Source organism: Haliotis rubra, unplaced genomic scaffold (genome assembly GCF_003918875.1).
Source record: "Haliotis rubra isolate DU_JTF1 unplaced genomic scaffold, ASM391887v1 Scf1193, whole genome shotgun sequence".
In the NCBI taxonomy this organism is placed as follows: domain Eukaryota; kingdom Metazoa; phylum Mollusca; class Gastropoda; order Lepetellida; family Haliotidae; genus Haliotis; species Haliotis rubra.
In genome coordinates this window covers 1-262,890 of record NW_025765107.1, presented here as the reverse complement: position 1 = coordinate 262,890, position 262,890 = coordinate 1, and the positions used below count along the sequence as shown (strand labels likewise).

General features: G+C 39.8%; 8 protein-coding genes and 3 long non-coding RNA genes across 11 annotated transcripts; 5 read left to right on the top strand and 6 right to left on the bottom strand.

Moving 5' to 3' along the window:
- The first annotated feature begins 79,829 nt into the window (after positions 1 to 79,829).
- Positions 79,830 to 85,594, top strand: LOC124261397 (excitatory amino acid transporter-like). Its single transcript, XM_046695713.1, has 3 exons — positions 79,830 to 79,859; positions 81,682 to 81,915; positions 85,357 to 85,594. The coding sequence occupies exons 1-3, from the start codon at positions 79,840 to 79,842 to the stop codon at positions 85,592 to 85,594; spliced, it is 492 nt and encodes a 163-aa protein (XP_046551669.1). The 5' UTR covers positions 79,830 to 79,839.
- Positions 85,595 to 91,066: 5,472 nt separating this feature from the next.
- On the bottom strand, positions 91,067 to 102,559 carry LOC124261386 (excitatory amino acid transporter-like). Its single transcript, XM_046695702.1, has 7 exons — positions 102,355 to 102,559; positions 101,547 to 101,754; positions 100,595 to 100,782; positions 99,369 to 99,495; positions 98,969 to 99,202; positions 97,565 to 97,759; positions 91,067 to 91,220 (listed from the first exon to the last, which is right to left on the bottom strand). Exons 1-7 carry the CDS (start codon positions 102,557 to 102,559, stop codon positions 91,067 to 91,069), a joined length of 1,311 nt encoding a protein of 436 aa, XP_046551658.1.
- Positions 102,560 to 130,761: 28,202 nt separating this feature from the next.
- Positions 130,762 to 132,999, top strand: LOC124261377 (putative nuclease HARBI1). The gene is given in 7 exon segments (XM_046695691.1): positions 130,762 to 131,412; positions 132,139 to 132,279; positions 132,461 to 132,481; positions 132,483 to 132,548; positions 132,550 to 132,582; positions 132,764 to 132,818; positions 132,862 to 132,999. Coding segments are annotated over 7 exon segments (1,011 nt in total). The 5' UTR covers positions 130,762 to 130,855.
- A 193-nt stretch (positions 133,000 to 133,192) lies between these two features.
- LOC124261404 lies at positions 133,193 to 134,398 on the bottom strand. The gene is made up of 4 exons (XM_046695724.1): positions 134,371 to 134,398; positions 134,033 to 134,102; positions 133,799 to 133,849; positions 133,193 to 133,572 (listed from the first exon to the last, which is right to left on the bottom strand). Exons 1-4 carry the CDS (start codon positions 134,392 to 134,394, stop codon positions 133,193 to 133,195), a joined length of 525 nt encoding a protein of 174 aa, XP_046551680.1. The 5' UTR covers positions 134,395 to 134,398.
- Positions 134,399 to 136,462: 2,064 nt separating this feature from the next.
- LOC124261371 (excitatory amino acid transporter 3-like) lies at positions 136,463 to 148,916 on the top strand. The gene is made up of 5 exons (XM_046695679.1): positions 136,463 to 136,502; positions 140,712 to 140,838; positions 143,851 to 144,030; positions 147,938 to 148,054; positions 148,763 to 148,916. The coding sequence occupies exons 1-5, from the start codon at positions 136,463 to 136,465 to the stop codon at positions 148,914 to 148,916; spliced, it is 618 nt and encodes a 205-aa protein (XP_046551635.1).
- Positions 148,917 to 169,962: 21,046 nt separating this feature from the next.
- On the bottom strand, positions 169,963 to 180,366 carry LOC124261364 (excitatory amino acid transporter-like). The gene is made up of 5 exons (XM_046695667.1): positions 180,162 to 180,366; positions 177,121 to 177,184; positions 175,090 to 175,284; positions 170,764 to 170,898; positions 169,963 to 170,023 (listed from the first exon to the last, which is right to left on the bottom strand). The coding sequence occupies exons 1-5, from the start codon at positions 180,364 to 180,366 to the stop codon at positions 169,963 to 169,965; spliced, it is 660 nt and encodes a 219-aa protein (XP_046551623.1).
- Positions 180,367 to 189,649: 9,283 nt separating this feature from the next.
- On the bottom strand, positions 189,650 to 216,991 carry LOC124261330 (excitatory amino acid transporter-like). The gene is made up of 9 exons (XM_046695644.1): positions 216,907 to 216,991; positions 209,772 to 209,970; positions 202,070 to 202,283; positions 200,883 to 201,082; positions 200,246 to 200,372; positions 199,615 to 199,848; positions 198,901 to 199,095; positions 191,859 to 191,993; positions 189,650 to 190,499 (listed from the first exon to the last, which is right to left on the bottom strand). Exons 1-9 carry the CDS (start codon positions 216,910 to 216,912, stop codon positions 190,346 to 190,348), a joined length of 1,464 nt encoding a protein of 487 aa, XP_046551600.1. The 5' UTR covers positions 216,913 to 216,991; the 3' UTR covers positions 189,650 to 190,345.
- On the bottom strand, positions 203,178 to 203,565 carry LOC124261342. The gene is made up of 2 exons (XR_006894298.1): positions 203,495 to 203,565; positions 203,178 to 203,461 (listed from the first exon to the last, which is right to left on the bottom strand). It is a non-coding gene; the product is annotated as an uncharacterized LOC124261342 (long non-coding RNA).
- Positions 216,992 to 230,424: 13,433 nt separating the features above from the next.
- Positions 230,425 to 257,200, top strand: LOC124261351. The gene is made up of 8 exons (XM_046695656.1): positions 230,425 to 230,690; positions 247,728 to 247,818; positions 248,540 to 248,773; positions 250,485 to 250,560; positions 251,125 to 251,217; positions 252,152 to 252,285; positions 254,937 to 255,078; positions 256,846 to 257,200. The coding sequence occupies exons 1-8, from the start codon at positions 230,427 to 230,429 to the stop codon at positions 256,931 to 256,933; spliced, it is 1,122 nt and encodes a 373-aa protein (XP_046551612.1). The 5' UTR covers positions 230,425 to 230,426; the 3' UTR covers positions 256,934 to 257,200.
- Positions 233,596 to 235,411, top strand: LOC124261319. Its single transcript, XR_006894290.1, has 3 exons — positions 233,596 to 233,824; positions 234,012 to 234,186; positions 234,485 to 235,411. It is a non-coding gene; the product is annotated as an uncharacterized LOC124261319 (long non-coding RNA).
- LOC124261327 lies at positions 237,221 to 242,448 on the bottom strand. Its single transcript, XR_006894292.1, has 3 exons — positions 242,437 to 242,448; positions 241,017 to 241,023; positions 237,221 to 237,332 (listed from the first exon to the last, which is right to left on the bottom strand). It is a non-coding gene; the product is annotated as an uncharacterized LOC124261327 (long non-coding RNA).
- Positions 257,201 to 262,890: the final 5,690 nt, after the last annotated feature.

Here is a 262,890-nt window from a genome sequence, read left to right as displayed (position 1 = left end):
AGTACTTTTACTCTGTATTGAGGTATTAAAACTCTATTATTTGGTTTGACGTTATGCTAAACAAACTACCTTTCAGGGAAGGTTGTCTGTGCACAGTCTCAGTTTTGTGAAATGAGCTTATCGTGTCTCTAAATGAATAAACTCAAACCCTTGCATTCCTCAAACACTCTTGGTAATTCACCAAACATGTTGTTGAAGTTTCCCGATGAAGCTTCTAGTTAAGCACACAGCATAGGCTTTAGCGTCTATTATATGTTGTAAAACTCCAGTTTGACCATGTGCATAACAAACAATTGTTCTAAAGATGAGTATCTGTGAAATGAGTCGATGGGGACAAACCCAACACATGTTCCCTACAGAGTCTGTAATGGTGCCACTGCGTACGCACAGATGGTGGAGTTCCACACCCGAAGATATAATTCAACACATGGATTATTGCAGACTACACCTTCCACAGTGTCACAGGCATTTCCCACTTGGTACTTCCACGTGTAATAAGTGTTTGGGGCGGTTGCCTTCAATTTGGTTCCATGATGATTTGAAACAGATATGTACACACTTGTGATATCCAGTGATAAATATTCAATATAAGGCTAAAGTGTGTGGTGCTTCTCATGCAGACAAAGTGCAAAGAGCTAACTAAACACCTTCCTCAGTTCCATTAAGTTTCAATTTGCATGTATCATCCTGCGGTGAGGAAGAGTTCACCTCGAGGATGGCTCGCGGTTTCTCAGCGATCCAGGTACATTTGCAAAGTGAAGAAAAAGTGTGTGCAATAGCACTTCGCACAGAAAAAGACATTAAAAAAGAAAAACGTATGGCGATTACAATATTTACAACTTGCTTTGGGTGCAATTCTTCTTCAATTTGAGATAGATGCATGTTCAAGTCCAACGGATTAGCTCCTACGGTGCTTAAAAACAAGTGCTTACACTTTGGAATCGTTACGAAAATACAATAAAAATACGGCTATTTTGTTTGTACTTTTGTGTTGATTTCTTTTAGGTGCATGACCTTATCAGTGTGAAAATTGTCGTCGGTGCATTGGGTCGATATTTTTTTGCCTGCTGCATTTACGTTTGACGACATCTAGATTTGATCACAATGATCAATCTGTTGTACGTGTACAATCTATTATGTCCTGATTATTGGGTAAGAGGGATTTGTTTGTATCTCTGTTTTTAAATATATTGTTCGGGCCTGCTTGTGTCGGGTCTGTGTTTCCAATGTTCCGTTCATATATTCTTCCTGGCTATTTTTACACCAAATGAACTCCCTTTCTTCTGAATAGTTAGATATTCTTTCGCCCTGATGTCATATTGTGATAAGCGTTATATGTGTTTAATTAAATATCTACTATAAATGATAAAATGAAATGTTTAAACAGTATCTGTAGGAAAGGACAATTCCGACACATGACATGTTGTAACACCAGCGGTTTATATAGTGCCGGTAGATACATTATATGCTGAACAACATTAGAAACGCACCTCTCATATAATACGAAATATCCCCGTCAGACTGAAATGTGCCCATGATATCCTGGGCATTTGGGTGTGGTGCGTTGCTAATGTTATTCAGTATATGCCTAAAAATGATAACAAGTATGGCTTTATGCTGCATCTAACACTGTTCTAGCACTGCGCTTGCTCTGTTCTAGCACTATTTAAACACTATTCAAGCACTAGGATCAAGCAGTCGGGGCACGAAGAGAAATGTACCCACGCAGAGAATCAAACCTGTGACCTTTTTCGTAAGCGAGGCATTACCAGGAGACTGGCAAATGCAACCAACTGGGTTGACGTTACAATAAAGGCAGTTGAACGAGCCCCACTGTTAAGTTATACTTTCATCATTGCCACAGACAAGGATGTGTAGTTTTTGGGAGATTTACCGTTGTTTTACTAGCTTCAATGTTTCCGATAAGGACTGTGCTCCTTGACGATAAAGGTTCAGCTACAATATTATCAAACAAGCAGAGGAATCTATTTCAACCGCCGGTTAAATGATCAAGAACGACTCCACGGGCGGTCTCCGGAAGTCCGACAATGACGAATATTGTTGAGATGTTTATGGCTATTTCTTCTGGTACTTTGGCCATATTGTGGAAATTAAAGGTTAAAGGAAAACAAGAAAGATCTCCGTGTGGACTTTTATGTTTTCGATAAAACATACTGGTGATTTCGGATATGAAATGTCTCTCCGAGTGAACAAATCAAATGATGCTTGTTCTTTACAGGAGGGCTTTTCATATCACGAAAAACTTTAATTGTGCATGCTGCATTCATCGCATCCACTTAATTTCTGTTTTATATTAATGAAACTTCTGCTGTAATAATTATAGCGATAATGATAATAATAATAACAGTACTTTATTTGCATGGCCCTTATCCATGCTTGATATTCTCATCAAAGAAACAAAGAGCTCTGACCATTTGAGCAGCGTGCACTAGTTGTATATCTAAATATAAGCAACTAAGCTGCATGTGACATTAACGACCATATCACCTCCACACGCTACCGGGTACCCATCCACTGCTGGATGAGACATATTTCGAACATAGTGACTGATCAAAGCAGAGCCCACGTGCGCTACATATGCGTCAGTGAAGGACAGGATCGAAGCCCTATGCGTACTAGCCCAGACTTAAGCTGGTTTTATAGTGCTAGCCCACTGAGATACCATGCCGCAGTGAAGCATGAATACCCACTCAGACACATTATACTGACTCCGAGCCGACCAGTCCTTGTTGTACCCATTAATGCCGAGCGCCAGGCAGGGACCAACAAGTACCATATTTTAACGTATTTTGGTATGACGCGGTCGGGGATCGAACCTGCCTGACCTTCCGCTCTCCCGGGCGGACACTCTATTTCACTTCACCACGGAGGCGGTCTCAACATCAAAGATAATGTTTAATGGAATTATGCTGGAATTATACGTGGCGTCTCTGTGTCTAGTTGAAACAACAAAGGGATCATTACAGTACATGGACTATACATAGCTCGGTGTATGGTAACGTAGCCTTTCACCGGCAGGCTAAAGCAATTATATGGTCCTTCATTGGGATATGGATTTACTCTCAAGTTACCAAGAGCAGAATATTTTAGTTACTCATTGAAAGCATAAGTAAAACACTTAACTCAGTCAACTGTTTAAAAAATTATGTGTAGTGTTTCAACGCTGCGCTTTGCATGGCGTAACATCGTTCTATATAAACGCATTCTGAGGCAAAATGGCTCCTCACGGAGGTAATGGGGCGATACTTTACGTTGTTGGTCATTTGGATAGCTAACGTTGAATGTAATCTTATTCGGTGTTCGTCCTATTCCTGTACATTGTGTCCGTTGGGAGACTCAGAAACCGACATGCAACGCACTGACACCCCCTCACGAAAGGTCATGTCAGACATTAGATCGACCACTCTTTCACACACACACACACACACACTAACACACTAACACACAGGGTACGATCTTTCCTTAACCGACTTTTAGTATCAACAATATTGGGAGTGCTCGGCTGCTTTTCATGACACAATTCATGACACAATTTTTATGTGCACTGTTGTACCCTTCAATTTATCTGATAATCCTCTTGTGGAGCATGTCAAGGCTCATGATGAACAAGGCATTCCACGGTTGTCTTAAACGATGTTGGAAGGAGGACATATGCTAAATGTCAGTGATGATGTTACTGATGATTCTGCAGGTACAGAAATGAATGTCAATCAAACGAAGTACCATGACAAATTGTAACGGGTTCAGGTACCAGCGAAATACCATCTGAACGACCACTGTATCGAGTTTACGTGCAGAGTGTTTTGAAGAACAGCAGGAACAGAAGGCTTCCTGTTTGCTGCTCAGGCCAGTCACTTCGTACTCGAGAACCAACAATGTGAAATGAATGTGATGAATGTGAAAAGACTGTACAAGACCTTTTCAGGGGATGTCCAGCGTTGCCACATACACATTATCTTAAGCGGGATGATGATGCGGCTCAATCTGTGTTACGACCAAGAGTATGAAGAGGATGTCATGGAAAATAATAACCATCCATTTTTGTTCAGAGTAGACCCGCATAAAGCCTCAGACATATCCTGACCAACAAAGCCAACCATGTCGGTTTGTATTTAATCCACTGAAATCATAAAAATTCAGGAATATATCATAAATATATGGATCACTGGATTGTCTGAACGATTATTTACAGACCACCGTGATGATGAAGGAACATTGAGCGTGGAGTTAAACAACAACGAAAAACAGAGAAGACTCGCTTACAAAATGTCACGCTTACACACCCGGTGCTAGGTTGTCCGACTCCCCATTGTTTTCGGTGCCTTGATTTGGTACTTCCCAATCTGTTGACTGACATTTGGAGATTATCCGGGTTTGTTGCCAGCGATACAGACCTGTCACCCTGAGTAATGCAGGCTGCGGTGTTGTTTCCTGGGGGTTCAACTAGGCAGCGCTTCCTGGGAGAAGCCCCATTTGCTGTCTGTGCTGCTTGTGGAGGGGTATCTGAGCTGATGATGAGCCAAACCAGTCCGACTGGGCCAGGATTACCCGAACTCCTTTGTTGCATTTCTTTATTTCTATCTGTACATAATTATCATCTATAAATAAAACTCATCTATAGACTTTCATGTAGCTCCTCAATAGGCTGTAGCTCCTCAATAGGCTGTAGCTCCTCAATAGGCTGTAGCTCCTCAATAGGCTGAATAAAATATAAACCCGAACAAAGCACCCGAATTTCATTCTCACTTCCGTGGGAAGTATACAATCCAACAGACCCAGGAAAAGCACATTACCACCCCCTACTACCGATCCTGATTGGGTCAACAAAGTCTCATTTCGAAATATAATCGAAATACATACCTTGGAATATCCTCACCACAAGTCTTCTTCCTGGTGTCCATCAATCATGAACATTATTTCTCAACAATACTACAATCCTCCATCACAAACAAGCATTATTTAAGGAGTTTATCATTGTTTTATAACGGAAATCACATCACATCTCAATTTCAATGTCATTCACAATATGCCTCGACTAGTTTACTATCCATCCGTTTGAGACATTTGGCCTCCAGTGTGGCGAACCCAGCACAAACAATCATAAGAACGACAACCCTTAACAACCTACTCGAGCAATCGCAATACCAAATGGATTTATGAACTAAGTAAATATTTATCTTTTTAGAATAAACACATGGGGTATGCCTAGCGCCTCGAGTCTGTGCATGTTCATGTGGATTAATGTAACTGGGGGTATTGATTAAGCTGAAGTTGGCGAAATCACATGTAATCATACGACCCTCATTGCCACCATAGAAGTCACGCTCGGATTTGTTTGCACTCGAGTTAAATCATCGAGGGCCCGTTTGGTACAAGCAACGTTAGAGGACTGAACCACTTCAGGACGTTTAGAAACTCCTTCGTACAGCAGTGTCATAGGTTTGATCTTTCACAACGTAAGGACCGTTAACTAAATGCCGAAAAAACGCCCGCAAGAGCTTCATAAAAAGGTCATGAAGCGGTTGGCATCATGTTGTAGATAACATAACCATTCCATCGATCTATTTTTTCGCTCATCTGTTGAGCGTTTAACCCCCCATTCAAAGTTGCGATGCGATTGCCAACATGCGGCCTTTATCACAGCAATCAATACAGAGAAGGCGTATAGAAATTAACTTTATGAGCGAGTGCCAAAAGTGAGCTCGGACGCAGAGCATCCACTGCCAGCCAAACTCCAACGTGCTTGCGTTTGTTTAATCATTTATGAATATATGTCACATGGGCATACTTCGGAACATTTCCTGATTTCGGATGATTTCCTTCTCTTGACAAAATGTAATTTATCTGCTGTGCGTTTATTTCATTATATATCACGCTTACGACAGTGGTGTCACTGAAAACCGTACGAGACAATCAGTACCGTGTTGGGGACCTGGCTAAACGTGTGCAGGACTGATTAGGTGGCTCAGTCCAGTATGCCACAATGTTAATATTTTGCACACAATTTTCTGCTGTTTGACTTGGAACCGCTGGCTCCTCTCGCCCAATCGGCGTCCCATCACCAGCGAGTTCTGCTCAATGAACTTGGAAACTGACATAATCTAGACAGGACTGGCAGCATTTTGGGCAGCTTTGTACAAGTTCTACAAATATCAATTACTTCCTTCATCCAAGCTATCTCGATGGTGCATGTGTGGATATTCGTACTCATCTTCATGTTTGGTATCATCCCCAAGGGCCAAAATTCATCACAAAAAGTACCCATTGGTAAGTACACAGATATTTCAGTTCATATTTCCTTGTAGAGACGGACACGCTTGTTCTGTCGGCGAACACCAGTGTCATGGCACATTTTCAGTGATCCATTCACGATATTGTATCTAATGTTTGCCTCCCTGTGCCAGCGGATAATTGAGACTGAATATTTTCTGGCGTTGATATTTATGTGTTACATACTCTTCAATTAGATCAATATGTTATTGTATATACCAGTGTTGTATACCTTACAATGCTTACCATGGGTATCTTATCGAGACGCATAATTATGATGTTCTTATCGGTTGTATATAGAGGTATTACATTATGTGCAGGTTAACACGATTTGTCGATACAGCTGTGTCTCTTTACCTTCTTCGGTAACTGTCAACATGCAATGTTTGATCAATTTATGTATACTATGTAAAATGCAGGTGGATTGAAGGTTATTGAGGTTAACATTCAGTGTATGATATATAGGGATTAAATTTCCTTCGTCAGTATGAACTAGGAAAATGAATGGTGTGTCAATATTGGGTTAATCTAGAGCTTGTATATTGAATATTTGAAAGATCTTAACATTCGGTTTATGATACATAGGAATCATATTCCCTTCATCAGGATTAACGACGAATATATATGGTGTGTCAATTTTTGGTTAATCTAGAGGTTGGATAATAAATATTTTACAGATCTTAACATTCAGTGTATGATAAACAGGAATCACATTTCCTTCGTCAGGATTAACGACGAATATATATTGTGTATCAATATTAGGTTAATCTAGAGGTTATGTACTGAATATTGTATAGAGCTTAACATTCAGTGTATGATAAATAGGAATCATATTTCCTTCGTCATGAGTGAAAAGGAAAATATATTGTGTGTCAATATTAGGGTTGTTTAAAGGTTGTTTACTGAATACTGTATAAAACGTAACATTCAATGCATGATACACAGGATTTAGATTACCTCCGTCAGGATTAACACGGAGTGTATGTCCACAATCAGCTTAACGAAGAGGTTATCATATATTGCTTTTTTAGAGATATTATCATTCATTGTATGGTGAATATGAATCGGATTACCTTCGTCAGGATTAATTACTAAAATGGATTACCTCATTAGTTTTATCTGCAGGATATCTGTTGCATGTCACAATGTTAACATTTACTGCAGATACACGACTCACATGACTCAATTTGAATCTGATACTGCCTTGCCATGATGCTGCATTAAGCTCTATTAATACCTTTATTGCTCTATAATATTACCCCCATACATTTCAACCCACGTTTGTGGTATTAGTTCTGACATATTTCATTATCCACTGAGCGGTGTATGCCATTCGTGATGGAATCTGTGTATAATTGATGGCATTATTGACATATTGAATTTTCTTCAATATTTATTTTTTCTATTAGTACTGAATTATCCAATATGGGGTGTAATTTTCATTGTAGGAACTCTGTTGGTTACAATCATGTCTATGAATAATTAACGGCGCCATTGTCATATTGAATTTCCCATATTATTTACTTTTGTTATTAGTTAGTGAATGATCTCATATGGAATGAATTTGTCGTGAAAGACACCATCTGGGTGTAGATCATGTCTGTAAATATTTAATGACACATTGTTGCCATGTTGATGTGAATCTGACCGACCGCAACCTGACCATTATCACAACACATCTCTTCTAACAGCATTGCCCATTGTGAATTTCCTACTTCATCTTGGACATGAGTTACAAATCGCTTCACATAAGGTAATTAAGGTTACAATATGCTGCCCAACGGTGAAACCTGTGCGAAATGCATGCAAGGGCAAGTCAATTGTAAACCTGAACACATGATATAGAAACATGTATTTTATTTGATAGATGCAATATAGTGGGTCATTTGTAGATATTCTGCGTTATTCGTATTAATAAACGTGAAGAAGAAACTATTTTCCAGCCGCACCCATATCACCTGTCTCACCAACACAGCAAACATTCATGCATGCATAGTGCCTTAGACTCTCCTCTACTTCTACTTTATTGTGCGTGCGTGCGAGGTTGTGTTGTGAACAGATTTCCATGTGAATGAATGAGTAAAGTGATAAACTAAGAAATATTCGAGCATTATCTTGAAAGAAGGGGCACAAAAGGGGTTTTACTTCATTCCAATTCCGGTATTGAAGGACATGCTTCCCCTTTTATGAACACCTGGTGTCATGTTTTCAGTGATCCATTCAGGTGATGGTCACGGCTGTGTTGCATTCATACCAGACAGAATTTGTTTCTGAGGATAGTCCAGACCTTGACCACAAGCCTAAATAACTCCCTTTTGTCCATACTAGAAACCATATTAGATTCACGCCATTGACACAGGAGAACATTAAGCAAAAAACTTATGCACATTAATGGGTGGGGCGTCTCATGGGTTTAACGCTTCTCTATTTATATACACATATGATCACGGTGAATGCACCAATATCCTCTTGAACAGTGTCACATCAGTACTGAAATATCGACGTCTATATTTGCCTACACAGCATTTTGAAAAGGATATTCAAACACTTTCTTAGGTCCATGTTAATTACTACGTACTCAGTTTTGGGATGAATTATTCATGATGAGATGAGGTCGCCGAGTGAAAATGTCTCATCCTTACACTTTTGAAAATTTCACTTAGGTATCAGACATGTTGTGGTGAAACACGTAATAGAACTGTAGCCTCTTGAGAAACACATAATGAGTGCAACGGTCTTGTCTGACCAAATACCATGGATTTAACATTGTAAATGTTAATGAACGGATGCACATGTATACAGAACAGACCTCTGTGTGGGGACCATTTTTCAAAACAGGGTTACATCTTATTATGGACTTTCAGTACTGCTTGACGTATATCGCAGAAAACATTGGATGTTCACTTGGATCTGGTTACTTGGATGATTGTGTGACATTGTACTCGTTGTTCATACTTTCAACCCCTGGTTTGACTACAACGTATTCGTATACAACAGGTCTCTATAATTTTGTTAATTACATTTTGGGAGAGGGCTTTTCTAAGTTGGATAACTTGTGCCCAATCCCTTTCTTGAATGAATAAAATATGTTTAAACAAACAAAAACAACAATTTTGATTTCGAAATGCTGACTGCATTATTAAGCCACAAACAATACAAGACCACCTTTGAGCCCGTGAATCACGTCCATATGTTTACAGTGATTGTAAGGAATCAGTTGCAGACATATAACTGTTTTGAAACAGCAGGTAGATAAATTATGTAAAAAGTAAGATTGGGTCCATTTTGTGCCTGACGGCTCTTACAGGTCTTTCCATTTCAACCTGAAAACAACAAGGCTTTGGCTTTGTGTACAACAAAACTGTCAGCAAGGCCAAAGCCAAAGCTTTGCAGATGTGCAAAGGAAAGCTAGTGAATCTTTTCCACAATCATATGATAATCAGAAATAACCACTTAAAGTAAAGTCGACTGTACTATTTCGATCATAAGCATGTGATCATGAATCATTATCAAATAGTGATGAAATGAGAGGAGGAATATGTCAACAACTCAAAGTGCAAAAGTAGCAATAGGTTTATAACATGTGTTCAAGTGAGCGAATCCAGCTCGACCGGTCACATTATGTTTGTTACTCTTGGGTGCAGCATGATTCTTTGAAAACTTACAAATTACTAATTGAATATTGAAACCCCGATCACAAGACAAAAGTCTGATGACCCTGTATGAAACCTCTTTCAAAGATGGCTCTTGAACATGGAATATACATATGAGGTACTAATGACAGAATAACAGCCTAAATAAACGCTTTCTCTTAGACACACGAAAACACGTTACAAGAAGATAGCGAAAGGGGAAGGGGTGTTAAAATTAACGCAAAAATGTTCAAATTATTGATAATCTGGTTATCTGAACATGTGAATAATCCGCTGTGTGCATAACCCATTTTCATAACTTAGTTTTATCCTATAAAAACATGGTATTACCTAATTATTAGTATTTTAACTTGGCTCGTTAGTTTAATCCAGCGTTCATAGTTTGAAGGTTTTCAATTCTTCCTTGTCAGTTACGAGTTTTACTATTCCTTCCATCCCCGACCTTATGCTTCTTGTAGAATATTTAAGGCTGGCTGTTTAGTAAGCCGAGACGACTGAAAAAGAAGCCTCCATCGCATTTTTAAAAATCTACATCAAACGAATTCGATCTAACCTATCATGATTCAGAAACAAACACATGCTGAGCCCACACGCTTATAAAACCAGTCACTCCGCCGTTTGAATGCAACCAGGGCTGACTCAAACACAGTCATTAAACTTAGTCAAAAGGCGTGAACCAAGGCGAGAGCTTTGTCTTTAACAACCACGGTGTGAAAAACTGGAGTACACGATAAAAGAAATTTTCCTCTTCACCACTTACGATAGTTCGGGACATATCTAGTGAGATGGTGTTTTGAAAACACACGCTCTTGGGACTGTATAATCTTCTTAGGGGTCCATTCGACAATGAATTATTCAGACTTGAATCCAGAAGTCTGGTGTGCTTCGTTACGAGCGATTTGACCTTGATAGGAGGATCTGCCACCAGGTACCACCTCCGAAACAGGATAATTGTCCAACCTTCATGGTATTTCAATTTAGTTTTAAAATGTAGTTTCATGTATAGATATTCTCTCAAAAGGAATGGTTTCATTTATAATCAATAGGAGACTGTGCCTCTAGGGAAACAAAATAATTGTTTTTGTCAAGTTGTATTTTCTGAGGTTTCTCCTGAGCTTAAAAGTGAATTGGTGGTTTCACATGTGTCATGTTTGGATACGGTAATAACCGCTCAGAAACAATGAAAGTAGTTACTGCAATGGCTGTACAGACTCCACACTAGTCCCTGGAGAAATATTCTGAAAGCTTCCCTTCTTGAAGATGCGTTGTTTCATAAGGCATGTTTACATTGGCAGCGGGTTTCCCTCCATGGTACAAAGGCTGTGCTTGTATTGGCGTCAGATAATCCAACTAGTTCAACTGTAGATTCAGGCTGGCAATAAGTGTTCACCTGATTTCTGTTACACTGTTGTTGAGTCTTTCTCATTAATAACAACGACAAAAAACACCACATCTACAACATGTAGCTCACTGTTATAGTTGTATATCTATTAGAGTGTATTACAGGATCCAATGCAAAGAAAGACAACGGCGAAACTCATATGATTGTTTTCTCTGAAAAAAATGTTCCGGTTGAACAATGTTATCAGAGAAAACCTGTTCCTTCGCACATAGCCAAACCATATTATACATATGATACTACAATATTGTCCAGTCTCGGGGAAACATAATATATTTACTTCTCTGCATTGATTCTATATCTGACATCCTCACAACACGGTTCAACTCACGTTGTCAACATGAGGCAACCGTCCCAAGGCACCGTCACAAAATAATGTCCAGCAATTGAATTACCACCAACGTGTCAATGGTTCATGTCACAAACTTTACACATCACCTTTGTACGCGTGTGTTCTGTCGTGACGTCGAGTCCCGGTGGCATTCCATCACAGATAGGTCTCCAGTAACCCTTGCTGGTCGTGGGAGTATTTCCATAAACGAATCACCTTTGAAGATTCCGTGTCTTCAGGACTTCACGGATGGGGATCTGATGTCGGTATGCCAGAACAGATAGGTCTTCTGTACCCCGTCTGGCGTCAAGAGACTTGAATATGAGGAGCTCATGTTTAGAAGCCAGAACAGTTAGGTCTTCTGTACCCCGTCTGTCGTGAAGGGACTTGATTATGAGGAGCTCATGTTTAGAAGCCAGAACAGTTAGGTCTTCTGAAACCCGTCTGTCGTCAAGGGACTTGATTATGAGGAGCTCATGTATAGAAGCCAGAACAGTTAGGTCTTCTGTACCCCGTCTGTCGTCAAGGGACTTGATTATGAGGAGCTCATGTTTAGAAGCCAAAACAATTAGGTCTTCTGTAATCCGTCTGCCGTCAAGGGACTTGATTATGAGGAGCTCATGTTTGGAGCCAGAACATTCCCGTTGAAATGCAAGGTTAGAACAAGTCCCAAGTACCCAACGCTTGTCGTGATAATCGTATAAAGGGTTTGGTTTGCAAAGAGCCCTTGTTTAGAAATGGGTTCTCATTCAGTCCCTCCTTGTCAAATGAACACGTCACAATTTAATTCTGGACTCACAAAAGTCCAGAAACTCTCTGCACTGTGGGCACTTTCTGACAAGGGATTTGACCAAATTAAACATGCAGTGGTTATGAATATATGCCAAGGATGAAAAATGAAAAAAATTCTTTCGAAAACTTTAAATTTAAACTCGCTCGCCCATGGGCAGGCCCATGGGAACAGTGGCCCATGGGCCGGCCCATGGGCGAGAATGTTTAATTTCGATCAGAATTCATGTTTTGGAGGTTGTAAATGAATGAGTGTATGTTTGTAAGCATCATGAAACAAATTTCAACTCATTTTGACTTAATTCGACTAATTTAGAGCGATATTAAAAAATCTCGCCCATGGGCGAAAAACATTTTGGCCCATGGGCGAGAATATTGACTTTTACTCAAAATATATGTTTTTCCATGTTTTGGAGGTTGTAAATGAATGAGTGTATGTTTATAAGTACCATGAAACAAAATTCAACTCATATTGACTTAATTCGACTAACTTAAAACGATATTAAAAAATCTCGCCCATGGGCGAAAAATAGGTTGGCCCATGGGCGAGAATATTTACTTTTACTCAAAATACATGTTTTCCCATGTTTTTGAGGTTGTAAATGAATGAGTGTATGTTTATAAGCATCATGACACAAATTTCAACTCATTTTAACTTAATTTGACTAACTTAGAGCGATATTAAAAATCTCGCCCATGGGCGAAACACATTTTGGCCCATGGGCGAGAATATTGGCTTTTAACCAAATACATGATTTTCCATGTTTTGGAGGTTGTAAATGAATGAGTGTATGTTTATAAGTACCTTGAAACAAAATTCAACTCATATTGACTTAATTCGACTAACTTAGATGGATGCTAAAAAATCTCGCCCATGGGCGGAACACATTTTGGCCCATGGGCGAGAATATTGACTTTTACTCAAATACATGATTTTCCATGTTTTGGAGGTTGTAAATGAATGAGTGTATGTTTATAAGTATCATGAAACAAAATTCAACTCACATTGACTTAATTCGACTAACTTAGAACGATATTAAAAATCTCGCCCATGGGCGAAAAAATAGGTTGGCCCATGGGCGAGAATATTGACTTTTACTCAAAATACATGTTTTTCCATGTTTTGAAGGTTGTAAATGAATGAGTGTATGTTTATAAGTATCATGAAACAAAATTCAACTCATTTTGACTTAATTCGACTAACTTAGAGCGATATTAAAAATCTCGCCCATGGGCGAAAAACATTTTGGCCCATGGGCGAGAATATTGACTTTTACTCAAAATACATGATTTTCCATGTTTTGGAGGTTGTAAATGAATGAGTGTATGTTTATAAGTATCATGAAACAAAATTCAACTCATTTTGACTTAATTCGACTAACTTAGAGCGATATTAAAAAATCTCGCCCATGGGCGAAAAACATTTTGGCCCATGGGCGAGAATATTGACTTTTACTCAAAATACATGATTTTCCATGTTTTGGAGGTTGTAAATGAATGAGTGTATGTTTATAAGTATCATGAAACAAAATTCAACTCATTTTGACTTAATTCGACTAACTTAGAACGATATTAAAAAATCTCGCCCATGGGCGAAACACATTTTGGCCCATGGGCGAGAATATTGACTTTTACTCAAAATACGTGATTTTCCATGTTTTGGAGGTTGTAAATGAATGAGTGTATGTTTATAAGTACCTTGAAACAAATTTCAACTCATTTTGACTCCATTTGACTAACTTAGAGCGATGTTAAAAAATCTCGCCCATGGGCGAAACACATTTTGGCCCATGGGCGAGAATATTGGCTTTACTAAAATACATGATTTTCCATGTTTTGGAGGTTGTAAATGAATGAGTGTATGTTTATAAGTACCATGAAACAAAATTCAACTCATATTGACTTAGTTCGACTAACTTAGATGGATGTTAAAAAATCTCGCCCATGGGCGAAAAATAGGTTGGCCCATGGGCGAGAATATTTACTTTTATTCAAAGTATATGTTTTCCATGTTTTGGAGGTTGTAAATGAATGAGTGTATGTTTATAAGTATCATGAAACAAAAGTCAACTCATATTGACTTAATTTGACTAACTTAGAGCGATATTAAAAAATCTCGCCCATGGGCGAAAAGAGGTTGGCCCATGGGCGAGAATGTATAATTTCGATCAGAAGTCATGTTTGGGAGGTTGTAAATGAATGAGTGTATGTTTATAAGCATCATGACACAAATTTCAACTCATTTTAACTTAATTTGACTAACTTAGAGAGACATTAAAAATCTGGATTATTTACGGTAACATGGATTAGCTAATAGCGAATTGCCGGGAGACCCACTTTCACACGATCACTCAACCATACCCATTGCCGGTTGAGCCAAACCATTTTCAACTCTTGTTCTCTTAAAAGTGGCTTTCCCGGACTATAGCTATCAGCACACCCCAATCCGACCATCTGTCATTAATTACCTGTCATGAGCTATCAGTTGTATTGAAAGCTCTCGCCTATTGTTTCATTACTTAATTGTTTCACGGATTGGTATGTAGTCACTCCAAATTCACCCATATGTGCGTGACTGTCCTCTCCGACGTCCGCGCCCACCTCTCAACCTAGCAATCTCGATCCACTTTCTGCTCACTATCAAGCCATCTACAACTTCACCTCTCTCTCCAACCACCTGTCTTCTCAGAGGTCCGCGCGCCTCTATATTCCTTCATTTTTCACATCAACTCTACCTCCCAACAACTACTGTCTCCTCCGAGGTCCGCGCGCCTACAGCCACCACCGACCCCCGCCGCCTCTCAAGTACCATCCATAACAAACTCCACGGTCAAGGCCGCCCATAGCCCCTCAATTACTACACTCGCTCAGCCTGCCTTGCCCCCTCAATGCTCCCATACCACCCCTTCACCCCACCCACCCTAGAAGGACTTACAAGGTCCTTTCATACGTTGGCGACTGTGCACAAATTTAGCCATCACTTAAAAACACAAGTATCCTACTATTATAAACCTGGTGTATCTAAATTTACTTCAAATGTTTTAGACATACGTACCCTCTCAAGAAGACAAAACTGTGAAACCCGTAAAGGTCCGGGTCAGAATTGGCCTTCAGTAACCCATGCTTATCGTAAAGGTGACTACCGGGATCGGGTGGTCAGGCTCGCTGGCTTGATTGACACATGTCATCGGTTCCCGATTGCGCCGAACCCGTGAAGATCCGGGTTAGAATTGATCTTCAGTAACCCATGCTTATCGTAAGAGGCGACTAACGGGATCGGGTGGTCAGGCTCGCTGGCTTGGTTGACACATGTCATCGGTTCCCAATTGCGCTGATCGATGTTCATGCTGTTGATCACTGGATTGTCTGGTCCAGGCTCGATTATTTACAGACCGCTGCCATATAGTTGGAATATTGCTGAGTGTGGCGTAAAACTAAACTGACTCATCCAACTGCTTAGATCGATGCTCAATTTGTTGATCACTGGATCGTCTGGTATAGACTCGATTATTTACAGACCGTCGCCATATAGCTGGAATATTGCTGAGTGCAGCCTAAAACTAAACTTACTCGCTCACTCACTCCAAACTGTGAAAATTAGGAACACCTCTAGCTACCAACAATGTCAACAAGAACATAATGGAGTCCCTGCATCAATACATCTTCAAGACTAAACGAATCGATAAATTATTCTAGACCAATATCTGTACGCAAATAATTAAATGTAACTGCAAGTTCAAGGTTCCTAAGCACGTACGTACAATGCACATTTACCCTACCTCATGTAATAATGTCCATCTCTGATTGATTCACGTGACCTTGAACAAATGGTGGACGGAAAAAAAGTCATAGGAAAAAAAGTCATGAAAAAAAAGACATAGAAAAATAACTATTATAAAACATCATGTCCTCCAGTTATTTACTTTGTTTATACTATTTCACTTTCAAGTTAATTATTCCTTTAGTGTGACGCTTTAAGCAATTGGATCTTATCAAAACAGGAGAGATGAACAGATTGTGGGATTAAAAGTCACAAGTCACCTGATTGTTTATTTAACTAGCTTTGAGCTTGACGATATCACAGCGATTAATGAACTCATGGGATTATCAGTTAATGCTCTTACTCAAATGGCTCCCTTCTAGCAGCTAATATAAGACTCGCTGGCCGTCAGACTGTGATCCAAACTCTTCATGGCATTGGCTGGAACATTCGGTTAAATATAATAAAAATATGCTGGGACAACTGACTGATGTAGTGCTGTTGCAGATCAAAGTGTTATGATGACAGTGCATTTTCTGATGTCATGTATTTTACTTGAATGATTACATTAATTTTATAAGTTAGGTTCAAATGTGGTAGTGCTGTTGATGATAATATTGTTATGACTTGTTAAAAAAAAAAATACATCATCAATACTGACCTTTTTGAGTTTATGACTTTTTCCTATGACTTTTTCCTACCCAAATCTATTACTTTTTTCCCTATGACTTTTTTCTACAACCGAACAAATTACAATGTATGCCGGGTGCACGGTTGTGCACTGCTTGGGTGGTGTTGTACAAATCATTAGGCAGAATAAATCATTTATATCCCGCCCCATTGAAAAAAAAACGGTATCTTCCCATAAGACAGACAAAATAGTTTATTTATGTGTCACGTGAATGTACATAAGATAGACCTCCCAAAAGACAGACCGCTTAAAACAGCACGTTTTATGGTTGGTTGCATAAGGCTTAATGAAGCTGTACCCTTGAAAATGTGCATCCACGGCAGTCAGTAAACCGTGAAGCAGTGGTTCAAATCGACTGGTCAATACCTTGTTAGTGAAATATATGACTGAATTTCAAGCTATATTTACATGAAGAGAGATTTAAGATATTTTTGCCTAAGGTTATGTATAAATATGGTTTTATAAAAATCTTTCTATGATGTATATTTTGACCCTCTAGATAACAGTGTTTCATAAGCCTGTTAAGGCTGGATGTATGTAAAACATTATGCGTTTATGTTATATGTATTATATATCTTGTTTACATACATGGGGCACTTTGATAAACTATGTCTAGCTGTCTGTCTGTCTTTAAACATTCGTTAAGATAAATTCTGTTTACTATTGTGATGCGGTGTATTCGAGGATTTTTGCGTCCCGTTTTATCCACCTAGCCGAAGGTGTCAGTGACAGTTTGCTACTACTTATGATAGGAATTAATTTGACGTTTTTGTTTATCCAGTTCTTGTGTATTCTGTTATATTTTATATGTACCGGTGAGGTATTAATAAAAGCAATGTTTTGCTTGTTTACCAAACCAGATTCTCTGATAATATAAATATGTTTAAACCATATGTTCAAAACTGAAATACAATATGAACATGCACACAATAGCAAAATTGAAAAGCACATCTTGCCAAACAAGGTTTTCAAGAGCATATACGCATAAATGTGCACGTCTTGAGAAAGGTCAAAGTTCCTATTCCTGTCTCAGTAAACAGGGTTGTTCAATCACACATATATACACACCAATTTTGCATGACAAATAAGTTGATGCACAAAAGAGAATTTAACACCATTTCGACACCTTATAATACAATCAATTCGAGATTTCCTTAGAATGTACGATATTTGGCTGCGCGATAAGCGCAGTCAGTCTTTTTAAAAAACACCCTCACGAGCACCTGTACATCTCACACCTAGCCCAGAGTGATCAATGGATTGTATATATTTGGAAAGCAAAATACACTTGAAAGTCGTGGCTGTATAACTCCAATACACAAGACCAACGGATGGGACACAACGACTTTTTCGACGCAAATTGCCGCAGGCGCTTTGCGGAAATTACGTAACTGAACGCGGAGATACACTAAACGTCATCGTTCCGCTCCGTGACCTCGTCTTTGCGAGCCACACTGAAATACTCAACTAAGGTGAAACTCAGAATGATGAAATTGGAAATGAGGAAGAAACCAGCTAAATCAACATGTGGATGACAACACAATAACTTGAAAATCTCTCTTGAATTCTTATGACAATGCAATATCTGTTGAGACCATGATAATTTGAACAACGGAGAAAGTTATATGGATATACAACTTCTTTATTATATTGTAAGCGGCGTTTCGGCGCTGTACCCCCAACAGGCAGCAGGGGTTACCTGGGATACGAGGACACACATGAATGAGCGTGCAGGGCAGGTTGTTCCGTTTGTAATATGGTCCAGGATATTTTGGCTGCCCATAAAATTGACGCTGTGACTTCATTCATTCATTTATGTCAATATACATATTATCATCATCATCAATCTCATCAACAGTATTATGAAATACAACCATTAGGCAATATTAGCACTACCACCATGATACAAACATACATTATTATAAAATATCACATTATACACAATATCACAAGCATACATCATTATTCATAGTCCCACAAGGTGAGACACACCGTAAGCAAGTGGAGTCTCGACATCATCTTGCAGCAGTCTACCCTAGCCGTTCTTCAAGCTGGCGATATTTGTTTTTCTTAGGTCTCACACAACCACGACCCTGCAACTACATCAATGTTATTTCTGTGTAGTTCTGTTATGACCTTATCAGATTGATATGTCAACGAGATAAGTGATGTGTTCAGTTTAAACATAACACCAATCATTAATTTAATGACTCACTCGTGTTAGTGTCAGTTCAGGTGAACTCTGTTCACGGGCTCAGCGCAGTGGTAAGGTGAACCGTAATCCCATAAAACCAGTGAGGCATGAAGTCCCACATAGCCTAATGAGCGGTATCTGCCTAACTGGATAATTTTAGGCCTAAAAAGTGTATCACCTGTTGTTTCAAGAGATTAGCATGGTTCAGTGACCTGAAACCTTTAAAAATATCTGCTGGCAAACTGGGGACACCCCGTTTCGGCGTAGCTGCTAAAACCGTTATCAAGCAACTGATGTCTACTGGGTAGACCCGTAAGTTAGACCAGAGACCATATAATAGATCTATTATATGGTCTCTGGTTAGACCTTTGGGTCGAGGTAAAAATCCTTGGATGTTTGATGTTGTGACGACGGTGTTGTTTTAAGGGAATAGGACACTAGCTTTCTACCAAATGTAAAATGTGTTAACTCAGCTCACCCTACATTTCGTGGTGAAAGATACCTTTGTGTAAATGGTTATAAGTTCATAGTGAAAAGAGGAAAAGGGGAGAATGGATCTCGTGAAAATGCATGCAGAAAGACTGCATACAGATCAACACTCTCAACTGTCTTAACGACATAGTTTCTAAAATACCGAGAGACCACATCCACGGACCTGTGCATAACGAGGTCAAGGTAAATCTTTTCGGCTGTTGCAAAAATATTGACAATTTTAAAAAGGTAAAATCAAACTCAGTCTTGAATATATTGTGTATTCCTCATTGCCTAATGTAAAGACTACATATTAATACTATGGATAGTTCAATGTATAGTTTAAACATGTTTTCTTCAAGTAATCATGACGGGATTGGCAAACAAACATAAACATGCATGTCAATGCCGCTCCATAACAATAATACAATTACATAGATAGTGATGTACACTGTCTGCAAAACATAATGTGTGCAAATCATAATGGCAATCCACAAGGGCAATATTAAAAATATTGCATGCAACTTACTCTCTGGTGTCCTCCGATCAGTTAGACGTCCCAGACACGTCAAATCAACATAAGTTATGGTTGGTTGCACGCAGGTACACTGCACTGTTACCTTTAACAAAGTTATGTGCTTAAGAATATATTAAGCCATATAATTAATAGGGCTGTAATGATGATCAAACTATCGATGAATTGCAATTATTCCGAAAGCAATTAATCGATGGTAGAAATGAAAAATTATCGATCCATCAATAGAATGTGTGACTATCGATAGCTTAGTGATGGTTATTTATTCTTATTAAATATTTGTGTTGTTTTGATTTTTTTTTATTGTTAAGGTGCAAACCTGCAGCTTCATTGAGTTTATGTTTTAACTGTTTACTCCATCTTGGTTTCAAGTTTCTTGTCAGTTATTCATAGGGGAGCAGAGGAAGCCCAACAGCCATTCGTATCCACCATTGTACCGCTGGGAGTAACTCAATTAGTTACATGGGAAATCTATAATCCTGTTTTGATCAAAGTGAACATTATGAACACAAACTGTGAGAAGCCGAAGTCAATTAATATTAGTATTCTGATCAAAGTATTTCTGCACAAAAGTAACAAACTCATAATTAGTGTTAAAATATACCACTAACCACTAATATGAAAACATCTCGTTAGTCTATGGGACGGGTCTATTACGCCACTGGGTAAAACTAGGTTTGTAATCACAGTCACGCCTGATTGATCCAAAGTTGTCTGATAATTGGCGTGTCTGACAAATGGGATGTCTAACTTATGAGAGCAAAAGCATACATGGAATTTGAGACCCCTTCTTCATCTCGGTTAAATGTGTGTTTAGCAATAATAAATCCTAAATAAAAAACCCAACTTGCTTATATATACAGGATGTACAGGAGGACTGCAACAGTCACAATGGATTGACATGAGAGTGACGATGAGAGCTATCGGGATAGGTTTGTATGTTGAGGTACACTATCTTCTTATAAGTTTTCATTACTATCAATGCATCCCACTAATATATGATAACATTCATGATAACAGCACTCCGTGTCCAGCTCGTTAAACGACACAATAAAAATACAATTAATATAATAGACTCACTCCCTTAAACCTCGGGCGAAGAATAGCCGTGACGGGCAGACGGGAATTACAAAATAATTGATCACAAAATATTAAAACGAAACGTGCGAACCTGGGTAGGTACACCTCGCAAGTGTGGGGTTGCCCACGATAGAAGTTATTCAACAATGAATACTATGACGACATACCGAGTGTCACGTAGAATAAAAACACAGTTTTGATGCTTTTGTTTCCTTTGTGAGGAGGTTTGACAAGGCCCTTCGCTCCCGAGTGGTGACGTGTGACGTCCTGGGCAGGAAGTGACAGTGTATTGACTTCTCTCCTTAATTACCCAGTTGGGGCTCCCTAATTGACCTTTATTTGTTCTGAAGCAGCATGGACTATTTATTTTATTTGGAAGTGGTTATTGGCAAATGTCAATAGGATTGACAAGACATATTTCAATGCAGTTACATTTTTAAGCTCTCACAATACTGTTTATGTTCCAAGAATTACAAATTAACAGTAATATTTCATATTCAACAATTTCTTAATTTTGACTGTTCTGACGTGTATGTTTTGATATTATCTGTTCGTACACGCATACCATTGACGAGCCACATTTCATGGCATTACTTCTAATGTTTTAAGTGCCTAGTGACTACATATGATGAGGTAGGTGAGAGCTAAAGTAATAATTAATATGTTTATAATAAGGGATAAACCACCATACCCCAAAAACATGGAAAACATATATTTTGAGTAAAAGTAATTATTCTCGCCAATGGGCCAACCTATTTTTCGCCCATGGGCGAGATTTTTAATATCGTTCTAAGTTAGTCGAATTAAGTCAATATGAGTTGAATTTTGTTTCATGATACTTATAAACATACACTCATTCATTTACAACCTCCAAAACATGGAAAAACACATATTTTGAGTAAAAGTCAATATTCTCGCCCATGGGCCAACCTATTTTTCGCCCATGGGCGAGATTTTTTAATATCGTTCTAAGTTAGTCGAATTAAGTCAATGTGAGTTGAATTTTGTTTCATGATACTTATAAACATACATTCATTCATTCATTTACAACTTCCAAAACATGGAAAATCATGTATTTTGAGTAAAAGTCAATATTCTCGCCCATGGGCCAAACTGTTTTTCGCCCATGGGCGAGATTTTTTAATATCGCTCTAAATTAGTCGAATTAAGTCAAAATGAGTTGAAATTTGTTTCATGATGCTTATAAACATACACTCATTCATTTTACAACCTCCAAAACATGGAAAACACATATATTTTGAGTAAAAGTCAATATTCTCGCCCATGGGCCAAAATGTTTTTCGCCCATGGGCGAGATTTTTAATATCGCTCTAAATTAGTCGAATTAAGTCAAAATGAGTTGAAATTTGTGTTTCATGATGCTTACAAACATACACTCATTCATTTACAACCTCCAAAACATGGAAAACACATATTTTGAGTAAAGTCAATATTCTCGCCCATGGGCCAACCTATTTTTCGCCCATGGGCGAGATTTTTTAATATCGTTCTAAGTTAGTCGAATTAAGTCAATATGAGTTGAATTTTGTTTCATGGTACTTATAAACATACACTCATTCATTTACAACCTCCAAAACATGGAAAAACATATATTTTGAGTAAAAGTCATTATTCTCGCCCATGGGCCAAAATGTTTTTCGCCCATGGGCGAGATTTTTTAATATCGCTCTAAGTTAGTCGAATTAAGTCAATATGAGTTGAATTTTGTTTCATGATACTTATAAACATACATTCATTCATTTACAACTTCCAAAACATGGAAAAACATATATTTTGAGTAAAAGTCAATATTCTCGCCCATGGGCCAAAATGTTTTTCGCCCATGGGCGAGATTTTTTAATATCGCTCTAAATTAGTCGAATTAAGTCAAAATGAGTTGAAATTTGTGTCATGATGCTTACAAACATACACTCATTCATTTACAACCTCCAAAACATGGAAAAACACATATTTTGAGTAAAAGTAAATATTCTCGCCCATGGGCCAACCTATTTTTCGCCCATGGGCGAGATTTTTTAATATCGTTCTAAGTTAGTCGAATTAAGTCAATATGAGTTGAATTTTGTTTCATGGTACTTATAAACATACACTCATTCATTTACAACCTCCAAAACATGGAAAAACACATATTTTGAATAAAAGTCATTATTCTCGCCCATGGGCCAAACTGTTTTTCGCCCATGGGCGAGATTTTTTAATATCGCTCTAAGTTAGTCGAATTAAGTCAATATGAGTTGAATTTTGTTTCATGATACTTATAAACATACATTCATTCATTTGCAACTTCCAAAACATGGAAAAACATATATTTTGAGTAAAAGTCAATATTCTCGCCCATGGGCCAAAATGTTTTTCGCCCATGGGCGAGATTTTTTAATATCGCTCTAAATTAGTCGAATTAAGTCAAAATGAGTTGAAATTTGTGTCATGATGCTTACAAACATACACTCATTCATTTACAACCTCCAAAACATGGAAAAACACATATTTTGAGTAAAAGTAAATATTCTCGCCCATGGGCCAACCTATTTTTCGCCCATGGGCGAGATTTTTTAATATCGTTCTAAGTTCGTCGAATTAAGTCAATATGAGTTGAATTTTGTTTCATGGTACTTATAAACATACACTCATTCATTTACAACCTCCAAAACATGGAAAAACACATATTTTGAATAAAAGTCATTATTCTCGCCCATGGGCCAAAATGTGTTTCGCCCATGGGCGAGATTTTTTAATATCGCTCTAAGTTAGTCGAATTAAGTCAATATGAGTTGAATTTTGTTTCATGATACTTATAAACATACATTCATTCATTTACAACTTCCAAAACATGGAAAAACATATATTTTGAGTAAAAGTCAATATTCTCGCCCATGGGCCAAAATGTTTTTCGCCCATGGGCGAGATTTTTTAATATCGCTCTAAATTAGTCGAATTAAGTCAAAATGAGTTGAAATTTGTTTCATGATGCTTACAAACATACACTCATTCATTTACAACCTCCAAAACATGAATTCTGATCGAAATTAAACATTCTCGCCCATGGGCCGGCCCATGGGCCACTGTTCGCCCATGGGCCTGCCCATGGGCGAGCGAGTTTAAATTTAAAGTTTTCGAAAGAATTTTTTTTCATTTTTTCATCCTTGGCATATATTCATAACAACTGCATGTTTAATTAGGTCAAATCCCTTGTCAGAAAGTGCCCACAGTGCGGAGAGTTTCTGGACTTTTGTGAGTCCAGAATTAAATTGTGACGTGTTCCATTATGTCTGCCATTACCACTTTTCTGTTTACCATGCAAAAGTTATAGATTATATAAGGATATCCCGATATGACCTCTCAAAAGTCAAAGGGAACTGTCGACCCGTGAAGAATAGGTCTTCAGCAACCCATGCTAGCCACAAAAGGCGACTATGCTTGTCGTAAGAGGCGACTAGCGGGATCGGGTGGTCAGGCTCGCTGACGTGGTTGACAGATGTCATCGGTTCCCAATTGCGCAGATTGATGCTCATGCTGTTGATCACTCGATAATCTGGTCCAGACTAGATTATTTACAGACCGCCGCCATATAGCTGGAATATTGCTGAGTGCGGCGTAAAACTAAACTCACTCACTAAGAGAACTGTCACTGCAAGGTCAGAGGTCAGAGATTACTCAATGGAAATACTCACTGAACAGTTTGGGTTTATACTTTTTCGAGTGTATTGAAATATGTGTCGCCAGTATACATACATTTCCTGGCATGTGTCCCTGCTTTGTAAAGGTCCAAAGTGAGTCCTTGATGTAAAGTTAATTGTATGAAATTCTGGTATTTGCATGTACCATGAGAAGACTTACCATACCAAGGACGGTACCATTCCAAGTGGACGTTGCTCCACCACCTTTAATCTGTGGACGTATTATCGTTTATAATAATCTGAGTATGGTCCAAATATTGAAGTTATGGTTTCGGAGTAATCGCATGAATGCCTCAACTATCAGTTTAGTGTGTTTGTATCAGTAGGAATATGTATGCAGCAAGTGTTGTGGTGCCATGTTCCTGTGCTCAATTTTCCTTTGTATTCATTACAGTGGGCCTTAAGTGACCTTACATAATTTGCATGCAGAAAATATTTAGATTTACTCGGAACCTCTAGAATGCTGTCTCGGGTACATGACCACAGTATCCCCCATGTCCAACCGGACAGCTTTGTTGTGAAAGACAGATCTGTATAAGGATACAGTGAGATTCGTGTGAAGGTAGTCCATTGTCAAGAAAACGACAACGCATATATCGAATGTAAATCTCAGCCTTATGAACTTCATACATTTGTTTCCAGTGCTGCCACGCTGCCAGTGACGATGCAGTGTGTCGAGGAGCGGATGAAGGTGGACACTCGGATTTCCCGCTTCGTCCTCCCAGTGGGTGCCACAGTCAACATGGACGGCGGTGCTGTCTATGCCGCCATTGCTCCCATGTTCATTGCTCAGTACAATGGAATCAGCCTATCATTTGGCAATGTGATCATTGTAAGGTATGTTGCTGATCCTGTTTGACTGGAACACGTTTTAACCCTCAAACGTATACCCTGGGTCTTTGAGGCCCACCTTGGTGTTTTCATGTATACAAAAACTTTAATATTATAAGCACGATAATTTCGCTGCATGTATTCCTCCAAAAGGTCAAAATCTTAATTCTTCAAAAACTATTGGGAGTAGATGTAAAAAGTTTTAAAATTATTTACAGATTTGCTTGGTAACACTGAGGTATACCTTGGGCTTGGGAGGCCCAGGTAAATGGCTTTTTGCTAACTACGGACTGTGAAGACGGTCCATGTGCCAGATGATGTAATTGCGTCAGTAGCACTTCACAATGAGCAAAAGGGGGAGATCAGGGGAAAGTGTCGTTGAGGAAAGTGATATTTTACTTTCTGACGACAGTTCTTCCGAATGTGATTTTGTTCCTTTGGACTTTTCCGATGAATACTCCACAGATTATGAATCTACAGAAACATCTGGTGATGAGTCAATGCGTTCGTCTCATTCAGAAGACCAAGTGTTATTTTGGAAAAGACAGAGGAAAACTCCCCCTGGATCTAGTCGTACTCCTCAACGACATATCATCCATGGTCGAATCCAAAGAGTAACCAATGTTGACAACGTTGTCCATGAAGAAAACACGTATACAAAATATATTACAGGAAACATGGTGGATACCATTGTGAAACTTACTGACATTCAAGGAAAGAAAGTAATAGCAGATAAGGGGACAGTCGATACAGAATGAGAAAGATACAGACAAGACAGTAATATTGACATTCATAGGAATTCTACTGAAATGTGGACATCTGAAACAAAACATGGTGGACAGCAATGTCTTATGGGATAAAAAGTATGGAGTTCCTATTGTGAGAGATATCTTGTCTCAAAACACATTCAAGTCTCTGATGAGTAAATTGAGGGTTGGTGACAAGGAAACAAGAGGTTTCAGACACGCAAAAGACAAATTGGCGGAGACAGAGATGTCTGGGATGAGTTTGAAAATGCTCTGAGAAAACATTATGTTCCGGGTGAAACCCTCACTGTAGACGAGCAGCTTGTACCGTCCTGTGGTCGGTGTTCGTTCATCCAGTACATGCCAGCAAAACCAGACGGCTTTAGGATTTTCTGGATCGTAGATTCTGACAACAGCTACCCCCTCAGAGGACTAGAACTGTTGTCAAAAGGATTGACTAAGCACCTCTTTCATCCAGAGTTCCGAACAAAGAAAGGAACAGGTACCAAAACATCAATCTTTGGATTCCAGGGCAGGACCATCATTGTCTATCCACACACATCCACGAAGATACAACATACACATCCACCACACACGACATACATGTCCACCACACACGACATACACATCCACCACACACAACATACACGTCCACCACACACGACACACACGTCCACCACACACGACACACACGTCCACCACAAACGACACACACATCCATCACACACAAACATGTCCACCGATGTATAGTGCTTATGATATGCTTACGTTATGCAGTCTCTCACCACTCATACAATATCGGTGATATAGCCTAAAACATTTTCGATTTAAGTATGACAATGACAAATTACACATCAAGATAACAATTAAACATAGTGTTACATACCCTTTGGACACAACCTTTTCTCCATGACGCTCCATGATTATGTTGCCAAAGTGCAAGTGCATCACACTATATAAAGAATACTAGAATGTAAACTTTCCTGAAGTATGGTATGACTGGTCCTTTGAGGTCCACGGTGTATGGAATACGATGTTAAAAAGGGTACACGTTTGAGGGTTAATTGCATTACATTTACCAAAAGTTTTAACGTTCTCTAAAACATGGTAATACTTCATATCGTGATGCAGAGGACACGCTTGACAACATTGCTTCCATTCCTAAAATACAACTTTCAAACCACAATCTAAAATAATATATTGTATTCCAGTTTAACAGCTATTCTAAGCAGTGTTGGAACTGCCGGCGTTCCTGGTGCTGCTTTGGCTGTGCTGCTGCTTGTCCTGAGATCTGTTGGACTCCCGGATCGGGGTATCTCTTTCTTGGTCACTGTTGAATGGTTGATGTAAGCTGTCTTTACTACAGAATTTCCCATCTCCCTATACTTACTTTTGGTCAACTTGCAAAAGTGTACATAGTGATGTTTATAGAAGTGAACAGTGGCAGGTGTTCTTTACGATAACTGACATTAAGACATCAAGATACGTTGAGGAGGAACAGTTATATATTTTCTCTAACACAATGTCGATAGTTCTCAGGAGATTATAAGTAATCTTAATTTAAGTGTTCAAGGTTCATACTGTATACCTGATCTTTAATATTCTCTGGCTAGTCTCATTAACATCCTAAACACTGGATTTCCTCGTTGTGCATTGAATATACATGTGCACATCCTGTTAAAAAAGGCTGTTGACAAACCTTTTCATTCTATTTTCCAGGGATCGTTTCCGCACAACGGTAAATGTGGCAAGTGATTGTCTGGTCGTTGGAGTTGTCTCCCATTACACGAAGCTCCCGCCACGTGACACATCAGAGACACAAACTGAGCCTCCACAGGAGGATCAGGTGATGCTGGAGAATGACCTGGTGTGAAGCAGAAATCATCTCTTTGCTCCTTCAATATTTTATGTTTTATCAAATAATGCTTTCTGTCACAAAATCTGTCCAGGTAATCAAACATTTGAACAGTTCTTCAGTAAAATCGTTTGAAAAACATAACTGACTGTAAATATCACTTACTGTATATAATAATGAACACAAGACACAAACCCATCCCAGTGTCATTTCTATCTCTATCATTAAACCCTGAAAATATCCAGTTGCACACAGATTTAACTCCGTCAATTTTTCTTAACACTTGCAACACGATAGTTAGAACATAGTTTAAAAAAGATCGATATCGGAAATATCGATGATAATCATTATTAACGATTATCGATATGAAAATTGTGTAATCAATAATATCGGAAACGAATGATTCTGCTGAAATAATTTTTAAATTTACTCAGAAAATACAGGTTAGGTATATTTTTATGTTCAGGACGGTAATGTGTTGGTAATCCAAGCCCAAATATGTTACCACTCACATTAATTTCTTTCCGATTTGCCGTTAGTTTTGCTGAAAGTTGCTTCTCTGATATTCATTGATAATCGACCGATATTCATGCAATGATGATAGATCTCTGTGATCGATATCGATAGCCAACCCTTATAATTTGACTGGATCATCTCAAACATCACCTCAATGCCAAATGTCATTGACTGCCCAATTAGGGAGACATCTGACCAGTTGACACAGTGATCACGTGATATCCGCCCTTTTCATTTTGGATGGCAGGTAAGGAACGGCAAAACAAATATCACCAAGAATGGTAAATTGTCGGTAAGTGAGACACAGCAGCGTGTATCGTGTAGTGCTGATAATACGGATTCATCAACTTTGAATGAAAAATATTTTGATTGTGCGGATGAATATTAATACCGTGGAATGTATTTACAAAGCAATAATATATTTTCTAAATCTGTGAAAACTCAGTATGACCAACTCAGTATGACCAACTCAGTATGACCAAGCAACAAGAGCAATGTATTTCATCTTACGTTTACATAGTCTTTGAAACCCAACTCGTTGACGTTATGGTAAAACCAAAACACTGGTATGGATGTGAAATGTTGGGCTATGATCATTTTAAACGCACTAAAAAGAAAAGCACATTTCTAACAATGCTATGTGGTGAACTTGGTAGAACCCACATTTTGTAGATGTTAAGTTAAGAATGTTAAATCTCTGGTCGAAGCTTTTGTCAGAAAAAAATAACAAACTATCGTTTGTATTGTGTTCAGCTTGATACAGAGACTCAATTGTAATTCAATGGACTTAGGTATTTCGTATGATTTATTTCATCGTCCTGGTTGAAATCATATTTCCAAAACTCTCTGAGATGCATACCAGCAATATTGAAGTGCGGATATTTCAAATTCGAGTAAATGCTCCGCATATCGTATTGATTGAAAAATCAAACTTGAACTTGAAACATATTTAATAAACATTCCACCACCCCTATCCCTTAAATTACTATTCTGTATGACATCTTGTTACCGACTGTCAATAGAAACTGGAAGATGGAATAAGAACTGAGTTGAATGAACGTATGTGCAAACTGTGTGATAGGTATGGCATTTGAGATGAATTCCAATACATTTTCAAAGGTATATATTTGTAGCAACAAAGGGAAATGTAGATCCCCAACAAATACGTTCCAACAGTAATTATTCAATTATTATAAGATATCTGTCCAAAAGAAACAATGTAAATGTGTTTTCTTTATGATGAAAAGTGTAAAATGTGACGGGCAACCTCTGTCCATCGTATGTACTTCATATGCCGATCCACTCGGCCTGAGAGAAATAAAGTGAAGTTGGGATGGGAATAGGGAGTGGTTATCATTGTTTAGCTCGTTGCTAGATGTTCAATGCAATTAGCAACGACTCAAAGTAAAAAACGATCATTTCATCAAATCATAAGAATCAGTACTTCGCTTATTTAAATACATATTGAAAGCTGGTAAATAACAATTTGTGTAATTAATTTACCTTAATAGATCAACAGGGAAAGCATAGCACCTACATGAACTCGTATCATGCTTACGGGACATTTCAACCCATGCAAACATGTTGAATCATGGAGCATTCACATTTATTGGACTTTGACGTGCAGAGACCGGGTATATGATTGTATTTGTGTGCACATTATATGTCTGGTACGTGGGCCTATTATTCCAGACACATCAAGATTGAAAGATAAAGGACAGTGATGCATGAACATTGCATGATTCGCAAATGCTCGCGCTTACTCCACTAGTGCTTAAAATTAATGTTTTAAAATAAATGAATTTGACCTATTATCGTCAAAAGACATACAGAAAATATATCATGCATGTACATGTGTATTGTAGTTAACCGTTGACTGAAAATAGGCTACAAAACTCTTCCCACATCCATTAGACATCTCTGCTAAAATCAGAGTCGATAGTACACTTCAGACTACATCATATAGCAATGGTCTGTAAGCTGTGACTTTGCCCTTAAGTTCTAGAATCATAAAACATATCAGGAACACGCGACACTGTCGATATTTATCTTGCACAAAAATACTCTTGATAAAACTGCTAGAGTTGTAACATATTTGTTTCCCATTGTTCATTTACATATATGCCTTTGAAAGTGTTGTGGAATTCATCTCGAATGCCATGACTATCACAAATCTGCATAGACGTTCATTCAACGGAGTTCTTATTCAAATCTTCCAGTTTCTACTGGCAGTCGGTGATAAGTTGTTCTACAGAATAGTAATTCAACGGATTATTGATAAATATCGCAGTAGCAAATATTAGCCAAACTGACTTAAAATCGGAAAGAAATGAATACAATGTGAGTGGTGACATATGTTGGCTTACCAACAAAATACCCCCCTGAACATACTTTAGGAGCTTTTATAGGATACTGTTATTAAAGGAAGAGAAATAGAATACTCAAGGTTTAGCAGCGAACACAAATGAAGTTGAAGCAGCACAGAATGTATCTATATTGAAATACTTCAACGAGAGATCAATGACAGCGGGTCGTGGACACTATCTTCACTGTTCAATCTCCATAAAGGTAAACTGAGGGATAACAGAAACTTTATTTGTGTGTCTTAAGACCACACTCAGCAATATTCCAGCTTAATGGTGGCGTCTGTAAATAATCGAGTCTGCACCAGACTCACAGGTTAAGGTATCATGTTTGATATTAAATGAAAATATCTATTCTGTTTGTTTAATTCCCCTTCCCCCACTCCCCACCACCACAACAACAAAAAACTAATTTGTATTCGCCATTATCAAAGAGTACTTCTACATGTTTATTTCTTTTGTGATAAAGCGTATTTTAAAAAATAAATATCGAAAACATAAACTAATTACTGACCACAAATTCACAACCTTTCCTAATGCACTTCCTACCCTTGCCACTCTTCATTGAGCCGGCAACCGTGAAGAGCCAACCCCTTGCGGTGGGTGCTGGGTAACGCTAAGCGCTCTTCAACTCCCCGTTGTGGAACCAAGAGTATATTTGGTCCACCAACCCGTTTGCCGTGAGTAGTATATACAATGGGGGTTCTGGATCACTTTCAACAAAAGCCTCTGCAAAGCCTTATTTCACAGATAAGGCTTTGGTCGGGCCCTTAGCTCTTGCTACCATTACCCCTACTATAAAAAAGTTTGGGACGCTAGCGGGATGCGAACGCCCAATGTTATCCGCGCCGCTTAACCGACTGAGCTACCGGGGGCATGGCTGAAGAAGGTCAATATCCTGGGATTGCATCATCGCTCCACGTGCCGCTATGCCGTGTTGACTGGAGGTAACACTGTGCCGTATGGTACGATCAATAATTCCGCTCTTACAAACCCTCTCCCTGGCCCATCTCTCAAGTAGTACAAGTTAAGCTCGTCGGCTTTCCTGTCCACTTTATCTATGTTGTAAGTTTTGACTGACCATATTGGGTCAGTGGCTCGCTTACGGCTATCACCCTCGTGTTCCCCCGGCTGGTATAGATACCTCACTAGGGCCCTATCTGGTATCTGTTTCTCCTTTCCACGTCATGGAGCAGCCGACTCTGCCACTATTGATTTTAGTTTGATAGCGTCTGCCGGCTTCTTGCCGGTGAGACGGGTGGCTTCATGGTTGATTGCCGACACCACCTTAGGCAACCTTGCGACCCATTCAGTCGATCGCTTCCCCTGGTTGGCCATCTCCCTCGCATACTGATGCCTGAATAAGCGCTCAGCCAAAGTCCTATTGAATCTCTCAACTATGGCTTGGCTGCGATGGGCTCCAGCCGTGCCACACCTGACCTTTGTATCGTGTTTGTCTAACAGGTGTGAGACGGCACCCATGAACTCCCGCCCCGGGGTCAACTTGCAGCTCTGTTGGCCACATCAGCGGGCTGCGTTTGTATATGCGTTCAAATCCTCTGGCTACCTGGGCAGAATCTTTCGCGGTCAAGGGTTCGGCTTCCTTGTAGCAACTGGCTACGTTCACTACGGTTAAGGCATACTTGTACCTCTTGTCGTGGGGTAGGAATAGGAGGTCGGCCTGGTGAACGCTATTGGGTATGTTAATGCCGAACCTCCTTCTAGGCACGTAGCGTGGTGCCGGTAAATAGATCTGCCATAGGGCTTGTTTTTCAAGCCACGCTTTGGCCTCCTCCGGGGGTACTCGCGCCATTTTAGCCAGCTTATCTACAGCGCTAGCTCCTTTCCAGTACCCATGTGGGCTATAGTAAATAGCCTCAAACTTTCTCTGGTTCCGTGACATGTCTTGGTTCAATTTTCTCATGCCCGTACGCGTATGTATTTATCCCATCAATAGCTATCCAACGTTTAGTGTCCATAGGTGACAGGGACGTCTTGTTTATAGTCAGTCCGTATATCTTATGCCCATCACTTCTAAGTGTGTTCATTTTATGTCTAAAGGTACGGGTCTTGAACAGGGCTTCCTTGAATCTGGCGTGTTTGATGTGTTGTTTAACCACGTACTTCTTAACACCCTTAGCCTTCCGGATCTCACTATTGTCGGCCTTCAGGATGGAGTACATCTTAGGCCTCAAACCTATGTACTCAGCTATGGGCGTGCCAGCACACTCGTCCTTCATCTTACCTAGGACCTTTTTATTTACTGTGCTGTGTATGGTATGGTCCTTGGGGTAGTCACTGGTGTCGTACAAATCGAGGTATTTTTTCATGTCCTCGTACACATCCTCCGTTCGAATCTCCATCAGCAGGGAATCCGTGTCAGTGTACAGCACTTCACACCTGTCGTCGTACTGTTTCTTAAGCTTGTTGTAGTAAAAGTCGTACATCAGGTGTTTGGATAAATCGAGGATGCTCATCCCCACGTAAACAGGCCGGTTGAATTTTATGTGGCTTTTCTTCATGTGTAGGGCAACCAGGTCATCGGTGAATATTTTGCCACGGTTGAATGCCCGGACTGGCTATCAGTCTCCTGAGCTTGTCTTCCTCATTCGACCGAACCAGCTTCACGGTCACGCGTTTCCTCAGGTTCTCCATAGTCTTACCAAACACTGAGTTGTTCATGAGCTTGTAGAGGTTTTTCTCAAAGTCACTGGTGGCAAGCTTTCGGAGGTCTGTGTTCATTCTGATGTATGGTTCCATCCAGGGGCTCTGGTTTAACACGAGCACCCTGTGTATTTTGGTCAGCCTCATACCCAACGACAGGTAAAGCTGTAGGTTGCGATAGTGAACGATGTACTTGGTCTTATTCATTAAGTTTGGCACGAGTTTTTCAACGTCTGCCACCCGCCCGCCTAACAAGTTATGTTTGTACTCAGACATCCAGTCTGGGTTAACCCTCATACGTTCGGGGGCCAGGGGGTAGCTGTTGTGTGATGTGTGCAATGCCTTGGGGTATTCCAAGTCAACCTCGAGGATATAACCTTTGTTCGAATCTGGTGCGATGCTCATAACATCGACCTCGTGTGACGCCCATTCGAATCCCCCTGTGGGTAGAAACTGGCTCATGGCCCAGCCGTACAGGTTGTTGGCGTCTAGGTAGAGAATGTGATTGGTTGGCTTGCTCGGGTCGTAGCCCTTCACGTATTGATTATTTGCTTTCGGGTATCGTTTGGTTGCCATGGAGATCCCGCCTCGCAAGCCTTTCTCAATGAATAGGTGCATGTCATAATCTGTAAGCAATTCCAACTTAACTCCGGTCTTTTTAAGCAAGGCATCCCACAACAGACCTGGGCTGGTGTAATACCATGCGGGGTCGAGTTTATACTGCTTGAAACATGTCGCCTAAACGTCTCAAACACGTCGGCTAACAGCAGTACATCTGTCCTCAAGTACAGGTCGTGATAGTCACCCAGATTCTTACAACCCAGTTTATTCCATACATTAATAGCGTGTGAGTAATCGTCTTGGGATATTTCCGAGTCTGTCAGATTGCTGTAAAATTCTCTGATGGGGGGTAGTCTGGTCTCGGCAAACTTGGCCCAACTATCCATGTACTCATAGGGGTACACACCCTTCCTCATAAGCAGGGGTCTAGTCTCGGCGTCTGTGTATCGATCGGTAATAGGGAAGGTATCATTGGCCTTGACCAGACTGTCGAGTGATGACAGTAGGAATTGAATCGAGTCGATGAACCTAAGGCCGTTTAAACTGAAGGAGATGTATCTCTCCATGTTGTTGGGGATACACGTTATATTGCCATCGATTTTCGCGATGGCCTGCATGATCAAGTGTGAGTCATACCCTCTCAAGTTGTGAAAGACAACGGGAATGTTTATTGTCTTAGGGATGATTCTAAGCTTGAGGTTACCGCGCGGCACAATGAGCTGAGCCTCTATACTTACCGGTTACGTGGCAGTGATCTCTCACCGAATCACCGTTAAGTGGTGAGTCACACACGTGGCAGTTAGTGCTACAGGCGTGAGCTAGCCTGTCGCATGGGAGCGACTCTATACAGTGCGTTCCTAATAATTTTTTCTTCCTCCTGCAAACACTTTAGAAACCTTTCAGCCGCGTCGGGGCCCCTGTACACTACCGGAACTTTCGTTTTCCCGTCACACCTGACGACCACGTATCCAAACCCACAGGCTTCATGCTCCTGTGTTTTCTGTGTGGTTGGGGTATCTCCAACAACCCCCCCGGCGGCAGCCTCAACAGGTTTGACCAAGGCTTCAAAGTCGGCGTATATGATATAAGGCACAGATATTTGGTTCTTGTGGTTACCGAATTTTAGGATATTGTCACCTTCTTTAGGCATGTCGACTCGTATAGCCGTCTGCCCCACACCTTGGCAATCCTCCCGGTGGGATTCTAATAAATCAGCTCGTGTGAAGCCATGTAGGCACCGTTCGCAGAAGTGGGTCTTTTCTCTGTGTGCCGATTGGTCATACAACAGCCTACTAAAGTGTTTTATCCATGTGTAGTGGTACTTGTCACCTCGCTGAATCATGAATATATTGATAACACGGTGGGGTTTCCCCAACGATGGGCTGACTCTGTGCACTATTGTTGTGTTACCTTCGTGCCCAAAGACATTTATAGCTAGATTATTCTGTTTTTCTATTTTAGTTATCTGGGATATGGGGGTGGGTTCATCTATACCATCCCAGTTGAGCCCATCGTCTTGGGGATAACTAGAAGGCCTGTTTGAATTAGTGTCAGCTGGAAACAAGGCTGACCTGATAGCTAACCTCAGGCAATCGTCTCCTCTATTCCTGACGTTAACCATGGCATGTTTTTTCCTATAGTAGGGGGGCAAGTCTAGGTATGACCCGCCTCTGAACGGCACGTAGTTAGCTATGTCTAGATAGACATTATCGATTTTATCTACAGCCCACCCGGACCCCAAGTGTGTGTAGCGTTCTAGGTATTCTCGTATCTGCTGAAAACTGGTATCGATTGATGCGTCTATGGTCTCTATATGGGTCACGACTTCTTGTTTACCTCTGAAGTAAGGCTGAACGTACTCAGTGACCCCATTCCCTGCCTGCTTATCGAGCGACATTTTAACTGTGATCTGAAATTTGATACTTCCTAGACTGTTTAGTTCCTGGTTTATTTTATCAGCTATCAGAGGCTTGATGTCTGTAATGTCTATGTTCCTATCAACATGCATGCACCAGCCTCTCAAATACTTGCCTACAGCGCGCTCAGTGCGCATGAACTGTAGGTCAATAGCTCTATTCTGCCGTAATAGTTCTACAAGCTGTGGTTTCCTCATACGGGAATACCCACCTAAACCCAAATCGCGTGCCTGAACTTTCAGTTGTTTTACAGTGGGAGGTTACGCTACGGGGGCATGTGATAACAATGCGATTAACCCGGCTCTCCCCAGGTTTGAATAACCCTTGAGCCCAAGCTGTTTTGCTTGAGCTTTTAATTGTTTTACCGTCGGAGGGGCTTCTAAACCTAATAATCTCAACAAGGCTGGCTTCCTCATTCGAGAATACCCGATCACACCACGGCGTCTGGCGATATGCTTAAGTTCACCAACAGTAGTCATAGTTGCGTACACACCTAAGAAGATCAATGTCTAATTGGACCGCCATAAAGGTAAAAAATAGTGAGGCGCTCATAAAATCACTAGATGGGCCGTTTCAATCCAGTACTTACACTGTTGGCTATAGTATTCCTTGAAGTTGTACATGTATTCCTGTATACTTGTAAAACAATTGATTTGGTATTGAGTCGTGATATCCCCCTCACATGTGAAGGGGCCAGTATACTTAACACCCTCCTTAATCCATGCCACTTCCAATATGACCTGAAATCTGAAGCGCCCCCAGTCATTCAGGTCCTCTTTGAGTATGTTTTTAACCAGAGATTCGATGCCGGGTATACTTTCCCTCGGGTCAATTTCCACAAACATAGCTATACCTAAGTGTGAACAGGCTCTAATTGGGGTCTACCCTGAGAAGTCGCCTACGTTCTTTTATGTAGGCCTTTTTATTCTCGTAGATGAGGTGATGTCTGACTACGTTCGCCCCGTGAGCTTTACATAGGCAGTAGTGCCCTTTAACCCCTATACCACACACACAACACGCGTAGTTAGGGCTTCCCATGTGGAACCAACAGTACCCCCTAGTCCTGCATTTCCTACCACAGGTCTCGGTCTTCCCCATAAGTATGTATTCGCATCGGTATGGAGCAGGTCTCATGTTTAGCATACTTATATGAGTATTTAGTCTAATTGTTTCGCAACCAACGCAGTCGCTGCTATACCCAGCACTATGAATACCAGTTCACGGTCCATTTGTCCCTTGGATGGTGTGTAGTACTGAGCGAGTGTGGGTTTATTGAGTGGTTGCAACCGTTTACCTGTTAATAAGAAGTATTCTCTCGCTGCGTCGTCGACATCGTGGAATATTTGAACGGCATGGTTTTCACGCCTGAGTTGTTCGTTAATGTAATCGATCCTCTGGAGGCGTTTTTTAGCGTACTCGGATTGTGCGGCCTGTAATTTCTCAATAGTGAGATTATGTCGCTTTCTTTCTTCCTGTATTTCAGTCGCGTGTGACTCTCGTAGTTTCGAGAAGAGGAAATTACTCCCGGAAAATGCTAGGGCATTTACTAACGCCCCACCGACCATCATGGCAATCGTAGCCATCCTATATTTACTTCATAATATTTTCAGGTAGTATCCCTTGTTTTACTAGGATGTCTTTGTAGCCATCGCCATACCAAGGTTCATTATGAGCAGACCCATATCCTGCAGGTTGAAATCTAGCTTGATAGTTGGTTGTTTAAGCACCATTTTGGTCAACCGAGCGTATCCTACAGCTAGACTGGCGACCACTGTGGCGTGGTATGCGTCGTTGACGAACGTTTTCCCCTCAGACATTATGTATATGATATAAAATATTAAATTATAACATGATATGTGGGTTGACCTCTAATTGTGGGGGCTCCACGGAATCCCTGGGATCCCTGTGAGGGTTTCCCTCACTGTGTCGTGTATATAACCACGAGATAACCACGGCAGCAGTTACGCCTACAGCCAACAAGAGTCGGGTCGGGTGAGTCACCGTGATAATTTTATGTTGGTTACACCACCGTTTTTTACCGGCAGCTACTCTTTAGGATTCTTCTGCCTGGTTACTGTAGTGGTTCCCCAAGGGGGGTGGGTTCCAGCTTGGGGGTTTCCCCTGAAGTTGGTGTGGGTCCTCCCCTGGAGGTTTCCTCCAGTTGTTGGGTTCCCATCTCCTCCTGTGCAGCATCCATCTATACTATTATTATTATTTTTCCTCTCAAATTGGCAATGCTTTGCGTGATAATCGCCGCCGTCACCGGGCTAACAACATACCATATTTGTGGTACAGCTCACAGCTAATAGAGCTCAAGGCGTGTTCGATAAAAGGGTCTTTCTCGGGTCTTCCCACAAGTGAAGTCGGCGTTCCTGGGAATGGGAAGGAAGTATGACGCAATACCAGTGTATATCTGGGTCATAGCCGATCCTATTGTCTTTGTCATCTCTGCTCCGAGCCGGGACTCGTATCTAGCGTATAGCTTATCGATTTCTTCAGCTGACATTTTGTGAATTTTATCTGGAGTGTAGTCTCCCAAAGTAATGTTTGGCTTTGCCACCAACAGCCAACGCCACCAGTTTCTCTCGCTTATCATCGTCCACTGGCACCAACAGTTGCTCTAGCAATTCCTCACACTCCATCTTATAATGTGATAAGTAAGTTTTAGTTTTAACTATATAATATACGATATAGGCGAAACACAGAGAAATGAAGGTTAAGTTGCACACAACAAACACTTCAAATACCAGAACTATAACTGATAAGTGCTAAGTTTTACTTAGCATTGCTTAGCATCTGCTTAGCTTTGCTTAGCATTTGCTTAGCTTTACTTAGCATTGCTTAGCTAAAACACCCTATAAGCCACGGGTTGGTCGGTCTTGAGCACGAGCTTAGCATGTTTAGTTTCAGCGAGCTGTTTCTTCACACGTTCCCGTTCTAATTTGCTCATCACATCGTTCTCTCTCAAACACTCTTCGAACGAATCCCTGTCCTTGCAGTGAAATAAGGCCACCCTTCGCGTCTGCTCCCTGAGGTCTTTCAACACCGAGTTGAACTTCTGCGTTAGCACCCAGACGCTGTGATTTGCATGCCGACCTGAGAAGGCCAGGTACGATAGCATATCTCTCTTTTTTGTTATCTCGCGATTAGCACTGCAGTCATCCAGTATGAACAGCGTAGACTCCCCTTTAAATTTCTCGTGAAGAGCTTTCAACCAGTCGTGCAGGCGTGTTCCCGAGTCGACTCTGTGTACGTCCGGGTCCGTCATCACCCAAGGTCTTTCCATGTACGTTTTATTCATGCTCAGAGTAGGGCACATGATAACGATGTTATCAAACACATCCCTGTAGTACCCCTCCAACATATCCAACACGAAAACGGTCTTCCCACAGCCAGTCTGCCCACACACTATGGCGCAGTTTGGGTCACGGGGCAAATCAGCAGGCAGTGGCCTGCACCCATTAGATGGCTTGCCAGCATGCAGTGGCCTACTGCCTTCAGTAGATGGCTTGCACGAATCTCCCATTGTCTATATTAAGTTGCGCGTCCATAATAGCGTACAGATATAATTTCAACTTGCCAGCGGGTTGAGCCTTCTTGGTAATCTGGATTGTTATCCCCTCGCTGCCGTTGTCTATGCGGCGACCGCTGCCGTGCAGTTTATCGTCATCCGTGGATCGCATGTCCAACCACAGCGCGTACTTGGTGGTCAGGTATTCACCGATCTGCACGGAGGATAGGTCCAGGTCCTTGGTTATGTATGGGTGTTGTTTGATGGCTGGTAGTTTTTTTTATCTCATCCCACTGCTGGTATGCCCTCATACCATGACTGAACAGGTGGTTGGGCACGCCCTCTATGGTCACTTCCACCTTTTCAATCTCGGGGTTGAAAAACTTCTCGCTGTCCCTCCGGAACGGCTCGTAATCCTCTACTGGGACGACCAGGATACCTTTCATCGATCACGCTGGCACGTTCAGGTTGATATTCCACACAGTGTCACTCTTATCTCGCACGACTGATCTATGCCTCAGTATGCGATCGTACAGGATAGCCATCTTCCCCGAGTACTGGCTTCGAACCTGCCTGGCCAGCTCCGGGCTAGTGACCATGTCGAACTCCAGAGAGATGTTGTCTATGGTATAACTGGCCTCATCGCCGTTCGGCGTACGCACTACTACTTGCTGTAGTCGTTAAACGTTAGCTCGTATTCAAGCCTATCACCCAGCGCGCCTGGTAAACGCTGTGCCCGTGAGCAACTCGAAGTCGAGCAGCACGCAGAACCGGTTCCCGTACGCTTGAGCGATGGCCTTTCATCGCCCGATATCTTGTCTAGCTGGTCTTGCGTGAAGCCATACCCCATGTGCAACCGAAGTCGATTTGCTGATACCCTGGTACACGTCATTGACACGTTCTCCTACGCTTTTCAGAGGTCACCGTAGCAGTGAAACACGTCGCTGTCGTCGATGCTCAGCACCTCGTTACCGCTGATCTTGATGGTGGTTTTCTTGATGATGGCTCGACCTTACGTTCCGCACTAGCTCACGTTTGTCGTTGGTGGAGGTCAACGTGAGGTTGAACGCCAGTCGAACCGTGCCTGGTACAATGAGGTCATTCGCCAAGGTTTGGGAATCTAACCAGCAGCGTTTGATTCTGGTCTATCTTGCTGGGATTGTTGGTGATGGTCACCGACTGGCGCACGCGCTCTGGCACCTAGTGGCTCTCTTTGATCTTCTTAAAAGGATCTAGTTTTCTACCGTACATTGTTATATAAATGAAATATATAAGTTTTAATACTAAATAATGGCTGAGTACATACCTATGGATGATATATGGGATTATAGTGCCCAGGCATTCGAGGATGACACCACATTCGAGATCTCACAAGGCAACGAACTCGTGAAGCAGGCCGTCAACGGGTTTTACGATGGTTTAAAAGGGGATAAAAATTACGTAGAGCCGTGGGGGCGAGACTATTCCAAGTGTTTTGTTGATGACAATGGCACGCTGCGACCGAGGGGTCGCCTGGAGATCGATCTCATGAATAAGCGCACTAGAGAACCGCTTGCCTTATCAACACTCGGCAGTCGCCATGGGAGTGACTTTATCCGTGATGAACTAGGCTTCATAGATTACGGTGGCGCACGGCCTAAAGCCCTTCCCCTTCAAGATCTGCAAGCCATCAGGGGCGCCACATCGGATCAAGGCATGACTGATAACATTGAAAAGCTGTTGGCCACATACCATAACAAACCCTTACCCGGGTTCGAATTTACCGTTCGGGAACTACAGGGGCTGGACATGGCCATGCAAACCATTCATGGACATCTCGTGAACAACACGGCCAAACTGGACGCGATAGACGACCATATCGCCCATGAAAAGGTCAAACTCGGTGAAACGGAGGACGAGTCTCTGAAAGCCACCATCGAGGAACGAATACGTAATTTGGAAGAGGAAAGGAAGACCCGGCTGGAAACGGCATCCTCCTTCCGAGACCAGCTTCGATCCCAGGTCAGCCGTGCGCGGGAAACCGTTGATTGAGTCCTCTACCAGGACACCACGCTAGCTGACAGGATTCGGATACTGTTCCGGGAGCAAGGGATCACCATCGCCAGCATTCTGACTGCATTGGGCTTCATCATATCAACCCTGGTGGTGTCATTAACGCCTGCCGGCGGTGGTGGGGGTACCCCCACGCCTGCACCAAGTGGTGGAGGCGTCAAATCCTGGATAAAAAAACTCGGGGAGGCCCTGGCTAAACTGGCTGGTAAGGCTCCGAAGCCCTACCCGGCATCCTCGGTAGCATCGTCTCGTGGTTGCTGGGTGCTTTGGCTAAAACTGCCACGTGGCTTAGTCAAAACCTGTGGGCAGCCATCGTCGCTGTGGCGGGTCTGGTGTACGTAGCGGCTAAGGAATTTTTAACCAAATGAGTCCCAAAGCTACCCCACCAACCACCAGGGCTGTTTTACGATCGATGTGCTGCTGTGTGTGACCCCACAGGTGTTGGTGACCCCTACAGGGTGGCGCCACTCACCCGTCGTCGGTGGTGGGACGTGGGGGGTGTTAACATCAAGGTTGACGCCCAACTTTTGGCCCGCCGTGGCTATGACTATTTCGTTGTTGTAGCCCACCACTTTTTTTACTCTCAGTTGCATATCGCTCGGAGCCATGTACAACCCCACGTCGAACACGTAGTCGACTTTCGACCTGGCATATTCCAACACGTCTTGGTAGCGTTTGATGGCACTCGGGAGATCAACTGGACAATTGATAGCATTCTCAACGTTAACAACGAACTGTTTCTGAGCGTCGTAAGCAGTCCCCTTACCGAGGATGTTGGAACGCGTTTGCGTCTGCGCACCCAACAGCGCCCACACGTACGTTCGAATCGAGTCGTTCAATCTGGTGACACCGGCATGAGTAAATCCTTTCGACGTGTCCAGCATGAACATTTTCCAACCGTCTGCGGTTGACTACTCCTCTTTCTGGACGGTGAAAACAACACCACCTTTAAAGTTCATACGGGCATCCCTCCATTCATTACTCGACAAAGCAAAGTCCTGACGTAGTACATCTCGTTTCAGAAAATCATCACTGACTTCTTTCCCGGGTCGCCCCCCATCATATGGAATACCCAACCCATGGTTCGGCCCCGGCAAACGCCAATCCGTCTTCGGGTTTAGTTCGAATTCGTTGCAAATACGTTCGTAGGCCCGTCTATCGTACTGGTTGTTTACTGCGTCCCACGCCTTGTCCTGTGGGAGTGGAGCGCTGATCTCTTTAAGGATACGCCTGACCTGGTAGTACACGTGGAACGTGAACACAGATTGACTCAGCGGCCCACGCCGAGTGTCGGTCAATGCCACACCACACCCCGTTCTAGCGCACCACACAGCGGAGTTGAGTTGATTTTGCCAGAACTTCATCGGGTTGTTGAACCAAGCGTGGACAGAAAGCTTATACAAGCCGAACACATCTAAAAGCTGGGAGTTGAAATACATCCCATCAGCGACCGTGATCTTCATGGGTGAGAAATCTACGTCCAGTTTAGGGTAAAACACTACAGGGGAGTACATTTTAAAACTATTATATAATGAGCATATATACTCTAACATGTACATAACACTTCCAGGAATAACGAGCGGTGAGGCCGTTCAGCTGAAGCACGCGATCGATAATAGGTCGGGTCAACTCGAAGTCGCACTCTGCGATATCACCTACCTACCGCAATGGACTAACATCAACGCCAGCAACAATAAGCTGTTCGTCAGTGGAGCTCGCAGTCAGATAACTGACGGCTACTACAGTGTGTGCTCTCTAAGCAATGAGGTCTTCAAACCCCTGGGAGCCGAACTCAAGATGAACAACTCAAACGGCACAGTGGTGTTAATCAACAACGGAAGAAACTCCTTGAGGCTCGGTCGGCCATTGGCGAGGACACTCGGTATATCAACTGACGAGATAAAACCAACAACTACCGTCACAGGCACGAAGTTACCCGACCTAGTACCCACTGAGAGCTGTACATTCATCTCGGTCAGGTGAGCACAACGTACAACATTCAAGGGGGTCACCCTTCCACTATACTGAGAGCCGTACTGGTGAAAACGGAGAAATACAACGACCGTACTGGTGAAAACGGAGAAATACAACGACGGTAGAACTGAGTCGTTTTCACCGCGGCAGTATAAGAGGTTGGCTCAGGGCAACATACCTGAGCTGATAATATCGGTGTTAGATATAAATCATAATCCCGTGAATATAGGATACCTCAGCTTAACGCTTCACATAAAATGACCAGCGCACAAGGGCCCGGGGTGAAAAAATGCGTCAATGTGGGGATCTCCGACCTTGGGGACACACGCGGATTCGACGCTCCCGGAGTAGATGGTAAATTGTACGCCTTACAACTGAAAAACAACATTTACAAACGCGTTGAAGTCCCCTCCGGTGGAGCCCTAGGTGATATAGTAGATACCACAAGAGCGACAGTCAACACTCGGTACACCCTAGTCACCACCGGGGATGATAAATGGATAATATACCCATCGTTCGGGGGCAAGCTGTTCGACTTAGACAATGTTGAGAGCACTACCGTCGCCCGAAACAAGCCATATACGCTCGTCTTCACCGAAGATGACAAGTGGGTGTTGTTACCCGATAAGGACGACTGGTTTCTCAATATTAGGCTCGGTTCCCCCCTACGTGTTCACGGATAACAAAGACAACCACCTAAACAAAGTCGTGAACAACGGAACCCTGCTCGTGGCTTACGTCCCGACTCAGAGACGTAGCGTAGTCATCAGCCCAGTGGCCAGTATGGCAGCCCACATGCTATCGAGTAAACTGGGAATGCAAAACGTGACATTGCAGTTGGTGTCTGAATTCGAAGGCGTGATCACCATCCTGGAGAGTCTAACGGCGAACTCAACACTGATCATCCAAGTCTACCTAGGGGAACCATCGGGGAATGAGGTCGAGATCGTGAAGGGGATAAAACTCGGGTGGGCGAAACGACACCAGTATCACGTTTGCACAGTTTACGTGCGGGTGGGTGTCGGCTCCAACACCAGTCTGCAGGGTGTCACCGTGATCGTGGAAGACACGATATCACTAACCAAGATCTTCCTACCTGGCAACATGCACTTCATGGGGGTGAAGTTCACCCCTGAACTATTATCAGAAAACCAGTTGGAAACTATATCGTAGTAGTATTATAGCAATGACCAGTCATCGTCCCAACACTACGCTTAATGACCAAGATCTTCCTACCTGGCAACATACACTTCATGGGGGTGAAGTTCACCCCTGAACTATTATCAGAAAACCAGTTGGAAACTATATCGTAGTAGTATTATAGCAATGACCAGTCATCGTCCCAACACTACGCTTAATGACCTAGGGGACACGGAGGGATTCGATCAGCCTGGCGAGGAAGACACCTCGTACGTCCTATTATTTAAAAACGGTGTGTACATACGGCAGTCCCTGGCAGACGTCCTTAGAGAGCCCAAATGGCTGATCAACATAATCCTCACCTCACCTTACATCTCTTTAAATAAAGAGGGGCATCTCGCCAAAATTAAGAACACCGGCTTCAGATTCACGTCGTTCATACTGAGTCATGGAGGGGTGCTAGTTTACCCAATAAACCACTACCCGGGCAACCTGTTAATGGCACCCATGGAGACAGAGTTGAAGTCCGATTACGCATTATCTGTGGGACCAGGCTCCACACTCATCATAGAAGTCCTGCTAAGGGGTATTGTTGGTACCCCAAGCCTGCGCCTTTTACCTGGGGTGACAGTATATTGGGCTGGCACCGTAGCACCCCCCATACGTTGCCGTATAGTCATACGATCGGGGACCCAAGGGAGATTACTGGCTCCCTTGATAGACCCGCCGGGGGTTGGTATAGCCCAAAAGTCCCCTATTATCGTTTCCAGTATCTTCGTACACCCGACTCTAAACCTTATAAGCCTAAAGTACGTTAACCAACTATTAACAAGAACCCAATTAAAAAATATCTGGTAAGATATATTATAGGCACACAGGATGGGTCTGTACCCAGTCGTAGAGGAAGTAGCGAAGACACTGGAAACCGTAGACGGGTTCCGCTTGAGACAGTTATGTGATGTAAAACGGCAACTAGAACAAGACCGCGACACGCGTAAAGCACTATGTAAGAAGTACAATAGAGCTTTCAATATCGTGGACGGGGCTGATACTGCCCTTATGGCAACCAGCATGGGGCTAGGAGCGGCAGGTGTTGGGTTGTTAGCTACCATCGTGGCTACCCCCGTAGTGCTAGGCATTGAAATAACAGCTGGGGTGGCAGGGGTGTTAGGGTTGGCGCTTAAGTTTGCATCCCGCAGACTGCATCGTAAGGCATTGAAACACAACAAGATCAGGGTTCTGGCTGAAGCAAAGCTGAACACAGTAAGTGAGCGTATTTCCACGGCACTTACTGACAGTAAGATCTCCGAGGAGGAGTTTCGCTCAATCCTCTCTGAACTCACAAAATATAACAAAATGAAACAAGAGATTCGATCCAAGTCTCGTAAGTCTGCTATCAGTGAGGATGTGATAAAAAGTCCATAGAACAAGGGGTGAAAAAAGCCCAGCAAGCCTTTATTACAAACACCAAAGAGATCATAGGCGATTTACATTAAACTGTTTCATCGAGGTAAACATGGCATAGCGGCACAATAGTGTCATAGCGGCACGTTAGACGCAGCCCAGTATTGGATGATGCAATACCCGTTAAACCAACACACTTCAACCATGTCCCCGGTAGCTCAGTCGGTTAAGCGGCGCAGACATGTGGAGTTCGTATCCCGCTAGCGTCCCAAACTTTTTTATAGTAGGGGTAATGGTAGCAAGAGCTAAGGGCCCGACCAAAGCCTTATCTGTGAAATAAGGCTTTGCAGAGGCTTTTGTTGAAAGTGATCCAGAACCCCCATTGTATATACTACTCCGTGGGTTGCGAACCTGTGTCGGTGGAGGACGGGATTCTGGTGGTGGTGGGCACTGGGAGCCTGGAACCGTGTTCCTTTTGCCCAACACACCACTTTTTGCCCTGACTTCACCTAGACGGGTGGTAGAACTGGCCCGGTTCTATCAATCGGCTGGTCACGCCATGCCCTGTGCCTAGAAAGTATTTTTGCACATTTGAATTATTGGGTATTGGTAATTTTGATTGTCTAGTATACAAATTATTGTTAAATTTATTGCCTAGAGCCGAACCAGCCGGACATTATATTTGGTAGACAGATATGGCTATTTATGTTGTATTTACTGCAGTATATCACCCTTGTATCCCTGGTGTTTGCATGATGGATATCCAGTGCTATTAGACACTGTCCGTGTTGACACTCCATGGTGGGTGGGGAGCAGGGGTGCTGAATCAAATTCCTTTCATCATGTCACAACAACAAGCTGGTTCATCTGGCCATGAAAAGAAACGACGTATTGACGAAATAGATCAATCAAGTGACCAAACAAATATAACTGTTGATTCTTGGACTCGGTTTTTGGTAATAGAAGCTGCAGATTTTCTTCCTATCAAACTTAATCCTTTCGCCATTTCAAAGGCTATTTCTGGAATTTGTGGGGAGGTCAAGAATGTTACCCGTCTCCGTAGTGGTTCACTTTTAGTTGAATGTTTACGGAGACAACAATCTCTCAATCTGCTGTCAATCAAGACCTTTGTAAACATAGAAGTTACCGTCTCTGCACACAGAACATTAAACTCTTGTCGTGGCATCGTGCGTGACAGGGTACGGTGTCTCTCTGATATGAGCTGCAGAATCAGGGCGTTTCAGCAGTAAAACGTTTTACCGTTAAGAAAGAGGGTAACGGTACCAAAACTAATACATATCTGTTGACCTTTTCTCGTTCCTCACTTCCAACATCTATCAAAGTAGGCTATTTCAATATCGGGGTGGATGTGTATGTCCCCAATCCACATGTTACAAAATGTCAGCACATGTCAGCATTTCGAAAACAGCTCACAGTCTTGCCGAAACTCTGTAGTCTGTCATCGTTGTGGCGATCGTCATGACGGTTCTGACTGCGACAAAGATTACAAATGTGCTAACTGTAATGGTGCTCATCCTGCTTCATCGAAAGCCTGTCCTGTGTTCCAGCTTGAATCGCAGATGATGAAACTTAAATGTGAAAAAATACGTTTCGTGCCTGGATGAAAAAAAACTGCTGAATCAAACCTCTACTTCATCAAACAGTACCTACGCTGCGGCAGTTACTCGCTCTGTGGCAGTGTCCTCTACTGCGTGTCAGACTGACTTGACTTGGGTCAAGTCAGAGAAACCTATTTCGTCACCTTCAACCATTAAATCTACTGCCACAGTCACTCAAGCTACGTCTGGTTCTCAGACTGATGAAACTGAATCCAAGACATCATCGCAAACGTCTGTTTTGCAACCAGCCGTGAATAAAATTCAAAAGAAGAAAGGAAAAGGGATAGCTAGGGATAAACTACCCGTTGTTCCTTCACCTCCAGAGGTACCTCTTGAAAACTCATTTGGACCTTTAGATATGGAGGGTACTGGGCGGAGGAGCTTATCCTCCTCGCATTCACGAGAGAGATCACCAATTGAGGCACCATAACTCAATTATCTACTTTAATGCAATGGAATTGCAGAGGACTGAGAAATACCTTCAATGAGATACAATTACTGATACAAGATATTCAGCTGTCAGCACTCTGTCTCCAAGAGACATATTTAAAATCTACAGATAACTTTACTTTGAGACAATACAGCGATTATCATTTCTTTTCTCCTCCAGGAGATAAAGCAACTGGAGGTGCTTCTATCTTAGTACGGCAGGGTATAATACATAGCCCTGTCCCCCTTAATACCAATCTTCAGACTGTAGCTGTTCGACTGACCCTGCACATTGCTTTGACTCTGTGCAGCTTATATATCCCTCCATCTTCTGATGTCCGCCTGTCGGATCTTCAGAATCTGTATGATCAGCTTCCAAAGCCATGTATCATCATGGGCGATCTGAATGGACACAATCCGCTTTGGGGAAGTGTCCATACCAGCAATAAAGGTAAAATCCTCGAGGAATTTATATCAGATAATAATTTCTGTATTTTCAATTATGATTCTGCCACTTATTTACATCCAGCTACGGGAGCATATTCCTCCCTGGATCTGTCACTCACCGATTCGAACTTATATAATGAATTTAAATGGATGGTTCATGATGACCGGTGTGGGAGTGATCACTTCCCCACCATTCTCAAAACAATCGACCCTGGTCATGATAAACCTATATCACACGGAACTTCGCCAGGGCTGACTGGTCATTATATAAGACACTATGTACCGATCACTTAAAACATGACATTTTTGCGAACAGGGAAGATCATATACAGTTATTTTCAGATCTACTGAACAACATGGCTGACCAAACTATACCCAAGTCCTCTGCAATTCCATGCATTCGTAAGCCATGGTTCAATAATGAATGTAAACAGGCGAAAAGGAAGTATTTTTAGCCAACATCCTACTGTCCATAATCTAGACAAAGTTAAAATTTTAAATGCCAAGGCTAGACGTGCTTTTAAACAAAATAAGCGTCAGTCTTGGCGAAATTATGTATCTAAAATAAATTCACGCACGCCTATGTCAAAGGTGTGGAACATGATTCAAAGAATAAAGGGCAAAGGTTCTAAATCTACTGTTTATTTACTAATAAAACTGACATTGCTAACAAACATGGTGAAACTCTCGCCAAGCATTCATCTTCATCAAATTATGTCCCTGAGTTTCAAAAGTTTCAGAAACAACAGGAGAAGCAAAGATTAAATTTTAACTCAGACAATGGTGAAGACTATAACGAATTATTTTCGCCACATGAGCTCCATACTGCCCTTGAGCAAGCTCATGATACAGCAACAGGGGCTGATGATATCCACTATCTGCTCCTAAAGCATTTGCCCGAGTCATGTTTGGAAACGCTGCTAAATATATTTGATATGATATGGACTACAGGGAATTTCCCAACTTCGTGGCGTAATGCCATTGTTGTTCCTATTCCAAAGCCGGGCGGGGATCATACAGATCCGTCTAATTACAGACCAATCTCTTTAACGAGTTGTGTCTGTAAAACCATGGAACGAATGGTTAACAATAGATTAACATGGTATCTTGAAACCAATAACCTTATAACAAATATTCAATGTGGTTTCAGGAAAAATTGTAGTACCATTGATCATTTGGTACGTTTGGAATCCTTTGTTAAAAATGCAATAAACGAATAAACAACATGCAGTATCAATATTCTTTAATCTCGAGAAAGCATATAATACCACCTGCCACAAGCTGCATGGGAATTCTGTCTTCCACATGCACAAGGCTATGATGTTTGGGCGTCTGAATCAAACATGGTGCTGGTGTTTTCAGCACCCTTGTTTTTCGCTGTGTTTGACAATGTTTCATTTCACTCAAACTCAACGAATATTGAATCAGTTGCTTCGGTGCATGTTCCAACATGGGGTTTAAAGTGCCCATTAAGCATTCAAAAAGTTGCAGTTACCTTAGAGTATAAATGACCTCACCATGTTTAAGTTTATATATGACTATCAAATTTTAGTGTGTTCCGATACTAAGAAACTAACTAAGAAAGTGCTTTTGTTTTTATTTCAAAGTACATGTGAAATCTGAAATATGACGAACTTGTTAGGGGAAAAAATAGTAATTGCAATAGTATGCAGCAATAGTCTATCGCTATCGCAATAGTATGCAGCAATAGCCTATCGCTATCGCAATAGTCACTTTACCTCAATAGTCATCCTTACAACCAAGTCACCGGGCCTTACCACCCGATCCCGTTTGTCGCCTCTTACGATAAGAATGGGTTACTAGAGAACACTCATAACCTGGATCTTCACGGGTAAAGAAACTGACGTTTAAGTAACCACGTTTGATTGTAAATGTAAATATCTATTCTGCCCCTCACCACCAGCGCCACAACCACCAGCACCACTACCACCACAACAACAAAATAATTTGTATTTGCCATTATCCAAGATTACTTCTCTATTGTTATGTCTTCTGTACTTTTATGTTATATAAAACTTCGATAAAATTTCGAAAGTATAATACTACCTATGAGTATCTTATACAACATATATGACCACAATGTCAAAACCTTTGATACATGATATGGATCATACTGTTCCAAATGTGTTTCCTACCCTTGCCGCTCTTCATTGAACCACTCCGCCGCCATATAGCTGGAATATTGCTGAGTGCGGCGTGAAAACTCACTCACTCACTCACTGATTGGGTTACAAAATTACACAGCGACCAATTTCCCCTTACGACCGGTTGCAGGAATGATGGATGGACATAACAGACATTATAAACTTTCACCACTGTTCCTGAATACTTAACCCAAAGAAATATACCCTAGCATTGTGTACTTTTAATTACAGCTTTTGCTTTATAAACGTAAAATACATATAATCAACACTAAGGTTATTCGTACCCTCATGAACATGGTAAGCGGAAGTTGTACGCGCATGGAATGAGGTGAAATAAGCATGCCATTTAAATTCACACACATTTTTACCGATGCTACTGTCAACTAGCAGTCCATGGAAAACGAGACGGTAATCAGTTCGTGATTGTTGATAATATGATGTGAAATTTGCCATCGCTGTTGGAGCGTAAAACGTACCCTCACGAACGAGGTAAGCGGAAGTTGTACGCACGTAATATACATCTATTTTGTTATTATTGTGTGTAGAATTTGTCAGTGTATTTTCATGAATAAGATGTCTAAAATATTCTTGATATAAATTTACCTTCTCAATATTACTACGCCGAGAATTGTTTGCGTGGGGAAGAGAAACGCAAAATTCGCAAAATATACACTGACGCAAAATATTTCCGGTTTACAGTATCCAATTTCATCAAAACACTCTCAGCATTCTTTCTTCATTTTATACAAATAACAGAACACTAGACAACAAATAGTTAAAGTGATTAAGCAGTAGTTAGATGTTTTGAGTACATGTTTCATACTGTCCTATAGCAGATACATGTCCCGTTCCAGTCTGTAAGTTGAAAGCTGATCTATCACCAGCAGGCCAACCAGGACGACACAACACTCGCGCACTTCAGTGTGAGTAGGACTGTCAAGCAATCTTGTTGGTGGAGCGTTTTCTCGCAGCAAATTCCGACGTCAAATCCGACACATTTTATTGGACTGAACAATCAGTGGCACGATACAGGGTGTAATACAAGGTGAGTGCAAAGTTTGGTTTGGTTAATCATTTCAGTATTAAACAGGGTGCTCTACAAGGCAGTATTTTGTCTATCACATTATATAGTATTAAAATAGATAGTGCCAGATATATTTTAACGATTCAATTGATGGGCCACGTTTTATGAAGAGTTCACTATATCGTGTCGTTGTGAAATTAAGAGTAAAATTAAGTATACCATCAGCTGCAATATGTCTACAAAATCAGAAATGGTGTCTTGACAATGATTATAATTAGTTTTTCTTAATCCCAGACAAATTGTATGCACGCTTCTCGGAAATACAAACTTCAGAAAAGTTATGATGCATAGAAAGACCTCGTGTGAAACCATCGAACAACAAAGAAATGTGATATAATTAACAAGTGCATTCAACAATGAACGATGTTTACAAATCAAAACATAGGAACTGCAATTACAATACAATATAGAGTGATATCACAAATTCAAAGGCAGTATAATATCAAAACAGTGATTGTAGTAACAAAAGGATTGCTGATAATACCCACCTGTGTTAATAACATCTGTGGAAGCCGTCTTCAATGAAACAGGCTATAGCTTTTACTGGCTTATTCAACAAGCTGTCTTTCCCAATGAAATTAAATATATTATGGACTTAAGGTTACATGATGTAGTAACTCTAAAAGGACCAATTATTAAAACTGAACTTTGTCTTTAAAAAATATTTGAGATGTATCCCTTTCACCTTGACTCTTAAATTCCTCTTAGAACTTGCTGCCATCGTTTACCTATAGAAGTAGGTAGGTGGCACAACATTCTTCCCGGAGAAAGAATGTGTAACCTCTGCGATACGTGTGATGTTGGCAATGAATTTCATTACATTTTCCTTTGCCCTTCCTTCAAACAGCATCGAAATAAAAGGTACAAACGCATGCGCACACGCACACACACACACACGTATGTGTGTATATGTGTGTGTATACTTAATTTTAACACATTAAATATATACAAATATACTTAATATGTTAAAATTTAACGAATTGTGTAACTGTAAACGAATAAGTGTTTATAAAATGTGGATATTTTTTAATAGCATCATGACAACTTTACAATTTTCCATGTAAACCATCCCGCCATCCTATGTACACTAAACTGTATACAACTGTTTGAACCTCTTCTGCCGAGTATCCCGGCCATTTCATCCCAGACGTGTTTAATGGCTGATCAAGGGATCTTTCGGCCAGGGTGACAGATAAACATTGCTATCAAAACATGAAGGATGGGTTGGTTGTACCTTAGCAAATCTAGGGATATATCGAGAAATCTATGTAATATGTCGAACAGAAATTCAGTTTTACTATGCACACCATCATTCACCATACCTGGTGTTAATTTTACTGCTCGTCACTAGATCCTATGCATACATTCTTCTCGATACCTGGTTGTAATAACTTTTAAATGGCATTATTAACGCCACATAAAATATTTCAGCATATAGTGATGACAAAACAATGTGTGTCATGAATGACAAGGGACAAGCTGCATGTTAGACCAGCTGACGTGTGACGAACACCTACCATGGGACTTTGGACTGTAAACAAACCAGACCATGAGGAAAATTTCGGAAAACCCAGTTAAGTAACCTTTTTATTACGACTGCTACGTAGAAGTATATAGATACATATGCGGTTTGCGGTATAACAATTTTATATCCATAAAATCGTACATTTTTAACTTTTATCCTTACATAACGTTTAAATACGCTGGTTATGACGATGTTGACGACGTTATATTTTGAAGTAGGGACATAGTATTACTAGTGGACTGGTCAAATTTGTAGCGCTATGAGAATACCTTCTGGCGTGGAGTTTAGCGCATTACAAATGGACTCATTATTATTTATTTGACAGTATTAAATACTGAAATAAACATAATGTACATTGATTATCCACATGTATATGTGCATTTATCAGCATTCATACAGAGATAATGACATGTCTTATGGCAGATGAAGTTTCTTCAGTTTCTCCGACGCAACATCCTTCTCATTTCTACAATTCTCGCCGTTGTACTGGGATTTGTTGCTGGGATTATGTTCCGGTCTCTCAAGCCGTCATCTGACGCTATTCAGTTGGTGCAGTTCCCTGGAGAGCTTTTCATTCGTATGCTGAAAATGCTGATGCTGCCTCTGATAGTCGCCAGTATTATTACAGGTAAGTTTACCATATTCGTTGGTTGACGTTGTAGTATCCACCAGGAACACTTGTCGACATTGTCTACTTGTCCCTATTATATTGCAAATAATTATATGCCAATTTTCACATTTGTATTGTTCATTATATTGCAGTCTTTTAATACATCTATTTAATATTTTCCTTGTTATTGTTTAGTAGGAGTAGATACCAACACAGCTAAGTGACCTACCAATATTGTTTGCCTTAATGATCTGTATCTGTAAAATATAAATCGGAGTAAACCCGCCTTTCCAACATACTACATTGATTTATCAACTGGATAAATGGACAACCCATGTTGAAAAGTATGCCATTTATTTTATGCTTAAAAAAGGAAAAGTTGATAAATGTAACCTAAAATCTTGTAACGTATGCCAATATTATGAAGAATCTTGATAGACTACTATTTAATTTCAATAACCATATATATGTTTCTTGAAGGTCTGGGGAATATAAAGGGTTCATCTGCCGGACGGATGGGTGTACTTTCTATGGTTTACTATGCAAGTACCTCTGTTACTGCAACGCTCGTTGGTTTGGCATTAGTCCTGAGCATCAAACCTGGATCATACTCAGACTCATCAACAACCGACATTCAACACAATGGTGCCATGGCGCCAGCAATCGATATCATTTTGGATTTAGTAAGGTAGGGTTGTTTTGTTGTTTAATGCAGCACTCAACTATATTCCTGGTATATAGCGTCGGTCTGTAAATAATTTAGTCTGGACCAGACAATCTAGTGACTGACATCACGAGCATCTGTTTACGCACGTCGCGTGTGATGATATGCAGTACCATCAGCTGTCTTAGCCAAGAAAAATTTCCTGAAGGCCAAATTGTATGCGTCTCCCCAAGATGCGTTCATGTAGGGCATCTGTAAAGGCAGATTAATTTTCTCATCATGTAATAAATTTAGGGCAATATATGTATGTGAATTTATTACATATTACCATTATATCAGAATACATGTCCATAACATTTGTCTCAGTTTATAAAAAGTGTTAGCTTTTTCACATTTAAATACATACTGGAGACAAGTGATTCAAATTGTGTTTGTATTTCGTCCTTCACTTAGATAATAGCTTTGTAGGAACAGCATATTAAGTAAATTGAATCTATACTTAGCAGCAAAAGAAACGTCAGTTTGGAATCTTCCTTTGCAGAAACGGATAACTGTAAACTCATTTAATGTTTTGATTGTATTTTTTGACATCCCCAACTTTACCTGAGCAAAGACATTCCTTTCCCAAACTCAGAATGGAACCAAGGAAATGGTCTCAAAAACGCAACAAGATCTCGGAGATGGTGTGGTGCTCTCCATGTTTTTCATGCAACTCATGTTGCACACAAGGACCAGCCGTATAAAATGCACCCCAAACCCTTGTTGAAACATTCACATTACAACGTCAGCAGGATGCCGCGACTCAGGACAGCTCAGAGGAACCAGGCGCTAGGAAGACTTGAAGCTGGCCGAACTGCACATGCCGTTGCCAATCACTTCCAGGTCAACGTTTGGACCATCTACAGGCTGCAGCAACGTTTCCGGGCCACCAACACCACAAATGATCGCCCCCGTACTGGCAGACCAAGGGTGACCACAAGACGACAAGACCGCCATGTTGTGCGACAGCATGTACAGAATCCCTATATGCAGGCATCCGAAACAGCACGCCAGACAGTGGGAATACACGGAAGACCAATCAGTACTGATACAGTACGCCGACGTCTTAACAGCGGGAACCTCCATTGCCGTAGACCTTACCGTGGACCTATCCTCACCCCGCGTCATCGGTGTGAATGTCTACGGTTTGCCCTACAACACCAAAACTGGCGATACAGGCAATGGAGCACTGTTCTGTTCACAGATGAGAGTCGGTACTGCGTATCAACTGCAGATGGGAGAACAAGAATATGGCGACGACGTGGCCAGCGTTACTCAGACCAATGTGTTATGGAAAGAGACTCATGGGGAGGTGCAAGCATCATGGTATTGGGTGGAATAGGCCTGAACCAGAGAGTGGGTCCTGTGGTGTTCCAGAACCTTGGTCCAAGGAGAGGACACGGCATCACAGCGGTGCGCTACATCGACCAAGCTCTCAGACCCCACGTCATACCACATTTCGCACGTCACCGGAACAACATTTTCCAGCATGATAACGCCCGGGCCCATACTGCCAGAACTACATGGGACTTCCTACAGCAGAACGGTGTCAACATTATGCAGTGACCAGCCCTTAGTCCTGATTTAAACCCAATTGAACATCTTTGGGATAAACTCAGAGGAGACTGAATAATGACATACCAAGGCCGAACACAGCCGATTTATTGCGCCAGGCCTTTCTCAGAGTGTGGTTCCAGGTGCCAGTGGCCTTCATCAATCGATTGATTCACTCCATGCATTGACGCTGTGCTGCAGTCATTGCCGCTCGTGGTGGTCACACTAGATACTGAAGTCAAGGGTCTGAATGGACTGCAAACGTTCACGTAACGTCTTGAAATTCTTGAGTTCTTCATTGATGTGTCAAAATATTGTACACAAAATCTGTTTTTTGATCCGCTTAATATGTCAATATCTGTAATGATTTGATTACAGTGCCTGTCTCATTTTGAATTCGTACTGACGTTTTTTTTACTGCTGAGTATATTTAGTGTTGCTTATAATACCAGGTACTATGATTGTGCTTAATGTCGCTATATATACTGAGTCAAAAAGAAACTTCACATTCTTTCTTCAGGGCACTATAAAAGAACAGGAGATGGTAAGATGGCGAAATTGTTATTATTTCATTGCTGAGATCTGTGTTGTGTACTCGATACACTGACAGTGCCATAATCAGTTCCATTAGGCTACACCGCCGTTCCAAAACATGGGTATACAGAATGTCAAGTCACAAGAATAAAAATGCGAAATTTCTCAGTTCAATATCGTGTATGGCCGCCCCGCGCATTCACCACTGCCAAACACCGTCTCCTCATCGACTGCCTGATGCTTGTGAACACGTGGTTGGGGATTCTGCGCCATTGCTCTTGCAAGGCAGCGCCAAGTTCCTGCAAATTCTGAGGTTGGTTCCTAAGACCACAAAGCCTTCTCCCAAGTGCATCCCAAACGTGCTCTATTGGATTAAGGTCAGGGGACCTCGATGGCCAGTCCATGACGTTGATTTCCGCGTTTTGAAGGAAATTTCGTGTCAACATCGCGGTATGCGGCCGAGCATTATCATGCTGGAACTGTAGACCTGGGCCATGAGCCGCCATGAAAGGAACGAGTTCAGGGGTGAGCACCTGGTCGCGGTAAGCAGCAGCTGTGAGGTTTCCACGGATGATCAGAAGTCGGGAACGGTTGTTCCCACAGAAAGCACCCCACACCATGCAACTTCCGCCCCCCGAATCTGTCAACTTCCTGTACAAAACATTGGGCATATCGTTCACGACGTCGTCTCCAGACTCTATGCCTGCCGTCCGCGAATCTGAGGGTAAACCTGGATTCATCGCTAAAGACGACTCGATTCCAGTCTCTCTGGGTCCATCGGAGGTGACGTTGGGCCCACAGCAGACGTTGACGTTGATGAAACGGCGTCAATATTGCCCCACGATATGGACATCGAGAATGGAGATTGGCAGCCCGCAACCGATTTCGAATGGTCTGTGAGGACAGTCGACCTCTAAACATCTCAGCCCTGGTTCGTGTAGCCGGCAGAAATCTGTCACGTAGGTGACGTAGGACGATTTGACGGTCTTCTGCTCGTGACGTCACACGTGGACGACCCGACCTTGGGCGATCAGAAGTGGTGCCAGATTTGTTGTAGACGACCTCGCAAGTCATACACAGTACGAAGGCTGCATCCCATTCCTCTTGCGACGTCAATAACTGATATTCCCGCTTGCAACATGCCAACGGCACGTTCACGTTGCACATTTGACAATCGTGGCATTTCAAGTACCGTTAGAACTGTGGTTTAAAAGTGTTTTTTATTCTTCATTCTTCAGGCCAATGCAAACACGTGCATATGAAGAAAACTTCGATGCGAAGATCACGTGATAGACTGCACGTGCAAAACCTGATTTGGCACCTAACGTCATTTGCACGACGAATGGATGGTTTTGAGTGGGTTTTGCTCACGTTTTTCTCGAGTCGAAAGATAGGGATCCCATTTCGGATAAATAGATGTATCATCAGAGAAAAATTATTCATTATTTTTCAAATTACATTTTGTGAAATTTCTTTTTTGACTCAGTATATAACAGTTTGTATCGGCACAATTTCATGCCGTGGGTTCTCCGCTGGATACAGCAGAAAGCAAACTGCTATGTAAAAAATAATCCAGACATGACCTTTCATTTTGTTCTTCAGAAACATCGTTCCTGACAACATCGTTGCTGCTACAGTCCAACACTCAAGAACTGAGATGGTAGTTGATGAGTTCCGGGACGATGTCAATTCCAGTTCTGGTGGTGATTATAGGAAATCCAAGAACATAAGCCAGCATGTTACAGCAAAGAAAACTGTTATGGTGGATGGTGCAAATGTCATAGGTATTCTCACATCTTGTTGCTGACGTTTCTAAATAGTTAGGTTGGACGAGTTCCTAATGTCGTTGACATGGAAATACATAATAGTTTTCATGTTCAAGGCAATTACGGTTACATAATGTACTGAAACGTTAATCGGAAGGAGTTTCATGCCATCTCCTTCCTCAGTTGGTGGCCGATCACACAAACTTTAAGAAGTTCAGGCAATGTTGCTTGGTCAATTTGAATAGAAAACATTCAAAGCTACAAGAGCTTGATGATCCTTCTGCATTTGAATGGAATTCTTCAATTAACTGGTCAGGTTTAAACGTGATATATATAATTTCTAATGATGATGAGGTACTTATCCGAAAATATTTTTTTGATTATGATCTTATTTATACGTCGATAAAACAATACTGTAAGTGACTAAAGGGTTAAGACGAATCAAGAAATCTGGAAATACTCTGCAGAGATTTTGACTTTATAACCGATAATGTCGAGTTTAGGAAGCGCATCAAAGCAGTTTAGTAAAATACGAGGTCTCAAAATACTTTAATAACCCTCATTTCGATTTTTATGGAATTAGTCCCTATGGTGGTCACACATGATCTAAGCACAAGATTGACAGACCATGACAAAACCTCCTTTGTTTAAACTGTTTTTTCTTCTTCTTTGAAAAAATGTCGAATTGCAACCAATGCTACGACATGCCATAATGAAAAATGATACATATACAAACAATAACAGCTACTATCATTCCCAAAAATCACACAAACAAACAAACAGACAAGACAAGGAAATAAACTAAATTAGAGACCGAAAATAGAAACTAAACAGAAACAAAACAGAAACAAACAAAATAACCAAAATAAAAGAAAACAGAAGGCATTAAAATAACGCGAATACTAGTCACCAATCGTTACTTCTGTATTATAATTACATCGGTTAAACTGAATCAGTTATAGTGAATTGTTGTTATGCGCCCTTCTCGTATGATCAGTTCATTTCAAATGCATATCGCTAAGTGCTAGCGAAACCCCCCAATTTTTTACACACAAACTTACTCCATCCATATCAATTGCCTATCCGAAAAGTTTGAAGAATTGGCCTTGTGTTTGATCAATGGGACATGATGCTCAACTATTTCTCTCGGCAGGCGTCATTACCTACTGCATTGTGTTTGGTGTTATTCTAAACCAACTTGGTCATCGTGGAGGAGTGGTGGAACAATTCTTCACCGTCATCAACCTCGTTACCTTCAAAATGATTACACTTGTCATGTGGTAGGTACAAATAACACACAGTAAGAGACAAATAACACACAGTAAGAGACGCAGAGAGAGAGAGAGAGAGAGAGAGAGAGAGAGAGAGAGAGAGAGAGAGAGAGAGAGAGAGAGAGAGAGAGAGAGAGAGAGAGAGAGAGAGAGAGAGAGAGAGAGAGAGAGAGAGAGAGAGAGAGAGAGAGAGAGAGTTCATTTCTGTATTTCACTGGAATACGTCTCCACTGTCTGTTTGTATCATAATTGCATGTTGTATTTGTCCAGGTATTCGCCACTTGGCATCCTGTTTCTAATCACTGCCCAGATAATGTCCACAACTGACCTGAGGGAGACTGGACAAACACTGGCTATCTACATTGCAACTGAAATGGCTGGATTGGTAATCCATTCATTGGTGGTCCTTCCCGGCTTGTATTTCATTCTGACCCGAAAGAACCCATATGCAATATACCGCAAGGCAACACAAGTTGTAATAACCGCATTGGCAACAAGCTCCAGGTATACATGTTCAATTCAATTTATCTCACTCAAATACCGATTCTGTTACATACGTCATATTTGCTGTTAGGTTACAGGATGGAACACCGATAATGGCGGAACTATAATGACGAATGCCATCTAATAACAATGATCAAATGATGCTTTAGATGTAAATGAAGACAGATGTTGAATATTTTGGTTTTTATGGAAGGCCTAAAAGTATCGCTACATTAGATCCAATGCAGCAACCTTTCAAAGATGAGACTAATTTGGCCAACTGACTTTGTGTTTGGAGTAACTGATTTGAAACCTTTATTAGACTTGATGAACCGACCTGTGGAGTTATGGCTGCTTTCCCCACATTAATCTTCTATTTGCATTTGACACTGTATTGATAATGTCCACGTCAAATGTGGAGAACAAATTAATGTATACGTGCAGGTGTTTTTTGTGAAATAGGACTGTTACATCAGGCGGCAACAGATTTTTAGAGCAATATGCAGAAGGAAACAGTGTCCAACATACATTCATCCCTAATTATTATAACAGTAAAAATCTAACAGTCCTGAAATGCTGACACTGCTACGGTTCATTTTATAGTGATTCAAGCTCCGATGTGAATGATCAAATAAACTCAAAGCTTCAAATGAATACATTTCTTTAGATTTGTCATATATATCACATTAATTTGAATATTCATAGAATACTTGTTAAAAATGAAATTTACCAAATTCAGTATGAAATCAGAATACAGGCACATAATGTGTATGGAAATTGTCATTCTATGACTTCATGTTCTACGCTTTTGTAAAAGCTGTTTTACACGCATTAACCCTTGAAGACCTGTGTAAGAATTGGTCTTCAACAACCCATGCTTGTCGTAAGAGGCATGTAACGGGATCGGGTGGTGAGGCTCACTGACTTGATTGACACATGGTATCGTATCCCATTTGCGTAGGTCGATGCTCATGCCGTTGAGTACTGGATTGCCTGGTCCAGACTCGATTATTTACAGACCGCCGCCATATAGCTGGAATACTGCTGTGAGCGTCGTTAAATAACAAACAACCAACCAACTTACATGCATTAAATAGGAAAAGTACAACGACAGCTTTGTCAAATATATTTACTGATAATGGCAATACTTGAACACCTCGCTGTTGTGACTCCTGTCAGCCATTTTGTATTTGATTGAAGACTGCTGTTTACTTCGCGTAAGTTGCCCTTCGAGTTGCCAAAATATTGTAACTTCGTTTTACTCAATTAAACATCATTAATCAGTTGACACAATGTTGTGATTGGGAATCAGCAATTACAAGCTCAGCCTACTTTACGTGTTAGTTGGATCTGTTTCCAGTGCTGCCACGCTGCCGGTGACGATGCAATGTGTGGAGCAGCGGATGAAGATGGACACACGGATTTCCCGTTTCATCCTCCCAGTGGGGGTCACAGTCAACATGGACGGCGCTGCTGTCTATGCTGCCATTGCTCCGATGTTCATTGCTCAGTACAATGGAATCAGTCTGACTTTTGGAGATGTAATAATCATAAGGTATGTTTGTAATCTTGGTGTGTTTCTGGGGTATAATTGGTGAGGCAAACACCCGTATAGATGAGTAATTATAAGATTGTTAGACCGTGTGGGCTCTTACTACAACAGCGGGATCCACAACAATATAATTCGGCGCTCGGATCAGTTGGATCATGTAGTTAGATTTTCTGATACTGTTGATAGCGGTGGAAGTAATATCAGCCAGTTCGACCTGGATGCCGTTGTACAAAACAACCTTAGCGCTAAGACTGTTTATGTTGAGGTACATGGGACTTACGATCACCTTAGCGCTAAGGTTGTTTTATACAACCTTACGCGATCTTGCTGACTTCAACATGAAGCAACGAAACAGTTCAGACTTTAAAATGCTATATTAGGAGATAGAAATCTTGGAGGGTGCCAACCTCCTTCTCCCTCACTTCCCTAGAATCCATATGAGTCCCATTTGGTTACTGCTGAATCCAAATATACTCCATTCTTACTCTGCAGGGGCAGAACGTTCTTCACAGACGTAAACCTAGAGAACTAGTTCCTAGACAATACAAGCTTGTGGTTTAAATTCATATTACTGTAAAGATATTTTTTAAATGTATAAACACCTGTATCTTTTATATGTGGAATCTGCGCACCAAATACGCTTTTTGCTTCTCTAATTCTGTAAGTCCTGAGTCTGTAGATACCAATCCAACGTACCAAAAGGGCGAATGGATGAATGGATGGTTTTGATTGGGTTTTGCTCACGTTTTTCTAGAGTCGAAAGATAGGGATCCCATTTCGGATACATAGATGTATCATCAGAGAGAAATTATTCATTATTTTTCAAATTACATTTTGTGAAGTTTCTTTTTTGACTCAGTAAATGCTTATTACTGATGGGTCCAAGGATGGTGGCGCGGTTGCTTGTGCCACTGTCATTGGATCTAGAACAATATCTTCCCGATTACCAAATAACAGCTCTATTTTCACAACAGAAGCTAACACCATATTAACAGCCTTAAAATATATTAATAAACACCCTAAATATAAACAATACATAATCTTTTCCGATTCTCTTTCTTGCCTTCAGGCTATTAAAAATTTATCTTGCAAACATCCACTTTTGATCGACATAATTGAATTATATAATGATCTTTCTACTGGCCAATGCGACATCGTATTTTGTTGGTTACCCAGCCATGTTGGCATTTCTGGGAACACCATGGCTGATCTTGCTGCTAAGGCAGCACTCAACAAATCTGTGACACCACTTCTTATTTCATACTCTGTTTAAAAAACTCTGATTAGATCGTACATCCGTGATCTGATGCAGAAGAAGTGGGACACCCAAGTTGGTATTAATAAATTGCATGAAATAAAACCCTATGTTGGTTATACCTACTTGGGTTGTCAGTCCAGATTTGAAGAGGTCATCATGCGACGATGTCGTATTGGCAACACAAGATATACTCATGTATATCTATTGAAAGGCGAGGATCCTCCGTTTTGTATCCCTTGTGATGAGAGAGTCACTGTCAAACATATCCTGCTTGACTGTGTTGAATTCTCCATCATAAGGGGTAAATATTTAAATATCAAAACAGTAAAGGACCTTTTTAATAATGTTAATTATCATTTAATCATTGAGTTTTTAAAAGAGATAGATTTGTTAAATGAATTTTGATAGATGTTTTGTAAATAGATAAGGTTTTATAATTGGTACATTAGATTATCAACTTCGATTGTTAGTGGCTGTATCCTTAAAGGGGGTTAAAGAACAGTAAAATTATTGTCCTCCTGAGAGGGTACGTAAATCCCAAAACTTTCAATGTCAATTTCGCTCTACCAAACTTTTAATCGTAGCATTTTCGTTATTTTAAATTATGGCTTAACTTTCCTACAATTGCCAGCGGCTGAAGGGATGGTGTAAATCCAACTAGGGCCATGCAGGTAGCAAAAGCACTGTATGTCCCCATGGTCCCTGGTATGGTGATCTACCTTCAGTTGTTGGCAATCTATAGCCCATGTTTATACTGTATTGTCCTAATTTAAAATCCAATTTTAGAGAGAGATGCTAGTTTTATTTCTTGATGCTGTGATATTCTAGTCGGTTTTACTGTCCTTTTATACTTTACATGTATTTATGGTGAATTCTAAACTTGTTTTAGTCACGATATGGCTGAAATATTGATGATGTGACTTTAAATTCTAACTCACTCACTCACTAGAAACATTTACGCCATAACACAATCATCGAAGCGCTTCTCGGCGCTTCTCTCCCGTCGGAAGCAAAGCAAACAAAGGGCAGGTAACTCCCAAGCCCACTCTCAAAAGGTGAAAATACATAGCCTACGTAAGTGTGAGTTCAAATCTAAGATTTGTGTGACCCATAATAAGTAAAAGTTAATTAATGTGACAAATTAATTAACAAAAACACAACAATGATGCAAATCATATTCAGCATTTTATCCCTTTTGTTAATAAATTGATTAACTTATTTCCTCTTTAATTCCTTACGCAGTTTAGACTGAAACAATACATGGATTTAATTTTCAACAAACTTCATGCTGTGTTACTTACAGTCACTGCATAGTTACTGTTCATATGGTGTTCTTGTGCATCGACCATTTTGGCATACAAGCCAAAATTACTACACCTAATAGTTCCAAGTAATGAATTAAAATACACAGGCATTTACACACAGAGATAGCTTTCTACATGTAATGGTGATTTATAAATGCTGGTGATGGAGGAGTATATATTGTTGTACTTGATGACCGCAGTGGAAGGAGTAAGTCTTTCAGTTATCAAAATGGTTAACAGATAAAGGGTGTAATAATTTGAACGGGTTTTGATTATCCAGCTGAATTCAGGTTATGTGTTTCTACATTTCACACGCATTTTACAAAGTTGATAACCAGGAATTCGAAAGCAGTAGGATAAGGCTATGCAGAGCATATGTTGTACCATAAGCCTCAAAGTCAGCTAACGTATCTTATTTTCTCATTGCTTTTCATTTTGATAGATGTATCATATCTAAGGGATGTAACATGGTGTTCAGTGCGTTTTATGCATTATTGGCTTTGAATCTAGTTTCACGATAAAAGAACGTTTGGTGTCACATTTAATATGTTCCAGTTTAACAGCTGTTCTCGGCAGTGTAGGATCTGCTGGTGTCCCTGGAGGTGGTTTTGCTATGCTGTTGCTTGTTCTGAAAGCTATTGGTCTCCCGGAACGAGGAATATCTTTCTTGGTCACCGTTGATTGGTTGATGTAAGTTACCCTTATTATCATATGCTAATGCTTGATCTGGCACTTAGATTTAATTACTAGTTTTACATGTATATCTGTGATATTCTAGTTGTTTTACTGTCCTTCGTAGGCAGGTTGTATAATCTACATCTATTCCATTTCAATGTATAATGTTCACGTTACGATATGGCTGAAATATTAACTCACTCACTCACTTTGGCACATAGAGTGACCTGTATTGAGAATACTAGATATTTGGATTCATCTCAGTTGTTGCATTATCTGGGTACATGTAACTGTCCGAGTTCATTACATGTAGCCATCATTATATTGACTTCGGAACAGGTATCTTCTCAACAACTACCTCACACATTATGCCTAAAACAAGCTAAAGTCTCAAGATTATAATACCTGATGTACACTTTACCGGTATTTCGAAGACCGAAGTTAAGAGTGACATTCTATGATTGAAATAATACCGCGCTTGTAAGTTTCTGGGCTGGTAAATATGCATTTAAAGAACAATTGCATTGCATCGGCAATATTGTAGCCATATAGCGATTGCCTTATTGGAAATACATAGTATTGGAACGTGTGCTATCAGTCTAATTAGCAACCCAATCGGTCTGTCTAGATGACAGGTTGACATGGTTTCGTAGTGATTCATTCACACAATGCTTTCTCATCGTATTCGCATGGTGACAATCACTTGATTGTCAGTTCTTCACAAACAATAGCATACAGCTGTAAAACTGCTGAAACAAATATATACTCATGATATTGTACAACCGAGTCTCCTTTACGTAGAGATTTTTCATGGATGTGGAAAGGATTTTGTTGCTTCTATTTGTTGTTAGTGTCATAAACATTGATCGTTCCAGGGATCGTTTCCGCACAATGGTAAATGTGGCTAGTGATTGTCTGGTCGTAGGAGTTGTCTCCCATTACACAAAGCTCCCACCACGTGACACATCAGAGACACAAAGTGAGCAGGAGATGCAGGAGATGCTTGAGAATGACCTGGTGTGAAACACAACCATCTCCTTACACGCTGCAAACTCCTCTCATGAAGACGATTTTCTCTCAGTCAACGAAAATTCAGTACGAATATTTTGTAATGTACATATCATATATATGCTGTCACAAAAAAAAAATAAAAATGTAAAACCCCACACATTTTTCCGATCTGCCCAATGTTTCTTCTTGCATTGTAAACCAATAATTCATTATAAGATTCTATGGTTTCATTTTTATAACGAATGCCTTTATCATACTTCAAGATTGTACGAAAACATATAAAAGTCCTTCAATTTTAATATAAGCCTTTAACTTTGATATCGCGTTTGTATTTATATGTGTTTACTATCCCTCAGAAATAGAGTAGCCTCGAGCATCTTGTAGCTACATGTAAGAGACAAGAACATGGATTGGTGTGGTCAGGATAGAGAGACAGAGACTTGGTTGTTTGCGTTAGGCCTTACTGAGATATCGCGATGCACTCCTCATTATGTAACTCATGTAGATTCTGAAGAATGTTCACAGATTAGTTCCCTTTAGTATCAAATGTCAGTGGTAGGTTAGGCGTACTTCAGGTTAGAGGTTGGCTTTCCTTTTCAGGCATGGGTTTTTTCACAGGTACTGCATGTAACGATGAATAGGCTTACCTTTCATGAACACATTTAATCTCTATTTGATTATGGTAAAATTGATTAATTTCAGGCGGATATTATCAAATGAAGGTTTGATAAGATACTGTTGTAACTATTTTTTGGCGTCAGTAGTCAGTAGACCCTACAACAGTTACCTACTCGTATTGCTGTTCCACGTTGCCCGGGGAATGTAAGCTCTAAACGGCAGAAGTTTGTTTTCAAGATTGTGTTCTTTCCTATCAGGGTTTCTATTTTTTGTCAAAAACTCATTTGATATGCATATTGGATAAACAGTTGTATTCGTGTTTTCATTTAATTTCAAATACATTAAAAATTACATGTCATTCTTCCAGTGGTACTCTCTTTTAGGAATAATGCATGTATCCCACAAGAGAAAATGGTTTGTACTTTTGGGCTGAACAAAAAAGATTTCAGGAACTGAGAGCATTAGACACACTAATTAAGATAATTGGTGTTTTGAATTTAATGTGAGACAAGATGAAGTCAGTTTCAGGTTGCTCTGATGACTTCACTCATGAAGCGACGTCAGCTATGTTCTAATTACAGCACTAGCCTACACTGCTGCAGTTTAAGGTATGGTCTCACTTTGCCACCACCTGAGTGTTGTTTTAATGGATTAGGGGCTACAGCCCCTACAGTCTTTGGGTTAGGTATGTCTGTTAATATGTAAACTGCAAGTCCACTGACATGACAATCTGAGGTAATATTTAATGGACAAGATAAATTAACAACGATATTAACAAAACATATGTACACGTTTCACACAAATATTTTATAACACAAGCTTATTCACATTACCATTAATGTCTACAGTCCAATCAGAGTGAGTGAGTGGGTTAAAATTTATCGTCACATCGGCAATATTTCAGCCATATCGTGACGAGAACAATTAATTTTGTACATAGTAATTAATGGTAAATTGTAAAAACCTGTCAACGAAGGACAGTAAAATAACTAGATTATCACAGATTCGAATTTAAAACTAGTAATTAAATCTAAAACAGTTTAACTATAGATGACAATACACGGTAAAGACAGGCTATATACTGCCAACAACTGAAGGTAGATCACCATACTAGGGACCATATGGGGACTTACAGTACATTTGCTTACTGCATTGGCCCTAGCTGGATTTACACCATCCCTTCAGCCGTTAGCGGTTTAGACACATTTAGCCATATATTAAAAACACACATATTATACGAATAAAAAGGTTGGATTGATTTTAATTGACTTTGAACGTTTTGGGACTTACGTACCCTTTCAGGAGGACCAGTCCAATCTAATGTGACACAGAGTCAGATTATTGGATGTGCTCTTTGATCACTCATCAGTCACTGTTCACCACATGCCATGATCATCAGTTGAGTTAACTCACCTGCATACATGTTCTTAAAACAACAAACTAATCAAAAATATCATACTGTTAATAAAAGTGTCCCTGTTTCAACTCTCTCGTGGGCACAGGTGATGTTCCTCCATGTTTCTACAAAGGTCGCACAATACTCCTTCCCAAAAAAGTGAATGCGTGAGTTTAGTTTTATGTCGCACTCAGCAATATTCCAGCTATATGGCGGCGGTCTGTAAATAATCGAGTCTGGACCAGACAATCCAGTAATCAACAGCATGAGCATCGATCTGCGCAATTGGGAACCGATGACATGTGTCAACCAAGCCAGCGAGCCTCACCACCCGATCCCGTTAGTCGCCTCTTACGACAAGCATTGGTTACTGAAGGTTCATTCTATTCCGGACCTTCACGGGTCTTCCCAAAAAGGAGACTTGACTGGTCCCAAAACTTTCCGCCCTATCACATGTTTGAATACTCAATATAAAATCTTCACAGGGTGTTTGATACACCTCGTGTCATCTTACTGCTCTTCTTATGACACAATAGAGCATAAGGGAGCAAGGAATGAATGTTGGGAGTGTACATATCAACTTCTTGTACAAAAAATTGATTCTGGAAGAGGTTAAAACAACCTCACCGTGTGCTGCATTGACAACGGAAACACATACGACTCTGTCTCGCATGATAAATTCAGAAGTCTCTTCATTGTATTGACCTCCCTGAGCGACTACTTGATTTACTCAAGTCTTTGATTAGTTGCTGGTCGACTCAACTTGAGATGTACTCGCACGGCCAGGTGCAAACTTTGGAGTCTATTTCAGACAGAAGGGGAATATTTCAGGGTGACTCCTTCAGTCCTTTGTTTTTTGGGGTTTTTTGTCTTTAAATCCTTTGAGCTTCCTGCTCAATAAAGAGGAGGCCAGGGTTACCATCCCGGACCTCCACAGCACAGATCCCCAACATCTCTTACTCATCTCCTTTACACGGATGACATTGAGCTCCTTGCCAGAGGAAGATACCAATTTGAAAGAACGGGTTCTCCTTGTCAAGTCCTTTCTAACGATATTGGCATGCCATTTGGACTCGACAAATGTAATACTCTTCCTCTGAAACATGGCAAGGTAACTACTGATGGATCGGGCAGACGCTCTAACCACTACACCACGGAGGCGGTACAAAGGGGAGGAGTTATTGAGAATCTTGTGGAAGATCAGGCCTACAACTATCTTGGAATGAAAGTTCGAGACAAGCTCCAGATTGCCCGGATTCAAGAGAAACTTAAATCTGGCTGAGTATAAATCTCGCTTAAAGAAAATCTGGAGCTCGGAGCTAACTGGTCAGATCAAGGTCAAAGCCACCAATATAGTCCTTTCCTATTCCTCTGGAGTAGTTGATTGGACAAAACAAGACATTCAGAGTCTTGACCGCCTGACCAGAAGGATCATGTCTGAAAACAAAGCTCACCACCCTCGTTCCTCTCTTAATCGTTTATGTATGCCAATCAATTCAGGAGGTAGGTGTTTGATTAATGTGGAGGCTCTTCATGATAGAATTTTATTGTGTACTATTGCACATATTTATTTATCGGATGACCCTCTGTTGATGCATGTGAAGACGCATGATGAAAGCAAGGAATTCCACAGCTATTTTAAGCGTGCCAAGGTTCTTGGACAAAATCTGAAATTTGATGTTGATTTTTTTTATGGCGATGTACTGCTGGACGGTACAGCGATGGGAGTAAACCAGGTGAAGTCCTTCACCAAGTCTGCCCAGAGTCGGTCACTTGCGGAGAAGCTTTCTGAGAAACCATTGCATCGTGTATACATGCAGTGTATGGAACAAAACAGTAATCCAACTGACTCCTTCGCCTGGATGAAGTCGGCTGATCTTAAATGTGAAACTGAGGGCTTTCCTACTCGCAATTGCCTAAATGTGATTCTTAAAGAGAATATTAACATGAAGAGAATATTAACATGAAATGTCGACTGTGTAATGAATTCACAGAGACTGTCCAACATCTTGTCAGTGGATGCCCTTGTTTGGCACAAACAGCATATCTTAAACGACATGATGGCATGGCTCGTTGCTTTTACTACCGTCTCCGCCATGTCTGTGGCTTTGCATCCGAGGTCCATCCATAGTACGACCCTGAACATGTCCAGGGCGTCATGGAAAATGATCCTTTCAAACTTCTGTGGAATAGGCCCATATACAGCCTCAAGAGAATTCCAGCCAACAAACCTGATCTTGTCCTATTTGATAAAGCCAATGAATTTATTTATATCATTGCATTTTCTGTCCCTTTTGACACTAGTCATACTGTGTCCCTACTTTAAAATATAACGTCGTCAACATCGTCATAACCAGCGTGTTTAAACTTTATGTAAGATTAAAGTTAAAAATGCACGATTTTATGGATATGGATGCAAACCATAATAAAAAGGTTACTAAACTGGATTTTCCGAAAGCTTCTACATGGTCTGGTTTGTATGCATCCAATGGTAGGTATGTTTCACAAGTCGGTTGGTCAAACATGCAGCTTGTCCCTAACTAATTACTCATTCATGACACATATTGTTTTGTCATCACTATATGCTGAAATGTGTGATGTGAATTTAATAATGTCATTAAAAATATATTACAACAAGATATTGAGAACTATGTATGCGTAGAATGTAGTGACGACCAGTAAAATTCACAACAGGTAATTGAAAAAGGTAGCATAAGAGAATGCAGTGAAACTGAATTTCTGTTCGCCATATCATCGAGATTTCTCGATACATCGCCTAGATTTGCTCATGTTTTGATGTTAAGCAATGTTAATGAGTAAAACACAATGGAGTGAAATGGAACGACGTTTCCGATGTCATCAGAATCCTCCAACAACGCTGCAGGAACTCCGCCAAGTCTTTCATCGGGTATAGAATGATCGTCACCAGGCCTGCACCAATGCACAAGGTGGACACACACGCTACTGACCTTGTGCAATTGCCTGTGAATCGGCAGTAAAATCTTGCGGCAGTAAAAATTAACAACTGATGCTGTTTGTTGCTTGTGTATTGCAAAACCTTTTGCTATTTTTGTTGCATACAAAATACAACATCTGCATTGTAATAATTATAACTGGCGTCCCCGTTATTTATCACCCACATTGTACATCAGGATCTCAAACAGCATCGTTTCACAGTAAACCTGAAAATATCAACAAGTTATACTGTAGTATCTATACTTCAACGAATGCCACCGGACACAAGTGTTCACTTCTTTATATAATGTATGAGTTTGCATTTACTTTGCTGACAATGCTTTTTTTTTTTTCTTTTTTTTTTTTGCTGACATATTTTATCACTCACCTTCCATTAGATCTTGAAGGAACTTGATCTAGGAAGAAACAACGCTGTACTTAACCTAGTCCTCTTTTAGGAGCTACACCATTGTTGCAGCCAAGTGGATATTATTAACAATCCCTTTATTACTATAATCACTGTTTGGATATTATACTGCCTTTGAAATGTTAATGGCACTCTATATGTATTGTAATTGTACTTCCTATAGTTTGATTTGTAAACATAGTTCATTGTTGAATGCACTTGTTAATCATATCACATTTCTTTGTTGTTCGATGGTTTCACTCGAAGTTCTTCTATGGACTGTTGATATTTTCAACGGGGACTCAACACATCATAAGTTTTATGAATTTATATTTCCGAGAAGCATATACACAGTTTGTCTAGGATAACTACTATAACTTGTATTACTACCACCATTTAAACATCAACACACAATACTGTAAACTGGTGTGTTTATTGTCTATTGTCCTGTTTGATGTTTTATAAACTGAAGGACAAAGGAAAGTTTATTGCTTTTCTTTTCTATTTAATGTTGCTACGATATAGAATGAACAAAAAAAACATTCTGGACCAATATATTAAACCTGCCCCCTGTATGATGCACGTGGAAGTGCTGCAATATACTGTTCAGAAAACCTAGTGTCATCACTATTTGAATTATACTATCGACTTTAGCAGAGATGTCTTATGGATGTGGGAAGGTTTTGTCGCCCATTTACAGTCAACGGTTAACTACAATACACATGCACACGCATGATAAATGGCGATAATAAGTTGAATTCGTTTATTTTAAAACATTAATTCTAGTACTAATGGAGTAAGCGAGCATTTGCTTCAACTTCCTTTATCTTTCAATCTCGATGTATATGTGTGCAATGGCAATTGTAAAATGCAAACTATCTATACGTGATAAACATTCGATTTTGTTCAGCATCTGAGATCTGGAATAATAGGCTCACGTACCAGAAATAATGTGCACACAAATACAATCATATATAAAATTACCCTGTCTCTACTGTCAAAGTCCAATAAGTTTGAATTCTATATGATTCGACACGTTTACGTTATGATATGTTGACATAAAGTGATGTCACATCATTATGCAATGGCATTGTCTCTTGTGTTTACTAGGGTGAACCGATATATCGCGGTATTTTGCCTTCGGTTCTGTATACCGTAATGTAATCCAAAAATTCGGTATTTTCGGTTTTCGTTCTGTCATTTCTATCTAGTCATAAAATGAGAGCTATAAGTACCTTAAGAGTGCACCGTTTCACCCCTAATATTTACCAGTTTACCAAGATCTTCAAGTAAGTAAGTGAGTGAGTGAGTGAGTGGCTTTAGAAATATCAATATTCCAGCAATATCACAGCGGGGGACACCAGAAACGGTTTTTACAGGTTGTATCCATGTGGGGAATCGAACCCTGGTCTTCGGCGTGACGAGCGAACGCTTTAACCACCCTGCTACCACACCGCCCTGACAAGGAGGGAACAAGTCTTTAAGTTGATGAAACACGATACCCTCTTTTCAGAAAGAAGCTCACTTTGTGCACGTGTGTGTACGTTTAACCATTATATTACAATTAAACACAAAACAAGTAACGAGCTAACAATACACAATGGCTTACGCTCAAGAATAGTTCCAACTCAAAATGATAATATACGTTTCGGAAAGGCTATTACATTTTTACAAGATTCACGCTATAGCTACAATGATACGAGATTTTGATAGTTTTCGTTATATCTTGGAGTGTAAAGATAAATTCATGGACGCATTTTAGAAGTTGAAGATTTTCAAATCTAGTTGCGTTGGCATTTCCAAATATCATTGTATTTAGATCGCATCCATTCATTATAATAACGAGCTACATGATACTTCTTGTATTCACGTAATATCCATGTTAATATGCCTGGTTTGCATTATATGGTCGACAACATATTTCATTATGCACTGTGAATGTACAATTCATAATACTGTATAACAGACATCAACATAAAATGGGTCCCTCGGGCATGTTGATGCACAGTATCTGGTATTAATGGTACACATTTACAGGCATTATGTCATATAAATACTAAACATGACAGGCTGACACGCGATTTAATTAGACACAGTTGACAGACATACATGCATGATGTGATAGTTGCATACGTCTATCTTGCATTTGAGTACAGTCTGTTTTAGTACTGAAATACAAACTCACACAGTCCATCATGCGCAGCTATTGTCCATACGTAGAAGTTTAGGCACCAAGATAAAGAAACGTTCGTGTCAAGAGGCAGATGAAGTTCCGTCAGTTTCTCCGACATAATGTCCTCCTCATCACCACAATTCTTGCAGTTGTACTGGGAATTGTTGTTGGGATTTTGTGTCGGTCGCTCAAGCCGTCCTCTGACACTATTCAGTTGGCGCAGTTTCCTGGAGAGCTTTTCCTTCGCATGTTGAAGATGCTGATGCTGCCTCTGACAGTTGCCAGCATCATACCTGGTAAGATTATCACCTTCTTGTCACACGTATTCGTGGGATGAAGTTGTTCTTATAAGCCTTTTCCCTTCAGCATTGTATATAGTAGGAACAGATACCGATACAGCTATGAGAACTATAAGATTTCTGCTTTTATATCAGTAGTTTTCTTTTCGGCGCATGGATTAAACCTCGCCATGTACATCCCGACCAACTCGATCTCTCTAGTGTCATATCCATGTAGTACATGACGTGGGATTTCTGAAAATAATTGCACTCTATTATTTGATGTATCCTAAGGGAAGAACCGAACCATATCTACGTTTCTTGAAGGTCTGGGGAACATAAAGGGTTCATCTGCCGGAAGGATGGGTGTACTTTCTATGGTATATTATGCAAGTACCTCTGTTGCTGCAACTCTGGTAGGCTTGACATTAGTCTTGACCATCAAACCCGGATTATACTCAGACTCGTCACCAGCCCATACATCCCCCCATAACACCATGACATCAACGACTGATATCTTTCTGGACTTGATAAGGTAGGTGTGTTTGCATCCATCTGACATGCATCAATCAAGTGATCCTAACCATCGCATACCCTTAGTCGCTTGAGAAAAGATTTGGTTGCTGGAGACCATTTCTAACGCATATCTTCACGGGGCTCATAAGTAGGACATCTACAATCGTAGACTCATTTTCCAATCATGCAGTTCGTTTAGAAAGTGCAAATCTATGTTAGCAACCATGTTATATCTTATCAACATTACGTCAGAGTGAGTGAGTGAGTTAATTTAATATCTAACGTCACATCGGCAATAACTCAGCCATATTGTGACGAAAGCAATTTTTACAATATAAATGAAAATATTGTAAAGAGTCAAATCTGTCGACGATGGACAGTAAAAATCCTAGAGTGAGTGAGTGAGTATGGTTTTGCGCCGCTTTTAGCAATATTCCAGCAATATCACGGCGGGGGACAACAGAAATGGGCTTCACACATTGTACCCATGTGGGGAATCGAACCCGGGTCTTCGGCGAAAAATCCTAGAGTATCACAGATATGAATATAAAACTAGAATGTAAATCTAAAACATTTTAATTAAAGAAGACAGTACAATATAAAACACGGGTTATAGATCGCCAACAACTGAAGGTAGATCATCATTCTAGGGTCCATGGGGACTTACATTACTTTTGCTACCTGCATGGACCCTAGCTGGATTTACACCATCCCTTCAGCCATTGGCATTTATGCTGAGATTTAGCCATACAAGAAAATGACAAAAATACTACGATTAAAAACTGGTAGACTTAAATGTAGATCAAATGTTTTGGGACTAACGTACCCTCTCAGGTGGACAATAATTTTACGATACTTTAACCCCCCTTTAAGGGTACAGCCACTAACAATTGAGTTACTAATTTAAACTTCCAATCATAAAATATTTATCTATTTACAAATCATTTTACAAATCTATTTCTTTAAAAATGCAATTATTAAATGATAACTGATATTATTAAAGGGATCCTTCAAAGTTCGTTATTTAATATAGTTATCCCTTGTGATGGAATATTCAACACAGTCATGACATTACATCAGAATACAGGCGTGTAATTGCTTATCCCTATATATGAACCGTTTCAGCAATGTGCCATTTATATATACTAACGGAAAAAAGAAACATGGAGTACATAAAATGTCATAAAATAAAAAAACTTTAACCTTAAATAAACATGTAGCAAAGCACTTTGCATGAAATTTGATGTAACGTGAACTTTGTGCACAACGAACTTACTCACTTTTTGCATGCGCTTTGACACCTGAAGGTCACAGACGTGATGTTGAAAATTGGAGAACGGTTGATTGGTCTGTTGCCTCTGAATGTTGTGGAAAACACGTTAATTTCAACCTAAACTGCGCGTACGTATTGCCACGGCTTACATAAAATCAGCGTCTCTGCACCGTGGCTATGCTGGAGACTGGAAGGGCCCAAAATGAATTGGCCAGACATTTTGGTGTCCATCGAAACACGATCACATCTCCCTGGCGGCGATTTTAACATAATTGGAACACAAGAGATTTGTCTCTGACCGGCCCTCCACGGCCGACCCTGACCGGTCACGTGAGCTAACCAACCACATTCGGCTGACCCATCAAAAGAATCGATTCCAGACTGCCAGTTTATCTGCTCATACATTTCCCTACTTACGCCCAATCAGTCCCAGGACTGTGCTGAACCGACAGAGCGAGCACAACATCCGACCCCGAAGGCCTGCAATCCGTCCGATTTTGCTCCAACGTCACCGACAGGCGCGTCTTTCCTGGTGCAGACAGGATTATGATGGTGTTGTGTTCACTGACGAGTCGAGATTTCATGTGGACAGTTCAGATGGCAAAGCAAGGGTGTACATTTGCCTTAAATGAATTGCCTAAAGTTACTTTATTCCAGTAGTATACATATTGGAGACAACTGATTCAATTTCTCTTTTGCATTTTATCCTTAGAAAACATTTCTCTGACAGTTCTTGTAAGAGTGAATACCAGTACGGCGGGTGTGTATGTAAAATTCTATACATTCGTTTTCTTATAAATGTTTGGATTGTGCTTCAGAAACATAGTTCCTGACAACATAGTTGCTGCTACAGTCCAACACTCCAGAACTGAGACGGTAGTTCGTGAAGTGGAGTTACAGAACGATGGCAACTCCAGTTCTGTTGGTGACTCAAGGAACGTCAACAGCACAAACCAACATGTTACAGCAAAGAAACACGTGATGGTTGATGGTGCAAATATCATAGGTATTCGTACAAGGTGTTACTAACGTACCCAAAGTTGGTTCTTTTGAAATGCTTTTGTGCAATGTAACTGCAAACTGATCACTAAGCCCGGTGGCCACATGAATACGTGCAAACACCTCGTTGCGAGTAGAGCAACGTGCAGTACAACTTTGACAAAGTACTGTGACTATGTGTCCCAGTCCACACAGGTGGGAAAGCCACATTAACTCGGTGCGCCTAGTGGCCGCCAGAGTTATATGATCCCCAGGGAGTTGAAATTGATAACACGATATGCCGTATGAGTTTGATACGGAAGCCTATTAGGGCCATGTCAAAAATAATTTCATATCCCTATTAACTGGAAATTTCCACATAGTATCTGGAAATTTCCTCTTACTAATTGGAAATTTCCAGTTAATAGGGATATGAAATTATTTTTGACATGGCCCTAATAGGCTTCTGTAGTTTGACACCCAAAGATCGAGGGGAAATCAAAGCGCCTTTGAGCAGCTGAGCTGGATATTGGCGTTATATAAATGTTAGCATAATAAAAAACCTGCATTCCTTCTGGGCATAAATTGATGAGCATGCACTTTTGGACCAAACAAACTAGATTAAGCTGAATGGTTATGAAGTCGCAAAAGAAAACCCAATGCATTATCATTGAAACATGTTTTCATTTTGATATGTGCTTTCTAAAAACTATGCAGCCATGGAACAGTTCGCATTTTCTTTAATTTTCGTCACCTCGGTCAATATGACTGCATAATGTACACACACGTCTACCGGAAGTGGTTTATGAAATCTATTTCGTCAGTTGGTAGCCAAGGACACTAAGTTCTAAATGTTAATAGATTTAAGTAATGTTGTCTGGCCTGTTTTACTATATCATTCACAGTTACATGAAGTTTCAAAAATCTATACAATCTGTCTTGCAGTGATCTTTCTATATCTAAATGCCATTTCATAATACATTGGTTATGGTTAGGCAGTTCGAAAGACTAAGAGGTTTAGTCATCTGAAATCTCTCTTTTGGTTATGATCTTAAGGATGCACTGTCCAAACAATACTTACATGAGTGATAAAATATTGTCAAAATATTTATATTTAGGAACAACGTACTCAGGCCTGTGGGTTGAGATTTTTACATGAAGGTATAACCGATTATGTTGGCTTCTGCAAACACACCACAGTAGATTACAACAAGCGCTATATTACTGAAATAATGGAGATGTTACGGTAAAGTGTAACTCACTCAGTATTTCTAATACGTTAAATACGCTTTGTTTTAAAACCACTGAGCACAAGATTAGCATTCCGTAACAATACCTCTTATTGACAAAGGAAAAGGTGTTCCCAGGCAACTCAAAGCTGGTTTAACTGATTGGTTGATTATTTATTATATACTCTCAAAAAAAAAAAAGAAACTTGACATGCTGTTTTGGAGTTTACTTACTGAGTGCATATAACTGATTCAAACATGACATTATTGCTCGTCACTTTACAAATTTCCAAAACAGGATTATCCAGAAAGTGTTTGGTAAAACCACAGAGGGCTATTAAAGCCACTTGGTCAGAGTAAAATGTCAGTATCTGGTGTGACCACCATGAGCATCGATAACAGCTTGGCAGCGGTGACCCAAAGAAGAAAGGAGATGTCGAATGCTGTCTTGAGGAATGTTTGTATACACTTGCTGAAGTGCTGTGTGCTGTTCTTGTAGTGTCTGAGGTGGCGGATTACGCTGGCGCAAGCGTCGATTAAGAGTATCCCATAGATGTTCAATGGGGGACAAATCCGGTGATCGAGAAGGCCAAGGTAACAACTGAACATTGTTTTGCTGGAGGGAGACCTGTCAAACACGTGCAACGTGAGGGCGAGCATTGTCATGCTCCAAAGATCACGTTGATGTAGGGAACGACGTGACGTCGAACTGGTCTTCTGGCAAAAGTCTGGCTTTCCATAGTCAATTGCGCACTGTCTGGTCGGAAAATCGGAGCAGTCTAGGGATTTGGATTGTTGTGCATGATGCGGCCGTGGTGTTTGAACGAAAATGTCTCAACCGTGATCGTGGACGGCGGTGGTAACTCAAGGTCGGCCTGGGCTGGGTCTGTCATTAACACTCCCAGTATTTTTGTATCGGGTCCTTAGGTTTGAGATGGTCTGTCTGGACACGCTGAAGTGCCTTGCCTTTACTGCTGCGATGTCCGTCCTTGTAAACGGCCGATGGCGTTGTGTCGTTGAGCTTCTGCCAGTCTTGCCGTCTATAGTGGCTTAAAGCAATGCATACCATTGAGTACAATTTCATTATGCTCGTGCATTTCATGTATGGTGCGTTTTAGCGATTCACTACAGACATGAGTTTAACGTTACGTTTTTGTTAAACGTTTTTTTTTTCAAACGTTTTGTCGTTGGCAACCATTCCCCCACATGCTGCGATTCAGCATGGATTGGTTTGTGTCAAATATTTTCCTAAAATTCAAATTTGTCCTTTGTCAAGTTTCTTTTTTGAAAAGTATATTTTGATTTGATAGTCATGTATCATTGTACCACTTTTACTGGGATCCAAATAAAGTGTGATTAGGTATCAGTGAATGTCACATCATGTGTTGAACTGAACACTTGATATGAATATTGGATCTAAAAACGTGGGCACAATGTTGACATGTTTCTTATTAAGAATGGCGTGCTAGCCTGTCATTCCACAATTCTCTTGTGACAGGTGTCATTACCTACTGCATTGTTTTCGGCGTGACGCTCAGTCGGATAGATCGTCGTGGACCAGTGGTGGAATTCTTCACTGTCATTAACATCGTTACTTTCAAGATGATCAGACTAGTCATGTGGTAGGTACACGAGGGAGGGGGAGAGAGAGGAGGCGTAAAACCACACTCGCTCGTTTATAACAGGTCAGAGGGGATTCCTCATTGTTGCACGACTGGTGTCCCACGACACCTCTTTGATTGCCTGTTACTGTGCCTTTAAATATACTCTCTCAAAAAAAAATACACGGGTGAATTTTAATTTTCAAACAAAGTTTAATGCAAGGCAAACTACAAAACCTTTGTTTTGACAGCAAAATATGCTGATGCAGGTTTAAACTCGTGCTCAATCGCCAAACCACATTACCTGATAAAAACATTAACCCTAAACACGTCATTTTCCGAAATGCATGGACCCCAGTGCGTGATGCACGTGCAAACTGGTGAACTTGTGAGGTTTATAAAGAAATGACACAATGATATTTCTAGTCGCATTTATGAGCTTTCACGGTGACTTTAGAAATGCCAATATTTGGAGCAGAAGATCGATATATTGCAATTGGCCGTCTAGAGGATGGAGAGTCAGTCACATCCGTCGCACGACTTTGGGGTCGTTACCAACAACTTGGATCAACCCGAGGCCGCCCGCGAAGTAGTAGGCCAAGGGCTTCAACTGAGGCACAGGGTCGTCACATCCGGTGGTTCCATCTGTGGACTGTGGCAGCAAATGAAACCGGAAGATATGCCCAGGACTACAGAATGTTCTGCACAGACTAGTAGAAATCGCCTACAGCAGAGTGGACTGCGTGCAAGAAGACCTTACGTTGGACGTATACTATAACGGGATTGGAGACACTGGAGTTTCATGCTGCAGCGTCATGATGGTAGAACCAGAGTGTACCGACGCCCTTATCTGTGTCGCGCCGGTTGGCAGATTTGGAGAAGGAATTGTGATGATGTGGGCGCAAATTTCTTAGAACCAAAGAATTGACATTGTGCATGTACAATGGAATCTAACCGCCATTCGTTACAGAGATGAAATCCTGCAACGTCACCTCCTTCCAATTTTCGACCCACAGAGACAGATTTTCCAGCAGGATAACGCCATACCCCAAACAACACGCATCACAATGAATTTCTTCACCAACCACCAACCAGAACATTACAGTGCTTCCATGGCCCTCTAAATCTCCAGATCCCAATCGAACACCTATGAGATTATCGCGATCGACGGCTGCAATGACGTCATCCACGACCCCAGACGCTTCACCAACTACGACAAGCATTACAGGATGAATGGTCTAAAATACCCAGGGCTCGATTCCGAACACTTATTCTGTCTATGCCCTGGAGATGCCAAGCTGTGCTCCAAGCTTATTCTAAACCCAATCGAACACCTATGAGATTATCGCGAGCGACGGCTGCAATGACGTCATCCACGACCCCAGACGCTTCACCAACTACGACAAGCATTGCAGGATGAATGGTCTAAAATACCCAGGGCTCGATTCCGAACACTTATTTTGTCTATGCCCTGGAGATGCCAAGCTGTGCTCCCAGCAAACGGAGTGTCACTACCGTAAGTGACGTAAAAGCCGGCGTCCGGTGCAACGTTGACGTAGTGGTGACATAAACTTTCATTCATTTGGTGCAGCTACCCAATGACCCCAATCATGCAAACATTGATATCTATGTGATTTTTGTTTACTTTGTGGTTGTCATTAAAAAAAAAGAAAATGTGTTCCTACTGATTTACCTCCATGCGTTTCCTGTTTGAGAGAGTGTATCAACCTCTGATATGGGCCGTAAATTGAAACATTCCTGACACGTGAATACAACAGCAAGACAAGACACTGAGTCTGTCCATTAAACATCCATCCAGCAATATTGTATTTTTGTGTTGCAGGTATTCACCACTTGGCATACTGTTCCTCGTCATGTGCCAGATAATGTCCACAACTGACATGACGAAGACTGGACAAACACTGGCTATCTACATCACAACTGAAATGGCTGGATTGGCAATCCATTCATTGGTGGTCCTTCCTGGCTTGTATTGTGTTCTGACCAGAAAGAACCCATATGCAATATACCTCAAGGCAACACAAGCTCTGCTGACAGCCTTTGCAACAAGTTCCAGGTATACATTTTTATTATTTAAGTAGTAACTGAGTCCGTTCTGCATTTATCACATTGACAAATGCCATTTTCAGGCCTACCATACAAACGGTGAACAAATCATCAAAACTGAACTCATATACACCAAAACAGAACGAAAATCACCAAAATAGGAAATAAACTTCCAAAACTGCAACAATATCCTCTAAAACCGAAACAACAAACAAAACTCTTGTATCAGCTACAAGAGCGCGCGAGAACAGTCGCCGAGTGTACAAAACGGCATTCATAGCATCCCAACATGGCAGTCATATCATCACGAAACGGCATACAAATCGTGAGTGGAGACGAGTAGGCTTTGGTACATAATGGTTTTCGTCACTATGAGTCTAATCTTGAAAATTTGATATCGGGATGTAGCGCATCAACCCCCTATTGCAGTAGGCTTCAAACCTTTGTCCATACTTCTCAGTGTCAGTCTTGCGATTCTGCACAATGATCCCTCGTTCGACCAAATAGGATTTGTTGTCAACATGTCTTACTACTGTTTCTCTTCAGTTTTGAAAATAAATAGCATCACATTCAACATTAATATATTTTAGTGATTCAAAACGTTTACAAAAACTTTGTTCATTCTCCGTGAATTGCATATCTAAGTGATCATTTTTACTTTGACTTCCCAAATGCCTTTTTTCAAATTTCTCAAACTTATATTCACAGATTCCTCTCGTCATCTGTGTCCTCATACATATTCTTCTTAGTGTGTATGTTTGTATGCCACCGCTTCACACTGTACGTATGGTCATGTTCTCGGACGAAGATCTTCTAGTTTCATCTTCCTTTTATGAAGTCATTAAGTGAATATATTTCTTTAGAATATCTTTGTGATACCGAACCTTCCGAAAATTCCAACGTTTGAGTGTATGACATGTAAAAAGAAGTTAAAAAATCGGGAAACATTGCTTTCTCATCAGAGAAGGAAACATGAACTTGCTTATAATTTCAACTGTGAATTGTGTCTCTGGAAGATTTTATCATTCTGCAATTTTATCTTGTCCATGTACTTCAAACTATTCCATGCAATCCCAAACATTTTACATCATTTAACAAGAATACAGCTTAACTTGAGGTAGAAACATGCGTCCGTCTTTGTTCTTGTAAGTCTCAAGAAGTCGCCTCCTGTGAACCTGAAGCAGAAATCCCTGCCCTAATCAGTGGATTGAGTTTGCTCTCGTACACTTGAAAAATGATCACTTAGATATACAATTCACGGAGAATGAACAAAGTTTTTGTAAACTTTTCAAATCACTAAAATATATTAATGTTGAATGTGATGCTATGAATACTATATTTACAAAACTGAAGAGAAACAGTAGCAAGACATGTTGACAACAAATCCTATTCGGTCGAACGAGGGACCACATTGTGCAGAATTGCAAGCTTGACACTGAGAAGTATGGACAAAGGTTTGAAGCTTACTACAATAGGGGATTGATGCGCTACATCCTGATATCAAATTTCCAAGATTAGACTCATAGTGACGAAAAACGTTATGTACCAAACCCTATTCGTGTCCCCTCGCCGCCATCTTTGACGATTTGTATGCCGTTTCGGGATGCTATGAATGCCATTTTGTACACTCGGCGACCGTTCTCTTGTAGCTGATACGCGAGTTTTGTTTCCATTTCAAACGATTAGTGTTCCATTACAGATGTATTGTTTCGGTCTTAGAGGATATTGTTGCAGTTTTGGAATTTCATTCCTATTTTGGTGAATTTTTGTTCTGTTTTGGTGTATATGAGTTCAGTTTTGATGATTGTTTACCGTTTGTATGGTAGGCCTGATTTTATGATCAGATGATACATAATGATGTTAATTATCAAAGATGACAGAGATCGAATATTCTTTCATATTCTTATCAGCTATAAAGTATTACTGCATTGAGAGTTGGTTTCGATTAGGTCAGTTGTGATTAGTTCGTGTCAAGGCTTGGACAGGTATAGCATGATGTGGAATCATTGCCGCATTACGCCCTTGCGATCACATTAATGTTGTGATCATATATGATACAATTATTAATCAACAGCTCTTGTGGTCGTTTAACATTGTTTAACATGAAATTAAATACACTCACATACACAAAGCTATATGCGACGTTACTTTTTCACTCCACAGTCCGTTCTATAAACATGGATAGATATTGCTCCCATCAACTTTTGCATGGGAATGTTACATTAACTTTATCAACCTTAATTTATTTTACCCCTAGTGTACAGCACACAACCCTGTGCACTTTAAAGAACCCTCGAATCATTTGGTAAATGACCAAATGGTTGCGGGTACAGCAACGTGCAGTAAAACGTGGACAAAGTACTGTGACTATGTGTCCAAATCCACCCAGCTGTGAATGGGTACCTTGTAAGGATGGAACAGCCACATTAAGCTGGTGTGCCTATTGAGTTGAGATTGTTAATACGATGTGCCTTTGAAATTGACATCCAATGATCGAGGACAAAACAAAGCACCTTTGAGCAGCTGAGCTGGATATTAGTGCTAAACAAATATTAGCTATGATAATACATAGTGTGCGTTGACAGTTGCCTTTCTATGACTTCATATTGGTACACTGAATTTGTATTGTTTACTAGAACACCATATGTATTTGGCAGAGTAATGATAATACAGAAATAGTCATTCATTTCTAATAGGAGATGGATATTACTGAACAAATCAAATTTGAGGAAGAAAATAGATTTTTAGATTTTAGAGAGAAAAGATTTTTTTATCTATACTGTTCACGCTTTGCTAAGGATCAAATCCTGGATTCAACAGAGAAAACTATGATGTGGTGTAAAATTTGGTTTAAATATCTAAGTTTATTGTAAGGATGGATCCTAGTATGTCACTGCATCTTGTGGATCCCATACCTGCTATTGACCGGTGTTGTTTATTTGTCAATGACTCGTTCCGTGATTTGCAAAATACTTGATTGGTGCCATAAAAAACAAATTATGGTTACTCATGCATCAAGTGCATAAGGTTAGATTAAAGTGACTATTTCCCTAATTAAGGGTTACCATATTATTATTTATCCAGTTTTAAATGGATACAGTTTCAAATTTTAAATCTACGTTGCAATAATGTTGTGAATTTTTGTAATCCTTGTGTGAATAGTATATATTAGAAATATCCTGTGTGAAATAGAATGCACTGGATATGAGATTCCATGTTTAGCTTTATTTGATCTCTTCTTGCCTGACTTTAATAGACAAGGCACCATCAAACGTTTGGCGCATGTTCTGGTAGCCATTTTGATTTAAGCTCGGGTACTGCCTAAATATTAACGTGATACACCCTGGTTTCTAGAAATATTAACTCAAATATTAACAACTGGATGTTTTCATACTGGCATCAGTAATTATGAGCTCAGCCTACTTTACATGATAGTTGGATCTGTTTCCAGTGCTGCCACGCTGCCGGTGACGATGCAGTGTGTGGAGCAGCGGATGAAGATGGACACACGGATTTCCCGCTTCATCCTCCCAGTGGGTGCCACAGTCAACATGGACGGCGCTGCTGTGTTTGCTGCCATTGCTCCCGTGTTCATTGCTCAGTACAATGGAATCAGCCTGACATTCGGAGATGTAATAATCATAAGGTACGTTGGTAAACTGGTGGGATTTCTCGGCTACAGGTTTTGAGTTTTGAAGAGCATATGTCTGACTGACTGAGTTTGGTTTTACGCCGCTTTTAGCAATATTCCAGCAACATCACGTCGGGGGACACCAGAAATGGGCTTCACACATTGTACCCATGTGGGGATTCGAACCCGGGTCTTCGGCGTGACGAGCCAGCGCTTTAACCACTAGGCTACCCCACCGCCCCGAAGAGCATATTTGCGTTGTATCTGCTACATGGAATCTATGAAGGAAATCAATAAACCTTCACCAAAACGTTTAATGGAAACAGGATGTAAGGAGGTTTGGTGACCAATGGGCTAGCAGAAGACATCATCTTTCATCACGTATCTGCTTCTCGTAAGAGGCGACTAACGGGATCGGGTTGTCAGGCTCGATGATTTGGTACACGTCATTGGTTCCCAATTGCGCAGATCGATGCTCATGCTGTTGATCACTGGATTGTCTGGTCCAGACTCGATTATTTACAGACCGCCGCCATATAGCTGGAATATTGCTGAGTGCGGCGTAAAACTAAACTCACTCACTCACTCACTCACTCACTCACTCATCACGTATCTGCAAATATATACATGACGTTGTGTTCACGTTTATTTATGTCATATAATCCTACTATCCCACAAACCTTATATAGTTACACCACAAAATATCAAAGCAATTGGAATTAATTGCATTGATTTGTGCAACGAGCCTCTTCACCTACTTGTCGTGTATTCTATATCTTTTTAAATTTCAAAATATTGTGAAAAATGCTTTTTTACATATATGGACAGACCGATTTGCTATAATTTAAATAGTGAAAACAAATGTTTTCATGACTGATGGTTTGTGTGTCGTATTGAAATATTTTCCAGTTTTACAGCTATCTTAAGCAGTATAGGATCTGCTGCTGTACCTGGTGCTGGTTTTGCGGTCTTGTTGCTTGTCCTAAAATCTATTGGTCTCCCGGATCAGGGCATCTCTTTCTTGGTCGCCGTTGACTGGTTGATGTGAGCTATACTTATTAGAATATATTCATACATGGCCAAATTCTACGGTGCCACAGCTGTTGTATTCTACATGTAGTCTATGAGTAGTCCTAGATCATAATGAGCAGCCATCCTTATGTTGACCAAAATATTACTCAACAAATACCTTTCTCATTGTGCTTAAAACAACCTACAATGTCAAGATGATGATTGAAATCACATTTGCTGGTGTTAACAAAGAGTTACTGCGTTGGTATCCTTCTGAAAATGGTTACCATATAATGGGTACCTTTCATGATAAAGCCAACGAAACAAAATGGTACGGATGCAAATATGCAGTAAAACCAGTATAACCGTTGTTATACCTTCATTGAAAAACTATCACTAGTTTGTTATAACTAATAAGATATTAAAAGTTAGTGTTTCAGTTCCAACTATACTGGCCTATTAACGTAATGTGTTACTGCTCGCATTCCAGGAACACTTGCAATGTTTGGGTACCAACGACAGAATTCAAGAATGACGAGAGTAATTTTAGCAACACAGTTGACGTGTCTCAATGACGAGGCTTTATCATTCTTTCTTTTCAGGGATCGTTTCCGCACAATGGTAAATGTTGCAAGTGATTGTCTGGTCGTAGGAGTTGTCTCCCATTACACGAAGCTCCCGCCACGTGACACATCGGAGACACAAAGTGAGCCCCTACGGCAGGAGCAGGAGATGCTGGAGTGAGTGACCTGGTGTGAAACACAAAGCATCTCCTTACAGGTTTAAATTGCATTCATTCAGAACCGTGCACGACCCATTTATTACTCCTCAATAAATTTTCTTTCAACGCACTTATATACAGATTTATTTACCTGTGGGTGGAGATTTGTTCTTATGTCTTTTATTCTTTCTGATCATATCTGAATATTGAACTTTCTGACTTTCTGCGATTATAATATGTGATTTGTCATCATACGTCAAAATTAATTTGACTTTGAGTTTGCTCATTCGTTTTTCAAATATTCAATTGCAAAACTAAGGGCACGAGCAACGTACATGTAATACACAACAAAATACAGGTTTGTGTAGTCAGGAGCAATGCCTTTAGGTCGTACCCAGGCAAAGGGATGAACTAATGTAAACTACTAGTTTTTTACCCGTGAACATCCAGGTTAGAATTGGTCTTCAGTAACCCATCCTTGTCGTAAGAGGCGACTAACGGGATCGGGTGGTTAGGTTCGCTGACTTGGAAAACACATGTCATCGTATCCCAGCTGCGTAGATCGATGATCATGCTGTTGATTACTGGATTGTCTGGTCCAGACGCGATTGTTTACACATAGATAGATGGAATATTGCTGCGTGTGGCGTTAAACAACAAACCAAACCCAAACTAGTTTTTGATCCCCAGACGTGATTATGTGTTGAAAAATGTGCAAAGATTAGCTTACCTAATGGATCAAATGTCAATGGTGATGAGCTAAGGCGAGGTGAAATGGTGCTTAACGTCGCATTCAAGATTCTTGCAGTTACAGGAAAGTGCATGTACGCGTGTATAGGGTTGCTGGTGCTAGTCTAGACTAATGCTGGTTTGTAGGGACGCTCACTGACAAACCATGCCACAGGCAAAACGACTCAGGCCCCGACCCACAAAGCGTTCGTAACATACGAATGTCGCAGTGCTACGAACGTTTCGTGGACCGGGCGCAGAAACGGTGATTACATTGATACCGATTCTTCCAGTTCTTTATTCTAATAATTCCGAGCATGAGTCAGGGTAACAACAAGTTCCATCTTGTGACATCTATTGGCATGACACGGATGAGAAATGCACTATCCCACACCAAGGTAGCGCTTCCTTATACGAAGGCCACTGTGTGCGACAGTGTTCGAGATATGAATAACAGTAATGGACAGTTTGTATCCTAGTTGGCTTGGACCCGTCTTCAGCAACCCATACTTGTCTTAAAAGGCGGGTGGTCAGGCTCGCTGACTTGGTTGACACATGTCATCGCATCCCAATTGCGTAGGTCGATACTCATGCTGTTAATTACTGGCATGTATCGTTAACGTCAACTAGGGTGGTTGGCTGGTTGGTTGTTTAAGTCAGCAATATTCCAGCTATATGGCAGCGGTCTCTAAATAATCGAGTCTGGACAAGACAACCCAGTGATCAACAGCATGAGCATCGATGACATGTGTCAACCAAGTCAGCGAGCCTGACCAATGCCAAAGACCAATTCTTACCCGGATCTTCACGGGCCTATACTATGTCTTAAGCCAAGAGTTAACGACACAGAAAATGCATCATGTTTTCTATATTTCTAAATTATAATTCAACGTCAGAGAAAGACGTTAATGGAGTTTTGACCAAATACAGATCCACTTATTATGCAAAAACCTATATCTGGCTTCCACGCCTTTCCTTTGTCAACTCACTGGCTTCATCAGCTTTCTGCATATCCAGTTATGTTAATTATGTTGTTTTCTTTGTTACATTCAGTATACATGCATCAACTTTTCTGAATGTTCCATTCCTGCTTGACAACAGAATCTGTATCGAAATGTCGCACTCACGAAATAAAGAGGTTGTTATCCATACATTGTGTTCAGTATTGGAACACAACTGATGACGCTTCATGAGTGAACTGATCAGAGCAACTTGAAACTGACTTCATCTTGTCTGACCTTAAATTCAAAACACCAGTAATCTTAATTAGTGTGTCTGATGCTCTCAGTTGGTGATAAAAACTTTATTCAGCCCAAATGTACAAACCATTTTCTCTTGTAAGATGCATGCATTATTCCTAAAATAGAGCACCACCAGAACAATGACATATAGTTCTTAACGTATTTGAAATGAAATGGAAACACGAATGCGACTATTTATCCAATATGTGTAATTATTAACGTAGTATTTAAGTGAGTGATTGAGTATAGTTTTACGACGCACTCAGCAAGATTCCGAATATATGGCGGCGGTCTGTAAATAATCGAGGCTGGACCAGACAATCCAGTGATCAACAGCAGTATTTGACAAAATATTAAACACTGATAGGAAAGAATACATTCTTTGAAAAATACCCTGCCGTTTAGACTCAATTAGAACAGAAACAAATGTCGCAGTGCTACGAACGTTTAGACTCAATTAGAACAGAAACACAAATGTGATATATTGTTGTGGGTTTTTTTTCACACAAGCAAAAGACTTGTATGTAATGATTAATAGAAATCGTACTAAAGAAAAGTCTCACTCCATGCTCAAATTAAATAATTCAACATTATACTGAAGCAAAATACAAGACGTATTTTCAATAACCTTTACACGGTATTGTTATAAGGTAAAAATGGATCTTCTAAACTTCCAAACCCATTATTGAGAATTGCGGTTATTTCGTGATGACTGGCAATAAATCCGGAGATATAGAACATAATAGCTGGGAGTAGCAGAATGCAAAAGGCTTTTACACTGTTATTTAAAGCTGAGTCAGCAACGAGTAATTTACAGTATATTTTCTTTATCACGATATAAGACATGAGACCATGGAATGATGTAACTTTGAACGAATCAGAAATGTTGTATCGGGACATGTGACAAGGGCGGAGGAGTGTTCGAACACCTTAAAAAGACTCCGTCAACACTAGCAAAGGGGTGCGGTTTTCGAAATCAGCAGAACGTTGACATCGCGATCGTTGCAGTTCCACATTTAGTAAAGAGCCTGTCCTGTCGTGTCCAGTCCGAGTCACCTTGTAATGAAGGGAGGGACTGAGTTAACTTTATGAGTACAGAACCCGATGTTTAGGTAATCATTGTATGAATGTGCGCCGGTGCATGAATTTGATGTAGACAAGTTAGAGTCCAGGTCGTCTCGTCTCCCCCTCACTGCTTGATTCAGCAACACTCGACGAACCAGGCGAGTGTAGAGCCCAAGCTTACACTCCCCGGACAACATGGCTGACTGACTGACTGAGTTTGGTTTTACGCCGCTTTCAGCACTATTCCAGCAACATCACGGCGGGGGACACCATAAATGGGCTTCACACATTGTGCCCATGTGGGGATTCGAACCCGGGTCTTCGGCGTGACGAGCCAACGCTTTAATCATTAGTCTATCCCACCGCCCCTCCGGACAACATGGAACAGCAATACGAGTAGGTATAAAAAGTTACGAAACTAGGCTTATCAAACCACCATTTATCAGTATCAGTCAAAAGGTTTTCATCAATTTTACCAAAATCAAATAGTGATTAAACAATGTGTTCATGAAACGGTAAGCCTATTCATCGTTACATGTAGTACCTGTACAAAAAACCATGACTGAAAAGGAAAGCCAACTTCTAACCTGCCACTGACCCTAAAGGGAGTTTAAACGTGCACACTCATCAGAATTTTTTTGTGACAGCATATATATGATATGTACATTACAAAACATGCCTACTGAAGTTCACGTTTTGTTGACTTAAAACAAAATTGGTCTTCACGAGAGGAGTTTGCGGCGTGTAAGGAGATGGTTGTTCATCACACCAGGTCATTCTCCAGCATCTCCTGCTCCTCCCGCAGAGGCTCGCCTTGAGTCTCTGATGTGTCACTTGGGGACAGTTTAGTGTAATGGGAGACAACTCCAACAACCAGGCAATCACTGGCCACATTAACCGTTGTGCGGAAACGATCCCTGGAAAGATCAAATGTTTATGCCACTAACAACAATTAGAAGCGCCAAAACCATTTTCACATCCATAAGAAATACCTGCTAAAATTAGAATCGATTGTACAATTCTGCCTATATCATGAGTATGTGTTTGTTTCAGCAGTATTACAGCTGTACAATGTTGTTCGTAAACTGGGAGTCTGGGCGATCCGGTGAGGGTCACCATGCGATACGACGACGGGACATGTGTTCATCAATCTCTATGAAACCATATGAAACAATGCCATCGAGACACCCATCGAGACACGTCGACTCAGAACACAAGTTCCAAGGCTCTCTACATACAATGTATTTACAATACAGCATATTTACCAGCCCACAAACACACAAGCGCGGTAATATTTTAATCAGAGAATATCACTCTTAACTTTGATCTTCGAAACACATACAAACTGTATCAGTTATGATTATCTTGAGACTTTAGCTTGTTTTAGGCAAAATGGGAGAGGTAGTTGTTGAATAGTTTTTTTGCTCCGAGGTCAACATAATGACAGCAAAATATCATGAACTTGAACAGCTACTTAGATAATGTAATAACTGAGATCCAAATATCTATAGTTTTCAATACAGGTCACTCTATGTGTCAGACAAAGCATTAGCATGTGATGATAAGGGTAACTTACATCAACCAATCAACGGTAACCAAGAAAGATATTCCTCGTTCCGGGAGACCAATAGCTTTCAGAACAAACAACAGCATAGCAAAACCAGAGCCAGGGACACCAGCAGATCCTACACTGCTGAGAACAGCTGTTAAACTGGAAAATATTAAATGTGACACCAAAGTCCTTTTCAAATCTTTAAGTGAGTGAGTTACAATTTAACGTCACATCGGCAATATCTCAGCCATATCGTGACGAGAACATTTGACATTGAAATGAAATATATGTATACTACAAAAAAACTGCCGACGAAGCGCAGTAAAACAACTAGAATATCACAGATATACATGTAAAACTAGTAATATAGTCTAAAACATTTTAACCACAGGGGACAACACAATATAAAAATTGGCTATAGATCACCAACAACTGAAAGTAGGTCACCATACTAGGGTCCATGGGGACTTACAGTACCTTTGCTACCTGCATGGACCCTAGTTGGATTTACACCATCCCTTCAGCTGGTGATTGTAGGACAATTTAGCTGAAATCTAAATGAACAAAAATACTACGTTTAAAAACTTGGTATGTGAAAAGTCTACTTTGAAAGTTTTGGGACTTACGTACCCTCTCAGGAGGACAATAATTTTACAGTACTTTAACCTCCTTTGAGGGTACAGCCACTAACAATCTAAGGCACTAATCGAAATTACCAATCTTTAAAATATATCTATTTATAAACCACATTAATCAGAATTCATCAAACAAATCAATTTCTTTTAAAAAAACAATAATTAAATGATAATTAACATTTGTAAAAAGATCCTTCATTGTTTTTACATTGAAATATTTATCCCTTATGATGGAAAATTCAACACAGTCAAGCAGGACATGCTTGACCGTGGTTCTGTCATCACAAGGGATACAAAACGGAGGATGCTCACCTTTCAATAGGTATTTGTGAGTATAACGCGTATGGCCAATGCGACATCGTCGCATAATGACCTCCTCAAATCTGGACTGACAACCCAAGTAGGTGTAACCAATATAAGGTTTTATTGCATGTAGTTTATTAATACCTACTTGGTTGTCCCACTTCTTCTGCATCAGATCACGGATGTAAGTTCTAATGCCAGCTTTATAATCAGAATATGGAATAAGAAGTGGTGTCACAGATTTGTTGAGTGCTGCCTTGGCAGCAAGAGCAGCCATTGTGTTCCCGGAAATGCCAACGTGGCTGGGTAACCAACAAAAGACGATGTCGCATTGGCCAGTAGCAAGATCATTATATAATTCGATTGTTTCAATTAAAAGTGGATGTTTGCAAGAGAGATTTTTAATAGCCTGAATGCAAGAAAGAGAGTCAGAAAATATTATATATTGTTTATGTTGGGGATGTCGTTGAATATATTTAAGAGCTGTTAAGTTAAAATACTGCCTTGTGGGACACCCTGATCCTGATTGTAATGATCAGACAGGGTAGAACCCACGCGAACTTGAAATTGCCTGTCCGTTAAAAACTGTGATATAAAAAGAGGCAAACGGCCTCTCAATCCCAAATCGTGTAAATCTCTTAAAATACCATGTTTCCATGTGGTGTCATATGCTTTTTCTAAATCGAAAAAGATCGACACTGCATGTTGTTTTTAATAATGGCATTTTTAACAAAGGATTCTAAACGCACTAAATGATTTCAAATCTTTAAAGGGCATCTAGAAGTGGAATGCATAAGAAAAACAAGATTAATGGATGTCAACTTGTGAATAACACGACGTTTCGGAGTGTATGCTTGCTCCTTCGGAATCTACTTACCATGTGCTTGTGGGACTCACTTATCTAAATACACACATTTCTCATCTTATTAATATGTTCATCACCTATGCTTATCACCACCTCATCAGCCCACTGGTCTCGTGTTTGTATTGCATAACTGGCCTTCCTTTAATATTAGAAAGGACTTGGAAAAGCAAGGTTAATGGATGTCAACTTCTTTATTGTGAATAACACGACGTTTCGACGTCTGAGTATGACATTAAACGTCGTCTTATTCACAATATAGAAGTTGACATCCATAAATCTTGCTTTTCAAAGTCCCTTTATCCTGAAACTACACTGTTACATCACAGACAGTAAATGCATAAACGCATTGAACAACATATTACATCCCTTGGATATGTCATATCTATCAACATTAAAAGCAATAGGAAAATAAGATACGTTAGCTGATTTTGAGGCTTATAATTTCAGTACATAATACTAGTATGCTCTGCCTTGCTTTATCCTACTGCCTTGGAATTCCTGGTTATTATTTATGTAAAATGTAAGTGAAAAGTAGAAACACATGACCTGAATTCAGCTGGGTAATCAAAACCCATTCACATTTTTACACCCTTTATCTGTTAACCATTTTGATAACTGAATGGTTTACTGCTTTCCACTGCGGACATCAAGTAAACAAATATACAAGTACAACCAGAAATTATTGAGAATTTAAAGATTGTAATTTTTTTTATTCTTTTCACTCATTACTCACGTATTAAATGTAAATATTAGCAGGACATAACTCCAGATTCAAAGACAGGTGAACAGTTAGTATTTCGTCAAGTCACCATGGACAGCAATGCAGGCTTCAATGCGGCGGGGCATACTACTGATCAAAGAAGTTAGAAAGTCGAGGTCCATGCTGTCCCAATATCGGACTACCTCTTCTTTCTTTTCAGCAATATTTGTCAGAGTTTTCTTATTGACACTTTCCTTTATAACTCCCCAAACATTTTCTATTGGATTTAGGTCGGGGCTATAGCTTGGCCAATCTAATAATGTCGTATTTGGGTCCCGAAACCAGGCCTGTGAATGCTTTGAACGATGTTTGGGTCGTTGTACTGCTGGAAAATCCCAAAATGTCCATAGAACACGTGAGCAGATGGAAGTAAATGTCCCTCGAGAATATCTGTGTACCGCTCACTGCTCATAATCCCTTCAAATACACAGAGGGGCGTTGCCCCTAACACAGATATGCCACCCCACACGTTAAATTTCGGACTATACTTTGGGCGCTGATACATAGGTTTTTCAGTTTGTTTGGACCAGAATTTCAGTGTATTAGGAAACAGCCACACAGAACTTTCATCTGAGAAAATCACATTGTCCCAGTTAAAATTTCTATGCTGTAAGTACCAGTTCAACCTTCGCTCCTTTTGTTCAGGTTTCATGATCGGTGATGAAATTCCTTTACTTTTCTGCCAAGCCATTGCATGCAGCTCAGATCTAATTGCCTCCTTACAGACAGCCACAGTTCCTCTATCAATTATATCCAGCCTTAAGTTTTCTAAACTCCGTTTCTTTTTAGAAACAAGAATACCAAACCGCCTCCTGTCACCCACAGTCAATTTTCTGGGCCTACCTGCGCCTCCCTGGTGCTCAATACCATACCCATTTGCAATATTTTTCAAAACACGACAAACAGTGGACAAAGCAATGCCACTTTAGCTGATCTGATGTCCTTGTTATAATACTCTAAAATCAACTTCCTCTTCTCTAAATCATCCATTCTGAGGATCACTGAAAATGTCGTCTGCTAGCAAGTACACAAAGGGGGATCACTCTTGACAAACTTATGAAAAAGGATTAACGGAGTTGTCTCTCTTGAATGAAACCAAGCACTTGAAATCCAATTAAACATATTCCTAAAATTCTCAATAATTTCCGGTCATACTTTATATACTCCATAACCAGCATTTATAAATCACTACTACATGTAGAAATCTATCTGTGTGTAAATGCCTGGGTATTTTAATCCAATACTTGAATATTAAATGTAGTAATTTGAGCTTGTATGCCAAATTGGTCAATACACAAGAACACAATATGAACAGCAACTATGAAGTGACTGTACGTAACAAAGTATGAATTTTGTTGAAAATTAAATCCATGTATTGTTTGAATGTAACTTGTTTAACGAATTAAAAATGAAATATGTTAATCAATTTATTAACAAAATGTATAAAATGCTGAATATGTTTGTATCATTGTTAGCACAAATAGATATGTACAAAAGAATCTACACTGTTTTCTTAAAGACAACTCAAACGTTTACCGTGAAACATTCTGTTATTTACAATATGGGCATTTTACATCCACTTCTTTTTACTGTTACGAGCTTGTGACTTCAACCTATACTCGCAGTTTATGTGCGCACTAATGCGTTTTACCTTGTACTCTGCTGGTATTATGGGCCGGTGGCCTAATTCACTGAAAGAGGTTGTCTGTCTGTTTTGAGAAAGTACTAAATAAGGAGACTGGCTGTCAAGCACATTTTGGTACGCTGGATCGGTATTTACAGAGCTCAGTTGTGTGGAATCAGAGAAGCAAAAATCGTATTTGGTGCGCAGATGCAACATATAAAATTTATTGATATTCATACATTATATTTTCTATATCTACACAGTAATATATACTCCTCACAAAAAGTTAATAAGCAACGCAAATTTGTAGTCTGATTACATTTTAAGTTTATTTACATTGCAAATCATGGAATGATGCAATAGAAAGGTGAATCATATGTACACGCGATTGACAAAATGAAATGAAATAGTATTGACCAGTAAAAGACTTACACAACATTAAAGGCATGTACCCGCGACATAGTCGTGCAAAATGTGCCGCGCCGATGGAGCAAAATGATTACATTAATTTCAAGACAGTTTTGGACAGTGAAGCAGTGTTCAGTAACGCGTATGACCACCATGAGCACAAATGCAAGCTTCTACACGTCTTTGCGTTGACCAAATAAGCCTTTAAAGCTGCTTTTGTGGAATGTTCTGCCATTCTCTCTGTAACGCCTGCTCAAGGTCATCCAAATTCTGGGGATGAACATGGAGACCGTAAACACGATTTCCAATAATGTCCCAAGCATGTTCAATGGGATTAAGATCACGTGACCTTGCAGGCCAGTCCATATGTGTTATGTTGTTGATCTAAACAACATCGTAAACATTTTCTCGGGCATTATCATCCATGGACAGGCATTATCATCCATAAAAATGAAATTAGGATCCGCTTGTTGTACCAGGGGAATGATAACAGGTAGGTTTACACCGATCAGGGTGCATGTGTGAAGAGTGGAGCACATTCATGCCAAACATTTTGAAATTGCATGTTGTTTCTGAGTGAGGTTGTGCTCGGGTGATGTTGTCAATGTTATCAGATAAATCAATTTGGCAGTCACTATAGGTTATGTATTCTTTGAATATTTACCTTTCAGTAACATGTCGGCAAAAATCGCTATCGAGATTGATAAAGATATTACACTGTAAATACTTGTTGCTTATTATTGTGTGAGGAGTATACATGTAAATATAAACCACAACCTTGTATTATCTACGGACTAGTTCTCTTGGTTTTCGTTTGTGAAGAACGTTCTGCGCCTGTAAGATTTTTGGGATTTACCGGCGAGTAAATGAGACTTATAGTGATACTGGGGAAGAGAACGGGAACTAGGTTGGCCCCCTCAAAAATTTCAATCTCCTACTATAGCATCCTCAACTGACTACATGCTCCAAATGAACCGAGCGCCGAATTATATTTGTTGTGGATCCCTCTGTTGTAGTAAGAGCCCAAACGGTCTAACGATCTTATAATTACTCATCTATACGAGTGTTTGCCTTACCAACTGTACCCCAGAACCTACCAAGATTACAAACATACCTTATAATTATTACATCTCCGAATGTGAGGCTGATCCCATTGTACTGAGCAATGAACATCGGAGCAATGGCAGCAAACACAGCACCGCCGTCCATGTTGACTGTGGCACCCACTGGGAGGATGAAACGGGAAATCCGTGTGTCCATCTTCATCCGCTGCTCCACACACTGCATCGTCACCGGCAGCGTGGCAGCACTGTGAATAGATCCATCTGACACGTTAAGTAGGCTGAGCTGCTAATTCCTGATTCACAATCGCAACATCGTATCAACTGATTGATGATGTTTGATTGAGCTGAGTAAAACGAGGTTACAATATTTCACCAACTAAGGACAGCACGCGAAGTCTTCAAATGCAAACTGGCTGCCAGGAGATGGAGTGACACAACAGCGAGGTGTACATGCCATGGTCAGTAAATATCCTCGACAAAGCTGCCGATGTACGTTTCCTATTTAATGCATTTAAGTTGTTTGTTTGTTTGAGTGTGCGTTTGTTTGTTTGTTAAACGCCGCTCACACCAAAACTCCTGCAGTGAGCCTGACCACCAGATTGCCCCTTACGCCAAGCCTGGGTTGCTGAAGATCAATTCTAGCCCGGATCTTAACGGGTTAGCGCATGTAAACGAGCTTTTACAAAAGCGTAGAACATGAAGTCATAGACTGAGATTTTCAATACACGTTCTGTGCATGTATTCTGATTTCGTATTGAATTTCGTAAATTTCATTTTTGAAAAGGGTACGATAAATGATAAATAATAAGAATTCATTTGATCATTCAGATCGGAGCTTGAATCAGTTGAAATGAACCGTCGCAGTGTCAGTATTTCAGGTTATGTTAGATTTCGATTGTTATAATGACTAAGGATGAGCAAGGACACTGTTTCTGCATATTGCCCATATTCTAACAATATTCTAAACATCTGTTGCCGCCTATTGTAACAGTCCTGTTTCATAAGAACAGCTGCACGTATACATTAATTAGTTCTCCACATTTGACATGAACATTATCAATACAGTTTCATATGCAAATAAAAGATTAACGTGGTCGTACGGGCGTAATGCAGCCATAATTAAACAGGTCGGATTACCAAGTCTAATAAAGGTTTCAAAACAGTTAATCCAAACACAAAGTCACACAGCCTGCTGGCCAAATTAGTCTCATCTTTTCAAAGGTAACCGTATTGTATCTAATCGAATACGAGCGCCAATGTAGTGATACTTTTAGCCTACCCTAATAGCCAGAATATTCTGCCTCTGTCTTCATTATATATCATTTGATAATTATAATGATATGACATTCTTCATTATAGTTAGCATCGGTAAATTGTGTTCCATCCTGTAACCTAGAAGCAAATATGATGTATATAACGAACGCAGTCAGTGAGATAACTGTGAACATATATACCTGGAGCTTGTTGCCAAGGCTGTTATTAGAGCTTGTATTGCCTTGAGGTATATTGCATATGGGTTCTTTCTGGTCAGAACACAATACAAGCCAGGAAGGACCACCAATAAATGGATCGCCAATCCAGCCATTTCAGTTGCAATATAGATAGCCAGTGTTTGTCCAGTCTCCGTCAGGTCAGTTGTGGATATTATTTGTCCAGTAATGAGAAACAGGATGCCAACTGGTGAATACCTGGAAAATGCAAGTATGATACAAACAGACAGTGAAGATTTATTCTAGTAATAAACATAATCAGTTATTTGAGTGAAACAAGTTACACATTGCCCATGACCCTGTGTTTGTCGGTTAACGAAGCACGCAAGAATAAACTCTCTCAGTCTCTCTCGCGTTTACCCACCACATGACAAGTGTGATCATTTTGAAGGTAACGAGGTTGATGATGGTGAAGAATTGTGCCACCACTCCTCCACGACATCCAAGTTGGTTTAGAGTCACACCGAAAACAATGCAGTAGGTAATGACACCTGCCAAGAGAAATAGTTGGAATAACTGAGCATCATTTATCGAAAACAAGTTCAATTGTTCAAACTTTCTGGATAAGCAATTGGTATGGATGGAGTATTTTCTGTGTTTTGGGGACTTTCGCCGCGATATTTATTTTAATGAACTGATCATACGAAAAGGATGCAAAACAACAATTCACTGACACTGATTCAGTTTAACCGATGTAACCATGGGATATATTACAAAAGTAACGTTTAATGAAAAGTATGTCTAGCAACAATGATTCTATGTATTTACGTTCTTTCTGATGTCTTCTGAAATGTTCCTGACATTGTTTTTAATTTTATTGGGGGGGGGTGTTTAGTTTCTATTTACGATATCCAAATTAGTTGGGTTTTTTTGCGTTTTTTGCTTGTTTTTTTTGGAGGGGTGTTTGTTGTTGTTTTGTTTTTATTGGGGGTGTTGTTTTAGGGGGGAGCGAGAATAGGTGCTGTTATTCCTTGTGTATATATTAGTCATTATCGCATGTTGTAGCATTGGTTGTAATTCGATGTTTTCTTCAAAGATGAAAACTACAGTTTAAACAAAGGAGGTTCTGGCATGGTTTGCTAATCTTCTGTTTTGACATTGTGTGACCACACAAATTGCTGTCATGACAAGTTTATTTATGAATGGCATTCAAAATGTAGAAAGATCATCAAATTAAAAAACTCTTGTATCTTTGAATGTTATCTATTACCATTGACCAAGAAACATTACTTGAACCTTTTAAAATGATCGACCAGCAACTGATGGACGAAGATTGCATGAAACGCCTACCGATTAACAGTACATTATATAACCGTAACTGCCTTGGTAATGAAAACCATTATGTTTTTCGATGTCAACGAGATTGGGAACTCATACATACCTGGTGCGTTTTAGAAACCACATTTGAAAATGATCTTCTGATTACAATAAGTATGAGTTTGGTTTTCCTGGTCCAAAAGTGCATGTTGGTTTATGTAGAGGAGGAACTCGGTTATATACCCAACGTACTGAACGATCCATCTGCACAAACACATTTCAGAAGGTCCTACCCAACTATCTAGAAACGTCAGCAACAAGTTGTAAGAATACCTATGACATTTGCACCATCAACCATCACCGTTTTCTTTGCTGTAAAATGTCGGCTTAGGTTGGTGGATTTCCTATAATCACCACCAGAACTGGAATTGACATCGTCCCGGAACTCTACTTCATGAACTACCGTCTCAGTTCTAGAGTGTTGGACTGTAGCAGCAACTAAATTGTCAGGAACTATGTTTCTGCCGAACAAAATGAAAAGTGACCTATCATGTATGAAAGGAATTTTACATAATAATCGGATATGTTTGCTTTATGCTGTATCCAGCGGAGAACTGATGAAATCCCCTCAAAAAACATGAATTGGACGTATTCTAGTCATCATTTTGATAAAAGGTGATTTTCTGGTCATAAGTATGTGTCTGGATATGTGTTGCAGATACAAACTGCTACATATAGCAATATTAAACACAGTCATAGTCCCTGGTATTATAAGCAACACGGAATACTTGTAATTTACTTAGTATGCTGTTCCTACCAAACTATTGTCTAAATGAAGGACGATATACAAGCACAATTTGAATCACTTGTCTCCAATATGTATTTAAATGACAAATTGTTAAAACTTTTCATATACTGAAATAGAAATTATGTGTATGTATTCTGATATAATGCTAATATGTAATAACACAGATGTTTGCACATATTTGCCCTTTTTAAATCTATTACATGATGCGAAAATGAATCTGCCTTTGCAGATGCCCTACATTAACGCATCTTGGGGAGACGCATTAAAATTGTCTTCGGGAAATCACACTTGGCTGAAACAGCTGATGGTACTGCACAGTCTGACATGGCTGATGCATATCATCATACCCTACGTGCGTAAACAGATGCTCATGATGTCAGTCACTGGATTGTCTGGTCCAGACTAAATTATTTACAGACCGACGCTATATACCAGGAATATAGTTGAGTGCTGCATTAAACAACAAAACAACCCTACCTCATTAAATCCAAAATGATATCGATTGCTGACGCCATGGCATCATTGTGTTGAATGTGGGTTGTTGCTGAGTCTGAGTATGATCCAGGTTTGATGCTCAGGACTAATGCCAAACCAACGAGCGTTGCAGCAACAGAGGTACTTGCATAGTAAACCATAGAAAGTACACCCATCCGTCCGGCAGATGAACCCTTCATATTCCCCAGACCTTCAAGAAACATATATATGGTTTGGTTCTTCCCTTAAGATACATCAAATAATAGAGTGCAATTATCCACGTTGATTTTTCAGAAATCCCACGTCATGTACTACATGGATATGACACTAGAGAGATCGAGTTGGTCGGGATGTACATGGCGAGGTTTAATCCATGCGCCGAAAAGAATATTTCTGAGATAAATGCTCACAAAAATGAAAATTAAATAGTAGTCTATCAAAATCCTTCATAATATTGGCATACGTTACATTTTTTCAGTTTTGGCTTTTTTAAGAATAACATGAATTGCGTACTCAACATGGGTTGTCCATTTATCCAGTTGTTATCTATCAATGTAGCACGTTGCAAGGACGGGTTAAATCCGACTTACAGATAGAGAACATTAAGGCAAACAATATTGGTAGTTCACTTTGTTGTGTTGGTATCTACTCCTACTACAAAATAGCAACTATAATGTTAACTAGATGTACCTTATTACAAATGTGAACATTGGCATGTCATTATTTGCAATATAATAGGAATAAGTAGACATTGTCGACAAGTGTTCCTGGTGGATACTACAACGTCAACCAACGAATATGGTAAACTTACCTGTAATAATACTGGCGGCTATCAGGGGCAGCATCAGCATCTTGAGCATACGAAGGAAAAGCTCTCCAGGAAACTGCACCAACTGAATAGCGTCAGGGGTTGGCTTGAGAGACCGGCACATAATACCAGCTACAATTCCCAGTACAACGGCGATAATGGTAGAAATGAGGAGGGCCTTGTGTCGAAGAAACTGAAGGACCTTCATCTGCCATTAGATATGACATTGTCTGTATTTATGCTCATGAACAGATATTTATGGTTTAAAGATGCATTTGACTGACCGTGAAACAAATTATTCGGTATGCTGAATGGTATATAAGTAAGTACATGAAAAAGGTCTGCAACTGTAACATAACATATGTCAGTGCCTGTCTGGAACCGGTAGAGAAATGGTGAATGATACGGTTTGTTCTATTCTATCCGAAGTTGATACACCAGAACCAGTAAAATGACATCATATTCATAAGGACTCCACAGCAACATGATATCAGGGAATGGGTGCAGGAAAGCCATCATTCTCTAATGGCCTCCATAACTAGACTACCCCTCTCTGGTGATATGCGGGTGTCTGCATACTTCCCTGAATCATTGGATTGTTGAATGTAAATCTCCTCATCTATCAGTGAGATTACATGAAATATGATATATTTAACAGACTATATTTTAAATTCTTATGTATTAGTTTGAAGGGAAAATACAATGTCATTTTATTGTTTTAAGTTACAGTAACCAATTTCATTAGAAGTTTTTTAACTCTTGTGTTGACTGTAATTGTTAAAGACTGTCATACTTTGAGAGAGACATAATTTGCCGATCCATTGTTGCAAGTGATATTGTAAATAACTGATATTCTGTCAGAAAGGGGGGGGGTCGATTCCCCACATTTCTGGTATCAACCGCCGTGATATTGCTGAAATATTGATAAAAGTGGCGTAAAACTAAATTCACTCACTCACTCACTCTCTGTCAGGAAGCTTTGGTAGAAAATGTGACATTGCATGTATGGTATTATGCAGTTATCTAGATAATATCAATAGGCGCGCGAAATCTCATCTGTGCTGGGGATGGTATACACACAGTGCATAATACAAAACAAGTATGTGTTGGTCAGGTGAGGTGAGGTGAAATTGGGTTTAACGTCGTGCTTGAGAATATTTCGCTCATATGACCGACGTGCGTGCGTGTGTATGTGTATGTGCAGCTGCTTGTACTAGCCCAGACTGAAGCTGGTTTTATAGTGCTAGCCCACTCAGATACCATGCCGCAGTGAAGCATGAATACCCCACTCAGACACATTATACTGACTCCGAGCCCCCGAGTCCTTGTTGTACCCATTAATGCCGAACGCCAGGCAGGGACCATGTGTTGGTCAGAAGATGTTGAAACATTTTCATGTATGGAGTATAAAATACATTTCAAGGACAAGCATTACGATACATTATGTACATTGCAACAATTATGCTTGCTTTTCACTGCTACTTTATTATCATCTTTCAACATAGAGCTATCAAAATACATCAATAATGATTTGAACTTTCATGTCACACTAAGCATGAAAATTTCAAGAGGATATATTGTCACATTGTATAGCCCATCGAAAGTCACCTTTACTCGATTGTTCAATTTAAAGGCAACAGTTCTATTTGCCGTTCACTGTTACTCACCTTTAATTAGATCTTGTATCACTGGCTTGTGCAATCCAAATGCGTCGGATTTTGAAAGGTTACATTAGCTGCAAGAATATGCTCCGCCTGCACTACTGATTGGCAGTACCAACCAAGCTAAACGATAGACAGAACCACGTGGTTCTGTAATGGAAAATTTATCGACCTTGTTACCTTTTTCAAATAATTGAGAAAAGTGTTACGTCGATATGCATATGACAATTGTTTGTTCTTGTGCAAGCCTGTGTTATGTCTCATCTTGACTACTGCAATTCACTTCTTTATAGCCTCCCAAACCGTCTCATCAACAAAAAGTCCAGAATTCAGCTGCACGATTAATCAAGAGAACAAGAAAATCAAACCATATCACCCCTATACTGAAGAATCTACTCTGGCTTAAGATTGTAGACAGAATCAAGTTCAAAACACTGACTCTAACTTTCCGTGGATACCACTCTGAGGCACCACCCTATCTCAACGAACGTATTAGCAAATACCAACCTGCAAGATCTTTGCGATCCGATAGCCAACTCCCACTGACAGTTCCCTCCGCCCGAAAATCTTTTGTAAAAAGAAGCTTCCAAATCGTAGCTCCACGGATCTGGAATTCTCTCCCTATTGAATTACGATCTTCTCAGAACATAGAAACATTCAAATCACACCTGAAAACCTACCTCTTCACTTCATGTTACGCCTGAACTGCAAACTCTCCGTGTATATAGACTCACTGTTGTACATATTCCCCAGGACAATTCATTGCCCAAAAGCGCTTTTGAGCAGTTTAACAGAACTGGAAATAAGTGCTATATAAATATATATTTATTATTATATTATTAATCAATAATTCTGTCTAATGCCTCTGCTTTACCATGTGCCATGTAATGCTAAAATAGATATGACATTGTGTTGAGCATTCATAATTGTGTTAGACACACACTGTACAAATCTAAGATGTATGAGGTTATTGGTTATTGTTTATTAGTTTTACGATCTTGCAAATTGCACTAAGTACCCATGTTATGAATTTTTAAGTGAATAATATATTATTATTGAACCTTACTCTGTTTAGTCATGTTGTATTTTGCTGGTGTATCATGGCAATCTGGCCTGACTTTGTCAATGCACTGAGTTACAGTACAACCAGAAATTATTGAGAATTTAAGATTGTAATTTTTTTTTTTTAAATTTCACTCATTACTCACGTATTTAATGTGAATATTAGCAAAATATAACTCCAGATTCAAAGACAGGTGAACAGTATTTTGTCAAGTCACCATGGACAGCAATGCAGGCTTCAATGTGGCGGGGCATACTACTGATCAAAGAAGTTAGAAAGTCGTGGTTCATGCTGTCCCAATATCGGACCAACTCTTCTTTCTTTTCAGCAATATTTGTCAGATTTTTCTTATTGACACTTCCCCAAGTCCCCAAACATTTTGTATTGGATTTAGGTCAGGGCTATAGCTTGGCCAATCTAATAATGTCATATTATGGGTCCAAAACCAGGCCTGTGAATGCTTTAAACGATGTTTTGGGTCGTTGTCCTGGGAAATCCAAAAATTTCCATAGAACTTTCATCTGAGAAAATCACATTGTCCCAGTGAAAATTTCTATGCTGTAAGCACCAGTTCAACCTTCGCTCCTTTTGTTCAGGTTTCATGATCGGTGATGGAATTCCTCGAGTTTTCTGCAAAGCCATTGCATGCAGCTCAGTTCTAATTGTCTCCTTCATCATGACAGCCACAGTTCCTGTATCAATCATATCCAGCCTTAAGTTTTCATAACTCCTTCGTTTGTTTTTAGAAACAAGAATACCAAGCCGCCTCCTGTCACCCACAGTCAATTTTCTGGGCCTACCTGCCCCTCCCTGGTACTCAATGCCATATCCATTTGCAATATTTTTCGTAACACGACAAACAGTGGACAAAGGGATGCCTGTTCTAATTGAAATCACTTTAGCTCATCTGATGTCCTGGTTATGATACTCTAAAATCTACTTTCTCTTCTCTAAATCATCCATACTGAGGATCACTGATAATGTCGTCTGCTAGCAAGTACACAAAGGGGGATAACGCTTGACAAACTAATGAAAAAGGATTAACGCTTATGCTAGCTGGTCAAGGTTGTTTATACTATAAATCTAATTAAACATATTCCTAAAATTCTCAATAATTTCTGGTCATACTATATATGATACAATGATTTCACATTGGCAATCCTTGACTCGCATTGGCTGGTGCAATATTGTTCTATGATCTGACGTTGATAATGATTTGTCTTACGTTTTACCATCGACTGGTGTATCATGGTTCCAGGGGCGATGAGGTAGCCTAGTGGTTAAAGCGTTCACTCGTCACGCTGAAGACCCGGGTTCCATTCCCCACATGTGTACAAGCTCTTTTCTGGTGTCCCCCGCCGTGATATTGCTGGAATATTGCTAAAAGCGACGTAAACTAACTCACTCACTCACGATGGTTCCATGACTTGGCTATGACTATGCTTTGGATTATTAAATGTTGTCATCGTCTCGTGTACCATGGTTCTAAGACCTGACATTGATATTGCTTTGACTTACACGTTGCCATCGAGTTGTGTACCATGGTACAATGACCTGACATTGACAATGCTTTGACTTACATGTTATGTTGCCATCGACATAAGCATAGAGCCTAGACCTGTCATTGACAAATCTTGGTATTTCGTCAGATTGCGGGACATCGAGTGATAGAAATGGATGGGCAGTGAGAGATGGATGGTGGTAGCACGAGGTCCTGTGAACAGGAAGCGGGTCAGACTAGTTGGATGGGTGACGGGGTTCGTCAGCTTGACTCCTGAGGGTGTTGGGATTTTCTTCATGTCCATTTAAAGGAATTTGGTTTGACGTATTATTGTTTTCCTTTCCACTTTCCGACACAGCTTTGCATTGCCATGTTTACTGATGATATATATTTAAATTATGAATAATTTTTTCATTATGTCACAAAAATGAATTTGTTTGCATGCATCTGGAAATAACAAAATTCTTTTCAGCCCAGATAATTATTTTGGTTTTTGCTTGTACAAATGTTACATGTTTAACCTCATGAGAAAACAACATGTGAAGAAACACTACTATGCTTACAAAATTGATAGCTTGCTTTCATTGAGGTTCACAAAAACCTGATCAAAACGACCACCCCGCCTAAGACGACAATACTGGTCTTTTCAAGATGAACAGCCAACCCCCAGCATATGTTTCTAAACTGTTGACTTGTTTCAGCAGACTGGACACTGAATCAAAGACCAAAATCACATCATGCACAACCATCAACAACATTATATCTAATATAAAGCTGAACCCCGTATTTTCCATCATGAGTAACTTGTTAACTGGCTAATGAAAACTTAAGCATTCCCAAGTAAAAACAAATATATACAATTTCGTTTCTGCTTCCAAATTTTTTTCTGGAGAACAACACTGTGGAGTAGCCCCTTCTGAAGCCAGCTTAGGTTCACGTTAGCCCATCTACAGATTCTAATACTTAAATTGCTTGCGTAAATATTGCCCTCTAACGATGGAAATCCTTTCTGGTCACCTTCATGTTTCCTTTGACTCGTGTAACAGGGCCATCTGACCTCACATTGACAATGCACGGAGCTACATGATACAATGATCTCACATTGGCAGTCCTTGACTTATATCGACTGGTGACAATCACTGGATTGTCTTGTCCATACTTGATTTGTTCCCAAACAACACCGTACAGCTGTAATACTGCTGAAACAAGTATATACTCATGATATAGTCATAATTGTACAATCAACACATTTCATTAAGTAAATCAATATCATTTTTGGGAAAAGACACGTTTAATTGTTTAATTGGTTTCCGTTTCTCCAAAGATAAATCACATAAATTTCCTCATAAATAGAATTGAACAAAATGTAAACAGCATTTTCGGAAAGCCCTGCAAATGAGGAAGAAGAGTGAGAGTCATAAATTCCAAGACCAATTGGCTCTATTTCTTATGGATGTGTAAAGGGTTTTGCCGCTTCTATTTACATGCTGTCATCGACTGGTGCACTATGGTTCTATGACCTGCATTTGCATTGCTTTAACCTACATGTTGCCATCGACTGGTGTACCATTGTGGTTTGACCAGATTAGGCTTGATATTTTAGTCAGATGGAAATAGATTGGGTGATAGAAATGTATGGATACGAGACGAGACTGATTAGTGGTGACACTAGGTCCTGTGTACAGGCATCCTCGATAATCTCCAGGGTATACGTTACGATCACTCTCCACTATACCCTGGATGAATCCACGGCTTGTCCCGAAGATTTTATTACCTCCCTTGGCTGTCTCCGCATTCTCACAGTAGCCAATCAGCTAAGCCGCCGTTACATCCGAGTTTGCCAGTGTCAACAAAGATAGCGGTCACAGTCGCGAAGGTTTGTTTGCAGTGCCACTCAGATTTTTGAGGAAATAATACAGACAAACTGACAGATCTGAAACTTTCAACAAATATATGAAGAACTCCTTCTACCTCTTTCAGAGTACCTCTGCATCAATTGTGCTGCCAAGTTTAAACGGTTCATCATCATCAAAATCATTATTACGTTTGAAGGCCACAGGCCCATATACATATTAATATACATATTAGGTAATAGATAATTTAAGAAGCGAAAGTGAGATGTGATTGGTTCGCTCAACTTCCCAGCGTAGACACCTGATTGGATAAAAAGCCAGCCATGGTGTACAGGGAGAGTGTCAGAAACCAGGTAGAGAAGGCAACGTCGTTTGATGAGGTTAGTTCAATGAGTGACGGGGTCCGGGAAATCCTTAGAGAGTTAGTTTGATTTTTAAGTCCATTTGAAGGAATTCGGTTTGACGTATTAATTTTGTCCTATCCTAGTACTGACGCAAGTTTGCATTGTCAAGTATATCTGATGATATATGAATAAGTCATGGATAAATTTATTCATTATGTCACAAATATGGAATCTGGAAATAACAAATTTGCTACTTAATTTTCTTTCAGATAATTATTTTGGCAATTAGTTGTAGATATGCTACATGTATAGGCTCATGACATAAACATATGTTACAAAACACAACTATGCTTGCAAAATTGATAGTTTGCTTTCATCAATCTTCACAACAACCTGACATCGTTATAAGTACCATCAAAACGACCAACCAGTCTAAATACGATAATAACAGTCAAACCCCATTTATCAGTATGTTTCTAAAATATTTAATTATTTCTGCAAACCCGACACTGCACCAAAGACCAACATCGCATCATCCGCAGACAGCAACAACCAATCTCAAATATATCGGGGAAGAACTGAACCCGTATTTTCCATCATGTACAGCTGCTTAACTGATGAAAAGATTCACTAACTGAATTTTCTATGAGCCTCAGATCTACTAGCTCGATTGCTGTTATTTTGTCTGCATGAAACTCCGAACCATCGGGGGAGCGTACAATAGAGCAATAGAACGTTGCAATAAAGAAGATATCGCCACCTCAAGGTACTAGCGATTTACAGATTATAATTATAACTACATTATGAAAATCATCTCATCCAGTTGGCAGTATTCAGCAATTCATTTCTTTATAAGCACGCATACACCTTTAGTATTTTTGCTTTTGAAAGATACATTTTATTGTAAGAAATCTGTGGTATGGGTATCAGATTTTTTAGGAAGGTTTCAGTCACATGAACTATGTCACAATACTTGATTTATCTAACAACGTCTGCATCATCGTCAAACAATGACCCTCGATATTCCAATTTAAGAAAGAGAAATAATCATCTACACCCGGTTGTTTCTCAGGGCCATGCCGTCTCCCTGATGTTCATCTGAAATGTCGCATCCTCAGCCGTTATAGTAACCAAACTTTTTTTATGAGGAACCTGAATCTATGGTCTTTCCGAAAGTCCCTGGGTCCTTTAATGGCGTTCAAGTCCTTTTCTGTGATAATAGGCCCTGGGTTAGTCTCCACATAGTTGGAAAGCAGTATCTGTAGTGTGGGTACAAAGTGAGAGGCACAATTTACTCTGACACTGGTGTGTCACTGTGTTAACAGCGATGGGTGACATGTGAACAAAGTTCTACTGGGGTTGGTCTGTTGTCACTACTTTCCAACAATTACGAACTGATTGTCATCACAAATGATGCTGAAGAAAATTGATGTAATGTGAGCGAGATGGCACATGTAACTAGTATGAGGGTCATGTCTGAGGTAGAGTAACGAGTGTTGACATGTCTCTCCTGTCGGGTACCGGGTGAGTGTACAAACAGACCGATCTTGACCCTGTATGTGTCAGTGTCAATATCCTCTATTGTATAACACATCTAGGGTAACTTCCGTACCTCATGTACCAATCTTATTTTCCCAGGACTTTTCGATTTTGTATTATTTCAAATGTTTTCCTCCGCTTGGTTGAAAGGCTATCACAAGACTTCATCTTGACAAGTGGCGTGTTGAAAATTGCCTAAAATCGACCGGGCATAGAGCCAGACGACTTCTCAAAAGGTCGTTGTTATCCCCGGAGCAGAAAGCAGGACGGACGAAAGTCGATGTCTTTTGTTCATAACTGATGGCCAAGCTTTGGCGCCGCAGAAACACTACATTTGCAGAAGAGAATGTGTTGGAGCAAGTACCATTTGGCAAGCGTTCATTGATGGTGTGGTGGTGACTCTCACATGACTGTAAACTGGACCTTGTGAGGATCAACCACATACATCACGAACATCCTTGAAAGTTTTCTTGTGCTACATTTCCATGGCCATCCTCTTTCAAAGCCAGTTTTCATGGACGACAATACTAGGCCACATCGTGCACATACCACTGGTGATTTCTTACGTTAGGTGGTAACAACTCTGCCTTGGCCGCCCAGGAGTCCAGATTTCAATCCCAAAAGAGAATGTTTAGGGTTTACGGGTGACAGAATACGCCAAACAGATCCTCTAGGAAGAAAATCTTGATATCGTTACAAGCCCTCCATCAAGAATGTAATACAATTCCTCAGCTTGAAAGTCAATGAGAAGGGTCTGGGATGTTATCGCAGATGGCGGAGATTACACTAGATGTAGACATTATTTTGGAGTTTGGATAAGTTAATTTGCTATTGTTAATTATTATCTAGCACAAGTGTAATAAACCTTGAGGCCATCTCATTGACCGGTTGAGACAATCACGTGACATCCGACTACTTTTTTCATTTATAACTTTTTACTACGGATACAATGTTAATTACAACTTCAGTTACTCGTCCAGTGTCACGATTTACATGTATTTGTCAGAATTTGACTGTATTAATTGGCGCTTGATTTTTAGTCCAACAACAGTTCCTGTCAGTGCGCAGCGACCTTGACCTTGCCGTATTTGTATTCATACGCTTCAAGGATATGTATAGATCACCTTCAACATTGGAACTGCCGGTAAAACACTGTTATTTGTAATTAAAGCCTTCTGAAAAGTAAGTGATGATATTGAAATTAACACACTCGCGAAGATGTCATATTGTATTTACAACACTCGCGCCAGAAAAATGACATTTTTCAGTCACTTGTGTGGACTAACGGGATCGGGTGGTCAGGCTCGCTGACCTGGTTGAAAGTAATTTACCTTAATAAGTCCAGAAAGATGTCCAATGATGACGACATAGAGGTGTTGCGTGATACATCCGTTGTTGACGAGCCTAAGTATGCTCCTGGTATGATTGTCAGGGCTAATGTCAAGCCTACCAGTGTTGCAGCAAGAGAGGTACTTGCATAGTAAACCATAGACAATACACCTATCTTTCCGGCAGATGATCCTTTCATATTCCCAAGACCTTTCAGGCAATATATATTAGTTTCACATGATAAAAGTGCAAATATTCCTAGATATTTGTGTTAACAAATTTCAGATATCAAATTGGTATTTGCAAACTCTAGACAATTACAACGGTTTCGTATTTGAATGCAAACATACTGAACCGCAAAAGAAACGCAACACCGATAGAGGTTTCTTAAAGCACACACTTTAATTCACTCTAATTTACAATCAAAACGGAGGGTTGTATTCAAACTTGACAAGTATGGTTTACACATTTTCGGGAATCACATTTAGAGTTCACACAAACAAAATCACCCAAAATGGTATCATTAGGGTACCACAAAGTCAGTATCGTCTGTGGCATAATGAGCATCGACGACAGCGTTGCATCGTCTGTACATGAAATGAATTTGTCGGTTGAGGAAGGCCATAGGCACTTTGGTCCATACCCTGCGAAATACCTGATCACGTCCAGTCGCAGTTGTCGGCCTTGGTTGGAGGTCATTCAGTTTTCTTTGAATCTCGTCCCCAATTTTTTTTTATTGAACTTAAATCCGTGCAGGACATTGTAGTATTTGGATACCATGTTGTCTTAGGAAGTCCAATGTTGCTCTGGCACAAGCGTTGTCTTGCTGGAAGATGTGATTTCTGTGACGTCCAAAATGTGGTACAACGTGACTTGGTCATTATAGCGAGCAGCTGTCACCCCATTTTCTCGTCCTGACCGAGATTCTGGAACACCACGGGGCCAACTCTCTGGTTCAGACTGACTGCATCCCACACCATGATGTTTGGATCACCCTACGATCTCGAGTCTCTTTAAAAAATACACTCATTGGAACATCGTTCCCCAAGCCTTCGCCACACTCTCACTCTGCCATCGTCTGTTGAAACACAATGTCAAAATGGTCTGGCGTGCTGTTTCCTGCAGATGGTTGTGCACAATCTGTCGGTCTTGACGTTGTGATGTTACTGACGTTGTGATGTTGCATTTGTTTTGAAAAATGACGTTTCTTTTGCGGTTCAGTATACATTAGGGCCTCTTCAGATGTACGTGTGGTGCTGTATAGTAATTATATGACAGCAGTTTATGCATTACAAGTTCACGTCGCAGATGGCAGTTTCCGTCCAACAGCAATAAGACAATTGTATGTTGCAATGTTTGCTATGGGTACTAAAATTACCAAAATATTACTAAACTATTGCTAAATTTACAAGTCATGTTGAAAGATTGAATAATGATATCCACAGGTCATCCAGTATAACTTTAAGTTGTGATAAAATTAAATTCATGTAAGAAATATTAACAAATAACAACACAATGAGAATTGGAATATGTAATAGCCGGTGTGTCATAATTATATATATGTCACAGGAATTTGAAGACGATAATAACACGGGTTGTCTGTTTTAAGGTACGATTTCAATACACGGATTTGTACAAGAAAGACTTGGAATGGTCACCTGTAATGATACTGGCTATTATCAGAGGCAGCATCAGCATCTTCAGCATACGAAGGAAGAGCTCTCCAGAAAACTGCACCAACTGTATAGCGTCAGAGGACAGCTAGAGAGACCGACACAAAATCCCAACAACTATTCCCGGTACAACGGCGAAAATTGTAGTGATGAGAAAAATATTGTGTCGGAGAAACTGAAGGAACTTCATCTGTCATGAGACATGAGACTTGCATGTTTATGGTGTAGAATATGCAGAAGTTCACTTCGACATAGATACTTTTTGGAAGTATGTTTATTTCGTTTTAGGCGGCGAACGGATAATAATGCGCCAGATATGGGAAAAGGATGGTATTAGTGATTGGGTAGTCATGTCAATGAATATATAAGGTAATGTGATGTTTGTTTCTTAGATTTAAATGTTTTTTGACGATTGTTGAAAGAAGCGATATAGTGTATTGAGCAGTCAGGCTTATTAAACATCATACGTCATCGTATCAAGCACTGAAGAGTCTGTTTCACAGTACCGGAAATGAGATATGTAGCTCTGTATTTATCTATTACATGTCTTGGTATACGTCCCTGCCAAACTCCATGAATGCATACAGAGATCAAACAGTCTTAAACGTCTTTCGAGAATTTCATTATCATTCAAAGAATCTCTTCTTTCTCTGAAACATTTGAAACCATATGATTATTGTGTGACTCAATATAACTAAACTCGTTTTCAAGGGGAGAAACAGGGTTCCTGCAACGTAGATGTACTTCAATTGTATATTTGCGAACACGTTTGTAATTTACTTATGGACCTGACTGGCATTCAGCAGGTGTTGGCAGCACAAATCATGCCCCTTTAATAGCAAGTTTCAGTGATGAGTATTTTCATCAGTGGTAAATTAACATAAATGTAGATCGATATTGGCGATTCCTCTAATTCATATGATTATAATTAGGCCATACATTAACATATTCCAATAATAACTTACATTAGCCAGTCAACAGTGGCGAAGAAAGAGATGCTGACTCGATCCGGGAGACCAATAGTTTATAGGAAAGCAGCAGCACAGCAAAGCCAGCGCATGGAACACCAGCGTATTCTATACTGCTCAGAACATCTGTTAAACCGGAAAACATTCATCATTAAAACTATTTTTTCTCCGTTTCCATTTAAGCCGATCAACATGTCCATAAATGCAAATGAAGGATCTTTCACGCGTGAGCTAATTTATATTTTTCATCCCTTGAACATGAAGCATTATAAATATGACATGTTTTACTCTATTATATGTTTATTCTTTTTCAACAAGTGTGTTGTCATCCATGCCTTGATGTGACAGGCTCAGAGTGAAGACAATTGGAAGGGAATTTGGGTATCGGCGTACAGATAAAACTAGGGAGAGGGAAGAGGTCCCAGGATTGACACTTAAAGGTGTTATCTGTCTTCTCCAAAAATTGAAAAAAAACTGAAATGGTATGGAAGTGTTTTCTGAAAATAGAGGTTTTCAGTATTGTTCAGTCCGCCATGGTATCCTCGCAAGGTGTTCCCAGTTTTCTCAGTAGAAAGAGACATATTTTACTGGTATCTATGTTTGTTCTTCTCAATGTTTGGTTGGGATAGATACATGTAATTATTGTCACTTAAGATCTCGGGAAACTTACACGGGGGTTGTTTGTTTGGGCGAGCATTGAGACGACATTCGGAACCTGGGTGGGGATTTCTAAAGGTTTTGTTTCGGAAGTGTTGACTGGCATTTCCCGAATTGACGAACCGAATTACAGACAAATCCCCCTTATAACTTGTACCGATTGTCCACGTAATTTTGTTCGGGAGGAACATTTGGTTTACCATCGCATGTGTTTGCTGCATGTCCTACTGAGGGGGCGAGGTGAACTCGACTATTTTAATCATTTCTGAGAGGGAGAAAGCACGCAGTGGACCATAGTAGATATTAATTACGATTACAGAGAAGGTTTTTATCATTGTTTGGTAAACATAAGTAATGATGTCATTATATAATGATGTGGCTTCAGTTTAAGTCACTTTTTCATTATCATGATGGATCATGCAAAATTATTGTACTTTGACGCACAATACATGGTGCACATTATTCCAGATCTCGAAAACTGTAAAACTCTGATGTGTATCACGAATAGATAATGAGTATTTTCAGCATTGTCATTGCATACATCACGCAAACATCAATGTTGAAAGGCAAAGGAAATTGATGCATTAATTTTACATGATTGCCAAATTTTCGCTTACCACATTAGTACTTTACATTAGACTGTTGATAAAATAATATGTGAAATCAACCTATTATTGCTTAGAGATGACTAGAAATTATAACACGCGTGTACATGTATATAATTATAGTAAAACGTTGACTGTAAATAAAAACGACAAGATTCTTGCACACCTGCAAGAAATATCTGCTGAAAGAGTCAATCGTACAATTCCGACAGTACCATGTGTTTAGAAACCACTCACAAAAAGTGATGGGACCAGGTCTTCTAAACCGTATATTGCAGCACTCTCGTCTGTAGCATACGGGGGCAGTTTTGTTGTTTCTGCCCAAAAGGTTGTCTTGTTAATTTTTGTGTAAAATGCTACGAAGTTAGTGATACTAACCAGCCGGTGCAAAAAGATGCCTCTCAGCAGCAGATTACTTTCTACAAAATGTTATGTACTGAAAACCAATATACTCTCCTTTTACCCTAAGTTTATAAAACAACAACAGGACAATAAACTATAAAAATACTACTTTACAGTGTTATGTGTTGTGTGTTGATGGTAGTTTTGTGTGGTCCTGTGCACAGAGCTCGGGTTAGTCAATCAGTTGCAGTTAAGTAACGTTGAGCTCTGAGACTCTTAAGAATTTCTAGGACTTAAGTCCTGCCCCACAACGAAGCACATGAGATACATGTGGCCTCACCTTAGGCAAGTGCGTTTGTTCAAAATTGTCTCTGTTCAGTAGAAAATGGGTCCCCGGCTGGATAAAGTCATGTGACTATAACCTTATAGCGCAGCTTGGGTTACCCAGGGTAATAATAATCAGATTCTGATTAAGCGCCGCGAGCAATCACTTGGTGTTTGGAGACTGTGCGCTATAGACGATGACTTATATTATTATGTTTTACATATTAAAGATAAACTGCAGCAGAGAGGGTTCGGTTGATCCTGGCACAGTCAGGCTGGTAAGGCTCATCATCAGCACGGGGCACTTGCCTCCTCTACACACAGCCCAGACAGCGAATGGGACTTCTCCCAGGAAACGCTGCCTAGTCGAACCCAACTTTCCGGAGAATATGTATACTCCCCAACCCTGCAGCCTTCTGCATTACCCAGAGTGTCAGAAGGGCTGTGCTCCCGGTGGAGAACCCGGGCACTCTCCTGGTCTGTGCCAAGAGATCAGGAGGTACCAAACCAAGAACACCGAGAACAATGTGGAGCCTGACGACAGTGTACTTGGGATGCAAGCGAGACATTGCAAAGGCGAGGTCCGCATATTTATCATGCTTTTCCTGAATCTTGCCAATCACGTTGCTGTCAAAAGGGACAGAAAATTCAATGATATAAATGAATTGATTAGCTTTATCAGAAAGGACAAGATCAGGTTTGTTGGGTGGAATTCTTCTCAGGCTGTATATGGACCTATTCCACAGGTGTTTGAAAGCATCATTTTCCATGACGGCCTGGACATGTTCTGGGTCGTAACATGGATGGACCTAGGAGTCAAAGCCACAGGCATGGTGGAGACGGTAGTAAAAGCAACGAGCCATGCCATCATGTCTCTTAAGATATGCTGTTTGTGCCAAGGAAGGGCATCCACTAACAAGGTGTTGGACAGTCTCTGTAAATTCATTACACAGTCGACATTTCATATTGATATTTTCTTTAAGAATCACATTTTGGCGATTACGAGTTGGAAGTGACTGGTCCTGAACAGCAAAAAGGAAGCCCTCAGTTTCACATTTGAGACCAGCCGACTTCATCCAGGCGAAGGAGTCGGTGGGATTGCTATTCTGTACCACACACTGCATGTACACACGATGCAATGGCATCTCAGAAAGCCTCTCCACAAAAGACCGACTCTGGGCAGACTTGGTGAAGGACTTCACCTGGTTTACTCCCATCGCTGTACCGTCCAGCAGTACATCGCCACCATCAAAATCAACCTCAAATATCAGATTCTGTCCAACAACTTTGGCACGCTTAAAATAGCTGTAGAATTCTTTGCTTTCATCATGAGTCTTCACATGCATCACCAGAGGATCATCCGATAAATAAATATGTGCAAAAGTACACAATAAAATTCTATCATGAAGAGCCTCCACATTAATCAAACCCCGACCTCCAGAATTGATTGGCATGTATAAACGGTAAAGAGACGAACGAGGGTGGTGGGCTCTGTTATCAGACATGATCCTTCTGGTCAGGCGGTCAAGACTCTGAATGTCTTGTTTTGTCCAATCAACTACTCCAAAAGAATAGGAGAGGACTGGCACAGTAAAAGTATTGGAGGCTTATACCTTGTTTCGAGTATTTAGCTGTGAGCTCCAGATTTTCTTTAAGCGAGATTTGTACTCGGCCCGAAGTTTGTCTTGAATGTGGGCATTCTGGAGCTTGTCTCGAACTTGCATTCCAAGATAGGTGCAGGCCTGGTCTTCCACAAGACGCTCAATAACTCCTCTCCTCTGTAACTTGACCGATCCACCATAAACTACCTTGGCACGTTTCAAATGAAGAGTATTACATTTGTCAAGTCCAAATGTCATGCCAATATCATTAGAAAAGGATTCGACGAGGAGAACCTGTTCTTTCAAATTGGGCACCCGTGGTGGGTGCTGGGTAACGCTAAGTGCTCTTCAACCCCCGTTGTGAACCCAGGGGTATATTTGGTCTACCAACCCGTTTGCCGTGGGTTGCGCCCCTGTGTCGGTGGAGGACGGGAGTCTGGTGGTTGAGGGCACTGGTGGCCCAACACACCACTTCACCCCTTACTTCATCTAGACGGGTGGTAGAACTGGCCCGGTTCTATCAATCGGCTGGTCACGCCAAGCCCTGTGCTACGTCTATGTACTATTTCACCAAATTTTGAGAATATTACAATGATATGTTTATTTCTTGGCGATTTTTTTGGAACTCAGAATTTCAACTACACAATTTCATGTATGTTTTTGCCTAGTGTCGTATGCCCAGAACGGTGGCCCATGGGCCAATCTGGTGGAATCATTATTTTTTTTTATTTTTTCTGCTGGAGTATATCATCCGGGTATCCTTGGTGCTGAAAGTGAAAGATCCGCTTGTTTTTAGCATTGTCCTTGTGATACTCCGTGGTGGGTGGAGAGCTCGGATGATGAAATCTCTACACTAACCATGGCTTATGAAACCCCCACCCAAAAAAACAAAACGTCCTCTGGAAAATGATCCTGATGACGATGACCTTAGACCGTCCAAATCAATTGACTTTTGGCCACGCTTTCTGTGATTGAAACTGTCGACAAAACACCATTAAAGTTGTTTCCAAGGGTATTCAAGGTATCGCCGGCGATGTTAAGAATATTAAACGGTTACGTTCAGGTGCGTTACTGGTTAAGTGCGGGAAACAGCAGCAATCAGCCAATCTATTGAGCACTGAATCGTTCGTCGGCATTCCGGTCACTGTCTCTGCTCACAAGACATTAAACACAAGCAAAGGTATCATCAGAGATCGTGATCGGTTGTTTTCTGACATGTCAGAACCTGACATCGTGACTGAAATGAAAGATCAAGGTGTACTCTACGTAAAACGTTTTTCAACCCGTAAAAACAATAAAACTGTTCAGACCAATACTTATCTGTTTTCCTTTTCGTCACCAACTGCTCCCAAATCACTGAAGGCAGGTTACTGCAATATCAATGTTGACACCTACATTCCTAATCCGCTCAGATGCACTTTAACAAATGCACCAACTGTTCAGGAGAACATTCATCTCTCTCAAAAGAGTGTCCGATTTGGAAAGAACATATGCAGATCAACAAGATCCAATTTACCCAAAACATCAGTTTTTCTGATGCCAAAAAACTTGTAAAGAAATCTGAACTTACAGAAAATTATACGTCAATAACCAAAATACCAACTAAATCAAGCCCTAAAGTATATACATCATCCACAAGCTGTCAAACAAACTTGACTTGGGTCAAAGGCGACAATCCACAGCTTTTGTATCCTGCTATATCATCTCAAACTACGGAATCACTTCCTAGTACGTCCGAAAATCAGTCAGAGTCATCTTCTTATCATAAATCATCCTCTCAACCACGTTCACAGTCTCAATCGTCATCTGATACCCAGCATATTGTTAAAAGCAAAATTAAACCGAAGCATGTTGATGCTTAAAAAAAAAAAAAAGTGGCAGAGCCCCAAACGGGTCGGAAAATAGAATTCAGCTATACAACAAATATGGATCTCTTGAGGCCATGGACGTATGTGAAAACGTCCATTCTAGGGCACATAGCTTGTCGCCCAACAAAAAGGTGCGGGGTAGATCCCCAATACATCCCCTTAAAAGATAATGTCTTCCAATAACATTGTACAGTGGAACTGCAGAGGGTTAAGGAATAATTTCAATGTTTTGCAGCTATTAGTCAAGGACTTCACACCATCAGCCATTTGTCTGCAGGAGACATATTTAAAACAGACGGATATATTTGACCTACGCCATTTCAATGCATACCATTCTTTTTCACCTCCGGGTGATCGGGCCACTGGAGGATCTTCGATCCTTATCAAACAGAATATTATCCATAGCCCTGTTATACTTAATACTGGTCTCCAGGCGGTTGCCGTGCGACTCACATTTCATGTTGCGCTCACATTATGCTCTTTGTACATCTCACCGACTTCAACTCTTGAAGAAGACTGAACTTCAAAATCTATGTGACCAACTCCCGAAACCTTTTATTATAATATTGAGATTTAAATGGCCACAACCCACTGTGGGGTGGTACAACTACTGACTGACTGACTGAGTTTGGTTTTACGCCGCTTTTAGCAATATTCCAGCAACATCACGGCGGGGGACACCAGAAATGGGCTTAACACATTGTGCCCATGTGGGGAATCGAACCCGGGTCTTCGGCGTGACGAGCCAACGCTTTAACCACTAGGCTACCCCACCGCCCCTGGTACAACTACTAATACTAAAGGTAAACTATTAGAAGAGTTCTGTTCAGATTATGATTTATGCATATATAATGACGGTTCTAACACATATTTACATCCTGGCACAGGAACTTATTTAGCTCTTGATTTATCAATTACAAACTCACTCCTATTGAATGAATTTGACCTCTGTGGAAGTGTCCATTTTCCAACGATATTAAAACCTGTGAGCCCATCTGATATTACGCCATCCTCAAGATGGAACTTTAAAAAAGCTAACAGGAATTTATATCAACCCTGTGTTGTAGCAGACTTAAACCTGAACTGTTTATAGATGTTTCTGATGCCATAAAGGATTTCCCTGATGAACGCAGTAATATAGCTGATGAGTGTATCCCCAAATCCTCTGCAATTCCACACATCCGACAACCACGGTTCACCAATGAGTGCAACAAGCTAGGAAGGCACGGAAGAAGGCTGAGCATTATTTCCGTCGCCATGCTATAGTCCATAATTTGAATACATTCAAAATTTTAAATGCTAAGGCACGGCGTACCTTCAAGCAATGTAAACATCAATCCTGGCGGAATTATGTGTCAAAAATATATTCACGAACGCCGATATCAAAGGTATGGAACATGATCAAGAAAATAAAAGGGAAGGGCTCTTAATCTAGCATTAAGCATCTTAAAGACGGAGACGAATTATTAACTAGTAAATCTGATATAGCAAATAAACTTGGAGAAACTTTGGCCAAACATTCTTCCTCATATAATTATATCCCACAATTTCAAAAATATAAAATGCAACAGGAAACGAAAACTATTAGTTTCAATTCAGATAACGTGGAAGATTATAATGAAATATTTTCTATTCATGATCTTCATACTGCTCTTGATCAAGCTCATGATACGGCTACAGGGGCTGATAGCATACATCATCAGCTCCTGAAACGCTTACCGGATTCATGCTTAGAAACCCTCTTAACCATGTTTGTTGATATTTGGACTTCTGGACAATTTCCTTCTTCATAGCGCGATGCTATTATTGTACCCATCCCTAAACCTGGACGTGATCATACTGATCCTTCGAATTATCGACCGATCTCATTAACTAGCTGCGTGTGCAAGACCATGGAACGCATGATAAATAATCGACTTGTGTGATACTTGGAAACTAATAACCTTATAACAGGCATTCAATGTGGTTTCCGTTTAAACAGAAGTACCATCGATCATTTAGTGCGTTTAGAATCCTTTGTAAAAAATGCCATTATTCAAAAACAACGTGCAGTGTCGATCATTTTCGATTTAGAAAAAGCATATGCACTACATGGAAACATGGTATTTAAAGAGATTTACACGATTTTGGATTGAGAGGCCGTTTGCCTCAATTTTTATCCAACTTTTTAACTGACAGGCAATTTCAAGTCCGCGTGGGCTCTACCCTGTCTGATCATTACAATCACGATCAAGGTGTCCCACAAGGTAGTATTTTGTCTGTGACATTATTTAGTGTTAAAATCAACAGTTTATCAAAGGTTTTAAATGATTCAATTCATGGATCTGTCCAAAACAAAATGCATACATTTTTGCCGTAAATACAAACTACAAAAAAGACCCTGAACTATTCCAGAAGAAGCAGCAAAGTGGTTTCTCTCAAGCTGTTAAGTTGGATCCGGATCATGCCCTACCCCCAGATACGCTGCAGAAGTTCAGAACCTTACTTGATGAGTATGACGATGTCTTTGATCCCAACTTCAAAGGTTATAATGGAGCTTCTGGTCCTGTATATGCTGCAGTCAACATGGGCCCTGTGTTGCCTCCTCAAAGGAAAGGTAGAGTACCCCAGTATGCCAGAGATAAACTTGAAGAGTTGCAAGCCAAGTTCAACGATCTTGAAGCTAAAGGAGTGTTTGTTCGACCGAAGATGTTGGGGTAACTGCTGAGTACCTTAACCCATCCTTTCTTGTGAAGAAACCTCAGGGCTAAGCTTTTCGCTTAGTTACAGCTTTCGCAGATGTCGGACGATATTCAAAGCCCCAACCATCACTTCTCCCAGATGTTGATTCCACTCTACGACAGATTGCTCAGTGGCGATTCCTCATTTCCACGGATCTCACCAATGCCTTCTACCAGATACCTTTTAGCTCGTGACTCCATGAAGTTCTGTTGTGTAGCAACCCTTTCAGAGGTGTAATGCGAATGTATGCAAGATCTGCAATGGGCATGCCTGGATCCGAGACTGCGCTGGAGGAGTTGATGTGCAGTGTACTTGGCGACCTACTTGAAGAAGGGTGGTAGTAAAACTTGCTGATGACCTGTATTGTGGTGGTAATTCGCTTGATGATCTATACAGCAACTGGAAACGTCTACTGGAGACTCTTCACAAGAACAGTCTCAATCTCTCTGCATCGAAGACCATTATTGCACCCACATCAACAACCATCCTCGGTTGGATCTGGAGAAACGCGTACGATCTCTGCAAGCCCTCACCGGATCTCTACATTGTCTGCTTGTGCTCCTCCTGAAAAGTGAAAGGACTCCGGTCCTATGTAGGGACATGCAAAGTGCTGGCACGAGTTATTCCCAACTGCTCATCTATCCTGGCACCCCTTGATGATGCTATTGCCGGAAAGCAGTCAACTGATCGAATACATTGGACTGAAGATCTCATCCAACTGTTCAGGGATTCTCAGAGGGCTCTCTCAACTTGTCGTGTACTCACTCTTCCACGTACTGGTGACCAGTTATGGGTTGTCACCGATGGTTCAGTTAAGAGACAGGTGTTGGTGCTACCCTCTATGTTACTCGAAACAACAAGCCTCTCCTTGCTAGTTTCTTCAGCTCCAAGCTCCGAGGTCATCAAGTGAAGTGGTTACCATGTGAAATAGAAGCACTTTCCATCGCTTTAGCTGTCAAACACTTCAGCCCTTACATGATCCAGTCAAAGCATAAGACTTGTGTTCTCACTGACAGTAAGCCTTGTGTGCAAGCCTTTGAGAAATTGTGCAGGGGAGAATTTTCTGCCAGTCCACGAGTGTACACATTCCTCTCCATTGTGAGCCACCATCAAGCATCTATTCGTCACCTTGCAGGTGCCGCAAACCTGCCTTCGGATTTTGCGAGCAGAAATGCACCAGATTGCCATGAACCTACTTGTCAAACTTGCTCTTTCGTGGCTCGTACGGAAGATTCGGTTGTCCGTATCATTTCCATTCAGGACTTTATCACTGGAGAGTCAAGATAACCATTCACAAGCAGAGCTGCCTGGAAATCCATCCAGTCAGAGTGCAGTGATCTTCGACGCACACATGCCCATCTCACTCCAAGGTACACGTCCGCCCAAGAAGTTGACTAACATCAGGGCCGTTAAACGCTACCTACAGGTGCGCTCCATTGCGCTGGACGGCTTACTTGTTGTTGTCAAGGAGGAGCCTTTCACGCCTAACAGAGAACGGATCATTGTACGGCGTGAAATTGTCAGTGGATTACTGACTGCCCTGCACATTCAACTCAATCATCCGACCAATCACCAGATGAAACAGGTCATACAGCGCTACTTCTATGCCTTGGATCTTGACAAGACTATTGAAGACACCACTTTCAGTTTCCATAGATGTCAATCACCGCAAGAGTTTACCACATACAGTGATCCAACAGTCCACTGGAGACCCGCCTGATACTATTGAATCAGTTTCAAGAGCGGACGCTGTTCGCCGCGAACCGGCAATTCATACTTGTAGTCCGGAATGTGTCACATCTCTTACACTGTCCTGTCTACTCGATGACGAGCGTCACGACACACTCCGCAGCTCAATTATTGCTTTGTGTAGTGAAGTTCACCCAATGGATGGACCGCCTGCTGTCATTCGAACTGATCCAGCTCCCGTTTTTGTAGCCCTTGTTAATGACAGGTTTATGAAACAAAATGGTGTAGTTATTGAAATCGGTCGAGTCAAGAACAAGAATAAGAACCCAATTGCAGAAAGAGCTGTTCAAGAACTCATAACTGAGTTACTCGTCCAAGACCCTCAGTGCAGTTACGTCTCGCCCCCTCAACCTTTCTCTTGCCACTGCACGTCTGAACTCACGTATCAGAACCAGAGGTTTCTCCGCCAGGGAAATGTGGACACAACGCGACCAGCACACAAACTCTCAGTTGCCTATACATGACATGGATCTAATTCTTAGTCAACATGGCCAACGTGTGTCCAATCATTTATCAAGTGAGAAGTCTAAGACTCACACCCTCAAGCAGGGTCTGACACCTGACATTGATGTAGGAAGCATAGTCTACATTCACAGCGATGGCTCCAAGTCCCGTGCCCGTGATCGTTACATTGTCACAGCAGTTGACAATGACTGGTGCAACGCTCAGTAACTTCATCGATCACAACTTCGAAACACTTCCTATAGAGTGAAAAAGTCGGAGTGTTACTCTGTTACAAAACCTTCACTGCAACAAGCATCCACTTTGTCGGCTGATCTTCAATATCTGCCAGTGGGAGATGAACATGACAGATTCCCAAAGTCTCTACCTCCTCCTCCTCCTATACCAGATGTCATCATGGAGCCCCCTACACCTGCAGAGAGAGCTGACCCCTATTATGCTGACATGAATTCACACCCGTATCGCACTACTGGCAACACTGACTATCCAGAAGATACTTCAACAGACTCCCCTATCGATCAATCAGAACCTTCTATGTCTCCAAAGTTGCGTCGGTCCAGTCGCAATCGTCAGACGCCATGCCACCTCTCAGACTATATCCTTTACTAGAGTAATGTGTGTGAGCATCCTCTGGTGATACTGTGTTACATATATCAGTTGCTTGTATGTGATGGGGCAGAATAATCCCCGAGACTGGAGGGCAGTCTACTCAGTGATGGTCCCTCATTTCCTTTTCAGTTTGTCAGTGTTATAATTATAATCATATTTGTTCCAAAGAGTCTAAACGACGATTTACCATTTGTTTACTGTTATTAACTTTAGTGATCATATTCTACCACATAGGCCCGTTGTATTTGGTATTCCCCTTTCATATGCAAACATTAGTGGATCCCATCCATAATTTTTTTTATAAGACGAAAGAAGGAGAAGTTACGCCAGTTGGCAGTTAGTTATTAGCGAGTTAACACAATGACTCTTAGAGTTATCTCCCTTAAACATAAACTCGCTTTCCCAGTTTTATGTTCGGTTCTTCGGTCTGTCTGTGTGTCGCCTTGGCTTCGACAATAAAGTGTTTGGATTTGATTGCACGTGTCCTGGCTGTTTATCGTGGAGGCGGAACCTTCTCCATTGGCGCCAGTCAAATTATTAGGGTTGGCCATCGATATCGATCACAGAGATCTATCATCGTTAAATGAATACCGGTCGAATATTGATGAATATCAGAGAAGCAACATTCAGCAAAACTGACTTAAAATCGGAAAGAAATGAATGTGAGTGGTAACATATTTGGGCTTGGATTACCAACACAATACCGTCCTGAACATAAAAAAGACCTACTCTGTATTTTCTGAGTAAATTTAAAAATTATTTCGCGAAATCATTCATTCCCGATATTATCGATTACACAATTATCATATCGAAAATCATTAATAATGATTCTCGTCGATATGTCCGATTATCGATATTTTTAGCCAGACCTACAAATTACATACATTCACAAAAAAGGTAACCGTGTGTCTGGCTAGTCAGAGTCAACACAATCGATGTTCGCAACTGGGATACGATCCCGTTTGTCGCCTCTTTAGACAAGCACGGGTTACAGAAGATCAATTCTAACCTGGATCTTCACGGGTGAAACTGATGTTTAAGTAACCACGTTTGATTGTAAATGTACATATCTATTCCGTCCACCACCACCAGCGCCACCACCACAAAAAATTAAATTTTTTATTGTGTTCATTAAAATTCTGGCAATCTGATTGGTTAACTGGGAACATTTCTTTTGATTTCATTTCCCAATGAATCTAAAAAATAAGCCACGCCCACCGAACCGGACTACTTTCGGACCTGAGGAATGTCGGGGAATACCTTTACACAGCGAGGAATTCCCTTGCACTCAGGTACCTTAATGAACTTTGGATAAACATTGAAGTGATACATTGTGGTTAACATAAACAAACAACTCAAAATTATCCGTGAACGTTAATAAAGTGTTTATTTAATAAAAAGTGTTTGTCATAATACATTATTTGACTGGTTACTGTGGTTACCACGTGCAGTCAGCGAACGGTCGTCTGCAACTTGTCTTGTTTACATTCCAACAAGATGGCCGATTCAAGTACGGAAGTTTCGATCTGGGGAATTTTGAGTCGATTTTCGAAGATCAATCTACCGGAAACGTTGCAACTCTTAGCACGGATAACATTGATTTTCCGGATGATTTAGACCTGGAAGAAATTGAAAGTTTGTTAGAGATAACAGCATCAACCAGATCTACAAAAACATCGGCAAATCACGAGATGACTAGTGCAATGCAAGTCGATGATAAGCCATCCCAAACACATCGTTTCAAACGTTTATCAAATAATGATTTACTTCGAATGGACGACTACAGACAATCAACATCCACAAAAAGAAACACAAAATGGGGTGTTAAACTATTCCAAGGTAGATATACACAATTCATATAAATATTATTTTCAAATTCCATCCTACGTATATTTTCTCAAAACGAAAGACCGTTCATCAGCACAAAGTTGTATTTTTAAAAATGGAACAATTATCAGAATGAGATTAAATTATGTAGATCTAACCGAGAAAAATGATTTGCTATAAAGTTACCTAGTTCAAAGTTTACATAGTTGGGTCTGTCATAGTCAGGTTTCTAGATATTGTTTTCGTTCTGTTTATTTAGATTGGTCGTTCGAGAGCGAGGGGAGGACTGTGGATTTTTCAACAATTACACCAGAGGAACTTAACACAAAGTTGAGATTTTTTCTACACTGAGGCACAGCCTAAAACCAGGAAACAAGATGTGAAAATATGCCGGCTGCACATGCTGCCGAGTATCCTAAGAACACTTTAAAAATGTTCGTTCTGCCCTGAAAAGACACTTAAATGATATCGGGAGAGATATTGACATTGTAAGAGATAAGCAGTTTAAGTCTGCAAATGATATGCTTGATGCCAAATTAAAGTACAATGTACAACATGGCTTGTCACGTCCACACAACATAAATCAATCATTGAAACAAGTGATCTGATGAAAATTAGCACTTATCTGCATTCGGCATCAATCCTTATCCTTTATCCTCCGGTACAAAGTATTGGTACGACTCTGTGGCCATCCATTTTGTAAGTCGTGGTCTTGAATTTCACCAGCAGCTTACGCCCACATCCTTTGAATTTGCGGTAGATGATAGCAATGTTGAATATGTCACACTGTCCCACGAAACGAAACAAAAAACATCCAGGGTGGTCTCAGCAGCGATGAAGCGCAAAGCGACAAACGAATGTACGCGACGAATGATATAAACCAATGTGTCAATGCACTTCGCCAGCTCCTTGACAAAAGTGACCCAAATGCCGGATCACTTTTTCGCACTGTAATAAAGATGCACTTAGTTCTCCAGACGCACACAACATTTGGTATACAGCAACCCCAGTCAAAAATACCAGTTCACTCGTTTCATGTCTGACATATGTCGCAATGCCCAATGTAGTCAGTCATACACTGCTCATTGCCTTCGCGCCACAGCAATCCAAGCCATGAGTGACGCTGGCTTTGAACTTCGTCACATAATGTTTATGAGTGGCCATAGGAATGAAAGTTCCGTGCGTAGTTATAGTCGCCACACAACGACTACTCAAAAACTAAGAATTAGCGAGACGCTTTCCGCCATTGTAACGCCTCGACAAGAGCATGCGCACGTTGGAACATCAGTTCATGGCATCGCAATCCCAGTCACATCACAGCCCCTTTCCACTTGCGCAAATACTGCTGCCACTAACAATCTCAGTTCCACTAACTTCATGTCATCGGGCTTCATTTCAATTCTCACTTTTCAAACTGTGTCTTTCAGTTCGCTGGTAATAATTCAAATGTTTGAACTTGAAACTTTGCCGTTACCGGCATGCGTCACGTTGTCTTGTTCCGCTCTGATTCGCAACCCCGATGTTAGCTTGGTTGATTGACAGCTGTTTGGGGGTGCTCTATGCTGATTGGCTAATGGTTTGGTAGGCGTGTCATTTTATGTAAATGAGTCACCTGAGTCATGTCACGCCATTACCGAATTCTTACACCGAAAATGTTAATCCGTAAATCGGTGGTAACAAAGATATCTGTTTCGATGAATTTGATTGTGTTTAAATAAAATATTGTTGAAAGCCTATAGTATTTGTTGTTGAATTTAATTATAAGGATTGACTGTGTATTTCTTTCGTTGCATTGAGGTATGAAACTAAAAACCAATGTGCAAACTTTTGTAAGAATCCTACTACGCGGTTCATACAGTTTGCACATTGGTTTTTAATTTCATACCTCAATGCAACAATAGATAGTGCCAAAAATATTTTAAACGATTCAATTCATGGGCCACGTTTTATAAAAGACTTCAAAATATCCTGTCGTTGTGAAATTAAGAGTAAAATTAAGTATACCATCAGCTGCAACATGTCTACAAAAGCAGAAATGGTGTCTTGACAATGATTATAATTAGATTTTCTTAATCCTAGACAGCTGTATGCACGCTTCTCGGAAATACAAACTTCAGAAAAGTTATGATGCATAGAAGGACCTCGTGTGAAACCATCGAACAACAAAGAAATGTGATATAATTAACAATTGCATTCAACAATGAACGATTTTTACAAATCAAAACATAGGAACTGCAATTACAATACAATATAGAGTGATATCACAAATACAAAGGCAGTATAATATCAAAACAGTGATTGTAGTAACAAAGGGATGGCTGATAATACCCACCTGTGTTAATAACATCTGTGGAAGCCGTCTTTAATGAAACAGGCTATAGCTTTTACTGGCTTAGTCAACAAGCTGTCTTTCTCAATGAAATTAAATCTATTATGTACTTAAGGTTACATGATATAGCAACTCTAAAGGGACCAATTATCAAAACTGAACTTGTCTTTAAAAAAATATTTGAGATGTATCCCTTTCTCCTTGACTCTTAAATTCGACTTAGAACTTGCTGCCACCGTTTACCTATAGAAGTAGGAAGGTGGCACAACATTCTACCCGGAGAAAGAATGTGTAACCTCTGCGATACGTGTGATGCTGGCGATAAATTTCATTACATTTTTCTTTGCCCTTCCTTCAAACAGCATCGGAATAAGAGGTACAAACAAACACACACACACACACACACACGTAACGAGTGTTTATGTGTGTGTATACTTAATTTTAACACATTAAATATAGTTAATATGTTAAAATTTAACGAACTGTGTAACTGTAAACGAATTAGTGTTTAAAAAATGTGGATATTTTTTAATACCATCATGACATTGTACAATTTTCCATGTAAACCATCCCACCATCCTATTTACTCTAAACTGTATATTTGTACCTCTTCTGCCGAGTATTCTGGCCATTTCATCCAAGACGTGTTTAATGGCTGATCAAGGGATCTTTTTTGCCAGGGTGACAGATTAACATTGTTATCAAAACATGGAGGATGGGTTGGTTGTACCTTAGCAAATCTAGGGATATATCGAGAAATCTAGGTAATATGTCGAACAGAAATTCAGGTTCACCATGCACACCATCATTCACCATACCTGTTGTGAATTTTACTGCTCGTCACTTGATTCTATGCATACATACTTCTCGATACCTGGTTGTAATAGCTTTTAAAATGGCATTGTTAAAGTCACATAACATATTTCAGCATATAGTGATGACAAAACAATGTGTGTCATGAATGACAGGGACAAGCTGCATGTTAGACCAGCTGACGTGTGACGAACACATACCATGGGACTTCGGACTGTAAACAAACCAGACCATGAGGAAAATTTCGGAAAACCCAGTTAAGTAACCTTTTTATTATTACTGCTACGTAGACGTATATAGATACATATGCGGTTTGCGGTATAACAATTGTATATCCATAAAATCGTAGATTTTTAACTTTTATCCTTACATAAAGGTTAAATACGCTGGTTATGACGATGTTGACGACGTTATTTTTGAAATAGGGGCATAGTGGACTGGTCAAATTTGTATGAGAATACCTTCTGGCCTGGGTGCCGTTCCACTAACCGATCTTAGCCCTATGCCAATCGTAAACCCCTAAAATCCCAATCTTAGCGTGACGTTACGATCGGCATACCGTTCCACTAACCAATCTTACCTAAGTCAATCGTAAAGTTAAGATCCAAAGTCTAAGTTGCTCATGACCAACTTAGGATCGCTAAAATCAATCGTAGAGAGACCAAAATGGCGACTTTCATTATTGTATGTGAAGAAGAAGAGCGAGCTTTACACCGTGAGCGAGTTTTCCGAGACCGCTCACAGATTCTAGACACATCATCGGATGACGTGCTTGTGGCGAGGTATAGAATGCCTCGTCACGCCTTGTTCATGCTGATTAACAAGGTTCAGCCACACATTATGCCAGATACTAAGCGTTCACACGCACTTTCCCCTGAAACCAAGGTGTTGACTACCCTAAGATTTCTCGGGAAGGGTGGATTTCTTGTTGAACTGGGAGATCTTAATGGTATATCCAAGTCAAGCGTATCTAGGCTGCTCCGTCCAACCATTCAGGCTATATGTGATGCGTTGGATAATATTTCCTTCGACCAGACACGGGGGAGTATCATCAGGACAAAGAGTGATTTTTTCAAACTCGCAGGATTTCCTAAGGTGATTGGTGCCATTGATGGGACTTTGATCCCGATTGCGAAGCCCCCTGCTGACGAAGAGGCTGCTTTTGTGTGCAGAAAAGGCTTCCATGCCATTAATGTGCAGGCAGTATGCGATGCATCCCTCAGGTAAGATGGTTGGTGTTTTTGATGTAATGCAATAAGTAGAATTCATAAGTTTCGGTATACTGACTCGAGCGAAACACTTCCTGTTTACATTAGAAACGATCTTGACCAATGGCTATTGGTTTCCTGTCACTAACAGATGGGGCCCTCTAAGGGTTAGACTATTTGTTACCAACTCGTCATCATTTAATTATACTTAAAATCGTTAGTGAAATGAAGATTAACACAGTACACGTATATTTCTATTGATAACACGTTAGGAATTATATCAAAAATAAAATGTCATGGTGAGGCCAAAGGTCTCCTGCAAGCACAAATTATTTTCTCGTGTTTTGTACTCAGTTGGTAGAGCTAAGACTGTCGTTCCAAAATCCTCGCTTCAAATCCCATCGGGCACTGTTCATTGGCGGATCCAGAGGTCTGTGTGTGCAGGGGTTCGCCCCTCTTTTGTTTTGAAAATGACTTAAGACCACATTGAAGATTTGTTTTGCGTTGGAGGAGCCAAAAGGGGGGGGGGGGCGAAACCACCAGCCACCCCCTTTCAAAATTTGTGGATCTGCGCATGCTGATCATATATTAATGCTTTAAGTTTATTTTTTGTAGTTTTCCCATTCCTAATATTCCCTATTTCTTATTCTTATTACATTTTACAGTTTGATTGAAGAACTACAAATAGAAAAAAAATGTGCAGTCTTTATATTAAAAATGTACATTACTTTAACATTTCAGATTTACTAATGTTGTGGCAAGATGGCCAGGATCTGCGCATGATTCCTCCATTCTAAACAACAGTATCATTGGACAAACATTCCAACATGATTGCCCAGACGGTTTTCTCCTTGGAGATTCAGGGTACAGTAATGTTAGTTAGTGTCAGATGTATTTGTATGTATAAAAGCATGATTGGCATATAAGGTATTTTTATCTGTTACCTAATTGTCATAGTTTAACTTAATGATCATATTATAAATACATAACTTCAAACTTGATGCAACTCTTTTTCTAATAGCCATATCAATATTTCAATTATGTTTTGACAAAGATATGGGTGTCGACCATGGTTGTTGACCCCTGGCAGATCCAAGCACCCCGGCTCAGCAGAGATACCAATCAGCACACTGCAAGACAAGAAATGTGGTAGAGGGCTTTTGGTGTCCTGAAATCACGATTCAGGTTGGTTTCATAACAACAAATATAAACTTGCAGTCATTATCAAAAATAAAAAGATTCGTCAAATTAAAATGATTTTCATGAAATTAATTTTACTGAACAGTTAGGTAAAATTGAGAATAATTCATGAAAGAAGTTGATTTGGATTATGAAGTGTTGTAGTAGTGTTAATATAAGTTTGCAGGTGTTTGCACAAAAGCACTGGATACCTGCCCTTCTCTACCAAGAAATGCTGCAAAGTAATTTTGTGTGCGTGTTTCTACTTACACAACTTCTGCATAGACCTGCGCCTACCCCAACCCAGAACCCATGGAGGAAGACAACACAGATGACCCCTACCAAGGAGCGGTCAATGACGGCCACCAAGTCCGACAACACCTCATTGATCATTTTTCACAGCATGAACATGGTGATAAGTAGCATATTCACTTTAAAAAGTAATTACTAGTATATGTTACCTTCAACCATAAACAATGAATACAGGATAAAATCTCAGTTTTGTTTATTTTATACATGCACACCATTAAATATTGTTCAACTGCAGGAATGCATCAAATAGTACATCAATTGTTTTTGCTAAATTATGTCACAATATTAAAATAAGCCACATTCTTTAATCAAAACTTATCACAGGTGTGATGAAATTTTCAACATTGGAATTGTACATCCTCTCCTTTAGCTCAAGACGCTGCCGGTCAAGTGCCAGTCTGTCCCTCTCTAGTGCTAGTCTCTCCCTCTCCACGGCCAGCCTCTGTGTCTCCACACTAAGCAGCTGTTGCAGCACCTCCAACTTTGACTCCTCTACCTTCACCAGACCCTGCACATGGCTTGTGGTTCCGCTTCTGGGGGTTACTGTAGAGGCTGATGTTGCTACAGCTGAGGATATTGACATCGCTGTGCTTGTTGCTATCTTTTGGGATGGGGGGATCACAGGACTTGCCACTGATGTTGTGGATGTACTTCCCGCATTAACTGATTCCACTGTTCTTAGTGCTAAAACATTGAACAAAAAAGATGTTGAAAATGTTTAAATTCTTTACAACAAACTTTTACTTCAAATCTCATGAAATCATTGATATTTATTGTCTATGAAATTTGACACATTATGGGGTGTAAGAATACACAGACTTTCAATTACTATATCTGGATATGAAAATGTAAAACATCCTTGGTGTTCACAATTTCTCATTATTTATACACTGTTTTGATAAATATGTACCTGCAGCACTTTCCTGAGGGAGACATGCTTCAACTGTTGGAGGTTGATCTTCTATAAACAAAGTACATACAGGAGCATCATTATTTGATTAATTAATCAAAAATAGGTACAGATAATAAATCCCTTGATAAACAGTTACTTAAAATTACAGTTATACTCAAAATCTAATTCATATATCTTCATTGTTATGACCACTGGTTTTGGTGAAAAGGTGTCAAATTAAATTATAATTACCAGTACAAAGTGGAGTTTCAATTCCACCATCAATTCCCTCAACCTGACAAATAGGAATGGTTGAGAGCACCTGAAAACATGAATTTGAACATTTGAAGAAAACTATAATTTCACATAAGAAATAAATTTGTGGTACATGTAATAAATGGCACTTTTGATATTCAAATGAATCATCTATTTAACCTCGCCAGGTAATATACAACTTGTAATAATAATATTTTATGCAACTAATTTTCTCTTGTCACAACTAAAAATACTACTCAACGAAATAGATTTATGATAAGGAAAATTAAATTTCATCTTCCATTTATTATATCTGTGAAGTAAACATTTCATACCTTTTCATCCAGCTCATTGAGCATAACAGCAGAGGACCACCGCCAGTCTTACAGGCCTCCTTTTTTTCATGAGCTGAGCTCTTTTTTTTTTACCACCTGGCATCTGAAATCAAATATTTCATATAGTCTTTTGGCCACATACTCATTACAGGTTCTGAATTTTAGGGAACCTAGTTCATCACTTTGGTATAGAGACAATGTGATATACAATTTAAATCAGATGAAAGAATTTCCTTCTGGAAAAAATGATCATGTACATAAAATTTTCATCATACAATTTTCATGTACGTCTTCAATCACTCTAGTCTCTTTCATTTACAGAATAACACTTTTGATCTGTAAATATTGAATACATGTACACTGATATCATTTGTGACAGTCAGATGAGTTGGTTGGGTAAGTGTAAAATCATAATGAATCTTGAGGTGATAGATAATTTCAATTGTTGGTTGAATGTATTATTTTCAAGGTTAATCTATTCAAAGAAAAACAAAAGGAATTTTTACCTTATGTCATTCCACTTCTTGCGGACTTCACACGCCGATCTCACACCAGCTGTGTTGGCACTTATTCTGAAATATTAGTATAGTATAGCATCCAATATACTTATCATAAAATAATTATCTGTTTGCCATAATATCAAATTCTTTGAAGAATATGTCAATGATATATATTTCAATCATCATTTCATTATAGTCCATGTCATTGTTCTTGCTTCCACATGACTTCAGAAAATGGGTTATGAAACTTAAATAAAAACCTTAATTATATTCACTTGTCCATTTTGATTTGTTGTACATGGCTCCAAGTTGGCTGTTTTCATTAATAATTTATGAAATTTATGAATTAAAATCTAAAATATATATTGTGTTGATACTTAGTTCAATGGCTATAAACCTGTTTAAGAAATGAGTCTGAAAGACAAATTATAAGTAGAAGTGCTTTTAAATTCACTGCAGACTCAAATCCCAATTCATAGTTTTTAGTTTTAGCCCTGTACATATCTTACTTTCTTCCATATTTATTATCAGTTACATGTAATTTCTTTTAGCAAACTTATGTGATCACTTACCATCTACGATATTTCAAGTTGAAGAAAAAGTGTCCATCTTACCGTTACCCAGAGACGTTATACGTCTTTGCGTTACCGAATGTGGAATGCGGAAGTAAAGTAGGAAATGACTGGGATGTTTACAAGCGAGTTACCTGCCCAATTTACGGTGCAAATAGGAATATGTTCCTGATGAAAAACGCTAAACATTAGGGATGCATATTAACGAAATACCACCGTAACAATGGTACTGTAATATGTAAAAGGAACATATAAACATGTTGAAAACACGGACAAGCACTTACTTTGAAGCTATCTTCTCCCACATCGAATCTTTAGATTTCTTCGTCACTCCGGGTCCGAAAGAAGCCGATAAAGGGAGTGATGGTGGACCCTTCGTCAATAAGAATGGCTACTTCCTCAGGAGAAAAATTGCTTTTTCTCCCTCGAGGTTTCTTCTCCGCGATCACAGTTGGTTCTAAAGCAACTTCCATCGTCTGCTAGGCTAACGAAAGGGAGATAACTCGTGCCTCGCATTTTTCTATCTCTCGCACGAAAGAGTCTCGATCTTAGCTAAGATCGGATCGTAAGATCGGGACCGGCTACGATCGGCCTAAAATCGGTTAGTGGAACGGGTGTAACTTTTAGCTAAGACGATTGTAAAATTGGCGTAACTTGCTAAGATTGATCTTAGTTAAGATCGGTTAGTGGAACGGCACCCTGGAGTTTAGCGCTTTACAAATGGACTCATTATTATTATTTTGACAGTATTAAATACTGAAATAAACACTCCCACAGCCCATAATGTACATTTATTATCCACACCTATATGTGCATTTATCAGCATTCATATGGAAATTGACATGTCTAATGGCAGATGAAGATTCTTTAGTTTCTACGACACAACATCCTTCTCATTTCTACAATTCTCGCCGTTGTACTGGGAATTGTTGCTGGGATTATGTGCCGGTCTCTCAAGCCAACCCCTGAAGCTATTCAGTTGGTGCAGTTCCCTGGAGAGGTTTCCTTCGTATGCTGAAGATGCTGATGCTGCCTCTGATAGTCGCCAGTATTATTACAGGTAAGTTTACCACCTGCGCATATTCGTTGGTTGACGTTGTAGTATCCACCAGGAACACTTGTCGACATTGTCTACTTATCCCTATTATACTGCAAATAAACGACATGCCAATTTTCACATTTCATTATCTTGCAATTTTTTTAATACATTTATTTAATATTTGTTATTGTTTAGTAGGATTAGATACCAACTCATGTAAGTGACCTACCAATATTGTTTGCCTTAATGATCTGTATCTGTAATATATAAATCGGATTTAACCCGTCTTTCCAACGTACTACATTGATTTATCAACTGGATAAATGGACAACACATGTTGAAAAGTATGCCATTTATTTTATGCTTAAAAAAGCAAAAGTTGATAAATGTAACCTAATATCTTGTTACGTATGCCAATATTATGAAAAATCTTGATAGACTACTATTTAATTTCAAGTTTTGTGAGCAGAACCAAACCATATATGTTTCTTGAAGGTCTGGGGAATATAAAGGGTTCATCTGCTGGAAGGATGGGTGTACTTTCTATGGTTTACTATGCAAGTACCTCTGTTGCTGCAACACTCGTTGGTTTGGCATTAGTCCTGAGCATCAAACCTGGATCATACTCAGATCCATTAACAACCGACATTCAACACAATGGTGCCATGGCGCCAGCAATCGATATCATTTTGGATTTAGTAAGGTAGGGTTGTTTTGTTGTTTAATGCAGCACTCAACTATATTCCTGGTATATAGCGTCGGTCTGTAAATAATTTAGTCTGGACCAGACAATCTAGTGACTGACATCATGAGCATCTGTTTATGCACGTCGCGTGTGATGATATGCATCAGCCATGTCAGACTATGCAATACCATCAGCTGTCTCAGCCAAGAAAAATTTCCTGAAGGCCAAATTGTATGCGTCTCCCCAAGATGCGTTAATGTAGGGCATCTGTAAAGGCAGATTAATTTTCTCATCATGTAATAAATTTAAAAAGGGGAAATATGTGTGTTATTACATATTACCATTATATCAGAATACATGTCCATAACATCTGTCTCAGTATATGAAATGTGTTAACAATTTCACATTTAAATACATATTGGAGACAAGTGATTCAAATTTGTTTTTGTATTTCGTCCCTCACATTGATAATAGCTTTGTAGGAACAGCATATTAAGTAAATTGCATCTATTCTTAGGAGCAAAAGAAACGTCAGTTTGGAATCTTCCTTTGCAGAAACGGATATCTGTAAACTCATTTAATGTTTTGATTGTATATTTTTGACATCCTCAACTTTACCTGAGCAAAGACATTCCTTTCCCAAACTCAGAATGGAACCAAGGAAATGGTGTCGAAAACGCAACAAGATCTCGGAGATGGTACGATGTTCTCCATGTTTTTCATGCAACTCATGCTGCACGTGCTGTTCACAAGGACCAGCCCTATAAAATGCACCCCAAACCCTTGTTGAAACATTCACAATACAACGTCAGCAGGATGCCGCGACTCAGGACAGCTCAGAGGAACCAGGCGCTAGGAAGACTTGAACCTTACCCTGGACCTATCCTCACCCCGCGTCATCGGCGTGAATGTCTACAGTTTGCCCTACAACACCAAAACTGGCGATACATGTAATGGAAAACTGTTCTGTTCACAGATGAGAGTCGGTACTGCGTATCAACTGCAGATGGCAGAACAAGAATATGGCGACGACGTGGCCAGCGTTACTCAGATCAATGTGTTATGGAAAGAGACTCATGGGGAGCTGCAAGTATCATGGTATTGGGTGGAATAGGCCTGAACCAGAGAGTGGGTCCTGTGGTGTTCCAGAACCTTGGTCCAAGGAGAGGACGCGGCATAACAGCGATGCGCTACATCGACCAAGCTCTCAGAACCCACGTCATACCACATTTCGCACGTCACCGGAACACAATTTTCCAGCATGATAACGCCCGGGCCCATACTGCCAGAGCTACACGGGACTTCCCACAGCAGAACGGTGTCAACATTATGCAGTGACCAGCCCTTAGTCCTGATTTAAACCCAATTGTACATCTTTGGGATAAATTCAGAGGAGACTGAATAATGACATACCAAGGCCAAATACAGCCGATTTATTGCGCCAGGCCTTTCTCAGTGTGGTTCCAGGTGCCAATGGCCTTCATCAATCGATTGGTTCACTCCATGCATTGACGCTGTGCTGCCGTTATTGCCGCTCGTGGTGGTCACAATAGATACTGAAGTCAAGGGTCTGAATGGACCGCAAACGTTCACGTAAGGTCTTGAAAGTCTTCATTGATGTGTCAAGATATTGTACACAAAATCCGTTTTGGATCCACGTATTATGTCAATGTCTGTAATGATTTGATTACAGTGCCTATCTAATTTTGAATTCGTATTGACGGGTTTTTTTACTGCTGAGTATATTTAGTGTTGCTTATAATACCAGGGACTATGATTGTGTCTAACGTCGCTAAATATAACAGTTTGTATCGGCTCAAACATCGTTCCTGACAACATCGTTGCTGCTACAGTCCTACACTCAAGAACTGAGATGGTAATTCATGAGTTCCGGGACGATGTCAATTCCAGTTCTGGTGATCATTTTTGGGAAATCCAAGAACATAAGCCAGCGTGTTAGTACAGCAAGAAAAACTGTGAGGGTGGATGGTGCAAATGTCATAGGTATTCTTACATCTTGTTGCTGACGTTTCTAAATAGTTAGGTTGGATGAGTTCCCTAATGTCGTTGACAAGGAAATACATAATAGTTTTCATGACCAAGGCAATAACGGTTACATAATGTACTGAAACGTTAATCGGAAGGGGTTTCATGCCATCTTCCTTCGACCGCCTCCGTGGTGTAGTGGTTGGAGCGTCCGCCCGGAGAGTGGAAGGTCGCGGGTTCGCTCCCCGACCGCGTCATACCAAAAGACGTTAAAATATGTTGCTTGTTGGTCCCTGCCTGGCGCTCGGCATTATGGGTACATCAAGGACTGGTCGGCTCGGAGTCAGTATAATGTGTCTGAGTGGGGTATTCATGCTTCACTGAGGCATGGTATTTCAGTGGGCTAGCACTATAAAACCAGCTTAAGTCTGGGCTAGTACAAGTAGCTGCACATACACATACACACGCATGCACGTCGTCATATGAGCGAAATATTCTCAAGCACGACGTTAAACCCAATTTCACCTCACCATCTTCCTTCCTCAGTTGGTGGCCGATCGCACAAACTTTAAGAAGCTAAGGCAATGTTGCTTGGTCAATTTGAATAGAAAACATCCAAAGTTACAAGAGCTTGATGATCTTTCTGCATTTGAATGGAATTCCTCAATAAACTGGTCAGGTTTAAACGTGATATATAAAATTTCTAATGATGATGAGGTACTTATCCGTAATCATTCTTTTGATTATGATCTTATTTATACGTCGACAAAACAATACTGTAAGTGACTACAGGGTTAAGATGAATCTTTGTCAAGAAATGTGGAAATACTCTGCGGAGATTTTGACATTATAACCGATAATGTCGAGTTTAGGAAGAGCATCAAAGCAGTTTAGACAAATACGAGGTTTTAATACACTTTAATGACCCTCATTTCGATTTTTATGGAATAAGTCCCTATGGTGGTCACACATGATCGAAGCACAAGATTAATACCATGACAAAACCTCCTTTGTTTAAACTGTTTTTTCTTCATCTTTGAAAAAATGTCGAATTGCAACCAATGCTACGACATGCCATAATGAAAAATGATACATATACAAACAATAACAGCTACTATCATTCCCAAAAATAACACAAACAGACAAAACAAGGAAATAAACTAAATTAGAGACCGAAAATAGAAACTAAAAACAACAACCAAACAAAAAACAACAAAGAAAACAGAAACAAACAAAATAAAAGAAAACAGAAGGGATTAAAAATAACGCGAGTAGAGAGAATCATTATTGCTGCACAAACCAGTCACCAATCGGTACTTTTGTAATATAATTACATCGGTTACACTGAAACAGTTATAGTGAATTGTTGTTATGCACCTTTCTCCAATGATCAGTTCATTTCAAATGCATATCGCTAAGTGCTAGCGAAACCCCCCAAATTTTTACACACAAACTTACTCCATCCATATCAATTGCCTATCCGAAAAGTTTGAAGAATTGGCCTTGTGTTTGATCAATGGGACATGATGCTCAGTTATTCCAACTATTTCTCTCGGCAGGCGTCATTACCTACTGCATTGTGTTTGGTGTTATTCTAAACCAACTTGGTCATCGTGGAGGCGTGGTGGAACAATTCTTCACCGTCATCAATCTCGTCACCTTCAAAATGATCACACTTGTCATGTGGTAGGTGCAAAATAACACACCGTAAGAGACGCAGAGAGAGAGAGAGAGAGAGAGAGAGAGAGAGAGAGAGAGAGAGAGAGAGAGAGAGAGAGAGAGAGAGAGAGAGAGAGAGAGAGAGAGAGAGAGTTCATTTCTGTATTTCACTGGAATACGTCTCCACTGTCTGTTTGTATCATAATTGCATGTATTTGCCCAGGTATTCACCACTTGGCATCCTGTTTCTCATCACTGCCCAGATAATGTCCACAACTGACCTGAGGGAGGCTGGACAAACACTGGTTATCTACATTGCAACTGAAATGGCTGAAATGGCTGGATTGGCAATCCATTCATTGGTGGTCCTTCCCGGCTTGTATTTCATTCTGACCCGAAAGAACCCATATGCAATATACCTCAAGACAACACAAGCTGTAATAACCGCATTGGCAACAAGCTCCAGGTACACATGTTCAATTCAATTTATCTCACTCAGATACCGAGTCTGTTATATCCGTCATATTTGCTGTAAGGTTACAGGATAGACACCGATAATGGCGGAACTATAATGACGAATGCCATCTAAAGTACTGTCGGAAATGCTAGAAAAATGCTTTTTGACTTATATTTAAAATTCAGAGGTATTACAGTTACTTAAATAACAAATATCACTTTAAGAAACATCTACCTAATGAAGACCGAGGGAATAAATTGTGAGACATGCCCTAAAATGCGTTTTTACTGATGAAAATACCAAAAACTTAGAAAAAAGGGGTAGTGGGACGTTATTTGATACAAACATTAACTGCCTGTGTTACAGCATACACGGTATCGACAGGTAAAGTTGACACCTGAGCACACCCTCGGGCGATGGGTCATCTCAATAGATGTTTTCTTCAAAATGTTGAATATGTGTATGTATAGTATACGTATTGGTTATGGAAGGGATCATTTGTGTATGTGTGTTTGTTGTGAAATAAACATACGAATTACTGTAAATTGGAAAGAATCCTATCACTTGTGTTATCTTATCGATTGATTGTAGAAATGTGCAACGTTTTAATGTTTGGCATGTCAACAGTATATTTCATTGCGAAAATATGGATGTAATTCAGTCAGTTTAATCTAGTTGTGAACACTGGCCAAAGATTTATCGAAGTCACTGGTGTAGCTTCTTTAGAATATATATATTATTCTTCTCCTAAAGTTTGTAGACCGCCCGTCTAAGTACTCCCTTGTCAAAGTTGTCAAGGATGGTTTTACGTCCCGGTTTTGCTTTGAGACGGTCCCTGTCTCGTCTGATTTGTTTACAATATTGTAAACTTGTTGGTAAGACATACCAACAGCTCTACAAGTTCTGTATTAAACCATTTATATACTAATGAAAGGTTTACCTCTGTCTTTTTCAAGCACAAACAACTTGTAAACCTTTGCAACAATCGCCTACAAATAGTTGGCCACAGTGGACGCTGTGATAAAGATGTGCATGCATGACGGGGAAACATATTTATCAAGACTTAACATTTATATTAATATTTCTTCAATAAAGAAACGATAATTAAGTAAAGTAACACAAACATTCAACATTTATTTGTTTAAGAAAAACGTTAATTTATATTTTTACGCCACCTGTATTATTAGCATAAATGTAAAGACTATTTCAGATTACTGTTGTTGAACTCTGAAAAAATTTAAGTTGTTGTTTTGGTACCGAATTCTCTCCTGTAAACTGCCCTTTAAATGCATGGGCATGTTAAATCAATTGAAATAAAAATTAGGTATACTATAGGTGAGTTGATATATTGACAACATAATACATTTATCACCTTTCCGACAGTACTGTAACTACAATGAGCAAATGATGCTCTAGAGGTAAAGGAAGACAGATGTTGAATATTGTGGCTTTTGGGGAAGGCCTAAAAGTATCACTACATTAAATCCAATTCAGCTACCATTCAAAAGATGAAACTAATTTTTCCAACTGACTTTGTGTTTGGAGTAACTGTATTGAAACCTATTAGACTTGATGAACCGACCTGTTGAGTTATGGCTGCTTTACCCCCGCATTAATCTTCTATTTGCATATGACACTGTATTGATAATGTTCACGTCAAATGTGGAGAACAAATTAATGTATACGTGCAGGTGTTTTTGTATGAAATAGGACTGTTACATCAGGCGGCAACAAATTTTTAGAGCAATATGCAGAAGGAAACAGTGTCCAACATACATTCATCCCTAATTATTATAACAGTCAAAATCTAACAGTCAATAAATGCTGACACTGCTACGGTTCATTTTAAACTGATTCAAGCTCCAATGTGAATGATCAAATAAACTCAAAGCTTCAAATGAATACATTTCTTTAGATTTGTCTTTTTTATCACATTAATTTGAATATTCACAGAACACTTATTAAACATGAAATTTACCAAATTCAATATGACATCAGAATACAGGCACATAATGTGTATGGAAAATGTCATTCTATGACTTCATGTTCTACGCTTTTGTAAAAGCTGTTTTTCACGCATTAACCCTTGAAGACCCAGGTTAGAATTGGTCTTCAACAACCCACCCTAGAGGCATCTAACGGGATCGGGTGGTGAGGCTCACTGACTTGATTGACACATGGTACGGTATTCCCATTTGCTGTTGAGGACTGGATTGCCTGGTACAGACTCGATTATTTACAGACCGCCGCCATATTGCTGAAATATGAATATTAAACAACAACAAATAACAAGCAACTTACATGCATTTAATAGGAAAAGTACAACGACAGCTTTGTCAAGTATATTTACTGATAATGGCAATACATGAACACCTCGCTGTTGTGACTCTAGGCAGCCATTTTGTATTTGATTGAAGACTGCTGTTTACTTCGCGTAAGTTGCCCTTCGAGTTGCCAAAATATTGTAACCTCGTTTTACTCAGCTCAATCAAACATCATCAGTCAGTTGATACGATGTTGTGATTGGGAATCAGGAATTAAGAGCTCAGCCTTCTTTACATGACAGTTGGATCTATTCACAGTGCTGCCACGCTGCCGGTGACGATGCAGTGTGTGGAGCAGCGGATGAAGATGGACACACGGATTTCCCGTTTCATCCTCCCAGTGGGTGCCACAGTCAACATTGACGGCGCTGCTGTGTTTTGCCATTGTCTGATGTTCATTGCTCAGTACAATGGGATCAGCCTGACATTCGGAGAGATGTAATAATTATAAGGTATGTTTGTAATCTTGGTGGGTTTCTGGGGTATAATTGGTGAGGCAAACACCCGTATAGATGAGTAATTATAAGATCGTTAGATCGTTTGGGCTCTTACTACAACAGCGGGATCCACAACAATATAATTCGGCGCTCGAATCAGTTGGATCATGTAGTTAGATTTTCTGATACTGTTGATAGCGGTGGAGTAATATCAGCCAGTTCGACCTGGATGCCGTTGTACAAAACAACCTTTAGCGCTAAGACTGTTTATGTTGAGGTACATGGGACTTACGATCACCTTAGCGCTAAGGTTGTTTTTACAACCTTACGCGATATTGCTGACTTCAACATGAAGCAACAAAACAGTTCAGACTCTAAAATGCTATATTAGAGATAGAAATCTTTGAGGGTGCCAACCTCCTTCTCCCTCACTTCCCTAGAATCACTATGAGTCCCAATTGGTTACTGCTGAATCCAAATATACTCCATTCTTACTCTGCAGGGGCAGAAGTTCTTCACAGACGTAAACCTAGAGACCTAGTTCCTAGACAATACAAGCTTGTGGTTTAAATTCATATTACTGTAAAGATATTTTTAAAATGTATAAATACCTGTATCTCTTATATGTGGAATCTGCGCACCAAATACGATTTTTGCTTCTCTAATTCCACGGAGCTGAGTCCTGAGTGCTCTGTAAATACCAATCCAGCCTACCAAAAGCTGGTTGGCAGACAAACTCCTTATTTAGTACTTTCTCAAAACAGACAGTAAACTTATTTCAGTGAATACCAACAGAGTACAAGGTAAAACGTATTAGTGCGCACATAAAATGTGAGTAGGTTGAAGTCACAAGTTAGTAACTGTAAAAAGAAGCGGTTGTAAACTGCCCATATTGTACAGAACAGAATGTTTGATGGTACGCTTTTGGGTTGCCTTTAAGAAAACAACGTAGATTCTTTTTGTGCATATCCATTTGTGCTAACTGCGGTTTAGACATTTACTGAGATAAAAGGTTGTGAGCCCCTTTTTAACCAGTTTAGAAATTACTGAGATAAAATTGAATAGGTTGTGAGCCCCTTTAAACCAGCAAATTAGAACACAGACAACACATTGTACCCATGATATTCAATAATATTCTTGAATGAACAATAAACAAGATTACAATGAGTGACATTACACATTTTTAATACAATACAATTGAGTCACAAATCTAAAATATTCAGACAGAAATCTAAAACATCAACTCACCAAAGTCCTGACATTACCGGTAAACAGATGTACTGATTGAAGATTGATGACAACTGTTGAAAGTTTAATGTAGACGTGTGTGCGGTCGGCCTTGAAACGTTGATGTTATCACAAATTAGCTTAAATCCAGAGTAGTAGTCCCGTCAGACATCTCAGCAACCATCCTTTATATACCTGTTATACAGTTCTAGATATTTCTAGAAAAGAAATTACAATATAAACAAGAATATACTCAATTAAAAAGTAAATATAATACATAAAAATGCTTATTTACAGATGGGTCCAAGAATGGTGGCGCGGTTGCTTGTGCCACTGTCATTGGATCCAGAACAATATCTTCCCGATTACCAAATAACAGCTCTATTTTCACAGCAGAAGCTAATACCATATTAACAGCCTTAAAATATATTAAAAACACCATAAATATAAACAATACATAATCTTTTCCGACTCTCTTCTTGCCTTCAGGCTATTAAAAATTTATCTTGCAAACATCCACTTTTGATCGACATAATTGAATTATATAATGATCTTTCTACTGGCCAATGCGACATCGTATTTTGTTGGTTACCCAGCCATGTTGGCATTTCTGGGAACACCATGGCTGATCTTGCTGCTAAGGCCCTACTCAACAAATCTGTGACACCACTTCTTATTTCATACTCTGTTTAAAACAATCTGATTAGATCGTACATCCGTGATCTGATGCAGAAGAAGTGGGACACCCAAGTTGGTATTAATAAATTACCTGTAATAAAACCCTATGTTGGTTGTACCTACTTTGGTTGTCAGTCCAGATTTGAAGAGGTCATCATGCGACGATGTCGTATTGGCTACACACAAGATATACTCATGTATATCTATTGAAAGGCGAGGATCCTCCGTTTTGTATCCCTTGATGAGAGAGTCACTGTCAAACAAATCCTGCTTGACTGTGTTGAATTCTCCATCATAAGGGGTAAATATTTAAATATCAAAACAGTAAAGGACCGTTTTAATAATGTTAATTATCATTTAATCATTGAGTTTTTTAAAAGAGATAGATTTGTTAAATGAATTTTGATATATGTTTTGTAAATAGATAAGGTTTTATAATTGGTAGATTAGATTATCAACTTCGATTGTTAGTGGCTGTATCCTTAAAGGGGGTTAAAGAGAGGGTACCTAAGTTCCAAAACTTTCAAGGTCAATTTCGCTCTACCAAACTTTTAATCGTAGCATTTTCGTTATTTTAAATTATGGCTTAACTTTCCTACAATCGCCAGCGGCTGAAGGGATGGTGTAAATCCAACTAGGGCCATGCAGGTAGCAAAAGCACTGTAAGTCCCCATGGTCCCTGGTATGGTGATCTACCTTCAGTTGTTGGCGATCTATAGCCCATTTTTATACTGTATTGTCCTAATTTAAAATCCAATTTTAGAGAGAGATGCTGGTTTTATTTCTTGATGCTGTGATATTCTAGTCGGTTTTACTGTCCTTCGATGACAGGTTTTTATACTTTACATGTATTTATGGTGAATTCTAAACTTGTTTTAGTCACGATATGGCTGAAATATTGACGATGTGACTTCAAATTCTTACTCACTCACTCACTAGAAAGATTTACGCCATAACACAATCATCGAAGCGCTTCTCGGCGCTTCTCTCCCGTCGGAAGCAAAGCAAACAAAGGGAGGTAACTCCCAAGCCCACTCTCAAAAGGTGAAAATACATACTCTACGTAAGTGTGAGTTCAAATCTAAGATTTGTGTGACCCATAATAACTAAAAGTTAATTAATGTGACAAATTAATTAACAAAAACACAACGTCATAACTCTAACAATGATGCAAATCATATTCAGCATTTTATCCCTTTTGTTAATAAATTGATTGACTTATTTCCTCTTTAATTCCTTAGGCAGTTTAGATTCAAACAATAAAAGGATTTAATTTTCAACAAACTTCATGCTGTGTTACTTACAGTCACTGCATAGTTACTGTTCATATGGTGTTCTTGTGCATCGACCATTTTGGCATACAAGCCAAAATTACTGACTGACTGACTGACTGAGTTTGGTTTTACGCCGTTTTTAGCAATATTCCAGCAATATCACGGCGGGGGACACCAGAAATGGGCTTCACACATTGTACCCATGTGGGGATTCCAAAATTACTACACCTAATAGTTGTAAGTAATGAATTAAAATACACAGGCATTTACACACAGAGATAGCTTTCTACATGTAATGGTGATTTATAAATGCTGGTGATGGAGGAGTATATATTTGTTGTACTTGATGTCCGCAGTGGAAGGGGTAAGTCTTTCAGTTATCAAAATGGTTAACAGATAAAGGGTGTAATAATTTGAACGGGTTTTGGTTACCAAGTTGAATTCAGGTTATGTGTTTCTACATTTCACACACATTTTACAAAGTTGATAACCAGGAATTCCAAAGCAGTAGGATAAGGCTATGCAGAGTATATTTTGTACCATAAGCCTCAAAGTCAGCTAACGTATTTTATTTTCTCATTGCTTTTCATTTTGATAGATGTATCATATCTAAGGGATGTAATATGGTGTTCAATGCGTTTTATGCATAATTGGCTTTGAATCTAGTTTCACGATAAAACAACGTTTGGTGTCACATTTAATATTTTCCAGTTTAAAAGCTGTTTTCAGCAGTGTAGGATCTGCTGGTGTCCCTGGCGCTGCTGTTGCTATGATGTTGCTTGTTCTGAAAGCTATTGGTCTCCCGGAACGAGGAATATCTTTCTTGGTCACCGTTGATTGGTTGATGTAAGTTACCCTTATTACCATATGCTAATGCTTGATCTGGCACATAGAGTGACCTGTATTGAGAATACTAGATATTTGGATTCATCTCAGTTGTTGCATTATCTGGGTACATGAAACTGTCCGAGTTCATTTTATGTTGCTATCATTATATTGACTTCGGAACAAGTATCTTCTCAACAACTACCTCACTCATTATGCCTAAAACAAGCTAAAGTCTCAAGATTATAATATCTGATGTACACTTTACCGGTATTTCGAAGATCGAAGTTAAGAGTGACATTCTATGATTGAAATAATACCCCGCTTGTGTGTTTCTGGGCTGGTAAATATGCATTTAAAAAAATATTTGCATTGCATCGGCAACATTGTAGCCATATAGCGATTGCCTTATTGGAAACACATAGTATTGGAACGTGTGCTATCAGTCTAATTAGCAACCCAATCGGTCTGTCTAGATGACAGGTTGACATGGTTTCGTAGTGATTCATTCACACAATGCTTTGTCATCGTATTCGCATGGTGACAATCACTTGATTGTCCAGACTCAGTTCTTCACAAACAATAGCACACAGCTGTAAAACTGCTGAAACAAATATATACTCATGATATTGTACAACCGAGTCTCCTTTACGTAGAGATTTCTCATTGATGATGAAAGAATTTTGTCTTCTATTTGTTGGTAGTGTCATAAACATTTGATCTTTCCAGGGATCGTTTCCGCACAATGGTAAATGTGGCTAGTGATTGTCTGGTCGTAGGAGTTGTCTCCCATTACACAAAGCTCCCACCACGTGAAACATCAGAGACTCAAAGTGATCCTTTGCGGGAAGAGCAGGAGATGCTGGAGAATGACCTGGTGTGAAACACAACCATCTCCTTACACGTCCCAAAATCCTCTCATGAAGACGATTTTCTTTCAGTCAACGAAAATTCAGTAGGACTGTTTTGTAATGTACATATCATATATATGCTGGCACAAGAAATATATATAAATGTAAATACCCACACATTCTTCCGATCTGCCCAATGTTTCTTCTTGCATTGTAAACCAATAATTCATTATAAGATTCTATGGTTTCATTTTGTTAACGAATGTCTTTATCATACTTCTAGATTGTACAAAACATATAAAAGTCCTTCAATTTTAATATAAGCCTTTAACTTTGATATCGTGTTTGTATTTATATGTGTTAACTATCCCTCAGAAATAGAGTAGCCTCGAGCATCTTGCAGCTACATGTAAGAGACAACAAAATGGATTGGTGTGGTCAGGATAGAGAGACAGAGACTTGGTTGTTTGCGTTAGACCTTACTGAGATATCGCGATGCACTCCTCATAATGTAACTCACTATGTTTTTATGCCCAGACTTGATTAGAGTCTGAAGAATGTGCACAAATTAGTTCCCTTTAGTATCAAGTGTCAGTGGTAGGTTAGGCGTGCTTCAGGTTAGAAGTTGGCTTTCCTTTTTCAGGCATGGGTTTTGTCACAGGTACTGCATGTAACGATGAATAGGCTTACCTTTTCATGAACACATTTAAACTTTATTTGATTATGGTAAAATTCAGCGCTAGCCTACACTGCTGCAGTTTAAGGGCTAGTCTCACTTTGCCACCACCTGAGTGTTGTTTTAATGGATTAGGGGCTACAGCCCCTACAGTCTTTTGGTTAGGTATGTGTGTTTATATGTAAACTGCACACTGACATGACAATCTGAGGTAATATTTATTGGACAAGATAAATTAACAAAGACTGACTGACTGAGTTTGGTTTTACGCAGCTTTTAGCAATATTCCAGCAACATCACGGCAGGGGACACCAGAAATGGGCTTCACATATTGTGCCCATGTGGGGATTCGAACCCGGGTCTTCGTCGTGACGAGCCAACGCGTTAACCATTAGGCTACCCCACCGCCCAATTAACAAAGATATTAACAAAGCATATGTACACGTTTCACACAAATATTTTATAACACAAGCTTCTTCACATCACCATTAATGTCTACAGTCCTATCAGAGTGAGTGAGTGGGTTAAAATTTATCGTCACATCGGCAATATTTCAGCCATATCGTGACGAGAACAATTAATTTTGTACATAGTAATTAATGGTAAATTGTAAAAACCTGTCAACGAAGGACAGTAAAATAACTAGATTATCACAGATTCGAATTTAAAACTATTAATTAAATCTACAAACAGTTTAACTATAGATGACAATACACGGTAAAACCAGGCTATATACTGCCAACAACTGAAGGTAGATCACCATACTAGGGACCATGGGGACTTACAGTACATTTGCTTCCTGCATGGGCCCTAGCTGGATTTACACCATCCCTTCAACCGTTAGCGGTTTAGACACATTTAGCCATATATTAAAAACACACATATTCTACGATTAAAAAGGTTGGATTGATTTTAATTGACTTTGAATGTTTTGGGACTTACGTACCCTTTCAGGAGGACCAGTCCAATCTGATGTGACACAGAGTCAGATTATCACAGGGTGTTTGATACACCTCGTGTCATCTTACTGCTCTTCTAATGACATAATTTATAGAGAGCAGAAGGGAGCAAGGAATGAATGTTGGGGATGTACGGATCAACTTCTTGTACAAAAAATTGATTCTGAAAGAGGTTAAAACAACCTCACCATGTGCTGCATTGACACAGGAAACGCATACGACTCTGTCCCGCATGAATACATTCAGAAGTATCTTCAGTGTATTGACCTCCCTGAGCGACTACTTGATTTACTCAAGTCTCCGATTAGTTGCTGGTCGACGGGGAATATTTCAGGGTGACTCCTTCAGTCCTTTGTTTTGTTTTTTTGTTTGTCTTTAAATCCTTTGAGCTTCCTGCTCAATAAAGAGGAGGCCAGGGTTACCATCCCAGACCTCCACAGCACAGATCCCCAACATCTCTTACTCATCTCCTTTACACGGATGACATTGACCTCCTTGCCAAAGGAGATACCAATTTGAAAGAACAGGTTCTCCTTGTCGAGTCCTTTCTAACGATATTGGCATGACATTTGGACTCGACAAATGTAATACTCTTCCTGTGAAACATGGCAAGGTAACTACTGATGGATCGGTAAAGTTACAAGGGGGAGGTGCGGTGAGGTGAAATTGGGTTTAACGTTTTGCTTGAGAATATTTCGCTCATATGACGACGTGCATGCGTGTGTATGTGTATGTGCGGCTGCTTGTACTCGCCAAGACTGAGGCTGGTTTTATAGTGCTAGCCCACTGAGATACCATGCCGCAGTGAAGCATGAATACCCCACTCAGACACATTATACTGACTCCGAGCCGACCAGTCCTTGTTGTACCCATTAATGCCGAGCGCCAGGCAGGGACCAGCAAGTACCATATTTTAACGTCTTTTGGTATGACGCGGTCGGGGATCGAACCCGCGACCTTCCGCTCTCCGGGCGGACGCTCTAACCACTACACCACGGAGGCAGTACAAGGGGGCGGAGTTATTGAGAATCTTGTGGAAGATCAGGCCTACACCTATCTTGGAATGAAAGTTCGAGACAAGCTCCAGATTGCCCAGATTCAAGAGAAACTTAAATCTGGCTGAGTATAAATCTCGCTTAAAGAAAATCTGGAGCTCAGAGCTAACTGGTCAGATCAAGTTCAAAGCCACCAACATAGTCCTTTCCTATTCCTCTGGAGTAGTTGATTGGACAAAACAAGACATCCAGAGTCTTGACCGCCTGACCAGAAGGATCATGTCTGAAAACAAAGCTCACCACCCTCGTTCCTCTCTTAATCGTTTATATATGCCAATCAATTCTGGAGGTCGGGGTTTGATTAATGTGGAGGCTCTTCTTGATAGAATTGTATTGTGTACTTTTGCACATATTTATTTATTGGATGACCCTCTGTTGATGCATGTGAAGACTCATGATGAAAGCAAGGAATTCCACAGCTATTTTAAGCGTGCCAAGGTTCTTGGACGAAATCTGAAATTTGATGTTGATTTTTTTTATGGCGATGTACTGCTGGACGGTACAACAATGGGAGTAAAGCAGGTGAAGTCCTTTACCAAGTCTGCCCAGAGTCGGTCACTTGCGGAGAAGTTTTCTGAGAAACCACTGCATCGTGTATACATGCAGTGTGTGAAACAAACAGTAATCCAACTGACTCCTTCGCCTGGATGAAGTCGGCTGATCTTAAATGTGAAACTGAGGGCTTTCCTACTCGCAATCGCCTAAATGTGATTCTTAAAGAGAATATTAACATGAAATGTCGACTGTGTAATGAATTCACAGAGCCTGTCCAACTGTCAGTGGATGCCCTTCTTTGGCACAAACAGTATATCTTAAACGACATGATGGCATAGCTCGTTGCTTTTACTACCGTCTCCGCCATGCCTGTGGCTTTGACTCCGAGGTCCATCCATGGTACGACCCTGAACATGTCCAGGGCGTCATGGAAAATGATGCTTTGAAACTTCTGTGGAATAGGCCCATATACAGCCTCAGAAGAATTCCTGCCAACAAACCTGATCTTGTCCTTTTTGATAAAGCCAATGAATTTATTTATATCACTGCATTTTCTGTCCCTTTTGACAGCAACGTGATTGACAAGATTCAGGAAAAGCATGATAAATATGCGGACCTCGCCTTTGAAATGTCTCGCTTGCATGCCAAGTACACTGTCGTCAGGCTCCCCATTGTTCTCGGTGCCCTTGGTGGGTACCTCCTGATCTCTTGGCGCAGATCAGGAGTGTGCCCGGAGTTCGCCACCGGGAACACAGCCCTTCTGACACTCTGGGTAATGCAGAAGGCTGCAGTGTAGGGAAGCCTTTATATTCTCCGGAAGTTCTTGGTGGGTTCGACTAGGCAGTGTTTCCTGGGAGAAGTCCCATTCTCTGTCTGGGCTGCGTGTAGTGCGGGCGGGGGCCATGAGCTGATGATGAGCCTTACCAGCCTGACTGTGCAAGGATCACCCGAACCCTTTCTGCTGCATAGTATCTTTAATCTGTAAAACATAATAATAATAATGAGTCCATTTGTAATGCGCTAAACTCCTCGCCAAAAGGTATGCTCATAACGCTACAAATTTGACCAGCACACTAGTCATACTATGTCCCTACTTCAAAATATAACGTCGTCAACATCGTCATAACCAGCGTATTTAAACTGTATGTAAGATTAAAGTTAAAAATGCACGATTTTATGGAAATGGGTGCAAACCATAGTAACATGGTTATTAATTATACTGGATTTTCCGAAAGTTTCTACATGGTCTGGTTTGTTTACATCCCATGGTAGGTATGTTTCAGTCAGTTGGTCACAAATGCAACTTGTCCCTAACTAATTACTCATTCATGACACATATTGCTTTGTCATCACTATATGCTGAAATGTGTGACGTGAATTTAATAATGTCATTAAAAAGATATTACAACCAGATATTGAGAACTATGTATGCATAGAATATAGTGACGACCAGTAAAATTCACAACAGGTAATTGAAAAAGGTAGCATGAGAGAATGCAGTGCAACTGAATTTCTGTTCGACATATCATCGAGATTTCTCGATACATCGCCTAGATTTGCTCATGTTTTGATGTTAAGCAATGTTAATGAGTCAAACACAATGGAGTGAAATGGAACGACGTTTCCGATGTCATCAGAATCCTCCAACAACGCTGCAGGAACTCCGCAAAGTCTTTCATCGGGTATAGAATGATCTTCACCGGGCCTGCACCAATGCACAAGGTGGACACAAACGCTACTGACCTTGTGCAATTGCTTGTGAATCGGCAGTAAAATCTTGCGGCAGTAAAAATTCACAACTGATGCTGTTTGTTGCTTGTGTATTGCAAAACCTTTTGCTATTTTTGTTGCATACGAAATAAAACATCTGCATTGTAATAATTATAACTGGCGTCCCCGTTATTTATCACCCACATTGTACATCAGGATCTCAAACAGTATCATTTCACAATAAACCTGAAAATATCAACAAGTTTTACTGTAGTATCTATACTTCAACGAATGCCACCGGACACAAGTGTTCACTTCTTTATATAATGTATGAGTTTGCATTTACTTTGCTGACATTGGTTGTTGTTTTTTGGTTTTGTTTTGTCTTGTTTGTTTTGTTTGTTGTTGTTGTTGTTTTTTGTTGTTGTTTTTGAGGGGGGGTTGCTGACATATTTTATCACTCACCTTCCATTAGATCTTGAAGGAACTTGATCTAGGAAGAAACAACGCTGTACTTAACCTAGTCCTATTTTAGGAGCTACACCATTGTTGCAGCCCAGTGGATATTATTAACAATCCCTTTATTACTATAATCACTGTTTGGATATTATGCTGCCTTTGAAATGTTAATGGCACTCTATATGTATTGTAATTGTACTTCCTATAGTTTGATTTGTAAACATAGTTCATTGTTGAATGCACTTGTTAATCATATCACATTTCTTTGTTGTTCGATGGTTTCACTCGAAGTTCTTCAATGGACTGTTGATATTTTCAACGAGGGACTCAACACATCATAAGTTTTATGAATTTATATTTCCGAGAAGCATATACACAGTTTGTCTAGGATAACTACTATAACTTGTATTACTATCACCATTTAAACATCAACACACAATACTGTAAACTGGTGTGTTTATTGTCTATTGTCCTGTTTGATGTTTTATAAACTGAAGGACAAAGGAAAGTTTATTGCTTTTCTTTTCTATTTAATGTTGCTACGATATAGAATGAACAAAACAAACATTCTGGACCAATATATTAAGCCTGCCCCCTGTATGATGCACGTGGAAGTGCTGCAATATACGGTTCAGAAAACCTAGTGTCATCACTATTTGAATTATACTGTCGACTTTAGCAGAGATGTCTTATGGATGTGGGAAGGGTTTTGTTGCCTATTTACAGTCAACGGTTAACTACAATACACATGCACACGCATGACAAATGGCGATAATAGGTTGAATTCGTTTATTTTAAAACATTAATTCTAGTACTAATGGAGTAAGCGAGCATTTGCTTCAACTTCCTTTATCTTTCAATCTCGATGTATTTGTGTGCAATGGCAATTGTAAAATGCAAACTATCTATACGTGATAAACATTCGATTTTGTTCAGCATCTGAGATCTGGAATAATAGGCTCACGTACCAGAAATAATGTGCACACAAATACAATCATATATAAAATTACCCTGTCTCTGCTGTCAAAGTCCAATAAGTTTGATTTCTATATGATTCGACACGTTTACGTTATGATATGTTGACATAAAGTGATGTCACATCATTATGCAATGGCATTGTCTCTTGTGTTTACTAGGGTGAACCGATATATCGCGGTATTTTGCCTTCGGTTCTGTATACCGTAATGTAATCCAAAAATTCGGTATTTTCGGTTTTCGTTCTGTCATTTCTATCTAGTCATAAAATGAGAGCTATAAGTACCTTAAGAGTGCACCGTTTCACCCCTAATATTTACCAGTTTACCAAGATCTTCAAGTAAGTAAGTGAGTGAGTGAGTGGCTTTAGAAATATCAATATTCCAGCAATATCACAGCGGGGGACACCAGAAACGGTTTTTACAGGTTGTATCCATGTGGGGAATCGAACCCTGGTCTTTGGCGTGACGAGCGAACGCTTTAACCACCCTGCTACCACACCACCCTGACAAGGAGGGAACAAGTCTTTAAGTTGATGAAACACGATACCCTCTTTTCAGAAAGAAGCTCACTTTGTGCACGTGTGTGTACGTGTAACCATTATATTTAATAATTTACAATTAAACACAAAACAAGTAACGAGACTTTGATAGTTTTCGTTATATCTTGGAGTGTAAAGATAAATTCATGGACGCATTTTAGAAGTTGAAGATTTTCAAATCTAGTTGCGTTGGCATTTCCAAATATCATTGTATTTAGATCGCATCCATTCATTATAAAAACGAACTACATGATACTGCTTGTATTCACGTAATATCCATGTTAATATGCCTGTTTTGCATATATATGGTCGACAACATATTCCATTATGCACTGTGAATGTACCATTCATAATACTATATAACAGACATCAACATAAAATGGGTCCCTCGCGCATGTTGATGCACAGTATCTGGTATTAATGGTACACATTTACATGCATTATGTCATATAAATACTAAACATGACAGGCTGACACGCGATTTAATTAGACACAGTTGACAGACATACATACACGATGTGATAGTTGCATACGTCTATCTTGCATTTTAATACAGTCTGTTTTAGTACTGAAATACAAATTCACACAGTCCATCATGCGCAGCTATTGTCCATACGTAGAAGTTTAGGCACCAGGATAAAGAAACGTTCGTGTCAAGAGGCAGATGAAGTTCCGTCAGTTTCTCCGACATAATGTCCTCCTCATCACCACAATTCTTGCCGTTGTACTGGGAATTGTTGTTGGGATTTTGTGTCGGTCGCTCAAGCCGTCCTCTGACACTATTCAGTTGGCGCAGTTCCCTGGAGAGCTTTTTCCTTCGCATGCTGAAGATACTGATGCTGCCTCTGACAGTTGCCAGCATCATACCTGGTAAGATTATCACCTTCTTGTCACACGTATTCGTGGGATGAAGTTGTTCTTAAGCCTTTTCCTTCAGGATTGTATATAGAAGGAACAAATACCGATACAGCTATGAGAACTGTAAGATTTCTGCTTTTATATCAGTAGTTTTCTTTTCAGTGGCATGGATTAAACCTCGCCATGTACATCCCGACCAACTCGATCTCTCTAGTGTCATATCAATGTTATACATGACGTGGGATTTATGAAAATAATTGCACTCTATTATTTGATGTATCCTAAGGGAAGAACCGAACCATATCTACGTTTCTTGAAGGTCTGGGGAACATAAAGGGTTCATCTGCCGGAAGGATGGGTGTACTTTCTATGGTATATTATGCAAGTACCTCTGTTGCTGCAACTCTGGTAGGCTTGGCATTAGTCCTGTCCATCAAACCCGGATTATACTCAGACTCGTCACCAGCCCATACATCCCCCCATAACACCATGACATCAACGACTGATATCTTTCTGGACTTGATAAGGTAGGTGTGTTTGCATCCATCTGACATGCATCAATCAAGATCCTAACCATCGGATACCCTTAGTCGCTTGAGAACAGATTTGGTTGCTGGAGACCATTTCTAACGCGTAACTTCACGTGGCTCATAAGTAGGACATTTACAAAGGTAGACTCATTTTCCAATCATGCAGTTCGTTTAGGAAGTGCAAATCTATGTTAGCATCCATGTTATATCTTATCAACATTACGTTAGAGTGAGTGAGTGAGTTAATATTTAACGTCACATCGGCAATATCTCAGCCATATTGTGACGAAAGCAATTTATACAATATAAATGAAAATATTGTAAAGAGTAAATCTGTCGACGATGGACAGTAAAAATCCTAGAGTGAGTGAGTATGGTTTTGCGCCGCTTTTAGCAATATTCCAGCAATATCACGGCGGGGGACAACAGAAATGGGCTTCACACATTGTACCCATGTGGGTAATCGAACCCGGGTCTTCGGCGAATAATCCTAGAGTATCACAGATATGAATATAAAACTAGAATGTAAATCTAAAACATTTTAATTGAAGAAGACAGTACAATATAAAACACGGGCTATAGCTCGCCAACAACTGAAGGTAGATCATCATACTAGGGTCCATGGGGACTTACATTACTTTTGCTACCTGCATGGACCCTAGCTGGATTTACACCATCCCTTCAGCCATTGGCTTTTATGCTGAGATTTAGCCATACATTAAAATGACAAAAATACTACGATTAAAAACTGGTAGACTTAAATGTAGATCAAATGTTTTGGGACTAACGTACCCTCTCAGGTGGACAATGATTTTACGATACTTTAACCCCCCCTTTAAGGGTACAGCCACTAACAATTGAGTTACTAATTTAAACTTCCAATCATAAAATATTTACCTATTTACAAATCATTTAACAAATCTATTTCTTTAAAAATGCAATAATTAAATGAGAACTGATATTATTAAAGGGATCCTTCAAAGTTCGTTATTTAAAATAGTTATCCCTTGTGATGGAATATTCAACACAGTCAAGACATTACATCAGAATACAGGCGTGTAATTGCTTATCCCCATATATGAACCGTTTCAGCAATGTGCCATTTATATATACTAACGGAAAAAAGAAACTGTGCTTAACATAAAATTTCATAAAATAGAAAAAATTTAACCTTAAATAAACATGTAGCAAAGCACGTTGCATGAAATTTGATGTAACGTGAACTTTGTGCACAACGAACTTACTCACTTTTTGCATGCGTTTTGACACCTGAAGGTCACAGACGTGATATTGATAATTGGAGAACGGTTGATTGGTCTGTTGCCTCTGAATGTTGTGGAAAACACGTTTATTTCAACCTAAACTGCGCGTACGTATTGCCACGGCTTACAGAAAATCAGCGTCTCTGCACCGTGGCTATGCTGGAGACTGAAAGGGCCCAAAATGAATTGGCCAGAAATTTTGGTGTCCATCGAAACACGATCACATCTCCCTGGCGGCGATTTTAACATAATGGGAACACAAGAGATTTGTCTTTGACCGGCCCTCCACGGCCGACCCTGACCGGTCACGTGAGCTAACCAACCACATTCGGCTGACCCATCAAAGGAATCGATTCCAGACTGCCAGTTTATCTGCTCGGACCTTTCCCTACTTACGCCCAATCAGTTCCAGGACTGTGCGTAACCGACAAAGGGAGCACAACATCCGACCCCGAAGGCCTGCAATCCGTCCGATTTTGCTCCAACGTCACCGACAGGCGCGTCTTTCCTGGTGCAGACAGGAGGCAGATTAGGATGGTGTTGCGTTCACTGACGAGTCGAGATTTCATGTGGACAGTTCAGATGGCAGAGCAAGGGTGTACATTTGCCTTAAATGAATTGTCTAAAGTTACTTCATTCCAGTAGTATACATATTGGAGACAACTGATTCAATTTCTCTTTTGCATTTTATCCTTAGAAAACAGTTCTCTGACAGTTCTTGTAGGAGTGAATACCAGTACGGTGGCTGTGTATGTAAAATTCTATACATTCGTTTTCTTCTACATGTTTGGATTGTGCTTCAGAAACATAGTTCCTGACAACATAGTTGCTGCTACAGTCCAACACTCCAGAACTGAGACGGTAGTTCGTGAAGTGGAGTTACAGAACGATGGCAACTCCAGTTCTGTTGGTGACTCAAGGAACTTCAACAGCACAAACCAACATGTTACAGCAAAGAAACCCGTGATGGTTGATGGTGCAAATATCATAGGTATTCGTACAAGGTGTCACTAACGTACCCAAAGTTGGTTCTTTTGAAATGCTTTTGTGCAATGTAACTGCAAACTGATCACTAAGCCCGGTGGCCACATGAATACGTGCAAACACCTAGTTGCGAGTAGAGCAACGTGCAGTACAACTTGGACAAAGTACTGTGACTATGTGTCCCAGTCCACACAGGTGGGAAAGCCACATTAACTCGGTACGCCTAGTGGCCGCAAGAGTTATATGATCCCCAGGGAGTTGAAATTGATAATACGATGTGCCGTATGAGTTTGATACGGAAGCCTATTAGGGCCATGTCAAAAAACATTTCATATCCCTATTAACTGGAAATTTCCACTTAAAAACTGGAAATTTCCACAAAGTATCTGCAAATTTCCTCTTACTAATTGGAAATTTCCAGTTAATAGGGATATGAAATGTTTTTTGACATGGCCCTAATAGGCTTCCGTAGTTTGACACCCAAAGATCGAGGGGAAATCAAAGCGCCTTTGAGCAGCTGAGCTGGATATTGGCGCTATATAAATGTTAGCATAATAAAAAAGCTGCATTCCTTCTGGGCATAAATTGGTGAGCATGCACTTTTGGACCAAACAAACTAGATTAAGCCGAATGGTTATGAAGTCGCAAAAGTAAACCCAATGCATTATCATTGAAACATGTTTTCATTTTGATATGTGCTTTCTAAAAACTATGCAACCATGGAACATTTCGCATTTTCGTCACCTCGGTCAATATGACTGCATAATGTACACAAACGTCTACCGGAAGTGGTTTATAAAATCAATTTCCTCAGTTGGTAGCCAAGGACACTAAATTCTTAATGTTAATAGATTTAAGTAATGTTGTCTGGCCTGTTTTACTATATCATTCACTGTTACATGAAGTTTCAAAAATCTATACAATCTGTCTTGCAGTGATCTTTCTATATCTAAATGCCATTTCATAATACATTGGTTATGGTTAGGCAGTTCGAAAGACTAAGAGGTTTAGTCATATGAAATCTCTCTTTTGGTTATGATCTTAAGGATGCACTGTCCAAACAATACTTACATGAGTGATAAAATATTGTCAAAATATTTATATTTAGGAACAACGTACTCAGGCCTATGGGTTGAAATTTTTACATGAAGGTATAACCGATTATGTTGGCTTCTGCAAACACACCACAGTAGATTACAACAAGCGCTATATGGCTGATATAATGGAGATGTTACGGTAAAGTGTAACTCACTCAGTATTTCTAATACGTTAAATACGTATTGTTTTAAAACCACTGAGCACAAGAATAGCATTCCGTAACAATACCTCTTGTTGTTGTAACTGTTTAGGCTCCGCTGGCAAAGGAAAAGTGTTCCCAGGCAACTCAAAGCTGGTTTAACTGATTGGTTGATTATTTATTATATACTCTCAAAAAAAAAGAAACTTGACATGCTGTTTTGGAGTTTACTTACTAAGTGCATATAACTGATTCAAACATGACATTATTGCTCGTCACTTTACAAATTTCCAAAACAGGATTATCCAGAAATTGTTTGGTAAAACCACAAGGGCTATTAAAGCCACTTGGTCAGAGTAAAATGTCAGTATCTGGTGTGACCACCATGAGCATCGATAACAGCTTGGCAGCGGTGACCCACAGAAGAAAGGAGATGTCGAATGCTGTCTTGAGGAATGTTTGTATACACTTGCTGAATTGCTGTGCGCTGTTCTTGTAGTGTGTGAGGTGGCGGATTACGCTGGCGCAAGCGTCGATCAAGAGTTTCCCATAGATGTTCAATGGGAACAAATCCGGTGATCGAGAAGGCCAAGGTAACAACTGAACATTGTTTTGCTGGAGGGAGACCTGTCAAACACGTGCAACGTGAGGGCGAGCATTGTCATGCTCCAAAGATCACGTTGATGTAGGGAACGACGTGACGTCGAACTGGTCTTCTGGCAAAAGTCTGGCTTTCCATAGTCAATTGCGCACTGTCTGGTCGGAAAATCGGAGCAGTCTGGAGATTTGGATTGTTGTGCATGATGCGGCCGTGGTGTTTGAACGAAATGTCTCAACAGTGATCGTGGGCGGCGGTGGTAACTCCAGGTCGACCTGGGCTGGGTCTGTCATTAACACACATAGTATTTTTGTATCGGGTCCAGAGGTTTGAGATGGTCTGCCTGGACACGCTGAAGTGGCTTGCCTTTACCGCTGAGATGTCCGTCCTTGTAAACGGCCGATGGCGTTGTGTCGTTGAGTTTCTGCCAGTCTTGTCGTCTATAGTGGCTAAAGCAATGCATGTGGAGTACCATTGATGTGTCTTTTTAAAGCCTGCAGTCATAGGCTTCAGCTCAGGGTGATACACAATTTCATGATGCGTCTGCATTTCATGTAGGGTGCGTTTTAGCGATTCACAACAGACATGAGTTTAACGTTACGTTTTTGTTAAACGTTTCTTTTTTCAAACGTTTTGTCGTTGGCAACCATGCTGCGATTCAGCATGGATTGGTTTGTGTCAAATATTTGTCCTTTGTCAAGTTTCTTTTTTGAAAAGTATATTTTGATTGGTCATGTATCATTGTACAACTTTTACTGGGATCCAAATAAAGTGTGATTAGGTAACAGTGAATATCACATCATGTGTTGAACTGAACACTTGATATGAATATTGGATCTAAAAACGTGGGCACAATGTTGACATGTTTCTTATTAATAATGGCGTGTTAGCCTGTCATTCCACAATTTTCTTGTGACAGGTGTCATTACCTACTGCATTGTTTTCGGCGTGATGCTCAGTCGGATAGATCGTCGTGGACCAGTGGTGGAATTCTTCACTGTCATCAACATCGTTACTTTCAAGATGATCAGACTAGTCATGTGGTAGGTACAAGAGGGAGGGGGAGAGAGAGGAGGCGTAAAACCACACTCGCTCGTTTATAACAGGTCAGAGGGGATTCCTCTTTGTTGCACGACTGGTGTCCCACGGCACGTCTTTGATTGCCTGTTACTGTGCCTTTATATATACTCTCTCAAAAAAGAAATGCACGGGTGAATATTAATTTTCAAACGAAGTTTAATCCAAGGTAAACTACAAAACTTTTGTCTTGACAGCAAAATATGCTGATGCAGGTTTAAACTCGTGCTCAATCGCCAAACCACATTACCTGATAAAAATATTAACCCTAAACACGTCATTTTCCGAAATGCATGGACCCTAGTGCGTGATGCACGTGCAAACTGGCGAACTTGTGAGGTTTATAAAGATATTTATGATATTTCTAGTCGCATTTATGAGCTTTCACGGTGACTTAGGAAATGCCATGATTTGGAGCAGAAGATCGATATATTGCAATTGGCCGTCTAGAGGATGGAGAGTCAGTCACATCCATCGCACGACTTTGGGGTCGTTACCAACAACTTGGATCCACCCGGGACCGCCCGCGAAATAGTAGGCCAAGGGCTACAAATGGGGCACAGGATCGTCACATCCGGTGGTTCCATCTGTGGACTTTGGCAGCAAATGAAACCGGAAGATATCCCCAGGACTACAGAATGTTTCTGCAGAAACTAGTAGAAATCGCCTACAGCAGAGTGGACTGCGTGCAAGAAGACCTTACGTTGGGTGTTTACTATGAGCAAGAACGTTCAAAGATGGGATTGGAGACACTGGCAAAGAGTTTATGCTGCAGCGCCATGATGGTAGAACCAGAGTGTACCGACGCCCTTAACTGCGTCGCGCCGGTTGGCAGATTTGGAGAAGGAATTGTGATGATGTGGGCTGAAATTTCTTAGAACCAAAGAATTGACATTGTGCATGTACAATGGAATCTAACCGCCATTCGTTACAGAGATGAAATCATGCAACGTCACCTCCTTCCAATTTTCGACCCACAGAGACAGATTTTCCAGCAGGATAACGTCATACCCCAAACAACACGCATCACAATGAATTTCTTCACCAACCAGAACTTTACAGAGCTTCCATGGCCCTCTAAATCCCCAGATTTAAACCCAGTGGAACACCTATGAGATTATCGCGATGGACGGCTGCAATGACGTCATCCACGACCAAAGACGCTTCACCAACTACGACAAGCATTGCAGGAAGAATGGTCTAAAATACCCAGGGCTCGATTCCGAACACTTATTCCGTCTATGCCCTGGTGATGCCAAGCTGTGCTCCAAGCAAACGAAGTGTCACTACCGTAAGTGACATAAAAGCCTACGTTGACGTAGTGGTGACATAAACTTTCATTCATTTGGTGCAGCTACCCAATGACCCCAATCATGATATTGATATCTATGTGATTTTTGTTTACTTTGTGGTTGTCATTAAAAAAAAAGAAAATGTGTTCCTACTGATTTACCTCCATGCATTTCCTTTTTGAGAGAGTGTATCAACCACTGATATGGGCCGTAAATTGAAACATTCCTGACACGTGAATACAGCAGCAAGCCAAGACACTGATACTGTCCATTAAACATCCATCCAGCAATCTTGTATTTTTGTGTTGCAGGTATTCACCACTTGGCATACTGTTCCTCGTCATGTGCCAGATAATGTCCACAACTGACATGACGGAGACTGGACAAACACTGGCTATCTACATCACAACTGAAATGGCCGGATTGGCAATCCATTCATTGGTGGTCCTTCCCGGCTTGTATTTCATTCTGACCCGAAAGAACCCATATGCAATATACCTCAAGGCAACACAAGCTCTGCTGACAGCCTTTGCAACAAGTTCCAGGTATACATTTTTTATTATTTAAGTAGTAACTGAGTCCGTTCTGCATTCATCACATTTACAAATGCCATTTTCAGGCCTACCATACAAACGGTGAACAAATCATCAAAACTAAACTCATATACACCAAAACAGAACGATCATATATGATCACAACATTAATGTGATCGCAAGGGCGTAATGCGGCAATGATTCCTCATCGTGTCCAAGCCTTGACACGAACTAATCTCAACTGACCTAATCGAAACCAACTCTCAATGCAGTAATACTTTATAGCTGATAAGAATATGAAAGAATATTCGAACTCTGTCATCTTTGATAATTAACATCATTATGTATCATCTGATCATAAAATCAGGCCTACCATACAAACGGTAAACAAATCATCCAAACTGAACTCTTACAAAGCAAAACAGAACAAAAAATCACCAAAATAGGAAAATAAACTTCCCAAACTGCAACAATATCCTCTAAAACCGTAATGTTGTGAATTTTTGTAATCCTTGTGTGAATAGTATATATTAGAAATATCCTGTGTGAAATAGAATACACTCGATATGAGATTCCATGTTTAGCTTTATTTGAACTCTTCTTGCCTGCATTTAATAGACAAGGCACAATCACACGTTTGGCTCATGTTCTGGTAGCAATTTTGATTTAAGCTCGGGTACTGCCTAAATATTAACGTGATACACCCTGGTTTCTAGAAATGTTAACTCAAATATTAACAACTGGATATTTGGATACTGGCATCAGTAATTATGAGCTCAGCCTACTTTACATGACAGTTGGATCTGTTTCCAGTGCTGCCACGCTGCCGATGACCATGCAGTGTGTGGAACAGCGGATGAAGATGGACACACGAATTTCCCGTTTCATCCTCCCAGTGGGGGCAACAGTCAACATGGACGGCGCTGCTGTGTTTGCTGTCATTGCTCCCGTGTTCATAGCTCAGTACAATGGAATCAGCCTGACATTTTGAGATGTAATAATCATAAGGTACGTTGGTAAACTGGTGGAATTCTCGGCTACAAGTATTGAGTTTTGAAGAGCATATGTCTGACTGACTGAGTTTGGTTTTACGCCGCTTTTAGCAATATTCCAGCAACATCACGGCGGGGGACACCAGAAATGGGCTTCACATTGTACCCATGTAGGGATTCGAACCCGGGTCTTCGGCGTGACAGGCAACGCTTTAACCACTAGGCTACCCACCGCCCGAAAGAGCATATGTGCGTTGTATCTGCTACATGGAATCTATGATGGAAATCAGTAAACCTTCACCAAAACGTTTAATGGAAACAGGATGTAAGGAGGTCTGATGACCAATGGGCTGGCAGAGACATCATCTTTCATCATGTATCTGCTAATATATACATGACCTTGTATTCACGTTTATTTATGTCATATAATCCTACTATCCCACAAAATTTACATAGTTACACCACAAAATATCAAAGCAATTGGAATTAAGCAACTCATTGATTTGTGCAACGAGCCTCTTCACCTACTTGTCGTGTATTCTTTACCTTTTAAATTTCAAAATATTGTGAAAAATCCTTTTTTTACATATATGGACAGACCGATTTGCTATAATTTAAATGGTGAAAACAAATGTTTTCATGACTGATGGTTTGTGTGTCGTATTGAAATATTTTCCAGTTTTACAGCTATCCTAAGCAGTATAGGATCTGCTGCTGTACCTGGTGCTGGTTTGCGGTCTTGTTGCTTGTCCTAAAATCTATTGGTCTCCCGGATCAGGGCATCTCTTTCTTGATCGCCGTTGACTGGTTGATGTGAGCTATACTTATTAGAATATATTCATACATGGCAAATTCTACGGTGCCACAGCTGTTGGATTCTACATGTAGTCTATGAGTAGCCCTAGATCATAATGAGCGGCCATCCTTGTGTTGACCGAAATATTACTCAACAAATTACTCAACAAATATTTCTCATTGTGCTTAAAACAACCTACAATGTCAAGGTGATGATTGAAATCACATTTGCTGATGTTAACAAAGAGTTACTGCGTTGGTATCCTTCTGAAATGGTTACCATATAATGGGTACCTTGCATGATAAAGCCAACGAAACAAAATGGTACGGATGCAAATATGCAGTAAAACCAGTATAACCGTTGTTATACTTTCATTGAAGAACTATCACTAGTTTGTTATAACTAATAGGATATTAAAAATCAGTGTTTCAGTTCCAACTATACTGGCCTTTTAACGTAATGTGTTACTGCTCGCATTCCAGGAACACTTGCAATGTTTGGGTACCAACGACAGAATTCAACTTCTTTGAGTGGCATTTAAGAAGTTGGGAAGTACAATATAGAACAAACTTTATGGATAACAACTTCTTTTATTCGTGAGTGCGACGTTTCGATACAGATTCTTGTACCGTTGTCAAGCATAATGGGACATGAAGAGGGGGGAAGTGTATATATACTGGATGTGACAATGTGACAAAGAAAACAACATAATTAACAACATAATTAACATAACTGGCTAGGCAGAAGGCTGATGAAGCCAGAGAGTAGACTCATCCACCAAGCCCAATCCACTGTATAAACTCACTGCTGTATAAACATGTCATTATCATTTGTACATCATTGGCTTCTACGCCTGTACTTTGTCTACTCTCTGGCTGACCATTACTGTTATTCATATCTCGAACACTGTCGCACACAGTGGCCTTTGTATAAGGAAGCGCTACCTTGGTGTGGGATAGTGCATTTCTCGTCCGTGTCATGCCAAAAGATGTCACAAGATGGAACTTTTTGTTACCCTGATTCATGCTCGGAATTATTAGAATAAAGACTGACTGACTGAGTTTGGTTTTACGCCGCTTTTAGCAATATTCCAGCAATATCACGGCGGGGGACACCAGAAATGGGCTTCACTCATTGTACCCATGTGGGGATTCGAACCCGGGTCTTCGGCGTGACGAGCTAACGCTTTAACCACTAGACTACCCCACCGTCCCATTAGAATAAAGAACTGGAAGAATCGGTATCAGTGTCATGACCGTTTCTTGGCCCGGTCCACGGAACGTTCGTAGCACTGCGACATTCGTATGTTACGAACGCTTTGTGGGTCGGGGTCTGAGTCGTTTTGCCTGTGGCATGGTCTGTCAGTGAGCATCCCTACATACCAGCATTAGTCTAGACTAGAACAAGCAACCCTATACACGCGTACATGCACTTTCCTGTAACTGCAAGAATCTTGAATGCGACGTTAAGCACCATTTCACCTCATACTTGTCTTAAAAGGCGGGTGGTCAGGCTCGCTGACTTGGTTGACACATGTCATCGCATCCCCATTGCGTAGGTTGATACTCATGCTGTTAATTACGGGCATGTATCGTTAACGTCAACCAGGGTGGTTGGCAGGTTGGTTGTTTAAGCAATATTCCAGCTATATGGCAGCGGTCTCTAAATAATCGAGTCTGGACAAGACAACCCAGTGATCAACAGCATGAGCATCGATGACATGTGTCAACCAAGTCAGCGAGCCTGACCGCCTATCCCGTTAATAACCTTTTACAAGCATGAGTTGCTAACGACCAATTCTTACCCGGATCTTCACGGGCCTATACTATGTCTTAAGCCAAGATTTAACGACACAGAAAATGCATGATGTTTTCTATATTTCTAAATTATAATTCAACGTCAGAGAAAGACATTAATGGAGTTATGTCCAAATACAGATCCACTTATATGCAAAAACCTATATCTGGCTTCCACGCCTTTCCTTTGTCAACTCACTGGCTTCATCAGCTTTCTGCATATCCAGTTATGTTAATTATGTTGTTTTCTTTGTTACATTCAGTATATATGCATCAACTTTTCTTGACAACCGAATCTGTATCGAAACTTCGCACTCACGAAATAAAGAGGTTGTCCATACATTGTGTTCAGTATTAGAACACAACTGATGACGCTTCATGAGTGAACTGATCTGAGCAACTTGAAACTGACTTCATCTTGTCTGACCTTAAATTCAAAACACCAGTAATCTTAATTAGTGTGTCTGATGCTCTCAGTTGCTGATAAAAACTTTATTCAGCCCAAATGTACAAACCATTTTTCTCTTGTAAGATGCATGCATTATTCTAAAATAGAGCACCACCAGAACAATGACGTATAGTTTTTAACGTATTTGAAATGAAATGGAAACACAGATGCGACTATTTATCAATATATGTGTAATTATTAGCGTAGTATTTAAGTGAGTGAGTGAGTATGGTTTTACGCCGTACTCAGCAAGATTCGAATATATGGCGGCGGTCTGTAAATAATCGAGGCTGGACCAGACAATCCAGTGATCAACAGCGGTATTTGACAAAATATTAAACACTGATAGGAAAGAATACATTCTTTGAAAAATACCCTGCCATTTAGACTCAATTAGAACAGAAACACAAATGTGATATATATTGTTGTGGGTTTTTTCACACAAGCAAAAGACTTGTATGTAATGATTAATAGAAATCGTTGCTAAAAAGTCTCTCACTCCATGCTCAAAATAATTTATTCAACATTATACTGAAGCAAAATACTAGACGTATTTTCAATAGCTTTTACACGGTATTGTTATAAGGTAAAATGGATCTTCTAAACTTCCAAACCCATTATTGAGAATTGCGGTTATTTCGTGATGCCTGGCAATAAATTCAGAGATATAGAACATAATAGCTGGGAGTAGCAGAATGCAAAAGGCTTTTAAACTGTTATTTAAAGCTGAGTCAGCGACGAGTAATTTACAGTATTTTTTCTTTATCACGATATAAGACATGAGACCATGGAATGATGTAACTTTGAACGAATCAGAAATCTTGTATCGGGACATGTGACAAGGGCGGAGGAGGTTCGAACACCTTAAAAGACTCCGTCAACACTAGCAAAGGGTGCGGTTTTCGAAATCAGCAGAACGTTGACATCGCGATCGTTGCAGTTCCACATTTAGTAAAGAGCCTGTCCTGTCGTGTCCAGTCCGAGTCACCTTGTAATGAAGGGAGGGACTGGAGTTAACTTTATGAGTACGGAACCCGATGTTTAGGTAATCATTGTATGAATGTGCGCCGGTGCATGAATTTGATGTAGACTGGTCGTCTCGTCTCCCCCTCACTGCTTGATTCAGCAACACTCGACGGACCAGGCGAGTGTAGAGCCCAAGCTTACACTCCCCGGATAACATGGCTGACTGACTGAGTTTGGTTTTACGCCGCTTTTAGCAATATTCCAGCAACATCACGGCGGGGGACACCAGAAATGGGCTTCACACATTGTGCCCATGTGGGGATTCGAACCCGGGTCTTCGGCGTGACGAGCCAACGCTTTAACCATTAGGCTTCCCAAACCGCCCTTCCGGACAACATGGAACAGCTATACGAGTAGGTTGTAGGGTCTACTACTGTTGTAGGGTCTACTAACTCCTGACGCCAAAAAATAAAAAAGCGTTGCGAAACTAGTCTTATCAAACCACCATTTATCAGTATGAGCAAAAAGGTTTTCATCAATTTTACGAAAATCAAATAGTGATTAAACAATGTGTTCATGAAAGGGTAGGCCTAATTATCGTAACATGTAGTACCTGTACAAAAAACCATGACTGAAAAGGAAAGCCAACTTCTAACCTGCCATTGACCCTAAAGGGACCTTAAATGTGCACACTCAACGGAATTTTTTTGTGACAGCATTTATATGATATGTACATTACAAATCATGCCTACTGAATTTCACGTTTTGTTGACTTAAAAACAAAATCGTCTTGAGAGGAGTTTGCGGCGTGTAAGGAGATGGTTGTGCATCACACCAGGTCATTCTCCAGCATCTCCTGCTCCTCCCGCAGAGAGCTCGCCTTGAGTCTCTGATGTGTCACTGGGGACAGTTTAGTGTAATGGGGAACAACCCAACAACCAGGCAATCACTGGCCACATTTACCATTGTTGCGGAAACGATCCCTGGAACGATCAAATGTTTATGACACTAACAACAATTAGAAGTGCCAAAACCATTTCCACATCCATAAGAAATACCTGCTAAAATTAGAATCGATTGTACAATTCTGCCTATATCATGAGTATGTATTTGGTTCAGCAGTATTACAGCTGTACAATGTTGTTTGTAAACTGGGGAGTCTGGGCGATCCGGTGAGGTCACCATGCGATACGATGACAGGACATGTGTTCATCAATCTCTATGAAACCATATGAAACAATGACACCCATCCGAGACACGTCGACTCAGAACACAAGTTCCAAGGCTCTCTACATACAATGCATTTACAATACAGCATATTTACCAGCCCACAAACACACAAAGCGCGGTAATATTTTAATCAGAGAATATCACTCTTAACTTCGATCTTCAAACACCTACAAACTGTATCAGTTATGATTATCTTGAGACTTTAGCTTGTTTTAGGCAAAATGGGAGAGGTAGTTGTTGAATAGTTTTTTTTGCTCGAGGTCAACATAATGACAACAAAATATCATGAACTCGAACAGCTACTTCGATAATGCAACAACTGAGATGAATCTAAATATCTAGTGTTCTCCAATACAGGTCACTCTATGTGCCAGATCAAGCATTAGCATATGATAATAAGGGTAACTTACATCAACCAATCAACGGTGACCAAGAAAGATATTCCGCGTTCCGGGAGACCAATAGCTTTCTGGACAAGCAACAGCATAGCAAAACCAGAGCCAGGGACACCAGCAGATCCTACACTGCTGAGAACAGCTGTTAAACTGGAAAAAATTAAATGTGACATCAAAGTCCTTTTCAAATCTTTAAAGGGCATTTAGAAGTGGAATGCATCAGAAAAACAAGATTTATGGATGTCAACTTGTGAATAACACGACGCTTCGGAGTGGATGCTTGCTCCTTCGGAATCTACTTACACGTGCTTGTGGGACTCACTTATCTAAATACACACACTTCTCATCTTATGTTCATCAGCTATGCTTATCACCACCTCATCAACCACTGCGGCCTCCTGTTTGTATTGCATAACTGGCCTCCCTTCCTTTAATATTAGAAAGGACGGAAAAGTAAGGTTAATGGATGTCAACTTCTTTATTGTGAACAACGACGTATCGACGTCTGAGTATGACGTGAAACGTCGTGTTATTCACAATATAGAAGTTGACATCCATAAATCTTTTTCAAGAGTCCTTTTATCGTGAAACTAGACTGTTACACCAAAGCCAGTAAATGCATAAACGCATTGAACAACATATTACATCCCTTGGATATGTCATATCTATCAAGGGGCGGTGGGGTAGCCTAGTGGTTAAAGCGTTCGCTCGTCACGCCGAAGACCCGGGTTCGATTCCTCCCATGGGCAAAATGTGTGAAGCCCATTTCTGGTGTCTCCCCAGGGGCGGTGGGGTAGCCTAGTGGTTAAGGCGTTCGCTCGTCACGCCGAAGACCCGGGTTCGATTCCCCACATGGGTACAATGTGTTAAGCTCATTTCTGGTGTCCCCCGCCGTGATATTGCTGGAATATTGCTAAAAGCGGCGTAAAACCAAACTCACTCACTCACTCACTCTGGTGTCTCCCGTAGTGATATTGCTGGAATATTGCTAAAAGCGGCGTAAAATCAAACTCACTCACTCACTCATATATATCAAAATTAAAAGCAATGGGAAATAAGATACTTTAGCTGATTTGGAGGCTTATAGTTTCAGTACAAAATACTAGTATGCTCTGCCTTGCTTTACCCTACTGCCTTGGAATTCCTGGTTATTATTTATGTAAGATGTGAGTGATAGGTAGAAACACATAACCTGAATTCAAATTCAAATTTTTACACCCTTTATCTGTTAACCATTTTGATAACTGAATGGTTTACTGCTTTCCACTGCGGACATCAAGAACACAAATATACAGTACAACCAGAAACTATTGAGAATTTAAAGATTGTAAAAAATTTTAATTTTTTCACTCATTACTCACGTATTAAATGTGAATATTAGCAGAACATAACTCCAGATTCAAAGACAGGTGAACAGTTAGTATTTTGTCAAGTCATCATGGGCAGCAATGCGGCGGGGCATACTACTGATCAAAAGAAGTTAGAAAGTCGTGGTCCATACTGTCCCAATATCGGACCACCTCTTCTTTCTTTCAGCAATAGTTGTCAGATTTTTCTTATTGACACTTTTCCTTCATAGGTCCCAAATATTTTCTATTGGATTTAGGTCAGGGCTATAGCTTGGCCAATCTAATAATGTCATATGTTGGGTCCAGAAACCAGGCCTGTGAATGCTTTGAACGATGTTTTGGGTCGTTGTCCTGCTGGAAAATCCAAAATGTCCATAGAACACGTGAGCAGATGGAAGTAAATGTCCCTCGAGAATATCTGTGTACCGCTCGCTGTTCATAATCCTTCGAATACACAGAGGGCGTTGCCCCTAACACAGATATGCCACCCCACACGTTAAATTTCGGACTGAACTTTGGGCGCTGATACAAAGGTTTTTCAGTTTGTTTGGTCCAGAATTTCAGTGTATTAGGAAACAACCACACAGAACTTTCATCTGAAAATCACATTGTCCCAGTTAAAATTTCTATGCTGAAAGCACCAGTTCAACCTTCGCTCCTTTTGTTCAGGTTTCAAGATCGGTGATGGAATTCCTCGACTTTTCTGCCAACCCATTGCATGCAGCTCAGTTCTAATTGTCTCCTTACAGACAGCCACAGTTCCTCTATCAATTATATCCAGCCTTAAGTTTTCTAAACTCCGTTTGTTTTTAGAAACAAGAATACCAAGCCGCCACCTGTCACCGACAGTCAATTTTCTGGGCCTACCTGCGCCTCCCTGGTGCTCAATGCCATACCCATTTGCATTTGCGACAAACAGTGGACAAAGGGATCCCTGTTCTACTTGAAATCACTTTAGCTGATCTGATGTCCTTGTTATAATACTCTAAAATCAACTTCCACTTCTCTAAATCATCCATACTGAGGATCACTGAAAATGTCGTCTGCGACCAAGTAAACAAAGGGCGATAACTCTTCACAAACCAATGAAAAAGGATTAACGGAGTTGTCTCTCTTGAATGAAACCAAGCACTTGAAATCCAATTAAACATATTCCTAAAATCCTCAATAATTTCCGGTCATACTATATATACTCCATAACCAGCATTTATAAATCACTACTACATGTAGAAAGCTATCTGTGTGTAAATGCCTGTGTATTTTAATCCAATACTTGAAAATTAAATGTCGATACACAAGAACACCATATGAACAGCAACTATTAAGTGACTGTAAGTAACACAGTATGAATTTTGTTGAAAATTAAATCCATGTATTGTTTGAATGTAACTTGTTTAACGAATTAAAAACGAAATATGTTAATCAATTTATTAACAAAAGGTATAAAATGCAGAATATGTTTGTATCATTGTTAGCACAAATAGACATGTACAAAAGAATCTACACTGTTTGTTAAAGACAACCCAAACGTTTACCGTGAAACATTCTGTTATGTACAATATGGTCATTTTACATCAACATTTTTTTTACTGTTACGAGCTTGTGACTTCAACCCATACTCGCATTTTATGTGCGCACCAATACGTTTGACCTTGTACTCTGCTGGTATTATGGGCCGGTGGCCTAATTCACTGAAATAAGCTGTCTGTCTGTTTTGAGAAAGTACTAAATAAGGAGACTGGCTGTCAAGCACATTTTCGTACGCAGGATTGGTATTTACAGAGCTCAGCTGTGTGGAATCAGAAAGCAAAAATCGTATTTGGTGCGCAGATTCAACGTATAAAATATATTGATATTTATACATTATATTTTCTATATCTGTAAAGTAATACATACTCCTCACAAAAAGTTAAGCAGCACATTTTTCATTTATTGAAATTGCAAATCATGGAATGATGCAATAGAAAGGTGAATCATATGTACACACGATTAACAAAATGAAATGAAATGTCATTGAGCAATAATAGACTTACACATCATTAAAAGCATGTACCCGTGAAACAGTCGTGCAAAATATGTGCTGCATTGATGGAGCAAAATGATAACATTAATTTCAAGTCAGTTTTGGACAATTGAAGCGGTGTTCAGTAACGCGTATGACCACCATGAGCACAAATGCAAGCTTCTACACGTCTTTGCATTGACCAAATACGCCTTTAAAGTTGTTTTGTGGAATGTTCTGCCATTCGCTCTGTAACGCCTGTTCAAGGTCATCCAGATTCTGGGGATGAACATGGAGACCGTAAACACGATTTCCAATAATGTCCCAATCATGTTCAATAGGATTAAGATAACAAACAACATCGTAAACATTTTCTCGGGGCATTATCATCAATGGACAGGCATTATCATCCATAAACATGAAGTTAGGACCCGCTTGTTGTACCAGGGGAATGATTACAGGTAGGTTTACACCGATCAGGGTGCATGTGTGAAGAGTGGAGCACATTCATGCCACACATTTTGAAATTTCATGTTGTTTCTGAGTGTGGTTGTGTTCGGGTGATGTTGTCAATGTTATCAGATAAATCAATTTGACAGTCACTAAAGGTTATGTATTCTTTGAATGTTTACCTTTCAGTAACATATCGGCAAAAATCGCTATCGAGATTGATAAAGATCTTACACTGTTAATACTTGTTGCTTAATTTTTTGTGAGGAGTATACATGTAGATATAAACCACAACCTTGTATTATCTAGGAACTAGTTCTCTAGGTTTATGTTTGTGAAGAACGTTCTGCACCTGTAAGATTTGAATATTTTTTGGATTTGGGGAGGAGAACGGGAGCTAGGTTCCCTCAAAAGATTAAATCTCCTACTATAGCATCTTCAACTGACTACATGCTCCAATTGAACCGAGCGCCGAATTATCTATACGGGTGTTTGCCTTACCAACTGTACCCCAGAAACCCACCAAGATTACAAACATACCTTATAATTATTACATCTCCGAATGTCAGGCTGATCCCATTGTACTGAGCAATGAACATCGGAGCAATGGCAGCATAGACAGCTGTGCCGTCCATGTTGACTGTGGCACCCACTGGGAGTATGAAACGGGAAATCCGTGTGTCCATCTTCATCCGCTGCTCCACACACTGCATCGTCACCGGCAGCGTGGCAGCACTGGAAACAGATCCAACTGTCATGTAAAGTAGGCTGAGCTCATAATCCCTGATTCCCAATCACAACATTGTATCAACTGATTGATTGAGGTGAGTAAAACGAGGTTACAATATTTCGCTAACTAAGGACAGAACGCGAAGTCTTCAAATACAAAATGGCTGCCAGGAGATGGAGTGACAGAACAGCGAGGTGTACATGCCATGGTCAGTAAATATCCTCGACAGAGCAGCCGTTGTACGTTTCCTATTTTATGCATTTAAGTTGTTTGTTTGTTTGTTTGTTAAACGCCGCTCACAGCAAAACTCCTGATAGTGAGCCTGACCACCAGATCGCCCCTTACGCCATAGCCTGGGTTGCCGAAGATCAATTCTAGCCCGGATCTGTACGGGTTAATGCATGTAAAAAGAGCTTTCACAAAGCGTAGAACATGAAGTCATAGAATGACATTTTCAATACACGTTATGTGCATGTGACAATCGAAACCTAACATTACCTGAAATGCTGACACTGCGACGGTTCATTTCAACTGATTCAAGCTCCGATCTGAATGATCAAATGAATTCTTATTATTTTCATTTGTCCTATCTATCACATTAATTTGAATAGTTATCGTACCCTTTTCAAAATGAATTTTAGGTCTGATTTCGTATTGAATTTTGTAAATTTCATTTTTGAAAAGGGTACGATAACTATTCAAATTAATGTGATAGATAGGACAAATGAAAATAATAAGAATTCATTTTGATCATTCAGATCGAAATCAATCAATCCGTCGCAGTGTCAGTATATTCAGGTAATGTTAGGTTTCGATTGTTATAATGACTAAGGATGAGCAAGGACACTGTTTCTGCATATTGCCCACATTCTAACAATATTCTAAACATCTGTTGCCGCCTAATGTAACAGTCCTGTTTCATAAGAACAGCTGCACGTATGCATTAATTAGTTCTCCACATTTGACGTGAATATTATCAATGCAGTTTCATATGCAAATAAAAGATTAATGTGGTCGTACGGGCGTAATGCAGCCATAATTAAACAGGTAGGATTGTCAAGTCTAATAAAGGTTTCAAAACAGTTACTCCAAACACAAAGTGACACAGCCTGTTGGGCAAATTAGTCTCATCTTTTGAAAGGTAACCGTATTGTATGTAATCGAATCCGAGCGCCAATGTAGTGATACATTTTAGCCTACCCCAATAGCCAGAATATTCTGCTTCTGTCTTCATTATATATCATTTGATAATTATAATGATATGACATTCTTCATTATAGTTAGCATCAGTGAATTGTGTTCCATCCTGTAACCTAGAAGCAAATATGATGTATATAACGAACGCAGTCAGTGAGATAATTTGAACTGTGAACATGTATACCTGGAGCTTGTTGCCAAGGCTGTTAATAGAGCTTGTATTGCTTTGAGATATATTGCATATGGGTTCTTTCTGGTCAGAACACAATACAAGCCAGGAAGGACCACCAATAAATGGATTGCCAATCCAGCCATTTCAGTTGCAATATAGATAGCCAGTGTTTGTCCAGTCTCCGTCAGGTCAGTTGTGGATATTATTTGGCCAGTAATGAAACATGATGCCAACTGGTGAATACCTGGAAAATGCAAGTATGATACAAACAGACAGTGAAGATTTATTCTAGTAATAAACAGAATCAGTTATTTGAGTGAAACAAGTTACACATTGCCCATTGCCTTATGTTTGTCGGTTAACGAAGCACGCAAGAATAAACTCTCTCAGTCTCTCTCTCGTTTACCCACCACATGACAAGTGTGATCATTTTGAAGGTAACTATGTTGATGACGGTGAAGAATTGTGCCACCATTCCTCCACGACATCAAGTTGGTTTAGTGTCACACCGAAAACAATGCAGTACGTAATCACACCTGCCAAGAGAAATAGTTGGAATAACTGAACATCATTTATCGAACACAAGTTCAATTGTTCAAACGTTCCGGATAAGCAATTGGTATGGATGGAGTAATTTCTGTGTTTTGGGGGACTTTCGCTGCTATATTTATTTTAATGAACTGATCATACGAGAAGGATGCAAAACAACAAATCACTGACACTGATTCAGTTTAACCGATGTAACCGTGGGATATATTACATAGTAACGTTTGGTGAAAAGTATGTCTAGCAACAATGATTCTATGTATTTACGTTCTTTCTGATGCCTTCTGAAATGTTCCTGACATGACTTGGAATCTGACCTGCTGTCTTTCGGGGTTTTGTGGTTATTTTGCTTGTTTCTGTTTTCTTTGTTTTGTTTTGTTGTTTGTTTTCTTTTCTTTTCTTTTCTTTTTGTTTGTTTTATTTGGGGTCGGTGGGTGGGTGTTAGTTTCTATTTACGATATCCAAATTAGTTTATTGTTTTGGGTTTTTTTGCTTTTTTGTTGCTTTTTTATTTGGGGGGGGGTGTTGTTGTTTTGGATTGTTTTGTTTTTTATTGGGGGGTGTTGTTTTTTGGGGGAGCGAGAATGGGTGCTGTTATTCCTTGTGTATATATTAGTCATTATCGCATGTTGTAGCTGTTATTCCTTGTGTATATATTAGTCATTATCGCATGTTGTAGCTGTTATTCCTTGTGTATATATTAGTCATTATCGCATGTTGTAGCTGTTATTCCTTGTGTATATATTAGTCATTATCGCATGTTGTAGCTGTTATTCCTTGTGTATATATTAGTCATTATCGCATGTTGTAGCACTAGTTGTAATTCGACGTTTTCTTCAAACATGAAAACTACGTACAGTTTAAACAAAGGAGGTTCTGGCATGGTTTGCTAATCTTGTGCTTTGACCATGTGTGACCACACAAATTGCTGTCATGACAAGTTTATTTATGAATGGCATTCAAATGTAGAAAGATCATCTAATTAAATAACTCTTGTAACTTTGAATGTTATCTATTACCATTGACCAAGGAACATTACTTGAACCTTTTAAAATGATCGACCAGCAACTGATGAAGGAAGATTGCATACCGATTAACAGTACATTATATAACCGTAACTGCCTTGGTAATGAAAACCATCATGTATTTCCATGTCAACGAGATTGGGAACTCATACATACCTGGTGCGTTTCAGAAACCACATTTGAAATTGATCTTCTGATTACAATAAGTATGAGTTTGGTTTTCCTGGTCCAAAAGTGCATGTTAGTTTATGTAGAGGAGGAATTCGGTCCCAACGTACTGAATGATCCATCTGCACAAACACATTTCAGAAGGTCCAACCCAACTATCTAGAAACGTAAGCAACAAGTTGTAAGAATACCTATGACATTTGCACCATCAACCATCACCGTTTTCTTTGCTGTAAAATGTCGGCTTATGTTGGTGGATTTCCTATAATCACCACCAGAACTGGAGTTGACATCGTCCCGGAACTCTACTTCATGAACTACCGTCTCAGTTCTAGAGTGTTGGACTGTAGCAGCAACTAAATTGTCAGGAACTATGTTTCTGCCGAACAAAATGAAAAAGTGACCTATCATGTATGGAGGGGAATTTTCTTTCTGCTGTATCCAGCGGAGAACTGATGAAATTCCCTCAAAAAACATGAATTGGACGTATTCTAGTCATCATTTTGATAAAAGATGATTTTCTGCTCATAAGTATGTTTCTGGATATGTGTTGCAAATACAAACTGCTACATATAGCAATATTAAACACAGTCATAGTCCCTGGTATTATTAGCAACACGGAATACTTGTAATTTACTTAGTATGCTGTTCCTACAAAACTATTGTCTAAATGAAGGACGATATACAAGCACAATTTGAATCACTTGTCTCCAATATAATTAAATGACAAATTGTTAAAACATTTCATATACTGACACAGAAATTATGCGTATGTATTCTGATATAATGCTAATATGTAATAGCACAGATGTTTGCACATATTTGCCCTTTTTAAATCTATTACATGATGCGAAAATGAATCTACCTTTGCAGATGCCCTACATTAACGCATCTTGGGGAGACGCATTAAAATTGGTCTTCAGGAAATCACACTTGGCTGAGACAGCTGATGGTATTGCATAGTCTGACATGGCTGATGCATATCATCATACGCGACGTGCGTAAACAGATGCTCGTGATGTCAGTCAATGGATTGTCTGGTCCAGACTAAATTATTTACAGACCGACGCTATATACCAGGAATATAGTTGAGTGCTGCATTAAACAACAAAACAACCCTACCTTACTAAATCCAAAATGATATCGATTGCTGACGCCATGGCACCATTGTGTTGAATGTGGCTTGTTGATGAGTCTGAGTATGATCCAGGTTTGATGCTCAGGACTAATGCCAAACCAACGAGTGTTGCAGCAACAGAGGTACTTGCATAGTAAACCATAGAAAGTACACCGATCCTTCCGGCAGATGAACCCTTTATATTCCCCAGACCTTCAAGAAACATATGGTTTGGTTCTGCTCACAAAAATGAAAATGAAATAATAGTCTATCAAAATCCTTCATAATATTGGCATACCTTACATTTTTCAACTTTTGCTTTTTTAAGAATACAATGAATGGCGTACTCAACATGGGTTGTCCATTTATCCAGATATTTATCAATGTAGCACGTTGCAAGGGCGGGTTAAATCCGACTTAAACATTACAGATACAGAACATTAAGGCAAACAATATTGGTGGTTCACTTAGTTGTGTTGGTATCTACTCCTACTACAAAATAGCAACTAAAATGTTAACTAGATGTACCTTATTACAAATGTGAAAATTGGCATGTCATTATTTGCAATATAATAGGAATAAGTAGACATTGTTGACAAGTGTTCCTGGTGGATACTACAACGTCAACCAACGAATATGGGTAGGTGGTAAACCTACCTGTAATAATACTGGCGACTATTAGAGGCAGCATCAGCATCTTCAGCATACGAAGGAAAAGCTCTCCAGGAAACTGCACCAACTGAATGGCGTCAGGGGTTGGCTTAAGAGACCGGCACATAATACCAGCTACAATTCCCAGTACAACGGCGATAATTGTAGAAATGAGGAGGGCCTTGTGTCGAAGAAACTGAAGGACCTTCATCTGCCATTAGATATGACATTGTCTGTATTTATGCTCATGAACAGATATTTATGGTTTAAAGATGCATTTGACTGACCGTGAAACAAATTATTCGGTATTTTGAATGGTATATAAGTAAGTACATGAAAAAGGTCTGCAACTGTAACATAACTTATGTCACATCCTGTCTGGAACCGGTAGAGAAATGGTGCATGATACGGTTTGTTCTATTCTATCCGAAGTTGATACACCAGTACCAGTAAAATAACATCATATTCATAAGGACTCCACAGCAACATGATATCAGGGAATGGGTGCAGGAAAGCCATCATTCTCTAATGGCCTCCATAACTAGTCTACCCCTCTCTGGTGATATGCGAGTGTCTGCATACTTCCCGAAATCATTGGATTGTTGAATGTAAATCTCCTATCTATCAGTGAGATTACAATGAAATATGATATATTTAACAGACTATATATTACATTCTTATGTATTAGTTTGATGGGAAAAAACAATGTCATTTTTATTGTTTTAAGTTACAGTAACCAATTTCATTAGAATTTTTTTAACTCTTGTGTTGACTGTAATTGTTAAAGACACACTGTAATACTTACTGAGAGACATAATTATAAGTGATATTGTAAATAACTTATATTCTGTCAGAAAGGGGGCGGTCGATTCCCCACATTTCTGGTGTCCACCTGGTGTCTGTCAGGAAGCTTTGGTAGAAAATGTGCCATTGCATGTATGATATTATGCAGTTATCTAGATAATATCAATAGGCACGCGAAATCTCATTTATGCTGGGGATGGTATACACACAGTGCATAATACAAAACAAGTATGTGTTGGTCAGAAGATGTTGAAACATTTTCATGTATGGAGTATAAAATACATTTCAAGGACAAGCATTACGATACCTTATGTACATTGCAACAATTATGCTTGCTTTTCACTGCTACTTTATTATCAACTTTCAACATAGAGCTATAGAAATACATCAATAATGATTTGAACTTTCATTTCACACTAAGCATGAAAATTTCAAGAAGATATATTGTGACATTGTATAGCCCATCGAAAGTCACCTTTACTCTAATGTTCAGTTTAAAAGTAAAAGTTCTATTTGCTGTTCACTGTTACTCACCTTTAATTAGATCTTGTATCACTGGCTTGTGCAATCCAAATGCGTCGGATTTTGAAAGGTTACATTTGCTGCAAGAATATGCTCCGCCTACACGACTGACTGGCAGTACCAATCAAGCTAAACGATAGACAGAACCACGTGGTTCTGTAATGGAAAATTTATCGACCGTGTTACCTTTTTCAAATAATTGAAAAAAGTGTTACGTTCATCTGCATATGATAATTGTTTGTTCTGTATATCAATAAGTCTGTCTAATGCCTCTGCTTTACCATATGTCATGTAATGCTAAAATAGATATGTGTTGAGCATTTATAATCGTGTTAGACACACGCTGTACAAACCTAAGGTGTATGCATATCTGAGGTTATCGGTTATTGTCTATTAGTATATTACGATCTTGCATATTGCACAAAGTACCCATCTTATGAATTTAGAAGTGAATAATATATTATTATTGGACCTTACTCTGTATATTCATGTTGTATTTTGCTGGTGTAGCATGTCAATCTGGCCTGACATTGTCAATGCACTGAGTTATATGATACACTGATCTCACATTGGCAATCCTTGACTCGCATTGGCTGGTGCAATATTGTTCTATGATCTGACATTGATAATGATTTGACTTAGGTTTTGCCATCGACTGGTGTAACATGGTTCCAGGGGCGGTGGGGTAGCCTAGTGGTTAAAGCGTTCACTCGTCACGCTGAAGACACGGGTTCGATTCCCCACATGGGTACAATGTGCGAAGCTCGTTTCTGGTGTCCCCCGCCGTGATATTGCTGGAATATTGCTGAAAGCGGCGTAAATCTAAACTCACTCACTCACTCACTCACCATGGTTCCATGACTTGGCTATGACTATGCTTTGGATTATTAAATGTTGTGTACCATGGTTTTAAGACCTGACATTGATATTGCTTTGCCTTACATGTTGCCATCGAGTTGTGTACCATGGTACAATGACCTGATTATGACAATGCTTTGACTTAGATTTTGCCATCGACTGTTGTACCATGGTACAATGACCTGACGTTGACAATGTTTTGACATGTTATATTGCCATCGACATAAGCATAGAGCCTAGACCTGTCATTGACAGGGCTTGCTATTTCGTCAGATTGCGACAGATCGAATGATAGAAATGGATGGACAGTGAAGAGATGGATAGTGGTAGCACGAGGTCCTGTGAACAGGAAGCAGGTCAGACTAGTTGGATGGATGACGGGGTTCGTCAGCTTGACTCCTGGGGGTGTCGGGACTTTCCTTATGTCCATTTAAAGGAATATTGATTTGAAGTATAATTGTTTTCCTATCCACGTTCTGACACAACTTTGCATTGCCATGTTTACTGATGATATATATTTAGGTTATGAATAATTTATTCAGTATGTCACAAACATGAATTTGATTGCATGCATCTGGAAATAACAAGATTCTTTTCAACCCAGATAATTATTTTGGTTTTTGCTTGTACAAATGTTACATGTTTAACCTCATGAGAACACAACATGTGAATAAAAACACTACAAGTCAAAACATTGATTACACAACAGTCTCGTTTCCTGTTGACTGGGTTCCGTCCTATTGCGCAACTTAGTACAATAACCAGTCCAGAATTTTGAGACCAATTCATTTAACTGAATACATAAATATTAATCAGTATCATTTGATACATCTAAGCACTTGTGTATTGCAACACTACGCTCCTTATAATCCTTGCAAACATGTCGGGCGGCGTGCTCTGTCGTACAGCGTGCACTGACACACAGAAACCGGGAAATCGTGGAAATCTCAAAACGAGGCTCTGCCGCTAGAAAAGTTTGGCGGTCTTGTACAGACTTGATATTATATCAATCACATTGTGCTTTACAGAACTGCACTGAATAAGCACAAAAACACATAACAGGTGTAACCAGTGAGTCAGATGCATTGTGAATCATTTTACGACCTCATCAAAAAGGGGCAGTCTGTGACGTCTAGTTAAGGTCATGCTGCACACACCTCGCCATAAAATATAGAAATACGATGTTATTAAAGTTTAAAATAAAAATTCATTTGTAAATACCATTTTTTATGAAACAAGAAATTGGAATTCAGTGTAACCATAGTTGTTTGTAATGTCTATTTTCACTTTCACACGAGAAAATTCGGATCGGCTGAAAAAGAGGTCATTGTCTGAATAGGTTAATGAGACTCATGTTTCGGTTTGTATTCTTACAAAACTGATAGCTTGCTTTCATCGAGGTTCACAAAAACCTGATATAATCAACAAGTATAAAAAACAAGTATAATCAAAACGACCACTCCGTCTAAAACGACAATACTGGTCTTTTCAAGATTAACAGCCAACACCCAGCATATGTTTAAAATGTTTAATTGTTTCAGCACACTGGGCGCTGCATCAAAGACCAATATCACATCATGTACAAACATCAGCAACATTATATCTAATATATCGGAGAAGTGCTGAACCCCGTATTTTCCATCATGCGTAACCTGTTAACTGGTTAATGAAAACTTAAAATACTAACATCAAACATTCCAAAGTCTACAAAAACTATATACAATTTCGTTTCTGCTTACTAAAATAACTTGTCTGGAGAAGAGCATTTAGAGTGACGATATTGTCCACTGTGGAGTAACCCCTTCTGAGCCAACTTGGGTTCATGAAGTTGTTTCTCTTAAGTGAGCCCTTAAGTGAGCCGATTCCAATATTTAATATGTTCGCATAACTAATGCCCTCTAACGATAGAAACCCATTCTATTCCCTCCATGTTGCCTTTGAATAGTGTAACATTGCAATCTGACCTGACATTGACAATGCTCTGAATTACCTGGTACAGTGATCTCACATTGACTTGGTTGAATATTCCACCACAAGAGATATCTATTTCAAATCACAAACTATGAAGGATCTTTTTAGTAATATAAGTTCTCATTTAATATTGCATTTTTAAAAGAATTAGACTTGTTAACCGATTTGCAAATAGATACATAGTTTATTATTGGTAGGTTAGATTAGTAACTGAGATTGTTAGTGGCTGTACCCCCAAGGGGGTTGAAGTAGCGTAAAATTATTGTCCTCCTGAGAGGGTACGTAAGTCCCGAAACATTCAAAGGAAATTTAAATATTACCAGCTGTTTTAAATGTAGTATTCTTGTCATTTTAATTTTGGCTAAATTTGACTTCAATCGCCAGCGGCTGAAGGGGTGATATAAATCCAACTAGGGTCCATGCAGGTAGCAAAAGGACTGTAAGTCCCCATGGTCCCTAATTTGGTGATCTACCTTCAGTAGTTGGCGATCTATAGCCAGTTTGTATATTGTATTGTCCAAATAGTACTATTAGTTTTAATTTTCCACACTAGTTTTAGTTTTAATTGTGATATTCTAGTTGTTTTATGTCCTTCGTCGACAGTTTTTTATAATACACATCTATTCCCTTTCAATGTCACATATGTTCTCGTCACGATATGGCTGAAATATTGCCGATGTGACGTTAAATAAAAACTCATTCACACACTCACATTGATTTGACATCGGCTACTTGTGATTTGACATTGATAATGATTTGACTTACATCGGCTGGTGTAACATGGTTCTATGATCTAACACTGACAATCCTTGACTTAAATCGTCTGGTGTAACATGGTTCTATGATCTCACATTGACAATCCTTGACTTACATCGGCTGCCTGTGATTTGACATTGATAATGATTTGACTTAAATCGTCTGGTGTAACATGGTTCTATGATCTCACATTGACAATCCTTGACTTACATCGGCTGCCTGTGATTTGACATTGATAATGATTTGACTTACATCGGCTGGTGTAACATGGTTCTATGATCTAACATAGACAATCCTTGACTTAAATCGACTGCCTGTGATTTGACATTGATAATGATTTGACTTACATCGGCTGGTGTAACATGGTTCTATGATCTAACATAGACAATCCTTGACTTAAATCGGTTGCTTCTGTGATTTGACATTGATAATGATTTGACTTACATCGGCTGGTGTAACATGGTTCTATGATCTAACATAGACAATCCTTCACTTAAATCGGCTGGTGTAACAAGGTTCTATGATCTCACATTGACAATCCTTGACTTACATCGGCTGGTGTAACATGATTCTATGATCTAACACTGACAATCCTTGACTAACATTGGCTGGCGTAACATGGTTCTATGATCTCACATTGACAATCCTTGACTAATATTGGCTGATGAAACATGGTTCTATGATCTCACATTGACAATCCTTGACTAATATTGGCTGGTGAAACATGGTTCTATGATATCACATTGACAATCCTGGACTAACATTGGCTGGTGTAACAAGATTCTATGATCTCACATTGACAATCCCTGGCTTACATTGGCTGGTGTAACATGGTTCTATGATCTCACATTGACAATCATTGACTAACATTGACTGGTGTAACATGGTTCTAGGATCTCACATTGACAATCATTGACTAACATTGGCTGGTGTAACCTGGTTCTATGATCTCACATAGACAATCCTTGACTTACATCTGCTGGTGTAACATGGTTCTATGATCTCGAATTTACAATCCTTGACTAACATTGACTGGTGTAACATGGTTCTAGGATCTCACATTGACAATGGTTTGGATTACATATTGCCATCGTTTCGTGTAGCATGGTTCCAAGACCTGACATTGATCATAATTTGACTTACATGTTGCCATCGACTGGTGTACCATTGTATTTGGACCTGATTCGGCTTTGTATTTTAATCAGATGGAAGTAGATTGTGTGATACAAATGGATGGATAAGAGAAGAGATTGATTAGTGGTTGCACGAGTTCCTGTGTCCAGGGAGCTGTCTGAATCCAGGTAGAGAAAGCAACGTCGTTAGTTCAATGAGAGTTTCGTGTGTACAGGAAGCTGTCTGAATCCAGGTACAGAAAGCAACGTCGTTAGTTCAATGGGAGCTCCTGTGTACAGGGAGCTGTCTGAATCCAGGTACAGAAAGCAACGTCGTTAGTTCAATGGGAGCTCCTGTGTACAGAGAGCTGTCTGAATCCAGGTACAGAAAGCAACGTCGTTAGTTCAATGGGAGCTCCTGTGTACAGGGAGCTGTCTGAATCCAGGTACAGAAAGCAACGTCGTTAGTTCAATGGGTGTGGAGGTTCAAGGAATCCTGAGAGAGATAGTTTTTTTCTTGTCTTTTTCCTGTCCATTTGAAGGAATTTAATTTTGTCCTAGCCTACTACTGTAACAGCCTTGCATTGTTAAGTATAACTAATGGTATTTAAATATGTTATGGATAAATTTATTCATTATGTCACAAACACGATTGTGTCTGCATCATCTGGGAACAACAAAATTGCTAAACTTCCTTTCTTTTCAGGTAATATGTTTTGTCAATCACTTGTACATATGCTACATGTATAGACTCATGAGAAAAACATGTGACGAAAAAATACTATGCTTGCAAAATTGAGAGCTTGCTTACATCAATCTTCACAACAACCTGATATCGTTACAAGTACCATCAAAACGACCAACCAGTCTAAAAACGACAAGATAAACAGTCAAACCCCATTTATCAGCATGTTAAAAATGTTTATTTTTGTTTAAATGTTTTGTTTAAATTATTTCAGCAAACCTGACACTGCATCAAAGACCAAAGTCACATCATCCACAAACAGCAACAACCAAATCTCTTATACATCGAGGAGGAGGTGAACCCCGTATTTTCCATGATGGTTAACTGGTAAATAAGTTCAGAAACTGAATTTTCCTCACATTTACTAGCTCGATTGCTGTTAAATTGTCTGCATGAAACTCTGCGCCATCGGGGGAACGTTCATTGCTATATAGAAGATATCGCCACCTAAAGGTACTAGCGATTATAATTATCACTACATTATGAAAATCATCTGATCCTGTTGGCAACATTCAGCTATTCATTTCTTTACAAGCACGCATACACCTGTAGTATTTTTGCTTTTGAAAGATACATTTCATAGTAAGATATGGATATCAGATTTGTCAGGAAGGTTTCAGTCACGTGAACTATGTCACAATACTTGATTTATCTAATACATTCTGCATCATCAAGTTTAAAAAAATTACCTTCAATATTCCATTTTAAGATAGAGAAATAATCGTTTACTCCCGGTTGATAAGCTCAGGGCCGTGCCGTGTCCCTATTTGTCATCTTAAGGGTCGTATCCCCAGCCCTTCTAGGAAACAAACTGTTTTGAGGAGGAATCTGTATCCATGGCCTTTCCGAAGTCCCTATGGAGTTCAAGTCCTTTTCTGTGATAATAGGCCCTGAGTGAGTCTCCACGTTGTTGGAGAGCAGTATCTGTACAGTCCGTTTGAGTCAGAAACGGACCGATGAATTGCAAATTTTATCATTGTACAAAATTGCCACATGAATATAGATGATATATATCATTTATTTTACAACATTTTATCATTTCTTTATTTTACACAGTTCACTATTTGTTACGATGGAGGAGTGCAGAGAAAGGGACAGCCAGGTGTGCGAGAAAGGATGGAGACGGCACAGCACAGGCTAATGAATCAATAACTTGGTGGGCACTTGTGCACGTGCTTCTCGCACACCTGGCTGTCCCTTTCTTTGCACTCCTCCCTCGTAACAAATAGTGAACTGTGTCAAAATTTTGATGATAGTTTCTTAAAGAACTTTTTTGGTGGAGTCCGGAAAATTTTCAAATATAAGAATGCTGTTGGGTATTAGTAAATGATAAACATGTGTACTATTTATATTTATGTGGCAATTTTGTACAATGATAAAATTTGCAATTCATCGGTCCGTTTCTGACTCAAACGGACTGTAGTTTGGGTACAAAGTGAGGGGCACTATTTACTCTGACACTGGTACGTCACTGTATTAACAGTGATGGGTGACTTGACATGTGAACAAAGTTCTACTGGGGCTGGTCTGTTGTCACAAATTCCCAACATTTCCGAACTGATTGTCATCACAAATGATGCTGAAGAAAATAGATGTAATGTGAGCAAGATGGCACATGCAGCTAGTATGAGGGTCATATCTGAGCGAGTGTAGCGAGTGCTGACATGTCTCTCCTGTCGGGTACCGGGTGAATGTACAAACAGACCGATCAAGACCATGTATGTTTCAGTGTCAACATCTTCTATTATATAATACATCTATTTCCAGGGCTTCTAGATTTTTGTATCATTTGAAATGTTTTCCTCCGCTCGAATGTCCCCCTGAAGGGAGGTAGCCTAGAATCCATGACTTCATGAGATCAAAGTAATTATAAGATCAAATCACCTCCCTAAAATGTCATTCATGTTAACTACACGATACATGCTGCACAGCAACCGTAAAAGCTCAAATTGATTATACAGAGGTTCATGTCAGCACACAACGTCATTTCTACCCATGAAGAACCCGGTTTAGAATCTTCAGCAACCATACTTGTCGTCGTAAAAGGCGACTAACGGGATCGGGTGGTCACACTCGCTGACTTGCTTGAGACATGTCATCGTCTCCCAATTGCGTAGATCGATGGTCATGCTGTTGATAACTGGATTGTCTAGTCCAGACTCGATTATTTATAGACCGACGCCGTATAGATGAAATATTGCTGTGTGTGGCGTTAAACAACAAACAAACAAACAACAACTTGCATAATGAGTAATGAATATTCGAGCATAATGGAGCCGTGGGATATCCTAGTGGTTGAAGGGTTCGCTCTTCACGCCGAAAACCCGGGTTCGATTCCCACATGAAAAAAATATGTGAAGCCCATTTCTGGTGTAACCCGCCGTGATATTGCTGGAAGATTGCTAAATGCGGTGGTAAACCTTACTCAATCACTCACTCACGTACTCGCTCACTTAACACGAAAACAATGATACATAGAAATGCCGGTCGAGTAGGGTAATAGATGGATAAGAAAGAGGATGGAATAGGTTTGGCATGACAATCAACTGAATCGCAAAGGTGCAAACTGCCAAGGAACATCTACTATCGCATATTAAAGTTGGAAATGGTATGATGAATAACTCATTCCTGGCGAGGCATAGTCAGAATCTGTCTCCCAGTATCCTACGATTTTTAGAAACTCCCATCAGATGGTGTCTAATACAAAACAATTTCCCCGAGATGTGTCAGGAGTGTTTTCCAATTGTATTCACGGAAGTTGGATATCAAGCGGAACGGTTTATTGGAAATCCTCAATAATAATGCTGAATCAATCAATACAAAATCAGTACAGTCTGATTGAGTCTTGTTCACGCCTCTTGCAATGGATGACCTTGTTCGGATGGCGTAGCCCGTGGCCTTTGACGTTGGCGTCCACGTCTCTCGACAATGACCCAGATGTGCTCAGAGGGGTGCTCATCTTTTGTTATTGCATTCTGGGGATGTTTTTACTGTTGCAGGTATCGCAGTCATTTGCGATACGTGCACGGTAATCGCCTTGACAGAGAAGACGTGGAACACTGTATGTCATCACGGTCGTACTGCCCAGTGACCCTTCTATGCACAATGACCAGTGTCGTCCTAGCTGTTCAGTCCCGCCAAAAGGATCATGCTGACCGGATACATTTACGATTATTTTGAAAACATATGGTTAATAGTTAAAATGCAGAAATGGTTCGTGCCGTGTCTCATACCAATGCAGGGTGATATATGGAGGTATCTGAAGATTTTGGCAATCGTGATTTAACGGTGCAATACACTGATCATTCGAACGAAATCCAAACGTCCAGCAACACATGCCCATGTAACAGATCACCTGGTCTTCCCCCATACATGCTTTTAACATTTTATATGTGACGTAAAATCAGAGAAATATGTGCGTTTTATACGTCGGTAATCGAATGAAAGGCTTCATTTTCCGTGATCCCGGCATCGTCGACGACTTTCTGTTCAACGGCCGTGTATGGAAAGAAATGATCCAGCATAGACGCTGCAAAACAGTCTCCCGTTATATTCACCATACCCTGCATCCGAGCCCTGTAAATAGCAGAAAACAGTGTCAGTGCTTTATGTTTCCTGTATTAATGAAAGAACTCACTTGAGTTTAGAACTGCCTCCACGGTGCAGCATCTTCATCAACAACGTAGAGTTTGGTTTAGCAGAAGCTTGCAAACTGGGCACGTGTGGTACGATGATATCGCTATAATGTAACGAATGCACAATATGAAACAAGAAGTCGTTTGGAACTGCAAAGGCTCGCCTCCTGAACCTTCAAGCCAAAGATACATTTGCACTGTTTGGGGAACCATGGTGTGGCCGTGTTCTAATATAGATATATGGTACATTATTGAACCCAAATCGGGATGAAAAAGTCCAAATGCAATACTGTTACTCGTTCTGTATTCAGTAAGTTAGATCATCATTGCAATCACGTCACTTTTCTTTCCGCATCATTTTATGAATGTCTGTACTGAAACGTAGATCAATCTAGCTGTTGGCATGCTGCGATGGTTCAGTCATGGAACTGTTTTTAGATAACTCCCTGGAATAGGGAAAGGTTTATAAAAGACGATTGTTGGCAACCAGATCTGCAAGATTCAAGGGAAATACATCAAGAAATTGTCATTAACCTGGCCAGATTTGTCGCTGAAACCACATTATCAGTTTTAGCCTGGATATAACTGTGCTTGCCTTTTCGACAGTGCAACGCAGACCCAATTCGGAATAAATCGCACTTTAAAAGAATATGTCCTACGTACCAAACACTGCTCTTTTGATTTATGCTGTCAAGCTGAAGCAAGTTCTTGAATGGGTGTATGATGTGTACAAAATACAGAAATCTCATTTCTGCGGACATGGGAAAACTAGCTGGCGTGTTCATTTATTTTGACGTGTTGTAATTCATTTCATGGAATAAATTCCCAAAGAAGATTGATATAGCCCGTCAGAGACTTCTGTGAGATTAGACATAATTTTCCTCCTTATTTGGCAGATATAACTAAATGGTATAATTAGTGTATTGGACTTGATAAAGCAGTTGTATTTATATTTTTCAAACGAAAAGATAAAAAATCATTAAGTTTGCTTTTAATAACAACTTCACTTACCTCACATGGTAAGTTCAGAATAATAATTTCGACATTATTCCATTTTATATCCAGCTTATGTTTGAGCGAACGGTTGTCACAATATAGGAACACACGTATTGTGCCCCCATAAACATTACATGAGTGAAATATCTGTGCACATTTCAAATGACAGTGACCTATGAAAATGTTCAACAACATCGTTTTATATGAAGTTGACAAAATTACTTTGAAGTCAATTGATTCCATGGATTCGCGCAAAATCACTCTGAAATATAATTAGGAATATCAATGTAGTATTCATGCTTACAGGAACCAGTCGACTGCCAGCAGGATGGAGATGTCGTCGACGGGAAGACCTACAGATGACAGGATCACCATCAGTACCATTATAGCCGAGTTGGGCACTCCAGCCACGCCCACGCTGCCCAACACTGTACATAAACTGAAACACATACATGTTTGTTATCGAACTGTATTCAGTGACGAAAATATTTGCTTAGATATCACGATATGTGAAAGTATTTTTCACACATTATCAATGAGTTCAATAACACACATGTTTCAGTATCAAGGTACATTTATGTATCGAACTATGGAGAAGAGAATGCAACATTATACTAGATTATGCATGAACAGATATGAGTTTCATAGTCTCTAAGTTATGTACATGTAGTCTCCTACTTGTGGTGTTTTATACTATGATTAGTGCGTGAAATGAAATAAAAGTGTGGAACGTCTTGCACGACGATATCAACCACTCTGGTAATAAGAACTCAACCACGAGAGTAATAAGATCTCAACCACTAGGGTAGTAAGATCTCACCCACTCGGATATCACGATCTCAACCACTAGAGTAATAAGATCTCAACCACTAGGATAACAAGCTCTCAACCACGAGGGTAACACTATCTCAACCATTGGGGTAAGAAGATCTCAGCTCCTAGGGTAATAGGATCTCAACCACTGTTGTAATAAGATCTCAACGACTAGGATAACACGATCTCAGCAACTAGGATAACACGATCTCAACCATTCTGGTAATACGATCTCAACGACTAGGATAATATGATCGCAACCACGAGGGTAACGTTATCTCAACCACTCTGGTAATAAGATCTCAACCACTAGGGTAATAAGATCTCAACCACTAGGGTAATAAGATCTCAACCACTAGGGTAATAAGATCTCAACGACTAGGATATCACGATCTCAACCACAAGGGTAATAAGATCTCAACCACTAGGGTAATAAGATCTCAAACACTAGGGTAATAAGATCTCAACGACTAGGGTAATAGTGTCTCAACCACTTGGATAACACGATCTCAACCACTTTGGAAATAAGATCTCAACCACTCCGGTAATAAGATCTCAACCACTCTGATAATAAGATCTCAACCACTCTGGTAATAAGATCTCAAACACTAAGGTAATAACATCTCAACCACTAGGTTAACACGATCTCAACCACTAGGATAACAAGATCCCAATCCCTGTGGTAATAAGATCTCAACCACTAGGGTACTAAGATCTCAACGACTAGGATAACAAGATCTCAACCGCTCTGGTAATAAGATCTCAACCACTAGGATAACACTATCTCAACCACTCTGGTAATAAGATCTCAAACACTCTGGTAATAAGATCGCAACCATTAGAATGAGACGATCTCACCCACTCTGGTAATAAGATCTCAACCACTCTGGTAATAAGATCTCAAACACTAAGGTAATAACATCTCAACCACTAGGTTAACACGATTTCAACCACTAGGGTAATAAGATCTCAACCACGAGGGTAACACTATCTCAACCACTCTGGTAATAAGATCTCAACCACTCTGGTAATAAGATATCAACCACTCTGGTAATAAGATCGCAACCATTGGAATGAGAGGATCTCACCCACTCTGGTAATAAGATCTCAACCACTAGGATAACACTATCTCAACCACTCTGGTAATAAGATCTCAACCACTGGGGTAATAAGATCCCAACCACTAGGATAATAGGATCCCAACCACTAGAATGACACGATCTCAACCACTAAGGTAATAAGATCTTAACTACTAGGGTAATAAGATCGCAACCACTCTGGTAATAAGATCTCAACCATGCACTAGGGTAATAACATCTCAACCACTAGGTTAACACGATCTCAACCACTAGGCTAATAACATCTCAGCCACTAGGATAACACCATCTCAACCACTAGGGTAATAAGATCTCAACCACTCTGGTAATAAGATCTCAACCACTACGGTAATAAGATCGCAACCACAAGGATAACACGATCTCAACCAATCTGGTAATAAGATCTCAACCACGAGGGTAATAAGATCTCAACTACTAGGGCAAGATGATCTTAACCATAAGCGTAATAAGATCTTGGTCACTAGGATAACACGATCTCAACCACTAGGGTAATAAGATCTAAACCACTAGAGTAATAAGATCTCATCCACTAAGGTAATAAGATCTCAACCACTAGGGTAATAAGATCTCAACGACTAAGATATCACGATCTCAACCACTAGGATATCACGATCTCAACCACAAGGGTAATAACATCTCAACCAGTAGGGTAATAATATCTCAACGACTAGGGTAAAAGTATCTCAACCACTTGGATAACACCATCTCAACCACTCTGGTAAAAAGATATCAACCACTCTGGTAATAAGATCTCAAACACTAAGGTAATAACATCTCAACCACTAGGTTAACACGATCTCAACCACTAGGGTAATAAGATCTCAACCACAAGGGTAACACTATCCCAACCACTCTGGTAATAAGATCTCAACTACTAGGGTAATAAGATCTAAACTACTAGGGTAATAGGATCTCAACCACTCTGGTAATAGGATCTCAACCACTCTGGTAATAAGATCTCAAACACTATGGAAATAACATCTCAACCACTAGGTTAACACGATCTCAACCAGTAGGGTAATAAGATCTCAACGACTAAGATAACAAGATCGCAACCATTAGAATGGCACGATCTCAACCACTAGGGTAATAAGATCTCAACCACTAGAGTAATAAGATCTCAACCACTCTGGTAATAAGATCTCAACCACTAGGGTAATAAGATCTCAACGACTAAGATATCACGATCTCAACCACTAGGATATCACGATCTCAACCACAAGGGTATTAACATCTCAAACACTAGGGTAATAATATCTCAACGACTAGGGCAAAGGTATCTCAACCACTTGGATAACAGCATCTCAACCACTCTGGTAAAAAGATCTCAACCGCTCTGGTAATAAGATCTCAAACACTATGGTAATAACATCTCAACCACTAGGTTAACAGGATCTCAACCATTAGGGTAATAACATCTCAACCACGAGGGTAACACTATCTCAACCACTCTGGTAATAAGATCTCAACTACTAGGGTAATAGGATCTCAACCACTCTGGTAATAGGATCTCAACCACTCTGGTAATAAGATCTCAAACACTATGGTAATAACATCTCAAACACTAGGTTAACACGATCTCAACCAGTAGGGTAATAAGACATCAACGACTAAGATAACAAGATCGCAACCATTAGAATGACACGATCTCAACCACTAGGGTAATAAGATCTCAACCACGAGGGTAATAAGATCTCAACCACTCTGGTAATAAGATCGCAACCATTAGAATGACACGATCTCAACCACTCTGGTAATAAGATCTCAACCACTAGGATAACACCATCTCAACCACTCTGGTAATAAGATCTCAACCACTCTGGTAATAAGATCTCAAACACTAAGGTAATAACATCTCAACCACTAGGTTAACACGATCTCAACCACTAGGGTAATAAGATCTCAACCACGAGGGTAACACTATCTCAACCACTCTGGTAATAAGATCTCAACTACTAGGGTAATAGAATCTCAACCACTTTGGTAATAGGATCTCAACCACTCTGGTAATAACATCTCAACCACTAGAGTAATAAGATCTCAACCACTAGTATAACACGATCTCAACCATTCTGGTAATAAGATTTAGACCACTGTGGTAATAAGATCTCAACCACTAGGGTAATAAGATCTCAACCACGAGGGTAACACTATCTCAACCACTCTGGTAATAAGATCTCAACTACTAGGGTAATAGGATCTCAACCACTCTGGTAATAGGATCTCAACCACTAGGGTAATAAGATCTCAATCACTAAGGTAATAACATCTCAACCACTAGGTTAACACGATCTCAACCACTAGGATAACAAGATCTCAACCACTCTGGTAATACGATCCCAACACCTGTGGTAATAAGATCTCAACCACTAGGGTAATAAGATCTCAACGACTAGGGTAATAAGATCTCAACGACTAGGATAACAAAATCTCAACCGCTCTGTTAATAAGATCTCAACCACTAGGATAACACTATCCCAACCACTCTGGTAATAAGATCTCAACCACTCTGGTAATAAGATCTCAACGACTCAACCACTCTGGATAATAAGATCGCAACCATTGGAATGAGAGGATCACACCCACTCCGGTAATAAGATCTCAACCACTAGGATAACACTATCTCAACCACTCTGGTAATAAGATATCAACCACTCTGGTAATAAGATCGCAACCATTGGAATGAGAGGATCTCACCCACTCTGGTAATAAGATCTCAACCACTAGGATAACACTATCTCAACCACTCTGGTAATAAGATCTCAACCACTAGGGTAATAAGATCCCAAACCACTAGGATAATAGGATCCCAACCACTAGAATGACACGATCTCAACCACTCTGGTAATAAGATCTTAACTACTAGGGTAATAAGATCGCAACCACTCTGGTAATAAGATCTCAACCATGCACTAGGGTAATAAAATCTCAACCACTAGGTTAACACGATCTCAACCACTAGGCTAATAACATCTCAGCCACTAGGATAACACCATCTCAACCACTAGGGTAATAAGATCGCAACCACTCTGGTAATAAGATCTCAACCACTACGGTAATAAGATCGCAACCACTAGGATAACACGATCTCAACCACTCTGGTAATAAGATCTCAACCACGAGGGTAATAAGATCTCAACCACTAGGGCAAGATGATCTTAACCATAAGCGTAATAAGATCTCGGTCACTAGGATAACACGATCTCAACCACTAGGGTAATAAGATCTAAACCACTAGAGTAATAAGATCTCAACAACTAAGGTAATAAGATCTCAATCACTAGGGTAATAAGATCTCAACGACTAAGATATCACGATCTCAACCACTAGGATATCACGATCTCAACCACAAGGGTAATAACATCTCAACCAGTAGGGTAATAATATCTCAACGACTAGCGTAAAAGTAAAAGTATCTCAACCACTTGGATAACACCTTCTCAACCACTCTGGTAAAAAGATCTCAACCACTCTGGTAATAAGATCTCAAACACTATGGTAATAACATCTCAACCACTAGGTTAACACGATCTCAACCAGTAGGGTAATAAGATCTCAACGACTAAGATAACAAGATCGCAACCATTAGAATGACACGATCTCAACCACTAGGGTAATAAGATCTCAACCGCTAGGGTAATAAGATCTCAACCACTGGGATAACACTATCTCAACCACTCCGGTAATAAGATCTCACCTACTAGGGTAATAGGATCTCAACCACTCTGGTAATAGGATCTCAACCACTCTGGTAATAACATCTCAACCACTCTGGTAATAACATCTCAACCACTAGGTTAACACGATCTCAACCAGTAGGGTAATAAGATCTCAACGACTAAGATAACAAGATCGCAACCAATAGAATGACACGATCTCAACCACTAGGGTAATAAGATCTCAACCGCTAGGGTAATAAGATCTCAACCACTCTGGTAATAAGATCGCAACCATTAGAATGACACGATCTCAACCACTAGGGTAATAAGATCTCAACCGCTAGGGTAATAAGATCTCAACCACTGGGATAACACTATCTCAACCACTCCGGTAATAAGATCTCAGCCACTCTGGTAAAAAGATCTCAACCACTCTTGTAATAAGATCTCAAACACTAAGGTAATAACATCTCAACCACTAGGTTAACACGATCTCAACCAGTAGGGTAATAAGATCTCAACCACGAGGGTAACACTATCTCAACCACTCTCGACATAAGATCTCAACCACTAGAGTAATAAGATCTCAACGACTAAGATAACAAGATCTCAACCACTCTGAAAAGAACATCTCAACCACTCTGGTAATAAGATCTCAACCGCTCTGGTAATAAGATCTCAACCACTAGGATAACACTATCTCAACCACTCTGGTAATAACATCTCAACTACTAGGGTAATAGGATCTCAACCATTCTGGTAATAGGATCTCAACCACTCTGGTAATAAGATCTCAAACACTAAGGTAATAACATCTCAACCACTAGGTTAACACGATCTCAACCAGTAGGGTAATGAGATCTCAACGACTAAGATAACAAGATCTCAACCACTCTCGACATAAGATCTCAACCACTAGGGTAATAAGATCTCAACGACTAAGATAACAAGATCTCAACCACTCTGAAAAGAACATCTCAACCACTCTGGTAATAAGATCTCAACCGCTCTGGTAATAAGATCTCAACCACTAGGATAACACTATCTCAACCACTCTGGTAATAAGATCCAAACCACTAGGGTAATAAGATCGCAACCATTAGAATGAGACGATCTCACCCACTCTGGTAATAAGATCTCAACCACTAGGATAACACTATCTCAACCACTCTGGTAATAAGATCTCAACCACTATGGTAATAAGATCTCAACCACTCGGATAACACTATATCAATCACTCTGATAATAAGATCTCAACTACTAGGGTAATAGGATCTCAACCACGAGGGTAATAAGATCTCAACCACTAGGGCAACATGATCTTAACCATTAGCGTAATCAGATCTCGGTCACTAGGATAACACGATCTCAACCACTAGGGTAATAAGTTCTCAACCACTAGAGTAATAAGATCTCAACCACTAGGATATCACGATCTCAACTACCGGTACTCTGGTAATAAGATCTCAACCACTAGGGTAATAGGATCTCAACCACTAGAGTAATAAGATCTCATCCACTAGTTCAACCACGAGGATAATCATAAGCATTAATTTTGGAATTATTGATTCAAAATTATTATCGAGATTTGCTTACTAATATTTTCGGTTAAAAAATCCAACTTTGGTCAATAATAGAACAAATGTCTCGGTACACCTTGTGATACTTCGTTTATATCAGATGCCATTCTGGTGAGATGAACTATCTGTCTTCGGACTGCGAAGCCAACTTGATTGTAATAACTGATTCCCTTTACCTTAGTACTATGACTTCGATGATGTGTAGCGGTATCTGACGTATCTGGGCAATGTAAACGGCCGATATGACCTGGAAGATGGCGGTACCGTCCATGTTGATGGTTGCCCCTATCGGCAGCACAAAACGAGTGATGGCAGTGTTAATCTTCAAGTTTTCTTCACAACATCGAATAGTTAGGGGTAGAGTTGCAGAGCTGAACACAAATGAAGTCTTCTTTTGATATTCGTTCATATCATCAAGAAGGATTATGTTGGAAATATTGGCTCATAAACACAGAGTCTGGCTCATAAACAGACAAGACAGAGCATTACAACATAAAGGGTTAAAACGATACTACATAATACGCAACATTTGAAAAGAACATCCTGTCAGTCAAGACTTGCACAATGCGCGAAACCCATTCCATGTGTCTCACGCCGTTATGTTAAACATAATATATTGGAATATTGCTAAAAGTATAATACATAGTCCCTGTGTGTCAGGAAGTAATGGACATGATCCCATTATATTTTTACGACATAGATTACCAGACTGTAGGTAATGGACAAATGACAGATTACCACTAATTCTAAAGGTTCATTGTTAGTATGGATGATTCGAATGCATTGAATGTTGAAATGTTGAAATTAAAACCTAACGACAATGCCAACAGATGTAAACAATGATAGAATTACTGTTCGATATTTCACATATATATCACATCTCATGTCACCTTGATGCAGTTGCAAAAACCATTAAAACGGCCTGTGGTATTCCTTTGATGATTCTGTAAGGATTCTTCCTCGTCAAGGCCAGATGCAGCAGAGGAAGGACAATCAGGATGTGGATGCCAAGACCAGTCAAAGTTGTTATTATGTAGATAGCAAGCTGTTTGGCGGTGTCAGCGAGGTTCTCCACTTTCAGGATATTCCCCATAATCAAGAACATTATCCCGACTGGAGAATACCTTTAAAAGAATAACATTTAGAGATAAGTATTTTTATCAAAATGCTTACTTAAAACATATTTATGCTTGGAAGCATGAGTGTCAGTCATGTACAATTAATAACGACGTATCGAATCCAACGAGATCCAAAGTCATCAGCTGCATTGTTGATTACTGAATGTATCAGTTTTATCAAAGAGGGATCAGTCATTGAGCCTGTCAGGCAAGTCAGTGATCCTAAAACCTGATCTTAATTATGCATACATTTACAGACATTATTTAAGGAACTAATTAAGCTTCCTAAACTTTTAAAAGAGTTTACAACAGACGAAGGCGGACAACGCTCAATGGCGTTAACTCTCAATGATGGCACTGTAAGTTCAGTTTGACTAATTATATACTGTTTAGTTACACTCACCACAAAATTAACAGTACCATCTTAATGGTAATGTCATTAACAACCGTGAAGAAACGCAGCACCACTTTCCCCTTGTTGCCAAGGCGACCAAGGATTACACCAAAGAACACGAAGTAACAGATTATTCCTGAAGATGAAAGATATTTGTATAAAAACTGTCATCACAACAGAACATAACAGGACCATAATCACTGTAGATTTACTGCTGACTTTCAGTTGCAGTTTCCTTGCATTAAAAGCACCTGTTTTATCGGTCAACAAATAGACAATCAGTTATGACGACCAGTCACAGAGCAGGATCTCAGTAGAGCTATCTTGCTAGATTGAATAATATCATGAGTTACTTTTGTTAGGGCAGCTTATGGGGTTCCACAAAATGGATGATTTTGTTTGGGAATTTGGATGAAGTTTCAGCATTATGCACATATTGACGAAGTCATTTTACTACACCAGAAGGGTGTCACAACAGTGAGTTCCATGTACTCCAGAAACCTTAGCAGAAGTGTGTGATCTCATGGGAGTTTGTGTTTGAAAATAATTAACACCCAACTCCATCGACACAACCCGTCATAGTAAGACCCAGAAGTTTTCATCCACCCTTTGTCCACTGAACGTGTTTCTACTAACACCACCATACCTATAGTATTCATGCCTGGTCTGTAGACAGATTTCGGAGACCATACGTCTTCTCTGCTTTGATCGGATGATGTATCATTGGTACTTGAAGTGTTTGCAGCTGAAGAGTTCTCTTGTAGTGATACCCCTGTGGCCTTCTGTACATACACAGTACCACTTGTCTGAAAGCTCGCCTGAACGACATTTTCAGGGAAAACGTTCCTGTAAACGATTACAAAGAGGTCAGTATAAAGTCTTATAACATACAATGTTATAATGTCAAATGTCATTTCAAGTCATCTAGATGGAGGGTTTCGTTGTGTCCGCAATAACCAGCTTCCAGATGGGTATAGACATTTGGGTGTATTTTCATAACATATGAAAGATGATGGTGTCTACAACTCCAAAGTATATACATGTTCATATTGAAGAGGAACAAGTGAATTACAATAAGCATTGCTTTTAGCATTGTTTTCGGCATATAACCAAAGGAAGAAAGTATGAAATTACAACAACAAAAACCATTAAAAAGCCAATCTGTCAAAAACATTATTAAAGCCAATCTGTCAAACACATTTCAAGTCTTTAGACAGAAGCTACCCATCAAACATATTTAAAACATGCAGACAAAAGCTACTGTCAAACATTTAAAACCCTGTAGATAAAAGTAGTCTGTCAAACAGTTCAAAAATCCTGAACGCAAAATCAATTGGTCAAACAGATTTAAAATTCTGTCGACAAAAGCAAACATGTTAAGTGTAGAGAGAAAATGTCCATAATTATTTAAAGCACGAGCGAACAAGCAACAAAAGCTGGTCTATTGCCTGCACGATACGTTATCTTAGCTTCTTTGGCAGAGCCTCCCATAAGTCTTAATCAATCAGTCAATCAGTCACTTGTGTGATTATTACATCCTCAGACCCACGAACTGTACAATACAGAAAAGACATTTTAACATAACTACAGCGGCAAATATTTACCGCTTTTAATGTACATAGCTGAATCGTTTAGAATGGTCACCTCAGAGGAATGCAACATTGTTTTCAAACCTTTCGAAAGCAAAGTAAGGACACGATTTCGATTGTTATAGTCGGTTCATCATTACCTTGACTTCAATAAGATAACCAATCGTCTATTTTTCCTGAATTGTGAAGCTAAAATCATATTGACTGAGGTATCAGCATCATCAGCATGTTCAGTGGAGCTAACCTGACTAAATCCAGGAACACGTCCCGGGCTGTAGCCGAAGGAGCATCACCTGATGACCTGGCAGCCATTACGTTGTTGTTGGCAACCTCGCCTGGTCTGATGGTGAGAACGAGGATGAGGCCAATGATTGTTGCCAATACTGTTGTACCGATGTAGTAGATAATGGTATACAAGCCAATCTTACCGGCTGACCCGCTGTTGACGTTAGCAAGACCTACAAGAACAAAGTGCATGTTTCTTGATATACCAGAAGGTAAGGTGTCTTTCGTGTATTTTTATCTTGTATTTTTATTTTTATCAAGAAATATAAGAATAATATGGCCTGTACATGATTATCTGGTGTGTCCACCATGTAGATGATACATGCACGACACCTTAGTGGCATACAGTTGAGTAACCTGTGTATGGTTGCCCTTGGTATGACTCGTCATTCCGACTGATGGGCTACCCCATGCTTGTCAACGCTGGTGGTGCAAGGTCTCTGGCGTACACTCTCCGCCCGAGAACATCCCACGGATGCTCTTTTGGGAACATGTCAGTGGACAGTCCAATGTCCGTATGCCTTCTCATCGGACATCAGTGACGACGTGGCCGATTTCTGCCAAAAAATACCCTCCAATGGAACAATCACAGGACATACAATTCCGACCCTGGCAATTCAAAGGTCCATTCACAATAACAAAATCGGTTGGAATGCCAAGTATCATGACACGTGCACCTATCATGGTCAAGAACTGACGTGCCATTCATGCATGGGGTGAGATGTCATTTTGGGGTATGGCAATTCAAAGGTCCATTCACAATAACAAAATCGGTTGGAATGCCAAGTATCATGACACGTGCACCTATCATGGTCAAGAACTGACGTGCCATTCATGCATGGGGAGAGATGTCATTTTGGGGTATGGTAAATGTACACCTCAACGATAGGTACATGAAAAACGTATGTGGGCTTTTTTTTCGTTTTTTTAAAGATATTTTTATGTTTGTTTGTTTTTACTTATTTTTTTTTATTTTTTTATATATTTTAATTATTTTTTCCGAATGGGTTTTTTATTTTTTTACCTTTTTATTTATTTATTTTGTTTAGTTTATAGTTTTTTGTTGTTTTATTGGGGGGTTGTTTATTGCCTTTATGTAACACAATAATTGTGCAACCATCTGCATGCTTTGTTTGACTTTTTTCAGTGGAAAATATGTTCACAAATTTGAATCCAGTGCTATGGAGAAATAATATAAAGCCTATGAATAATCTCACGCTTGACAAGACACTGTGCACTTATTGTGACTGAAGGCAAACAAACACTGACATCATAAAACAGCCTAGCAGTCAGTGCAGACACACTGACTCATTCAGTCAGCAGAAACCATCTCCTACCGAGACGCCCGCTCCTCCTTCGAGGAGGTTGAGAAGCTGGCACGGACCCCCAGAGACCCATACAAACTCTTAGGTTACATGTAATTTGCTGGTTCAAGACTGGTAGTTATAATGTCACTAACAAGGTATAAGTTCTGCTCAAGAGAGTATGGTGTATCCTATTTGGATTGTGAATGATATAGGGTAAGGGACATAACTCTGTCTCTGTTACTAAAACCGTGTGGGTAACCATGTCATACGACAAAGACACAGTCATTGTGATGTAAGTGAGGAAATGGTACCTCGCATCATTGCTTCCATACAACTGTCTCTTACCGCACGGAACACGATATTAACAAGATATATAGCTGTCACTTTGACCCAGATCTTTTGTGTAATATCTCATTCATAGGTTGTATAAGAAGTAGTGCAACAGATTTCTGAATAAAGACGATAAAAATATGCATATGCATAAGACATATCTTCATTAACGTAGTCGATATTGAAATTCAGACAGTATCATGAATGTGTGTTTATGAAACACAGTCACATAGTGTTCATACTAGGTGTTGGCATAAACGTTGGCGTATCTTTCCCGGCTGATCCCAAACACATGAAGGGCAAGTCAATTGTTCACACGAAAATCAACCAAAATAACATTACAAAACAATATATTATATAGTCACTGATGCACCAAATTTTAAAATGTTTTCCACGTGTCTATCACATCAGAAATGTTAAATGAATGAGGTTATTTCATCGGTGTCGTTTATTTCTAATCTGGGTAAATCAGTGTAATTGCTATGTATCTCTCACTGAACAATATTAGATCTTCGAAAGACATGAAACCGATTTTCTTCATCCATTTTGCTCAATCCGAGCACGACCCGTGAAGATCCGGGGTAGAATAGGTCTTCAGCAAACCATGCTTGCCACAAAAGGCGACTATGCTTGTCGTAAGGCTCGCTGACACATGGCTGGTTGACACATGTCATCGGTTCCCAATTACGCAGATCGATGCTCCTGCTGTTGATCACTGGATTGTCTGGTCCAGACTCGATTATTTACAGTCCGACATCAATATTGCTGTGTGCGGCGTAAAACTAAACTCCCTCACTCACTCACTCAATCCGAGCACAATTAAAATCATATGTACAAAGAAAGAGACCATCAAGAACTGGTGAATATGATAAATTTCGTGACACAAGACTTTCACAACTCTTTTAACAATGTCAATAATTGTAGTGATTCCCATTTGCACTGATGCAGTTGAGACAACGGGAGTGTGGAAACGTCCTTGAGGATGTTCCAGCGATTGGTCCAATTTGAAAGCGTTACCGGCCTGTCACAGGCGCAGCAACTGATCACAGACATGTTTTTGGAGGGATAGATCTGGAGTAACAGTCGGCCAAGGCACTAGAGCCATGCTATTTAGCCTCTAGCATTATGTCACAACACTTACAAAAAGAGGACGACATAACCCTACTGGAACGTGAGATTTCATCCCAGCGTTTGCAGAGGTTAAAATATGATCGCGAACAATGTCGCTCGTTACTTGCCATTATCAATAATGAGTTCTGATTTCCAATGATGGATGTGATGCCACTCTGTATCATATATTACACTTCCTACCAGTGAAGATCCGGGCTAGAATTGGTCTTCAGCAACTCATGTTTGTCGTTAGAGGCGATTACGGTCGTGTGGTCAGGCTCGCTGACTTGGTTGACACATGTCACGGTATCCTAATTACGTAGATCGATGCTCATGCTGTTGACCACTGGATTGCCTGGTCCAGACCCGATTATTTACAGACAGCAGCCATATAGCTGGAATATTGCTGAGTGCGGCGTAACGACAAACAAACAGAACATGACACCTCCGCCCTTAAACGCAATCGTCACAAAAACCTTCTGGGCGTCTGTAGACCCTGTGCACGACCACAACTGTCCAGGAAAAGCCTGGTCTTACCTGTGAACAGAATATTGTCCGAGTCAGACTTCGGAACTTCAAATGTTGTCCACACGTGACTAGGTGACGTAATGCAGAAGCAAACACCGATCAACGGGGCCGAATGTTATGCTTCCTTTACCGGTTGTGACTAGCTTTTAATAGTTTCAGGACATTTCCGATTTTGAATCCATAGATGCACCAACCAAATATGGTTGTCTTGTTGATGAGACATCATACGTGCACGACCGGTCCGTGGCGAGTCACGACCGTGGCAAGAGTGTGGCCCATCTCTTGATAGATATAGTGTTTTCGATGAATGTCTGGCAACTCCGTTTCGCGCCATCCCCATTTGCAGCACAACAACGACTTTCAGCCGACGAGCTGCGTAAACTTAAGCGTAATTTAAGATTAAAATTAAGTATTTTTAAAAGCACATAACAGCTCACCAAACACTGTTTGCGGTTCACACATGTTAGTTTCAGAGATAGTTTGTCAACTTCCATGTATTCTGTCCGGATACCGAATGGGCTGGGACAGGATTGTGACTGTAAAGGGGAAGTTAGTTTTAAAGCGTACTGTAGCTTGTACCTGGTGAACGGATGTACCTGGTTCGCCCATACAAACCGAATTACAATTAACTATATGTATGTGCAGTCTTGTCTGAAAACACATGTTTACACATGTAAATCATGTTATGATTATATGAGTGTGTGTGTGTTAATAATAATGTTTATTCCTGGTATGATTTTGTGTGTGTCTCACTCTCTCTCTCTCTCTCTCTCTCTCTCTCTCTCTCTCTCTCTCTCTCTCTCTCTCTCTCTCTCTCTCTCTCTCTCTCTCTCTCTCTCTCTCTCTCTCTCTCTCTCTCTCTCTCTCTCTCTCTCTCTCTCTCTCTCTCTCTGCGTCTCTCTTACTGTGTGTTATTTTGTACCTACCACATGACAAGTGTAATTATTTTGAAGGTAACGAGGTTGATGACGGTCAAGAATTGTTCAACTACGCCTCCACGATGACCAAGTTGGTTTAGAATAACACCAAACACAATGCAGTAGGTAATGACGCCTGCCGAGAGAAATAGTTGGAATAACTGAGCATCATGTCCCATTGATCAAACACAAGGCCAATTCTTCAAACTTTTCGGATAGGCAATTGATATGGATGGAGTAATTTTGTGTGTAAAAATTTGGGGGGTTTCGCTAGCACTTAGCGATATGCATTTGAAATGAACTGATCATACGAGAAGGGCGCATAACAACAATTCACTATAACTGATTCAGTTTAACCGATGAATTATATTACAAAAGTAACGATTGGTGACTAGTATGTGCAGCAATAATGATTCTCTCTATTCGCGTTATTTTTAATGCCTTCTGTTTTCTTTTATTTTGGTTATTTTGTTTGTTTCTGTTTTCTTTGTTGTTTTTTGTTTGATTGTTGTTGTTTTTAGTTTCTATTTTCGGTCTCTAATTTAGTTTATTTCCTTGTCTTGTCTGTTTGTTTGTTTGTGTGATTTTTTGGAATGATAGTAGCTGTTATTGTTTGTATTTGTATCATTTTTCATTATGGCATGTCGTAGCATTGGTGGCAATTCGACATTTTTTCAAAGATGAAGAAAAAACAGTTTAAACAAAGGAGGTTTTGTCATGGTCTGTTAATCTTGTGCTTTGATCATGTGTGACCACCATAGGGACTAATTTCATAAAAATCGAAATTAGGGTTATTAAAGTATTTTGAGACCTCGTATTTGACTAAACTGCTTTGATGCGCTTCCTAAACTCGACATTATCGGTTATAAAGTCAAAATCTCCGCAGAGTATTTCCAAATTTCCTGGAATGCTAAGTGATGTATATTCCTGGTATGATTTGTGTGTGTGCGTGCGTGCGTGCGTGCGTGAGTGTGTGTGTGTGGGTGGGGAAGAGACATGGTGTTTATTCCTTGTATGCTTGTGTGAATATGTTAAGTAGGGTTTATTCCTGGCAGTGGTATGATTGTGTGCATGTTAAATAGTGTTTAATCCTGGAATGCTAAGTGATGTTTATTCCTCGTATGATTGTGTGAGTATGTTAAGTGATGTTTATGGCTGTTATCACTGCGTGAGTATTTTAAGTGATGTTTATTCCTGGTATGATTGTGTGACTACGTTAAGTGGTGTTTATTCCTCTCTGTGTGTGTGTGTGTTACGTGGTGTTTATTCCTTGCATGCTTGTGTGAGTATGTTAAGTGGAGTTCATTCCTTGTATGATTGTGTGAGTATGTTAAGTGGTGTTTAATCCTGATATGATTGTGTGAGTATGTTAAGTGGTGTCCATTCCTTGTATGATTGTGTGATTATTTAAGTGATGTTTATTCCTGTTATGATTGTGTGAGTATTTTAAGTGGTGTTTAATCTTGTTATGATTGTGCGAGTATTTTAAGTGTTGTTTAATCTAGGTATGGTTGTGTGAGTATGTTAAGTGGTGTTCATCCCTGGTATGATTGTGTGGGTATGGTAAGTGGTGTTTATTCCTGGTGTGATTGTGTGTGTGTGTGTGTGTGTGTGTTACGTGGTGTTTATTCCTTGCATGCTTGTGTGAGTATTTTAACTGGAGTTCATTCCTTGTATGATTGTGTGAGTATGTTAAGTGGTGTTTAATCATTGTATGATTGTGTGAGTGTGTTAACTGGAGTTCATTCTTTGTATGATTGTGTGAGTATGTTAAGTGGTGTTTAATCCTTGTATGATTGTGTGAGTATGTTAAGTGGTGTTCATTCCTTGTGTGATTGTGTGATTATTTTAACTGGTGTTCATTCCTTGTATGATTGTGTGAGTATGTTAAGTGATGTTTATTCCTGGTATGACTGTGTCAGTATGTTAAGTGGTGTTTATTCCTGGAATGATTGTGTGGGTATGGTAAGTCGTGTGTATTGTTTTAGTCAGTTTTCACTTGACAAAATTATTACTCTTTCAGGCAGTATCAATACTGTTGGAGATGAATTTGTTTAACCGATTTGTATGTCAAGCAGTTATAAAGGTAAGAAGGCTTTTTCTATCAATTGTAACATGGAGATGTGCCAAATGTATACAAAATTTATGAATTTGATTTTGCAATGCAATTATGGCTACATTTAGAAAATGTATTGTATGTATGAAAACATTCTATTACTTTCTTTGTTTTATGTATTTTCGTGTAATATGTATTTGTCACAGCAGAGCGCATATATGTACATTTGTAATAACTGCACATCAATTATCTTATCGATAATATTGTATCTTTTGAAGTTTAACTTAACATCTTGACAACAAATGGTGTCGGTGTGTCGTCCCGATTGTAGTGTCCAGGAATCCTTACTTGCAAACTTTTGACTGGTGTCTGCCGCGTAATGGTGAAGTCATCACTCAACATAAACAATATAACACAAAGCCTGTCATCATGTCGGGTTGACATTGACTGAACCGAACTTTCGTCGCCAAACACAAAAGAGCAACGTGAATCATGGAGCTGCACCTATACAATTTCTAACTGACTCATTCGTAACTCCTACTCCACTGGCCTGATGAAAGTTTGCAGAAATGTAATGCGCCGATGAGCTCGAGTCTGCACAACCTGGCTTAAGATCAGTAGATCCTTTTCGTGTAGCTGATCGGGGACCCCTCGAGCAGGGTCGATCGTCAACCGAGTTACCAATTACAAACGATTTCCAACAGTAATTACAGCTGTATGGTACGCACTGTCAATACGGATGGTAGAAATAATGATCCTTCCCTGAAAGTTTCGAGATTTTGATTGACACTGTTCGAAGGTGTGTTCCACTGTAGACGTCACTAGATGTTTGTCTGTCTCGTTTTGATACTATTTTGATACAGTTATACAGCACGATCTCCTGCTATTCTCGACAGTATTTAACCCCACTGCACTTCAACCTGCATGATATCTGTATGATGTCGTGTTTATGCAATACAACTCATGATAGATCCCATATCACAAACAGGACGTTTATGGCAGGCCACTAAATGTGGCCATAAGTATATTTTACTAGTTTATCAGTTCTCAAAATATCAAATATTTGTTGATTTTGATTCATTGATTAACTCAGTGGTTAAAGCGTGGTTCGTCACGCCGAAGATCCGGGTTCGATTTTCCACATGGGTACAATGTGTGAAGACTTTTCTGGTGTCCCCCGCCGTCATATTGCTGGAATATTGCTAAAAGCGGCATAAAACCAAACAAACTCACTCACTCACTCACTCACTCCTACTTGTTCATCTCGGAAATGAAGCAATGTCAGTTAGTATATACAATGAAGAATTTTCAAACCTTATCATGATATTACAGGATGGTATAAATCAAGTTGGTTCGACAGACATAACTCCCCTATATATGTTATAAGACAATGTTTAGATTTATGTAATTTACCAGTTATGATGCTGGAAACTACCAGAGGCAGAATCAGCATCTTCAGCATCCGTAGAAACATCTCCCCTGGGAATGAGATGAGGATAATGAGGTCAGGGGTAGGTTTCAGCTGACGACATAGCAGTCCGACTGTGAATCCAACAACCACAGCGAGGACTGTGGCAAGGAGCAGCGCATGTCTTCGGAGACAGGTTCGGACCTGCAAAACATTGACAACATTGAGATGTAAGAATAGACATACATACAGACACATGAGTACTACACATACAATGATTACTGCTAAATCATTCCGTCACGACTGACCACCCGTCGTCAATAAATCTGATTTACTTTATTGTTTATTTATCGAAAAATTAATTCTTGATGATACAAAAGCGTAATAACCAATGCATCCTAACTCACTCAGTAACTGGTATATGCAGCTGCATGTTTCTGTTCCTATACTCATATGTATATGAACATATTCATTTCCAGACAGGTATGAACAAGGTTTGAACCCATGTGTTCATGAATAATAATTATGGTCTTACGAAACACTCGAACTACTATAATTTTTAATATTTTGTTGTAAATTAACGTAACATGCAGTCAGGATCGAGAAACATGCTGGTAAATGTTGGTGGGTAAAGAAACTTCATATTACGGTTCTCTTCCTTTTTAGATAAATAATGTTGGTCTTGGGGTAGAAACTGCACACACATGGTTGTTCTTGAGCGTCAAACGTGTGGTAAGATCCAACACATATGAAGGCCAGGTGTTCGCTATGTTAGATATATATGGTTGATCGTGTGCCAGATAACCCGATGGTATGTTCAGGTCACATAGTATGCGGTGGTTTGACTCGTTTTTTTGGAGGTGGTTGTTTGTTTGTTTGTTTGTTTGTTTGTTTGTTTGTTTGTTTGTTTGTTTGCATGTTTGTTAGTTTCTTTCTTTGATTAGCGCCACATTCGGCGATATTCCTGGGTGATGGCGGCATATATATAATAGCGACAATTCAGAGATTGACATCAGGAGTGAGTATGATTTTACGCCGCTTTTAGCAATATCACGACGGGGGACACCAGAAATGGGATTCACACATTGTACCCATGTGCGGAATCGAATCCGGGCCTTCGACACGACGAGCCAACGTTTTAACCACTAGGCTACCCCACCGCCACGATTGGCATCGTGAGCTTCAATCTACATAACCACGAATAGATGCATCAACCCAATCATCAAGCTTGACCACCCTCGATCCCGATAGTCGCTTATTACGACCTGTTTATTGTATAACATCGCAGTCAGTAATATTCCAGACAATCCAAAGATGTTACATCATGAACATCGATCTACGTGGAAGGTATTCGGTTATGACCTGGGGATGATGTAATCTGATTTTCATCTGGCAGATCAAATCCTCTGCTGATGACGAATAGTGAATTCAGTTTTATGCCGCGTTTGGCAATAGTTTAGCAATACCACGAGGGACACCATAAATCTGCTTCACATTCTGTACCCTTGTTGGGAATCGAGCCCGGATTTCAGCAAGACGGGCGAAGTCCTTACCCACTAGACTACATCAACGCCCCACCTGTACAAGAACACATCGTATGTACACGATGTGGAAATGTGTGGCAGAACCAACACCCAATAAACCCCAGCCTGCGCCCAGAGACAAACTGCCAGTCTGCTGAGACTGATTTATTTTGTGACCTTGTGCTTTACACCAGGTCACATGCAGGACGTGTGACAGTTCCATACATGACGTAGATTTACAGCTTGTTCAGCTTGACCTGATCAAGTGAATGCTAATGCTTTGCGTGACCGTGTCACAACTGGTTGGGTCTATTATTGTGAAGGGGTGCACCTCTGTCAGTTGATTGTGAACATGTCCGAACAGCCGAGACAAGGTCGCCGTTAAACATTCTCTGCTCCCCTATTTAATGAGGTTAACTCGACCTGCCTTTTGTGCCATTTGACTTCCTGGGTCATGCATATGTAGAGTAGCTCAGGTCAAGCTGAACAAGCTGTAGCTCACATGTGTCACAGAGTAAATTGTTAACAGTTTGGAGGTGACACCTGATGCCTCAGTTAAGCATGAATACCCCACTCAGACACATCATACTGACTCCGAGCCTACCAGACCTTGTTGTACCCATTAATGCCGAGCGCCAGACAGGGAGCAACAAGTATCATATTTTAACGTCTTTTGGTATGACGCGGCCGGGGATCGAATCCGCGACCTTCCGCTTTCCCGGCGGACGCCCTAACCACTACAGCACGGAGGCGGTTTAACAGTGTCGAGACACATGTTGGTTTTGTATCCGACGTGTGGTGATTCCTGCTGTAATATCTTGATGGACAGGCCACTATCTATGAAGTCTTGATAGAAAGACCATGCTCCCTCCTTTCATGCAGGGTTGGGATGTATTTTTATCACTCTGAAACTCAATGGAATAACAATCCAGAATCTGCATGTTCGACAACTCATCTCTCTTACCAACCAGAATTTGAAGAGGCCCTCATGTATTGAACAGTATTAGCAAGTATCCTGTTACATTTCATCAATACTGGTATACTAATGCTAAACTAGTGCTCAAAAGAAACTATACACCGGAAAATATTAAAGGTCACATGAAACGTAAAACACAACTTTGCAGATTGTGATACTTTTCGGTATGGACTTACAGATACAAATCATCAAAAATGCAAATTCAACTAATACAGTTGAAAAATAACGCGATGAAAAAAACCCGCCAAATCGGAGTTCAAACGATTCACTAAATTCACCCCAGCGCTTGGGGGGAAAAGTGGTTTCAACAACTGTGCTGGGCTGCGTTCATAGCGCATGCGCAGTGAAATAGGTTCGCGCAGCTTGGAAGCGGGATGTCCGCATTATAAGGTCGTGAGCAGGAGAAGTCTAATCAAAACAAATGGTAAATAATCTACTCATTACATAAAGGAACCTTGTTAGGATCTAGATCTACTCAGCTATGTGTCAACCAGTGAGGCGTTCGACATTTCAAGACGGAAAACCTTCGCTGGCGGTAAATACTCGGTGAAGGCTTTGATGTGAGCTAATGTTTTATGTGTTATGACAGTAGATTACCGATTTAACTGTTTACATAATTTCATTTGTCTATTTCACCACACGCTCTTCTTACCGAGTCACTTTCTCAGGTCGATACTTAAATCAATGTCATTAGTTAGCGTTGACAGAATATCTAACTGTGATATAGATATGTCGCTGTCACAGACAAAACTCAATGTCTGTTTTATTGACACCTATGTGTCTGCCTTCCTGTCTGCTAATGACAATATTAAATACACAACTTCGATCATTGACCACATGCAATTTGAACTTAACACCTATCAGGCTATACACGATAAACAAAACACATTGATTTATGGCCCGAGTTCGGTCTCTGTCACATTATGTAATTACACAGACAGGCAGGTGTGATACGTGTACACATGACATGTTATGATGTCTGCTGATTGCAAAATGTTATACACAAAAATGAGCATGTATTTACAAAACCCAACATATCTATATGTACACACACAATGAGCCGTGAGAGCTTCTGCAAATGATTCAGCCAATGAAAGGCTTCGATACTCTTGAGTGCACACCCACCCGCTCTGACTGGGTTCGGTATCCCGGGTGCTTCGTTTCGAGGGAAGTAAACCCAGGTACAAAATATTGCGCTTTTGATTTGCGATTGTACGCTTATATTATTGTTTATATGTTTTTTCATAATCAGCAATGTATATTATATGTCATAAATAAGTGATAATTGTGTTTTAATTATGTTTGATTTTTTGGTTGCATGTGATCTTTAAATATAAAAAATTCACAAAAATAAAAATGAAGTGATAAAACTATACTGAGGCATGTCGCACACGTACAGACCCATACTTTCCGGGAACAAACGGCGAAATGAGTTAATGAATCGCCAAAACGTCGCCAAAAATCCAAAACTACTTTTTGTGATGTACATAACACGAAATGCACTTGCATCCTGACGGTATAAAACAGCCCACGCGACACGTGAGCAACACAGTAGTAAAAAGAACACAACAAATATGCCACGTTTGAGGCAAATCGCCATATAGCTGGAATATTGCTGAGTGTGATGTCAAACTAAACTAACTCACTCACTCACTTTTCTTTTCAAGTTTGGTCAAACACACTGTATACTTTATTTTGAGCACTAGTTTAGTTCAGTGCACATTGCAGTCAATGACTAAGGTGATACTGTTACCTAGCCTACTGTAGAAGGTATATTTCGTGTTTAAATCCCACCCCAGGAAGCTCAGAGCCTAACGCATTCAGGATAAAATATTTAATACCCGGAATATTTGGTGACTTGATAAGGCAAAGTTTAAACTGAACCACTGTTAACAGTTACGACACGACAGTGTAGTACTAATTGTCACTTAAATAGGATGAAATTTCATATAATATTATATGGTCCTAATGATTTGCGTAAACTAGATCTCCCAGTGTGCATAGTCGAAAACTGAACAATTATATGTCTGTTTCCTGTTTTAACCTGTGTGAAAATATACGAGAGATAGACAAACACAACAGATGTCCTCGAAAACATGTCTGTCACATTACATCTACATGGAACTGGCATGCAGCGATCTGCCTCTACACACTCTGCTCATGTTTTGATATTTGAGTGATGAGAGAATACGATTTCACACGCCACTTTGACCAATACACCAAACATAATTTCACGTGTTAGCTGAACGAGTGAGTTGAAACACGGCACTACATGGCTTGGACGTGGGGTGGCCTAGTGGTTAACGCGTTCGCTCGTCACGCCGAAGACCCGAGCTCGATTCCCCACATGGGTACAAAGTGTGAAGCCCATTTCTGGTGACCCCGCCGTGATATTGCTGGAATATTGCTAAAAGCGGCGTAAAACCATATTCATTCACTCACTTTAACGTTTATCACATTCTTGGTTGTATGAATACATGACACGTTTTATGGATAACAACTTGTTTTAATTGTTTATACGACGTTTCGGAGCTAATTCGTGCTCCTTCACCAGGTGAATGCCGAGTCAGTGCACACGGTTAATATACACAAATAGAACACACTTCATCTTCGTCCAACTTCTAAATACCTTTCAAAAACTTTCTCGGTTCTACTTTCCAAGAAAAATGAACTGTAAAGAAAGTAATAAATGGACGCCCTGCCTTTAAGATAGTGTTACAATATGTAACCTGTCACAGCATCTTGATCTACCCAACGTGGAATTCATTGTTGAAAGTCAAACTCCATGACGAAAGTTCAAGCCATGTGAACTACATTATGGAAAAGCGAATTGCTCCAATGTGTGGAGGATATGATGCGTTACACTAAAAGGTGGCACTCCTTTTGTAAGGGGACAATGGTCCTCAGTGGTGTCCAAACTGGCGTTCAATGCCCTTTGATATACCTGGTGTTGGAGCATGCCGTAACATACTGAATATATTGCATAGTATCTGGAGAACACATGGCGAGCAAATGAGCTATAATATATATATGACTGGAACTGACCATGTGATTGTACGTGTGTCTGGATGATCAAGGCTTTTATAATGCCAAAGCATACGCATTTTCTAGAAAGTGTACCCGTGAAGATCCGGGTTAGAATTGGTCTTCAGTAACCCATGCTTGTCGGAAGAGGCGACTAACGGGATCGGGTGGTCTGGCCCGCTGACTTGGTTGACATATGTCATCGTATCCCAATTGCGTAGAACGATAGCTGGAATGTTGCTGGGTGCATCGTTAAACAACAATCAATCAATCTATTCTGGAAAGCGTTCATAAAATATGTAAAACGTTGAATATTGTGATTCAGTATGGTGGAGTGAAAAGGTCTGATTAGGTGATATGAGGTGAGGTGAAATGGGTTTTAACGTCGTACTTGAGAACATTTCTCTAATATCACGACGTGCATGCGTGTGTATGGGTATGTGCCGCTGTTGTACTAGCCCAGACTTAAGCTGGTTTTATAGTCTTAGCTCACTGAGATTCCATGCCATACTTAAGTACGATTACCCCACTCAGACACATTATACTGACTCCGAGCCGACCAGTCCTTGGTTTACCCTTTAATGCCGAGCGCCAGGCAGGGAAAAACAAGTGCCATATTTTAACGTGTATGGGGTTTTTGGTTTTTGATTTTGTTTTGTTTTGTTTTATGTTTGTTTTTTTAACGCCGGGGATCGAACCCGCGACCTTCCACTCTCCCGGCGGACTCTCTAACCACTATACGGTAGGCGAGTAGGTCGGATTAGGACTTAGTGGAGAATTACTGACTGACTGACTGACCGAGTTTGGTTTTACGCCGCTTTTAGCAATATTCCAGCAACATCACGGCGGGGGACACCAGAAATGGGCTTCACACATTGTACCCATGTGGGGAATCGAACCCGGGTCTTCGGCGTGACGAGCCAACGCTTTAACCATTAGGCTACCCAACCGCCCCTAGTGGAGAATTACATAGTGATTGAAGTAACGAGTTTGTAAAAGCGTTACCTACCACAAGTATAGCCAGATGATGGGGAGGTATGATAGAGTATAATGGTAACTTTGTTTTTGCTCGAAGGGTGTTTGAATGAGGAAAGTGTAACGCTGAAATCAGCAATATTCCAGTTCCAGTAATCAAGTCAGACCTCAACTATCAACACGTTGATACACAATCAGTAACTGAGCTCGATCGCCAGAGCCCTACTCAGGTTTTCACAACATATTCTGACAGTTTGTTGTTTGACGTTATATGTTGTTCCGTTATATCACGGCGGTCTGTAAACAATCGAGTCAGCACCAGACAAGGCAGTAGTCAATGTCATGAACATCAATCAACGCAATTAGGATACGATGACACGCATCTGCGAAGTCAGTGAGATCCCGTTAGTTCCATCGGAGAGAGTATTAATCAAGTATACACATTTTAATCACAAATACACATCTTTGGAAGGTGCATTTAAATACAAATATGGTACACAAAATTCGGATAATAACTTGCGTTTGTTACCAAAGATTATTCAAGTAATAATCACTTTTTCAGTAGAAAACATTCCAGAAACTGTTTTATAAGTCAATGAATTCATATGTCCCCTAATGCGTACAATGTTAAAGACAACATACCTTCATTGCGTTTTTCACTCACTATCCAAACAGGTTTCACTGGTTGCCAGCTCCGAACACAATGCACTCAACCAGCCCAATGGGAAATGCTTTAACGCCGGCCACGGGAGAGCCGACAATTATTGTTTTGTTGGGTATGAAAACCTTGTCAATGGGAGGTAAACAATGTGTCACGAGTGTAGGGGTATGCCGTGACCTGGCTATACGATTGGTCGCTCGAGTAATGAAAAATGTTTCACTATACAGGCGTCATTGTCAAGAGCGTTTTGAATGGGAACATCTACGTCTAGATCTAGGCATTTTGTACAATGAATTTAATCGTCAACCGAATACATCTGATGTGTTCTGCCTAAGCAATTTGGGCCCAAGGACTTGAAGTAGTCTGTTTACAGCCCAAACAAATCTGAACCAATTTCAATAGTGTAAACGTGTTATGATAAAAATGAATGTTGTCGTATAAATGCTAAATTAATGTAAATATCATTTCCGCTGTTTTAATTATAGAGTTAGCAAGTGACTTGAATTTATCAAAACGTTTGTAAGTCATATACACAATATTTACAATGACAGCCGATTAAAATTATTGAAATTCTGATTATATCAGCGGCCTTATTAAGAATTCTATACTATATAGACGTTCATAAGAAAGTACACACCTGGTGTTTTGGGACTATTCCCATTAAAACCATAAAGATTTCGCTAGCAATGTTGTAATTGGGTACAATATCTGGTGTTTTGGAAACATTTGCACAATGTTTGTGACAAGGCAGGTTCAAAACACTTTTAAAATATTAATGCTGTTTTAAAGAAAACATTTTACCAAAGAATCAGGTGACTGTGTACTTTCTTTTGAACGTCAGTTTAATTAGCAACATGTGTGAAGTCTCACGAGTTAGAATCAATGTGGATTCCATTAATTCTACTGCGCTGACGTTTAGCATTAGGAAGAAGGAATTCTGAGGATTCCATCCGCAGCGGTTAAAGATGGAGACGAAACCGTCACACCGGAAGTTCATTACTTACCTCCCCTTCCGGAAATGACACCAGAATTCCAATTCAAATTGTATTTTTTCGTTTAAAAGGGCGGTCAGTTAGGAAGCTAAAACCGAAAGAGAACAGAACAACACACGAAGAGGAATATCTTGCTTTGCTAGGGTTAGCATGGGCGAACTGTTTCAGCACGGAAGTGAGTGAGTTTAGTTTTACGCCGCTTTTACCCCACCGGCCCTGAGCAAAGAAGTGTCAACTGAAGCTGCAGATATCAACTAGAACATGTAAATCAGGAACACAATGTCTAACAAACGTAAAATGATAAATTACTTGATACATTTCATTGGTTTCTCAGTGTATTCATTTGTATATAGATTTGGTTGAAACATATTTTTATTCAACTAAAATTGAATAGGGATCGGTGAACAAGCTATAAGCTTATATGAACACCTTTCCCCTACAACAACAAATAATAATTACCTAGTTTGGCTGTTAGTCATGTATAAGCTGTACATAGTCCATGGGAAATGAGGTATGTCGACATCACAAGATGAAAGTAAACAATCATTTATTCTGAGAAAAGGATTTATACTGTAAATAGATTTCTGGTTGATTTAATTTTTTTTCAATTTGGACATTGGACATCAACACGTAACGATAGAACGTACAAGTCTCATAGCATAGCGGGCACAGTTGTGGAATATATCATTCCATGGACCTATGAACAAAATATATTAGCAAGAACATTGTAAATCAGGAACACAATGTCTTTCAAACGTAGATGCTGCCAAAACGGTAAATTACATAAGCATCACACGTGGCTTCGTCAAAATCCGGAAAATTGTTTCGATGCAATCATAACAGGTACCCTGTAAACAAAGCTAATTATCTTTCAACAATGCGCATATGTATGAACATGGATAGGAAATGTATTCAGGAAAAAATAACAATGAATATCTATGATTGCAACAGCGAATCGTAGTCTCAATCAAAACACATTTTGCGTGGATTAAAGTTGGTTGGTTGCTTTGTTGTTTAACGCCGCACTCTGCAATGTTTCATGGCGGCGGTCTTTAAATAATCGAGTCTGGACCAGACAATCCAGTGATCAATAGCATGAGTATCGATCTACGCAATTGAAATACGATGACATGTGTCAACCAAGTCAGCGAGCCTGACCACCCGATCCCGTTAGTCGCCATTTACGACAAGCATGGGTTGCTGAAGACCAATTCTAACCCGGATCTTCACGGGTCGTGGATCAAAGCAACTGGAGACAAGAATACAGATACACGCACTTTCAAGACAATAGAAGCGACAAAACCATTTCCACATCTATAAGAAATCCCTGCTAAAAGCAGAGTCGATTGTATATGTTTGACTATATCATGTGTATAGCCTATATTTGTTTCAGCAGTATTATAGCTGGGTGGTCTTTGTAAACAAATCGAGTCTGGACCTGACAATCCAGTGATTGTCAACATCCGATACGATGACAGATCATGTGTTTATGGATCACAATGAAATAGTGATGATACCAGGTGTTCACGAAAAGCTGCGCGTATCCTGCCCCACTGGTGGCACTTGTCATAAACATATGCTAAGTCTAGTCTGTTGTTTACCTGAAATAATTCGGGAAGGTATGATACAAGTCAAAATAGGCAATTGCATCGGACATCATTTTTGTCACTGATGCATCAAATTTCGAAATTTCCCCCACATGTCTACCATTAAACGTTTTGAAGGCTTTACTGAGGCCTTGAATGTTGTAACCTTGATCGAACAATTTCTGAGTAAGACTGGTATAACGCTCTATGAAATCTTGGTAAAAAGAGCGTGCTTGATTGTACCTCAAGACAAGAGAAAAGGATCCTATATATCGCCCTAAGCTTATCACTTAAAAAGGGTGTAATGATTAAATATGTTGTCTACATAATATTAGATACTCCAGAGACGACTGCACGGGAAGCTATAACTTACGATGTCTTGTTTTCCCTTCTTCATTTTTCAGAGGTATTCTACATAAGGTACTGGGCATAATAAACCATGGATAACAATGGTATACAAATGCTTAGTTTAGACCTAAACTACCCTTAGCTGTTACATACTTCAAAAACATAAACATGTTTAGACCTATATTCGTCAATATGATGTGCAATAAACGCTCAAGTCAAAAAGCAAAACCCTCAGAAGATTTAATTGAAATAAATGCATTTGATAACTAAATGCTCTTGCTTTTAATCAGCGATCTGAGCTCGGTGGGATACAAATGGGACATTGTTGCTGCGAGATTGAATATCGTTTCGCACTGGAGAACCTATTGATATAAAAAAGAAATAGGAAAACTCGTGGCCAAAGCGACATAGCCATAAAATTCGCCTGTAGTTGTGATTTAACTATTTGAAGAAGGTGTCGTACTGACATAGAAATATCTATATATACTTGAAATATAAAAGAATAGAAAGAGGAATGACACATTAAATGGCTAATGCGTTTTATCAGACAAAAGAAGAATGCGGCAAAATATTCACGATTCAGAGTACATGTATTGTTGTATTCAACAGTAAGGTCTTAATGTAGTCTACCCTGATTATAACGCCAACATTTGTCCTCATAAATTTGGGGCATTCTGGTCAGTCATGTGCCAGGAACAGAAAGCAGGAAGAATTATCTTCTCAGTATGAGTCATTACAGTACTACAGTAGGTAGAAGCATCAATATACAGAGACCAGGGATTTGGTACATTTCTTAAGAAAAGGTTGGCGGTGGCGTTATAACCATTTTATCCAGTGATCGTAACCACGATTGACTGTGTTACCATCTGTACTCACAAGATATAGCCTTAAAAAGGTCAGCTTGTTTTTGTTTTATATCAGTGTCATTTATTGGTGAACTGTGTTGTAGTTGTATTAACATTCAGCTGAAGTTCTTAATTGTTTTAACAATAATTAGTGGTCAAGAATGTATAACCATCAAATTTAAGCAGTGTTGTGGAGGTTAAACTGTGATAGTGCCTTTGCAAGTGTAATCTACAATCTTCTAGAACAGCATTTAGTTTTGGAACCTGTTGGAATTAAAATGACAATAGTGAACTGGTCAACAAATTCAAAGCAAATGCTCCAAAATTGAAAGCACAATTACTGATTGTGAGTTGAGCCATGTATGTATGCACTGCTGTAAAGTATAATGAAGTAGGGCAAAGCAACATTTAACCCAACTAGTTATTTGCTATCTGGCTGAAATAATTGCTGATATCAAATTATATGATTATGGACTTATAGCAGATGTATTCTAATATCCAAACTCTAAATGATCTATATATAGCAAATGTATACTATAATAATAGCTGCATACCATAAAACTTGCAGTACCCAGGACAGATTTCATTGGTAAGAATCCCCCTTAATTCAACAGTTCACAAATAATGGAGTGTGCATCTGTCTAAAAAGTTATTATATATAGTTTTTTATGGTTATATATGTATTTTATGGTAATGTATTAACATACTGATCATAATGTGTATTTTTATATATTCAGTTTAGTCAAATAATATGTGAACTTCATTGTATCGGGCAGTGTATTTGTGTATATCTTTGCATACAGATAATTCCATTCACCATGATCATTACAATCATAAACATTTCTGAATAATATTGGTATTCTAATTTGTTCATGTTGTTTTGCAAACCGATTCAGTCACTTAACGTGACAACATTCTGTGAAAAATAAGCATATACATGGATCTGTTTAAAAATATTTACAAATGATTTGTGCTTAAGTATCTAAAGACAATGAATATGTTTTTTCTCTACGCCCACATTTAAAACAACTTGATCAATTATGTCCTCATGATGCATTAGAAAACCAACAGATAATAAATGGCTTTTCATATTAAGAACATCCAGAGGCTGAATATTAGACTGACAAATCCTGTCTTTAACATCATTCATATGGATCTAAGGCTTAGTTATTTCACTGGGCGAAAGAAAAATATATTCTCTAAACCTACCATAAAATGGAAGACACGGGACACAATCAGCGATAAATTTGCTAAAATAAATATGCTAGCTATATTTAATCAATATGGACGTTCAGATACATGTTTTATGTGTACGATTTCTTGACAATAGCGAGCTGACACGAAGTATCAACGCACATGTCGATGTTGAAAATGGGGTGAGTGTCATTGTTTAAATTTCGCCCATGTAACGACCATGTGTCTCCAAACTGCTTAATAAACGTTTTCGTACACTAAAAGTAACGAAGGGTGTTCTTCTGGTGACGTATACTTTGCCATAGTATCGATGAAAATGCTATGACCACCCGTTCTCCGAATTTTCTATAGTAAATATATGGTATGTCGCCCGGTAGTGTAGGCCGCCATTGGTCGCTATTCGGGAGTCATTGCCGGGGTCAGTGTTTAAGCGTAGCGCAGCAGACCCCGGGAACCAGACTGTGTTCTGTGAACTCCAGGTTCATAAAATGTGTAAATAGCAATACCACCGTTAAGAACTATTTTAGCATTATCTCAAAATCAGGGTGGTCTAAGTTCGTGGTGGGGGTACAGTATCTTCGAATATAAATTACTCTTATTGTGATACCTTTTCAAAGCGTGTTCATGTTCGAGTTCTATTTTTCCTGTTCCTTGATTGCTAACAGCTGAAGGGATTATGTAAATCCAGCTAGAGCCCTTGCAGGAAGCAAATGTATTGTAAGTCCCCATGGTCCCTAGTATGGTGATCTACCTTCAGTTGTTGCCAATTTTTATGTTGTATTGTCATGTATAGATAAAATGTTTTAGATTTAATTACTAATTTTAAATTGCTATCTGTGATAATCTAGTTGTTTTACTGTCCTTCGTTGACAGGTTTTTTATAATTAACCTTAATTATTATTAATCTATAACTTGATTTACTCACGATATGGCTGAAATATTGCCAAAGTGACTTTAAATTTTAACTTACTCACTCTTTTTCTGTTCAGTTTGTGCATTCTAACAATGATAAAACCATGCGTAAGGTTAACCCACCCTGAAAGACTTCAGCAGAAAACATCTTCTTTGCTGGTTCATGTTAGTTTCATAGGGGCGGTGGGGTAGCCTAGTGGTTAAAGCGTTGGCTCGTCACGCCGAAGACCCGGGTTCGAATCCCCACATGGGTACAATGAGTGAAGCCCATTTCTGGTGTCCCCCGCCGTGATATTGCTGGAATATTGCTAAAAGCGGCGTAAAACAAAACTCAGTCAGTCAGTTAGTTTCATAAATGTTTCGTCAGAAGCTGTTAGAATTGTCATGCAAACTGGTAACAAGCCGACCACGGTCTCTGGGCACATCTGAAATACTGGTTGTTATTGCCAATAACACGACGTCACGTCACGACGTGACCGGCATAATGATAGAAGTGATATTAGTTGAAAACATGCCTGCGCTCTGCAACACGTTCTTGTAATTAAACTTGAAATGGTGTAGTATACGAATGAGAAAATGTGGGCGTTTCTTGAAGTACTGTGGTACATTTGTCTGAAAATGTTACCTCGGTTTAAAATGGTAATCGTCCACGTTGTAACCGGGAGCTACACTCTCCGGTTTAAATTAATAATAAGAAGAACATGTTTTATTGTTGATTAATGTTATATTATTTTACGTTTGTGCATGCAGTAATATGTATGAATTTATAAATTGTGTGCTAACTGTGTATTTAATTGTAAAGGAAAATTGTACGTGAGAACCGGGAGCGCAGATAGTAACGGATTATAGATATTAATTGGATGTCCGAGGCTGGGTGACATCGGACAGTGTAACAAGTTGTAATTGAGTTTTTGGGCCATGGTCAGAGGGAGAATACGACTCGGACCATGTCACAGTGGACAAGGGGTAATGTAGCAGGGGATTAATAGAGCCGAGTGACAGTGGCAACAAGGTACAAGCCTTGTTCCCTGTCACTAGTACAGGGGCTTATAGCCGATCAAGGCTTAATAATTAGGTATAGCATATGACATCTGATTTGATGAATTATGGACTTTGATGTTGGAAAGTTTGGGGATAAAACTAAGGGGAAAAGTTAGGTTCGGGGAGACGGTTTGCGGGACTAACGTTAAGCGGTCAGAGGTCGCTGCGCTCCCGGACATTCAGGATTACTTACAGCACGCTTGCTAAGTATTGTTATAAGGTAAAAATGCATCCCAAAAACCATGAGAGAATTACATCAGATTCGTATTTAGATTTGCAGTTTGCTCATGAGTCATAACGGTTAGGCACGGTATGGGGACGGAAAGTTTCCATAGAATGGCGTTTAGCCGTAGGCTAGGGAAAGAGAGACAGAACACATTTGTTGTGAAAGACATAACAGATTAATCTTACATGGAAACAAACAACAAAGGGAAGAGTGACCGAACGATTCTTACCGGTACTTTTCCAATCGTAATATTCATGAGTGCAAGGTCGGATACAGGCTAACCGAATCAAAACGATTAGTTCAAACATGTGATCAAGATCAGGCCAGGCTCGAACCATATAAAAAGACAGGTTGGGCACTGAGCGAGTGGTGCGCGCTTTTTAGTGACGGAAGCCAGTCCACGCCACTCAGTTGCCCCGTGTGGTACGAACCTGCCCTGTCTGATGTTGAAGTTGTAGTTAGAGAGATGGACTGAGACAGAGTAAAAACTATGTGAGTATAAACTTGGTGTTGCGTTTATCTTTGAATGTATGTGTGCCAGTACATGAATGTTATGTGGTTAATTAGGAGTCACGGTCGTCCGAACCCTCACTCCTTGACTTAGCATCCTGCAACGGACCAAGCGAGTGGAGCGCCAGAGCTACCATCTCCCCGAACAATGTGGAACGACCATAATTAATAGGTAAAGGTGCGTTCACACGTTGCAACTAGTTGTATAAAACTTGTGGCATGCAACAAATTTCACAGTGTGAACAGGGGAGTTGGACAGATTTTTGTTGCATGCAACAAGTTGCAAGCGAGTTGCAAAGGAATAGAACTTGCTCTATTTCCATGCGACAAGTTGTACGGTTTTGGCCAATCAGATCGCGTTTCGTAGTCTCGTGATATTTATGCAGACATCAAACATGGCGATACCACAACAACGGACGTCACAACATAACCGTATGGTAGTTTCTACAGTGCGTTGCTAAGCAACATGTAAAACGAGATCTCACGATACCGTAAATTGTATACAACTTGGCCTGTGTGTGAACGCAACTCAAGACGTGCAACTTGTTGTATGCAATATGTTGTAACAAACTAGTTGCAACGTGTGAACGGACCTTAACTGGGGTAGGGTTTACTACCACCCAAACGCCAGTTACGACAGTATCTGAATTGTTAAAGACTATAACCGTTGATACTAAATAAAAAACCACTAGACGATCCACGAAGTTTTGACTTTGATTGTTCCTGCTTGTCGTCCACCTGCGAGAAGTTCCAAATTAAAGAACCAGGTTACAACGTGTCTCAAAGTTCAAACTCTGGACCGTTCAACTGGTTTATGATATTTTAAAGGCGAGCAACTGGCCTTTTATTCAATTTATCCAAAAACACCCTCATACTGGTGCATGTCATCCAAGTACAATATTTGCTTGTTTGTTAGATGTTTAACGCTGCAAGCCAGCTATTCCAAATAATCGCGTCTGGACCAGACAATCCAGTGATAAACAGCATGAACATCGACCTACGCAGTTGGGATACGATGACATGTGTCAACCAAGTCAGCTAGCCTGATCACTCTGTTACGTAAGTCGCCTCTTATGACAAGCATGGGTTGCTTAGCACTCACGTACAATAAGAATAAGTTAACGTCTCAACGCCAGTATATCCGACATATGTAACGACACCGCTGTACGAGGAAATAAGACCCCAAACTAAATGCAGCGTCTAGACGAAGCAGTAGGCACCAGACTGTGAAGCATAAACAACTCTTATCTCCACATACGGGTGTCAGTTTTATCGTCAACCTACAGAATGCATCAAATAAGCGTTTGGGGGCAACATAATTACCTGTTGAAAACGTGTAACCTAACTCATTTATGTGGGCATGAATATCCTTTCGACCGTATTATAACAAAAAACCTGAAATTCGTTTTATACGAGTGAGTTGAGTATTACGCCGATTTTAGCAATATTCCAGCAATATCACGGCGGGGAACACCAGAAATGGGTTTTACAAGTTGTACCCATGTGGGGAATCGAACCCGTGTCTTCGGCGACGAAGGAACGCTTTAACCAGTAGGTTACCCAACCGCCCCTAGAAAAATGCGAGTTAAAGACACTAGGATGACATTAGTGAAAGCAACGCAAATCTGAACAAAGTCCAAAGAGTAAAGCAGCATATGCTTGACAGTGAACTTCCCAAAAGATACAATTACAGATGAAACACCATCGTTCAGTGAATATTCGGGTGTGAGCCGATTGCGGCCGCTAAGGGTATTGTCAAAGTATAACGTGAACACTGGTTCACAATTGTTGGTTGGTTAACGCCGCACTCTGCAATATTCCAGCTATATGGCAGCGGTCTGTAAATAATCCAGTCTGGACCAGATAATTCAGTGATCAACAGCATGAGCATCGATCTACGCAGTTGAGATACGATGACATGTGTCAACCAAGTCAGCGAACCTGACCACCAGATCCCGTCAGTCGCCTCTTACGACAAGCATGGGTTGCTGAAGACCAGTTCTAACCACAGGCCCTCGTGTCTTTGCGAGGATTAAAGATTTATAAAATATTGTTTTTGAGATGACCCCCGACTCGAAATGCTTCACAGTACATATACACCATTACAAGGCCGGACACTTCGATGCACCCCACCCGACTGCTTTGCCAATGGCTACGCTACCATCGCATGCAATCGATTAAAACTTAATGTAAACATAATCATGGATGATTGGCCTATCGAGAACCACTCATGACACCTATCAATTCTTTATTGATATTTCTGCAAGTCGATTGAAACCCGATTTTGACTCTCAACTAAACGATCTTGACAAAATGGATGACGATATAACCGCACACAACGGGGGTGTGGTCGAAGCAAGCCCCGTCGTTTGTTTTCTGCCTTAAATTAATCGTAATTATCCTTAGAAAGTATTACATTTGGCATCTTAGAAAAGAAATACAGTTCAAATATTATAACGTTAAAGCACTCGGACGCAAGCGGCCTCGTTCTTTAACTATAATAGTTCAGGGAGAAAGTGTGCTTTATTACACTATACATGGTGGTAGAGCGAACTGTATTTCTTAATTGCCTGTTGTGTATTATAATCACAGAATATAGAGAGAGAGGAGGTTGTCTCCAATCGGGATAGAATATAAAACTCATTGTTACCAGTAAGCATTACTAACCTTTACCTACCCGTGAAGGTCCGGGTTAGAATATTGCTTTTCGTAAGAGGCGACTAACGGGATCGGGTGGTCAGGCTCGCTGACTTGGTTGACACATGTCATCGGTTCCCAATTGCGCAGATCGATGTTCATGCTGTTGATCACTGGATTGTCTGGTCCAGACTTTTTGCATTTACAGACCGCCGCAATATAGCGGGAATATTGCTGAGTGCGGCGTAAAATTAAACTCACTCACTCATTAACCTTTACCTACAGGTAAATATAATTTATGTCATTGGGTATCCCAATTGGGTTTTGTTTAGTCCGAAATCACAATGCTTGTTCAAGAGAACGTGAGCAAAACCACGTGCATGTGAGCCAGACATGACAGCCATGGGCTTTAAGATCTAAGTTTAGCCCGGAACCATCACATGACCGGGTGACATGAAAACACCTAAAAGTACTGTCGGAAATACAAAAAAATTGTTTTTAGGCTCTTACTCTGTATCCCTAAAATTTACACAACTGCAAATAGCATATGTCGAAATAACCCACTTCGGCCTAACTTGGCATTCAGTGGGATGCGTAATAGGATATCCAGAAAAGCATGTTTACTCGTAAAATCGGGCAAAACTTAGAAAAAATACGAATAGCTGCTGAAAACAATAGATCAGACTATAGATGGCAATTAGGTCGCTCAGCAAGGTATGACGACGGACCGTCGACTCACCTGGCATGAAATGTATGTGCTGCCTACAGGCGCCCAAGGGGTCATCTCAAAGATATTTTGTGCTTTTTCATGTGTGTTGACTATGCCTCATCTATTGATTAACAGCTTAAGTGTCTTTCTTTCATAAAGTTTATGTTGAGATATGTAAAAGAGTTTGATACCTGATAACCATAGAAACGCATCGTGTTAAATGTCTCAAAATATATAAGTGGTGTATGACCACCCGATCGCTAGGATCGACAGGACTGGATATTATTTGTAAATTGTTATGAAATGCCGTGTACTTCCCCAGTATAATTGCCCTAAAGGATTATCGTATCTCAGCTGATATCTCTATCCCCAAGCCCGACCCCAACGATCGTCTGCGACACCCGTCCAGGTTTTGCTTTTGAGACGAACCCTCCTATCTGTTTCTTTTTATAGTGACAGTGAGACTCCATGGTAGCTACATCCTTAATAGTTTCAGCATGAAAGTTATTATTTTTTACGCCAGCTATCGTTTATAATGAAGCAACGTCTAATTTCAAATTGTTCACTTAAAAAGTGTCCTTTATAATACGATATCGTCGCACACTAATTTGCATACAGCCATGGTCTGTTCCAAATAATTCGTTTTGGACTTAGAAAAAAATCGCATTGCTCATTTCTGCAGTAATCTCTCCTCAGTAAAGTCCTTTTTCTACGTTTCTTGTGTCCCTACCATTGAGACTGTAGTTAGGCCGAACTTAGTTGAAGAGATACTTCACACTTGCACATATCAACTACATAAATTGTAGAGATAAATGAGAAAATACAGTTTTTTTCTATTTCCGACAGTACTATAGTGCTTGATGCTGTTTCAAACTCATGGAGTTTCGAGTATGCATTAAGGGTATGATTCAGGCAAATGCATCCAGATGTGTTCAGGTGATTCCATGTCGATTGCTTGTGAGTCTGTAAACGTGGAAATTGGTCTAGAAGCGCAATGTTGGTGCCAGCACGATTCCCTTTCATTCACAAAATGCATGAAACTACCCCTTGAAAAGGAAGGCTTTGTAAAAAGCTTAGGACGGATGATGTTTAAATTGTACAAAGATATGGCTAAACTGCATGTCAGTCATGGCGACTGTGGCACTTGTTCTTTCTGCAGAGATTTCATACAATGTTATTCAACTCAACGGGTTTGTTCCCGTATATTTCTCAGTTGAACAATTGATTAGCCTTTGCATGAGTTTGTGATGGGTTCTAGACGTAGGACAGGATACGCGCACCGTTTTTTCTGCAGTCGAGATTCATCTTAATGTGGAAGGGTTTTGTCGTATTTAACTATTATCATCATTTAAATTCAGACTTCCTCATCTTCGTCGTGCCGATTTTCTCTTGCACATAAGTAAAATCTTGAGGGACGTTTTTAGTACCACTGAATTGGATCCAAAACGAAGCTATTCAATACACACTGAGTTAGATTTACCTTCAACCTGCAGAAGCAATTTATATGCTTTGTAATGATAACAAAAATACACTTTGAAAAAGTGTAATCTAAATCATTTATGTTAGCATTTGTCACAGGAATCAATTGTACTTTGTAGACACATCACAAAGTAATCGCCCCTGGGGGCCAGTTGCAGGAAGAAGTTCCTGTGTTTCACGTTTTATCATTTTAAGATCCAAAGAAGTAGATACAGCAAGATCTATGCATTTCTGACAGAATTGTCTAGAATATCTGAATAAGTAATAAACCCTGTACTTCTCGATGTCTGCATAGATTTCCAATTAATATGTATATATCTTTGACACTTGTCAGATTAAAGCTCTCGGGGATAAACAACCATATCCAAAAGCATCATTTTATGAACATGACATTATTTATATCTGGCTGAACAAGCTTGGGCCACGCCATGGGGATTCCATGTCATGGTGCGTCCCCAGGAAGCATTGCCATCTTGTCGTAAGGGGTGTTTCATGGATCAGGTATTCAAGATAGTTGATTTGGTGTCATCTCAGTGATGTATTGTACAGTCCCCACGATATCATTCAAATGTTTCCATTGCTGTTTGCAGGCAGCCTTGAAGTACATGTAATCGGACTACTGATCACTGGCATATGACATCCATTAAGCAAATGCAGCGGTAACCAAGGTGAACATTATGTGGCAGGACCGTGATCAGGCTGGTAAAACAACAAGACAAAATATGGATCATTCTTGTTGAAAAGTTCTCCTTCCTTCAGCAATAGCGGTGGTTAAAGCGTTTGCTCGTCACGCTGAGGGCACAGTTCGATAACACACGGAGTGGAGCTCATTTCTGGTGTCCCCCGTCGTGATCCTGCTGGAATATTGCCGCTCACTCACTACTCCTTCTTCGATATGGAGTTCAAAGAGGTGAGCTACAAGCTGAATGAAACAGGTTCATCACTTCCGCCTAGAGAAATTTAAACTAGAAATGTCAAGACATTAGAAGCTTCATTCAATACGTCCGATCTGAAGCGGGGTTATGATGTTTTCTTACAGACAAATTAGGTTCAATTTTTTAAACATTATTTTGTGGCTGAATTGTCAAAGAGCGAGTGCAAACGCCGTCTCCAGGAGTACGAATCATGTCTACACAAGACGTCCATATGGTGTCGCCATGTGCCGTGCCTGGTGTGATAAAAGCGGTGGATGTGAAATGTTCTGGTTTTCCCCTGACTCACTGGGATGTTCCATCACTGAACCAGTCACCCGTTACTCAAGTTTCAAACAACTGTCTAACAAACAGGTAATTGCTAACAGCCTCTTCCTAATGTTTCTTCTGATTGGTTATACAGACAGACAGACAGACAGATTTATTCAGTATAAGGCCTTTGGCCCAAAATACAGACAATATAGGGTTACAAAATATCCCTGTGCATAATACATATTTACATACATTTCATAGCATAAAACAGTACAAATGCATGATATGAATATATTATATATTTCTTTGCCTTATTTGTTGTGCTTTAAATAAAAAGATTGAAGTGTTATGCAAAATATCATAATTATGAGAAGCGATTATAGAATTAAAGTTATGTTGAGAGGTAGTATTGATGTATTTACCAATAAGTGTATTACGGAAATAACTATAAGCTTCACAAATTGGTTATATCTACCATGTCTTATGTCAATCAAACTTTTCAAATCACAATTACTTTGATGGAAACAGCCGATTTGACTACAGCATTGCTCATATTTCGGGAAAGAATGTATTTTTTCAGTCATTGTCGTTAGTTCAAACAACTATCTCACAAACAGAGAATAATTACCTGTAAACCAATGAGAAGAACCATTAGGAACAAATTTTCTAATAATAATTATCAACAGACATTTGTTCGTAATGGTTCTTCTCATTGGTTTACTATGGCTTGGTTGACTTACTTGACACATGTCATCGTGTCGAATTGTGTACATCGATGCTCATGCTGTTGATCACTGGATTGTCTGGTCCATACTGGATAATTTACAGACCGCCGCCATATAGCTGGAATATTGCAGAGTGCGGCGTAAAACTAAACTCACGCACTCATTGGATGACTAGAAAGGTTGTCAGTAAGGCCGCTAGGCAGTCGAGCACGTTCTTTCTACAAAGGCATCAATGAATAATGCTTAAACGTTGTTAATCATGGTTACTGCATTCGAGGCACAGTAGACATGTCAAGGACACTTCCAAACTAGACGCAGCTGTGACCAGTATTATGCCAGAAACAAAACCCATGTTCCCGAGATTTGTTTTGTCATTGACGTGCCCTTGCGTGTATGCGTGACAGATACCATCACTGAGGCAGAATAAGCTTTACCTGAAGACGAACATCATTACTAATTTGGGCGTGGTGGGCGAGCTGTCTAAGGCGCCAGGCTAGTGATCCAGCGAGCTTGAGGTGTCGAGAATCGAGCCCACCTGTGACCGGGTGTAAAAACCCTGAAGTCAGCTTTGTGTGCAGACTCTTTCAGTGTTGTCACAACCCCTAGTGTACAGTGCACAACCCAGTGCACTTTAAAGCACCCACGAATCTGTTGGTAAAGGACCAGATGGTGGTCACGTGAATACGTGCAAATACCTAGTTGCGGGTACAGCAACGTGCAGTAAACAAAGTACTGTTACTATGTGTCCCAGTCCACCCAGCTGTGAATGGGTACCTCGTAAAGATGGGGAAGCCACATTAACCCGGTGCGCCTAGTGGCTGTAAGAGTTGTATCATCCCCAGGGAGTTGAGATTGATAATACAATGTGCCGTTTGAGACTGACATCCAATACTCGATAGAAAAATCAACTTGTGAAGCGCCTTAGAGTGATCTAGAAGTAGTTCAAATAGGGCGTTACAGAAATGTGGCATATTTAAAAAACGGAGGGCTTCTTTTTTGCTGCCCAGGACCAGTCACTCCCCACTCACAATCGCCAAAATGAGTAGTATAAACAATGGGGGTACGGGACCAGCCTATATAAGGCAAGGAATCAATAAGTATCTATTCCTAACTCATATTAATTTATAAATCCATAACACAACTACTTTTCATCTCCCCTGTAAAAAGTAGCCACAGTCTTACTCTAAAGACTATGTGGTACGGGACCATAAACCCATTACACAACTACTTTTTATCTCCCCTGTAAAAAGTAACCATAGTCTTACTCTTTAGAGTAAGACTATGGTATATGGGGTCATCCTATATAAGGCAAGCAATCAATAAGTATCTATTCCATAACATAACTACTTTTCACCTCACCTGTAAAAAGTAGATATGTTCTTATTCAAAAGAGGAAGACTATGTGGTACGGGCATGGAATCAATAAGTATCATATTAATTTGTAAACATATACACTGTAAATAAAACGTTGTCAATTTGACAATTTTAGCGTTGTCATTATTGCTTTGACAATTATAAGTTGTCAGTTTGAACATTGAGAGTTGTCAGTATGACAACCCATGTTGTTATTGTGACAACATTGCGAGTCTTATACTGATTGCTTTAAAACAAACATTCATTAGATATGATATTTAGATAGTGTTGACGATCATGTTTATAGTTTAACCACGCGTTTTACACAGGATATGTGTTGACAATAGTTTATTGTCAAAGCATTGTCATATTTTGAGTTTTCTCAAACTTTGACAATACAAGGTTGTCAAACTTGACGGATTGAGCGCATGCGCAGTTCCAATGTCCTTCACAGCGAAGGTCACAGTAAATGAGATGCAACGCGTCGGCAGCGTCAAAGTGAGCTGGAAAGGTGGTTACAGTAAGTATATGCAAAACACTTTTACAATATCCTTTCATTAGATAACTATAGATTACGAATACAGTGTTTTGATTCTCGCATTGTCAATATTAACGGAAAATCATGAAGAAATGTCTCAACTGGTCACCCCACAAATTTGTGCACACATTCGGAAGAATAACTGGCCATATAGCATCAGATATAACACAAATATCTTTCGAGTAATAACATTTAGTACTTACGTGTGCTTTAGAATGTCAAGATGCTCAGTTTAATCGCATAGATTTTCTATTCCATTATTTTCAGGAACACGGTTTAAATTTGACAAGCTTCATTGTCACATTAACAACATATTGACAATATATTAGAGTTACCTCCCCTAGCTCAGTCATACCATTAGAGTTACGTCCCTTATGTGTAAAATATCAGCATTAAATTGGTTATATATGTTTAACTTGTACAATTTAAAGTAAGAACTTCCTTTTCAATGATAAATCTCAAATTGTAATGTATCTGTAAAGCCAATAATACTATTAATAAGAACTGTTTTTTCGTTTCCAGATATCCTCTGTCTTATCAGTATAATGATATCATTGACGTCTAATTTCAAAGATGGACTCATTTAGCGACTGAAGTTGATATATAAGGTAGCAGCACGAGTAAGTTTCTCAGATTTTGTTTGTTTAAAAATGAATATATTCCATGAAGTTGATAACTTTTAATCCAATATTTAGTCATGTTTTTTCTCATATTGTATAATTTGTAACAGTCACTCAAAATTTAAAAGAAATAAATAAAAGTGTGGTTTTTTCTGTTATGTTGTCACAAAGTAGTTTATGATTTCAGATCTGTGCAGAATACTCTTGACTCACAGAGACTAACATCGCAGACAATGAACTCCGGACTGGGAAAGGTGTCTGAAAGAATCTATTACCTAATCAGAAATTCATTGAAAGTCCAGGATTATGTTAAAGCTTTGATAAAAGACGTGGATACAAGAACTGATGAAACACTTAAAAGGGTAAGCATGTTTTTTCCTGTTTCAGTGGCTATTGCGTAAATGTAGCTGTACACCCAATGAATGGTTGGTCCCTGAAAATATAACCTTAAAAACACCTTTTTTATTTGTTGAACGGATAATTTTATGCTCCAGGTAATTTGGACAATGAATGGAAAGATTTTAGCTTTCTGAAAACCTGATATATTTTTCATTAGGTGATACAACAGTCTCCTTGTGTAAGCATGTGTTCAGTTATGCCTACAATTAGTTATGGTAATAGTGTCAATTATGTTATGCTCTATCCTTTGTATCAATACAGTACTGGCCACAGTGATCCTGGGTCTTCCCAGACTCCAAAGAGAAGAGCCGAAGACCTTCATTGTAAAGGACTGTCAAGTGAGTTACACTGGATATTGTTATATTGTTAAAAAATAGGAGCAAATATGAGGTGATGTTAATCCATAATTCGTTGTTCTACATCATATAAGTTTGTAAAGAAAGTATTTTGTGTTCAAGTACTTTTCATCCAAAACGAAAATAAGTATTTATGGTATGAATATTTATATGTAGGTAATATTTATGTAAGTATGTTTTACATATGTTTATTCCTTTAACTTTAGTGGCTAAGGGCACACCTTTTGCACGGCCTAGAACAAGTATTTCATTTCAGTTTATAGGTTGCAATTACATCCTTCATTCTCTGCGATGGAGTTGCAGAAGAAGCCTTCACGGACATTTGCGTTTTCCATGTGTTTGCTGAGGGACAGAAAGTGTACACTATGGACAATGGTATTGATGCCCTCAAGGTTTACCTTGCAGTTTTTTACATCTATAATTTGCAATGTGCCCAAGGTCTCAGCAAATCCCATTTTTTCTTGGACAAAATTTTGCTGAAAATCAACAACAAATTTATGGGTATAAAACCGTGAAAACCAAAAATGTTGAAAAATCAGTCAATTCCATGCTCTCGAAACTAAATGCAGGAAATTGAATGTGCTGACTAGAACAGTTCGGAGTCAATTGTAACATTGGGAAATTGTCCCAAGGACCATAACTGTGAGACTAAATATTTTATCTCAAGCGTTTTATTTTAGAAATACTCCCCTTTGTCAGTTTGAATATAGTAAAGTATTGTATATACATCTCGTAGTGTTTGATTAGACTAACGCTAAGTCTCTGATTCTAAATATATGTAATTTTGATAGTAGCAACAAACCCATTTAAACTGAAAAAGAACCCCGGCAGACCAGAGATTCAGAACCTGAGGCATCTAGACATGCTTCATTTACATTTTTTTTATTTAGGGCTTTAGCATTGCAGAGAGGGCTAAGCTGTAGGGAAATGGGTTTTTTCAGGGACTGTGAGACAGACTAGTGTTTGATCTGTAATGTTTGTTTGAAAATCCATTTGGTGCACTTGAAACAGAGCCTTACAACATTGCCAAATGCAGATTTTAATGTTGTAATTGAGAAAGTAATTAATGCTTGATTTGGCAGAAATAATGCAGTATCCTAAACCATTGTTACAGTTGACCCTGGTATCCCCTACAATTCAGATATGTTTTGCTTGAATAATCCAATTTTAAACAATAGGAACATCACAAAGCAGGTATGAATGCATGATAGGAGTGGTTATTATTGTTTCTTATAATTATAGGGGTTTAAATGGAATCATTGTTCATGAATGTATTTGTATTGTTGTAGAGCTACCATATGTTGCTTGCATATCGTCTAAAAGTAATTACGAGAGTTTTAGATATGAGTTTTTTAGATAATTAATTTTAAAGTAATTTTAGACATTCTTTGTGTAGAAGTTGAGAAATGCTGTGATATCTTGAAATATGTTCCATACTCACACTAGACAGAAGACAGACAGACAGACAGACATACATACATACATACATACATACATACATACATACATACATACATACATACATACATACATACATACATACATACATACATACATACATACATACATACATACATACACATGCATACACAGATACATGTATGCACGCACACACACACACACATCTATATATGTGGGTTACAACCATATACACACACTGTTCATATACTTATGAAAAAAAAGTACACCTAATTGATTGTTTAGAAATAAAAGATATTGTTCTCCACACAAGTGTTCATGTTTGTTTTCACAAGATAATGCTTATTCTTAAATGCATGAATTGTATTTTGAAATTGTAGTCATACTTTCCGTATGATACTTATATTGTTTGCCATTGTGTGTGTTTATATTATGCCATTGTCCAATTGTGACAATCGAAATGCATGAAAATTGACATCTTTTCCATTGCCAATTTTTAATATATAACATATTCAAATTGAATATCTCTTGACAACAATATGAATATACAACCATGTGACTGACAACCCAAATGCATTGTCAAAAAGTTGCCCATTGTCAAATTGACAACTCAAGTTGTTATCTAAGGCACCCCCGTTTGACAACTTTTTAGTTGTCAAATTGACAACTTTTTATTTACAGTGTAACTTTTTATCTCCCGAGGAAGACGGTGTTTATGTTTTTTCTCACATTTCATGAAGCCAAATGGTATCAAGTCCCTCGATGTATGAAAGGTGTATGTTACGGGTTAGATTACACAATCCTATATCTATTACATCATCTTATGTTTAACATGAAGGATGTTTATCTATTTAGAGAATTGTTTTCACATATAATATCAACACTGTGTTTGTAACTTTATGATATGTTTACAGTACATGAATTGAAAAAGCAAGCACGAGACCGAGACCGTGGACTTCAAGGTTATTCTCGTATGAGAAAAAATGATTTACTAGATTTATTAGGTTTTAAGTATCAAAAAACACCTACTTTGAAAGAACTAACAAAGCAAGCTCGTGAACGTGGAATGCGAGGTTATTCTCGTATGAGGAAATCTATGCTCACTGAATTACTGAAAGAACAAAAACCTATAGAATTACAATTCACGCCTACTGAGCATGCTGTAGGTAAATATTTTAGAGGTTGGAAGATGGAAGTTCAAAGAAACAAAGACGCTGAAGATATAAAACCATTGGTATTTGACATAGTAAACGAAGAACTGAAAGATTTAAGAGGTATTAAATTTCAACTTACGTTAAACATGACACTAGAGAAACAACAGTCGAATGAAACAACTGAATACACCAATGTTTACTTCAGAGGTAATCAAGAAGTTACAACGCAACCAGACACTATCAACTCTTCTATAGACAGATCATTAGAAAAAATGCGAGAAAGTTACACTAATATGGGTTCTGGTTGGGTTGTTGACAAGATTAGCATGGTCTACCTGGATATAGCAAACTATATACCGTTGAAAGGTGGATCGTACTTACCCATATCTGAGTATTTCAAGAAAAAACAAGCTATGGTTAACGTTAAAAAACGAGACAATAATTGTATGAGGATAGCGATAAGATCCGCTAAATTTCCAGTTGAAAAACATTCCGATAGACTTTCCAGTTATCCAGAAGATGACGGGCTCAATTGGGAAGGTATAGACGAACCCACCCCCATCTCTCAGATCCAAAAAATAGAACAACAGAATCAAGACTTAGCCATAAACGTTTTCGGACACGAAGGTAAAAACGTAATAGTACACAGGATAAGTCCTTTATTGTATAAGGATTGTTGTAAAATGATCAATACATTTATGACCCAACAAGGTGAAAAATATCACTACACATGGATAAAGAATTTCAGCAGACTGTTGTACAATCAATCGAAACACAGGGAAAAGAAACACTTTTGTGAAAGGTGCCTTCACGGGTTTTCTAGGGCTGATCTGCTTGATTCGCACAGGGTTGATTGCCTAGGTGTAGGTGAGACAGCCGTACGAATAGATATGCCGAGAGAAAAAAACAACATCTTGAAATTTATCAACCACAAAAATCAAATGGCACTACCATATATTATCTACGCCGACTTCGAAACTATCATTAAACCAATCGATACAGTAGCTCAATCCACTAATCAAAGTTTCACACAAAAAGTACAAGAGCACGAAGCGTGTGGGTTCGGGTATGTGGTCGTTCGTTGTGATGGTCAAACTAACCCTCCCGTTATTTATAGAGGACAAGACGCGGCTGAAGAATTTCTAAATTGTTTACAACACGAAGAGAAAAAGATTATTAAAAAACTATGCAACAAAACACCAATGCGTATGACCCAAGCAGACCGGGAAGCCCACAACAAAAGCACACATTGTCATGTGTGCTGTAAACCTCTGAATGGTGATTCAGTTAGAGATCACTGTCACATTACTGGTAAATACAGAGGTGCGGCTCACAATGAATGTAACTTGAAGCTAAGAATAAATCATAAACTTATTCATATACCAGTGGTGTTTCACAATCTTCGCGGGTATGATTCACACTTGTTTGCAAGCTATTTCAAAGGTAAAAGGCAACATATCCTGTATCCCAAACAATATGGAAAGATATATATCCTTTTCGCTAAATGGGTTGAGATTCATAGATAGTGTTCAGTTTCTGTTGTCGTCTCTAGACAGCTTGGTCAAGGCTAATAACCCAAACGACTTAGCTGTAACTAATCGTTACACAGAAGAGAAAACTCGAGCTTTGCTGCTACGTAAGGGGATCTACCCGTATGAATATATGGATGACTGGTCTAAGTTTAATGAGACACAGTTCCCTCCCATTGACCGCTTCTATAGCAAGCTGTCTGACGCGTCTATCACACAAGACGATTACGAACACGCTAAAAACGTGTGGGAAAAACTGGGAGGAGAAAATTCGGTATACATACACCTAATAAAGTTCAACAGGCCGACCTGTTGTTTCTTCCACACGACAGGGTGAGAGGTAAAACCTATAAGTACGCCCTGACATTTGTAGACGTAGCCAGCCGCTACAAGGAAGCTGAACCATTAACCACGAAAGACTCAGATCGAGTAGCACAAGCGTTTAAGCGAATATACAAGCGTAGTCGGCTTACATGGCCTGATTTACAGATCCTATATGGTCTATGAAAACGTACAATATCAGTCGAGTGGATGCCAAAGACGGGGAACCTAACCTATACTTCTTGAAAGACGGTCCACGTAGAGGATTCGTACGTAAGGAATTACAAATCATACCACAGTGATAAAAAAAAATATATACTTATACCATTATCTTTAACAAACGTTTAACTTCGCAGATGTAGTCTTTTTTCTTATCATAAATAAGTTTAAATCGTAATTTATCCGCGCCGTGAGCTTTACATAATCGGTAATGACCTTTAACTCCTATACCACACACCGAACACGTAAAGTTAGTATAACCTTTACGGTGAAAACAACAATAACCCTCAGTGCGGCTTTTATTACCACAAATTTCAGTTTTCCCCATAAGAACCCATTGACAAAGATATGGTGCGTATCTCATTTTTGATATAATAATTTGTGTAATTAGTCTAATTGTTTCACAATTAACACTGTCGATGCTAAACCCAGTGCCACGAATACCAACTCACGATCTTTTTGCCCATCGGAAGGAGTGTAATACTGAGAAATCGTTGGTGCATTGCCTAATGGTTCTAATTGTTAGCACGTAGTATTCTTTCATAGCTTCGTCGACGTCCTTGAAAGTTCTAACAGAATGATTTTCGCGTTGTAGTTGATTATTGATAAAATCTAATCTCTTCATGCGTCTCTTAGCGTATTCAGCCTGTGCGGTCTGCAGTTTTTCTACAGCTATATCGTGTCGTTTTCTCACCGCTTCTACCTCAGCCGCGTTTGACTCTCGTAATTTAGAAAATAGATAATTACTCCCGGAAAATGCTAGGGCATTCACAAGAGCTCCACCAACCATCATTGCTATTATGGCCATATTATATATATAACTTTAAAATATTTTCAGGTATAATACCTTGTTTTATCAGAACGTCCTTGGTGGCCATCACCATACCAATATTCATAGTAAGCATAGCAATATCCTGCAGGTCGAAGTCGAGTTTTATAGTCGGTTGTTTTATAATCATTTTAGTCAACCGAGCGTATCCTACTGCTAATCCGGAAACCACTAAGGCGTGGTATGCATCATTAACGAATGTTTTTCCCTCAGACATAACATATATTAATAGAAATATAATTTTAATTATAACATAATATGAGGGTTGATCTCCTCTGGGGGTGTTGGTGATGGCTGTGGTTGTGTTTGTTTTGGTTTAAATAACAAATAATGAAACAACAGCAGTGGCTACTACACCACCTACGGTAAACCACAATGTGTAATTTTTTTTATGGTGCCTGGCTAAGGCGTTTTTTCTACCAGCTTCAACTCACTTTTTTCTTCTTCTTCTTTGTGACATGCGTCACTGGCTCCGTCTTCGGTGTTTCCTCCTCTGGAATCTTGGTTATTTCTTCCTGGGTAGTATCCATCTTGTATATTATTATTTTATTTTTTTCCTCTTTAAATCGACAATGCTTTGCTGTGATAATCGCCGCCGTCACCGGGGCTAAAAACATCCCGCATTTGTGGTACAGCACGCAGCTGATAGAGCTCAAGGCGTGTTCAATAAACGGGTCTTTCTCTAGGTCCTCCCACAAATAGAGTCGACGTTCCGGTGGGATGGGTAAAAATATTGATGATATACCTGTGTAAATCTGGGTATTAGTAGAACCTATAACTTTTGTCATCTCAGCCCCGAGTTGTGACTCATACCTGGCGTATAATTTATTTATTTCTTCATCTGACATTTTCTGAATTTTATCAGCAGTTATATTATCTCCTAAATATTGTTTTGCCTTTCCACCCATAACTAGTGTTACCAGTCTGTCTCGCTGCTTGTCGTCCTTTTGTTCATCTGAAACTAACATCTGTTCTAGTAATTCATCACAATCCATTTTATAATATAGTAATCTAGTTTTAATTTTTTTTAAATAATAACCAACCCACACTAAATACAGAGAGATAAAGGTTAGGTTACACACGACTATAACTTCAAAAATCGACATTTATACTTAAACTTACTAAAATTACTAAAACATTACTAAAATTTACTAAAAATTACTAAACTATTACTTGGTAATCCACTGGTTGGTCGGTTTTCAACACGAGCTTGGCATGTTTAGTTTTGGCGAGCTGTTTCTTAACCCGTTCCCGGTCTTGTTTACTCATCACATCGTTCTCTCTCAAGCATTCCTCGAACGAATCCCTGTCCTTGCAGTGAAATAGAGCTACCCTGTGGCGGCCGGGACTCAAACTTCTAATAAACCTTGTCAGTCTTGTTTTCAGGAAGAGTCAAACACTTCTTTTCAATGAATAAATAGCTTTTTATTTATGGGTATAAATGTACTTCAGCACAATGCTCTTTCTAATAAGTAGATCCCTCTCAAGCTTAAGGTTTATGTGCTTGGACCAGTGTTAGGGCAATATAAGTATGACCTTTGACTTTACTGTTATATAGATATAGTGATGGCTTAATTATCTCGGTAATCTGAATAACTTGATAGTTACAAGGATATTAATTTGTGTCTGTGTTCGAAAAGTGCAGTCTATCTATAGCATCAGCTATTATAATTATGTAAGGACAAGGGGAACTTTTGGGCTGAATTATCTGCCCTTGGTTTGAAACTGACCTGTAGACTGCCAAAGTCAGAATGACCCAACATGGGTCTCACCGTATTTATAGGTGTGAGAAAATGGTCACATGTCAGTTCTAGACCAATCAAATTACGAGATATTACGTCCCGTTACGTCCTTATTCTTTTGAGGGATCTACTTTCACAACACCAAACCACTGAAATAAAGAGGAAGGCGAATTATCTCAGGAGGTAATCAGGTAGGAAAATGACTATTCTTACCAACCAATTAATTATGTGTAATTAATTCATTAAATGCCTTCCAATATCATGAGACCAACAATTGCGTCTCTCTACGTCTTGCTACGTCCTTGCTGCCTGCTGAGGGGACGTAATATCAACAAGCAGCATCGGCTGGGAATTATGATGGACAATTCAAAGAGGAAGATTAGAGATGTCAGGAGGCAATTGGAGTTTATCTGACACATAAGATGTTTAAAAACATGACTCAGCCCCATATACAATTTGACAGTGGCACTGGAAGTCATATTTATGAAAAACACGTTCATAAATAATGATGCTGAACATCGCGTATGAATACAAGAGTGAGAATCACATAGTTCCCGTTGTCAGAATTAACATCGGCTTTGAAACATGACCTGATACATCATCAAGTACAATTCTGGGTTCCTCCACGTAATTCACAAGATTACATAAACTTTACAATGCAAAACACTAATCTGGGTCAAAAGTAGCGGTAACCCCGTTGCGAAATAGACTGGCTGTCACAAAGTTAAAATGGCGGGCGTCACCAAAACATGTAGCTCGGCCCTGATCACAAATTCACCAAAGAATGGATAATTAACGAGTGTCACGGGATTATGATCAGTTTGTCGAAGGACAAGGTAAGATTAATCCATATCTGATAGTTAGTTTTCGTAACTGGACGCTCAGAGCGAGGAAATGTCAAAAAGTTACGGTCAATTCAAAAACTCTTGAAAAGGTAAACAAGATCGTTCTGACAGGCGACGTTGTTGACATTGACTCTTACAAAGTACAACTGTGTTCTAAACAAATAGTGTAATGTGATGGCACTAGCTTATGATGTTTTACGAATGCAATACATGTTATAATGCTCAAAACAGCATGCTAGATTTCTTACCAAAACAGATTTCAAAACACTGAATTACGTGAAAACGAGGTTGCCAGTAATACTCGTATATAGCTGCAAAACTAATTACACGATAATTATAATAACAATTTCTGCACTGCCATAAACTATCAAAAATACAGATGGGAAATACCTAACAGATATGTCATGATGCCTAATCATTTACAAGCTTTTAGAACTTATGAATTTTGCAATTAAAATGCAGGAGTATTATCTAAATCTTCGTGATAGCGTCTGTTCACGTAAATCCTTTAACACAGAGTTGAATTTTTGTGTCAGCACCCAGACGCTATGTTCTGCCTGTCGACCTGAAAACGCTAGGTAGGACAGCATATCTCTCTTTTTTTGTTATCTCTCTATTAGCGCTGCAGTCATCCAGGATAAATAGCGTCGGCTTCCCTTTAAATTTGTTGTGATAAACTTTCAAATAGTCCTGCAGGTGTGTTCCCGGATCGATTTTATATACATCGGGATCCGTCATCACCCAAGATCTATCCGTGTAAGTCTTGTTCATATTTATAGTAGGACATAAGATAATGATATTGTCAAATACGTCTTTATAGTACCCCTCCAACAAATCCAGTACGAAAACTGTCTTGCCACAACCCGTCTGCCCACATATTATGGCGCAGGGCGGATCTCGTGGTAAATTAATAGATTGCTTGCACAAATCTCCCATTCTCTATATTAAGTTGCGCGTCCATAATTACATGTAAATATAATTTTGATTACCAGTTGGTTGAGCCTTCTTCATTATTTGAATGGTTATACCCTCGCTTCCGTTGTCGCTTCGACGACCACTACCGTGTAGAGTGTCGTCATCTGTCGATCTCATATCCAACCATAACGCGTACTTTGTGGTTAGGTAATGCCCGATATGCACGGAGGATAGATCCAGGTCATTGACTACGTTTTTGACTGTTGAGTTTCGTTTGATAGCCGGTAGCTTCATTATTTCATCCCACTGCTGATATGCCTTCATTCCATGGCTAAATAGCTGATTAGGTACTCCCTCTATGGTCACTTCCACTTTGGTGATCCCTGGGTTGAAAAATGCCTCGCTGTCTCTTTCGAATGGATCGTATTCCTCCACGGGTATGATTAATATACCTTTCATCGATCGCGCCGGCACGTTCATGTTGATATTCCATACCGTGTCGCTCTTGTCACGTAATATCATTCTATGTCGCAGTATCCTATCGTACAGGATGGTCATTTTCCCAGAGTACTGATTTCGAATCTGCCGGGGGAGATCAGGATTAGGCACCATGTCGAACTCCAACGAGATGTTATCGATCTCGTAACTACCCTCTTCACCGTTCGGCGTATACACGACTTTGCTGTAATCACTGAACGTGAGTTCATATTCCAACGTGTCACCTAATGCGGCTTGGTAAAATGGTGCGTGCCCCGTTAGCAACTCAAAGTCTAGCGGGATACAGAAACTGTTTCCATACGCTTCGGCGATGGCTTTTTCACTATTCGATAATTTGGCTGTCTCGTCTTGTGTGAAGGCGTACCCGATACGTAACCTAGTCGATTTACTGATTCCCTGGTACACGTCGTTGGCGCGTTCTCCCTCACTTTTCAATAGGTCTGTGTAACAGTAATATACATCGCTGTCGTCTATGCTAAGCACCTAGTTACCACTAATTTTTATGGAGGTCCTCTTGACTATAGCACGGCCCACATTATTCACTAGCTCACGTTTGTCGTTGTCTGATTTCAACGTGGTGTTAAATGCCAATCGTACCGTACCTGGTACTATGACGTCGTTCTCCCCCAAGTTGGGGAATCTAACCAACAGTACTTGGTTCTGGTCTATCTTGCTGGGGTTGTTTGTAATAGTCACCGACTGACGCACGGCTTTGACGCCTAGTGGTTCTCTTAATCTTCGAAAAGGATTTAGTTTTCTACCATATGACATTGTTATATATTTATATCAATATAATATAATTTCAAAATATGGATGATATTCCGATGGATGATTTTGGATCTGTGACCTCTGCTGATGTTGATTACGATGAAGACATTTCGTTTACTGACTCATCATTGAGCAGCCAACTACTGAAAACAACAGTAGACGATTATTACGATGGATTAAAAACGATAGAAACTATATTGAGCATCAGTACAAAGACTATTCGAAGATTACCATAGATGATAAGGGCATTCTACGCCTTAAGGATAAACCGGAGGTTGATATCATGAACACGCGCACTAGAAAACCACTTGCCTTGTCAACGCTAACCAGTCGCCATGGTACCGAATTTATCCGTAATAAACTAAACATGCAGGATTATGGTGGTGCAAAACCTAAGATTCCTCCGAAGGTAGTTCAAGATCTGCAAGCTACCAGGTCCGAACTCAGTAGTGGTGGTGACATGACACAGCGTGCTACAGAAGCGTCAGACAGCATCGAGAAACTGTTGGGCACGTACTGGGACAAACCATTGCCTGGTTTTAAATTTCCAATGAGGGAACTGTACGGCTTAGATGAAGCCTTGAAACATGTACGTGGAGAACTCGTGAACAACATGGGTAAACTGAACGAACTCGACGAGCACATCGCAAGTGAAAAAAACAAACTCACAGAAACTGAAGACGATGATATGAAGCGTCGTATCACAGAACGATTACGTAATTTACAAGACGAGAGACAGACCCGATTGGAATCCGTTTCCTCGAATCGAGAACAGCTTCGATCTCAGATCAGCCGCGTGCGGGAAACCATCGATGGAGTACTGAACGAGGATACCACGTTGGCTGAAAGGATCTGAATATTGTTCCGAGAGCAAGGCATCACCATTGCCAGCGTTATGACAGCATTGAGCTTCATCATATCGACCCTGGTCGTATCGCTGACGGGTGGTGGAGGAACACCAACACCACCAAAACCACCGAGTGGTGGTGACGTCAGAGACTGGATAAAAATACATCTGAAATCACTAGGGGAAGCCCTGGATAAAATCGCCATCCTGGTATCCTGGGTAACATCGTCTCGTGGTTGCTTAGCACTCTCTCGAAAACAGTCACGTGGCTCAGTCAAAACCTGTGGGCGTTTATCGTCGCCGTTGCCGGGTTGGTGTACGTGGCCGCTAAGGAATTTTTAACCAGATGAAACCCAAGCCAACCGCGATCCCAACAACCACCAGCACTGTTTTACGGTCGATGTGCTGCTGATTAGACACCTGCACGTGGTTGTTGGGGTTGTGTGGTGTGGACTTAACCCTAGACTCTGGGGTGATGCCACTATACCCGTTTCACCAGTATGCGTGGGTGGTGGTACATGGGAGACGTTGACGTCGGCGTTAACACCCAATTTTTGGTGGGCTGTGGCGATGATTATTTCATTGTTATAGCCTGTTATTTTATTGATTCTCAGACGCATATCACTCGGAGCCATGTACAATCCAACACCGAACACGTAGTCGACTTTTGACCTGGCGTATTGCAACGTATCCTGATATCGTTTGATAGCACTAGGTAAATCTACTTGTGATGCGATAGCGTCCTCAATATTAGCCACGAACTGTTTTTGAGAATCGTAAGCCGTTCACTTACCTATAATATTAGAACGCGTCTGTGATTGAGACCCTAGAATAGCCCACACGTACGTTCGAATCGAATCGTTCAATCTGATAACACCAGCACGAGTAAAACCCTTCGACGTGTCCAGCATAAATATTTTCCAGTCATCCGGACCCTGCTCGAACCTCCATACTCGGTAATCCTTGCTGTCGTCGAAAGACATGAGATCATCTCTCCACTCGTTTCTCGTGACGTAAGCATTCGCATATGTTTTACCACCCCATTCTTTTAGCTTTTTGCTGGCTTCCACGAGGGGCATGTTGTGAACGATAGGGATGCCCAACCCATGGTTTGGGCCCGTCAAACGCCAATCCGTCTTTGGGTCTAGTTCGAATTCATTACAAATACGTTCATACGCACGTCAATCGTACGGATTGTTTACTGCATCCCATGCCTTGTCCTGTGGGACTGGGGCGCTGATTTCGTTGAGGATACGCCTTACCTGGTAATACACGTGAAAAGTGAAAACGGATTTACTTAGCTCATTACGCCTAGTGTCCGTCAGTGTCAAACCACATCCAGTTGTCGCACACCACACGACAAAATTGAATTGATTCTGCCAGACCTGCATAGGGTTGGTACGTCCTGATCTCGTAGCGCAGATCAGGAGAGTGCCCGGGTTCTCCGCTCCACCGGGAGCACAGCCCTTCTGACGCTCCGGGTAATGCGGAAGGCTGCAGTGTTGGAGAGCCTTCATATTCTCCGGAAAGTTCTTGGTGGGTTCGACCAGGCAGCGTTTCCTGGGAGAAGTCCCATTCGCTGTCTGGGCTGCGTGTAGAGAGGGCGAGGGCTCTGAGCCGATGATGAACCTTACCAGACTGACTGTGCCAGGATCACCCGAACCCTCTCTGCTTCATTTCGTCTTAATCTGTAAAACATAATAATAACCACTACTTGATTCTACACATGCTAATAGTGTAGTCGGAAATGTACAACGGATATTACGCACGGGATTCTTATGAATGCGAAAATGATTTTGTCGCTCATATCAAGGAGAATGATAACAATTTTTATGGATACACAACTTATTTTATTATATGAAGGGCGACGTTTCGACATAGATTCTAATGTCGTTGTCAAGCAAGTGATGTCAATTAGAACGACATTAGAATCTATGTGGAAACGTCGCCCTTCACAGAATAAAAGAAGTTGTATATCCATAAATTTGTCATCATTCTTTATCAACCCAACTTCTAAAAATGCCCATCAAAGAAGTCATATTCAGAAACAATTATTTTTAAGGATCCAGCTGCCTGTGGGGGAGAAACTTGCCGCTACCTGGCTGGATGTATAACCTCCAGAGCTTCAGTATACAGATGTGTCAGACCCATAGGTAAATACATCGTGAAACTAAACAATGAATTTTAAGATATTATTTTCGTAATTAAAACTGAATACAAATTCAATCCAAAGTATCTTGCAGTTGGCCAAACACCCTTGCACTACCATTTCTAAGTATTAATGGTTACCTACATATAGATGCATAGAGATATATACTAAGCAGCAAAAGAAACGTCACTTTGGAATTTTCCTTCGCAGAAACGTATAACTGTGAACTCATTTAATGTTTTGATTGCATATTTTTGATAACATCTCCAACTTTACCTGAGCAAAGACATTCCTTCCCAAACTAGTACTGTTGTACTAATATCGAGATATACGTTTGATCTGTAAAACAGGAGTTGAAGGATGCTCTGTTCAGATAACAAATGATATGACTCTCTGAACAAAATAAACAAGCATTTTATGTGGCGCTTGCAACAATAATGCTGCGTGTGGATTCCCAAGTTGAGTGAGTGAGTGAGTATGGTTTTACGCCGCTTTTAGCAATAACCAGCAATATCACGGCGGTGGACACCAGAAATGGGCTTCACACTTTGTACCCATGTGGGGAATCGAACCCAGGTCTTCGGCGTGACAAGCAAACGCTTTAACCACTAGGATACCCGACGTCCCCAGGTAGAGAGTGAGATATAGACATGATATATATATAGATATATGTATATACTGCTTGACTCTGATATATCTCTGATTGTATCATGTATTTATTTCAGACATCAGAATCCCCACGATATATATTGTACAGTTAGCTAGATACAGTTTCAAACTGTTGAGATGTGGGCCGAATGCCGACTCAGAACCTGTGAAACAACAAACATTTCCGGGACTAATCAAGGAAATGATCAACTTCCCGCTGTTCAAGTGTCTGCTAGTACTGCTGTTTACTAATGAGTTGAAATGTATCTCTTTGGAAACTCTGACGCTCAAGAACTTTTGTGGTGAAAAAAGTAAATATGTTGTTGTAGTTTTTAATATTTTGTGTAGCAATATTATTATAATTGGATCAAATATCCTATCATATGCAAATTTGATTGATTTCCACATCTATCGTAGTGAAATATAATTTTCCATCAGTATGGCGCCATGCAATGAAAACATTTGTTTTTAATCACTTACAGGTTTAATTGGTTCCAGAGTGTGTAAGGTGTGTAGTGTATGTCTTGGTACTACCACGAGGGTTGTAGTGTATGTCCTCAAGACTTGGCACAATCACGAGGGTTGACTCATTAGTTCTGAACCTAACACAGAAAAAGACGGGAAATAAAGTTTGGATGCTGTTTAACGCCGGCGCTTAAGACAGTTTGGATGCTGTCAATTCTAACACGGATCTTCAAGGTATCCAACATGGTTGGGGGAATGTGAATCAATGAAAGGAGACCACGTTGAAAATTATCTTCTTTATTTGGTTAAGTCCAGGTTTTCAGTCTATGGCTTAGAACATATTGCAATTCAGTTAAATAATATACTTACTGCAACAAACAGCACGCTAGCACAGGTCGCTGCTCAAGAATTGAGCATCATCTAATTGAAAATTTTGTTTCTCAAAAAGAAACCTGTTTCTGATCATTCTTATCGAGATAACAAATTACATTCTTAAAGTTTTGCTCATGTAGCCAGGCGGCTGTATTGTCCATATGGACTTTGATTGACATCAATACGTGGTATTACTTACTCAGGTTCGGAAACACATAAGGCGGTGACCTTATATCCATCGTCCCCAAAAATTGATAACCTTTTCAAACAGAATTGTCTGATCTGTGAATTTACCCCTCTTTTCGTAAACCGTGAATCCATGTTGAATAAGGTTGTGTCAGCTTGCTATGTGATGACTAGGGCTGTGTATTGGCAAATAGATTGTATTGCGATATATTGCGATTCTGGTACCTGTATTCCGATACGTATAGCGATATAATAGGATCTTCAGTGTTTGACAGCGAGTGACAGTGATTGTACATGCAGAGCCTATTTCCCTTAAACTTGTTGAAACCTCGAATTTATATTTGATTTTGAGGGATTGTATTTTCTTTTGGTTGTATGTAAAAGTATACTGTTTTCGTAAATTAATTACAATGGAAACTTCAACCATAGATATAATCACAAAACTTCATGTATTTTTATTACCCAATATATCGGTTCTGAGAAAACAAAATTGCTATGCGTATCGTCTGAAAGCTGTATTGCGCTATACAGGTATACCAGTAACGCAGTCCTAGTGATGACAGCCCAAGATTTAGCGCTCCCTAACCCGTCGAGGGAGGTAAATCAGAAAATACTCCAGCATGGGTATGAGGTAAACACCCCAAGATGGTCGAATACGGGATTCGAATCTGATTTAGCGGTTCCTAACGTGTCGAAGGGACGCAAATCTGCACCACTGATCGGGTGCCATTGGCCTCTAGGTCATTCGTGTTCTCTCCCAACTGAAACTCGTAACTGTATCCATGTAATTGAATCCCACTATTGAAGCACGCGGGACTCTGGGTTATAATAGACCCCCCAAGCAACAGGTGCTTGTCGTACACTTCGACTTGAAGGAGCGGTTTGGCATGCTCGGTGACATAACTGTCGCGGAACGATGCTCGTACTATCAATCACTGGATTGTCTATTATTTAAGGAACTCATGGCACATGCAGCTTTTATATAACCTGTCTGCACAGAACGCAGGAGCAGCATCTGCATCTGCCAGAGCCCAGGATGTACCTGCTGGCAGCCAGCTCATCAGTATGGCAAGCTGTTAGGGACAAAATTGCTTTGTGATATGTGCCAGGGGCGCTGTGCTACGTGTACAAATCAACCTGTGACAGTTTGAGTATTCTTCTTTATGATTTTATTGTTTTTAAAAAACATTTTGCAGACTTTTAAAAAAATCAACAAAGGACATTCAGGTTACAATCTTACAAACATAATTTACAAATTATATAAACAATTCTTGAGTTCGATGTTGAATAACTAAAAGTACTCGTGTATTTTATATGTTACTTGCCTGCTAATACTATAAGTGTTTGGAGTATAAATAAAAGTCACGTGCACAAATTTAACTGCACCAATGGTTGAGGTGTTTAGTGCATGCTGAACGAAGAGTCCACGTTAAACCTGATGTGATCTTAGATGTGATGATTTGTGGGTAAATGTCCTGAGACATGAAAAATATTCACGTGGCATGTCATTTCTTTTAGCTGCACAACAAACAGGCACGGGATGGATTTCTATAGCAGTTTCTGATTCTTTTGTATTCATCCTAAACAACTTTCATTCTGGCGATGTACGTCAATCTCAAGTTAAAGTAATTGAAATCAGGAATGGAAGGTGTGAGGAAAAGAATCCTCCTTTCAAGACGAACACTACCATCTTCGATCTCAGCAACACCATAACTGAAGACCCAATCAGCAAGTAAGTGCATAGGCAACACCCATCATTACTTTTCCTGTCAACACCGGGAGACAAGGGCTGGCTGCTAAGCTGTAAGGGTTTAATTAAAGCTGAAAACGTAATTGCTCGTCAAGTAAATAAACAAATTTAAACACTGTCCATTGTATACAAACAATGTATTGATGATGTGGAAGAGTAAATGATGTTTCGAGCTCAACTACATGTAGAAGAGTAAATGATGTTTCGAGCTCAACTATATGTGGAAGAGTAAATGATGTTTCGAGCTCAACTATACGTGGAAGAGTAAATGATGTTCCAGCTCAAATGCATATGGAAGAGAATGATGTTTCGAGCTCAAATACATATGGAAGAGTAAATGATGTTTCGAGCTCAAATACATGTGGAAGATGTAAATCATGTTTCGAGCTCAACTATATGTTGAAGAGTAAATGATGTTTCGGGCCCAAATTTACTTGGAAGCATAAATGATGTTTCGGACCCAAAAACATATGAAAGAGTAAATGATATTTCGAGCTCAAATACATATTGAAGAGTAAATGATGTTTCGAGCTCAAATACATGTGGAAGAGTAAATTATTTTCCGGCCTCGAAAACGTGGGAGAGTGAAGGATGTTTCGGGCTAAAAAACGGAGAAGAGTAATTTATGCTTCGGGTTCAAAAGAGTAAGTGTTTTTTAAAACCCCAAACCGACCACTTTATATTCCAGGACAAACAAACTCACGAACTGAAAGACACACAGACAGACACACAAACAAACACACAACTAGACAGACAGACTGGCACAAACTAACGAGCATCCAAGACAAGTACCAGCATTTTCCCTAGCATAATCGATACCCATACATTATGCTATAAGCATTATTTAGTCTTAACCTTCAATTAACCATTAACTATAAAAACTGTTTATTAACATGTTGTTGTTTTTCTTTTCCAGCTTTTTGTATTTCAGTGGTACATGTAAGAAGGGTCACGGAAAACGCTGCATTTACAAGTCAAGCAAACTTATTCCTTGGTCGCAGTCATTTGTTGTTACGTTTCACGTAGGAAGACTTGTGTTTGACAAGATTGGTAACTATGACATTATATATATTCATATAAGATTGTGAATTACACTTTTTCATATTTCAAATTCTCAACCAACATCTGCAGCATTGTTAATGGTCCTTTCGCCTGAGGAATCTTAGACATGTATCACTTTACCATTAGTTTGTTTGTTATTTAATGTTCACTCAGCAATATTCCAGCTATATATAGCGGCGGTCTGTAAATAATCGAGTTGGAACCAAACAATCCAGTGATCAACAGCAATAGCATCGATCTACACAATTGGGATACGATGACATGTGCCAACCAGGTCAGTGCGCCTGACCACCCAATCCAGTTAGCATTGGCTGAAGACCAATTCTAACCCGGATCTTCACAGTTTTTTTTCACATTAAGCTAACACAATGTTTTACACCAACAATACTGTTTTCAACGCCTTTTCACCAACCATACTAACTGTAAATCGCAGTGCCATAAATGTTTACTGTGATATCAGGTTGTATACATATAAGTCATGAAGATTCATGGGTGATTAAACCATTGACTACAGCTTCATGAACCTCAGTAGAGGAAATACTGAAGCTGCCATGCCTATGGTCTCATATATATGTCTATTATGGGAGCAGGACAATTGCCACCTGGGACAATTGCCACCCAGTTATTTTTGCTACAACAGTGAAGACAATTGTTACCCCAAATCTTTACGTAATTTTATTTCAGTACATGAATGCAGCTTAGCAATAAACACAACTGTAGATGATGAAAAGTCAATGTTTTCTTGATATATTCATATTCTGACTTTGATCAACTTTTAACCTTGAAGTAATTTTGACTGATGAAATGTTGACTTTGATGAAAGCTTGTTAAAGGTCACTTGCAACCAAAAAATCAAACATAATTAAAACACAATTATCACTTCTTCATGACATATATTATGCATTGCTGATTATGAAAAAACAAATAAACAAAATTATAAGCGTATAATCGCAAATCAAAAGTGCAATATTTTATACTCGGGTTTACCTCCCTCGAAACGAAGCAGCCGGGATACCGAACCCAGTCAGAGCGGGTGGGAGTGCACTCAAGTGTAACGGCTGGTTCATTAGCAGATGCCGCCTTCACGGGTCATTGTGTGTGTATATATACAGGCCCTCCTATCTATGTGATGAAAAGGCGTTAAATGAGATCATAATGATGGCGTATTGGTAGCATAGCGTCTGTATTGCTATCTAATGCAGTTCATATACGAACAAAAAGAGGTACTATCGGATTTGACAGCGGCTGTTAGCGGAATACGCGTACAGCCGCTATGCGAAACTCGGTAAAATGCAGCGGAATAACTTCGACTGTATCCGTGAAAAACCGATCGTAGTTGAATGACGACAGGAAGTGTTGGCGTTGTTCGGCGAAAAGCGGAAATTATCGGAGATGACCGAAAGTTTTCGGCTGCCGATGCTTTAGGTTCCAATAGCGGGTGTATAGTGCTTCCGATGCCAACCGCTTTTACAGCGATAGTTGCTGCATTCATAACACATTTAATGCTATTCCTTCGCATGTGGTAGCTAAACACACATTATAGTTTACTTTACATCCAATAATGCTTCTTTTTAGTCAAATAGATAGGAGGGCCTGATATAGAAAGTTGGGTTTTGTAAATACATGCTCATTTTTTGTGTAAAACATTTTGCAATCAACAGACATCATAACATGTCATGTGTTCAAGTATCACACCTGCATGTCTGTGTAATTACATAATGTGACAGAGACCGAACTCGGGCCATAAATCAATGTGTTTTGTTTATGGTGTATAGCCTGATTGGTGTTAAGTTCAAATTGCATGTGGTCAGTGATCGTAGTTGTGTATTGAATATTGTCATTAGCAGACAGGCAGGCAGACACACTGGTGTCAATAAAACAAGACATTGAGTTTTGTCTGTGACAGCGACATATCTATATCACAGTTAGAAATCGTGTCAACTCTAAATAATGACATTGCTTTTAAGTATCGAACTGAGAAAGTGACTCGGTAAGAAGAACGTGTGGTGAAATAGACAAATGAAATTATATAAACCGTTTATTTACTGTCATAACATACAAAAAGCTCGCGCCTGTGAGATATCAACAAAACATTATGAAACTAGCTCACACCAAAGCCTTCACTGAGTATTCACCAGACAGCCCGCTTCCAAGTTGCCCGAACCTATTTCACTGCGCACGTGCTATGAGCGCAGCCAGCTGTTGAAACCCGTATTCCCCAGAAAAGTCTGGGGAAAATTAGTGAAACGTTTGAACTCCGATTTCGCGCGTTTTTTTTCATCGCGTTATTTTTCAACTTTATAAGTTGAATTTGCATTTTTGACGCTTTTTTTCGGTAAGTCCATACCGAAAAGGTATCAGAATCTGCAAAGTTGTGTTTTACGTTGCATGTGACCTTTAACTTAAGACATATTTGCTAAAATAATTGAGACAATGGACAAAACTTCAAGAAAGATCAAACTAGACAACTTGTTAACTTAAGACATACTTACTACTAAATTTGAGAATGCATTGAAAGCACTGAAGAAAACTTAACGTCTTATGATGAATTACCTACATATAAACATGTGTTTGATTCAGATATAAAACTAGACATTGAATGCGTAATTCCCATATTATATTGTATTTGTTTACTGAAGACAATACACTGAGGTTCGTGTCCGGCAAGAAAGTTGGACTTTTCCTGCCCAATGGTACCTCGGTCATAAACAGAGAGCTACCTGGTGTATTGAAAGGCATGCTGCGCACAAGGGAACATTGGATACTGATGGACCACAATGGGTGAGTTCCATCTCATGGCATTTCAGTGTACACGTTTGTGCATATTAGCTGTTTTGTTGCATGAGCTAGTATTGGACACAGTGTGAAAATTATAAGAATGATAATAAGTTAAATTTACCATATGCGTGGACGTGTCTGAAGCGTTCTAACGAACGTCATGGGATTCTTCAACGTTATGCAAAATGACGTATTGGGGTCTAGGGGTGTATTGATATGGGATGGAATCAGTATTATTGCAAGAACGCCACTGTATAATGTCCAGGCAAGAGTCGTTTGACCAAAGTCCCGAGACAATATAATGGCGTTAATACTTGTGTATTATATGCACAAGACGCTCGTGTTCACCGTGCACGAAGCGTTACTGACAACCTCGCGCAGCAAAGCAGTGCTTGGGCGCAGATCCTGAGCTTTCTTCCTCAGTGAACGTCTGTGACATGATCAAAATACTTGTATGCCGACGGCAAAGGGTATCCACTACGTTCGCCATGATCAAAATACTTGTATGCCGACGGCAAAGGGTATCCTCTACGTTCGCCATGATCAAAATATTTGTATGCCGACGGCAAAGGTTATCCACTACGTTCACCATGATCAAAATACTTGTATGCCGACGGCAAGGGGTTATCCACTACGTTCGCCATGATCAAAATATGCTTGTATGCCGACGGCAAAGGGTATCCACTACGTTCGCCAAGGCCAGGCTCTGAAAGATGACGGGTAGAGACTCCCTCAACTTTTCATTGGGGAAGAGGAACACTTTTTATGGATAGACAGCTTCTTTATTGCAATGGATGCAACGTTTCGGTGTAGATCCCAACACCGTTATAATCTACACCTTCATAAACAATTCCTCTTCATCATACCAGCTTCTGAAATGCCACTTAAAGAAGGATGTCATTGAGGGACTGATTCGGATGATGCCACGCCATAAGAACGAATATCCGACAAATCGTTGTCTCAACGTTCTTGTTTGGACGATACTCCACTGACGTCATTTCCGGTCGTTAGCACCGATACGACACACAGTGAACAGTTTCTGTTGATTGTCATCGCCAATGAATTGTTTTTGTCTTATCTATGATTGGAGACTGCTTCCACCTAAACTATCATTTTAAATATCATACGATAGTAATTTTCAGACTGACTGACTGAGTTTACTTTTACGCCGCTTTTAGCAATATTCCAGCAATATCAGGGCGGGGGGACACTAGAAATGGGCTTCATGCATTGTGCCCATGTGGGGAATCGAACCCGGGTCTTCGGCGTGACGAGCGAACACTTTAACCACCAGGCAACCCCACCGTCCCAGTCATTTTCAGAACTTCAACCATGTAATGCGTATGTGTTTATGAATGTGTTTATCAATCACTCTCAACTAGTGATGATACAAGGTATTCGCACCCGTGACGATCCCGGTTAGAATTGGTCTTCAGCAACATATGAATGTCGTAAGAGGCGTCTAACGGGATCGGGTGCTCAGGCTCACTGACTTGCAATTGGTTGACACATGTCATCGTATCCCAAATTGCGTAGATCCAAGCTCACTGGATTGTGTGGTCCGGACAGACCGCCGCCATATAGTTGTAATATTGTTGGGTGCGGTGTTCACCAATAAACCAACAAGCCAAATAAAATCTAACTTTGGTCTGTTCTACATTCAAAGCGCTGTATCTGGTTTTAAAACACCGACTTCAACCCTTGCATTTCAATTTGGAAAGAAGCCGTTAAATAATGAACTACTGGAATAAATACTTTTGTCTATTTCAGAATGGTGGTGCTGAACAGAGATTATTCAACCATCGCTCGCTATAGTGACACTAGGTTCCACACCATGGCCATTGCAGGCCAGGATTAACATAGTACCGATGTACGAATTTATTACATACCCATTTAATCTTATGAAACGGACGTGGAATACGGACGTGAACTCCGCACGGATGCCGGATATACTTTTTCGATTGTTCGGCAGTACTCGGATCTTTACGTAAACATCTAAATTTAGACATTATTTAGGGCATTTTGTTTTCTTGGTCAGAACCTGGAGCTCGATTGATGAGGCGGAGACAAAGGAATGTGATTCACATTTACCTATGTAATACATCCCTTGGATGTCTAATGAGTAATGCCCATGTCACGATAACCTCAGATTTCAACAGTGACGTTTAGAGACCCGTGAAGATCCGGGTTAGAATGAACCTTCAGTAACCCATGCTTGTCGTAAAAGCCGACTAACGGGATCGGGTGGTCAGGCTCGCTGACTTGGTTGACACATGTCATCGGTTCCCAATTGCGTAGATCGATGCTCATGGTGTTGATCACTGGATTGTCTGGTCCAGACTCGATTATTTACAGACCGCTGCCATATAGCTTGAATATTGCTGAGTGCGGCGTAAAACTAAACCCACTCACTCACTCACGTTTAGAGTTACATGAAAACAGAGTGTCATGACAAGGGTATGTAATAAATACAGAACGTCATACTTCTATGACGTATATGTATATATGTATTGTAGAACACCTTCAGTATTCCCACTGCCACTCGTATGTCGCTCAAACGTAAAAATGTAAAACAAATTGTTATGTTTCGGATTTCACTCACTCGTGTTTGTCCAAGCCAAGGTAGCAGAATAGCTTTGTGTTACCGGATCATCAAACCAGTCAAGTTACGGTCTAGTTTCCCTGTTTCATCACCGTTCGTCAAAGTCCGGCGTCGTCATCTTCCAGTGTTCAGCATTTATTGTTAGAAAACTTTTGACTCGTAAATTTTATTCTCCAGCTGTATAATCGCCTTCTGTTTTCATGTTTGGATTTTTATATATGTTTATCTCATATATGAGTGCGACCTTATTCATGCACTGAGAATGTTTGTGTAACTTTGATTTTCACGCTTCAGCGGGATTTTCTAGTATAGTTGTAGATATTTCTCATTTATTTATGGCATTTTTGCCTCTTCAATAATTGTGCAGATCTGAATGTGAATATTTGGTGGTACCTATCCGCGCTTACACCATCCGCTTTGGTTTAGTAGTTATTTTGCTGATCGGGTCTTCTTCCGTTTGTTCAGATATACACTTTGGTTTCTTTGCCAGACATTAGTATCACCCAGCTGTACTTGTCCGGAAGATGATGCTCTCTCCGACGTCCGCGCGTACGCCTGCTAAATATTTGTGTACAGACACACAAGAAGGAACATGCTTCCTGGATTTGGCTTGAGCCGCCGCTTGACATATTTCTGATTGTAAGTGTATTTGTTCAAAGAACAAGAGGTTTGGACTCATCTTATTCTTCATCAACAATATGAGCTAAGTCCCGTGCACGTTGACATGTTGAGGAACAGCCTCGTGTATCTATCGTTGGTCTAGAAATGTCATAGTTACATCGATGATCAATTTCTACAATATTTATATTTTATCCCCCATCAGTTGACGTATCTCTCATTTGTTTGTAGAGGATATACGTATTGAGAATAGTCCTCGTCCTATCTGGGGAACTGGATCAGGAGATATATGCAGTGTTTTATTCTTATTGAGACAAATAAAACAATTTGAAAAGAATAATCCTGATGATTTTCGTTTTGTCGAAGGATGAATTCAAATTCTTTTAAACGTATTTACATTAATAATCACATCAACCTTAAAATGTGTAATAGTTTGTTCATAACATCAGAAGGGCCTCAAGCCTATTGTACTAACAATGACATACACACAGTGTTTGCCCTTAACCTTGAAAATCTGCAGGCCCTAAGGACCAGAACTATAAAAAGTCATGGGTCCTGATCAGAATGTGTGGGCCCTATATTAAAGCTACAATATAAGTAATTCCCAGCAAACAAAAAATGTGACAACATTTGCTCCATTGCTTCCTCGAAAATGATAGTCGTTTCACTTACACACAACAGCTGCTGATCGAGATAAAAACTAGAAATAACTGATTGATATTTTCTGAACAATAATACTCTTATAGTTATTGGGGATGAAAAAGCTGTGGGTCATAAGGAACTGCAGAAAACAAAAGTTGGGGGTCCGTGTGATTTTCAGTGGGCTTCGGGCCAAAGGACCGACGTTAATTTCGAACGCTGATGGAGACCTCGGTGGCTAATTTTCAATTCTAGACCTATTCTATAAGTGTTTCCGTTGTCCTTGTACTTCAAGTACAGTGTATGTGTTGACTCACCTGCTTCAACCAGCCCTTACTGTGATGCAAAATCTCTAAATGAAGCAAGCCTAGATTTCCTCAGGTTTAGTTCTGAATCTCACAACATATAAGGGCTCATATTCAATTTAGATGGAGTTGGGTATTTGTTAACATAAACTACAGGCAAAAAAAAGTTATCACTTATAAAGTAATGGTATGAAAAACACACGCTGGTACAGGTTTGAAACCAAGCAGAAACCATTCGCCAAAACGCAACATGGTGCCGATAGTACAGCAGGTGTTCGACATTCGTGCTTTTTTTCAAAACGTGAAAAATGTAATTGTGGGGCTTTGTGGAATAGATACCGATGTTGAACACAGCAAGCATGCACTAACCAAAAGCTCAACGAGACAGGACGATTGGTATGGCCAAAATGAAAGCTTCAGAACGTCAGCTGGCAAGAACCTTCAACTGCACCCACGACACCATTAGCAAATTGATAAACCGCTACCAACAAACAGGCCAGACCCAAGACCGCCCAAGATCTGAAGACCAAGAGTCATGACACCGGCCGAAGACCGCTACATCCGGCAGATCCACCACCGGAACAGATTCGTGACGGCGACCTCAACGGCGGCGACAGCACTAGGACACGCCATCAGCAGACGAAGTCCTTCGACGACTTGGTATGGCGGATATAAGGGCCTATCGCCCCTTCCGTGGAATGGCCTTGACCTGTCTACACCGTCAACGCAGACTGCAATGGGCACGAACTCTACGTCGGTGGCAGCGAAGTGACTGGGAGAGAGTGCTATCTACAGATGAAAGTCGGTTCAGAACGATGGCAGAGTTCGAGGTTTTCGACGTAGAGGAGAGCGACTGGCGCCTAACTGCATTCAAGAAGTTCATCCGTTCGATAGAGAAGACGTCATGGTATGGGGAGGCATTTGTGGTCAGAGGACAACAATGACCAGCGATACAGGGATAAAGTGTTGAGACCTTTTGTGCTGCCCTTTAGTAGACAAACAAGAGGAGTCATTTTGCAGCACGACATCACAAGGCCCCAAGAACCCCAGTGAACATCTCTGGGAACATCTTGCTCGTCAGCTGAGACAGCGTTTACCACCTCCAGAGAGGTGAAGAACTTGAACAGACTCTCTTGGACTTATGGAACAGGATTCCTGCTGACGTCATCCGCCGACTCACGACGTCAATATGGAGACGTGTGTTGGCGTGTATGGATGCCCAGGGATGTCACACTCGCTATTATGAAGTCAAATTATTGGAAAATGATTTCTGTTTTTAAAATAATTAACATAAATATCACATGCGTCTTTGTTTCTATTTATGTTAAGTCGGTGATAACTTTCTTTTGCCCTGTAGCTTATGCCATTGTGTTTATGTGATCAGAGCATCTTTTATCATAAGAAGACAACTTTTACATGTTTGACATATGTGGGATTGTGTTAGATTGTGTTGGATTGTTTTACGAGCTGAAACCTCCTCTCAACTTGTTATTGTTCTGTTTACCTTCACCTTGCCTATGTATATATAAAGACACTGTCGTCGGTGGTGGAGCCGCATCACAAACGTAAAGAAAAGATAATGACAATGCTGAAATAGTTTCCCCATTTTAGGATACGTTCTCAAAGACAATTAACAATTCTACTACCTGTTTATCTAAATGTGTAGACTCGTCAAAAATGAACCAGATTCAAAATGCTTGCAAAATCAAGAAAGGACTGTGTAAGATGTGAAGACTCATCACATAGCGGCTTCCTGCAGCAGAGGTACTGTGAGAGTTGTAATGACAGGGAGCATTACGGGATATCTAACACTCTCTATCCGATCTCCCATGAGGGAAAGAAGAATATTAAGCAACAACGAACAAAGAATCCAATGAGTTGTCTATCTGTCTCTTGAAGTGAATGAGTGAGTTATTGGGTTAGTTATTCAAACCCACAGTCAGCAATAATGGCTAACACTATCATCAACCTTCTTCGCCGTCGGAATACATTAGCTTAGGCCCAACATAGGCCCAACACTGAAATCGTCCGATCCTCAACTCCGGTTTCTACGACAAGCAAGTTCCTAAATAATACACTGTATCTGGAATACAAGTTTGGATTCATTCGCTACCATGTTGATATGTTTGTCACCATCTCTGCCTCCTTCATGAGTAATAATTTCCATGACTGTACATGATGTTGGATGTCCCAAAGTCAGCATTCGAAGCTCTATGAAAGGGTTTTCATCACAACACATCAAAGTGTCAGTTTACCTTTTATGAACACATCAAAGATATCGTTTCAACTTTTATTCAACACATCAAATGTACCGTATTACCGTTTATTCAACACATCAAATATACCGTTTTACTATCTATTATTCAACACATATAACATAGCGTTTTACCTTTTATTCAACACATCAAATGTACCGTATTACCGTTTATTCAACACATCAAATATACCGTTTTACCTTTAATTCAACACATATAATATAGCGTTTTACCTTTTATTCAACACATCACATGTAACGTTTAACCGTTTATTCAACACATCAAATATACCGTTTTACCTTTTATTCAACACATATAATATAGCGTTTTACCTTTTATTCAACACATCACATGTACCGTTTTACCGTTTATTCAACACATCACATGTACCATTTTACCTTTAATTCAAAACATGAACTGTAATATTCTACCCTTTATTCTACATATATATTATACAGCTGTCATTCAGCATTACAGTTATACAGCTCTACCTTTCATTCCACAAATAGATTATACAGTCCTAGCCTTCATTCAACACTTCAGTTGTACAGCTCTGTCCATCATTGAACATTACAGTTATACAGCTCTACCTTTCATTCCACAAATAGAGTATACAGTCCTAGCCTTCATTCAACACTTCAGTTGTACAGCTCTGTCCATCATTCAGCATTACAGTTATACAGCTCTACCTTTCATTCCACAAATAGATTATACAGTCCTACCCTTCATTCAACACTTCAGTTGTACAGCTCTGTCCATCATTGAACATCACAGTGATACAGCTCTACCTTTCATTCCACAAATAGATTATACAGTCCTACCCTTCATTCAACACTTCAGTCGTACAGCTCTGTCCATCATTGAACATTACAGTCACACAGTTCTACCTTTCATTCCACAAATAGAGTATACAGTCCTAACCTTCATTCAACACTTCAGTCGTACAGCTCTGTCCATCATTGAACATTACAGTCACACAGTTCTACCTTTCATTCCACAAATAGAGTATACAGTCCTAACCGTCATTCAACACTTCAGTTGTACAGCTCTGTCCATCATTGAACATCACAGTGATACAGTTCTACCTTTCATTCCAGGCGACTAACGGGATCGGGTGGTCAGGCTCGCTGGGTTGGTTGACACATGTCACCGGTTCCAATTTGCGCAGATCATGGACGCTTTAACCATTAGGCTAGCACACCCACACCCCCACACCCCACACACCCCACCCCACACCTTCAATCGGAGAAGCATCAGCTTGCACTGTTCTACCATAGGATTTTCAGCACACCAATTGTCCAGCTCATTATTAACCGGGCCATTATTTTGCGGTGGAAGTACCCAAGGTTCCATGAAAATACTACTGATGTGAACTCAAAATGTCAATAATAACCGT

What these genes read in the sequence shown, in the direction of transcription:
- LOC124261371 (XM_046695679.1), top strand. Translation starts at nt 136,463, where the DNA reads ATGCTGATGCTGCCTCTGATAGTCGCCAGTATTATTACAG. An exon ending in AGCCTGACATTCGGAGAGAT is followed by an intron (nt 144,031 to 147,937) that starts GTAATAATTATA and finishes AGCTGTTTTCAG; the next exon opens with CAGTGTAGGATCTGCTGGTG. An exon ending in GTCACCGTTGATTGGTTGAT is followed by an intron (nt 148,055 to 148,762) that starts GTAAGTTACCCT and finishes TGATCTTTCCAG; the next exon opens with GGATCGTTTCCGCACAATGG.
- LOC124261404 (XM_046695724.1), bottom strand. Translation starts at nt 134,394, where the DNA reads ATGCTCAATGAGCTGGATGAAAAG. An exon ending in TCAATGAGCTGGATGAAAAG is followed by an intron (nt 134,103 to 134,370) that starts GTATGAAATGTT and finishes TCATGTTTTCAG; the next exon opens with GTGCTCTCAACCATTCCTAT. An exon ending in TGAAACTCCACTTTGTACTG is followed by an intron (nt 133,850 to 134,032) that starts GTAATTATAATT and finishes CTTTGTTTATAG; the next exon opens with AAGATCAACCTCCAACAGTT.
- LOC124261330 (XM_046695644.1), bottom strand. An exon ending in AGTTTCCAGCATCATAACTG is followed by an intron (nt 202,284 to 209,771) that starts GTAAATTACATA and finishes TTGTTCTTGTAG; the next exon opens with GTCTTGCTAACGTCAACAGC. An exon ending in GTGTTCCTGGATTTAGTCAG is followed by an intron (nt 201,083 to 202,069) that starts GTTAGCTCCACT and finishes AATCGTTTACAG; the next exon opens with GAACGTTTTCCCTGAAAATG.
- LOC124261397 (XM_046695713.1), top strand. Translation starts at nt 79,840, where the DNA reads ATGATCAGACTAGTCATGTG. An exon ending in ATGATCAGACTAGTCATGTG is followed by an intron (nt 79,860 to 81,681) that starts GTAGGTACACGA and finishes TTTGTGTTGCAG; the next exon opens with GTATTCACCACTTGGCATAC. An exon ending in GCCTTTGCAACAAGTTCCAG is followed by an intron (nt 81,916 to 85,356) that starts GTATACATTTTT and finishes ATCTGTTTCCAG; the next exon opens with TGCTGCCACGCTGCCGGTGA.
- LOC124261386 (XM_046695702.1), bottom strand. Translation starts at nt 102,559, where the DNA reads ATGAAGGTCCTTCAGTTTCTTCGACACAAGGCCCTCCTCATTTCTACC. An exon ending in ATCATTTTGGATTTAATGAG is followed by an intron (nt 100,783 to 101,546) that starts GTAGGGTTGTTT and finishes TTTGTTCGGCAG; the next exon opens with AAACATAGTTCCTGACAATT. An exon ending in ATGATCACACTTGTCATGTG is followed by an intron (nt 99,203 to 99,368) that starts GTGGGTAAACGC and finishes TGCATTTTCCAG; the next exon opens with GTATTCACCAGTTGGCATCC.
- LOC124261351 (XM_046695656.1), top strand. Translation starts at nt 230,427, where the DNA reads ATGATGTTTTCTTACAGACAAATTAGGTTCAATTTTTTAAACATTATT. An exon ending in GCTCATCAGTATGGCAAGCT is followed by an intron (nt 250,561 to 251,124) that starts GTTAGGGACAAA and finishes AATTGAAATCAG; the next exon opens with GAATGGAAGGTGTGAGGAAA. An exon ending in ACTTGTGTTTGACAAGATTG is followed by an intron (nt 252,286 to 254,936) that starts GTAACTATGACA and finishes TGTTTACTGAAG; the next exon opens with ACAATACACTGAGGTTCGTG.
- LOC124261364 (XM_046695667.1), bottom strand. Translation starts at nt 180,366, where the DNA reads ATGAAGGTCCTTCAGTTTCTTCGACACAAGGCCCTCCTCATTTCTACA. An exon ending in CTTGATGTCGTGGAGGAATG is followed by an intron (nt 175,285 to 177,120) that starts GTGGCACAATTC and finishes ATCTGTTTCCAG; the next exon opens with TGCTGCCACGCTGCCGGTGA. An exon ending in GGAGATGTAATAATTATAAG is followed by an intron (nt 170,899 to 175,089) that starts GTATGTTTGTAA and finishes AATTTTTTCCAG; the next exon opens with TTTAACAGCTGTTCTCAGCA.